At 35.0% G+C, this 288,358-nt stretch overlaps 3 protein-coding genes across 16 annotated transcripts; 2 read left to right on the top strand and 1 right to left on the bottom strand.

Moving 5' to 3' along the window:
- The first annotated feature begins 31,609 nt into the window (after window positions 1–31,609).
- On the top strand, window positions 31,610–35,905 carry LOC138322051 (mucin-3A-like). Its single transcript, XM_069266106.1, has 2 exons — window positions 31,610–31,716; window positions 32,431–35,905. Exons 1-2 carry the CDS (start codon window positions 31,610–31,612, stop codon window positions 35,903–35,905), a joined length of 3,582 nt encoding a protein of 1,193 aa, XP_069122207.1.
- A 67,126-nt stretch (window positions 35,906–103,031) lies between these two features.
- On the top strand, window positions 103,032–267,232 carry LOC138320406 (voltage-dependent calcium channel type A subunit alpha-1-like). 13 transcript variants are annotated; one of them, XM_069263357.1, is made up of 49 exons: window positions 103,032–103,914; window positions 123,963–124,218; window positions 170,023–170,217; window positions 177,947–178,052; window positions 178,392–178,531; window positions 183,248–183,345; window positions 184,017–184,187; window positions 184,753–184,976; window positions 198,627–198,730; window positions 204,649–204,764; window positions 208,172–208,231; window positions 213,160–213,273; window positions 213,809–213,896; window positions 214,080–214,207; window positions 214,533–214,645; window positions 214,841–214,953; window positions 215,339–215,470; window positions 215,833–215,905; window positions 216,200–216,320; window positions 216,746–216,846; window positions 217,268–217,315; window positions 219,109–219,233; window positions 221,228–221,376; window positions 221,798–221,833; window positions 224,245–224,368; window positions 224,474–224,663; window positions 225,331–225,437; window positions 231,422–231,518; window positions 231,619–231,779; window positions 232,050–232,193; window positions 232,514–232,715; window positions 232,908–233,069; window positions 234,832–234,987; window positions 240,251–240,334; window positions 242,497–242,544; window positions 247,108–247,230; window positions 247,400–247,465; window positions 247,707–247,798; window positions 248,102–248,252; window positions 248,523–248,650; window positions 250,906–251,108; window positions 251,670–251,774; window positions 252,086–252,195; window positions 253,139–253,156; window positions 255,769–255,869; window positions 258,556–258,652; window positions 258,848–258,991; window positions 259,705–260,032; window positions 260,205–267,232. In XM_069263357.1, the coding sequence occupies exons 1-49, from the start codon at window positions 103,485–103,487 to the stop codon at window positions 261,200–261,202; spliced, it is 7,380 nt and encodes a 2,459-aa protein (XP_069119458.1). In that variant the 5' UTR covers window positions 103,032–103,484; the 3' UTR covers window positions 261,203–267,232. The 13 variants fall into 13 exon arrangements, with proteins under 13 accessions (XP_069119458.1, XP_069119459.1, XP_069119457.1 ...); XM_069263356.1 differs by having other exon boundaries at window positions 103,033–103,914; window positions 221,240–221,376; window positions 255,748–255,869; XM_069263355.1 differs by having other exon boundaries at window positions 103,033–103,914; window positions 255,748–255,869.
- Window positions 267,233–273,775: 6,543 nt separating this feature from the next.
- Window positions 273,776–282,915, bottom strand: LOC138320405 (splicing factor C9orf78 homolog). 2 transcript variants are annotated; one of them, XR_011208179.1, is made up of 10 exons: window positions 282,775–282,915; window positions 281,673–281,787; window positions 279,470–279,528; window positions 278,945–279,025; window positions 278,354–278,419; window positions 276,963–277,094; window positions 276,487–276,623; window positions 275,591–275,689; window positions 274,587–274,773; window positions 273,776–274,431 (listed from the first exon to the last, which is right to left on the bottom strand). XR_011208179.1 is itself a non-coding variant. In XM_069263353.1 (9 exons), exons 1-9 carry the CDS (start codon window positions 282,867–282,869, stop codon window positions 274,688–274,690), a joined length of 870 nt encoding a protein of 289 aa, XP_069119454.1. In that variant the 5' UTR covers window positions 282,870–282,915; the 3' UTR covers window positions 274,545–274,687. The 2 variants fall into 2 exon arrangements, 1 of the variants encoding a protein (XP_069119454.1); XM_069263353.1 differs by lacking the exon at window positions 273,776–274,431 and having other exon boundaries at window positions 274,545–274,773.
- Window positions 282,916–288,358: the final 5,443 nt, after the last annotated feature.

The following is a 288,358-nucleotide window of genomic DNA, read 5'->3' as shown; positions in this document are numbered from 1 at the left end:
TTTTTATTCGTATTTATATGTGAGACGGCTATATATACTTACCTAAAACAGTATGACAGCGGTACCTGTTGTGTGAAGATGGTGATCAGTCGGGAGACCATTTGGCTGTGTATATTGAAATGCGATGATGATTTCTAGGTGGACTTTAAGATATTAATGTGATGCGTTGTGCGTGGTCGTCCTGAGGTACGGGGGCACCATAGGTAGAGATGGAGGGACGAGGTTACTATGGCAGCGAGGAGGAGGATAGTGCCTCGGATAGCTGGGGATCACCAGGTAAGACAATCAATTATCTCGTCCCCTTGGCGACATGACGGCGAATAGCACCACACATATAGAGTAGGTCGTAAACAGGTTTGTGTTTACGATGTGTAATCTTATAGAAATCTATATCGGTGCCATTGTGTTACGTAATACACTAAATTGGGACAACAGCTATAAACAATGGAATGAACATCAAAGAAAGCCAAACAAAAGAAAAGTTTATTATTCTTTCAAGAATTATTTAAGAAAATGATTTATTGCTTTTTATATAGAAATCGTTATAGAATTGGAGGTCAAAGTTGAGACCCAGGGTCCTTCACTTCGTATGACAGCTTAAAGAGTAATGTTTGTAGTATTATACTGACATAATGTCGTCTGGTGCATATGTTCGTTATACAGGTGAAATGTCGAGTGCTTTTTATTTCAGATGCAATTTGTGTTTTGTGATAGAATGATATTGAATGTCGCTGTTCATATGATTATGAACAAAGAACTGTAAACTTATAATTGAAATTAAGTTGTATGTTCAACTGAATCATAAATAAAATACATGTAGTAACGTAACGATCTGGTATCTTTGAAGAAAGGTGAACAGCGTATTTGCATTTTGCATTTGAGCGGAAGTGGGACAGGAAGTGGTAGATATTGTTGAATGGTTTCTAAGTTATCTATGGAAACCGAAATCATGTCCGGTTTCTTCTGAGTTTTTTTTTTTTTACTCTTTATATGTTTCTATCGCTTTCTGTAAGATGGCGTCATAGTGAATATGATATGCAGTCATTAATGACCAGTCACTTGCTGTCCTAATATAGACATCAAAGATGAATGATTGATGTTAAAATATACCAAAGACCTATTGTATTGATAATGTATCGATAAACACAAAAAGGAACTTCTTAACGTCTCACCACGTCACGTTGTCATGACAACATGTGACGTCAGAAACATCCAGCCATTCATTACACGGCGGTGGAAGTTCATGAGTGTGTCTATAGGGAAGTAAAGCTAGGACTAAGACAGGTACTCCTGTAAACTTGTAATTAACTGATGATAGGCTCTATGTCCTTTGATAATCTCTACACATGCAAAGATGAGGACACATTCGACTACGTCCTGAATTCTATTAGTCCTTAAAGGCCCATTACCTTTCCAAAACGGCTTTTAATTTTTAAAATGGGATTGTAAAACGAGATCGATAATTTTGTAGAGTCGCAAAAGTTATTAACTCATCTTTAATACTACACTCATCATCATCTCTCAGAAAATTTTAATTGAAATAAATAAAATGTTAATTTTCATAACGCGGGTCGTCTTATGTTTCACGCCGTCGTCCTAAATACCACGTAGCAGTTGACTCTCACTACGCACAGACGGCAAAACGGCGAACTGAATCTCCACAATTATCATTATTACCCAGGAAATCTTGCATATGTTTGGTGTTGTTAACTCATCTTAGGCCATGGATAGGCATTTTCTTTTGTTATTAATGTTTTTAAGAAACTTTTAAATTTTGCTTCGGAAAGGTAGTGGGCCTTTAACGTAATTACTCTATGGGGACCTAAATAACTGTTTAATTTACTACTGTGTTATTATATCTTCTTGATAAATCCTGTAGAAAAAATGGACTGCAACAAAGGGAACAAATGCCTTTTTCTTGACTATTTTATGTATTTGCTTAAACGAATATTTGGACTCCACGTACAGTTATTCCCTAACTAATGTATCTTAGGAAGGGATTAAATATAACAATTACAGTGAATTTGAAAAAATCCTATTGCAATGTATGTTCTCTGTAACTTTTGTTTGCTTGTTGTAATTTTACGTCCTATCGACAGCCAGGGTCATTTAAGGACGTGGCAGGTTTGATGGTGGAGGAAAGCCGGAGAACCCAGAGAAAAACCACCGACTAGCAGTCAGTACCTGGCGACTGCCCCACATTGGACTCGAACTCGCGACCCAGAGATGTAGGGTTTATGGTCTCAGTAACTGGAGACTGTGCTGGAATGGGTTCTAAAAGGCACAGCTTCAATAGTCAGTGATGTTGAATGTAGTGTCAGAATCACTCACGGGTTTCACCAATTAACTATGGTCGTAGATGAATTTGACACACGTTGTCAACAACTACATGGTGACCGGGGACTAGTGGCCAGAGCTCTGATGTTTAGCTTGCACATTTTGTCATTATATAATTAATGAATTGATGATACGAATCTTCACAGAATTTAATTAGTAAATTATGTTATGGGTATCATTCATCGTACAGTGTGTATTAATGGCTCTGATTAGGGAAGAGTATTTTACTGTTTCAGCTGTAAATACCTAATGGAAAGGTTCACTCAATTGTAGCGACACTAAGATTCCGTAAACATAGGAGATTGTTTACTAGAACTTTGTACTTTTTTTATTTCAAAAGTAATTGTAGTCTTCTGTCAAAGTTTCATTTTGAATGAAAAGGGAACTAAATTTTCAATTTACCAATGTGGTAATATTAGAATATCATATCATTCGCGAATTAATTTCATTGTCGTTTTTAACTCACTATGACCTATTTTCACTTCAGTATCTGCCGTGCCACTTCTGACGTTGTATACTACACATTATCGATATATATAATTTTACGTAAATAAAGATATCGACCATAGCGACACCTGTTGACGGACTCTGATGACTCACAGCTCGTAAAAAGTCTCTTCCCATATGTATCTTAGCATCAAGTTATAACACTTTCAAATAACAAAAACGTCAGCAGTATATAACCAGTAGATATTGATCAGTGATGTCAGGTTATATAACCGATAGGTATTGATCAGTGATGTCAGGTTATATAACCGATAGGTATTGATCAGTGATGTCAGGTTATATAACAGATAGGTATTGATCAGTGATGTCAGGTTATATAACAGATAGGTATTGATCAGTGATGTCAGGTTATATAACCGATAGGTATTGATCAGTGATGTCAGGTTATATAACCGATAGGTATTGATCAGTGATGTCAGGTTATATAACAGATAGGTATTGATCAGTGATGTCAGGTTATATAACCGATAGGTATTGATCAGTGATGTCAGGTTATATAACAGATAGGTATTGATCAGTGATGTCAGGTTATATAACAGATAGGTATTGATGAGTGATGTCAGGTTATATAACAGATAGGTATTGATGAGTGATGTCAGGTTATATAACCGATAGGTATTGATCAGTGATGTCAGGTTATATAACAGATAGGTATTGATCAGTGATGTCAGGTTATATAACAGATAGGTATTGATCAGTGATGTCAGGTTATATAACAGATAGGTATTGATCAGTGATGTCAGGTTATATAACAGATAGGTATTGATCAGTGATGTCAGGTTATATAACAGATAGGTATTGATCAGTGATGTCAGGTTATATAACAGATAGGTATTGATCAGTGATGTCAGGTTATATAACAGATAGGTATTGATCAGTGATGTCAGGTTATATAACAGATAGGTATTGATCAGTGATGTCAGGTTATATAACAGATAGGTATTGATCAGTGATGTCAGGTTATATAACAGATAGGTATTGTATTGATCAGTGATGTCAGGTTATATAACAGATAGGTATTGATCAGTGATGTCAGGTTATATAACAGATAGGTATTGATCAGTGATGTCAGTTATATAACAGATAGGTATTGATCAGTGATGTCAGGTTATATAACCGATAGGTATTGATTAGTGATGTCAGGTTATATAACCGATAGGTATTGATCAGTGATGTCAGGTTATATAACAGATAGGTATTGATTAGTGATGTCAGGTTATATAACAGATAGGTATTGATCAGTGATGTCAGGTTATATAACAGATAGGTATTGATCAGTGATGTCAGGTTATATAACAGATAGGTATTGATCAGTGATGTCAGGTTATATAACAGATAGGTATTGATTAGTGATGTCAGATTATATAACAGATAGGTATTGATCAGTGATGTCAGGTTATATAACAGATAGGTATTGATCAGTGATGTCAGGTTATATAACAGATAGGTATTGATCAGTGATGTCAGGTTATATAACAGATAGGTATTGATCAGTGATGTCAGGTTATATAACCGATAGGTATTGATCAGTGATGTCAGGTTATATAACCGATAGGTATTGATCAGTGATGTCAGGTTATATAACAGATAGGTATTGATCAGTGATGTCAGGTTATATAACCGATAGGTATTGATCAGTGATGTCAGGTTATATAACAGATAGGTATTGATGAGTGATGTCAGGTTATATAACCGATAGGTATTGATCAGTGATGTCAGGTTATATAACCGATAGGTATTGATCAGTGATGTCAGGTTATATAACAGATAGGTATTGATCAGTGATGTCAGGTTATATAACAGATAGGTATTGATCAGTGATGTCAGGTTATATAACAGATAGGTATTGATCAGTGATGTCAGGTTATATAACAGATAGGTATTGATCAGTGATGTCAGGTTATATAACAGATAGGTATTGATCAGTGATGTCAGGTTATATAACAGATAGGTATTGATCAGTGATGTCAGGTTATATAACCGATAGGTATTGATCAGTGATGTCAGGTTATATAACAGATAGGTATTGATCAGTGATGTCAGGTTATATAACAGATAGGTATTGATCAGTGATGTCAGGTTATATAACAGATAGGTATTGATCAGTGATGTCAGGTTATATAACAGATAGGTATTGATCAGTGATGTCAGGTTATATAACAGATAGGTATTGATCAGTGATGTCAGGTTATATAACAGATAGGTATTGATCAGTGATGTCAGGTTATATAACAGATAGGTATTGATCAGTGATGTCAGGTTATATAACAGATAGGTATTGATCAGTGATGTCAGATGAGTTATATAACCGATAGGTATTGATCAGTGATGTCAGGTTATATAACCGATAGGTATTGATCAGTGATGTCAGGTTATATAACAGATAGGTATTGATCAGTGATGTCAGGTTATATAACAGATAGGTATTGATCAGTGATGTCAGGTTATATAACCGATAGGTATTGATCAGTGATGTCAGGTTATATAACAGATAGGTATTGATCAGTGATGTCAGGTTATATAACAGATAGGTATTGATCAGTGATGTCAGGTTATATAACAGATAGGTATTGATCAGTGATGTCAGGTTATATAACAGATAGGTATTGATTAGTGATGTCAGGTTATATAACAGATAGGTATTGATCAGTGATGTCAGGTTATATAACAGATAGGTATTGATCAGTGATGTCAGGTTATATAACAGATAGGTATTGATCAGTGATGTCAGGTTATATAACAGATAGGTATTGATCAGTGATGTCAGGTTATATAACCGATAGGTATTGATCAGTGATGTCAGGTTATATAACAGATAGGTATTGATCAGTGATGTCAGGTTATATAACCGATAGGTATTGATCAGTGATGTCAGGTTATATAACAGATAGGTATTGATCAGTGATGTCAATATTAACGATGAGTGATGTCAGGTTATATAACCGATAGGTATTGATCAGTGATGTCAGGTTATATAACCGATAGGTATTGATCAGTGATGTCAGGTTATATAACAGATAGGTATTGATCAGTGATGTCAGTTTATATAACAGATAGGTATTGATCAGTGATGTCAGGTTATATAACCGATAGGTATTGATCAGTGATGTCAGGTTATATAACAGATAGGTATTGATCAGTGATGTCAGTATTGATACAGTGATTCAGTTATATAACCGATAGGTATTGATCAGTGAGGTCAGGTTATATAACCGATAGGTATTGATCAGTGATGTCAGGTTATAAAACATATAGGTATTGATCAGTGACAGGTTATATAACAGATTTGTTGGGAACATCCTGCTTCGATCCTCCAGAAGGCCTACAATTTCTAACGACACAATTTTATCAACAGTTTACCTTTAGCAGTGTTCGTCCTGCTATCCCTCCAGAAGGCCTCTACCTACTAACGACACCGTACACAACAGCAGTGTTCGTCCTGCTATCCCTCCAGAAGGCCTACCTGCTAACGACACCACACAACAGCAGTATTCGTCCTGCTATCCCTCCAGCAGGCCTACCTACTAACGACACCACACAACAGCAGTGTTCGTCCTGCTGTCCCTCCAGCAGGCCTACCTACTAACGACACCACACAACAGCAGTGTTCGTCCTGCTGTCCCTCCAGCAGGCCTACCTACTAACGACACCACACAACAGCAGTGTTCGTCCTGCTGTCCCTCCAGGAGGCCTACCTACTAACGACACCACACAACAGCAGTGTTCGTCCTGCTAGGCCTACCTACTAACGACACCACACACAGCAGTGTTCGTCCTGCATATCCTCAACCTACTACGACACACACAACAGCAGTGTTCGTCCTGCTATCCCTCCAGCAGGCTTACCTACTAACAACACCACACATCAGCAGTGTTCGTCCTGCTGTCCCTATAGCGGGCCTACCTACTAACGACACCACACAACAACAGTGTTCGTCCTGCTATCCCTCTAGCAGGCCTACCTACTAACGACACCACACAACAACAGTGTTCGTCCTGCTATCCCTCCAGCAGGCCTACCTACTAACGACACCACACAACAGCAGTGTTCGTCCTGCTGTCCCTCCAGCAGGCCTACCTACTAACGACACCACACAACAACAGTGTTCGTCCTGCTGTCCCTCCAGCAGGCCTACCTACTAACGACACCACACAACAGCAGTGTTCGTCCTGCTGTCCCTATAGCAGGCCTACCTACTAACGACACCACACAACAGCAGTGTTCGTCCTGCTATCCCTCTAGCAGGCCTACCTACTAACGACACCACACAACAGCAGTATTCGTCCTGCTATCCCTCCAGCAGGCCTACCTACTAACGACACCACACAACAGCAGTGTTCGTCCTGCTATCCCTCCAGCAGGCCTACCTACTAACGACACCACACACAACAGCAGTATTCGTCCTGCTATCCCTCCAGCAGGCCTACCTACTAACGACACCACACAACAGCAGTGTTCGTCCTGCTATCCCTCCAGCAGGCCTACCTACTAACGACACAACACAACAACAGTGTTCGTCCTGCTGTCCCTCCAGCAGGCCTACCTACTAACGACACCACACAACAGCAGTGTTCGTCCTGCTATCCCTCCAGCAGGCCTACCTACTAACGACACCACACAACAACAGTGTTCGTCCTGCTATCCCTCTAGCAGGCCTACCTACTACTAACGACACCACACAACAGCAGTGTTCGTCCTGCTGTCCCTATAGCAGGCCTACCTACTAACGACACCACACAACAGCAGTGTTCGTCCTGCTATCCCTCCAGCAGGCCTACCTACTAACGACACCACACAACAGCAGTGTTCGTCCTGCTATCCCTCCAGCAGGCCTACCTACTAACGACACCACACAACAACAGTGTTCGTCCTGCTATCCCTCCAGAAGGCCTACCTACTAACGACACCACACAACAGCAGTATTCGTCCTGCTATCCCTCCAGCAGGCCTACCTACTAACGACACCACACAACAACAGTGTTCGTCCTGCTATCCCTCCAGCAGGCCTACCTAACGACACCACACAACACATAACGCACACCAACACAACCACACAACAGCATATTCGTCCTGCTATATCCCTCCAGCAGGCCCTACTAACGACACACACACACATACTGCTATCCCTCCGAAGCCTACCTACAACCACACAACAGCAGTGTTCGTCCTGCTATCCCTCCAGCAGGCCTACCTACTAACGACACCACACAACAACAGTGTTCGTCCTGCTATCCCTCCAGCAGGCCTACCTACTAACGACACCACACAACAGCAGTGTTCGTCCTGCTATCCCTCCAGCAGGCCTACCTACTAACGACACCACACAACAGCAGTGTTCGTCCTGCTGTCCCTCCAGCAGGCCTACCTACTAACGACACCACACAACAGCAGTGTTCGTCCTGCTATCCCTCCAGCAGGCCTACCTACTAACGACACCACACAACAGCAGTGTTCGTCCTGCTATCCCTCCAGCAGGCCTACCTACTAACGACACCACACAACAGCAGTATTCGTCCTGCTATCCCTCTAGCAGGCCTACCTACTAACGACACCACACAACAGCAGTGTTCGTCCTGCTATCCCTCCAGCAGGCCTACCTACTAACGACACCACACAACAGCAGTGTTCGTCCTGCTATCCCTCCAGAAGATCTACCTACTAACGACACCACACAACAGCAGTATTCGTCCTGCTATCCCTCCAGCAGGCCTACCTACTAACGACACCACACAACAACAGTGTTCGTCCTGCTATCCCTCCAGCAGGCCTACCTACTAACGACACCACACAACAGCAGTATTCGTCCTGCTATCCCTCCAGCAGGCCTACCTACTAACGACACAACACAACAACAGTATTCGCCCTGCTGTATCCCTCCAACAAGCCTACCTATTAACGACACAACACAACAACAGTGTATGTCCTGCTGTCCCTCCAGCAGGTTTGTCTACAAACGACACAATACAACAACATTAGTATATGACCAAACTCCCGTGTTGACGGCGTGTCCCGCCCTCTAACAGTGACATACAGACAGACAGGGACGTACGGACTAATTGCCCTTCCCGTTCCTGATATTACCATGTACCATTTATTAACCAGAATACAAGAGAGTGGCATCCATTTATCTGAATGTCGCGTAACAGTTGTACGGAACACTTAGGGAGACATAATGAAAAGTAATGTACATGAAAACCTTAAACTAGAATCTAGGTCAATCGAATTAGTACTTGTATTAATTCGATTTCCATTAAATAAACTAAGAATCGGTTGTGGAAATCTGAAGGAATGAAGAAAACATTCTCTCAACAGTGCAACGAAAATCTGCCTTTAAAACACACAAATTTAAACTAAGGCTGATATTGAACATGTATCAAGTGAAAAGAAAATGTATTAGAGGGTAATTGAATAGACATTGTCTTTTATAAATACATCTACGTTATGAAGAAGCTTTCAGAATGAAAAGCCTGGAAAAAATGCGTTTTTTAAAAATTTCGGTGGCATTTCTTTGATTTAATTGTTATTGATAGTGCCAGGTTGCCATTGATTTGCGACAGATCAGTCTGGTGAGGTGGGGTGACCGTAGATAGGTAGTGCTGCAGTACTTCATCTCCTTGACAGCGGAATTGCTTTATTGATGGTGCCACATTGCTAATGACATAGAATATTATTCTCCATTTCTCATGAACAGATAACGTTCTTTGACACATTGGTATTACTAGAAGAAACGGATTTACCCACAAGATATTTGAAGAGAGGAAACAAAGTCGTAAATCATAAGATAACTGATGAGAACGGATAATAAATGAAGTGTTTTTCTAATGGCTTCGAACATCAAATAATATATTATGTTGATAGTTCGTATTTATCGTTCGTTTTTACACATCTAAATGCTCTAAACACCAATTAATGCATGGCACGTCCATAGGTTAGATAACCACTTTGAAACACAAATTTCCATTCTTCTGCCTACATTTTTTACATTGTTTTAGACTTTTGCCTAGACCAATATGTAATTATTAAAAAATAAAAATGTACATTAAAAGAGTAAAAATAACAATAGACTTTAATTACTGATGAAGATAAAAAAGAAATACAACATTAATGGTGACTTTGTTGTGCGGTGTTTCGATTGTGCTACGACTTTCTGATCAACATCCATATAATAAGTACTGACTCTATGGAATTTTATTCCAAATATCTCTGGAGAATTAACACATACGTTAATTTCTAATCTAAAATCCACTTGTTTATCATAAAGTACATTATGGACGTAAATAACTGCATGCCTCGTTCAACATTATTGATAAAATGGCTGTTTAATTCCTTCGGAAATTCGGAGCTGTAGAGAAGAAAGTGAGAGAGTGATGCCCGCCATTGAATGTCAATTTTAACGATGTTACTTTGAAATGCTAATTTAATTAAAGCCGATGGTATAGTGTTGGGCTGGTGTTTGAGTGCCGCGGTGGGACTATCAGGGAGTGTATACACCCTAGAACAATTGGGGCTCCAGTCTGGAATCGAAGCTAATATTTCTCTCCGGTTCTTACATTTATGTTGTTATGCATTTTAGTTTGATTTAAACACATTTTATATGAAATTATCACTCTGTCTATTCGTTAGTAGAGCATTGAACCTCGGAGGAATGACATGTTCACTCGTTAGTAGAACATTGAACCTCGGAGGAATGACATGTTCACTCGTTAGTAGAACATTGAACCTCGGAGGAATGACATGTTCACTCGTTAGTATAACATCGAACCTCGGAGGAATGACATGTTCACTCGTTACAATGTAGTAGAACATTGAACCTCGGAGTAATGACATGTTCACTCGTTAGTAGAACATTGAACCTCGGAGGAATGACATGTTCACTCGTTAGTAGAACATTGAACCTCGGAGGAATGACATGTTCACTCGTTACAATGTAGTAGAACATTGAACCTCGGAGGAATGACATGTTCACTCGTTAGTATAACATCGAACCTCGGAGGAATGACATGTTCACTCGTTAGTAGAACATTGAACCTCGGAGGAATGACATGTTCACTCGTTAGTAGAACATTGAACCACGGAGGAATGACATGTTCACTCGTTAGTAGAACATTGAACCTCGGAAGAATGACATGTTCACTCGTTAGTAGAACATTGAACCACGGAGAAATGACATGTTCACTCATTAGTAGAACATTTAACCTCTGAGGAATGACATGTTCACTCGTTAGTATAACATCGAACCTCGGAGGAATGACATGTTCACTCGTTAGTAGAACATTGAACCTCGGAGGAATGACATGTTCACTCGTTAGTAGAACATTGAACCACGGAGGAATGACATGTTCACTCGTTAGTAGAACATTGAACATCGGAGGAATGACATGTCCACTCGTTAGTAGAACATTGAACCTCGGAGGAATGACATGTTCACTCGTTACAATGTAGTAGAACATCGAACCTCGGGGGAATGACATGTCCACTCGTTAGTATAACATCGAACCTCGGAGGAATGAAATGTTCACTCGTTAGTAGAACATTGAACCTCGGAGGAATGACATGTTCACTCGTTAGTAGAACATTGAACCTCGGAGGAATGACATGTTCACTCGTTAGTATAACATCGAACCTCGGAGGAATGACATGTTCACTCGTTACAATGTAGTAGAACATTGAACCTCGGAGTAATGACATGTCCACTCGTTAGTAGAACATTGAACCTCTGAGGAATGACATGTTCACTCGTTAGTAGAGCATTGAACTTCGGAGGAATGACATGTGCCTCATTAGTAGAACATTGAACCTCGGAGGAATGACATGTTCTCTCGTTAGTAGAACATTGAACCTCGGAGGAATGACATGTTCTCTCGTTAGTAGAACATTGAACCTCGGAGGAATGACATGTCCACTCGGTAGTAGAACATTGAACCTCGGAGGAATGACATGTTCACTCGTTACAATGTAGTAGAACATTGAACCTCGGAGGAATGACATGTTCACTCGTTAGTAGAACATTGAACCTCGGAGGAATGACATGCTCACTCATTAGAAGAACATTGAACCTTGGAGGAATAACATGTTCACTCGTTAGTAGAACATTGAACCTCGGAGGAATGACATGTTCACTCATTAGTAGAACATTTAACCTCTGAGGAATGACATGTTCACTCGTTAGTAGAACATTGAATCTCGGAGGAATGACATGTTCACTCATTAGTAGAACATTGAACCTCGGAGGAATGACATGTTCACTCGTTAGTAGAACATTGAACCTCGGAGGAATGACATGTCCACTCGTTAGTAGAACATTGAACCTCGGAGGAATGACATGTGCCTCATTAGTAGAACATTGAACCTCGGAGGAATGACATGTTCACTCGTTAGTAGAACATTGAACCTCTGAGGAATGACATGTTCACTCGTTAGTAGAGCATTGAACCTCGGAGGAATGACATGTTCACTCATTAGTAGAACATTGAACCTCGGAGGAATGACATGTTCACTCGTTAGTAGAACATTGAACCTCTGAGGAATGACATGTTCACTCGTTAGTAGAACATTGAACCTCGGAGGAATGACATGTTCACTCGTTAGTAGAACATTGAACCTCGGAGGAATGACATGTTCACTCGTTAGTATAACATCGAACCTCGGAGGAATGACATGTTCACTCGTTACAATGTAGTAGAACATTGAACCTCGGAGTAATGACATGTTCACTCGTTAGTAGAACATTGAACCTCGGAGGAATGACATGTTCACTCGTTAGTAGAACATTGAACCTCGGAGGAATGACATGTTCACTCGTTACAATGTAGTAGAACATTGAACCTCGGAGGAATGACATGTTCACTCGTTAGTATAACATCGAACCTCGGAGGAATGACATGTTCACTCGTTAGTAGAACATTGAACCTCGGAGGAATGACATGTTCACTCGTTAGTAGAACATTGAACCACGGAGGAATGACATGTTCACTCGTTAGTAGAACATTGAACCTCGGAGGAATGACATGTTCACTCGTTAGTAGAACATTGAACCACGGAGAAATGACATGTTCACTCATTAGTAGAACATTTAACCTCTGAGGAATGACATGTTCACTCGTTAGTATAACATCGAACCTCGGAGGAATGACATGTTCACTCGTTAGTAGAACATTGAACCTCGGAGGAATGACATGTTCACTCGTTAGTAGAACATTGAACCACGGAGGAATGACATGTTCACTCGTTAGTAGAACATTGAACATCGGAGGAATGACATGTCCACTCGTTAGTAGAACATTGAACCTCGGAGGAATGACATGTTCACTCGTTACAATGTAGTAGAACATCGAACCTCGGGGGAATGACATGTCCACTCGTTAGTATAACATCGAACCTCGGAGGAATGAAATGTTCACTCGTTAGTAGAACATTGAACCTCGGAGGAATGACATGTTCACTCGTTAGTAGAACATTGAACCTCGGAGGAATGACATGTTCACTCGTTAGTATAACATCGAACCTCGGAGGAATGACATGTTCACTCGTTACAATGTAGTAGAACATTGAACCTCGGAGTAATGACATGTCCACTCGTTAGTAGAACATTGAACCTCTGAGGAATGACATGTTCACTCGTTAGTAGAGCATTGAACTTCGGAGGAATGACATGTTCACTCGTTACAATGTAGTAGAACATTGAACCTCGGAGGAATGACATGTTCACTCGTTAGTATAACATCGAACCTCGGAGGAATGACATGTTCACTCGTTAGTAGAACATTGAACCTCGGAGGAATGACATGTTCACTCGTTAGTAGAACATTGAACCACGGAGGAATGACATGTTCACTCGGTAGTAGAACATTGAACCTCGGAGGAATGACATGTTCACTCGTTACAATGTAGTAGAACATTGAACCTCGGAGGAATGACATGTTCACTCGTTAGTAGAACATTGAACCTCGGAGGAATGACATGTTCACTCGTTAGTAGAACATTGAACCTCGGAGGAATGACATGTTCACTCGTTAGTAGAACATTGAACCTCGGAGGAATGACATGTTCACTCATTAGTAGAACATTTAACCTCTGAGGAATGACATGTTCACTCGTTAGTAGAACATTGAATCTCGGAGGAATGACATGTTCACTCGTTAGTAGAACATTGAACCTCGGAGGAATGACATGTTCACTCGTTAGTAGAACATTGAACCTCGGAGGAATGACATGTTCACTCATTAGTAGAACATTGAACCTCGGAGGAATGACATGTTCACTCGTTAGTAGAACATTGAACCTCGGAGGAATGACATGTTCACTCATTAGTAGAACATTGAACCTCGGAGGAATGACATGTTCACTCGTTAGTAGAACATTGAACCTCTGAGGAATGACATGTTCACTCGTTAGTAGAGCATTGAACCTCGGAGGAATGACATGTTCACTCATTAGTAGAACATTGAACCTCGGAGGAATGACATGTTCACTCGTTAGTAGAACATTGAACCTCTGAGGAATGACATGTTCACTCGTTAGTAGAACATTGAACCTCGGAGGAATGACATGTTCACTCGTTAGTAGAACATTGAACCTCGGAGGAATGACATGTTCACTCGTTAGTATAACATCGAACCTCGGAGGAATGACATGTTCACTCGTTACAATGTAGTAGAAACATTGAACCTCGGAGTAATGACATGTTCACTCGTTAGTAGAACATTGAACCTCGGAGGAATGACATGTTCACTCGTTAGTAGAACATTGAACCTCGGAGGAATGACATGTTCACTCGTTACAATGTAATAGAACATTGAACCTCGGAGGAATGACATGTTCACTCGTTAGTATAACATCGAACCTCGGAGGAATGACATGTTCACTCGTTAGTAGAACATTGAACCTCGGAGGAATGACATGTTCACTCGTTAGTAGAACATTGAACCACGGAGGAATGACATGTTCACTCGTTAGTAGAACATTGAACCTCGGAGGAATGACATGTTCACTCGTTAGTAGAACATTGAACCACGGAGAAATGACATGTTCACTCATTAGTAGAACATTTAACCTCTGAGGAATGACATGTTCACTCGTTAGTATAACATCGAACCTCGGAGGAATGACATGTTCACTCGTTAGTAGAACATTGAACCTCGGAGGAATGACATGTTCACTCGTTAGTAGAACATTGAACCACGGAGGAATGACATGTTCACTCGTTAGTAGAACATTGAACATCGGAGGAATGACATGTCCACTCGTTAGTAGAACATTGAACCTCGGAGGAATGACATGTTCACTCGTTACAATGTAGTAGAACATCGAACCTCGGGGGAATGACATGTCCACTCGTTAGTATAACATCGAACCTCGGAGGAATGAAATGTTCACTCGTTAGTAGAACATTGAACCTCGGAGGAATGACATGTTCACTCGTTAGTAGAACATTGAACCTCGGAGGAATGACATGTTCACTCGTTAGTATAACATCGAACCTCGGAGGAATGACATGTTCACTCGTTACAATGTAGTAGAACATTGAACCTCGGAGTAATGACATGTCCACTCGTTAGTAGAACATTGAACCTCTGAGGAATGACATGTTCACTCGTTAGTAGAGCATTGAACTTCGGAGGAATGACATGTGCCTCATTAGTAGAACATTGAACCTCGGAGGAATGACATGTTCTCTCGTTAGTAGAACATTGAACCTCGGAGGAATGACATGTTCTCTCGTTAGTAGAACATTGAACCTCGGAGGAATGACATGTCCACTCGGTAGTAGAACATTGAACCTCGGAGGAATGACATGTTCACTCGTTACAATGTAGTAGAACATTGAACCTCGGAGGAATGACATGTTCACTCGTTAGTAGAACATTGAACCTCGGAGGAATGACATGCTCACTCATTAGAAGAACATTGAACCTTGGAGGAATAACATGTTCACTCGTTAGTAGAACATTGAACCTCGGAGGAATGACATGTTCACTCATTAGTAGAACATTTAACCTCTGAGGAATGACATGTTCACTCGTTAGTAGAACATTGAATCTCGGAGGAATGACATGTTCACTCATTAGTAGAACATTGAACCTCGGAGGAATGACATGTTCACTCGTTAGTAGAACATTGAACCTCGGAGGAATGACATGTTCACTCATTAGTAGAACATTGAACCTCTGAGGAATGACATGTTCACTCGTTAGTAGAACATTGAACCTCGGAGGAATGACATGTTCACTCATTAGTAGAACATTGAATCTCGAAGGAATGACATGTTCACTCGTTAGTATAACATTGAACCTCGGAGGAATGACATGTTCACTCATTAGTAGAACATTGAACCTCGGAGGAATGACATGTTCACTCATTAGTAGAACATTGAACCTCGGAGGAATGACATGTTCACTCGTTAGTAGAACATTGAACCTCGGAGGAATGACATGTTCACTCGTTAGTAGAACATTGAACCTCGGAGGAATGACATGTTCACTCATTAGTAGAACATTGAACCTCGGAGGAATGACATGTTCACTCGTTAGTAGAACATTGAACCTCTGAGGAATGACATGTTCACTCGTTAGTAGAGCATTGAACCTCGGAGGAATGACATGTGCCTCATTAGTAGAACATTGAACCTCGGAGGAATGACATGTTCACTCGTTAGTAGAACATTAAACCTCGGAGGAATGACATGTTCACTCGTTAGTAGAACATTGAACCTCGGAGGAATGACATGTTCACTCGTTAGTAGAGCATTGAACCTTGGTGGAATGACATGCTCACTCGTTAGTAGAACATTGAACCTCGGAGGAATGACATGTTCACTCGTTAGTAGAACATTAAACCTCGGAGGAATGACATGTTCACTCGTTAGTAGAACATTGAACCTCGGAGGAATGACATGTTCACTCGTTAGTAGAACATTGAACCTCGGAGGAATGACATGTTCACTCGTTAGTAGAACATTGAACCTCGGAGGAATGACATGTTCACTCGTTAGTAGAACATTGAACCTCGGAGGAATGACATGTTCACTCGTTAGTAGAACATTGAACCTCGGAGGAATGACATGTCCACTCGTTAGTAGAACATTGAACCTCGGAGGAATGACATGTTCACTCGTTACAATGTAGTAGAACATTGAACCTCGGAGGAATGACACGTTCACTCGTTAGTAGAACATTGAACCTCGGAGGAATGACACGTTCACTCGTTAGTAGAACATTGAACCTCGGAGGAATGACGTATCCACTCGTTTTAAGATTTTAGTTATCTTTCTGCCGAGTCTCATAGCAAGCATGATTGTTATAAGGTTAGTTAATTAAGTAAAACTACGAGGTTCAATACCATAATTTGTATGAGGTGTAATTCTTAATATGATCGTTATATTGATAACCATCAGCATCAAGGAATACTGATACTGGATCCGTAAGAGGTTAATCATCAGTAAAGTGGATCATAGTATAGATTGTGTTAAAAAGAGAGAAAAAAAAAAAAACTAATTTGAACAAACCAAATCTTGCTTTCCTTTCAGGGTACCAGAGTACGAGTATCAAAACGTCATTATTCAACGGACCGAGTTTTAGGGATCGAACTCATGTCCCTTGAAACCATTCTCGCAAAAATAGACATTTACACGGATATAAAATACCCTAACAGCCTTATGTCATTAGAGTAGAAATATTGACATTCTATCTGGGTGTCTGCTTCTTAATTTTCCTGTTGTATTGACTAGTTGGAGTGTTAGCATTACTTAAAGGCGAACAGGGTATAGATTTACTGTATATACATTGTGATTATCTATATATATGTTGTTGATTGGATGGTGATGAAGGAATGATATCATGTTCAGCCTATTGATTATCGATTATATAAAATTAATAATTTTGATATAAGGAAATCCACTTCATAAAGAATAGATTTCCGTCATGATAATGACTTCATGCTTTAGATCACATCTTTACTGATGTGTGAGTCTAGGGAATGACGTCCCGAGACGCTCGGCCACATTCAAATCACGCTACAGAATGGCGTGTTCAGGCTAATTCTGCAGCATTCAGTGTTTACGACACTTCTTAATTCCTTTAGATGGATAAAATGTATGCATTAGATAACATAAGCGTGAAGTTACACGCACATTGTCATAAAAAGGGGAAAATTATACACATAACAAAAACAGGGATAAAAAATGTTCCCATAAATTTATTTTCAATAGTTAAACAAAATAGCAACTTTTCCTGAACAGCGGAAGACAGATTGGCGTAGCTGATCTCTTGTATAGCTTGAAAGCCATAAAATAACAATAGTATCTACATCAATACTTCCTATTTAACAGATTGTCTGATGAGATGTAAATGGCTACTGCTTGTTATTGATAAATTTCATAAAACCAGAACAAGTAAAAAATGATTTAGCATGCGCGAATAACTAGTAGGCATGTATAGAGACAAGTCTGTAAGGTTTCTTTTGCCAGTCTTTAATCAGCCTTTAACCTTTACTAGCCTTTAACTTTTGCCAGCCTTTAGCTTTTGCCAGCCATTAACATTTGCCAGCCTTCAACATTGCCAACCTGTAAATTTGCCAGCCTTTAACTTTTGCCAACCTTTAATATTTGCCAGACTTAAATTTTGCCAGCCTTCAACCTTTGACAGCCTTCAACATTTGCCAGCCTGTAACTTTTGCCAGTCTTTAACTTTGGCAGCCTTTAGCTTTTGCCAGCCTTTAATCTTTACCAGACTTGAACTTTTGCCAGCCTTTAACTTTTGCCAGCCTTCAACATTTGTCGCCTTTAACTTTTGCCAGCCTTCAACATTTGTCAGCCTGTAACTTTTGCCAGCCTTTAATCTTTGCCAAACTTTAACTTTTGTCAGCCTTTAACTTTTGCCAGCCTTTAGCTTTTGCCAGCCATTTTCTTTTGCCAGCCTTTAATCTTTGCCAGACTTTAACTTATGCGAGCCTTTAATCTTTGCCAGACTCTAACTTTTGCCAGCCTTTAATATTTGCCAGTCTTTAACTTTTACCAGCCTTCAACCTTTGCCAACCTTCAACATTTGCCAGCCTGTAACTTTTTCCAGCCATTAGGTTTTGTCAGTCTTTAACTTTAGTCAGCCTTTAATCTTTGCCAGACTATAACCTTTGCCAGCCTGTAACTTTTGCCAGCCTTTAACTTTTGCCAGCCTTCAACATTTGTCAGCCTGTAACTTTTGCCAGCACTTAACTTTTGCCAGCCTTTAGCTTTTGCCAGCCTTTAACTTTTGCCAGTCTTAAGCTTTTGTCAGCCTGTAACTTTTGCCGGCCTGTAATCTTTGCCAGACTTTAACTTTTGTCAAACTTTAACCTTTGCCAGCCTTCGACTTTTGCCAGCCTCCAACATTTGTCAGCCTTTAACTTTTGCCAGCTTTTAACTTTTGCCAGCCTTTAGCTTTTGCCAGCCTTTTACTTTAGCCAGCCTTTAATCTTCGCAAGACTTTAACTTTTGACAGCCTTTAATCTTTGCCAGCCTTTTACTTTTGCCAGCCTTTAATCCTTGTCAGACTTTAACTTTTGCCAGCCTGTAACTTTTGCCAGCCTTCAATATTTGTCAGCCTGTAACTTTTGCCAGCCTTTAGCTTTTGCCAGCCTTTTACTTTTGCCAGCCTTTAACTTTTACCAGACTTCAACCTTTGTCAACCTTCAACATTTGCCAGCCTGTAACTTTTGCAAGCCTTTAACTTTTGCCAGCCTTCAACATTTGTCAGCCTGTAACTTTTGCCAGCCTTTAACTTTTGCCAGCCTTTAGCTTTTGCCAGCCTTAAACATTTGCCAGCCTTAAGCTTTTCTCAGCCTTTAACTTTTGCCGGCCTTTAATCTTTGTCAGATTTTAACTTTTGTAAAACCCTAACCTTTGCCAGCCTGTAACTTTTGCCAGCCTTTAACTTTTGCCAGCCTTTAATCTTTGCCAGACTTTAACTTTTGTCAAACTTTAACCTTTGCCAGCCTGTAACTTTTGCCAGCCTTCAATATTTGTCAGCCTGTAATTTTTGCTAGCCTGTAACTTTTGCCAGCCTTCAATATTTGTCAGCCTGTAACTTTTGCCAGCCTTTAGCTTTTGCCAGCCTTTAGCTTTTGCCAGCCATTTACTTTTGCCAGCCTTTAATTATTGCCAGTCTTAAACTTTTGCGAGCCTTTAATCTTTGCCAGCCTTTAATCTTTGCCAGACTTTAAGTTTTGCCAACCTTTAATCTTTGCCAGACTTAAACTTTTGCCAGCCTTTTACTTTTGCCAGCCTTTAACTTTTACCAGACTTCAACCTTTGCCAACCTTCAACATTTTCCAGCCTGTAACTTTTGCCAGCCTTTAACTTTTGCCAGCCTGTAACTTTTGCCAGACTTTAACTTTTGCCAGCCTGTAACTTTTGCAAGCCTTTAACTTTTGCCAGCTTTCAACATTTGTCAGCCTGTAACTTTTGCCAGCACTTAACTTTTGCAAACCTTTAGCTTTTGCCAGCCTTTAGCTTTTGCCAGCATTTAACTTTTGCCGGCCTTTAACTTTTGCCAGCCTTCAACATTTGTCAGCCTGTAACTTTTGCCGGCCTTTAACTTTTGCCAGCCTTCAACATTTGTCAGCCTGTAACTTTTGCCAGCCTTCAACGTATGCCAGCCTTGAGCTTTTGCCAGCCTTTTACTTTAGCCAGCCTTCAACATTTGCCAGACTTTAACTTTTGCCAGCCTGTAACTTTTGCCAGCCTTTAGCTTTTGCCAGCCTGTAACTTGTGCCAGACTTTAACCTTTGTCAGCCTGTAATTTTTGCAAGCCTTTAACTTTTGCCAGCTTTCAACATTTGTCAGCCTGTAACTTTTGCCAGCACTTAACTTTTGCCAGCCATTAGCTTTTGCCAGCCTGTAACTTTTGCCGGCCTTTAACTTTTGCCGGCCTTTAACTTTTGCCAGCCTTCAACATTTGTCAGCCTGTAACTTTTGCCAGCCTTCAACGTTTGCCAGCCTTTAGCTTTTGCCCGCCTTTTACTTTAGCCAGCCTTCAACATTTGCCAGACTTTAACTTTTGCCAGCCTGTAACTTTTGCCAGCCTTTAGCTTTTGCCAGCCTTTACTTTTGCCAGACTTTAACTTTTGCCAGCATTTAAACCTTTGCCAGACTTTACCTATCGCCAGCCTGTAACGTTTGCCAGGTTTTAACTTTTGCCAGACTTTAACCTTTGCCAGGCTTTAATATTTGCCAGACTTTAACTTTTGCCAGACTTTAATCTTTGCAAGCCTGTAACTTTTTCCAGACTTTAATCTTTACTATACTTTATCTTTTGCCAACCTTTAACCTTTGTCAGCCTGTAACTTTTGCCAGCCTTTAACTTTTGTCAGCCTTTAATTTTTCAAACATGTTATGTTCCACAATACAAGTTGATTCAGCGATAAAGACCTGCTCCTTTGCGCCCGTGTAAATAATCATCTGTCAGTGTGATTTCATAAATGGTAGATCTTGGTATAAACTAAACACAAATGGCTTTATTTGACGTTGACGGCAAAGGCTTCAAATGACATGCTCAAAAGACCGATATCGGTAAAACGTCTCAGTGATAACTATTAAGGGTGTAGATCTATGTCAAACTGACGCTTAAATTGGTCTTGTGCGAGACACAGACGCAGCTTAAATGCTTCAACAGAATCTTACGTTAAAAAATTGTTCTTCTTGTCTGATATGAAATACTTCATGGCACACGCAAAACGTGTCTGTTTTCAGTTAGGTAGTGAAAATGATTCTAGCACTGTAGGTATCCTATTATTATTTTATAATATGTTTAGAATGTGTTTGTATAACTTTAGATAAGATTATTCGTAGTCATTGGGAATGTATCATACAGCTCATGTCACATATGATCAGGATTGAGGGCACTATACAGAGAACTAGAGCCCAATAACTGGTGTACGTCATCTGATTTGGCGGGTTTCTGTTAGTCTCAATCCTGTCTGTGTTCAGATATTGGAGACAGTCCTATTGGGCCGTGTGGTCCGAACGCAAACATGATAGTATCTGTGGTTGGTGGTTATTGTCCAATTAACACACTATCTCCAATTAACCATACAATAGCACATGTACATCTGTCTACCTGATACTTATCTATTAGATTGTCTCAAAAATTGTTTATCTAGGTCACATGGTTCGGTCATACTAGGGACGTGTCGTAGGATCCGGAGTTGCCGTGAGCAACGCACTTGCTCTCATAGTCAATCTGTAAATCACGTCGGGGCGCATCTAATATATAATGCATGCGCCTGATGTTCCGAAGGGACGTTTCGTGTGTCGCTATACACGAGAACGATTGACTTGTATGAAAGGTCAAATCTCGCGAGCCTCATTTTGACAGTGAGATTTGATGGATAGTGAGAGAATGTAGTATGTGACAGTCAAACGCTGTACCCTGGAGGTTGGCACTCTCTCTATTAATTGGCTACCCGACCCTATCACGTGACATGAAATACTGACACAGATGAGTCTTCTGTGATTAACTGACCGTTAACGCCGCATACAATGCTCAAGAAAATAATAATTAAATCAATATATCAGTTATCGGTTACACTCCTTTGCTATGCAGAACGGCAAGGAACGATACGCACCTTTGCCTAACAGTAGGACAAGTAACGATACACACCTTTGCCTTACAGTAGGACAAGTAACGATACACACCTTTGCCTTACAGTAGGACAAGTAACGATACACACCTTTGCCTTATAGTAGGACAAGTAACGATACACACCTTTGCCTTATAGTAGGACAAGTAACGATACACACCTTTGCCTTACAGTAGGACAAGTAACGATACACACCTTTGCCTTACAGTAGGACAAGTAACGATACACACCTTTGCCTTACAGTAGGACAAGTAACGATACACACCTTTGCCTTACAGTAGGACAAGTAACGATACACACCTTTGCCTTACAGTAGGACAAGTAACGATACACACCTTTGCCTTACAGTAGGACAAGTAACGATACACACCTTTGCCTTACAGTAGGACAAGTAACGATACACACCTTTGCCTTACAGTAGGACAAGTAACGATACACACCTTTGCCTTACAGTAGGACAAGTAACGATACACACCTTTGCCTTACAGTAGGACAAGTAACGATACACACCTTTGCCTTACAGTAGGACAAGTAACGATACACACCTTTGCCTTATAGTAGGACAAGTAACGATACACACCTTTGCCTTACAGTAGGACAAGTAACGATACACACCTTTGCCTTACAGTAGGACAAGTAACGATACACACCTTTGCCTTACAGTAGGACAAGTAACGATACGCACCTTTGCCTTACAGTAGGACAAGTAACGATACACACCTTTGCCTTACAGTAGGACAAGTAACGATACACACCTTTGCCTTACAGTAGGACAAGCTAACGATACGCACACCTTTGCCTTACAGTAGGACAAGTAACGATACGCACCTTTGCCTTACAGTAGGACAAGTAACGATACACACCTTTGCCTTACAGTAGGACAAGTAACGATACACACCTTTGCCTATAGTAGGACAAGTAACGATACACACCTTTGCCTTACAGTAGGACAAGTAACGATACACACCTTTGCCTTACAGTAGGACAAGTAACGATACACACCTTTGCCTTACAGTAGGACAAGTAACGATACACACCTTTGCCTTACAGTAGGACAAGTAACGATACACACCTTTGCCTTACAGTAGGACAAGTAACGATACACACCTTTGCCTTACAGTAGGACAAGTAACGATACACACCTTTGCCTTACAGTAGGACAAGTAACGATACACACCTTTGCCTTACAGTAGGACAAGTAACGATACACACCTTTGCCTTACAGTAGGACAAGTAACGATACGCACCTTTGCCTTACAGTAGGACAAGTAACGATACACACCTTTGCCTTACAGTAGGACAAGTAACGATACACACCTTTGCCTTACAGTAGGACAAGTAACGATACACACCTTTGCCTTATAGTAGGACAAGTAACGATACACACCTTTGCCTTACAGTAGGACAAGTAACGATACACACCTTTGCCTTACAGTAGGACAAGTAACGATACACACCTTTGCCTTACAGTAGGACAAGTAACGATACACACCTTTGCCTTACAGTAGGACAAGTAACGATACACACCTTTGCCTTACAGTAGGACAAGTAACGATACACACCTTTGCCTTACAGTAGGACAAGTAACGATACACACCTTTGCCTTACAGTAGGACAAGTAACGATACACACCTTTGCCTTACAGTAGGACAAGTAACGATACACACCTTTGCCTTATAGTAGGACAAGTAACGATACACACCTTTGCCTTACAGTAGGACAAGTAACGATACACACCTTTGCCTTACAGTAGGACAAGTAACGATACACACCTTTGCCTTACAGTAGGACAAGTAACGATACACACCTTTGCCTTACAGTAGGACAAGTAACGATACACACCTTTGCCTATCAACATTTCTAGGACAAGTAACGATACACACCTTTGCCTTACAGTAGGACAAGTAACGATACACACCTTTGCCTTACAGTAGGACAAGTAACGATACACACCTTTGCCTTACAGTAGGACAAGTAACGATACACACCTTTGCCTTACAGTAGGACAAGTAACGATACACACCTTTGCCTTATAGTAGGACAAGTAACGATACACACCTTTGCCTTACAGTAGGACAAGTAACGATACACACCTTTGCCTTACAGTAGGACAAGTAACGATACACACCTTTGCCTTATAGTAGGACAAGTAACGATAACGATACACACCTTTGCCTTACAGTAGGACAAGTAACGATACACACCTTTGCCTTACAGTAGGACAAGTAACGATACACACCTTTGCCTTATAGTAGGACAAGTAACGATACACACCTTTGCCTTACAGTAGGACAAGTAACGATACACACCTTTGCCTTACAGTAGGACAAGTAACGATACACACCTTTGCCTTACAGTAGGACAAGTAACGATACACACCTTTGCCTTACAGTAGGACAAGTAACGATACACACCTTTGCCTTACAGTAGGACAAGTAACGATACACACCTTTGCCTTATAGTAGGACAAGTAACGATACACACCTTTGCCTTACAGTAGGACAAGTAACGATACACACCTTTGCCTTAAGTACGACAAGAAGTAACGATACACACCTTTGCCTTACAGTAGGACAAGTAACGATACACACCTTTGCCTTACAGTAGGACAAGTAACGATACACACCTTTGCCTTACAGTAGGACAAGTAACGATACACACCTTTGCCTTATAGTAGGACAAGTAACGATACACACCTTTGCCTTACAGTAGGACAAGTAACGATACACACCTTTGCCTTACAGTAGGACAAGTAACGATACACACCTTTGCCTTACAGTAGGACAAGTAACGATACACACCTTTGCCTTATAGTAGGACAAGTAACGATACACACCTTTGCCTTATAGTAGGACAAGTAACGATACACCTTGCCTACAGTACGATACCACCTTTGCCTTATAGTAGGACAAGTAACGATACACACCTTTGCCTTACAGTAGGACAAGTAACGATACACACCTTTGCCTTACAGTAGGACAAGTAACGATACACACCTTTGCCTTATAGTAGGACAAGTAACGATACACACCTTTGCCTTACAGTAGGACAAGTAACGATACACACCTTTGCCTTACAGTAGGACAAGTAACGATACACACCTTTGCCTTATAGTAGGACAAGTAACGATACACACCTTTGCCTTACAGTAGGACAAGTAACGATACACACCTTTGCCTTATAGTAGGACAAGTAACGATACACACCTTTGCCTTACAGTAGGACAAGTAACGATACACACCTTTGCCTTAAGTAGGACAAGTAACGATACACACCTTTGCCTTACAGTAGGACAAGTAACGATACACACCTTTGCCTTACAGTAGGACAAGTAACGATACACACCTTTGCCTTACAGTAGGACAAGTAACGATACACACCTTTGCCTTATGTAGGACAGTAACGATACACACCTTTGCCTTATGGACAGTAACGATACACTTGCCTTACAGTAACGATACACACCTTTGCCTTACAGTAGGACAGTAACGATACGCACCTTTGCCTTACAGTAGGACAAGTAACGATACACACCTTTGCCTTATAGTAGGACAAGTAACGATACACACCTTTGCCTTACAGTAGGACAAGTAACAATACGCACCTTTACAAATCAACATTTCTGGTTAAGTTTCCGATAATATTACTTTTTTCTGTACAGCCTGCAACTTCGGAATACTCGTGTTAACACTGACTTGATTTCAAAATATAGATACAAAATGAAGATGTGAAAGAGTAAAAAAAAAACCCAGAGTAATCATTTGTTTGAAATAAATCGAGCGAACGCCCTCCCGAGAAGACAGCATTGAGCATTGCTCTTTGTTGGTTTATTGATGGACATGTTTGTTTAAAATGATTCCATCCCCGATCTGTTTTGTGAATTTGTATTTTACCACGTTCAGTAATTAGCCCTCCATATGATGGATACCATTCTTTATAACCACTCTCACTGTAGCACTGCGCCAGGCATATTTATATGGAATGAGATATTACTGTTTCCTCGCCTGGCGAGATAATGTGTTTGCGCACGGAACGGCACCGGTTAATGAACGTAGTAAAACGTATCAGTGGTGTGATGGTATGTACCTCAACGTTTTCATGTATGGGATCGGATGAGAGGAATTGCTGGGGATTAATGACGGAATTTAAATTCCGAGGGTTGGCTGGGATTGGGATCGAAACTTGAAAGGTTGAACTCTGTTCGGGATGGAAATTGGACTGTCGGCTGGGGTCTTTGGGCCAGTTTTGATTACCAACTGAGATTACATTGACAGTTTAAAGGTTGACAACCAGATTCATTGTGAATGCCAATAAACCAAATCTTAGAAAGATAAAGAGAAAAAACTTAAGTTTCGGAGTACTAAAGTTTGGGACGAACGGGATCACACGTATAACGGGAATGATTAAAGTGTAGACTCGAGACATAACTCCGGTAGAAAAAGGGTTAGATCCATACAAAATATATAAACTCAACTTTGACCACAGATCACCACTGGGGATTTAGAGTAAATGTTTGGTGTTAGAAGGTGGTGTCCATTCAAGGCATCTACAAAGAGAACAACCCTCAGGTGGTATAAAATGTTTTGTTTACAAAGAGAACAACGCTCAGGTGATACAAAATGTTTTCTTTACAAAGAGAACAACCCTCAGGTGATATAAAATGTTTTGTTTACAAAGAGAACAACGCTCAGGTGATACAAAATGTTTTCTTTACAAAGAGAACAACCCTCAGGTGATATAAAATGTTTTCTTTACAAAGAGAACAACCCTCAGGTGATATAAAATGTTTTGTTTACAAAGAGAACAACGCTCAGGTGATATAAAATGTTTTGTTTACAAAGAGAACAACGCTCAGGTGATATAAAATGTTTTGTTTACAAAGAGAACAACGCTCAGGTGATATAAAATGTTTTGTTTACAAAGAGAACAACCCTCAGGTGATATAACCTTTTGTTTACAAAGAGAACAATGCTCAGGTGATATAAAATGTTACAAAGAGAGAATATGAATGGCCAGGTGACTTTCTAAATATCGTTTATTACAGCATTGGTATCGGTTTTATAGGGGCCTGTTCACTGTACCCTAGCAAGGTTCTGTCAGCTTGCAAGTCGTTCATCACTTAGGGCGGTGAATTTAGTGATGCATCAAGGACTATCGTGTGGGACATCAGTATCTCACACTGACGTCGTGTCCAAAGTACATGGGCGTTGTTCTGTGACACGTTCGTAGGCGAGAGTGTACTAATTAAGTGGGCTAAATGATTCCGATACAAAGTATATAATGCATATTTAATTAATTCTGCTAATGCTTATACAGTATTTTATAACTATTCACATAAATAAATACACCACCACGGGGTAATTATCAGACCAGAAATCAATCATCCTCCTTTGTCACACTGCAGAGTGACATGGTTTTCATTAGGATCACTTTGTGCTAAGCGATCCTTGGTTTGGAAAAGTTGGTTCAGTGACTAGATGCAGAATGTATGTCATCACGTTTTGTATCGATACTTTCACAATTACAACAACCTGGTCAATTCATAGTTGACTTACAGGATTCAACCCTGTAAGTTCTTTTAGTACGTATAGTTAAAATTTGATCAATAAGTTGTCGAACCGTAACTGAGTTGACATGCGTTGCGCTGGGTCATAAAACATGCATTTCAGTCTTTTAATTGCTGAAAGGTTATTCTAACAAAATGTTGAATTTTTCGTGACTTTAATGGCCAGTCGACCAACAAATGACAATAATGTGGGTAAGCATAACGCTATCCAAGTTGGTCGGTGCTAGGACTATTTTCAACATAATTATGACAAAGAAGTTGAATTGGTTCGACAAGCGTACTTTAACAATATACTAACAATATGCAAAAAGGTAATGACTGTAATACACAAATTATACGGCATTACGTAAGCAAAGACAGAAACACAAATGCATATAACATAGAAACAATAAATAATACATATTATCTTGTTAGGTACATGTAGTTCATCCCTTTTTTGAAGTTTATATACAGGTAGAAAGTGCACTATGATAAACTGTATTGGTCCACTTTCGATTCGAATTGTCTGTTTTCGTGATGATATATTCTTTATTCATAAGAAATATATCAAATAAATAAAAGATGTAATTTACTCTTTCATCCAATATTAATTTGATCTTCAAAGTAGTGTTTCACTAATTGTTTTATTTCGATCTCCCTTTTGAGGTGTTGGGTGGGAAGGGGCCTGAAATGTGCATGGCGCAGGGCAAATGATAAATATATCAATAAAATGAAAGTATAAATAACTGACAAATTGGTGGAATCGAATTAACATTACAGGAACATGCCTTTATATTGTCAAGAAGACAGTGTTATTTACTGGTCGACGGACATTTCGATTTCTGGTTTGTGTTTAAATGGCTGCTGACGAATACTCCTTCGATCGTTAATGTGTTTTACATCTTTAGTGTAAACACATTTCAGTTCTATCTTTATTTAAGTTTAAGTAAGAATAAGATTAAAAGAGTCACAAGCCGTCCACAAAGCGAAAGTCAATTTCAGATCTATATTTGTATGTAATCACTGAACTTTCGCCAGACATGTAGACTATTGAAGAACAAATGGGTAGGTTCTTCTATCGCCTTCACGTCTTACAAAGCTTCGATAGCATGTCCATGCTGTTTATATATCTGCTAAACTATACCACTGTTATTAGTAATGCCTAGTGACTCAGTCTTAAAATGTCACCAATAAGACACTGACAAAACGAGACAGAGTCAACACATTGAAAATCTTGCTGGTGACGTGCATGTTTTTACAGGTCCGAGTGTAGTCATGGTAACAGGGATTTGTCGCTCCCATGTTCGCTGCGAGACAGCCTCGCTCCCTGTCGCTGGACACACTAATCCTAACACCTGGGACGAGAAAATCGAAATCAATTCCTAAAGAAATTGTCTTATGCCACGTGACAACATCGGGTCACTTAGTTCATGCCACTTGCTTCGTTAGTTCGCTTCGATTTTTTATGATTTTGGTCGATATTTTATATGCCCCTCCGTCTCAAATCACTTCCGGTTCAGAGCAATTGGCTCGACTGCCATGCCTTTGATGTCGCGGAAGTGTAAATTTAATTTATCAGGGAATTATGAATGTCAAATTAAGGTTAATTAAATTTATGTTTCAGATATTCCGACAGGGAATGTCGCGTTCTATTTAATACTGTGTAAAGCATGGATTTTATTTGAAAGAGATACTAAGGGTTTGGATTTTCCCACAGAAGATGTTCGTTGATTTGTTGTTCCTAAGTTGGAGATTTTCCCCTTGTAATAAACGGTAGATACAAGAAAATTATCAAAGGCTGCACGGCATCAATGATGCATGTAGACGATCTAGTGGTTTTTAGTGTACACTACAGACAGAGCCATATACGGAACCTTCGTACGTAAACTACCTTGACACTACCTACACTCTACCTATATTGGGAACTACCTACAGGGATTCACACATGAAAACAAATATCATGGCAAAATATAAAATTGGTTTTGATATTTATGCTTCAGTTGAACCTGTCTTTTATAATGTACAAACTTTTCCTTGTATTGATTAGCATGTTCTGTTGTCGAGCCAGATTTGGCAATGTGATTTAAAAGACCTACCGAATTACAATCGCAATTTTATTATAAAGGCAAAGAATTCAAAATATATCGCAAAACATGCACAATTGTACATTAACTATAAGGGTAGCAGGACTAACATCGTGAATGATTTACTTGTTTACATTGCAATATCACTAAAGCCGTTACTTCACATAAACTGTACGCTTGTGTGTGCCATTATCTTTGATTTAAGTTGCACTTTTCGATATTTTCCTAAACGGTTTTTAAGACAATGCTATTGTGCGCGGTATGATAAAGCTTATTAAAACAGTAGAAATTGACATCCACAAATAGATACTATTATTGGATTTCAAAATAGTTTATATTCCTGTCAGGGCAAGGCGCATGGAACGTGACATGTTTACGTTAAAGGCAGCAGTTCGATTATCATTTCTGATGTAGGATCCAATTATTAAGATTTATTCCATATCTGATACAAGTTTACAGACAGCATCAGTATTACAAAAAGGGGGACGTCTTTACAAGTACAAATGATGCATATTTCAGGTTTTGTCTTCGCACACACTTTTCTTATCAATCCATTTACATTTTGTATATGTGTTACATATTTATAAGCGATATTTATAAGCGATATTTTGTAAAATCCCTGGAAATGATCTCTTTGTGTCATATCCTTATATTTCTACTAATACGTTTATGTTACAATTAACGACTCATCGCATATCAGCACCGTAGAAATACCTATTTAAACTTCATGGAATATTGACTGCATTTGCTAACCAGAAAACAAGAACTTAAGGAGTGACTTTTTGAAAAACAGTGATAGAGGTTATATATTTTTTTCTTTTGAATATTTTTATTGCATCAATCACATATAAAAATTACAATTTTCTAAATGCTCTCCATGAAAAACATGTATCACAGATACAATCTATGTTAATAAAGCTATAATAATATTTCATTCTAAAATAAGCTTAATACTTTCCCATTTCTGTCGGTTCTTGTTTGTTGCGTTTGGAGTAAGCATATAGGTCGAATACTGATCAATGGCTCTGTAATTTCTAATAAATGTCTTACATATTTCCCAATTTGGAATATTATCATATTGTCGCATTAAAGATATATATATTTTTTAACCAATAAATACATACATTTAGACCTGTCAATTGAATGTTTAATACCAGATCAAATAGGAAAAAAACAGGATTTCTTTCTAATACAACATTATATTTAAGATTAACAGAATTTATTAGACCTGTCCAGAGTGCTTGGCTATGTGGACAATTCCAGAAAAGATACAATATTGTTTAAGATGCCCCACTACAAAAACTACATTCCTGATGTTTTAAAATATTTCGTTTTAAAAGCATAGAGGTTATATTGCCTCTTACGAAAACCATTCCTCATACAGTGATCTCGGACACCCATCATAGATGTTCTTGTAAAAAGTTCCGATATCATGAAAATGTACAACCGATTAGGGTTGTCATGGTGACAGGACATAACACAGCAGGGCCATCTCAAAAACGTACAAGGCTTCGAAGTAGAATTATGGCACCTATAGCTTCTCTGACACCTTATAAAAAGACAACAACTAGTAAACATGTCAGACACGACATGGGCAAAACATCAGTGGTAGCAATTGTGTGCTCCATAATGTTGGTAGGAAACCCTAAAGAAACACCGCATACAGGTTCCTTTGACGCAGCGAGTTCGGCATGTGTTGTTTTCAGCACGTTTTGAGTGTCGGTATAAATAAGACATCAGTGTCATTGTATGGTTGAAATAGGACATTAAATATTTATTTAAATTTCATAACCGCTAGTGTTGTTTCCATAGAAATCGCACTGCATTGTTCATTTAGTCTCTATTATTGTTATTGTCAATCATGGGATTAAGTATGCTATAGTGTAGTCTAATGTCTACGAGCTAGTTCTATGCATCATGTATGGTGTTGCAGAATAAATAGGAATGTTACGTTCTGTTTGCAGTTGTTTATGTACCTACGATTGTGCTCATTAGAACTCTACTGCAACAGTTTTAGGCCTAATGTTCGTCATTCCCATGAGCATTATCGAAAATTGAATTCAACATTTCCATTTAAAATAATTAACAAGGAACAAAAATCTCGAAATACGTTAGGAGGGCTCATTGTACACATCACTAATTACATGAAAAAGAAAAGGAATTGAACGATCAGCTTCATACGTGTGATATTTCAATTCCAGTGAAAGGTGTATTACTGGCAGGTTTTCAAAGTCGTGAAGTCTTCTCTAGCATTTCACATTATAAATCAATGCAATTAAACACAACAAACAAGATCACACGTCTTCCACTCGATAATCTGTCCTGCACAGTTGTTACTAACATAGAACGGTAACAAATATTACCTCTCGTCACACTCACTACACATCTCCCTACTCGTCCCACTCGTCATATATACTCACTACAAATCTCCCTACTCGTCACATTCGTCATACTCACTACACATCTCCCTACTCGTCACACTCGTCATACTCACTTCACATCTCCCTACTCGTCACATTCGTCATACTCACTACACATCTCCCTACTCGTCACACTCGTCATACTCACTTCACATCTCCCTACTCGTCACACTCGTCATACTCACTTCACATCTCCCTACTCGTCACACTCGTCATACTCACTTCACATCTCCCTACTCGTCACACTCGTCATACTCACTTCACATCTCCCTACTCGTCACACTCGTCATACTCACTACACATCTCCCTACTCGTCACACTCGTCATACTCACTTCACATCTCCCTACTCGTCACACTCGTCATACTCACTTCACATCTCCCTACTCGTCACACTCACTTCACATCTCCCTACTCGTCACACTCGTCTTACTCACTACACATCTCCCTACTCGTCATACTCGTCATACTCACTTCACATCTCCCTACTCGTCACACTCGTCATACTCACTTCACATCTCCCTACTCGTCACACTCGTCACACTCACTACACATCTCCCTACTCGTCACACTCGTCTTACTCACTACACATCTCCCTACTCGTCACACTCGTCATACTCACTTCACATCTCCCTACTCGTCACACTCGTCATACTCACTTCACATCTCCCTACTCGTCACACTCGTCTTACTCACTACACCTCTCCCTACTCGTCACACTCGTCATACTCACTACATATCTCCCTACTCGTCACACTCACTTCACATCTCCCTACTCGTCACACTCGTCTTACTCACTACATATCTCCCTACTCGTCACACTCGTCATACTCACTTCACATCTCCCTACTCGTCACACTCGTCATACTCACTTCACATCTCCCTACTCGTCACACTCGTCATACTCACTTCACATCTCCCTACTCGTCACACTCGTCATACTCACTACACATCTCCCTACTCGTCACACTCGTCATACTCACTTCACATCTTCCCTACTCGTCACACTCGTCATACTCACTTCACATCTCCCTACTCGTCACACTCGTCATACTCACTACACATCTCCCTACTCGTCACACTCGTCATACTCACTTCACATCTCCCTACTCGTCACACTCGTCATACTCACTTCACATCTCCCTACTCGTCACACTCGTCATACTCACTTCACATCTCCCTACTCGTCCCACTCGTCATACTCACTTCACATCTCCCTACTCGTCCACTCGTCATACTCACTTCACATCTCCCTACTCGTCACACTCGTCATACTCACTACACATCTCCCTACTCGTCACACTCGTCATACTCACTTCACATCTCCCTACTCGTCACACTCGTCATACTCACTTCACATCTCCCTACTCGTCACACTCGTCATACTCACTTCACATCTCCCTACTCGTCACACTCGTCACACTCGTCATACTCACTACACATCTCCCTACTCGTCCCACTCGTCATACTCACTTCACATCTCCCTACTCGTCACACTCGTCATACTCACTTCACATCTTCCTACTCGTCCCACTCCTCATACTCACTTCACATCTCCCTACTCGTCACACTCGTCATACTCACTTCACATCTCCCTACTCGTCCCACTCGTCATACCCACTTCACATCTCCCTACTCGTCACACTCGTCATACTCACTTCACATCTCCCTACTCGTCACACTCGTCATACTCACTTCACATCTCCCTACTCGTCACACTCGTCACACTCACTACACATCTCCCTACTCGTCACACTCGTCATACTCACTTCACATCTCCCTACTCGTCACACTCGTCATACTCACTTCACATCTCCCTACTCGTCACACTCGTCATACTCACTTCACATCTCCCTACTCGTCACACTCGTCATACTCACTTCACATCTCCCTACTCGTCACACTCGTCATACTCACTTCACATCTCCCTACTCGTCACACTCGTCATACTCACTTCACATCTCCCTACTCGTCACACTCGTCATACTCACTTCACATCTCCCTACTCGTCACACTCGTCACACTCACTTCACATCTCCTACTCGTCACACTCGTCACACTCACTTCACATCTCCCTACTCGTCACACTCGTCTTACTCACTACACATCTCCCTACTCGTCATACTCGTCATACTCACTTCACATCTCCCTACTCGTCACACTCGTCATACTCACTTCACATCTCCCTACTCGTCACACTCGTCATACTCACTACATATCTCCCTACTCGTCACACTCGTCATACTCACTACATATCTCCCTACTCGTCACACTCGTCTTACTCACTACATATCTCCCTACTCGTCACACTCGTCACACTCGTCTTACTCACTACATATCTCCCTACTCGTCCCACTCGTCATACTCACTTCACATCTCCCTACTCGTCACACTCGTCATACTCACTTCACATCTCTCTACTCGACACACTCGTCATACTCACTTCACATCTCCCTACTCGTCACACTCGTCATACTCACTACATATCTCCCTGCTCGTCACACTCGTCAAACTCACTTCACATCTCCCTACTCGTCACACTCGTCATACTCACTACATATCTCCCTACTCGTCACACTCGTCTTACTCACTACATATCTCCCTACTCGTCACACTCGTCACACTCGTCTTACTCACTACATATCTCCCTACTCGTCCCACTCGTCATACTCACTTCACATCTTCCTACTCGTCACACTCGTCATACTCACTTCACATCTCTCTACTCGACACACTCGTCATACTCACTTCACATCTCCCTACTCGTCACACTCGTCACACTCACTTCACATCTCCCTACTCGTCACACTCGTCTTACTCACTACATATCTCCCTACTCGTCACACTCGTCATACTCACTTCACATCTCCCTACTCGTCATACTCGTCATACTCACTACATATCTCCCTACTCGTCACACTCGTCACACTCACTACACATCTCCCTACTCGTCACACTCGTCTTACTCACTACATATCTCCCTACTCGTCACACTCACTACACATCTCCCTACTCGTCACACTCGTCACACTCACTACACATCTCCCTACTCGTCACACTCGTCTTACTCACTACACATCTCCCTACTCGTCACACTCGTCACACTCGTCTTACTCACTACATACTCCCTACTCGTCACACTCGTTATACTCACTACAAATCTCCCTACTCGTCACACTCGTCTTACTCACTACATATCTCCCTCCTCGTCACACTCGTTATACTCACTACAAATCTCCCTACTCGTCACACTCGTCTTACTCACTACATATCTCCCTACTCGTCACACTCGTTATACTCACTACAAATCTCCCTATTCGTCCCACCCGCTATAGTCATCCTCAGTATTCACACTTTATAAAACTTGATGTAGAAGCTAAATTTGATAATACCTCCATATAATTATGCAGGTGTCCCTAAAACATTTTCGATTGTCACAGACTGGCTTTTCAAATCACTGCAATTATCTTTACCGTTTTAGAGCTTTACCTTTTTTTACATTCAACTTCTTACCTTTACCTCGACCGTGGACCTGATTGACCTAGAAACAATTAAGGTAATTTTACACACCATCATACTCCTTTGCAGTTCAAGTTGTTCATTCTAACGCTCTTGTCATTTGATTTTTTCTAGCAGAAGCTCAATAATATCACTCTAAATTCCAAACGTTTAAGTGACTTGGCGGAGACACAGTAATTTGATTTTTTATATAAATTCCTTTTGATAATACATTGATTGTTGTCGTTTCAATCGTCAGCAATAATTTTGGCAATATTTTTCAACCTTTTGGTAGATATAAATACAGTCTTGAATGGTGTTCAGATAATCAATTCTCTCCCTACCAGCTTCAAGTATGATACTTATAAATGCCCAAAACCGGCATGTCTCTTACGCAAATACAATTTCTTTCTGCGCAAATAAGAGTTGGGGCGAAAGATAGACTGTGAATACATGAATAAAAAAGAAACAAAATATGAGCTCTGTTAATTCCCTAAAATCCATTTTTTCATACTGCATGTATAATGGTTACTAAAATATCTTCTTACGCCATGCCATTATGGCCCTGCCTTCATTCATATTTTTTTTACAATTTATACTAGTATGAGTGCGTACAGAGTTTGATGCTAAAATGCAGTTGACAACGCCGAACCTGTGATACTTCTTATTACGACAGGGTGGTTCATCCATTCGTCCTAATTACATTTATAGACCTGCTCTTGGAAAGTAAGTTTTTTTGTGATCACGATTGATTTAAGCGTTCGCGTGAGAGAGACTTATCTTTGTCTGCATTGATTTTCAAGCTTGTGCGTGAGGTATATTTCTATTTATAGGATACTGTCCCAAACATGTCAAGCTTTCACTGGAGACCCCAGTAGTGTCAGTACAGCTAAATTGCTCTATTATGTTTTTCGGAGTATAATGCATTCTGATAATAGAATTTGGACAAGATTCGATTGTACAAATAATACACTGACCTGTAGATAATATAATTCGAAACGCGCTGATTTGAGAAAAAATATTTACAGCTAAGGCACCTAAGCTGCTTTGTGCCTTTATATGAATATTTTTTACATCAATACACTTGTTATCTCAAAATGGTTTTTAGTAAGATTAATGATTCTTCATCCTGTCGAGGCTCTTGAGTTCTGTCCCCTGGGCGAGACAATCCAAAGTCTATAAAAGTGGTAGTTTCTGCTCCTGCTTAGCGCTCAGTATACAGGGAATGGGACGACTGGTTCGCCCGTTGTCAGTATAATGTGAATATACTGCAGTCTCCCAAAACACGCACCTCGCACAGCATACACGCAACACACCGCATACATGGGAGGCCGTCCTTACATGACCATAGCTGTTAATAGGACGTTACTTATAATCAATCTCAACAAGCAGATTATAAGACTCTTTCATATGTGGATATGAAGGATAGTGATATTCTACACGAGGGTCACAAAATTTAGTAAAACCCGAGGTTTAATGCAATTTTTACAACTATAATATCACGCCATTTTGAAATAAATTCGAAGAAATCCACTGCTGAAAGTCAATTTTTCATAGATGTGATATTTTCAACAAAAATTTCGTTGTTTGCATCTTTTATAGTAAAACCAGTCAAGTTTGTGAAAAAGATGTTTAAATTTTACCGTGGAGATAGAAAAATTTTGTTGACGCCGTGACGTTACGAGGGTTTATTGCATGGGGAGCCATGCAATACAGCCTCAGACGACATGAGTGTATTGCCCTAGACCAGACAGTATTACACCCGTAGGTATGAAAGAAAACTATTTCTTTCATACCTACACGTGTAATACTGGCTGGTCCAGGGCAATACACTCATGTCGCCTGAGGCTGTATTGCATGGCTACCCATGCAATAAAACCTCGTTACGTCACAGCGTCAAAAAAATCTCTATTTCTTCGGCAAAATTTTAACATTTTTTTCACAAATATGACTGATTTTACTATAAAAGATGCAAACAACGGAATTTGTGTTGAAAGTATCACGTTATTTTTCTTGTATGGAAAATTGACTTCAGTCGTGGATTTCTTCGAATTTATTTCAAAATGGCGGGATATTATAGTTGTAAAATTGCAATAAAACATCGAGATATGAAAGAAAAATACTCGTTCATAAGTGGATATGAAGGATAGGGATATTCTATCCTCGGGATCACAAAATGTTGCAAAACCCTCGGCAAGCCTCGGGTTTTACTACATTTTGTGACCCTCGGGTAGAATATCCCTATCCTTCACATCCACTTATGAAAGAGTCTTATAATATTGTACTTGTGTACGACAACTGCTTTTCAAACATCATATTGTTGATATGAAAATGATAGATTAAGGCACGAATTGAAGTAAAACAAATATTTTTTAGTTCTTCGTTGTAAGAATTATTTTGGGAAAGTCATGCATATAGTGTATGTTTTGTGGATTTCATTTAATATTTTCACAAAGAGATGTACAGGTAGATGGTTTATGAAATGATAAGTTACATCCTGTATATAAATGGTATAATCCTACTATAACAGCGGGAAGACATATATGCATTGATGTTGATCCCAGAAAAAAGATAATAGTTGGTCACGTGGTTTGTATTGCGACCACGCAGCTGTTACCTAAATGACGTCACAATGTGATTGTAATCGCCAACAGTTAGTGGTGGCACACCTTTTTATAGTACGGTCGTGTAATTGGATATGCAAGTGTTTATACAAATCATAAGCATAACGGGAGTAAATTTATACGAAATCATCATCTTCATCGTTATCATCACACTGCTATCGACGGCCAAAGTTATTCTATGGTACATTGTATATGGATTGTATCAAATAGTACCTGCTGTTCCTTTTGCACGCGTAAAGGCGACTAAATTTAGGATCTTCTTTTAACAAACTTTCATCTTCCTAACGCCTCTCTTGACATTGCCCTACTTTTGGCCTTTGTTGATTAGTACATGCCTGGTCGATAATACTTTATCGCCATATATATGTTACATCTTTAGAATAAACAAGTGACTGTTCACATTGGTGACAACATTCACTAGCATAGGCAGCTTTTGATTCGAACCAAAAAACGTCCTGGATTAATCCGATCTTTCCCAGACCTGTAAATGACTACAGAACCAGCAGTGTACATAAATCAATGCTAGGCATTTACTTAAAGGATCAGCACCGAATTCTCAAATCTACAACATGTTAGCTACGCCTTCCGGAAGTAATAAGATCAATAACCCGTATGTAAAATATCGACTTCTGTCGCTCACGTGATATTGGTAACAATTTAATTGAAATACATTTGTTTTCGTTTTTTTGTACACAAACAATACTATACGGGATAAATTTAAATAGGTAAATTAGAGTTGTCTACCTTATTATCGTAATCCGTCCTGGCGGAAAAAAAATCTTGCTTTTTTGAGTGGATTATTTGTTTAACGTACAAAACAACGGTCGGCGTATAGATCTGGTTATCGTGGGCACGTCATCACCTCACGAATCACCGATAGGAATGAGGACTCCTTAATTAGTATAGACAATATATTTTGTTATTATCCACATATCATTGTGTATTGGTATAGAGATCTTATTACTACGTCAAGTTTAACAGCCATTGAATGCTCGAAGAAGAAAAAAATGATATTACCAGACTTTGTATATTTTTTTATGAAATATCGCACCAATAACAATTTTCGTCGATGTTGCATATTATACATAGTACAATATTGAGGAATGTCAAAGGCAAACAAGCAAAACAGTTCTAAATCTGTCTGGTGTCATACATGCTGAACACTCTGTGGTAATCGCAGTGACACAAACTATAATATATAATTTTTTGTGTGTTTCAAACGTTAACAGAACGACATTGAAATAATTTCACTCTGTTGTCGACCAGCCATGTGCCCGGAAGCTAGGAACGATCACTCTTGACCCCAACTGAGAAAATGACGTGTCGCTGGCTCGCGTGTAAATGACTTTGGATGGAGCTCCTGCCGGGATACAACGTAACTTCAAAGGCTGTCATATTTATAGTTCCCTTGTGATATCAGTCAGTCATCAGTAGGGGAAACCACGTGTGTCATCAACCAGACCAATCCCTGGCTAGAAATGTCACGCGCTTTGAACAGGTTCTTCAATTTTTGTCGGTATTACTGTTTTTGTTTTTGTCATCGTAAATAAATAATTAAACATTTATAGCTAGCTTCATCAAATGTCAGTCTGTTTATTCAACAGAGCACAGAAATCCCTTGGTCTTATACATTTCCACACGGAACGTTGTGTAATGCTAAACAGGATATATTTTTATTGTCTAAGCTAAAAACTTCACTGCATGAAATAAAAGACATTTTAAAACTATAATTTGATATTCCATAGATACAAGCAAAGAGCAATGTGAATAATGATTTCATTAATATCAGTATTTCATAGCCTTATGTGTTACATCACGAATATACAACAGTCTCCCAAAACATGCACGTACATCACACGTATACTACACTCTATACACAGGGACCATCTAAAGGACCCTGATTGTTAGCTACATTGTAATATTATCAAATAATCTTGTTCTGGTGGTTTGTCTGTTTTTCATGATGATCGATAGAAACATAGCATGGTCAACTAAAAACACTACAGAACAGAGAATTGGTCTGATTGAACCGGAAGTCAATTGTCGTCTGCTTTATTAATAACATCCATGATAGATGACATGGCAACTACGAGTTCTCGAATATGGGGGAAAAAAAAAATCTATTCCCTGCTTTCGTTAATCAAAGGCCCATAACTCCGCTAAATAGGATCCAATGAAAGTGCCATTCGAACTTGGCCAAAGCCATGAGACATTTAACCCTGTTACCAAGTTACGAGAAAATACGGTAATATTTACAAGAGACATTGAACGGAAAAAGACGAAAATGGTGTTTTTAGTTAATTAAAGGGACATAACTTAGCCAAATAGGGTCAAGTCAAAGTCCTGATCAAACTTGGTCAAGGCTCTAAGACATTTAACCATGTTACCAAGTTTCGAAAAAATCCGGAAATATTTGCATGAGTTGTTAAACGGAACCAACCAAAAATGCCGTTTTTCATTAATCAAAGTGCCATAACTCCACCAAATAAAGTTGTATGAAAGTGCAGGCAAAACTCATAGGAGCATTTGGCACATTCAACCATGAGACCAAGTTATAAAAATATCGCTGAAGATTTGTGGTAGTTATTGCAAGGAAACCAAGACAGACAGGCGGACGGACGGACGAACCGACCTAAATTGATATCCCCTGTTTCGGTGAAAGTGGTAAATAAAAAAAATGAAATAACAGAGCAAAATACATTTAGTATATATTTAGCGATGAAGTCAACTTGTTATTAGGTTGTAAGTAATCAGGGTCTGTCGTCTTTAGTAGATAGCGATGAAGTCTACTTGTTATTAGGTAGGAAGGCATCAGGGTCTGCCGTCTTTAGTAGATAGCGATGAAGTCTACTTGTTATTAGGTAGAAAGGCATCAGGGTCTGTCGTCTTTAGTAGATAGCGATGAAGTCTACTTGTTATTAGGTTGTAAGTAATCAGGGTCTGCCGTCTTTAGTAGATAGCGATGAAGTCTACTTGTAATTAGGTAGAAAGGCATCAGGGTCTTCCGTCTTTAGTAGATAGCGATGAAGTCTACTTGTTATTAGGTTGTAAGTAATCAGGGTCTGCCGTCTTTAGTAGATAGCGATGAAGTCTACTTGTAATTAGGTAGAAAGGCATCAGGGTCTGCCGTCTTTAGTAGATAGCGATGAAGTCAACTTGTTATTAGGTTGTAAGTAATCAAGGTCTGTCGTCTTTCGTAGATAGCGATGAAGTAGATAGCGATGAAGTCAACTTGTTATTAGGTTGTAAGTAATCAGGGTCTGCCGTCTTTAGTAGATAGCAATGAAGTCTACTTGTTATTAGGTAGAAAGGCATCAGGGTCTTCCGTCTTTAGTAGATAGCGATGAAGTCTACTTGTTATTAGGTAGGAAGGCACCAGGGTCTGCCGTCTTTAGTAGATAGCGATGAAGTCTACTTGTTATTAGGTAGGAAGGCATCAGGGTCTGCCGTCTTTAGTAGATATTGATGAAGTCTACTTGTTATTAGGTTGTAAGTAATCAGGGTCTGCCGTCTTTAGTAGATAGCGATGAAGTCTACTTGTTATTAGGTAGGAAGGCATCAGGGTCTGCCGTCTTTAGTAGATAGCGATGAAGTCTACTTGTTATTAGGTAGGAAGGCACCAGGGTCTGCCGTCTTTAGTAGATAGCGATGAAGTCTACTTGTTATTAGGTAGGAAGGCACCAGGGTCTGCCGTCTTTAGTAGATAGCGATGAAGTCTACTTGTTATTAGGTAGGAAGGCATCAGGGTCTGTCGTCTTTAGTAGATAGCGATGAAGTCTACTTGTTATTAGGTAGGAAGGCACCAGGGTCTGCCGTCTTTAGTAGATAGCGATGAAGTCTACTTGTTATTAGGTAGTAAGCCCGCCGCCTTTTTTCCGTAAATGGCTTAAGCCGTTGATAACCAACTTCTGAAGTCAAAATCAAAACTGCTCTTGAACTATTTGACAGATATATTCTTATATACAAAAGAAAAAAAATATATGATCTGATATAATTGCTGGCTTATTCCTATATTTTTGTTACTTGACATGTACATTGATTTTATGTATACCTAAATCGAGACATATGCTATTAGAAGGTCCCTAGAAAACTATGCAAAATAAATTTAATCACTCACAACACTCCTTGCTGACACATAAATTCAATTTCGTTACGAGACGTCTGCTTTGCTATTTTAGATCCTTTCTTAGCTTTGGAAGTACTGATGAGATTTAGGAGATATGATATACGTCAGTCATCGTATAATTCTGCTATCCGTTTTTAATATCAGACAATACCCCTGTCCGTGTACGCCAGGGAATCCCAACATCACGTGGAGACGCATGCCCACTTTCGTTTAATCCTCAGATACACATGCAGTGCGATAACGCTCATCCCTTATTGCTGACGCTTGTAATTTTGCTTCATGCTAATAATATAAATGCCAAACGTGGCATTATCTCGAGATGTCATTGGAACAGTGAATATTTTCTATAGGAAAAGTACAATACTATCATCCATACTGTGTTGGTTGCCGTACATCTAATATTCAGTTTTCATAAGAATCACGAACTCAATTGGAAAACGTGACATTATCGGGTTTTTGGCTGCATGAACCAGTAGTAATACAACGAAGCACACATCAAAGTGCATACCTTTTGTTTGGTTGGATATTTAGAAGCCTACATTATTACGCTGTATTTGAATAAGAAATGTATGTATTCCTATTTATTCTAATGTCAACGCCTAGTTTCAGCCTTCTTTCACCATCAGTCATAACAGTCATTAAGGAGTCGGTATGGTATGGCGCTGTAATGTCACAAAATCACGCACTTTAAAATATATGAAATGATAAGATTACAATATGATTCGAAACGGAAACTAAAATAAAAAGATGGCAGTCGATTAGATATAGTCAAACGTTTAAATTCAAAATTAAATGTGCGGCGATTCCTGAAAAAGGATGGTTTTATTACGTCCCATGGAGAAAAAATATTCCTTACTCCACAAAACGTAGGTAAATGTGTTAAGGCGCAACTTAATCACATGTGTGTTATGAAAAGCAAATGGCGTGATGTCAAACTATTATATCATTCCAATAAGATCAACAAATCAGATAAGGATTTTCCAAAAGTATGAAATTGTCATATATATTTGAAATATTTTACGAAGCACGTAGAAAATCGAAAATAAAATATTCAAAGAAAAAGGTAAAATGTAGAAAGATAAGAAATATATACAGTTTAAATAGAAAGGTCATGAACGGCACACAAGAAGCAGTTATGTACTATCAAATAATTTTTAACCAGAGATTTTATGTCGTAAAATACACAAGGAATCAAATCATTTCTGTATTTGCTCGACAGTTAAATGTTTGCGACCGAATGTAAAGTAGCTTTATGTACAAGAACCACCTCATTCCAATATACTTGCATGAGATCATGCACTTTATAGAGTGAGTGACGGAATATGTCACGCTTGGCGTCAGGTATGTACTTATATGTGTTGATGGCATGGAAACAAACGTGTCTTTCTATGGGCATCATAACGATTTTGTAGGTCAGACGTATTCTGCCTCAGTCTGTTCTGTTTAGAAAACAATGAAAGAGATCAAATATGTATTTGGATTAAATATTCTCAAACGCACTTCAAACGTGTCATTGCTTTGTATGTGACAATAAATGTACAATAAAAATCGCCCCGACATCCGTAGAATTGCTCAATTCAAAGAAGGTAGTTATAAAGCCATTACACAGTTGCATTAATACCGATATCTGTACAATTGTAGGGAGAGATGACTGCTTCGCCTGATCATTTAAACTATCACTTGTGTTCCCCCAAACAATTCGCCTCATCTTGCGTATTCTCTAAAAACTTGTTCTGTCTGTTTGAACTTGTGTATTTTGGTAACGAATGATAGAGCGGACTACTAAATATCCCTTCGATAAGAATGTACGTTCTCGGAAGAAGACCAGACGTAAAGATTAAGTATTGGGTAACATTTGTGTGTATTTTCTTATTTAGTACTAAGCATATGCATGCATTGCATTGGTTGACCCTGGATACAAGTTTTACACAAACGTTCGAAATTAAAAAAAAATATGTAGTGATGATTTCATCTCACATGTCAGTGGTTTCTACTATAAATGTGTGACAGAATCATTATAGGAGCATATGTTGTAGACGCCAGTTAGATACAATACAGATACAATGTAGTAGTCATTGAAGGCGATATAAGGACATGATATTCAAATCATACCAGGCGCAATATGAACATCAGAACAACTGAGGAAAACATCCCTTAATCGTGATATGAAGGGGCGTTTTGGTAATCAAAGTTAAAAATGCAAAGATAATGCCAGTCAGAAGCAATAGGTTAGAATGATGCGATAATTTCAACACGTAGAAACCATTAATTTGGAGTGAATTAATCCGATGACAACACTGAGTGTTGGATAACACTGTATCGGCACACAGCAATTCCATTATACTGTTTTACGGCCTTGTACAATCACTAGTCCCCAAATCACAAATATCGCCAATCTTAATCTAGCTAATGTTACGTCATTTCATAACTAATCGCTCTCGATCCCTTGGTAACACATTCGGTGTCACTGCTTTTAAAACAGGCATTTCTTATTATTAATTGTGTCATTTCTTGCGTTAACACCTGACTTAAGTAATATTTGCGAACTATGACCTATTCGATTACACATACAAAATGTACTCTAGATGAATAGAAATAATTTAAAAGTTCCTCTGAGCGATTTTGTTCAGGAAATATCCACGAACAGTTTGTTTTTAATTTTGTTGTGATATTCTCCGTTAAAGGTACTTTCTACTTGTTAGCTTTTGTCAAACTTTACTATACATAACACTGCAATTAGTGTTTCTAAACATATTACTGATACCGGTTTTTAGCTGTTTGATCCAGTTATGATATAATGTTTTCACCCATTTATTCAATTGCGTAAATAATTACATGGAACAGTAAATGAAGAGAGTCAGGTTGTACCCCAGTTTTACTTTTTATTTCTCTGATCATTTCTACTTGTTACTGATTAAGGTCGTGATTTATAAGTGTGGAATTCCTTCAAACATACATAATGTAGTCCATATAGCACCGATAGGCAATTTTCTGGAAATGATAGGACTATACAGTGATAATGCTGGATTAATCAGAACTGTATAAATATTCACCTTAAGCCCACTGAAGGCTTTCTGATAATGCTCATTGACATTGTCAGCTAATGATAGATACATAAAATAATTGGGTAAATTTAATAAGTGGGTAGTGTCCTTCCTTTATGCAATGAGTATGTCGATTTAATGGTATTTTTGCACAACGTTATTTATGAATCCCTAATCAAGTTTCAAGTAATCATCTTGTAATAAGTTAATGAGTTATAGTGTTCATAACACGAGGCGGTCACAGTATATGGATAAAGATATACGTAAGGCTTCAGGACTAGATATTGTGTCGTTATAGAAATGTCATATACAAACCAGTATATGGATAAAGATATACGTAAGGCTTTGGGACTAGATATAGTGTCGTTATAGAAATGTCATATACAAACCAGTATATGGATAAAGATATACTTAAGGCTTTAGGACTAGATATAATGTCATTATAGAAATGTTATATACAAACCAGTATATAGATAAAGATATACGTAAGGCTTTAGGACTAGATATAGTGTCGTTATAGAAATGTCATATACAAACCAGTATATGGATAAAGATATACTTCAGGCTTTAGGACTAGATATAGTGTCGTTATAGAAATGTCATATACAAACCAGTATATGGATAAAGATATACGTAAGGCTTTAGGACTGGATATGGTGTCGTTACAGAAATGTCATATACAAACCAGTATATGGATAAAGATATACGTAAGGCTTTAGTACTAGATATAGTGTCGTTATAGAAATGTCATATACAAACCAGTATATGGATAAAGATATACGTAAGGCTTTAGTACTAGATATAGTGTCGTTATAGAAATGTCATATACAAACCAGTATATGGATAAAGATATACGTAAGGCTTTAGGACTGGATATAGTGTCGTTATAGAAATGTCATATACAAACCAGTATATGGATAAAGATATACGTAAGGCTTTAGGACTGGATATAGTGTCGTTATAGAAATGTCATATACAAACCAGTATATGGATAAAGATATACGTAAGGTTTTAGTACTAGATATAGTGTCGGTATAGAAATGTCATATACAAACCAGTATATGGATTATAAGACTCTTTATATGTGGATATGAAGGATAGGGATATTCTACCCGAGGGTCACAAAATGTTGTAAAACCCGAGGCTTGCCGAGGGTTTTGCAACATTTTGTGATCCTGAGGGTAGAATAACCCTATCCTTCATATCCACTTATGAAAGAAAAATTTTCTTTCATACCTCAACATTTTATTGCAATTTTACAACTATAATATCCAGCCATTTTGAAACAAATTCGAAGAAATCCACGAGTCAATTTTCCATACATGAAAAATTACCTGATATTTTCAACAAAAATTCCGTTGTTTGCATCTTTTATAGTGAGACCAATCAAGTTTGTTTATAAAAATGTTAAAATTTTATCGAGGAAATAGAAATTTTGTTGACCCTGTGATGTCACGAGGCTTTATTGCATGGGTAGCCATGCAATAAAGCCTCAGGCAACATGAGTGTATTGGCCTAGACCAGCCAGTATTACACCCTTAGGTATGAAAGAAAAAGATATACGTAAGGCTTGAGGACTGGATATAGTGTCGTTATAGAATGTCATCACCTACAATTTAAGTTGTTATTTCTGTGCTTTAAAGGTTACTTTTTCACCGTGATTATAAAGCCATGATTTGTTATCTAGTCCAAACCAACCTACAAAGTACGGACGTTTTAATCTCTACAGGGGATCACCTATATCTTCTAATGAAGATAATGGACACGGAGCCAAGAAGGAGGCCAACAGGAAGACAGCCTTTGTATTTACAAAATGGCATATTTTAACGGAAAGTTTATGGATTTCCGCGTGTTTCAATGTTTTATCGGAAAATGTATTGTCTGTTATTCAGTAAAAGCAATGTGAGCCTAACGAATATATGTACAGAACAAAAGGTGACATGGTGTATTACACAGACATTTATACGTGAACAACATATGAGCAACATAACGTTACAGTGTCATTTCATAGAAGGAGTGTATTGAACGTTTTGAAATAAATTGCTCTGCTAAGCTTATATTGATGTTTAAAATCCATGGGAAGTAGTTTATTAAAAAACATTGGAACTATAATGGATGTTCACCTGTTTTCGTAATGAATTGCAACATTTAAATCTTTAATGGGAAAAATCGACACAGTTAGAATGGAGAAAATAATATACAATTTTAATTGTCTTTATTCGATATATAGATATCAGTTGAAAATATACCAATAAGAATGTGTTATATAGTAGACTTCTATCATTTTACACCTTGAGACTCAGTAAAGTGTTTATTTTAGATATTCTTTAGAATTGTTCATGCAATATGTAGGAGACAATAGACAATGACAACCTGCATACCCGAACAATAAAACGACAATTCATTAATGAGTATTGTCTATCGATTATTGACAGATAGCAATAAAACAAATGACAATCTGACATAAAAAGTCCTAATTAAAAATTCAGTCATTGGAACTAGGGTCTACAAACAAATTTGCTGTATCACATGGCAAACATACAATCAAAGAGCATACCATTCTTATAGAGTTGTTTTAGTGGTTACCTGTCTTAAACGTATTAATTCACCTACAGAGGACTGTTTTAACTTTAAAATTATTCAGAATCTCGAATTCCGATGAAATATCTTATATAGACTTCTTTTTTGCTGTCTTTTACCTCATATTCTATTCTATACGTTACTTAACGAACATTCCTAACAGCCGACGTAGTCAGCATCTCCAGTCTATATATAGGTTATAACTCACAGCCGACGTAGTCAGCATCTCCCGTCTATGTAAAGGTTATAACTTACAGCCGACGTAGTCAGCATCTCCAGTCTATATATAGGTTATAACTCACAGCCGACGTAGTCAGCATCTCCAGTCTATGTAAAGGTTATAAATCACAGCCGACGTAGTCAGCATCTCCAGTCTATATATAGATTATAACTCACAGCCGACGTAGTCAGCATCTCCCGTCTATGTAAAGGTTATAACTCACAGCCGACGTAGTTAGCATCTCCAGTCTATATAAAGGTTATAACTCATAGCTGACGTAGTCAGCATCTCCAGTCTATATATAGGTTATAACTCGTAGCTGACGTAGTCAGCATCTCCAGTCTATATAAAGGTTATAAATCACAGCCGACGTAGTAAGCATCTCCCGTCTATGTAAAGTTATAACTCACAGCCGACGTAGTCAGCATCTCCAGTCTATGTAAAGGTTATAACTCACAGCCGACGTAGTCAGCATCTCCAGTCTATATATAGGTTATAACTCACAGCCGACGTAGTCAGCATCTCCAGTCTATGTAAAGGTTATAACTCACAGCCGACGTAGTCAGCATCTCCAGTCTATATATAGGTTATAACTCATAGCTGACGTAGTCAGCATCTCCCGTCTATGTAAAGGTTATAACTTACAGCCGACGTAGTCAGCATCTCCAGTCTATAATATAGATTATAACTCACAGCCGACGTAGTCAGCATCTCCAGTCTATATATAGGTTATAACTCACAGCCGACGTAGTCAGCATCTCCAGTCTATGTAAAGGTTATAACTCACAGCCGACGTAGTTAGCATCTCCCGTCTATGTATAGGTTATAACTCGCAGCCGACGTAGTCAGCATCTCAAATCTATATATAGGTTATAACTTACATGGCATGATCCCCATGGGTGTCCTGTATTCTCCGTTCAATGTTTAGTCTAAACTGTTGCTGTCTTGAAATAATGTTGTTGTCATGGTATTACAGACAACAAGTATTGTTTTCCGTGACTTGTTTTGTGTACCTTTTAAGATGATTTTATCTTATCGCGATGAAACAGTCTACGAACAAACAGATCTACATTCTGTGATACTCACCATAAACAGGAGACAAACAGACAATGCATTTACACCGTGGCGTATCAATGTGTTATTGTTATGAAAGATGTCTGTCTTTGTGAAAGACTCAGAACCTAATAAATGTATCGTTCCCCTTGTCGTAAGCTAAATGATGACTTCAGTCTAGTATATTGTTGTTGTACGGCATCTTCGTTGTTATTTTATTTTTTCATAATTAAAATTTGGTTATTATATAATTACCAAATCAACGACAGGAAGTTGCTGATTGTATTGAATCTGTGTGTCACCATACTGGCTATTTGGCCTATTGGCGAGGACAGTCACATGAATAACAAGTGCAAGGTTTAAATAACTAATACCTCCGAATCTTAGTAAAATACATTCACAAATTCTAACAACGAAAAAAACTTTTAAATATTGACCACCTCGCTTTATTTTCCTTCAGGGTTACAACAGCATAATAGGAACCATCAGAAGCAAAGAACGCTCGACTGTTGAAGTACGAGAAAGTCGTCAATATGACAAATAGCTATAGGGTTTTCATGCAAATCATACGCAATTATTCTTATCAATTCACCATAAAACTGTAGTGGGACAAATCAAATCTCGTACTCGTCTGTGACTGCCTGGAATTTCAACCAACATGTTATCTCATTGTCACGGGCGAGAGTTCCAACACGTCACAAGGTGATCATCTAATGTCAGGTATTGATCCAGACCGGCGTGTCCGGTGCACAAGGTATCGTAAATAGTGAAAACTGTAGGATGTAGCGGAATAAAGTAGGTGTGAGTCCGATTTTCTTATTAGTTTTTTTTGTTGTTTTTTGAAAATCACGTTGATATACCGTATAACGTTATGTGACAGGATGACAATAATGATGTTTCTGCACCTGTCTATTGTCTACCTGTGGTACAATGTATTTGATCCATTGATTCATGATCAAAGTAATATTTTAATGAGTAAGGCAATGTTTCGCATAAAACAATCAAAATTGGAATTATTATGAAAATACGATTCTTGTTTTCACATTTTATATAGTGTTTATTTGTGTTATTTTTGAAAATATCTTGCAACATGAAAAAAAGAAAATGTCAATGTATCATATTTTATACTAAGATATGCATAAGATATAAGTTTAATGAATGGACGATACTCATCTACAAAATAGTTGACATCTTTACTGTCAAATGTTGTTCAGAAAGCTAAAAAGAAGGAATATCGGAACACCATACAATTTCCAAGCAATAAAAACATACATGTGATTAATTTTTCTTCATTTTTTCCAAATATAGAAGACAAACTGATGCAAACAAAAATAACATAAAATAAAACAACACGATAAATCTGCCTCCTTTATTGCCAATATAATTTATTTTAACAATTCACAGCAAGTCTGTTTTCTTAGAGTTGTAGTAAACTATTTGTCTGACAGATCCAAATAAGATTGTATTGATATAACCAAAACTATAGAGTTTGATGAATAATGTCATTAAAGAAATTAACTTTTCAACTGTGATTGAAATGAATTACAACTGTGATTGAAATGAATTAACAAAAAGCAGTGGTAATTCTATTGCTTTATCTATAACTCCGTTATAATTCGATCAGATGAGATGAGTGTCTTCATCAGCTGATATATTGACAGGTGTATTGATCTATACAGAGGTTAATGGCTCAAACGTCATTACTCTGGTGTACGAACCATGCGCCAGGCAGTTTCAATTCCTAGAAAGAAAATGAGGGTGAGAGTTATAGAAAATGTGGAATTAATTAAATCGTCCATCGCATGTTCAATAGTAAGGCAGAATTAGTATTATTTAAGCCAAAATAGGTCAGCCTGTACTCTTGTTGTTATGGAAGGTAACATGGACACAATTACAATGGATGATGGTTTAGACAAAATCTAATAGCGGGAGTTTTGATCGTAAAAGTAAAGACATGCCATTGAGTCAATATCGAATATTACATATCATACAATCATTGTAATTGAATAAATGTAGCACATGTCTACTGTCTACTGGAACTGTACAGGATATAGAACATCTACTAATTCAACGACTTCGGTTGCTGATTCATCCTCAATATAACGTAATTAATGACAAAATGTATCAGAAGATACTAATGATAGTAATACATCCACGTGGATTTTTGTTTAAGTGAAACAAACATCACAACAAAACAATTTTTCTACACGATGTGTATATATATGCCTTTGTTAAACGATACAACGCCCAGCAAAATTATGTTGTATTGCGGGTTTTTTTTCGAACTTCATTTGACACGATATTTCATAACAGGGTTTAATTTACATCGACTCTTTTTAACAATGGCCATTTGACCATTATTTTTGCAATCACATGGACTTTCTACAGAATAAACAGAGATATCCTATTCTATACTAGAAAAATCCTTATATATCCTTATAACCTAATCCAAAACTACGTCACATTGGTTAAGTAGTATCCTTATAACATAATCCAAAACTACGTCACATTGTTTAAGTAGTATCCTTATAACATAATCCAAAACTACGTCACATTGTTTAAGTAGTATCCTTATAACATAATCCAAAACTACGTCACATTGTTTTAGTAGTATCCTTATGTATCCTTATAACATAAACATAATCCAAAACTACGTCACATTGTTTTAGTAGTATCCTTATGTATCCTTATAACATAATCCAAAACTACGTCACATTGTTTTAGTAGTATCCTTATGTATCCTTATAACATAATCCAAAACTACGTCACATTGTTTAAGTAGTATCCTTATAACATAATCCAAAACTACGTCACATTGTTTTAGTAGTATCCTTATGTATTCTTATAACATAATCCAAAACTACGTCACATTGTTTTAGTAGTATCCTTATAACATAATCCAAAACTACGTCACATTGTTTTAGTAGTATCCTTATGTATCCTTATAACATAATCCAAAACTACGTCACATTGTTTAAGTATAGTATCCGTTTTATTATAACATTAATCCAAAAATCTACGTCACATTGTTTAAGTAGTATCCTTATGTATCCTTATAACATAATCCAAAACTACGTCACATTGTTTAAGTAGTATCCTTATGTATCCTTATAACATAATCCAAAACTACGTCACATTGTTTTAGTAGTATCCTTATGTATCCTGTTTCTATAACATAATCCAAAACTACGTCACATTGTTTAAGTAGTATCCTTATAACATAATCCAAAACTACGTCACATTGTTTTAGTAGTATCCTACTAAAAACCAAAACTACGTCACATTGTTTTAGTAGTATCCTTATAACATAATCCAAAACTACGTCACATTGTTTTAGTAGTATCCTTATGTATCCTTATAACATAATCCAAAACTACGTCACATTGTTTTAGTAATATCCTTATAACATAATCCAAAACTACGTCACATTGTTTTAGTAGTATCCTTATAACATAATCCAAAACTACGTCACATTGTTTTAGTAGTATCCTTATAACATAATCCAAAACTACGTCACATTGTTTTAGTAGTATCCTTATAACATAATCCAAAAACTACGTCACATTGTTTAAAAGTAATATCCTTATAACATAATCCAAAACTACGTCACATTGTTTTAGTAGTATCCTTATAACATAATCCAAAACTACGTCACATTGTTTTAGTAGTATCCTTATAACATAATCCAAAACTACGTCACATTGTTTTAGTAGTATCCTTATGTATCCTTATAACATAATCCAAAACTACGTCACATTGTTTTAGTAATATCCTTATAACATAATCCAAAACTACGTCACATTGTTTTAGTAGTATCCTTATGTATCCTTATAACATAATCCAAAACTACGTCACATTGTTTTAGTAGTATCCTTATAACATAATCCAAAACTACGTCACATTGTTTAGTAAGTAGTATCCTTATAAACATAATCCAATAACTACGTCACCATACATTGTTTAAGTAGTAATCCTTATAACATAATCCAAAAAACATAATCCAAAACTACGTCACATTGTTTTAGTAAATCCTCATAATCCAAAACTACGTCACATTGTTTTAGTAATATCGTTATAACATCTACGTCACATTGTTTTAGTAATATCCTTATAACATAATCCAAAACTACGTCACATTGTTTTAGTAGTATCCTTATCCTTATAACATAATCCAAAACTACGTCACATTGTTTAAGTAGTATCCTTATAACATAATCCAAAACTACGTCACATTGTTTTAGTAGTATCCTTATAACATAATCCAAAACTACGTCACATTGTTTTAGTAGTATCCTTATAACATAATCCAAAACTACGTCACATTGTTTAAGTAGTATCCTTATAACATAATCCAAAACTACTTTATAACATTTCTTCCCCCTGGTTTAAAGTCTACAAATCATTTCTACACAGAATGACAGATTACGACACAAGTGTCATTAGTATGTGCTGCACCAGGTATACGCCTGTCTAAATCATAAACAAAACAGGTATATGTCTCGAATCTACAATACTATGTTTGAATGGATGTGTTTATTACTACAGTAAGAACCATATTGTTCTCAGTATACGTTTTGGTTGTTAAGTTACGTTTTGGTTGTTTAGTTACGTTTTTGGTTGTTTAGTTACGTTTTGGGTTGTTTTATTAGTTACGTTTTGGTTGTTTAGTTACGTTTTGGTTGTTTAGTTACGTTTTGATTGTTTAGTTACGTTTTGATTGTTTAGTTACGTTTTGATTGTTTAGTTACGTTTTGATTTGTTTAGTTACGTTTTGGTTGTTTAGTTACGTTTTGGTTGTTTAGTTACGTTTTGGTTGTTTAGTTACGTTTTGGTTGTTTAGTTACGTTTTGGTTGTTTAGTTACGTTTTGGTTGTTTAGTTACGTTTTGATTGTTTAGTTACGTTTTGGTTGTTTAGTTACGTTTCTGTTGTTTAGTTACGTTTTGGTTGTTTAGTTACGTTTTGGTTGTTTAGTTACGTTTTGGTTGTTTAGTTACGTTTTGGTTGTTTAGTTACGTTTTGGTTGTTTAGTTACGTTTTGGTTGTTTAGTTACGTTTTGGTTGTTTAGTTACGTTTTGGTTGTTTAGTTACGTTTTGGTTGTTTAGTTACGTTTTGGTTGTTTAGTTACGTTTTTTGTTTGTTAGTTACGTTTTGGTTGTTTAGTTACGTTTTTTGGTTGTTTAGTTACGTTTTGGTTGTTTAGTTACGTTTTGGTTGTTTTAGTTACGTTTTGGTTGTTTAGTTACGTTTTGTTTGTTGTTTTTTTGTTACGTTTTGGTTGTTTAGTTACGTGGTTGTTTAGTTACGTGGTTGTTTAGTTACGTTTGTTTAGGTTGTTTAGTTACGTTTTGGTGTTGTACGTTTTGGTTGTTTAGTTACGTTTTGGTTGTTTAGTTACGTTTTGGTTGTTTAGTTACGTGGTTGTTTAGTTACGCTTTGGTTGTTTAGTTACGTTTGGTTGTTTAGTTACGCTTGTTAGTTACGTTGGTTGTTTAGTTACGTTTTGATTGTCAAATTAAATTATGGGAATCCATTATAATAATTGCTTGTTTTGTTGGGTGTTATAACTTCATATGGGCTATCTATATTGCGATCAGAATTGAACAAACATTGGGCTTTTATAACGTTAATGGACTAATATTAGAAAGTTTAACTCAATGTACCGACCTGCATATGTGAGTGATTATATATCAACTATGAAATAGTAATTCGATTAACCGATTTTTCCAGTGAATACCAGGTTAAGCAATATTCTTATAACAAAACTTAAACTAGATATAATGAAGTCAAAATATATGTGATATTTGAATATCATGAAAACGTTGCATAGATATCATAAATCCATACTACAATATATTCCTACCACCTTCAAAGCAGGAGCACGAAGAACAAAAATGGTGCCAACATAAATAATGGTTAGCCTTTCGCTTCAATTTAACTTACTTGTCTGTGGCGGTGAAGTGTCATTATAAGATTAGAAATTCTGATGTAAATTATGAATTCTTATATTTTTAAGTACTAACCGGTCGTAAAATGCTGTGAAATTGTTTATTGACGAATATCCAATGACTTTTTTATGCATATTGACGTACTACCTTAACGTACACGTCCGTCACTTGTCTAGAAATCGCGAGAAACTTTGGCTGCGCAAAAGTGCCACTTATGTATTAGCTGAGACATAGATAATTCATATATTGACGATCTTACAAACATTAAATAAGTGAAATATATTTTATTAAATCATGAAATATTATTTAAAACAATTAACGTCCAATACTAAAAGATGTGGATTTGTCAGCAAAGTGGTGGTTCCGATTCGGTTTCATTTTCAATTTTAAGAAGATCTTCTATAAATTGATGTATTGTTAATGCTTACCTCCTCCGGCCATCGCCTGTTTTTTCTTATGTTATGTTCATGTTGTTTGGAGGCGAGAAATCTTGAGATCATGTTCTTCTACTTCTACCCTTGGGAAAGGAAAGGTTGTCGCAACAAAGACAATCCTCTGATTATCTAGACCTTTGATGTATTCCAACAAGCGATTGTATAGGAAATTTTCTAATAGTGGAAGCTTGAACTGTGATTGGTTCAGATATAGATCATACCTATGAGGTGTTTAACTACAACCAATACTGTACTGTGAACAATTTGAGGATATATGAAGAATAACAATGTAATTATTTTGTCAAACTAAACCTGGCTTTCTGACTGGCAGATTCTTTTTTCCATACCACTTCATGTATGGAAAAAAAATCCGAGAATGACGTGACGTTTTCGTGACGTCACAATAGAAACATTGACATTTGGAATAATATACCTTGGAAAATCAATGGAATCGGAATGGAATTAGAATTGATGTCACTGTTTTCAAATTTCATCGGGTTATGAAATAAATTCTGTTTGCAAAGTTTTGTGGGAATCCGCGCAGTTTGCAAACAAATTTTGTCATACCACGATGTAATTTAAAAAATAGTGATACCAATGCTTAAATGAAACATATATCAATTTTGTTTCTTATAATATTATAATACAAACGCATGTTATGTGCTTAATATCAGCTTTTCACACTTTTTTCGGTATATTCAATAATCACCTTGTATTTATTTGGTGTGATTGGCGGTCACCTGGATATTCGTTTTATAAATGCAATCAGTATACAAGGTTTGTTAATATATACTCCTCTTATAGAATGAATAAATACTTCTAAGACAATAATTCCCGTAGGTCATTAATGACAACATTAAACGCGTTTGCTTTTTACAAAACTCTATGATATGGCGTGCAACAAGCATCGGTTCGACCAAAAGTCCGCAGGCTTCTATCGTGTAAAGGCGATATATGATCTCACTGTAAAAGCACATGGTTTAATTACATATCAAGTCCAAAATATATGGGGATCCGAAGGGAATTGACACTAAGCCTGGTAACTGACCTTCGGCAACCCTACATTATAGCTAATTGACATTACAGATACAGAGATATCAGGGCCAAGGTCAAACACGTTTGTGTCACGCATGCCTTATACGGACTTAGCTTTAAAGGTGATTTAGCCGCTTCAAATGTACAGTGGGATCACTGCTGTCACTACAATAAATGTACAGTGGGATCACTGCTGTCACTACAATAAATGTACAGTGGGATCACTGCTGTCACTACAATAACTGTACAGTGAGATCACTGCTGTCACTACAATAAATGTACAGTGAGATCACTGCTATCACTGCTGTCACTACAATAAATGTACAGTGTGATCAATGCTGTCACTAACTGTACAGTGGGATCACTGCTGTCACTAACTGTACAGTGAGATCACTGCTGTCACTAACTGTACAGTGGGATCACTGCTGTCACTACAATAAATGTACAGTGAGATCACTGCTGTCACTACAATAACTGTACAGTGAGATCACTGCTGTCACTACAATAAATGTACAGTGAGATCACTGCTGTCACTACAATAACTACAATAATGATGTACAGTGGGATCACTGCTGTCACTACAATAAATGTACAGTGGGATCACTGCTGTCACTACAATAACTGTACAGTGAGATCACTGCTGTCACTACAATAAATGTACAGTGAGATCACTGCTGTCACTACAATAACTGTACAGTGGATCACTGCTGTCACTACAATAAATGTACAGTGGGATCACTGCTGTCACTACAATAAATACTGTACAGTGAGATCACTGCTGTCACTACAATAACTGTACAGTGAGACCACTGCTGTCACTACAATAAATGTACAGTGAGATCACTGCTGTCACTACAATAAATGTACAGTGAGATCACTGCTGTCACTACAATAAATGTACAGTGGGATCACTGCTGTCACTACAATAACTGTACAGTGAGATCACTGCTGTCACTACAATAAATGTACAGTGAGATCCTGCTGTCACTACAATAACTGTACAGTGTCACTGTCACTACAATAACTGTACAGTGAGATCACTGCTGTCACTACAATAAATGTACAGTGGGATCACTGCTGTCACTACAATAAATGTACAGTGGGATCAGCACTACAATATATGTACAGTGAGATCGGTGCAGTCAATACAATAAATGTACAGTGGGATCACTGCTGTCACTACAATAACTGTACAGTGAGATCACTGCTGTCACTACAATAAATGTACAGTGAGATCACTGCTGTCACTACAATAACTGTACAGTGAGATCACTGCTGTCACTACAATAAATGTACAGTGGGATCACTGCTGTCACTACAATAAATGTACAGTGAGATCACTGCTGTCACTACAATAACTGTACAGTGAGATCACTGCTGTCACTACAATAAATGTACAGTGAGATCACTGCTGTCACTACAATAACTGTACAGTGAGATCACTGCTGTCACTACAATAAAATGTACAGTGGATCACTGCTGTCACTACAATATACTGTACAGTGAGATCGGTGCAGTCAATACAATAACTGTACAGTGGGATCACTGCTGTCACTACAATAACTGTACAGTGAGATCACTGCTGTCACTACAATAAATGTACAGTGAGATCACTGCTGTCACTACAATAACTGTACAGTGAGATCACTGCTGTCACTACAATAAATGTACAGTGAGATCACTGCTGTCACTACAATAAATGTACAGTGAGATCACAGCTGTCACTACAATAAATGTACAGTGAGATCACAGCTGTCACTACAATAACTGTACAGTGTGATCACTGCTGTCACTACAATAAATGTACAGTGGAATCACTGCTGTCACTACAATAAATGTACAGTGAGATCACTGCTGTCACTACAAAACTGTACAGTGAGACCACTGCTGTCACTACATAATAAATATACAGTGAGATCACTGCTGTCACTACAATATGTAACAGTACAGTGAGATTACAATGCAGTGTCACTGCTGTCACTACAATAACTGTACAGTGAGATCACTGCTGTCACTACAATAAATGTACAGTGAGATCATGTGCGTCACTACAATAAATGTACGTGGATCACTGCTGTCACTACAATAACTGTACAGTGAGATCACTGCTGTCACTACAATAAATGTACAGTGGGATCACTGCTGTCACTACAATAACTGTACAGTGAGATCACTGCTGTCACTACAATAAATGTACAGTGGAATCACTGCTGTCACTACAATAACTGTACAGTGAGATCACTGCTGTCACTACAATAAATGTACAGTGAGATCACTGCTGTCACTACAATAAATGTACAGTGAGATCACTGCTGTCACACATAAATGTACAGTGAGATCACTGCTGTCACTACAATAACTGTACAGTGAGATCACTGCTGTCACTACAATAAATGTACAGTGAGATCACTGCTGTCACTACAATAAATGTACAGTGAGATCACTGCTGTCACTACAATAAATGTACAGTGAGATCACTGCTGTCACTACAATAAATGTACAGTGAGATCACTGCTGTCACTACAATAAATGTACAGTGAGATCACTGCTGTCACTACAATAATGTACAGTGAGATCACAGTGAGATCACTGCTGTCACTACAATAAACTGTACAGTGAGATCACTGCGTCACTACAATAAATGTACAATGAGATCACTGCCGTCACTACAATAACTGTACAGTGAGATCACTGCTGTCACTATAAATGTACTGGATCACTGCTGTCACTAAATGTACAGTGAGATCACTGCTGTCACTACAATAAATGTACAGTGAGATCACTGCTGTCACTACAATAAATGTACAGTGAGATCACTGCTGTCACTACAATAAATGTACAGTGAGATCACTGCTGTCACTACAATAACTGTACAGTGGATCACTGCTGTCACTACAATAACTGTACAGTGAGATCACTGCTGTCACTACAATAACTGTACAGTGTGATCACACTGCTGTACAATAAATGTACAGTGAGATCACTGCTGTCACTACAATAACTGTACAGTGAGATCACAGCTATCACTAGTACAGAGTACTGCTGTCACTACAATAAATGTACAGTGAAATCACTGCTGTCACTACAATAAATGTACAATGAGATCACTGCTGTCACTACAATAAATGTACAGTGAGATCACTGCTGTCACTACAATAAATGTACAGTGAGATCACTGCTGTCACTACAATAAATGTACAGGTGAGATCACTGCTGTCACTACAATAAATGTACAGTGGGATCACTGCTGTCACTACAATAAATGTACAGTGAGATCACTGCTGTCACTACAATAACTGTACAGTGAGATCACTGCTGTCACTACAATAACTGTACAGTGGGATCACTGCTGTCACTACAATAAATGTACAGTGAGATCACTGCTGTCACTACAATAACTGTACAGTGAGATCACTGCTGTCACTACAATAAATGTATCAATTTTAAAGACCACTGCTGAAACGTTCTTTAATTGATTTCACAGTAAGCATTAACATATTTGGCCTATCATTTAAAATATACAATATGTTAAGATAATGAAAAGCTTTTTTTTTAAAGTTTACTAAGGATATAGAATTCAAATAAGTAACGTGATATCAGGATTGGACAACAAGTTAACGATAAAGCCGTGAAGTCAACGTCAGATTATTCTATCTTATACTTTAAAATAAAGAAAAAATGTACTACCAGTGCCGTTAGGAAGTGGATGGAATTTTTGTTATATCACCTTTAACCCTGCGTATATTACTGCGTAAATAACACATGGATTTGAAAACAGAATCCATTAAATCTGTCTGTTATATTCTCCTACTATAATCGTGTAACTCAAACCTGTAAATCAAAGTATTACCATTCACATCATTCCGCAGTATTATACTGTATCAAAATACTGTCTAGTGATAGTCTTGTAATAATAGCAAAACATTTTGAAGTTTAAAAACAATTATGTTTTTCAAAACAATTTTTTTCCATACTTTCTTCTCCAAACTAATATCAGAAAGCGTTATGCAATCAGATTGAGGTATATAATGAAAAATACTATAGGATTTACATCAAATTTAAAAGACACCAAATGAAACACGCCTTGCAGACCGGGTATCATCTTATAATGGGGACCTTAGGATATAATGATACTTCTTTATGGAAATATGAACACAGGAGTCATTAGGTAAATATATTGTCTTTGATGCTGTAGTCATCTAGTTATACTATATATAGCTATTCTCCGCGTCTACTAAATCGTATCATTAGAGATCACAGCGAATCACTAGCAGACCTATGTCGGTATACGATACAACTTAATAAACATCACTACCGCCTCCTAAACACCAATCATAGACTGATGCCAAAAGTTCAATAAAACTGCGATCATATTGGATTTATATACTACTAAATCCACGTACAAACCAGTACTATGTTTCACGACGGATGAATCAAGGCGTGGAAAGGTCATCGTCTGGGATTCTCACTTGATTTATGTATAATATCGCCATTCCAGCACCACTCTGGTTTTATGATATAATAAGAGTATACAGAGGTTGTTAGTCATATGTCTGTTTATTCACCTCAGTCATATTGAGAAAGGAAAATCAATCTCAATCTTACCAATGGAGTCGTATAGGACAAAATAGAACTAATTCTACTTCAGACAGAATGTTCAAATTTAGCATCATGCAAATTGATCTTTGTGGAATTTTAATAGAAACAAAAAACACCTGGTGCAAATAATTTTATTAAAATTACTATATCTTGTTGATACTTTACAACCTACCTTTTATGCCATTTGAATGGTATCTTCATACCAAATATATACCTACAATCTATTGTTTTCTTGTGCATTATTCTTTTGTATCTTTAACAACATATTAAATCACGATATCAACCCTGTGGAAACGGTTATTTCCATACATATCATCAATGCTTGATAAGGAACAAAATAGTAATTTAAATGTCTTGCTATATAACTAACAGAGACATGACCCTCCAGGTGTAGGTATGGCCGTCAGATGAAGAACGGCAATCATGTTGATCGATGGAGTCGCGAGGTGTGCGAGGTACAGACATATGCTGCTCACGAAAGGAGCTAAGCTGTCTATGTCCTTTTCATTAGCGCGCTTGTAAGAACTCAAATACACAGATGTTGTTAGATCTGATGCTGAGGCGAAACAAAGGGGTAAAGTGATGCCGCAAAAACGGATCGTTGTAGTGATGTAGTGGCATGGAAAATATTTGAACTATCAAATCATATAATACTAGTAAAAATACTCTATCTGAAAATATCAATCAGGTAATGGCCAATCCTACAATTAACCTAACAGACAGGCAAATGAAGCCCTCTCTCAATATCTAATTCTATCCTACTAAGATACACATTGGTGTGTTCCCTTTACTGGTTCCTATACATGGCGTTATGACCTGTCAGATTTAAAATGGACCAGACTGTACTACTGAGTGGAAAGGTTTACCTTTCTTGAAATCATTGTACCCGTTAGTTAAGCACCGCCTTGACGACTTTTATATTCACTCCAGAAATGGCATGTCCTGTCACGTCATGGTCACGTGGACAAAAGCCTCAAAGTTGATAATAATAAAGAATGACAAGGCATCTTTTTGTATAACCTAAAATAACTGATTTTAGCTCCGCAATATCGAAGTTGATAGTTTTTTTAACAAAAAGATTTGTCAACGCATTTAATTATCAGTGTTCAAGTCAATATTATTTATCTTATGTTAATGTCTTCATTTATTTTATATTCATTAATACGAGGTTTTGATTAGTGTGTCCGTTTCGAGATAACATTTTTATTTTTGCAAATGTTTCGGTTATGTTTGAGATAAAGTTATTTGAGATATTTCATGAATAAAATAGGAAGTCATTTCCCAGTCCTAATCATTTTGTTCAAACGACCTTCTAATTTATATCATTTTAGGTAATAGCGCAAAACAATGCATAAACAATACCGATTTATCCTAATCGATATTAGTGGATGGAAATATTATATATATTTACATGGCTGAAATTGGTTAAGGTTGTCATTCTAAAACATATTTTAAAGCGAAACATTCCAACGTTTTTTTCATGGTAAAGCACCCTGACTCAGATTATTTATTCTGAGAATGACATTATTACATGGTTTCCCATCTGGAAGGATCTTGTTAAGATCCGTGGAAATTGGTCTCTTTACATGCTACCGATCATTTGTTCTTTCCGAATGCTAATCAATGGTGTATTGATATCGAATCAGCGGAAGTAGGTAACGGGGCTGTAGAGCCTTTCATCGCCTTATCAATCCGAGATGAAAAAGAATCCGAGAGGGCTGGTAACATTAAGGGTTTATTAAGTTTCCAACACAATGGTTAATCTAACCTTTCTCCAGGAATATATCCGGATCTTTCTTTGTATTACAGTCTCGATCTTAACATAAAATCCGTTATCTTGTTTCATAATTGGTGAAGTCTAGGACACGTCTCTATTACTATGCATTAAAGAGATAATTTAGTTTACTTTCACATTAAGTTCCTCGTGGAAATAAAATACCGGTAAACCAAATACAGTTTGAATTAAACAGTCATTGTCTTGAAACAGGCGTAAGTTATCTGGTATAAATCTAGCAATACAATCCTTGATATTCGTTCAGCCGTATCATATGTTCCTAAATATTTAATTCTCCGCCCACATATGCTGGCGATGCTCGATTGAGATGTTTAAAACAAAACATTCAACGTGTCATAAATAGGATTTTACGATACTGCAGACTGTTACAATTTCCATTCCGAAATCATTATTTTCACGTGGAGCTGTCCTTGACGCCTGATGTGTAGCTATAACGTTACACATCATCAACTAGACCTGGCGATTAAAATGAATCAACCACATAGAATGCATATAATTTCCTTGATATCACATTCAAATTTAGCTATTATCTTGTTTGTGCTAAGTTAGATTTTGAATATAGTGAAACAAATATTGTAACATGTCCTGTAAACTGCAATTGTACAGTATGTGTAAGTGTTTTAAAGCTTACCAGTCACGTCATTCCGATTTCGTCCATTGTAGTTATATGTGATATATGTTTCACATCAAATTGTGTTTTGTTTTCATGCCTTGAAGAGTAATTTGACTAAGTATTTTATTCATTGTTACATCAGCCGAACAGACAGATCTTGAAGCCGAGTCGTCTCTTCTGAATGCTTTAATCTTCATACTGATAGAATAAACATAGACTTAGTCTTGTGCTCACTCGTGATTCCACTTTATTTATTCTAGTGAATTATCAACTGATACCTAATTATATACTGAAAAGGGTGGTATTTGATTAATATATGGTGCAACGTATCAGAAATACAATTAACATTTTCCAAAAGTACACAACGTTGGACATCCCATATACCAATTTTCAATGTTCTTTAAAGAAGATTGCTACGAGAATATCGCGATGGACTAGGTTACATGTGCGTGACATTTACATATAGTTCATCGATTGTCAAAGCAACCCTGGTTGGGACCTAGGTGACATAGTAATGAATGACAAGGCATAGGTGAAAAAAAAACCTGCAAATTTCAATAAGTTCATGCATACCACATATAGTTTGGACATACATTACCTCCCCTATTTGTTAAAATTTCGGCTGAATTGTAACATGTCGGCCACATATCTCCAAGTATGCGCCTACTTTTATTGCTGTAGGTGTATTATTCTGTGTTTTATAAGTCATGCTCTGTAGGTGTATAATTCTGTGTTTTATAAGTCATGCTCTGTAGGTGTATTATTCTGTGTTTTATAAGTCTTCATAGTGTGTTTACATGCTAATTATACGTTGCCGAGGTAGTCTAGTGCTTCCTAGTCTCATGTGGTAAACTTACATTGTACCCCATCAATGCCACCTAGAATATACGTAGTGCTTGCAAATTCTTCATTTTTTTTTATTCATTTTGTTTGGTTTATAAGTATCGCCAACTTGATGGAAACGTTTGTCCTACTAGCCTGTATGCTGTACCTGACTTTGTAGGTGCACTTTGTTGTTTATCGTCAGGCGCTGATATTGGTAGTAGTTGTGATGTCCCATATGCATAGATAGATATGCTTATTCCAAAGTAGTAGAATACCTAGGAATGAACAGAATGTACAGTCACAAAATGTACCAGGACTAGCAGTGAAAACACGATAACAATTATATATGTTGTTCAAGGGAAATATTTGTCACTTTGCACATGCCCTGAAAAGTCAGCATCGCTTATATGGTCAAGACTCACTTGAACTGAAAGACTTGGATAACATTGAGGTTTTTAAAGAACATGATATAAACGTCGATATTCACACAATTCTGCAAATAGTTTTAATGCTCCAAATGTCCACTCGAGTATTGATTTCAAGGGGATATTAAAAACACTTTGTTAAAACGGTCAAAACTTTGGATATAATAATACCTATGGTTAATGCTATGCTACGATGTTTTGTGATGGTTTAAAACAATAAAAGAGTGGGTGGTCAATACATAACAACTGTATATATTACTATCCACTGACCTCACACCTATAATCTATTCTGTACAGTAATTTAATCTGTACGCTAATCTAACCTGTACGCTAATCTAATCTGTACGCTAATCTCTTCTGTACAGTAATCTATTCTGTACGCTAATCTCTTCTGTACTATAATCTATTCTGTACTCTAATCTATTCTGTACACCAATCTATTCTGTACTATAATCTATTCTGTACACCAATCTATTCTGTACACTAATCTATTCTGTACACAATCTATTCTGTACACTAATCTATTCTGTACATAATCTATCTGTACACTAATCTATTCTGTACACTAATCTATTCTGTACCTAATCTATTCTGTACTAATCTATTCTGTACACTAATCTATTCTGTACACTAATCTATTCTGTACACTAATCTATTCTGTACACTAATCTATTCTGTACACTAATCTATTCTGTACACTAATCTATTCTGTACACTAATCTATTCTGTACAATCTAATCTATTCTGTACACTAATCTATTCTGTACTCTAATCTATTCTGTACACCAATCTATTCTGTACACTAATCTATTCTGTACACTAATCTATTCTGTACTAAATCTATTCTGTACAAATCTATTCTGTACACTAATCTATTCTGTACACTAATCTATTCTGTACACTAATCTATTCTGTACACTAATCTATTCTGTACTCTAATCTATTCTGTACACTAATCTATTCTGTACACTAATCTATTCTGTACACTAATCTATTCTGTACACTAATCTATTCTGTACACTAATCTATTCTGTACTCTAATCTATTCTGTACTCTAATCTATTCTGTACACTAATCTATTCTGTACACTAATCTATTCTGTACACTAATCTATTCTGTACTCTAATCTATTCTGTACTCTAATCTATTCTGTACACTAATCTATTCTGTACACTAATCTATTCTGTACACTAATCTATTCTGTACACTAATCTATTCTGTACACTAATCTATTCTGTACACTAATCTATTCTGTACACTAATCTATTCTGTACACTAATCTATTCTGTACTCTATTCTGTACTCTATTCTGTACACTAATCTATTCTGTACACTAATCTATTCTGTACACTAATCTATTCTGTACACTAATCTATTCTGTACACTAATCTATTCTGTACACTAATCTATTCTGTACACTAATCTATTCTGTACACTAATCTATTCTGTACCTAATCTATTCTGTACACTAATCTATTCTGTACACTAATCTATTCTGTACACTAATCTATTCTGTACACCAATCTATTCTGTACACTAATCTATTCTGTACACTAATCTATTCTGTACACTAATCTATTCTGTACACAATCTATTCTGTACATCTATTCTGTACACTAATCTATTCTGTACACTAATCTATTCTGTACACTAATCTATTCTGTACACTAATCTATTCTGTACACTAATCTATTCTGTACACTAATCTATTCTGTACACCAATCTATTCTGTACACTAATCTATTCTGTACACTAATCTATTCTGTACACTAATCTATTCTGTACACTAATCTATTCTGTACACTAATCTATTCTGTACACTAATCTATTCTGTACTCTAATCTATTCTGTACACTAATCTATTCTGTACACAATCTATTCTGTACACTAATCTATTCTGTACACTAATCTATTCTGTACACTAATCTATTCTGTACACTAATCTATTCTGTACACTAATCTATTCTGTACACTAATCTATTCTGTACACCAATCTATTCTGTACTCTAATCTATTCTGTACACTAATCTATTCTGTACACCAATCTATTCTGTACACTAATCTATTCTGTACACTAATCTATTCTGTACACTAATCTATTCTGTACACTAATCTATTCTGTACTCTAATCTATTCTGTACACTAATCTATTCTGTACTCTAATCTATTCTGTACTCTAATCTATTCTGTACTCTAATCTATTCTGTACTCTAATCTATTCTGTACACTAATCTATTCTGTACACTAATCTATTCTGTACTCTAATCTATTCTGTACACTAATCTATTCTGTACACTAATCTATTCTGTACTCTAATCTATTCTGTACACTAATCTATTCTGTACTCTAATCTATTCTGTACACTAATCTATTCTGTACTCTAATCTATTCTGTACTCTAATCTATTCTGTACTCTAATCTATTCTGTACACCAATCTATTCTGTACTCTAATCTATTCTGTACACTAATCTATTCTGTACACTAATCTATTCTGTACACTAATCTATTCTGTACACCAATCTATTCTGTACTCTAATCTATTCTGTACACTAATCTATTCTGTACACCAATCTATTCTGTACACTAATCTATTCTGTACACTAATCTATTCTGTACACTAATCTATTCTGTACACTAATCTATTCTGTAACTATCTGTACACTAATCTATTCTGTACACTAATCTATTCTGTACACCAATCTATTCTGTACACTAATCTATTCTGTACACCAATCTATTCTGTACTACTGTACCAATCTATTCTGTACACTAATCTATTCTGTACTCTAATCTATTCTGTACTCTAATCTATTCTGTACACTAATCTATTCTGTACACTAATCTATTCTGTACACCAATCTATTCTGTACACTAATCTATTCTGTACACTAATCTATTCTGTACACTAATCTATTCTGTACACCAATCTATTCTGTACACTAATCTATTCTGTACACTAATCTATTCTGTACACTAATCTATTCTGTACACTAATCTATTCTGTACACTAATCTATTCTGTACACTAATCTATTCTGTACACTAATCTATTCTGTACACTAATCTATTCTGTACACTAATCTATTCTGTACTCTAATCTATTCTGTACACTAATCTATTCTGTACACTAATCTATTCTGTACTCTAATCTATTCTGTACACTAATCTATTCTGTACACTAATCTATTCTGTACACTAATCTATTCTGTACACTAATCTATTCTGTACTCTAATCTATTCTGTACACTAATCTATTCTGTACACTAATCTATTCTGTACTCTAATCTATTCTGTACACTAATCTATTCTGTACACTAATCTATTCTGTACACTAATCTATTCTGTCCAACTATCTGTAATCTATTCTGTACACAATCTATTCTGTACACTAATCTATTCTGTACACTAATCTATTCTGTACACTAATCTATTCTGTACACTAATCTATTCTGTACCAATCTATTCTGTACACTAATCTATTCTGTACACAAATCTATTCTGTACACTAATCTATTCTGTACACTAATCTATTCTGTACACTAATCTATTCTGTACACTAATCTATTCTGTACACAATCTATTCTGTACACTAATCTATTCTGTACACTAATCTATTCTGTACTTCTCTATTCTGTACCTAATCTATTCTGTACACTAATCTATTCTGTACCTAATCTATTCTGTACACTAATCTATTCTGTACCTAATCTATTCTGTACACCTAATCTATTCTGTACTCTAATCTATTCTGTACACTAATCTATTCTGTACACTAATCTATTCTGTACCTAATCTATTCTGTACACTAATCTATTCTGTACACTAATCTATTCTGTACACCAATCTATTCTGTACACTAATCTATTCTGTACTCTAATCTATTCTGTACACTAATCTATTCTGTACACTAATCTATTCTGTACACTAATCTATTCTGTACACTAATCTATTCTGTACACTAATCTATTCTGTACACCAATCTATTCTGTACTCTAATCTATTCTGTACTCTAATCTATTCTGTACACTAATCTATTCTGTACTCTAATCTATTCTGTACTCTAATCTATTCTGTACACTAATCTATTCTGTACACTAATCTATTCTGTACACTAATCTATTCTGTACAAATCTATTCTACTCTAATCTATTCTGTACCTAATCTATTCTGTACACTAATCTATTCTGTACTCTAATCTATTCTGTACTCTAATCTATTCTGTACTCTAATCTATTCTGTACACTAATCTATTCTGTACACTAATCTATTCTGTACTTATCTATCTATTCTGTACACCTAATCTATTCTGTACACTAATCTATTCTGTACACTAATCTATTCTGTACACTAATCTATTCTGTACACTAATCTATTCTGTACACTAATCTATTCTGTACACTAATCTATTCTGTACACTAATCTATTCTGTACTCTAATCTATTCTGTACTCTAATCTATTCTGTACACCAATCTATTCTGTACACTAATCTATTCTGTACACTCTAATCTATTCTGTACACTAATCTAATCTATTCTGTACACTAATCTATTCTGTACACTAATCTATTCTGTACACTAATCTATTCTGTACACTAATCTATTCTGTACACTAATCTATTCTGTACACTAATCTATTCTGTACACTAATCTATTCTGTACACTAATCTATTCTGTACACTAATCTATTCTGTACACTAATCTATTCTGTACACTAATCTATTCTGTACACTAATCTATTCTGTACACTAATCTATTCTGTACACTAATCTATTCTGTACCTTCTATTCTGTACACCAATCTATTCTGTACACTAATCTATTCTGTACACTAATCTATTCTGTACACTAATCTACTTTCTGTACACTAATCTATTCTGTACTCTAATCTATTCTGTACACCAATCTATTCTGTACACTAATCTATTCTGTACACTAATCTATTCTGTACACTAATCTATTCTGTACACTAATCTATTCTGTACACCAATCTATTCTGTACACCAATCTATTCTGTACTCTAATCTATTCTGTACTCTAATCTATTCTGTACACTAATCTATTCTGTACACTAATCTATTCTGTACACCAATCTATTCTGTACTCTAATCTATTCTGTACACTAATCTATTCTGTACACTAATCTATTCTGTAACCTAATCTATTCTGTACTCTAATCTATTCTGTACTCTAATCTATTCTGTACACTAATCTATTCTGTACACTAATCTATTCTGTACTCTAATCTATTCTGTACACTAATCTATTCTGTACACTAATCTATTCTGTACACTAATCTATTCTGTACTCTAATCTATTCTGTACACTAATCTATTCTGTACACTAATCTATTCTGTACACTAATCTATTCTGTACACTAATCTATTCTGTACACTAATCTATTCTGTACACTAATCTATTCTGTACACTAATCTATTCTGTACACATCTATTCTGTACACTAATCTATTCTGTACACAATCTACACAATCTATTCTGTACACTAATCTATTCTGTACACTAATCTATTCTGTACACTAATCTATTCTGTACTCTAATCTATTCTGTACACTAATCTATTCTGTACACTAATCTATTCTGTACCCAATCTATTCTGTACACTAATCTATTCTGTACACTAATCTATTCTGTACACTAATCTATTCTGTACTCTAATCTATTCTGTACACTAATCTATTCTGTACACAATCTATTCTGTACACAATCTATTCTGTACACTAATCTATTCTGTACACCAATCTATTCTGTACACTAATCTATTCTGTACTCTAATCTATTCTGTACACTAATCTATTCTGTACTCTAATCTATTCTGTACTACTAATCTATTCTGTACACTAATCTATTCTGTACACTAATCTATTCTGTACACTAATCTATTCTGTACTCTAATCTATTCTGTACACTAATCTATTCTGTACACTAATCTATTCTGTACACTAATCTATTCTGTACACTAATCTATTCTGTACACTAATCTATTCTGTACACTAATCTATTCTGTACCTAATCTATTCTGTACTCTAATCTATTCTGTACACTAATCTATTCTACAATCTATCTATTCTGTACACTAATCTATTCTGTACTCTAATCTATTCTGTACACTAATCTATTCTGTACTCTAATCTATTCTGTACACTAATCTATTCTGTACTCTAATCTATTCTGTACACTAATCTATTCTGTACTCTAATCTATTCTGTACTCTAATCTATTCTGTACACTAATCTATTCTGTACACTAATCTATTCTGTACACTAATCTATTCTGTACACTAATCTATTCTGTACACAATCTATTCTGTACACTAATCTATTCTGTACACTAATCTATTCTGTACTCTAATCTATTCTGTACACTAATCTATTCTGTACACTAATCTATTCTGTACACAATCTATTCTGTACTCTAATCTATTCTGTACTCTAATCTATTCTGTACACTAATCTATTCTGTACACTAATCTATTCTGTACTAATCTATTCTGTACACTAATCTATTCTGTACACTAATCTATTCTGTACACTAATCTATTCTGTACACTAATCTATTCTGTACACTAATCTATTCTGTACTCTAATCTATTCTGTACACCAATCTATTCTGTACACTAATCTATTCTGTACACTAATCTATTCTGTACACTAATCTATTCTGTACACTAATCTATTCTGTACACTAATCTATTCTGTACACTAATCTATTCTGTACACCAATCTATTCTGTACACTAATCTATTCTGTACACTAATCTATTCTGTACTCTACCAATCTATTCTGTACACTAATCTATTCTGTACACTAATCTATTCTGTACACTAATCTATTCTGTACTCTAATCTATTCTGTACACCAATCTATTCTGTACACTAATCTATTCTGTACACTAATCTATTCTGTACTCTAATCTATTCTGTACACTAATCTATTCTGTACACTAATCTATTCTGTACTCTAATCTATTCTGTACACTAATCTATTCTGTACACTAATCTATTCTGTACACTAATCTATTCTGTACACTAATCTATTCTGTACACTAATCTATTCTGTACACTAATCTATTCTGTACACTAATCTATTCTGTACACTAATCTATTCTGTACACTAATCTATTCTGTACACTAATCTATTCTGTACACTAATCTATTCTGTACACTAATCTATTCTGTACACCAATCTATTCTGTACACTAATCTATTCTGTACACTAATCTATTCTGTACACTAATCTATTCTGTACACTAATCTATTCTGTACACTAATCTATTCTGTACACCAATCTATTCTGTACACTAATCTATTCTGTACACTAATCTATTCTGTACACTAATCTATTCTGTACACTAATCTATTCTGTACACCAATCTATTCTGTACACTAATCTATTCTGTACACTAATCTATTCTGTACTCTAATCTATTCTGTACACTAATCTATTCTGTACACTAATCTATTCTGTACACTAATCTATTGTACTGTACCTGTAATCTATTCTGTACACTAATCTATTCTGTACACTAATCTATTCTGTACACTAATCTATTCTGTACACTAATCTATTCTGTACACTAATCTATTCTGTACACTAATCTATTCTGTACTCTAATCTATTCTGTACTCTAATCTATTCTGTACACTAATCTATTCTGTACACTAATCTATTCTGTACACTAATCTATTCTGTACACTAATCTATTCTGTACACTAATCTATTCTGTACACTAATCTATTCTGTACACTAATCTATTCTGTACACTAATCTATTCTGTACACTAATCTATTCTGTACACTAATCTATTCTGTACACTAATCTATTCTGTACACTAATCTATTCTGTACACTAATCTATTCTGTACACTAATCTATTCTGTACACTAATCTATTCTGTACACTAATCTATTCTGTACACTAATCTATTCTGTACACATCTATTCTTACCTAATCTATTCTGTACACTAATCTATTCTGTACTCTAATCTATTCTGTACACTAATCTATTCTGTACACTAATCTATTCTGTACACCAATCTATTCTGTACACTAATCTATTCTGTACACTAATCTATTCTGTACACTAATCTATTCTGTACACCAATCTATTCTGTACACTAATCTATTCTGTACACTAATCTATTCTGTACACTAATCTATTCTGTACACTAATCTATTCTGTACACTAATCTATTCTGTACACTAATCTATTCTGTACACCAATCTATTCTGTACACTAATCTATTCTGTACACTAATCTATTCTGTACACTAATCTATTCTGTACACTAATCTATTCTGTACACTAATCTATTCTGTACACTAATCTATTCTGTACTCTAATCTATTCTGTACACTAATCTATTCTGTACTCTAATCTATTCTGTACACTAATCTATTCTGTACTCTAATCTATTCTGTACACCAATCTATTCTGTACACTAATCTATTCTGTACACTAATCTATTCTGTACACTAATCTATTCTGTACACTAATCTATTCTGTACACTAATCTATTCTGTACACTAATCTATTCTGTACACTAATCTATTCTGTACACTAATCTATTCTGTACACTAATCTATTCTGTACACTAATCTATTCTGTACACCAATCTATTCTGTACTCTAATCTATTCTGTACACTAATCATCTATTCTGTACACTAATCTATTCTGTACACCAATCTATTCTGTACACTAATCTATTCTGTACACTAATCTATTCTGTACACTAATCTATTCTGTACACTAATCTATTCTGTACTCTAATCTATTCTGTACACTAATCTATTCTGTACACTAATCTATTCTGTACTCTAATCTATTCTGTACACTAATCTATTCTGTACTCTAATCTATTCTGTACTCTAATCTATTCTGTACACTAATCTATTCTGTACACTAATCTATTCTGTACTCTAATCTATTCTGTACACCAATCTATTCTGTACACTAATCTATTCTGTACACTAATCTATTCTGTACACTAATCTATTCTGTACACTAATCTATTCTGTACTCTAATCTATTCTGTACACCAATCTATTCTGTACACTAATCTATTCTGTACACCAATCTATTCTGTACACTAATCTATTCTGTACACTAATCTATTCTGTACACTAATCTATTCTGTACTCTAATCTATTCTGTACACCAATCTATTCTGTACACTAATCTATTCTGTACACTAATCTATTCTGTACACTAATCTATTCTGTACACTAATCTATTCTGTACACTAATCTATTCTGTACACTAATCTATTCTGTACTCTAATCTATTCTGTACACTAATCTATTCTGTACTCTAATCTATTCTGTACACTAATCTATTCTGTACCTAATCTATTCTGTACACTAATCTATTCTGTACACTAATCTATTCTGTACAAATCTATTCTGTACACTAATCTATTCTGTACACAATCTATTCTGTACACTAATCTATTCTGTACACTAATCTATTCTGTACACTGTACATCTATTCTGTACACCAATCTATTCTGTACACTAATCTATTCTGTACACTAATCTATTCTGTACACTAATCTATTCTGTACACTAATCTATTCTGTACACTAATCTATTCTGTACTCTAATCTATTCTGTACACTAATCTATTCTGTACACTAATCTATTCTGTACACCAATCTATTCTGTACACCAATCTATTCTGTACACTAATCTATTCTGTACTCTAATCTATTCTGTACACTCTAATCTATTCTGTACACTAATCTATTCTGTACACTAATCTATTCTGTACCTAATCTATTCTGTACACTAATCTATTCTGTACACTAATCTCTATTCTGTCCTGTACAAATCTATTCTGTACTCTAATCTATTCTGTACTCTAATCTATTCTGTACACTAATCTATTCTGTACACTAATCTATTCTGTACACTAATCTATTCTGTACACTAATCTATTCTGTACACTAATCTATTCTGTACACTAATCTATTCTGTACACTAATCTATTCTGTACACTAATCTATTCTGTACACCAATCTATTCTGTACACTAATCTATTCTGTACACTAATCTATTCTGTACACTAATCTATTCTGTACACTAATCTATTCTGTACACTAATCTATTCTGTACACTAATCTATTCTGTACACTAATCTATTCTGTACACTAATCTATTCTGTACACTAATCTATTCTGTACACTAATCTATTCTGTACACTAATCTATTCTGTACACTAATCTATTCTGTACACTAATCTATTCTGTACACTAATCTATTCTGTACACTAATCTATTCTGTACACTAATCTATTCTGTACACTAATCTATTCTGTACACTAATCTATTCTGTACTCTAATCTATTCTGTACACCAATCTATTCTGTACACTAATCTATTCTGTACACTAATCTATTCTGTACTCTAATCTATTCTGTACACCAATCTATTCTGTACTCTAATCTATTCTGTACACTAATCTATTCTGTACACTAATCTATTCTGTACACTAATCTATTCTGTACACTAATCTATTCTGTACACTAATCTATTCTGTACACTAATCTATTCTGTACACTAATCTATTCTGTACACTAATCTATTCTGTACACTAATCTATTCTGTACTCTAATCTATTCTGTACTCTAATCTATTCTGTACACTAATCTATTCTGTACACTAATCTATTCTGTACACTAATCTATTCTGTACACTAATCTATTCTGTACACTAATCTATTCTGTACACTAATCTATTCTGTACACTAATCTATTCTGTACACTAATCTATTCTGTACACTAATCTATTCTGTACACTAATCTATTCTGTACACTAATCTATTCTGTACACTAATCTATTCTGTACACTAATCTATTCTGTACACTAATCTATTCTGTACACTAATCTATTCTGTACACTAATCTATTCTGTACACAATCTGTATTCTTACACTAATCTATTCTGTACACTAATCTATTCTGTACACCAATCTATTCTGTGTACACTAATCTATTCTAATCTATTCTGTACACTAATCTATTCTGTACTCTAATCTATTCTGTACACTAATCTATTCTGTACCTAATCTATTCTGTACTCTAATCTATTCTGTACACTAATCTATTCTGTACACTAATCTATTCTGTACCTAATCTATTCTGTACACTAATCTATTCTGTACACTAATCTATTCTGTACACTAATCTATTCTGTACACTAATCTATTCTGTACACTAATCTATTCTGTACACTAATCTATTCTGTACCTAATCTATTCTGTACACTACATAATCTATTCTGTACACTAATCTATTCTGTACACTAATCTATTCTGTACACTAATCTATATTCTGTACACTAATCTATTCTGTACACTAATCTATTCTGTACACTAATCTATTCTGTACACTAATCTATTCTGTACACTATCTATTCTGTACACTAATCTATTCTGTACACTAATCTATTCTGTACACTAATCTATTCTGTACACTAATCTATTCTGTACACTAATCTATTCTGTACACTAATCTATTCTGTACTCTAATCTATTCTGTACACTAATCTATTCTGTACACTAATCTATTCTGTACTCTAATCTATTCTGTACTCTAATCTATTCTGTACACTAATCTATTCTGTACACTAATCTATTCTGTACACACTAATCTATTCTGTACACTAATCTATTCTGTACACTAATCTATTCTGTACACTAATCTATTCTGTACACTAATCTATTCTGTACACTAATCTATTCTGTACTCTAATCTATTCTGTACTCTAATCTATTCTGTACACTAATCTATTCTGTACACTAATCTATTCTGTACACTAATCTATTCTGTACACTAATCTATTCTGTACACTAATCTATTCTGTACACTAATCTATTCTGTACACTAATCTATTCTGTACACTAATCTATTCTGTACTCTAATCTATTCTGTACACTAATCTATTCTGTACACTAATCTATTCTGTACACTAATCTATTCTGTACACTAACTATCTATCTACTGTACACTAATCTATTCTGTACACAATCTATTCTGTACACTAATCTATTCTGTACACTAATCTATTCTGTACACTAATCTATTCTGTACACTAATCTATTCTGTACACTAATCTATTCTGTACACTAATCTATTCTGTACACTAATCTATTCTGTACACTAATCTATTCTGTACACTAATCTATTCTGTACTCTAATCTATTCTGTACACTAATCTATTCTGTACACTAATCTATTCTGTACTCTAATCTATTCTGTACTCTAATCTATTCTGTACACTAATCTATTCTGTACACTAATCTATTCTGTACACTAATCTATTCTGTACACTAATCTATTCTGTACACTAATCTATTCTGTACACTAATCTATTCTGTACTCTAATCTATTCTGTACACTAATCTATTCTGTACACTAATCTATTCTGTACACTAATCTATTCTGTACACTAATCTATTCTGTACACTAATCTATTCTGTACACTAATCTATTCTGTACTCTAATCTATTCTGTACACTAATCTATTCTGTACACTAATCTATTCTGTACACTAATCTATTCTGTACACCAATCTATTCTGTACACTAATCTATTCTGTACACTAATCTATTCTGTACACTAATCTATTCTGTACACTAATCTATTCTGTACACTAATCTATTCTGTACACTAATCTATTCTGTACACTAATCTATTCTGTACACTAATCTATTCTGTACACTAATCTATTCTGTACACTAATCTATTCTGTACTTAATCTATTCTGTACACTAATCTATTCTGTACACTAATCTATTCTGTACACTAATCTATTCTGTACACTAATCTATTCTGTACACTAATCTATTCTGTACACTAATCTATTCTGTACACTAATCTATTCTGTACACTAATCTATTCTGTACACTAATCTATTCTGTACACTAATCTATTCTGTACACTAATCTATTCTGTACACTAATCTATTCTGTACACTAATCTATTCTGTACACCAATCTATTCTGTACACTAATCTATTCTGTACACCAATCTATTCTGTACACTAATCTATTCTGTACACTAATCTATTCTGTACACCAATCTATTCTGTACACTAATCTATTCTGTACTCTAATCTATTCTGTACACTAATCTATTCTGTACACTAATCTATTCTGTACACTAATCTATTCTGTACACCAATCTATTCTGTACACTAATCTATTCTGTACTCTAATCTATTCTGTACACTAATCTATTCTGTACTCTAATCTATTCTGTACACTAATCTATTCTGTACACTAATCTATTCTGTACACTAATCTATTCTGTACACTAATCTATTCTGTACACTAATCTATTCTGTACACCAATCTATTCTGTACACTAATCTATTCTGTACACTAATCTATTCTGTACACTAATCTATTCTGTACACCAATCTATTCTGTACACTAATCTATTCTGTACACTAATCTATTCTGTACACCAATCTATTCTGTACTCTAATCTATTCTGTACACCAATCTATTCTGTACACTAATCTATTCTGTACACCAATCTATTCTGTACTCTAATCTATTCTGTACACTAATCTATTCTGTACACTAATCTATTCTGTACACTAATCTATTCTGTACTCTAATCTATTCTGTACACTAATCTATTCTGTACACTAATCTATTCTGTACACTAATCTATTCTGTACTCTAATCTATTCTGTACACTAATCTATTCTGTACACTAATCTATTCTGTACACCAATCTATTCTGTACTCTAATCTATTCTGTACACTAATCTATTCTGTACACTAATCTATTCTGTACACTAATCTATTCTGTACTCTAATCTATTCTGTACACTAATCTATTCTGTACACTAATCTATTCTGTACACTAATCTATTCTGTACACTAATCTATTCTGTACACCAATCTATTCTGTACACTAATCTATTCTGTACTCTAATCTATTCTGTACACAATCTATTCTGTACACTAATCTATTCTGTAACTAATCTATTGATTCTGTACAACCAATCTATTCTGTACTCTAATCTATTCTGTAACTAATCATTGTACAAATTTTACACAAAGTAACTTATGAATATTTTACTGCGGAATGCTAAGACAGTTACCGAGTGAACTGCAGGGGTTAAATAGTACAGACCATTCAGGTATTTCTCGCATCTTAAAACTCTAAACGAACCAGGTTCTCCCTAAGTGCAATTGATCACCATTATTATTTCTATTTGAGGGTTTGCTTTCAATTTTAACAATAAGTACCACTTCACCTTCATACCAAGAGACAGTATCAGGATTGCATTTGGTCAATGGATAGATCTGCCTGTCACATCCCCATTAGGTGTTAGACTTAGGTGGCCAGCAGTTATTCGAGATTCCACACCTCCTTTGGTAATAAACTCGAGTGAGGATTGATAACCGTTAGTATTGACTTTCTGTGGTATATAAATCTACCATTAACACATCGACTCCCGTATCGGTCGGTATATTCTGCCTCCCACCACGACTTTTTATTTATTATACATTTTTCTCAGATCGATGGGATATGCACATATTTGTACACACAACGATACATAGATACCATAACGACAGACTGACCATGGCCTTTACAGTACCGGTATTAACATCTTACTTTTGACCTTTTAAACATTTCCCGAGGATTTCCATGATTAATAAATTCAAGTCTGATGTTTTTTTTTACTTTGTTAATGCAAGTCTACTTGGGTTCTAGGTTCGCCATTTGTCTCATGATAAGGTCAGCAAAACTTTTGTCCTTTTATAATTTTGTTTTCACTTTTAGAAATATTCAAATTAAATTTTTTGGAACACATCAAACTTTTACAGTCGGCCTATTGTATCTGATTTGTGTTGAAATTCGTTCTTGTTAACATAAATTTGAGCTTTTGAGTTTTCCACTGGAAGTACAAAGCTGTTCTGGGAAACGCGTTGTCGATTTAAACGGCTATATTCGTGTTGTTAAATCATGGTTACATTTTAGACCGTAGGGTCCAGTATCTGTTCCAAGCGAATTTTGAAGGGAAGTAAAATCATTTAGATACCATTGGCAACATCTCCCGATAAAATGTCCAGGTACGCCTTTTAATGCAAAACTCACTAAAACATGAAAGACAATTGACGGAATACACTGTCTCTTTTTAGGTTAAAGCACTTATTGTTATTTGATTTGAAAAGCTATAAATTACATTTCCTGTGAATATCTGACGGCGTTACCATGCTGATTTCCTGCACCGCAGACATGTTGACTTGCGTACATCCGGGCATTAGATCTGATAATACTTTGTAGCGACACAATTTGACAAATAAAATGGAACAAAAATGGAAGCTGCTTGGAATACCGAGACAATACACGTATAGTGTATAAAAAGTTTTAAATGGAAATGATAAGTTTGAGCTTTCATTACCTTTATTTACCTTTATGAAGGCGACATTTGAGTAAAAACTCCGCTGAGGGAAGAGGGAAAATCTTTTGTTACGTTGAAAGCTTATCATCAATTTTGTATTTCATCCTGCATACTCATTCCATAAAGCATGGGTGAATCCATATATCTATCACTTAATCTGAGCATTATATGTGCACATGAATATAACACGATATTATTATATCACAATATCATAGCGGATTCTTTCTACTCATACAATGAATGACTCCAACAAAACGGGAAACACGTGCCTAACGAGAAAAACAGACGAAAAAAAATGTATTACCAGTAACACGTCAATGATGAACATGTACAATGTAGGCGGTTTTTCAATCGTTTGATCTGCCGATAACATTTTTAATATATTAGTTTAATATCAGTCACAACAGTATTTGTGGTTATATATCATATTACGTCAGGATAAAAAAAAAACAATACAGCAAATTAACTTTAGGTGTTGATATCAATAATATACTAGTCTGTCTCATATAGCTATAAAATGCTTCGGGTTGCAGCAGATCATATAATGGTATACCTAAAAATTGGTAGATATAGCGATGCTTCATTTCGTCAGTTCAGACAGTTACTGGTCTACCTATTTCTTTTAAATTTAATGTTACGTTAAAATAAAACTTTTTTCAACGTTAAACGATTGATGTAACAGCCGGTGAATTGATGGAATCCCGGAACAGCTGGCTCCAATTTTGTCGGAAATGTTGTCAAGTTCAGAAAGTACACAAAATATAGTACCGCAATAACATTATCTTTTTCATTCCATTGATACAATATTTCTCGAACATTTTTTTTCTGACAAATACTTAAAGGTTTTCAATGCTTTCAAAATATTTGTATTTAAGATGTAAAAAATAACGAAATAATAAGTCAAATTTGATGCGCATTTACACTATTTCCGGAAATCAATGTTCCGGTGTATGTGTTCTTGCGCAACAACCGACTGCGTTTACACAGGTGTAAACGATATCCCAGTTGGTAAGGTTATAAAGCAAAGAAAAAACGGAAATGTAAATATTTCATCTCTAAAATGATATTTCAATGATATAACACTATACATACATGTATATTAGATTCCTGTGATGACCTACCTCCTATATGGTAAATATAATGACACACTGTATATTATAACTATTTTCTTAGGTTATAAGTCCATGTCGTATACACGTATTTTGTATTTGCAACTGACTCTCTGTGAGTAGTGTTTATTGTTACATTGTTGGTGAGCGAAATTTTACAAATTTTGTTTTAGAGAAAACAATGCCAATTTAGGTTTTTTCGCTCACAAACTTATAGCGTAGTCCCAGTCGGTAACTACCCACAAGGGTTCATAACTCGGTGATAAGGGAAGACGACGGACTATTTCAAATAGAAGAACGATAAGTTAGCAAGAGTTACGTTTTGATGAAACATTTCATCGAGGCATCATATATAAATGTATACTTTTACATAGAAACACAAATCACTAATAACAGCCATACACAGCGTTTTCAATGGTGCTGATGATATATGAAACATATACCACCAATTTGTGACAATCGCCAAGACAACACAGCCTGTAGTGGTTCCTTGGACCAATATTCATGTTTAGGTAAAGTTAAATGTCATTTAATAGTTATATAACAGAGCCAGAACAGCATTGGCCTGCATGTTTCCACTATAAACAGTACTCACTTTTCGCCATTTTTGTCGTAGCATTACATCGCTCAAGGTCACAAAAGTTTCTTCGTAGACTACATAAAGATCTGCCTTACAAGACAGCCATGTTAAAGGTATTCATACCATTGAATGTAAAAAAAAAGTTTAATTACAATCTGAATGGATATAGTATCAACCGAAATACATAAACAATGCTATATAATACGCAAGAACGAAAGTTCACTTCATTAAAACACTTACGGTCTTAAACTGAAAAAAAACTATTAGCTGTAAATGTTTCAGGAAGGCTGAAGGTGATATATCAAAAATAGAATGTATAAATTAACATTTGATAAATTCTGCAAATACAGTTATCTATATCGACTTTATTCAAATGTATTGTTGTAAAGTTTGCTCAAATATAACCTTTTGGATTGATTTAAGAACATGATATGTTACATGTCCCGCTTCTTATCTCATCCCCTCAGCACACTGGTCTAACGCCTGGTTTCCACACCTTCATTTAGAACTGGCAGTCTGTCCCCAACCCACCGCCTAATACACGAGTTCATGAGCAGCCGCCAGCATGCGCGCAGGTGTACTCCGCACACCACAATGGGTTTTACTGGTCTGGGAAAGTGCATTAATCATCAAGCTGGAATTATTTTTCAGAGACGAGATTTCAGGAGTAGTTATCCGATATAGATAATTTTATATTTATATTCTCCTTTGCAATACTCTAGCAGTCTTCTGGTGTTTTATTCACGACCAATGACATCCCAGGTTTAAGACGGGTTTATAGATATCGGCTGAGCATTTTAAATTGTTAATACAAAGAAAAACAAACGCATCGGAAAATCACTGTGAAATTATATTTAGATCGAGAAAACAGCATTAATACCGTTGTTTCTACAGGACAATATTTTCGTATGTAATTAGCCTCTGTGGTGTGGTTTTAGTACCACTATGGATACTGAGTATCAACTATATTAACATATTTTTGTTATGAATAAATAGTTTGTGAATGTCAAGAAAAAGTGAAATTGTGCATAATTTTCTAAACATTGGATTTTTCTAAATATTGGAATTTTGCCTTATATTTATAGTTTTCACCTTTACATATATTTTGCAATGTCACAGTCACAAAAAATCTATATAGATATTTAATGTGAAATATAAACTGTTATAAAATCAAGGAATATTGCTAATGCTAGAATTGAAATGATGTGTATGTGGAGATATTACCTATTTACCTGTCCGTATATATAAAATCAATGGCTGGTGTCGACCTGTGTGGGACTGTCACCACAGACCTCAGACGTCCGTCTCCACACCACATGGACACACTTAATCAATGAATTACAGCCAATATGGGATAAACCTGTGTGTTATTGGAATGCCATAGTAAGTAGTTTGTGTGGAGATTTATGGTTTGAATGTGATTCGCATATGACAGAAGCAGAGGAATACCGAATGAAATCGTCGACTTCTTCGGAACAAACGGTAAGTGGCACTTGTAGGTATAGTTATCGGCATTCCGAGTTAGAGCGATACTAGAGTTTGAATAATTTAATATCTTTCATTATAAAACATAGACATATTCATCACGAGGAAATTAGTTATATAGTAATATTGGTGGAATTTCCATATTAAACCTTATAATAAAAGCAAAACCACGTGAGTACTCAAGTACACAAAGAACCGCTCCGAAAGCTGATCATTTTGTGTTTGAATATTTTAGTGGAACATGTTTTCGCTAACACAAATGATGCTTGTAAATAATTGAACTATAAGACATCAGTAAAGATGTCGAAGGTACATCTTTGATATATGCCTACTAAATAGAAATAACATATTTACTTGGAAAGTACTGCATACATTTCATAACTTAAAATACATATGGAATATGATTTTATGAAGGTTATCGATCTAATACATGAAATTTCAAACTTACGTCACGCTTGATATGTGACATAAGTGATGAACCTCGACATAGTATAATGATTAGAAAATTAATAATTAACAGTCTGTCTTGGTTGACTGGCGATGATTAAAACTCACATCCTATGTAGGTAATAACGAACGGGTTGACATCCCATAGGTGTAATAACTTATATGTAACCCATTAATAAGTCATGTCTGGTGCGCATGTTCGCGCTAACCATCTGATATATGTCTAGATGACTTGTAATCGACATATTTTACCATTAGTATATTAGTAAATTGTAGTTCGGCGATATCGTATTCACATCATGATAAGATCGACATAATAATTTGTCAATCTATCCCAAGATTTGTAATTACTATTTTGTTGAATTGTTTTAATAAGATAGTTTAGATGAAATAGAAATCGAGATTTTATTTATTGCTATAAAACTTGAACTGATGCCACAACATCAACCAATTATGGTTTACATTAAAGGTAAATGTAGTTTAAATAATCAAAGCGCAACATAAAACATCTGTGTAAACCAAGGGGTTACGTTAAAAGGCATTCATGTTTGTTTTAAAATAGTTTGGACCAGATGCAATCTGCATGATCCATGTGTCGGCTTACTACGACACGTGCACTGGCCATAAAACAGATGTAAATTACTATTAAAAGTGAACATTAAGTACCTCAGGGGGAGGGGGTGTTGGATGATGAAGAACTGGTGAAAAACGAAAGTTTTGCATTTGTGCAAAAATGACGGCACTTTTCAAGGCTATCGGTAACGTTGTTGTGGAAACCCTTGTAGAATTTGGCTTCCTTCTTGTAAAATCACAGGAACGAGATATAATTAACAAAAAACTGTTAAATTCTTTACAAACCTTAATTATCTCTTTAATGTCATTATACGTTATATGACACACTTTAGTGTTAATCAAAATGATTTTTATTTCCTGTGAAGTCACTTAACTAAAGCTAATTTATTAACTGGCATTCCCTTGATCAAATTTCTTGATGACGGATATTGCTTCCAATTCCACGTTTTCGCCGGTCGTGACTTCGTATGACATGAAAACTAGTAATATTCGAAATGGTAACATTTTATATCACGGGTTTATTAGCATTTATTGTGGGACAGTTTACGTTGATGATTTATTAAAAATCACATGACCCACATAATAAATATCTACAACAACCATGACTATATTTTACACTTTTTCTGTATGGAACCCAATAACATCCAGTGACTTGTATCGACAGTTAGATTATGCGAGTGAGCATTGTCTTTAGTTTACGAGACACCACGACATTTTATGAAACCGTCGATATTTCCACAGACCTAAGGGCTGGTCGTTAACCTATTCTGTGTCCTTGTTTCAGTTTGTGATGATTCCGCCGTCGAACACTTAACTGTACTTAGTACAGGTCAGACTGGTATCCGGTACACACGCTGGACCAGTTTATGTAGTTCATATGGAAACGAAAAGGCTCGTCGGGATACTTATTGATTTAAGCATAAATCAAACAAAAATTGAATTAATTAAAAGGGCAGGTGCGAAGTACAGATGTGACATACAGGTGTGACACGCTTTACATATATAATAGATTAAATATCCAGCTTTATTTGCCCATAGGATCAATTTGGGTGGTAGTTATTGATGTAATCATGGTGATTACTTAATTATCGTCGGCAATTACGGTATTTAGCGGAAGTGGCAGGAATCTCTCAGCGTTAAGTTACTGGTAATTACAACACCTGTATTCAGGTGTGCGATGTACCTTTAGATTTGTATAATAAGGTTGATACAAGCAGAAACTAACAGCAATTCTCACCTGGCTTCTTTGAATAATTGACATTAATGTATCCAGCTCCATATCTATTATATTCCGTTACAATGATATGTTTTTTTTTTGTTTTTTTTTTGCTTAAAATATTAACATGAAGATAATGCAGAAAATGGCTCATAAAACATAATGAATTGTCATTGTCTGTAGCTATTCACTGCAGAGAAGCAGAGTCTTTTACATTGGAGCATAATCATATGACAACTGAGAGCTCGTTACCTGTCTGACACCTGGGGATGACTCTGTATCTATGTAATGTCACATCTACTTCCAACCTATATGTTAACGTTTTATTATCTATAGGAATCATTGTTGTAGGTCCAACATAACGCTTACACTTATTAACGAAACCAAATCATTGCAAATCACTGTTCATAAGTTCATGGTGTTTGTAGGTTGTAGTTTGTATTTTGTGCATCATTAAATACATTACATTTACAGATGTGTTTGAATCTAGCGTACTCCCAACGTTTGTTTTCTGTTCAATTGCTTTACGTGGACATCCTTTTCCAAGTGGTACGTCTCTTTAACTGAACTTGTTTTCATCGCTCAAGACAGTGTATATGAATGATTATGTATGTATGGTCAAATTCTGCTTCGTTTGTTTGCTCTTCATAAATTGTAATGAGAAAACAATCTCAATAGAAATACCATTGACGTATAACTTTCTGGTTATTTAAAAACTCTCGTTATGCGTATTTTTGTTCTCAAAAAAATTAGAAAAGATATTTGTGCCTGTGTTTTCTATTTCGTCAATCGCAGTGAGGAAACCACAATCAAGTAATCTGAATAGTAGTATAGAAGATGATTGACTAATTATCAGTCGTTACGACAAGCCGTTTGTTCGGTAAAATGGTTTTTATTACATGTATTACGTCCATCAGTCAAATCCGTTATCATGTTGATAAATGTAAAATTAATTAAACTGTGATGTGAATCACGTAGCATTAAATTGACTAATTTTGGCTCTCTCCAGATACTAGTGTTACGTCACATGTCCACTCTATAGCGACTATATAAACCAATTTATCAACTAGTTCTGACGTTATCTGATAAAACATAACAGCTATTTAGATTTTAATTGATGAAACTTAATTTCGTAATTATAACTGTTTTGAGATGATATGAGAAATACCCTTTTGGTGCCTCGATATGAAAAAAACAACAACAATGAATCGTGCGTGATTACAAGTGACAGCCAATTGGAAGCTATTTTTGCGTGGCAATGTCAATTCAGACTCGCTCCTAATCTCTGTCTACATTTGCATAATTAAAACTGATACCCTATCAATACTTCCTAGAATGTAGTCATTCTGACGCAAATCAAAATGGCTGATTTGATAAAAACATTTTTATTATTTGATGATGAAATCTTTGTTTGCAAAGTTCAATATGATCAGATGTGAAAAAAATATTGGAAAAGTACACAGAAAATGAACACCGCAAAAATTTTATGACTTTGCAAATATCCAACTGATATAACTTCCCTAAAATGACTCCACAGTGTCTTTTATTTTATAAGACAGAAAATGCTCATGCATTTAATCCATTGATATGGTGATGTTTGTGTAATTATCACTAATCTTTATCAATGTCACCATTTTTCTTTGAACATTTCTTGTCTGTCATTGCGTTACATTTTTTACCTGACAATCCAAATAGGATTGTGACACGTCATTGTGCTGGATTTTAATTTGTATCATCATTTAGCAGCTCGATAGAAGTTTTTATCGGCTAGTTTCATTTTTATTGTGCACGGATTATGTTCTGGAACATGTCTAACGACATCGCACGGCACATCCCTAACGGTAGTGTCAATGTACTTCTGGAATCTTTAATTTGCAAAAAGTATTTCAGAAAAAAATTAAGCATTCGATAGAATTATATTTGAGTGATAATGAAACATCTTAATTTATGCTATCGTCGTGCGTAGGCCATGATATTAGCATGTAAGAGTGCAATTTATGGAAGACAGCAATGACAATCTCTCAAAAAAGACGGCAATCCTCTCGTAGTATATTTCAGAGTTAGTAGTTTTCGTTGGTTATAGACAAAATTTATAGCATAACCAGATGAATTTATGAAATAGTGACATCAATATAACTTCTTATAACTATTTTAAAGACTACTTGATAAATTGAAAGGATTGCTTTTCCTAGCGATTACTTTTTTTCCAAATCAATACGCAACGTCGATGTCTCTATTGTGACGTCACGATAACGTCGGTTTTTTCGCCATTATTGGATTTCCCTTTACAGAAGTAATAAAAAAAATCTACCAATCACAAAGTCGGATTTAACATGAAAACAAAGAAAAAATTGTTATATGGACTTACAGTCGACAACAAATGATAATTTACGATCAATGCGTGCATCTTATCACACAAGGTGAAAACACGTACATGTACATTAATTCCTCTACCCACTGGTCAGGAATAATGCAACAGTCAATATGAATAAGAATATCCAATACAAAACTAAAAGGCAGATTGAATTAAAAATGCATTGTAAAACTAAAAACATTTCTTTTGGGTTTTATTACATCACAAAACAGCGTTGATGCCTTGCTTGTAGTTTAATTCTTGTAGAATGTGCGAGGAGGAGCGCCTTGATCCGGGCAGAGGAACAAATTACTAAAAACATTAGACCGTTATCACTAAGGAAATTATAGTATTAAATGCTAGCAGGAAAATTAGATAAAATCTTTTATATTGTTTTTTATTTGGAGAAAATAATATCCGACAAGGCAGATGTAAGGGTCTAGACACTTCAAAATTGATTATTGGTGCTTGTCGATTACGATGAACTTTTAGATAATTGTAGAATAAAATTATCGATATCTACGACCACTTTTCACCTGACAAAATAACACGCCTTTCATCAGATCAGTGTTCCGTACCAGATTATACACAGCAATTGCATTTAAAGTCAGACACATATTTTTAATACAAATCAATTAGTCGGTGGAGGCGATGGAACATAGTAACACGTCGACAAAGGCGGTTTTGGTTTACGAGCAGATCGCGTGGGCCACCGTGTCTTGTACGTGAGAACAACTCTATAGCTACTTCTTCATAACCACTACTAAGCTGGTTTATCATCAGCCACACTAATTCGGTTAATATCAGCACTAATCCGGTTGATGTCAACTGGCTTCTCAAAACCAGTTGTTGTCCTCGCTGCTTGCTGCAATATTCTCACACTTTCAACTGAAGCTACCATTTTATGCTCAGTTCATCCAACGCGATATCAGTATTATCTTCTGTTGCAGTTGATCGAATATGAGGTAAATACCACTGGTAAATCTTTAGTATAAACTGATCAAGTTAACTTGTCCAGCTGCTCTGTAGTATCCCTCATCATTGACATCATTTATTTAGTTATAATTATCGACCGTTTCATTAGAATCTCTAATCATTGACCTCATTTATCTAGTTATAATTATCTGCAGTATCCCTCATCATTGACATCATTTATTTAGTTATAATTATCTGTAGTATCCCTCATAATTGACATCATTTATTTAGTTATAATTATCTGTAGTATCCCTCATCATTGACATCATTTATTTAGTTATAATTATCTACCGTATCAGTAGTATCCCTCATCATTGACATCATTTATTTAGTTATAATTATCTGTAGTATCCCTCATCATTGACATCATTTATTTAGTTATAATTATCTACCGTATCAGTAGTATCCCTCATCATTGACATCATTTATCTAGTTATAATTGTCTGCAGTATCCCTCATAATTGACATCATTTATTTAGTTATAATTATCTGTAGTATCCCTCATCATTGACATCATTTATTTAGTTATAATTATCTACCGTATCAGTAGTATCCCTCATCATTGACATCATTTATCTAGTTATAATTTTCTGTAGTATCCCTCATCATTGACATCATTTATTTAGTTATAATTATCTGTAGTATCCCTCATCATTGACATCATTTATTTAGTTATAATTATCTGTAGTATCCCTCATCATTGACATCATTTATTTAGTTATAATTATCTGTAGTATCCCTCATCATTGACATCATTTATTTAGTTATAATTATCTACCGTATCAGTAGTATCCCTCATCATTGACATCATTTATCTAGTTATAATTATCTGTAGTATCCCTCATCATTGACATCATTTATTTAGTTATAATTATCTGTAGTATCCCTCATCATTGACATTATTTATTTAGTTATAATTATCTGTAGTATCCCTCATCATTGACATCATTTATTTAGTTATAATTATCTGTAGTATCCCTCATCATTGACATCATTTATTTAGTTATAATTATCTACCGTATCAGTAGTATCCCCCATCATTGACATCATTTATTTAGTTATAATTATCTGTAGTATCCCTCATCATTGACATCATTTATCTAGTTATAATTATCTGCAGTATCCCTCATCATTGACATCATTTATCTAGTTATTGTTATCTGTAGTATATCCCTCATCATTGACACCATTTATTTAGTTATAATTATCTGTAGTATCCCTCATCATTGACATCATTTATCTAGTTATAATTTTCTGCAGTATCCCTCATCATTGACATCATTTATTTAGTTATAATTATCTGCAGTATCCCTCATCATTGACACCATTTATTTAGTTATAATTATCTGTAGTATCCCTCATCATTGACATCATTTATTTAGTTATAATTATCTGTAGTATCCCTCATCATTGACATCATTTATCTAGTTATAATTGTCTGCAGTATCCCTCATAATTGACATTGACATCATTTATTTAGTTATAATTATCTGTAGTATCCCTCATAATTGATATTGACACCATTTATTTAGTTATTATTATCTGTAGTATCCCTCATCATTGACATCATTTATCTAGTTATTATTATCTGTAGTATCCCTCATCATTGACACCATTTATTTAGTTATTATTATCTGTAGTATCCCTCATCATTGACATCATTTATCTAGTTATTATTATCTGTAGTATCCCTCATCATTGACATTATTTATTTAGTTATAATTATCTGTAGTATCCCTCATCATTGACATCATTTATTTAGTTATAATTATCTGTAGTATCCCTCATCATTGACATCATTTATTTAGTTATAATTATCGACCGTTTCATTAGAATCCCTAATCATTGACCTCATTTATCTAGTTATAATTATCTGTAGTATCCCTCATCATTGACATCATTTATTTAGTTATAATTATCTGTAGTATCCCTCATCATTGACATCATTTATTTAGTTATAATTATCTGTAGTATCCCTCATCATTGACATCATTTATCTAGTTATAATTATCTGTAGTATCCCTCATCATTGACATCATTTATTTAGTTATAATTATCTGTAGTATCCCTCATCATTGACATTATTTATTTAGTTATAATTATCTGTAGTATCCCTCATAATTGACATCATTTATTTAGTTATAATTATCTACCGTATCAGTAGTATCCCTCATCATTGACATCATTTATTTAGTTTTAATTATCTGTAGTATCCCTCATCATTGACATCATTTATCTAGTTATAATTGTCTACCGTAATACGATAACAGGATACCATCGACAGTACTCCGCAGAGCTTGCGAGTCTTAAGATACCGGACATTACTCCGCATATTTCGCGAGTAATAAGATACCATGGACGTCGCAAAAATGTTCTGAACAATGTAAAAATAGAAACATATTACTCTAAATCACGTCGTGGAAGTCATTAGAAATTGAAACGCGGCCGACATTAAGTCGCCGTGAAAACCGTTATACATTGAAACGCGTCCGACATTAAGTCGCCGTGAAAGTCGTTAGACATCGAAACGCGACCAACATTATGTCGCCGTGAAAATCGTTAGACATTGAAATGCGGCCGACATTATGTCGCCGTGAAAATCGTTAGACATTGAAATGCGGCCGACATTATGTCGCCATGAAAGTCGTTAGACATTGAAAAGCGGCCGACTTTATGTCGCCGTGTAAATCGTTAGACATTGAAAAGTGGCCGACATAATGTCGCCGTGAAAGTCGTTAGACATTGAAAAGCGGCCGACATTATGTCACCGTGAAAGTCGTTAGACATTGAAAAGTGGCCGACATTAAGACGACGTAAAAGTCGTTAGACATTGAAACGCGACCAACATTAACTCACCGTGACAATACGTAGGTTTGTAGTAACTTAACAACTACATTTCCTAAATATACCTCTTTATCAGCAGACGATAGTCCCTTCAGTTCCTAATCATATTGCCTACCTATTAAACAACCAATAACCAGTTATCCCGATGTTATACTACCCTATCACCAGGAAAATGTTAGTTTGTCTGTCTACTATCGAGTAACCGGTATACCCCACAGTACTTAAATGGGTTTGGATAACTTGAATTAGAAATCGAGAATATAATATTATCCTAAAACAGACGAAAATAGTTTTAATGCTGTTTAACGTACAGTATATTCTTAGCCTAGCCTAGTAAACGGTATATTTTAGTAATAAGTTGATTTTTTTTGAAATAATGAACGTTTGGAATCAAACGATATTGTGGCTTGAACATGCATCGCAAATATGTCTGGCGCACTGGTGTGTTTCATTGGTGTATTTGTAGATGTTATGGTTAAAATCACACAAATAAATCATCAAGTCTAAGGAAGTAACACAATTTAACCGAAAGATACGGGTTTAATCTGTTTAAATGTTATATCTTTATATTAAACTTTAATTCGAATAAAATGAAATCAGTAAATTGAATTACATCACATCTTATGGTTGGTGGTTGTCTGAACCTACATGTAGGTACTGTTGAAGTTCGCTAGTACTCTAGGTATATAGACACTGACTGATTTCAGTATATATCTCCGGATTCTGTACCGACTGTAGCAGGCGACAAAAATTCAAAATAGGTCTTATCAAATATGTGATTACGAACAAGAGTCAAGGATAGCCTTCCTCTGTAAGGTCTACCCTACGAAAATCCAAGAATGCCAAACATAGTGATATGATCACCATCAAAGTTCCAACCAGTGGATGCTTCCTAGTAAATCATAAGAATTGTTCAACAAACATAATTCCATGTGAACGTTCCTTATTGAAGTCCTTATATCCCCGCTTAACAACGTGACAACGCAAATTGAAAACATCATCACGGAGGTTGAGGGTATTCAATCAAGTTCTGTCGAGTGTTTGCATTGCATTAACATGTACTTGACCAATGTCCTCGAGAGTAATCAGATTCCATATGACGCTTGTTGTGAGGGAGCAGGTCAAAAGAGTCGGCCATGCTGTCAGTTAATATGTACAGCGATCGATTTCAGCGCATTCTGTAGTGCGCCTCTTTGGCGATTTTATTAAGCAACTTTAACACACAAGCTCAGTCATTGGTCTGATAATTAGGTCGCCTGTCAGTAGTCCTTTTCAATCGCAAATAAGCAGTCATGACGCAAATGAATCAAAACTCCTTTGTGCCATTATCATAGAATATTAAAGGTAAAAATGACATTTATTATGATTTGGTGTCTGAAAAGAACAGGTAAAATCTTAAATTAATTATTGATTTCATATAAAAATCACAAGATCTCGTCACAACTTTCCCTTTCATAATCCAGATGATTTTATGAAGGTTATTCCATCATTCGTGTTACTGTAAAAAGGATGTTCATCACGCATTGTGTCCAGGTTGATAATGCTATAGGGGAAGGTTTTAGGAATGTATGCAAATTATGTTTTATGTTGATGGAAACCGGCCATATACACATATCCATTTTGACAGTGTTTATCATATGTAAATAATATGACATCTGAAAACAACTAATTGTGTTAGTATATAATTATATGCCTGCCATTGCCCTTTCGTTGTTACATTATTATACCAATATGTCATCAGCTTGGTGGACGGCCCAGACCAGAGTTTTATTACCTCCCATCGTCCCGTTATATATGTAATTCCCAGCTGTGGTCCTACAAAACACATAGAGAGATGTTCAGTATTACGTACACATCTTGTGGAGACATCTAATTGAATAACAAATTCTTCAAGGACACGAACCGCGAGCGAGCTAATTTCACGTTCATGCCATTTTAGGATTGAAGTAACACTCTTTCATAGTATTTCAAAGCTTTATTCGTGTTCTTATATTATATTATTTTTTGTCATTGAGTGAAATATGTGCTAATACAGGATTTCATATTCTATCATCGACTGGCCAAACTATGCACTAGATTTAAAGTGGATTATGAAGCCAATATAGTTCTCCTAATGCTATAGAATATATGTGTTTTTTCTTAACCATCATAGCACTGTTATATAATTACCTGCATTGTGGTCCCAATTCGTTCTGTGGAAGTATACCAACTGCCTTATCTGTTGTAGTAAAACACCTCAGTAAATAGCTCATTTAGACAGCACATCCGCCCTCCTAACACTGGTCTGATTCGGTACCGGACGAAAAATAAAACAAATGAGCAAATGCAATTTCAGTTTGAAAAACAATCGAACAAAATATAACTGAACTATGGACGAATAATGTCAGTTTTGTTTTAATTCTGGATATATTGTCGTTTACGGTCGGCTTTGTGAGTTATTGTACACCCCAAAAGAATATATCAGAACAATAGATAAAGCCTGCCTTGCGTTGCCATTGAGGAAAGTCTATATATGTATTATCATGATAAAAACATTACATAATCACGTTTTAATATTTAGTTTACTACAGGATTATATTTGGATACATAAATTAAATTATTATCTTTAGATACCAGTAATAAAATAATCTATAGTAGGTTTATTTACCTGGTATATTCTAATTAACAGTTGTGTCCAGATAAGTATTATGTATGTAAATTATGCCGTCTTTGATACGATATTCCGTGGTATTGACGTATAGTCAGACTATCAGTCTAATGAGCTAGTACATCCGTATTAAGTATAACCGGTGTGTACTTAGGGTACACATCAGACCGACTTAGACATACGGGGATTTCTCTTGTTCACTGTTTTCTGTTGTTTTATAATGTATGGTCTTATTAACAGTTGAGAGGCCAACCAGGAAAACAATAATTAAACGATCACGACGAGTCGGTAGGAAGGTTTAACACTCGTCAGTTTATACTCCTAGGGGAACAGTTGATGTTCTCTGAGGTTGTACCAGGTTTGTTATCACAGGAGGAGTAAAAAGGCAGTGACTGCTGAACGATGTGATTGTACTTAAGGCTGAAAGACAAGGATTTATCTCCAGAGAATGATCTGGCCTAAGTTACGTGATACATTGACATTTAAGAGCCAAATAAATGATTCAGTAAAACTCTTAAAAAACAACGTATTATAATAAAAAAGCGGCAATACAGAAGCAGAAAAAATAATAAAGCTTCAAAATACCTCAAAGTAGTAGACTGTCTTTGATGGAACTGTAGCATAAAGGGATATAGAAACACTTGCAAATCAATCCGAATTCCCCCGTCCATGATAAGTTTTGGACTGTGTAGCTGTTTAATTGTGCTTTATTAACTTGATGTGTTTCATTAAGCGCTAGGATCATTTTAGAATGTGTCCAGGTGTGGCGAAACCCAGACGTCCAGGTAACAAAAATCTGCCTCGAACTCGTTACCGAAAGGTTGAGTTTAGCAGTAAACATGTTTACCTAAAGGTTGAGTTTAGCAGTAAACATGTGATATAGATATCCCAAGCATTCGACCAATGGTGACCTGTTGATACAACTTGGGAAAAGGCCAAACAAATGAATAGCAAAACTAATTTAAAGAACATATATGAAATAGAAATGTTGTCATATAACAAAAATAAGTCTACAAAGACCCTGCTACATGAATAAACATTGCCTAAAAAGGTAAATGCAACACCTCCATTTGGTGCTTGCTACTGTGTAATTGACCTCAGTATAAAGAACATTTCTGCTATATCCCATAAGTGGCCTTTATAGACAGGTGTCCATGACCTACAATATTGGTAGTTATTTGACCCTAACAGGTTGGCATCACTTCCACACAATTGGATAAAATTGGACTATATGCCTTCTACCTATTCACAACCTCTTATCATTGTGGACAAAAGTTTCGAACCAAGCGTATTGGTCTCAAGGACGTTGAAAGTTTATTGTGATTAAATCAAACACGTTCCGACTTCTTCAGACGGAGATTGGGATTTAGATAAAGCGAAATTGGATTATTTTTTGGTGAAAGTTATTCGTCCTGTGATAGAATTTAACCCTGTAAAAGCATTCACATAGGATAATTGTGATGAAATCATCCATGGAGATCTCCGAACTATGGTCGGATCAAGCTCATCTTAGATTAATACGGTGGTGACCCTTCTGTCTATAGGGATCAAACACCTTGTCACTGTGACGCTGTGACTTTGATGTTTCATCCAAATGTTATTTATATAAGCGTGCTAGTATAGTTGATATCTTTTGTATCCAGTATTTTTTAACTAAGTCAATTGAACCTAGATCTAAAAAAATATAAAGTAAATTCCGGATGCAAGGACACAGCCTTAATATAGAAGCTGGGCGTTAGAGTAACATTCCCAGGAGTCAGAGATTATGTACAGTTTGTGATAAGAATGATGTTGAGGATGAGGTCCATTTTATTTTACTTTGTCTTGTATATTCTGATTTAAAATGGACTTATATCAAGCAGTATTATTGCCGACATCCAAGTGTTTACAAGCTAATAAAATTGTTTCCATGTAAAATTGTTAAAATATTAAATAAATTGAGTAAATATTTGTTTCATGCTTCGGAATTGAGGAAAAATCTCCACTCTGTTCAATATTGTAACGAAAGTGGACTTAACTGTTCATTTAGCTATTTAATCATTAATCAATGATTATTTATTTATTTTTGAAGCGTTCTTAATGACGCTCTATTTCGCTCGATACGCCTTAGTTCAATAGTGTATGAAATTTAAATCTTATTATCTCATGACATCACATATGTGGTGACGTCACCGATATATTCATTTTTTGTATTGTTCTTTCTTGATTAAAATGTCTGTAACGAGCCTACACGGTAATGGATTCTTTATGTGATTATTAGACTGGCTACCAGTCTCTAGAATATTAAACAAATCACTAAAAATTGGCTTTATTATTTTTGTCTCTACTACATGCCTGATTCTAGAACTAGGGGGAGATAAGCTAGTAAAGAGAAAGTCTTATCAACAACTTAGGGTCTGGTGGCCAGTCTATGTAATTATGTGTATGGGATTGTCCTCTGCCATCCTGTATATTATATGTGAACTTTTTATTATATTTAATTATGTATATTGCTGCCTATATGCTGTACTACATTTGGGTATCATTAAAATATTGACAAATCTTGAAAATCTTGTGACTCGATCAATGATCAAACAGCTACGAACACTTCAGTCAAGTCTGTCTTAAATAAGACACAAAATGATGTTTATTTCTTTTTGGTGTTTTATCTATAGACTATGAATGGGTTAGAAATAAAACAAACACAATCTCTGAAATGTGATTTGTAATAGAAGGCGATATCCGCCTTGCTGCAGTGTTAGTGTCAGATGAAATATTTGTGAATCTATCAACAATACTAATGATAATGCGCGAAACAATGTGAAAATAATCACACACGTAGATATCTACTTTTACTGTATCCAGACATGGGAAATAGGCACTTGCATTTTTATACTTGCGGTTGCACGTCCACACCTAGGTTAAACAAACAGACTATTGTGAATAATTAAACATATTCCGGTGTTTACCACTTCAAGGACTCCAAGAAAACATAGATGACAGATATCGATATATTTCTTATAAATGTCTTTGACAACTGTTTAAGAACATTAGGCGGTTTATACCTACAGTGGGTCCTCACTGATTCTGTCTCCATTAATCTTGTTCCCTCACTATCTAGCCGTCTAAACCAACGCCTTAGAGCTACTCCAATGCCCAGTCAGTTTTGCTAGAAAGGGAAGGATTATTAAAACTGAGGTTAAAGTGGATACATGCAATAGAGCTTTGAGATAAAAAATAGAATCGGGTTGACGCTATTCTCGTGGTTACGTTCATCCGTCGTCCGTTCGTCCGTCCGTCCTTCTGTCTGTTTTTTTTTTATCGCTATTCAACATTTACTATAAATCGTTAAAAGTCACCAACAACAGAGTGAAATTTTACCAAATTTGACATGAAGTATCATCGGTGTAAGGGCAACGATGTTTATATGAACAATGGCCATGGACCCCTAGGGGCCAAAGGGGCGTGGCTCAATAGAGCAATTTTGCATTTTTTTAATTCTTCTTCTAACAAACGAATGAAAGGGTTTGATTTACATGTTGTCTGCAACATCTTTGACTGAAAAATAATCACTTTTGTATAAATTAAGGATATGGGCTCCCAGGGCTGAAGAGCGGGGCATATTTACGGGAAAGAGAATATATTCTTTAAAATACTCCTCTGTAGGAATGAAGGGGTCTGTATCCGGTCTACATCATTCTTGTAATTGAGGTGAGAGGGAATCAGTGTTGTATAAATCAAGGGTATGGACCAATGGGATTGGAGGGGTGAAAAAAAGAACAATATTATTGAGTTTTAAAACTTACTTTCACTTCGTATGGGCCTCTTGTTTATTGTCACGCCTTGCCCTAATTCGATAACGGTCTGTCCAAATCAGAAAAGGGCTGATATTATACCTATAATTGAAACAAGCCATTGACCGCGCCCAACCGATACCACTTACATGTAGATGGATATACGCCATCTAGTCTAACAGCAGGCGACGAACATACATTGTATGACAACAGACGTCCGAAATTCTGGCTACGGTTACTATGGAAACGAGTTCGCTGTCAGTGTCACCGGAAGAGGGTGTTTCACCGCAAAAGTCATCATCTTTAATTGACAACTTCTTTTTGTTTACGACGTCATTCCATCGATCTATACCAATTATTAAATTATTGATCAAGATTTAGAAGCAGATTTTCTTTAGACAATTCAGTTTTTGTTAGTAACACAATGTCAGAAAGCCCAGTTAATGCAGAAAACCCAGTGTTACCATACAATATGACAAGCGTTAGCCACAATATCAAACACTTTACGGGTGATATAGCATAAAACGTACTCCAACATCCAAGGTTTGGCAATACACAACCATGAAGAACTTGAAGTGCATGATCGAAAAGTTTGTAATCATTGGCCAAAACTCGAAATGACAGTGTTAATATAGGCTATTCTATCAGTTAATACAATTTTCTTAATTTCAAAATCGGAAATCACAGGTAAAGCCTTTCACAGCGTTCGATATAGAAGAGCGATTTCACATGTCAATAGATGTAAACTAATTACTAGAACGACTGCTTTCGTTTTAACTACGGTGTGCCTGGCGAATATGATTGTCACGCTCAAAGAATTTAAAACAACATTACTGGGAATTGGAAAGTGGATAATGACCTGATGCAATATGTGGCTAGACCACAATAAATTGTGCACCAATAGCAGATCGCCAGACTAAACGGAAAATCCTGTCGCTGTTCCAATACACAAACACTCCGCTTACCACGTTATAGCTGATGGCAAAAATTGCAAAAGTGAAATTTGATCAAAGATTTAAATGAAATAGCACTATAGCACGCTAGGATCCCGGATGTGTTGGTAAAGAGGACAGCAAATCTTGTCAGTCCTTATCTCAGCCAGGCCGGGCTGCCTCGTCTGGCTCTAACATTAATGACGCGCTTCGTTTTATTGGGCGATTCCGTAATTTTCATTACACGGTCGCGATTTGCAAATTGAAAGCGAGGCGAGATGAAGTTTGTTTCGGCCATGATGGGGAAGTAAATTAAATTGACCAAATAGATATCACCGATTCTACCGGCCTCTGTTATAACTAGACATCTAACATAACGGTGACTGCAAAATCAGTATAGATAGTGATAATACACACTGTCCAATACAACTATGCAGCGAAAAACATTAAAAAGCTTTAGCTCACAATATTGTAATAACCAGTCTGTTTTCTATTTTATTTTGTGATTACTGAACGACATTTTTATGTTTCGATATCATTTTTTAATGTTGTTTTTAAATTGAGTTAAAATCTTTCACAAGATATGCAAAATGGCAAACAATTCCACGATGGCCAACCTATGCAATAGACTCGATCTCTGTTTGAAAGTTTTAATTCTATTAAAAAATAAGCATATCATTATATTGCTTACATGTAGGTTGACGATCGTTGAACCGTTGTTTGCCACACGCACAGGTCGTGTGAAAGATTTTAACTCGATTTCATCACCCAACACGACAAATGATTGAGGGAGAGGGGTGTGTTACAATTCACATGTGTTGAAGAGGGCTTCCTGTAAGTTAAGTAACGTGTGCCCATCTTGAATACAGTGTTTAAATCAACGGTCTCGGTAGATCTAAGGTAATTGTATTATTTCAGTGATTGTACCAGGACAATACATCTGACAAATGACGCCGATAAAACGCTACACAATACCAATACCACACTTTGACCAAACTTTGCCTCGGTTATACTTGATTTACTTTTACATTTATTAGAGTGTATGGAACCGTTGTTATATATGGTGTGCCCTTGTCTGGTGTCTTCGATTAGGTAGAACAACTCATGAACATGTTTTGTCGATTACCACTGAACATTATGGACACATAAGTAACGATTGCTGAAATTTGATACTTCTTACACTTGTAGCTATTGCAATAAACGAATACGGTCCCATTCAATTATACGCCTAAGGGATGGACTGGGGTGGGTGGATTTTAGTGTAACATGACAGTGGACACGTTCTTAACTTTCCACATTAACCCTATAATGTGGAGAATGTCTATACTTTTACATTTTGTATTTATATTTTTGTTGCTGTTTCATCAGATATAGCAAATACATGCATTGGCATTTTTCAGATCTGTCTATATGCTAACCGAGTGTTTACGTTCATGCTTCAACTAACGATTTAACACGAGTATGTTATTTTCATGGATGTGTCCTTTTGTACCACAGTACTTTTATTTCTAATTAATTTTCCATTTATTTTTAAACTGATTGACCTATATAACATGTACACGTGCTTTCACGGGGAAATTACGACACCTGTGTATTGTTTACTACACGTCTCGAGGTGTTGCTGGTTTCATCTGTCATGGAAATAGATAATAGGTGATATATACACAGTATCACCTATTAAGTGGCCACATGAAGGAAAATCCCTTTAGAAATCTATATCATACGTGCGCATATCGAAGACATACAGGTCACGTGTCCTATATACATATATAAATGCATTCAGCAGAATTTCTAATTTCAATTCCGAATTTATTACAAATTATTGCAAGAATTATTGCAAAAATATCTTTACAATATACAAAACCCCCATGTGTGCAATGTAACTTATTTACTCTACAAAATCATCGATCGTTGGTCGATACGTTATGGAGGCTTAATTCCTCTAGTATTGATTCGTGCCATTTCCGTCACACGTGCTGCCTACCAGGCATTAATACAGAATTTACAAATACTCGGATTTAACGTCAAGCCAGCTCATTATAATGACATCTTCTACACAGAAAACACTACAATCTGAAAGGCAGCAGGTTAATAATCTGTTAAACATAATGATGTATGTTAACAACATATTTAGGATAATTAACGTTTAGGATTCAAATATAAATGTATTTATCATTCGTTGAATTGATATTACCTATACATTAGGTTTGTGCTTATAAAATATGAGACAGTTGAAAGTGTCTACACAATAAAATTCAGTGGAAGGGAACAAACTCTTGCACGTGCTTTAGTTCGCTGTTGAACATTCCAGGGGAAGCAACCCATACAGCCTTCTTTAGAAACCTTTTCTCTATTAGGAGAATAGGGAAACAGACATAAATCAATGATGAACCATTTTTCATAACGAAAGAGATGTTTCGAGATGTACTCGGTTATCATGTGTCAAAGATAGTTTCAAGTTTAATAATATATAACATGGTTACATTAGATAGAGCACTGACATTCTGTATCTAATATAAGCTGTAACATATCATTGGCCTTCTACCTGACACTACTAAGCAGGTATCCCTCAATAGACCTATGCTAAGGTGTATGCTTTCGAGAAGATTAATCGAAAGTAAATACACCAACAATGACAGCTAACCTTCCGTATATGTATGAAAAGACTACCAATTCACGGCGAGATTAAGACGGTTAATCAATATTATCACTACCAAATAACCATTGATATTTGAATAAAGATAAACGCAAATAAGCGATAGGTATTTAAGTGAACCATGTGGACTTAATGGGCTGTGAAATTTGGTGGTGTCCCCGGGGCCTAACAGTGATGGCTACATTATAGAGACCCACCATCCTGTATCCGAATCTTATTTATTTAACACGGTGGAAAACTCCGAAATAATGTTACTTTAAATTATATACAATTCAACAAAAGGACATCAAGTTTGATTCATTTAGGGAACTTCAAAACGAAAAAAAATCCTTGCTATTTATTCCATTTGATGTCGTATGTCTGGTGTTCCTACCCTTACCAGCGAAGTGACTCGTAACACCAGTATACGGACGTGAAGATGGCTGTTAAGCTGGAACAGTTAGAATGTGTTGTGTGTTTATTCTATGGATAGGTTAGTGTATTCTAGCTGGCTAAATCGACACTCGTACACACCTATTGAAGCGTGGGGTCTTTAAACAACTTCTTCGAGGGTTCAATAGAAATATTGGATTTGACTCTTTATTCAAAACTTTCTTTTGTAATCTTCAAAATATTGCGATTTTGGTTCCACCTGGGTGCGTTCGAATTGGCGTAAAACAAAACGGCAACACCTCATTTCTGACCCCGGACTTCATTAGGCCTACGTCGCACACGAACGAGGATTGTGTTAAACCACCTAAATTTAAAAAAAACGGCGCAGTGATATTGTTTAACAAATGTGATGTGTTGTGTAAAACGTAAAGGAATGTAATCTTTAAAAAGGATAACGGATATCAGCGATACAATGGCATAGACGGCTCTATTGTTGGAGAGTTTCGGTTCGCTACGTGGCTAGAATTAGTTTAGGCACTGCATTAGATATGTTGGTCACCAAAATATATACGATGTCATATCTGGTGGTCATGGAGAATATCCACATCAACACGTAATCTGTGCGTGACGTTGTGTAAATGATGTGAATTTTGGTAGTTTTGTTTGACAGATATGTAAACTATCTTATGATCAACAAATTTTGTACCGTGTGAATTTATGTTGTGTGTAATGTTCTCACCAACGTCAGTTCGGCTGTGACGTCATCATGCAACAAGGAGCTCGTGGCGTTTTTCTCGCCACAACTGCAAACATACGCCAACGTCGCGAGAATGAACGGAAAAACTTACGGAGGAGAGTTACGGAACCATCCGATACTCCATCGGACAACGAAACTGACCGGGATCGACGAGCCCTTCGAACAGACCCAAATCTGGCCAAAATACTGGATAGGAAAAATAGGGCGAGGGCACAAGCAGCCAGAAATGCAACCTGGGCAGACATATTTAAACGTGTTACCGCCAAACGTATAGGACATCGTTTTAAAAAAGTGTTGGACGACAGTACCGAGTCGTCCTTCTCTCGCCCAAAACTAGATCATCATGAACTTGAGAAGGAGCAAGAGAAACTTAACAAAAAACCACGAAAACTCAAAAATATGGCAAAGGATGATCGCCTGGCACACTTCAAATTTTACGGTAAACTTTATAACAACATTTTGATGAATAAATCCTGTCTATAATTCATGGTACAAAACGTAGCTCACCTAGCCTGTACCTCTTTTAATTGATTTTGCATGTTCATATTAGGATATCTGCATATATTTCCATTTTACCTATAATAGAAGAAAAAACCTAGAAAATGCTCAAATGCAGTGTACTTGTGTATCGTTTTTTTTTCATAAGCTCAAATAACATAGATATATCATACAATAAAGTATTATAAAATATTGTAGAATGAAAATATGAACTTGATATCAATCTCAGGGATCCAGACTATTTCGTTTCTTGAACTATTACTCTTAATGCACTGTATATTACCCATGCAGCAGTAAAATCACTTTCCCCTTCACCTTCTTGTAAGCCACACTGTTAAACAAGGATCCAATTTAAAGTATATATCAGTTTTGCGGTGTTTTGAGCGTTCGGTTGAATTGCGGTTTTCTTTTGATGTATAATATTGCAGAATAGAAAAACAATACGAGTATATAGCATGTTGAAGAACGACGCTAAAAACACAGGAATTTGGCATGTATCTCTCCAAAGTTTTTCAAAACAAAGAATACATTTGGACCTTTTCACGATCCGTGTGGAATTCACTCTAATTTCAATTACATAGAAGGTATTTATACGGTAAATAGTTATATATATATATAGTAATTCAGTGTTAGAATGTTCAAACACAGACTAAATCTAAAATTCCGCCAAGCCCCTGTGCAAACTCGAGTTCAAAGGCAGATACTAATGTGGGCGAATGAGTGCTGTAATTATATATATGCGTTGAAGCTCTGTGCTCGGCTGTAACTATTTATCCAGACAGAGGAAAATCGTGGAGTTCAGCTTTAAACATGTATGTCTTACAGTCTGCTGATCTGGAAATATTTGTAATTCGTATTACATCGGTTGAAAGGACAGTTAATAAATGTTCCGTATTTCGCATTGGAAATATCTTGTGGAGATGTCACAATCGAACCTCTATTACATATTGACACATCATAAAAGATTGGGGATAATGAATAATATTCAATATTATAAAATGAATTTAGGAATTTACGGTAAGGTATCTTACATGTATGTCGAACGTCCCAGATGTTATTTCGAACGCCCCAGATAATATGTCGAGCGGTCGAGAGATGTAATGTCGAACGTCCCAGATGGTGTGTCCAATGCCCCAGATGTAATGACGAACGTCCCAGATGGTGTGTCGAATGCCTCAGATGTTATGTCGAACACCTTAGATGTTATGTCGAACGCCTCAGATGTTATTTCGAATGCCCCAGATGATATGTCGAGCGGTCGAGCGCTCCAGATGGTATGTCGAGCTGTCGAGAGATGTTATGTTGAACGCCCCAGATTACCGGTATGTCGAGCGGTCGGGATATGTAATGTCGAACACCTAAGATGTTATGTCGAACGCCCCAGATGTTATTTCGAACGCCCCGGATGGTATTTTGAACGCCCCAGATGCTATGTCGTACGCCCCAGATGGTGTGTCGAATGCCCCAGATGGTGTGTCGAGCGGTCGAGAGATGTTATGTCGAGCACTCGGATGTTACGATGAACGCTCGCGATGTTTTTTCGAACGCTCCAGTTGTTATTTCGAATTCTCCGGATGTTTTGTAAAGCGCTCGAGATAATTTAAATGAAATTAATACTGCGCATGTCTGAAATGTACCGCCGAAGGAACAGTACATGTACAACATAAAACAAATTGAGTATTTTGTAGAAAATGCATAGCGCGCGTTCTGTCCCCGCCCCAGGAGCTGTACATGTTAGTTACATATCTAATATGTTTAAGCTAGACAATATATGCAAACAACCAATCAATCATGGCCATATAATTGAAATGAATTATCCCTGCGCTGTTAATGTTGTTATCCTGCCAGCAGCCCAAGGGAGGTAATTCAGTGCAAAACACAGTGTAACTGCATAGTCATGGCAGTAAATTATCGCAGTGTTTGCTTTACTAGAGCAGATGACTTATGTCGATGTGGTAATATATTTTACAATTCATGGAAAGTCAATATCGGAACGTGTTATAAGGGTTAGCTCAATCTGGTAGAAATTTGCTCTTAAATGAATACATAACATTGAAAGTCCGAGTTCTGTGGGAGATGATGTATATTTTATAGGACATTAGATTGAATGTTTCAGTGATTACCAGGGGTGACATTCCAGTTTGAACACACATAAGATGAATGATGATACAAAATGTCAAATAATTACATAGATGTAAGCTGATTTCACATTATTAGTAATAAAAAAGACAGATTAATGAAAGTTCTTATATCGAGTAGAGTTTGGACGATTTAGGGTCTAGATCGGTAAAACATATACCTTTCAAAACGTCTAACATATAGAGGTATGGGTTTAAACATCGATAGCTTGTTTTCCTTTGCGTTTGAAGGTATGGGTACAGCGATTTTAGAAACGGGAAATTATATCACTCAACCAATATTTTCTTTGGTGCCAATATCGCCTTAAAGTACGTCGTCCGACATTTATCTTTATTTCAGGATTTCAGTTTTGCAATCATGTGTGAAAGCGGTGTATTGCTTGGCCTTCTCTAAATATATCCAGTTTTATTCTGGACTCCAACTGGTTATGAGATAAACTACATACAATTGTAAATAACACGCCGTACTTCTAGCAGTTCTCAGGCTACACGTGTGTTTTATACTTTGAACAGTACTCGAGTACTACTTCACAAATTGGGGTTTCAATTGAACGTGGTACTGTATGTTTTGAAATTGAAACGATATTGTTATTAGAGTTTCGTTTAGAAACCCTTTTTTAAGTTTCCAATCGCTTCATTAGTTGTATGGTATCTAACGAAGCTCTGGCAGGGGCATTGTTCGTTGTTAAAGGTGATGTAATTACGCCGGGCCTACCGGAATGTCATATCTCTACAATGTACACAGTAACTGAATAGAGAAGCTCTCTCTATGGTTTGATTCTTCATTCAAAAGGTTTAAAAAAAAAAAAAAAAAAAAAAACGATAGGTAAAGGATCAGTATGTGAAGAAACGTTTGAACATACAATTTGAAAGCCTATTATTATGATGCCGTTTAAAATACCTTTCGGGTACGATCAAAAAGGAAATTGTGATTTACAGAAAAAAGTTAGATATCTATCTTGGTATCAGTGTGATAGACTCCAGTTCTCTTTGCAGTAAAATATAACTGTCACAAAATGATACCATCGTTTAAAATAGGGAAATTTTGATATCTGTTGTATTCAGCTTTATATGTTCTGTTGTATTCAGCTTTATATGTTCTGTTGTATTCAGCTTTATATGTTCTGTTGTATTCAGCTTTATATGTTCTGTATTCAGCTTTATATTTTGATATCTGTTGTATTCAGCTTTATATGTTCTGTTGTATTCAGCTTTATATGTTCTGTTGTATTCAGCTTTATATGTTCTGTTGTATTCAGCTTTATATGTTCTGTTGTATTCAGCTTTATATGTTCTGTTGTATTCAGCTTTATATGTTCTGTTGTATTCAGCTTTATATGTTCTGTTGTATTCAGCTTTATATGTTCTGTTGTATTCAGCTTTATATGTTCTGCTTTTGATATGTTCTGTTGTATTCAGCTTTATATGTTCTGTTGTATTCAGCTTTATATGTTCTGTTGTATTCAGCTTTATATGTTCTGTTGTATTCAGCTTTATATGTTCTGTTGTATTCAGCTTTATATGTTCTGTTGTATTCAGCTTTATATGTTGTATTCAGCTTTATATGTTCTGTTGTATTCAGCTTTATATGTTCTGTTGTATTCAGCTTTATATGTTCTGTTGTATTCAGCTTTATATGTTCTGTTGTATTCAGCTTTATATGTTCTGTTGTATTCAGCTTTATATGTTCTGTTGTATTCAGCTTTATATGTTCTGTTGTATTCAGCTTTATATGTTCTAACTGTGAATCTTACGGTAACCCATCCTAATCTCAACAGATCAGTACTTTACATGAACACTATAAAAATCAAAGAGAGACAACTCGACTATTCTTCAAGCTAAGTGTCGAGTATCATTACATAGAAGAAGTTAGCTCCCCTATACAGTTATTTCCGCTGAAGCAGTACGTTCCCTGGGAGTGGTGCCGATTTCAGCATGACATCGATTTCCTCACGCGAGACAGTACAAAGAATGAATTGCCACATACGTGTAAAATCGATTGTGTATGCGCGTGAATTGTTTACATAAACCAGACTCGTTATATTTGAATATAAAATATTCAGCGTTGCTTTTCATTCTTCAAACAATGTCGTACGCATAACTGATTGATATCGATTGTTGTGCATACACGTTTATTGAACCCCATATATCGTATGATTAGGTGATATAACTCTCTGATTGACGGTTTCACACAAATTCAAATTTATCTATAATGTTGATTCAGTGCAATTTTCAGCTTTAGTCATGAGACGAAATCTAATATTTTTGAAATGGTGATCACTGCTTCAAATTGCCTGTGTCAAATTTGAGAAGACATTTAGACTTGACAATGACTATGTATATACAACCAACAGTACAGTCTCCGATATAAATATTGACTTTTCACTCACGAGTATTTGTAAGAGTTGTTACTTATAAAAATCTGATAGCAGCCATTTCCGATTGTAATAAATACCTCAATATTTGGATACTATTGATACATTTTATTGTAGATTATATTGATTTTGACTATTTTTGCTTCGGAGTAAGAACTAATTATTTACAATATGTAGTATTTTTTACTCATACCGTATATACCATAACAGTGTACCCTTTATGCTATTCCAGTACATATTGTGACGCCATATTGTCTTTTACAAGTGTCACGTGATCATTTCATCGCTGGTGATAGGATGTTCTTTTTCTGCCACTTGAATCGAAACAACAAAATATATGTACATGTAGCTCCCACAAAATATCAATATATTTTTATTTAACACTGCTCACGGTACACTTTAGCAAGCACGAGTCTACCGATGGTGTTAGTACATATGTAAAGTATTGATCAAAACTCCGTTAGCATTCATAAAGGAACCGGAAAGTCAGCTGATTCTGCTGCACTCTGTTAACATGCACACACGACTGATGAGGCTGTGGGTTATATGTGCGTTTGAATCCAATGTGATATCGCTCGTTGTCTACCGGAGAGTCAGAATGGTTACCACGGCGAATTATCTTGTATCTTAATGTTTGTAGATAGTTACGCTAGTTCAGCTTTATTGGTACATGCATATCCAAATTGTACATGACTAGAACTCTAACTCTCCCGGACTGTGTACCTGTGGAAATCAACAACAGTACCACCAGGGAAAATTAATCGAAATAAGATTGATTTAAAATAACATATCAATTTGTTTGTTTACGTAATATAACCGATGGCTATGAGATTATAAAATAAAATTGGGTAACAAATCCTACACTTTAGTTAGCCGATCTATTACATGTATACATATCATTGGTTATTTGGTTTTGAAGATATTGACAATGAGGCTTGTACCGTTCATTGCTTTCTATGTTTAATAGTGTCGGTCTCGTCGTGCAATATTGGCAATTTCTAAATGTACGTTGTCTTTAAAATGCCGTGGATCCATATATTTTATAGCCTAAATATTGTTTAGATGAACATAGTATTGAATGAAAACAGTAACATTTAAAGATGGATGTGAAACCTGTATTGATGTTTTGTCTAGTTTAATGCTGCTGAAAGGAAACTTTATTTTCCTCCAAGCACACTAGTTTTCACGGAATTGAATTGTACTTGGCGGTCGTTATAAGTAACTTTAGACTAAAGTTCAAAATATTTGCCATGTTATCACAAGCTCAGTGTTGACTTATGTTTCCGTATTATGATGCCTGTATGTATTTAAAGCGGTATCTTCCTCCCTAAATTTAATAAGACCAAAACGACCTACGAAATTGTAACGTAATTTTCGGCTATAAGACGGTATTAAACTAAATCTACTTTCCTTTTCAAAATATCCACCCATCCATTCACTAAGTAGCCAACCAATGTGTAACTTAAAACATTAGCTCCTCTTCCCTCCACTTTTCTGACCAATCCTGTTTATGAAGTGAACCGTGGCCTTTGTGAAAACATTACAAAATGTAATATTTCTTTATGCCATATTCCTTAGACATGTTGATGATACAAAGTATGAAATTTCACATCAAATATAATCTATCCAATCACCAATGATCACGCTTTCACTTTGTTCATGTGTGGATTTTTAATGTGGATTGTATAATAAGGAAAGTAGTCAAGAAAAATTATATGTGTTCTTTATATATGACATTGCGTTGTCCATAAACTAGTGCAACAACTTGTGGTAACGTTTACTAAACAACACCCAGTTAATTACACACCTGTGTAACAGATTCCGTATCTAACAAACTATTACGAAGTGGCTTTGATCGAAATATGTTAACTCGATAGCGTCATATGGTGTAATTTGACATATAGTGATAGCTTCCAAATGTAACGAGACATTACATATCAGTTGAAGTCAGGGGAAAGGTTGTATATACTCAGGGGAATGGTGGTATATACTCAGGGAATGGTAGTATATACACAGGGGAATGGTAGTATATATTCAGGGAAATGGTATTATATACTCAGGGGAATGATATTATATACTCAGGGGAATGGTAGTATATACTCAGGGAATGGTAGTATATACTCAGGGGAATGGTAGTATATACTCAGGGAATGGTAGTATATACTCAGGGGAATGGTAGTATATACTCAGGGGAATGGTAGTATATACTCAGGGGAATGGTAGTATATACTCAGGGAATGGTAGTATGTAATCAGGAATGGTAGTATATACTCAGGGGAATGGTAGTATATAATCAGGGAAATGGTAGTATATACTCAGGGGAATGGTAGTATATACACAGGGGAATGGTAGTATATACTCAGGGAAATGGTATTATATATTGAAGGGAATGGTGGTATATACTCAGGGAATGGTAGTATATACTCATGGGAATGGTAGTATATACTCAGGGGAATGGTAGTACATGTATATACTCAGGGGAATGGTAGTACATGTATATACTAAGGGGAATGGTAGTACATGTATATACTCAGGGGAATGGTAGTATATACTCAGGGAATGGTAGTATATACTCATGGGAATGGTATATACTCATGGGAATGGTAGTATATACTCAGGGGAATGGTAGTACATGTATATACTCAGGGGAATGGTAGTACATGTATATACTAAGGGGAATGGTAGTATATACTCAGGGGAATGGTAGTATATACTCATGGAAATGGTAGTATATACTCAGGGGAATGGTAGTACATGTATATACTCAGGGGAATGGTAGTATATATTGAAGGGAATGGTGGTATATACTCAGGGAATGGTAGCTATACTCAGGGGAATGGTAGTATATACTCGGGGAATGGTAGTATATACTCAAGGAATGGTGGTATATACTCAGGAGAATGGTAGTATATACTCAGGGAATGGTAGTATATACTCAGGGGAATGGTAGTACATGTATATACTCAGGGAATGTTAAAAATTGAGCTTACCGTGTCCTTTTTTGGTTTAAAACTGAAGTTTTCAACAAAGTTTTTAACTACAGGGATCATGCGGAAAACATTGTAAACTGTACGAGAAAAAAAATCGGGATTTCGTTTTGGTTGTTAGCCGAGCACGCGTTGAACATGCGCAATGAGTGATTTTACGGACTTAGATTTTATCTGTAAACACAAGTACACGTGTGGTTTACGATGGTGACGATTCGAATTAATAATATACTACCATTCCCCTATATTTTTTTTCTTTTCTCGGGGGTTTCACCCCCGAACCCCCGTCGGCTCTTCGAAGCGGTGATTCAAAATGGCGACATGTTTACATGACCCCTAGCAACCTCTGACATGCGCACTGATTATTATGTTTCTAAACTTCCGGGGTCCGCTATACTAGAAATTTCCCTGGTAGTATATACTCAGGGGAATGATAGTAGTATACTCAGGGGAATGATAGTATATACTCAGGGGAAATGGTAGTAGACTCAGGGGAATGGTGGTATATACTCATGGGAATGGTGGTATATACTCAGGAGAATGGTGGTATATACTCAGGGGAATGGTGGTATATACTCATGGGAATGGTGGTATATACTCAGGGAAATGGTGGTATATACTCATGGGAATGGTGGTATATACTCAGGGGAATGGTGGTATATACTCAAGGGAATGGTGGTATATACTCAGGGAAATGGTGGTATATACTCATGGGAATGGTGGTATATACTCATGGGAATGGTGGTATATACTCAGGGGAATGGTGGTATATATTCAGGGGAATGGTGGTATATACTCAAGGGAATGGTGGTATATACTCAAGGGAATGGTGGTATATACTCAGGGGAATGGTGGTATATACTCATGGGAATGGTGGTATATACTCATGGGAATGGTGGTATATACTCATGGGAATGGTGGTATATACTCAGGGGAATGGTGGTATATACTCATGGGAATGGTGGTATATACTCATGGGAATGGTGGTATATACTCATGGGAATGGTGGTATATACTCATGGGAATGGTGGTATATACTCAAGGGAATGGTGGTATATACTCATGGGAATGGTGGTATATACTCATGGGAATGGTATTATATACTCAGGGGAATGGTAGTATATACTCAGGGGAATGGTGGTATATACTCAGGGGAATGGTAGTATATACTCAGGGGAATGGTAGTATATACTCAGGGGAATGGTAGTATATACTCAGGGGAATGGTAGTATATACTCATGGAAATGGTATTATATACTCAGGGGAATGGTGGTATATACTCAAGGGAATGGTGGTATATACTCAAGGGAATGGTGGTATATACTCATGGGGAATGGTGGTATATACTCATGGGAATGGTGGTATGTACTCATGGGAATGGTGGTATATACTCATGGGAATGGTGGTATATACTCATGGGAATGGTGGTATATACTCATGGGAATGGTGGTATATACTCATGGGAATGGTGGTATATACTCATGGGAATGGTATTATATACTCAGGGGAATGGTAGTATATACTCAGGGGAATGGTATTATATACTTAGGGGAATGGTAGTATGTACTCAGGGGAATGGTATTATATACTCATGGGAATGGTAGTATATACTCAGGGGAAATGGTAGTATATACTCAGGGGAATGGTAGTTATACTCAGGGGAATGATAGTATATACTCAGGGGAATGGTAGTATATACTCAGGGGAATGTTAGTATATACTCAGGGGAAATGGTAGTATATATTGAAGGGAATGCTGGTATATACTCAGGGGAATGGTAGTATACTCAGGGGAATGGTAGTATATACTCAGGGGAAATGGTAGTAGACTCATGGGAATGGTGGTATATACTCAGGGGAATGGTGGTATATACTCAAGGGAATGGTGGTATATACTCAAGGGAATGGTGGTATATACTCAGGGAAATGGTGGTATATACTCATGGGAATGGTGGTATATACTCATGGGAATGGTGGTATATACTCATGGGAATGGTGGTATATACTCATGGGAATGGTGGTATATACTCATGGGAATGGTGGTATATACTAAAGGGAATGGTGGTATATACTCATGGGAATGGTGGTATATACTCATGGGAATGGTATTATATACTCAGGGGAATGGTAGTATATACTCAGGGGAATGGTGGTATATACTCAGGGGAATGGTAGTATATACTCAGGGGAATGGTAGTATATACTCAGGGGAATGGTAGTATATACTCAGGGGAATGGTAGTATATACTCATGGGAATGGTATTATATACTCAGGGGAATGGTGGTATATACTCAAGGGAATGGTGGTATATACTCATGGGAATGGTGGTATATACTCATGGGAATGGTGGTATATACTCATGGGAATGGTGGTATATACTCATGGGAATGGTGGTATATACTCATGGGAATGGTAGTATATACTCAGGGGAATGGTAGTATATACTCAGGGGAATGGTATTATATACTTAGGGGAATGGTAGTATGTACTCAGGGGAATGGTATTATATACTCATGGGAATGGTAGTATATACTCAGGGGAAATGGTAGTATATACTTAGGGGAATGGTAGTTATACTCAGGGGAATGATAGTACATACTCAGGGGAATGGTAGTATATACTCAGGGGAATGTTAGTATATACTCAGGGGAAATGGTAGTATATATTGAAGGGAATGCTGGTATATACTCAGGGGAATGGTGGTATACTCAGGGGAATGGTAGTATATACTCAAGGGAATTATAGTATATACTCAAGGGAATGATAGTATAAACTCCGGGGAATGGTAGTATATATTTAGGGGAATGGTAGTATATACTCAGAGGAATGGTGGAATACTCAGGGGAATGGTAGTATATATGGTGATATACTCATTGGAATGGGAGTATACTCAGAGAAATGGTGGTATACTCAGGGGAATGGTGGTATACTCAGGGGAATGGTAGTTATACTCAGGGAATGGTTGTATACTCAGGGGAATGGTGGCATACTCATTGAAATGGTAGTTATACTCAGGAGAATGGTAGTAATATTAGGGGAATGGTAGTATACCCAGGGGAATGGTAGTATATACTCAGAGGAATGGTAGTATATACTCAGAGGAATGGTGCTATACTCAGGGGAATGGTAGCTATACTCAGGGGAATGGTATTATATACTCAGGGGAATGGTAGTATATACTCAGAGGAATGGTAGTATATAATCAGGGAATGGTAGTATACTCAGGGGAATGGTAGTATATACTCAGAGGAATGGTAGTATATACTAAGGTGAATGGTGGTGTATACATGTACTCAGGGGAATGGTAGTATATTATCAGGGGAATGGTAGTATATAATCAGGGAATGGTAGTATACTCAGGGGAATGGTAGTATATACTCATGGGAATGGTAGTATATACTCCGGGGAATGGTGTTATACTTACGGGAATGGTGGTATATAATCAGGAAAATGGTGGTATACTCAGGGGAATGGTAGTACATGTATATACTCATGGGAATGGTAGTATATACTCAGAGAAATGGTGGTATTATCAGGGGAATATTTGTATACTCAGGGGAATGGTAGTTATACTCAGGGGAATAGTAGTATACACAGGGGAATGGTGTTATACTCAGGAGAATGATAGTTATACTCAGAGGAATGGTACATGTAGTATATACTTTGGGGAATGGTAGTATATACTCAGAGGAATGGTAGTATACTCAGGGGAATGGTAGCTATACTCAGGGGAATGGTGGTATATACTTAGGGGAATGGTAGTTATACTCAGGGGAATGGTGGTATACTTAGATGACTATGTCTTTTTAAAATTTGACGTTATATTCATAAACACACGATGTCACTACCAGTACCTGCTTACAATTTCGGATGCAAATATTTAAAATAGAATTGAATACAAAACTTATTTTTGGAAATATTAAGGTATTCATTGAACAGATAACTGCTCCTTATCAGCCCCTTGCGGGTAATACTTTTGTTAAGATATGGTGGTACTGTAGTGTTAGATACTCAGGCATGATCTATAGACATCCACATAGTAATTTCCGTGCCGGTATCTATAGTGGTATGGTAGTGTAATTGATTATTCCCACAGCAGTCAGAGACCAATACCGTCAAACCCACCCAAACGTGGCCGACGTCCCAACACGCACAAAGCAAGTGAAATTACATTGGAAAACTTTGAATTGATCCAAGTGCATGTTACAATGTACATAGAAATAACACCAAATTTTAATGTGCTCAAAAAATGTTGCATCATGGTTTCATATTTTCATATTTTTGATTTATGTAAGTTTACCCCGAAGCAACGAAATAATTTATCATTTAGAATGATAAATGATAGTGTTAGAATGACAAGTATAAGTAACGATTGACACACGTATAAGATAATTTGAAAAAAGAAATCAGAGCAATGAACCTTAAGAAATTACAAATTTCATTTTACCGAAAAAAGTGAATGTACACATATAATATTATTTACAATGGTCTGCTTTGTATCTCGAAGCGTTCTAGACACTTGCTTTGTCCGAGCTACTATTCCTGTCGAGAATTCCACTTGGAATTATAGCACTTGGAGACCCTACGTCCCACGGGACTCCGTAATATCCACGACCATTTACAGTGGACATTAGTTATTGATACAGAAGACTCAATTCATGACTCCTATTCTGACCTCGTCTGTTCCGACTTAATACAATGACAGTAAATATATATCAAATCACCGAGTAGCACCGGAAGTCACGGTAACTATGTTGAAAAATAACATACAATGTTGGACTTAGCAGCAGCATATAGGTACAGTACTGTTCAGGCGATAGAATAATTTCAAAAATATCAGCTAAATTAACTAACTAAAGTAGAGAATGTGTACAGATTGTTAGCATGATAATGGGCAATCCTGGGCCAAGGATTCTATTTAGAATTTAAGCTTTATAATACAGCTGTCAAAACACAAAGGCCAAAGAAATACGGTTCATTTATGTTTATTTAGTTGATTTAGAAAGTGAATGTTAATACAAGTGATAACAGGAGTCTTGCGACAATGTAATATTTGTTATACGTTGTATAACACCAAGCTTACGTAATTAAGGAACCGCCGCTATCTATGATAATAATACACAATGTTTCCATCGACACTGGGTCTTCCTTTATTTTCAAGTTGTTCGACGTGTTCTCGCGATCGTGGGGAAAAATGAACTAATCAGCTGATTAAGTATAGTTGGTCATAGAACTGCGCTTTCCTTCCACTGGAATGTGACAAACCACGCCGAGATATTTTTATGGTGTTATATTTGTGTTTACACGTGACAATTATCTGTGTCTCATGAAAACGTCGAAGTAAAAATGTTAACTGTCACAGCAATACGCTAAAACTATCATGTGTTGATCTCTGCATCTCCTACTCCTCCAATAGCGTGCTGTAGCATGCATATGGTGTCCCAGAGAGTGGGTATATTGATTCTGGTTTTGATGCAGAGAGAACAGAGCGGGTCAAACTACCATCTACACAGAAAACATAAAGCTATTCGCCAATCGTCTACATTTGGGAGCCCACACCACAGCCGTTATGGGCTCGCTGATGCCAATAACGTGGCGGACGGATGTAGAGAGTTATGGAGAGGGGAGGGAGAGGGCACACCATCACGGACATGCAACACAGACATGTATGGAGAGTCAGTGGATTCACTAGGCCTTCCCATGTCCCTTCGAAGTACCTAATTAGCCAGATCCACATTGTTCTTATATATAGTAGACTCTGCATTCTTCAAGATATACGGCGTTAATGCCATTCCGGCGTCTTTTCTTACTCCCTTTCTTATCCTGCCTGTATACAGTCGTAGACTCTTCCAATACACATTCCAATTTTCTTTAAAAAGTTTGAGTTGAATAGATACTGATTATCCATGTATTACGCCATCATGATATTACTCGAAAACAATTAATTAGTATTCTTATGGAATTTCTCATTAGTGATCTAACAATGATCATCTCAATTAAAGAGAAGCAATATCTATATGTACAAATGAAATTCAAATTATATAACCATTTCTCCCATGCTTTCGTGCCACGTCGACATTATTTTACAATCCAACCTTGCCTTATGTTGGCTTGATTCCCAACGTGTTGAGATAGTAGAATAGAACTGGACAATATTTCATTCGAGAATATTGGCCGAGTAACAAAATGGGAGTAACTGTAGTTAGGCTGTTAAAGTCACTCAAACGATGGTATTATGTACGAGGGACGTTCTTCTTCCTGCCTATTCTCAAAACTAAGTGGGGAAAAAAGAGAGATAACATCTTGAATCGAATACTCAAATACTTCGAAGTTTGATCATTTTTCGTCGGGTTAATAAAGTTTGATTGTATCCATCTACAATGTGCCAAATAAACTCAACAAATCTATTTTGTGTTGCATGTATATGTATGTTATACGAAAGCACTCAATCTCTCGCATATCAAACGATTGTATCTAAACGGTTCACTTTTATTAAGATATTAAGCATTGCATTGTTGTTGAAAATATAATTACTTACAACTATATATGTTATGGAGCAGATGATGTTTAGATGGAATGATATATTCTAAGTACCACTGTCAACATCAACATAAATCCAGTGGACAGATACTACCAGAGTAAAGTTTAACTACATTTATAATGATGTGAATGATATATTCTAAGTAACACTGCCAACATCAACATAAATCCAGTGGACAGATACTACCGAGTACTGTTTAACTACATTTATAATGATGTGAATGATATATTCTAAGTAACACTGTCAACATCAACATAAATCCAGTGGACAGATACTACCGAGTACTGTTTAACTACATTTATAATGATGTAAATGATATATTCTAAGTAACACTGTCAACATCAACATAAATCTAGTGGACAGATACTACCGAGTACTGTTTAACTACATTTATAATGATGTGAATGATATATTCTAAGTAACACTGTCAACATCAACATAAATCTAGTGGACAGATACTACCGAGTACTGTTTAACTACATTTATAATGATGTGAATGATATATTCTAAGTAACACTGTCAACATCAACATAAATCCAGTGGACAGATACTACCGAGTACTGTTTAAACTACATTTATAATGATGTGAATGATATATTCTAAGTAACACTGTCAACATCAACATAAATCCAGTGGACAGATACTACCGAGTACTGTTTAACTACATTTATAATGATGTGAATGATATATTCTAAGTAACACTGTCAACATCAACATAAAATCCAGTGGACAGATACTACCGAGTACTGTTTAACTACATTTATAATGATGTGAATGATATATTCTAAGTAACACTGTCAACATCAACATAAATCCAGTGGACAGATACTACCGAGTACTGTTTAACTACATTTATAATGATGTGAATGATATATTCTAAGTACCACTGTCAACATCAACATAAATCCAGTGGACAGATACTACCGAGTACTGTTTAAACTACATTTATAATGATGTGAATGATATATTCTAAGTAACACTGTCAACATCAACATAAATCCAGTGGACAGATACTACCGAGTACTGTTTAACTACATTTATAATGATGTGAATGATATATTCTAAGTACCACTGTCAACATCAACATAAATCCAGTGGACAGATACTACCGAGTACTGTTTAACTACATTTATAATGATGTGAATGATATATTCTAAGTAACACTGTCAACATCAACATAAATCAGTGGACAATACCGAGTGATGTGAATGATATATTCTAAGTACCACTGTCAACATCTACTGTTTAACCGATACATTTAACTACATATATGATGTGAATGATATATTAAGTATTCACTAAGTACAGAACTGGTCTAACTACATTACTCACTGTCAACATCAACATAAACAGTGGACAGATACTACCGAGTACTGTTTAACTACATTTATAATGATGTGAATGATATATTCTAAGTAACACTGTCAACATCAACATAAATCCAGTGGACAGATACTACCGAGTACTGTTTAACTACATTTATAATGATGTGAATGATATATTCTAAGTACTACTGTCTACATTGGACAGATACTACCGAGTACTAATACATGATGAAATGATATATTCTAAGTACCACTGTCAACATCAACATAAATCCAGTGGACAGATACTACCGAGTACTGTTTAACTACATTTATAATGATGTGAATATGAATGATATAATTATAAGTACCACTGTCAACATCACATAAATCCAGTGGACAGATACTACCGAGTACTGTTTAACTACATTTATAATGATGTGAATGATATATTCTAAGTAACACTGTCAACATCAACATAAATCCAGTGGACAGATACTACCGAGTACTGTTTAACTACATTTATAATGATGTGAATGATATATTCTAAGTACCACTGTCAACATCAACATAAATCCAGTGGACAGATACTACCGAGTACTGTTTAACTACATTTATAATGATGTGAATGATATATTCTAAGTACCACTGTCAACATCAACATAAATCCAGTGGACAGATACTACCGAGTACTGTTTAACTACATTTATAATGATGTGAATGATATATTCTAAGTAACACTGTCAACATCTACATAAATCCAGTGGACAGATACTACCGAGTACTGTTTAACTACATTTATAATGATGTGAATGATATATTCTAAGTACCACTGTCAACATCAACATAAATCTAGTGGACAGATACTACCGAGTACTGTTTAACTACATTTATAATGATGTGAATGATATATTCTAAGTACCACTGTCAACATCAACATAAATCCAGTGGACAGATACTACCGAGTACTGTTTAACTACATTTATAATGATGTGAATGATATATTCTAAGTAACACTGTCAACATCAACATAAATCTAGTGGACAGATACTACCGAGTACTGTTTAACTACATTTATAATGATGTGAATGATATATTCTAAGTAACACTGTCAACATCAACATAAATCCAGTGGACAGATACTACCGAGTACTGTTTAACTACATTTATAATGATTGTGAATGATATATTCTAAGTACCACTGTCAACATCAACATAAATCCAGTGGACAGATACTACCGAGTACTGTTTAACTACATTTATAATGATGTGAATGATATATTCTAAGTACCACTAACATCAACATAAATCCAGTGGACAGATACTACCGAGAGTACTGTTTAACTACATTTATAATGATGTGAAATGATTATATTCTAAGTACCACTGTCAACATCAACATAAATCCAGTGGACAGATACTACCGAGTACTGTTTAACTACATTTATAATGATGTGAATGATATATTCTAAGTACCACTGTCAACATCTACATAAATCAGCAACATCACATAAATCAGTGGACAGATACTACCGAGTACTGTTTAACTACATTTATAATGATGTGAATGATATATTCTAAGTACCACTGTCAACATCAACATAAATCCAGTGGACAGATACTACCGAGTACTGTTTAACTACATTTATAATGATGTGAATGATATATTCTAAGTACCACTGTCAACATCAACATAAATCCAGTGGACAGATACTACCGAGTACTGTTTAACTACATTTATAATGATGTGAATGATATATTCTAAGTAACACTGTCAACATCAACATAAATCTAGTGGACAGATACTACCGAGTACTGTTTAACTACATTTATAATGATGTGAATGATATATTCTAAGTAACACTGTCAACATCAACATAAATCCAGTGGACAGATACTACCGAGTACTGTTTAACTACATTTATAATGATGTGAATGATATATTCTAAGTACACTGTCAACATCAACATAAATCCAGTGGACAGATACTACCGAGTACTGTTTAACTACATTTATAATGATGTGAATGATATATTCTAAGTAACACTGTCAACATCAACATAAATCCAGTGGACAGATACTACCGAGTACTGTTTAACTACATTTATAATGATGTGAATGATATATTCTAAGTACCACTGTCAACATCAACATAAATCCAGTGGACAGATACTACCGAGTACTGTTTAACTACATTTATAATGATGTGAATGATATATTCTAAGTAACACTGTCAACATCAACATAAATCCAGTGGACAGATACTACCGAGTACTGTTTAAACTACATTTATAATGATGTGAATGATATATTCTAAGTAACACTGTCAACATCAACATAAATCCAGTGGACAGATACTACCGAGTACTGTTTAACTACATTTATAATGATGTGAATGATATATTCTAAGTAACACTGTCAACATCAACATAAATCCAGTGGACAGATACTACCGAGTACTGTTTAACTACATTTATAATGATGTGAATGATATATTCTAAGTACCACTGTCAACATCTACATAAATCCAGTGGACAGATACTACCGAGTACTGTTTAACTACATTTATAATGATGTGAATGATATATTCTAAGTACCACTGTCAACATCAACATAAATCCAGTGGACAGATACTACCGAGTACTGTTTAACTACATTTATAATGATGTGAATGATATATTCTAAGTAACACTGTCAACATCAACATAAATCCAGTGGACAGATACTACCGAGTACTGTTTAACTACATTTATAATGATGTGAATGATATATTCTAAGTAACACTGTCAACATCAACATAAATCCAGTGGACAGATACTACCGAGTACTGTTTAACTACATTTATAATGATGTGAATGATATATTCTAAGTACCACTGTCAACATCAACATAAATCCAGTGGACAGATACTACCGAGTACTGTTTAACTACATTTATAATGATGTGAATGATATATTCTAAGTAACACTGTCAACATCAACATAAATCCAGTGGACAGATACTACCGAGTACTGTTTAACTACATTTATAATGATGTGAATGATATATTCTAAGTAACACTGTCAACATCAACATAAATCAGTGGACAGATACTACCGAGTACTGTTTAACTACATTTATAATGATGTGAATGATATATTCTAAGTAACACTGTCAACATCAACATAAATCCAGTGGACAGATACTACCGAGTACTGTTTAACTACATTTATAATGATGTGAATGATATATTCTAAGTAACACTGTCAACATCAACATAAATCCAGTGGACAGATACTACCGAGTACTGTTTAACTACATTTATAATGATGTGAATGATATATTCTAAGTAACACTGTCAACATCAACATAAATCCAGTGGACAGATACTACCGAGTACTGTTTAACTACATTTATAATGATGTGAATGATATATTCTAAGTAACACTGTCAACATCAACATAAATCTAGTGGACAGATACTACCGAGTACTGTTTAACTACATTTATAATGATGTGAATGATATATTCTAAGTAACACTGTCAACATCAACATAAATCCAGTGGACAGATACTACCGAGTACTGTTTAACTACATTTATAATGATGTGAATGATATATTCTAAGTAACACTGTCAACATCAACATAAATCTAGTGGACAGATACTACCGAGTACTGTTTAACTACATTTATAATGATGTGAATGATATATTCTAAGTAACACTGTCAACATCAACATAAATCCAGTGGACAGATACTACCGAGTACTGTTTAACTACATTTATAATGATGTGAATGATATATTCTAAGTAACACTGTCAACATCAACATAAATCTAGTGGACAGATACTACCGAGTACTGTTTAACTACATTTATAATGATGTGAATGATATATTCTAAGTACCACTGTCAACATCAACATAAATCCAGTGGACAGATACTACCGAGTACTGTTTAACTACATTTATAATGATGTGAATGATATATTCTAAGTAACACTGTCAACATCAACATAAATACAGTGGACAGATACTACCGAGTACTGTTTAACTACATTTATAATGATGTGAATGATATATTCTAAGTACCACTGTCAACATCAACATAAATCTAGTGGACAGATACTACCGAGTACTGTTTAACTAATTTACAATGGTGTACCCAACAGACAATGCTTCTTACCACTGAACATGTTCTCCGACCAAAAGTTCATCAGTGTTGGTACGACATACCAAATTATACCAAATGGTGGGATATTTAATGGAGAATTTACATGCGTATATCTCAATAAAGTAATTTTGAGGATGTCTACCTGCTACCATTCCAACAACTACGCGTACCTAATACGATATGGTATACTGCGATGATGAACATTTACCTAATGAATAAGATAAATCGACAAACTCCTATTATGACAAGAGTGAAATAGTTGTCACAAGGGAACATCAATTGGCAAAAATTCGTGAGTTTTAGAGTAAAAGTATTTTACTGATGGTTTCTCAGGTTAAATGCAAACATGTAGATACAAGAAAATCTTATGTAAACATGAAGTATTATCGGTGACCTTGCTTTCAAATGTCGTTTGTTGCAGTGTTAACGTAAATTTCGTAATCTTATATAATTTTCAGAAAATTTCTATCATGTCTTGTTTTTCATCGTTCCAGCTAACTCCCGGCTACGATACAAATCCCGCACCATGATTGGGGCTACCGGAAGTCGACACATGTCGCAGCGTCGTCGTGCGTCGCTTGCCGCCTCCAATACCTCGCCGTCCATGTTTTCACCTTTAGAACAACTGTCGGAAAGGGACGAGAATTCACCAGCTCGGCCACCAATGAGACGCCGGGCTGTAGACACATCCGACTACCGGACATGCGCAATACTCCAGACACGACTTAAGGAAGTGAAACATTATCCTGAGTAAGTATCGATTTCGATTTTTTTTTTATTTTTCAAACTCTGGTGTTAAATTTCATTGCACATTAAAAACGGCAAACAGAACAACACAGTAAATAAAACACATGTAATGAAAATAGAGAACTCAATACCGGGTTAAAGAAACTTTTGGGGAACCCAAGTTTTGAGCAAGCGTGACTGACGAGGAATATAGGATTAAGTTTGATGACAGTGATTATTCCATGGATTTACTTAAATAGCAAGGATGCTGGTGCACGGAGGTTTATATTTCGACAAAAGCTGGATGGATTTACATAAACTCGAAACTTGGGCATCTCAAAATCATGTGCCCGTGTTATAATGTATAGCACTTATAAAGTAAATCATATTCATTTCGGCATTTTAAGGAAACGTTGATGTTAATTTTGAAGACATTAAAGATTTTAATGGTGCAATGGAATAGCGCCAGGAGAGTACTCAACACAACAACCACTGTTAGTCGTAAGAAACTATTTTACCATGTTTCCTTTGCAGCATTTCTTCCTACACTTGTCATGATGATGCCGGCCTGTGATATCTTTTCAAACTTTATCTGTCAATTTCTTTTTACCTAAACGCGTGAAACACAAATAGGAAACATTGCACGGTACTTTTTTCATCATACATGTATTGTTCTGTTCGAGTTGTCATCTCCTGAGATTCATCAGTGTTCCAGTAAGACAATACTATATTGTAGATACATCAGTAATTAGACAATAACAGATACAGCAGAGTTCAGACAATGATAAATACAGCAGGATTAAGAAAATAAAAGACACATTAGAATTTAGACAATAATAGATACAGCAGAATTTAGACAATAATAGATACAGTAGAATTTAGACAATAATAGATACAGTAGAATTTAGACAATAATAGATACAGTAGAATTTAGACAATAATAGATACAGTAGCAATTAGACAATGAAAATAAGCAGATTTAGACAATATAATAGAGAATTTAGACAATAGATAGATACAGCAGAATTTAGACAATATAGATACAGTAGAATTTAGACAATAAAAGATAGAGCAGAATTTAGACAATGATAGATACAGTAGAATTTAGACAATAAAAGATACAGTAGAATTTAGACAATAATAGATACAGTAGAATTTAGACAATAATAGATACAGTAGAATTTAGACAATAATAGATACAGTAGAATTTAGACAATAATAGATACAGTAGAATTTAGACAATAATAGATACAGTAGAATTTAGACAATAATAGATACAGTAGAATTTAGACAATAAAGATAAGAGATTTAGACAAATGATAGACAATAATAAGAGAAATTTAGACATAAAGATAGAGCAATATAGATACAGTAGAATTTAGACATAAAGATACAGTAGAATTTAGACAATGATAGATACAGTAGAATTAAGACAATGATAGATACAGTAGAATTTAGACAATAATAGAGAGAATAGACAATGATAGATACAGTTTTTAGACAATAATAGATAGACAATAGTAGAATTTAGACAATAATAGATACAGTAGAATTTAGACAATAATAGATACAGTAGAATTTAGAAATTAGACAGTAGAATAATTAGACAATAATAGATAGCATAGATATTTAGACAATGATAGATAAGAAATTAGAGACAATATAGATATAAAAAGATAGAGAGAATTTAGACAATATGATAGATTACAGTAGAATTTAGACAATAAAAGATAGAGCAGAATTTAGACAATATAGATACAGTAGAATTTAGACAATAATAGATACAGTAGAATTTAGACAATAAAATAAGAGATAGACAGATAGAAATTTAGACAATAATAGATACAGTAGAATTTAGACAATTTAGATAGATACAGTAGAATTTAGACAATAATAGATACAGTAGAATTTAGACAATAGATAGATACAGTAGAATTTAGACAATAAAGATACAGTAGAATTTAGACAATAAAGATAAGAGATTAGACAATAGTCAGTAAATTAGACAATAATAGATACAGTAGAATTTAGACAATAATAGATACAGTAGAATTTAGACAATAATAGATACAGTAGAATTTAGACAATAATAGATACAGTAGAATTTAGACAATAATAGATACAGTAGAATTTAGACAATAATAGATACAGTAGAATTTAGACAATAATAGATACAGTAGAATTTAGACAATAAAAGATACAGTAGAATTAAGACAATAATAGATACAGTAGAATTTAGACAATAACATATACAACATGATTTAGACACGACATTGTTTAGTTTAAATAATGTGTTTATTCAAATAAGCAATGAAGATATACATACACATACAAATACATACAGCTAGGAAAGGAAAACAACGGTATTGTTTGTTCTGTTTTGGCTACATTTGTTACATTGCGAGTGTGCGTCGAATTCTGTCTGTAACCAGACATTAACTTTCCCCAGTGCACCAATCATATCCCATAACGCATTCGCCATATAATCACGTGACATGTGGCCATTGACCCCGTGAAGTGCTATTTAAGAAACCTGCTAATGGATTTTTAAATACATAAAATGCCGTCAAATGTGACATTATTGTCAATTTTTCCAATCTCGAATCAAATCATACTTGTTTTATTATTTGATACTATCATCATATGATCCTAAAATTTCAAAGTAATCTTCATGTACGTACATTTGTATCTAAATAAAGAATTACCTACACATATATATATATCTATTAGCATGCTACGAAATATCTCGTCATCCTTTAACGTATGACCATATGTAATAGATCGACTGTTATGTCAACCAATCGTCGAGTAGCAACACGTGTGCTGATATCATTATTATATAAAAGATAGGTCACGTGTCGGCATTACCATCAAACAAGGTATGTACATATATCAGCACTCGGGTACTGTCAGAACAACCTGTATAGAACGAATCGACAGACCTAATTTATCACGCAATATCACCTAGAATTAAAACTTAAAAAGCCGTGACTACTTTAAACAGTGTAATAACTTAGACACATGATATGATAAAACATATAAGATCTCCAAAGAGTATTCATTATAAATAAAGTCTTATCGTCCCATATGAAATGAATACAAATTTAAGAAACTGTTAATCACATATCTTCAAAAACCTAAATTTTGGGGAATTTCAACGTCAAAATATAATTGTAAAACTCCAGCGGAGGCCACCATTTTGTGACAACGTGCTCGAATCCTGGTATCACGTCATTGTGCACTGACGTTAAGTTATAACTTCATAATGTAATTTTAACCAATGGCAAAGCTCTATGTCAAATATAAATATTTCATCGGATATCAGACGGATTATGTGATAAAAGCATTTATTAAAATTCATTCATTCATCTATTCTGTACAACAGACTATTGTTTACTATCCAATGGTATTAGATAATCAAATATCAAACGGTTGGCCAGGTAGTGAAGTACCTAGTGATAAATATACATATTTTTTTATCAATTGGAACAATAAACGACCATGGAATTTAATGTTTTATTTTACTGTGGTAAACATATCAGTAAAATATGCAATATATATATTGTGACAGAAAAATGACTATTGCAAATGTTGATGCACAAACTTGTATGATAATGAGGGAGTTATTTCTATTTACATTCAAATTTCAATATAAATATAATACTTCATCTTAACTTAAATAATAAATCGGTGTCCCTTTTGTGAACAGTTTTACATGTGTCCTAACCACACTCTTCTTTACATTGAACACAACGTGTAAATCTGAAATGTTTGATGGAGTACCAATGATTTCACTACAAATTCATCCTCATTTTCCGTTTTGAATAATCAGTAAGTGAATAACTCAGATTCCTTTCAACAATATACTGAGTAATGTAGTGTATGGAACCTAATCACTCAATAAGTGGATCGTCTAGGTGTAGTGTATGGAACCTAATCACTCAATAAGTGGATCGTCTAGGTGTAGTGTATGGAACCTAATCACTCAATAAGTGGATCGTCTAGGTGTAGTGTATGGAACCTAATCACTCAATAAGTGGATCGTCTAGGTGTAGTGTATGGAACCTAATCACTCAATAAGTGGATCGTCTAGGTGTAGTGTATGGAACCTAATCACTCAATAAGTGGATCGTCTAGGTGTAGTGTATGGAACCTAATCACTCAATAAGTGGATCGTCTAGGTGTAGTGTATGGAACCTAATCACTCAATAAGTGGATCGTCTAGGTGTAGTGTATGGAACCTAATCACTCAATAAGTGGATCGTCTAGGTGTAGTGTATGGAACCTAATCACTCAATAAGTGGATCGTCTAGGTGTAGTGTATGGAACCTAATCACTCAATAAGTGGATCGTCTAGGTGTAGTGTATGGAACCTAATCACTCAATAAGTGGATCGTCTAGGTGTAGTGTATGGAACCTAATCACTCAATAAGTGGATCGTCTAGGTGTAGTGTATGGAACCTAATCACTCAATAAGTGGATCGTCTAGGTGTAGTGTATGGAACCTAATCACTCAATAAGTGGATCGTCTAGGTGTAGTGTATGGAACCTAATCACTCAATAAGTGGATCGTCTAGGTGTAGTGTATGGAACCTAATCACTCAATAAGTGGATCGTCTAGGTGTAGTGTATGGAACCTAATCACTCAATAAGTGGATCGTCTAGGTGTAGTGTATGGAACCTAATCACTCAATAAGTGGATCGTCTAGGTGTAGTGTATGGAACCTAATCACTCAATAAGTGGATCGTCTAGGTGTAGTGTATGGAACCTAATCACTCAATAAGTGGATCGTCTAGGTGTAGTGTATGGAACCTAATCACTCAATAAGTGGATCGTCTAGGTGTAGTGTATGGAACCTAATCACTCAATAAGTGGATCGTCTAGGTGTAGTGTATGGAACCTAATCACTCAATAAGTGGATCGTCTAGGTGTAGTGTATGGAACCTAATCACTCAATAAGTGGATCGTCTAGGTGTAGTGTATGGAACCTAATCACTCAATAAGTGGATCGTCTAGGTGTAGTGTATGGAACCTAATCACTCAATAAGTGGATCGTCTAGGTGTAGTGTATGGAACCTAATCACTCAATAAGTGGATCGTCTAGGTGTAGTGTATGGAACCTAATCACTCAATAAGTGGATCGTCTAGGTGTAGTGTATGGAACCTAATCACTCAATAAGTGGATCGTCTAGGTGTAGTGTATGGAACCTAATCACTCAATAAGTGGATCGTCTAGGTGTAGTGTATGGAACCTAATCACTCAATAAGTGGATCGTCTAGGTGTAGTGTATGGAACCTAATCACTCAATAAGTGGATCGTCTAGGTGTAGTGTATGGAACCTAATCACTCAATAAGTGGATCGTCTAGGTGTAGTGTATGGAACCTAATCACTCAATAAGTGGATCGTCTAGGTGTAGTGTATGGAACCTAATCACTCAATAAGTGGATCGTCTAGGTGTAGTGTATGGAACCTAATCACTCAATAAGTGGATCGTCTAGGTGTAGTGTATGGAACCTAATCACTCAATAAGTGGATCGTCTAGGTGTAGTGTATGGAACCTAATCACTCAATAAGTGGATCGTCTAGGTGTAGTGTATGGAACCTAATCACTCAATAAGTGGATCGTCTAGGTGTAGTGTATGGAACCTAATCACTCAATAAGTGGATCGTCTAGGTGTAGTGTATGGAACCTAATCACTCAATAAGTGGATCGTCTAGGTGTAGTGTATGGAACCTAATCACTCAATAAGTGGATCGTCTAGGTGTAGTGTATGGAACCTAATCACTCAATAAGTGGATCGTCTAGGTGTAGTGTATGGAACCTAATCACTCAATAAGTGGATCGTCTAGGTGTAGTGTATGGAACCTAATCACTCAATAAGTGGATCGTCTAGGTGTAGTGTATGGAACCTAATCACTCAATAAGTGGATCGTCTAGGTGTAGTGTATGGAACCTAATCACTCAATAAGTGGATCGTCTAGGTGTAGTGTATGGAACCTAATCACTCAATAAGTGGATCGTCTAGGTGTAGTGTATGGAACCTAATCACTCAATAAGTGGATCGTCTAGGTGTAGTGTATGGAACCTAATCACTCAATAAGTGGATCGTCTAGGTGTAGTGTATGGAACCTAATCACTCAATAAGTGGATCGTCTAGGTGTAGTGTATGGAACCTAATCACTCAATAAGTGGATCGTCTAGGTGTATTGTATGGAACCTAATCACTCAATAAGTGGATCGTCTAGGTGTAGTGTATGGAACCTAATCACTCAATAAGTGGATCGTCTAGGTGTAGTGTATGGAACTCTAATCACTCCAATAAGTGGATCGTCTAGGTGTAGTGTATGGAACCTAATCACTCAATAAGTGGATCGTCTAGGTGTAGTGTATGGAACCTAATCACTCAATAAGTGGATCGTCTAGGTGTAGTGTATGGAACCTAATCACTCAATAAGTGGATCGTCTAGGTGTAGTGTATGGAACCTAATCACTCAATAAGTGGATCGTCTAGGTGTAGTGTATGGAACCTAATCACTCAATAAGTGGATCGTCTAGGTGTGTAGTGTATGGAACCTAATCACTCAATAAGTGGATCGTCTAGGTGTAGTGTATGGAACCTAATCACTCAATAGGATGTTAGGTGTAGTGTATGGAACCTAATCACTCAATAGTGGTCGTCTAGGTGTAGTGTATGGAACCTAATCACTCAATAAGTGGATCGTCTAGGTGTAGTGTATGGAACCTAATCACTCAATAAGTGGATCGTCTAGGTGTAGTGTGTATGGAACCTAATCACTCAATAAGTGGATCGTCTAGGTGTAGTGTATGGAACCTAATCACTCAATAAGTGGATCGTCTAGGTGTAGTGTATGGAACCTAATCACTCAATAAGTGGATCGTCTAGGTAGTGTATGTGTGTAGTGTATGGAACCTAATCACTCAATAAGTGGATCGTCTAGGTGTAGTGTATGGAACCTAATCACTCAATAAGTGGATCGTCTAGGTGTAGTGTATGGAACCTAATCACTCAATAAGTGGATCGTCTAGGTGTAGTGTATGGAACCTAATCACTCAATATGTGTAGGTGGAACTATCATCAGTGGATGTAGGTGTAGTGTATGGAACCTAATCACTCAATAAGTGGATCGTCTAGGTGTAGTGTATGGAACCTAATCACTCAATAAGTGGATCGTCTAGGTGTAGTGTATGGAACCTAATCACTCAATAAGTGGATCGTCTAGGTGTAGTGTATGGAACCTAATCACTCAATAAGTGGATCGTCTAGGTGTAGTGTATGGAACCTAATCACTCAATAAGTGGATCGTCTAGGTGTAGTGTATGGAACCTAATCACTCAATAAGTGGATCGTCTAGGTGTAGTGTATGGAACCTAATCACTCAATAAGTGGATCGTCTAGGTGTAGTGTATGGAACCTAATCACTCAATAAGTGGATCGTCTAGGTGTAGTGTATGGAACCTAATCACTCAATAAGTGGATCGTCTAGGTGTAGTGTATGGAACCTAATCACTCAATAAGTGGATCGTCTAGGTGTAGTGTATGGAACCTAATCACTCAATAAGTGGATCGTCTAGGTGTAGTGTATGGAACCTAATCACTCAATAAGTGGATCGTCTAGGTGTAGTGTATGGAACCTAATCACTCAATAAGTGGATCGTCTAGGTGTAGTGTATGGAACCTAATCACTCAATAAGTGGATCGTCTAGGTGTGTAGTGTATGGAACCTAATCACTCAATAAGTGGATCGTCTAGGTGTAGTGTATGGAACCTAATCACTCAATAAGTGGATCGTCTAGGTGTAGTGTATGGAACCTAATCACTCAATAAGTGGATCGTCTAGGTGTAGTGTATGGAACCTAATCACTCAATAAGTGGATCGTCTAGGTGTAGTGTATGGAACCTAATCACTCAATAAGTGGATCGTCTAGGTGTAGTGTATGGAACCTAATCACTCAATAAGTGGATCGTCTAGGTGTAGTGTATGGAACCTAATCACTCAATAAGTGGATCGTCTAGGTGTAGTGTATGGAACCTAATCACTCAATAAGTGGATCGTCTAAGGTGTAGGATATGGAATAACACTCAATAAGTGATCGTCTATAGTATGGAACCTATCACTCATAAGTGGATCGTTAGGTGTAGTGTATGGAACCTAATCACTCAATAAGTGGATCGTCTAGGTGTAGTGTATGGAACCTAATCACTCAATAAGTGGATCGTCTAGGTGTAGTGTATGGAACCTAATCACTCAATAAGTGGATCGTCTAGGTGTAGTGTATGGAACCTAATCACTCAATAAGTGGATCGTCTAGGTGTAGTGTATGGAACCTAATCACTCAATAAGTGGATCGTCTAGGTGTAGTGTATGGAACCTAATCACTCAATAAGTGGATCGTCTAGGTGTAGTGTATGGAACCTAATCACTCAATAAGTGGATCGTCTAGGTGTAGTGTATGGAACCTAATCACTCAATAAGTGGATCGTCTAGGTGTAGTGTATGGAACCTAATCACTCAATAAGTGGATCGTCTAGGTAGTATGAGTGTCGATGTAAACCTAATCACTCAATAAGTGGATCGTCTAGGTGTAGTGTATGGAACCTAATCACTCAATAAGTGGATCGTCTAGGTGTAGTGTATGGAACCTAATCACTCAATAAGTGGATCGTCTAGGTGTAGTGTATGGAACCTAATCACTCAATAAGTGGATCGTCTAGGTGTAGTGTATGGAACCTAATCACTCAATAAGTGGATCGTCTAGGTGTAGTGTGTAGCCCATTTTAGAATTAATGTTGATTTTGCATCCTGATTTTTCTTTTGCAGATATTTTCAAAATTTGTTCCATTCCTAGTCATGAATTGGATTACAAAAACAATTTTGCTAGTAAAATTCCTTCATGGAAAATATCATTGCAAATAGGGTATTTTAACAGTCAATTTTTATTAATTGTCACAAGATTACAATTCCCTGCAATAATCATTTGTATCTTAATTTCTGAGTTTGGTGTTAGTAACTATCACTATAACTGCGTGTTAAATCCATTTTGTTTCGATGGTCATGTAACTATGATTAGACAAATGAAATGTATTATGAAATACGCGTGTATTTATGTATAAATATGTCCATTAGACCAAACAGTATTGTACCTGTGTCGCCAACAGATAGGTACTGTTAGTTGTTTTGTTGAAATGCTTGACGGGTTTAAGGAGACGGATATTTTTTAACCGTTTCAGAAATACATCTTATCGATATGTGTGTTTTCTTCGGCTTATTCCACACCAATGTGTGGTTTAACCTATGAATTGAGTCGATGGGTATTCCAGAATGTCATAATACCACATATCTCGTGAAAGTGAACTATTTATTTGTCGCGATGAATGTAAAATGTCACTTGTGTTGATTGTGGTGATATTACTAAGAGAGCTAGTTTCTAAGAAACAACGCCTTTTTGCAAGACGTTGTCTATTCTATATGTCTATATGGAAATTTTCAGAGAATGTGGTTATTCTATAATCAGTGTTATTATATAAGATAATTGCTGGTAAATGAATACAGTTGTGACTTTCGTTGTATGAAGTCATTCGAAATACCATGCAAATTTTGGTTGTATGAAGTCATTTGAAATACCATTCATATTTTGGTTGCATGAGGACATTCGTATATCCATGCACATTTTGTTTGCATGAAGTCCTTCGAAATACCATGCACATTTCGGTTGTATGAAGTATTCGTAATACCATGCACATTTTGGTTGTATGAAGTCATTCGAAATACCATTCACATTTTGGTTGCATGAGGACATTCGTAAATCTATGCACATTTTGTTTTCATGAAGTCCTTCGAAATACCATGCACATTTTGGTTGTATGAAGTATTCGTAATACCATTCACATTTTGGTTGTATGAAGTATTCGTAATACCATGTGCATTTTGGTTGTATGAAGTCATTCGTAATACCATGTACATTTTCGTTGTATGAAGTCCTTCGTAATACCATTCACATTTTGGTTATATAAAGTCATTCGTAATACCATTCACATTTTGTTTGTATGAAGTCCTTCGTAATACCATGTACATTTTGGTTGTATGAGTCATTCGTAATACCATATAATTTTGGTTGTATGAAGTCATTCGTAATACCATTGACATATTGGTTGCATGAAGTCCTTCGAAATACCATGCACATTTTTGTTGTATGAAGTCATTCGCAATATCATTCACATTCTGGTTGCATGAAGTCATTCGTAATACCAGGCATGCTTTGGTTGTATGAAGTCATTCGTAATACCTATACATTTTATACTGGTAGCCGTATAAAATACGCAAAATGGCAAGCAAATGTGTTACGTAGAAATTCTGCGGAATTATTGCTCAATAAGACATTTACCCTGAAAACAAAATAGATCAGCCCTCTGTGGAAATTCTTTAGGAACTGTAAATATATTTTTCCCAATTGTGTGTTTGAGAATTTTTGTAAGCTAGAATTGATGATTGCAGTTGTGGTGGTTGGAAGAATTTAACATTACCATTGAATGCATTTGCGGATGTGACGTGTGTGAAGGTATCTCGTGTGGCATACATAATCAAACAATTGCACTTTGCAAGGTCTTTATGTTTATTCGTATAATAATTTCGAAATAAAATCCCACACGTATTATACACAATTTTGCACATGTAGTGGTAGCGTACTTTATCTGATTTGAAGCCCCGTTTAGTGTTTTATGAATTGTTTGTCATAGCACATACACGTGGAGGCACACGTAAATGTGATGCTGTGTCTCGACACTACAACATACCATTGCTGTCATTGTATTACAATGATACAGCAGCGGTATGATCAGCTCAGTCTCAATTATTTTAATAATACTTGAATACCAAATAAAGAACATTTTATTTATAGTAACCCTAGCTTACTCGCCCACCGCGTGTATCGATCTGTCGTGAAGAATAGGAAAGAGTATACTAATGTTTACTTTCAGAGTTTAAATAATGATGTAATGGCGGCTGTGATTGTGGGGTCGTCTTCGGATAGACTTGCGTGAGAAATTGTTAATGTTTGCCGAGACAGATATTCAGAGCGAGTCGCGGGAAACCCTTGTTTATAATGTCGACCAATCCCACGTGACAAATGGCGGCAGTTTCCTCAGTACAGGGTATAAGCCTATTACAAATGGCTGACCCGATAGTACAAGTGACTACGTGACAAATGACGGCAGTTTCATCAGTTCTCGGAAGAGCAGTAACCAATGAGCGAGCCCTAGATCAGAAGGGGTAACACGTAAATGACCAGAGATTGCTTCGTGTTAGTATATGGACATCACGTAAATGACCAGAGATTGCTTCGTGTTAGTATATGGACATCACGTAAATGACCAGAGATTGCTTCGTGTTAGTATATGGACATCACGTAAATGACCAGAGATTGCTTCGTGTTAGTATATGGACATCACGTAAATACCTGGTTCTACGTGACAACATTCCTATAGAATGCGACACTATTGGCTTCTTAGGTATACTATATGTTCTGGTCAATATGCAACATGTTTTATTCCATCACACGATTTTTCAAATATATCATTTTTTTCACTAACATTTTTTTTATGTTGAACATATTATCCTTCAATACAGAAACAAACTACCTAGTCCGCCGACTGCCGTCTATAAACAAAATAAATAATCCGAATCAATCAAAACAAGCCGACTATAACTATTATACCGCTTTGATTACAACAGGTTTCTTGTTATTTCAAGTATTCAGCCATCTCTTTAACGTTGCACGACAAGAGAACATATCAACTCTGAAAAAGTAACCATATGCTACATATATGTTGAGATTAGTTCCTCTCGGGTACCCTTGGCTGTGTCGCACGCGTATGCTTCGGCATTCCAGATATGTCTGGAGAGTGGTATTAGCAGTCTAAGTGTTGGATTAGTTTTCATTCTCTGACATTTCACACGCCAGACAATTGCTAGTAATACCGATAGAAGGTCATGCGTTTTAGTTATACCTTCTTTAGCGCGATACCACCACTTAACGACGACTTGTGCATCCTTAGAAGGTCAGACACAACTACAATCCACCGCAGGAGACCGCTAGGTCAGAGGGTCAGACAAGACTACAATCCACCGCAGGAGACCGCTAGGTCACAAGGTCAGACACAACTACAATCCACCGCAGGAGACCGCTAGGCCACAAGGTCAGACACAACTACAATCCACCGCAGGAGACCGCTAGGCCACAAGGTCAGACACAACTACAATCCACCGCAGGAGACCGCTAGGCCACAAGGTCAGACACAACTACAATCCACCGCAGGAGACCGCTAGGCCACAAGGTCAGACACAACTACAATCCACAACTGGCGACCGCTAGGCCACAAGGTCAGACACAACTACAATCCACCGCAGGAGACCGCTAGGCCACAAGGTCAGACACAACTACAATCCACCGCAGGAGACCGCTATGCCACAAGGTCAGACACAACTACAATCCACCGCAGGAGACCGCTAGGCCACAAGGTCAGACACAACTACAATCCACCGCAGGAGACCGCTAGGCCACAAGGTCAGACACAACTACAATCCACAACTGGCGACCGCTAGGCCACAAGGTCAGACACAACTACAATCCACCGTAGGAGACCGCTAGGCCACAAGGTCAGACACAACTACAATCCACCGCAGGAGACCGCTAGGCCACAAGATCAGACACAACTACAATCCACAACTGGCGACCGCTAGGTCAGAGGTTCAGACAAGACTACAATCCACCGGTAGAAGCCGTCGGGCCAGAAGGTCCAACACGACGACAATCCACCGCAGGAGACCGCTAGGCCACAAGGTCAGACACGACTACAATCCACAACTGGCGACCGCTAGGTCAGAGGGTCAGACAAGACTACAATCCATCGGTGGAAGCCGTCGGGCCAGAAGGTCAGACACGACGACAATCCACAACTGGAGACCGCGGGCCAGAAGGTCAGACACGACGAAAATCCGCAACTAGAGACCACGGGCCAGAAGGTCAGACAAGACTACAATCCACCGGTAGAAGCCGTCGGGCCAGAAGGTCCAACACGACGACAATCCACCGCAGGAGACCGCTAGGCCACAAGGTCAGACACGACTACAATCCACAACTGGCGACCGCTAGGTCAGAGGGTCAGACAAGACTACAAAATCCGCAACTAGAGACCACGGGCCAGAAGGTCAGACACGACGAAAATCCACAACTGGAGACCGCGGGCCAGAAGGTCAGACACGACGACAATCCATTAAATGATGCTGCCGGGTCACAAGGTCACACACGACTACAATCCACAACTGGAGACTGCCGGGCCACATGATCAGACACGACTACAATCTACCACTGGAAACCGCCATGCCAGAAGGTCACACACGACTACAATCCACCACTGGAGACTGCCGGGCCACAAGGTCAGACACGACGACAATACAGCAAATGATGCCACCGGGCCACAAGGGCAGACACGACTACAATCCACTACTGGAGGCCGCCAGGCCAGAAGGTCAGACACGACTACAATTCACCACTGGAGGCCGCCTGGCCACAAGGTCAGACACGACGACAATCCATTAAACGATGCCGCCGGGCGAGAAGGTCAGACAGGACTACAATCCACCACTGGAGACCGCCAGGCCAGAAGATCAGACACGACTACAAACAAATACTGGAGGCAGCCGGGCCAGAAGGTAAGACACGACGACAATCCATTAAATGATGCCGCCGGGCCAGAAGGTCAGACACGACGACAATTCATTAAATGATGCCGCTGGGCTAGAAGGTCAGACACGACTACAATCCAATACTATAGACCGCCAGGCCAGACGGTCATACACGACTACAAACAAACACTGGAGGCAGCAGGGCCACAAGGTCAGACACGACGACAATCCATTAAATGATGCCGCCGGGCCAGAAGGTCAGACACGACTACAATCCACCACTGGAGACCTCCGGGCCAGACGGTCAGACCGACAATCCATCACTGGAGACCGCCAGGCCAGAAGGTCAGACACGACTACAATCCACCACTGGAGACCACCAGGCCAGAAGTTCAGACATGACGACAATCCATCACTAGAGGCCGCCAGACCAGAAGGTCAGACACGAAGACAATCCACCATTGGAGGCCGCCAGGCCAGAAGGTAAGACGCGACGACAATCTACCACAGAAGGTCACCGTGCCAGAAGGTAAGACACGACGATAATCCATCAAATGATGCCGCTGGACCAGACGGTCACACACGACTACAACCCACCACTGGAGACCGCCAGGCCAGAAGGTCAGACACGACTACAATCTATCACTGGAGGCCGCTGGATCCTTTCTGTGTTAAATTATATTACCGACATTTCTACAATTTTACGGAACACGACTTTACAATAGGTAGAGGGTTTCCTGTGTTCTTTTGTCTAGATTACTAAGGACCGCTTCTCATGTATGTGGTTTATTTAAAGTAGTGGGTGCTGATGTAGTTTAGGAAACTGCAATATGTGTTTTGTTTTTCCCGGTACATCAGTAGTTGGATACCATAGGATTAATAGTGCAATATTACTGAAATAGTCAGCAATGGTGGAACCACTGAGAAGGGGTGGAACGACTGGGGAGGGGGTGGAACGACTGGGGAAGGGATGGATCGACTGGGGAGGGGTTAAAAATTGCACAATATGGAAAACGTGTGATATTATCTCAACCGCAACCAAATACTTGAAGCGTGACATTTTTTTGTTTGTTTGGTTTTAGATTAATAACATATACCTTGATATATATTAACAGAAACTACTAGCTAATTACATGTTATTCAAAGTGTACCTGATTTATCGGACGTTTTCCCGCATGTATTTTCATATTCAAACGTGAAATGTTTTAGCCTTTTATATATAAAGTTGTGAGTAGCTGAACCCTTCCTAACCTTATACCCTTATCATCCCCCATGTGTTTCAGTGTGGTGTGCTGCACCCACTTAATTATTCATAGCCTTCACACATTCCAACGCACGTATCCAATCTATAGTTGAAGTGAAAAATGAGAATGCTTTTGGGAAATTATCCGTTTTTTAATATGGTATTTGTCAGAAAGGCGCTCGTGGACATATCTGTCAATACACGGGAGAGCCCTGTTTATATCATTAGCGTCTAGCCGCTGGCACGGTAGACCATATCTGACAGGGCACGGGTACCTGGATTACAAGGTCACGCGAATTACAGTGTTGTTAATCAACCGTACATGACCATGTTCAGGAAGAGGTATTATCTTTGCATCATTTCATTTAAGTTTTTGTTTTAATTATTGATGAATTAACCATGTGTCGATGATTTGCAGTGACTGTTAAGGAAATGGCCGTTGGGAGTTCAATAATTTTAAGTTAAATTCCAAGATAAATGGAATGGAAACCAATATCCAATGCAGATCAACAATAAGCCATTATTCTGTTTCGGTTTCAATAAGAAAAGCAATATGAATGCAAAGACAGAGGGTAAAGCTGATGATACTGTTTCGGATAGGCTACCTGCAATGTGTTTTTTCTGGAATCCTGTGCATGACCTGTTTACCTATTGTTCGCTTAGACGCCCCCCCCCCTCCCCGAATTATTTCCCGATAATCAGATGTTCTGTATATTTAGGCGAGATGATTGACCGTACGCACATACTGACGTAACTATGAAATAAATTCCTGAACATTCCTGAGGAAAGCCCCCTGTTGTAGCCCCGACCAGCGATTCATTTTGTTGATTATTACCATTACAATGCTTGAACTATCTTTTGTTTTGTTGTCAAATACATATTTAATTGGATCTAATAAAAACTCTTTATCGTTGATTTGAAATCCGTCAACTTATGGCGCAAAATCTTATCCAGGGTGAACTAGAAATAGTCCGAACCTGCACTGCGTTTGTATTCATACGTCATTGCGATTACGCTAATTTGAACGCAACTCCCTCCCGTTGACTATATAGGGGCATATGTAAATATATTCTTATGAAAGTATTTGAAATGGATTTAAATATTTTACTTATCGTTGTATATCCTGTTTTATCGATGGGACTATTTCATTCATCTGCTGTTATTGTTTAGTCGGTTGTCAGTGGCAACACATTAGAAGTTACAAGAACTCATCTCTTTCCCGCTAAACTATTGGCTGTTCAATCAAACGAGGATATTATCTAAAGAATATATTTTGATTCTGTAAAGGTTATGAGGGTATAATGATAATGGAGCACGTGTTACATAAAATTTACATGGGCTTCATTATTGTTATACTCTCATAACCTCAACAAAATCAAAAGATATTCCTTATTTTTACAGGTTTTCACGCAAATTGATATTATTTATTCTTGCATATTTTTTTTATTAAAGTTGTATGGTCTATCACTTTCGCTCTATGTTTCATAGTGAAAAATATAAAAGTGTTATACATAATTTTCTCCGTTTGTCTGAGTTTAGAACTTTCTAATTTTACCACTTTTTATAAAGTTGCAGCACTGAAAGTATTTTTAATTATAAAAGTTAAAAATCTTTTTTAACGTGTACACGTGCAAAATATGCTCGAAAGTGGCCGAATCATTCCGAACTCTTCCGAACATCGTCGCGACAATCTCGAAGTAACACGAGAGTTGTGAATCCAAGAGAAATGTCAACTATTTTTCGAAAACAAAACATGTGGTCGACCTCAGCAGACTGGATCTACAAAGGAAATAATGCTCGCACATTACAATATTTGATACACACAATATTGAATTACGGCAATTTGTGAATTAGATGTTTCAAATACTCGCTCTGTGTACACCAGCACGATTTACTCATATTAGTCATAAGGAAAACGTAAACAAACACATGTGCGCTTACGCTAATTACCTGGATCACCACGTGCAAGACGTGTGGACGTCAGTCACGTGATACGATTCGGAATTCTGACAAAACCAGAAGGTACTTAACATGGCGGTGATTGAAGGCGTTTTATTCAAAACCACGAATATATGATCCCTAGATTTCGGCTCTCTTATAGGCTGACATATGGTTTTGGGGAGCTAAATCATCAAGAAACATGTCCATGTTCAAATATCAAATGTTAAAACGACATATCGTTTCAGTGAAAATTGTAAGAAATACAACTTTGAAATACCCTATTTTTCTCTCCCGTCATCGTCATCTTATTCGATTGAACAGCTAATCACAATAGAGTCATTCATATGTTCCAGCCAAAAGTCGGGTCATGACCCCATGTTGCTACGCCATCGACTATTCACGTAACAATAGAATCGCCGCGCGTGTTTTGCTAACATTATACACTGATAATGATAATACTAGAAAGCATGGTTATTGAGTCAATGTCAATGCAAACTGTAAATTTTCATTATACAAAAATATGACAACCAATGCTTAATTAGTTCTAGTGTTAGGATGTCACAACTCATTTTAATTATGTTTCAAAAGATGAAGCTTTATGGTTAATAATGTGCAAAGGAAATAGGCAAGAAACTGGGTCACGAATCTACCATAAATGGGTAAGCTACATTTGTATCGTTGGAATCAATCGTTTAGATGTATTATAGTGTTGTAAGTCCTACGTTGCCTTTTCAAATATATACTGCTTAGACGATTGAAGGATATATTGAGAAAAGTAAATGATATTGTGGAATACTAATCTCAAAGTTTTCCGGTCAGGATTTGGGATTGCCGGTGTAGTTAGATGACAATAGTCGTGTTATATGTATGTTTCGGATATCTAATTAAAACCTAGCGAGTTATTGATTAATTAAGATGTACTGGACTTTCAATGATACGACCTTCCCGTGTATTACGTGCGAGGCGTGCTGGTACGCTTTCCTGTTAAATCACACCAACAATCGCGTGACCTCTCTACATTGTGTAACTCATTTCATCAGAACAAAAAAGTGGTACAGCAAATTTTAATCAATTAAGTGATTTATTGCAATAATCATGACTTATCCTTTAATGTTTCTTATGTTCTTATGTTACATGATATATGCACATTATGATATCGTTATATGTGTATATAAGAACATTTTTGTCAAATCATGCGTTTATATAAAAACCAACAAAAAACAACAAAATACCCCTCCCTAAAATACCGCTTTATTGTAAATGTAGTTTATTCTAATATCTATGATATATAAAGGTTTTGTATATAAAATGTTTAAAGTTGTTTATTTTTGTGAAAAGATACGTTCTTTAAAGTGTAAATAGAGAATATGTTTGTTGAAAACTAGCAGTTATATTTCAACGAGTGGGTGGAAAAGCACCTTTTGTGGTTTAGTTCTGCTATAGCACAGCAGGTAATGGTGGTTGTAAATAGCAGGTCAGATATGGGGTGAGGACACACTTCCGAAGGCAGGCTTTTGTACTAACATTTATAAACGAATCCTTATCCTGGGTAACGTGATCCTATATTAAATGAACCCATATTTGAAGGCTCTACATTGAGCTACTCTGCAGCTATATATAGTAATGTAGGAGTCACACAATTAAATGTTTCACTTATTCATGTATTCTTGTTAATTCATAGTTATGTTTTGTTGTGTTACGTTTACGAGTATTCGAGATAAATTTTGAGAGGAAGGACTTTATATACATATCTGTATGTATAATCTTATGAAACCCTGTGTTGCATTTTTTTATTCTCTGTTCATACAGTACTACTAGTAATACCCAAGACTCAGTTATCCGTCTTTTTCTCTTGTTTAATTGTCATTCTATTCCTTTAGGAAGCTTCTATAGTCCTATTTCGTGCGCTAATGATGCATGCTTTTTTTCTGAAATGATAGGAACTCAAAACCTACCTACCATGTATGTTTACTCTTCATCTCAAAAGCATAATTGAAAATATTAACACCAATTGCAACAGAGAAATTTTAACTACATGTATTTAACCTACCAACTTTGTCACCAGCCTCCCATCATACAAATCAAAAACAATAATGATTACTGAAATGCATGCAGTAAAACGAATGTGAAGTGTAGTCCAAATGTAAGCAATGCATCTTGCCTTGTACTTGGAAATAAAAAAAAATGAATGAAAGTATAAAAAAAAGTCTTTGGTGGGTACAGATAAAGAATATCTTCCTAAATTGGATTGAAAATGTAGACCTTCCTAAATGGCACTGCCATTGTAAGCAGTAGTTACTTGATGGTGCTATCGTAGTCATGGAGGTTTGTTTTCCTTTGATTATGCTGTTTAAGATGTGCAAGACCATTGTGCAGTCATGTCCCAACATTTTGTGTATAGTATATTCAAACAATGAGGATACTAGTTTAAGTGTTCAATCTGCTATTTTATGTTATATATTAGTAGTATCGCTACTCTTGTTGTCTACAAATGCAAGGCATATTTATATCGAATATTTCTAACATTTATAAGGAAATATTGGGAAGAAAACGTCAAAATTTCAATGGTTTATTGTATTAAGAACATGGCAGTTACCAGTTCAAACATCTTTTAAAATTAATTTCCATGTCCTGATTAAAGATAAAATAAATATATTTATATTATTCTTTTGATTTTGCCAATTTGTTTAAATCTTGATTGACAGTGTGAGACAGAAATATCAGTTCAGATGACATTTTGATAAATCAGCATAGCTTGATAAAACTAACTCCGTTTGAAGTAAATATACAGATAAAGTAATACAATATTAATCTATCTTATCTACTCGTCTATTTACCTTTAGTATTCAAAGTTTTGATAAACTAATTATATGATGTTTAGAACGGTAAGTAGATATTAATCAACACTGAACATGACAAATACATTGTAGAATAAATCCGTAATTGTGTGCTTTTGCAGATCGAAAGTAAATATCATGAAACCCTGATCAATACTAGCCGCAATATACCGCTTGACTAGAGCGAAATTCTCTTTAGCTCGATCGGTTGAGCATCAGACTAGTAATCCAGAGGTCCAGGGTTCGATCCCTAGCAGAGGCAGTGATTAAAATTATTATAAACCCTACACCTCGTTACATTAGTGCCCCTGTAGGGATGCCGGAATGATACTTCACGATACCTGGAAAGGAATCGTTGTAACCGCTGGAAACTCGAGGACGAGTTGTTTCCTGGAGAGGGAGTATGTAACCCTGGTCAATAAGAGATTAAAAAAGTAAGAATTATTTATGTCTCTGTCGATACTAGCCGCAATATACCGCTTGGCTAGAGAGAACGTCTCTTTTACTCGATCAGTTGAACATCAGACTAGGAATCCAGAGGTCCCGAGTTCGATTCCTGGCAGAGGCAGTGATTAAATTCATTATAAACCCTGCACCTTGTTACAGTTATTTGTTACATGAGTAATACAATAATTACCTGACATCGTGTTCAGTGTAGATAACATCAGATTATGATATTAATTTACGATTTCATCCACTTAAATCTAGTTAATCATATCACTTTAATGCGAGGCGTAAATTCTCAGTTACTGTCTCGTGCTTAACGCGTGGTATTGATATGACTTGGATTCTACATTATAAAGATATGTGTAATTATTGTACAAAACAATGGAGAATAATTATGGTCTTCTCTTATTTGATGCAGGCAATATGATTTCCCATGATTCCTTAGCAAATCCCGTGTGATCTCGCGGTATTGCCTGAGATGTGTCGGTATACATTGTCCGTAGTGCACCCCTGTGTAATGTACTATTACATGGGTATGTTGGTCTGTAGGAGGGAGATGCTTCGGTAAATCTTGACCGCTTGAAATTCGATATGATAAATGAAATGAAGAATATTTAATTGTTATGCTGGTCATATAGTGTTATATATACACGGTTTTAATTTAATGTATTTGTCATTTTGAAGAGTGTATGCCAATTAATATATTTTAGTATGTTTATTTCATTTATGTTCAAAATGACATCTATTGAAATGTGTCAATTGCGAGCATGAGATGCAAGGTATATAAGTTATTCATTAGCCACCATTTACAAATACATGTAAGACCGATTTACGGATATATTCAATATAATATTTTTCGTTTGAATCTTATAGTCGTTTTACGCTATCTATTATTACGAAGGCTATATAAAAAGAAAAATTTTCCCGAACATTGATTTCAAAACAAGTTAAAGTTCTTTAGCACTTAAGCTATTTGGCTTCACAATTTGAACATATAAGCAACCATATAATACAGGTGTGAAACCAAAGCGAATACAAACTCTTCGATATCCACTCATCACCTAACATATCGTGTAGGGGAATAACAATTCATTATTCTAAGCAAGTTACGCCATGTAGCAACTGCCTGTGTGGTCTATGACGAAAACTCCCCCGTGTAGACCCTCCTTACCTGTTATCATTCATCCCTTATCTTCCCACCGCGATATGGCGTCTCTTTAACTGAAATAACAAACGGAAACGAATGTATCCATATTTGGAGTGTTATTTATATTGCTCTAAATCATGCATATGCATGATATGAAAACTTCGATATTATCGCCTTAATTGCTTCGGTTTCCGTATATACTGCGGGTAAAGCACACGTGCATAAAATTTATTGAATGAACTCAGGGATGCCACAAAACAAGCCACTCCTTGTCTGGTCACAAAGTAGAAAACAAATGTTGCAATACACATAGCAGATGGACATTGGTATCATCATTGTTTACTGTATCAAAGTTTGTTTCGATAAGATAATTGAATTATCCCGCTAAGATGTATTGGTATATAAACTGACCTGATGTATGTAGCAATGGAGATCGATGATGACAGGACAGTCAGCTGTTATGTTTGTTTTTGTCACCGAAAATCGATATATATATATATGAATCATGGAGATGAATATAAATAATTAAAAAGGAAGGGAATTAATCGCTACATTACTATTATCGGCAGATATTGATAATATACCTAAGTGATTTATCAGTGAAACTTTCAAGATACAAAATATTCGATTGGATCACAATCAGCGCGAAAAAATGTCGAAATGACATCTACTTATGACTTTTACTTTGTATTGTTTTATTGATAATGTATGATATTTATTGATTGCATGCAGTTTTACAATTTCATGCCAGAAATAACAAGTTGTGGCGCACCCTTATTTACTTAGAGCTGACATCAAAATATTTCTTTTTCCTAAAGGCGGTCTTGAAATAGCTCAAAATTTCGATCGCTGGTGTATTCTAATTATTGAACTTTGTAGAAAAGTAAAACAAATACTGGTAATTAATGCAAGATTGTCTGCAGATAAGTGAGTATAAACCAGAACACATTTATTTGTAATAATCGTTTTTTACATGATTGTGTGAATGGGTAATACATAATAGAACAAATTTACGGTCATTTGTTTCTTATTCAAGGTAAATAGAACGCATTTATCTAGTATACGCGACCGATTTACCGACATTCCTTTCTCCCGTGAACAGTGGCTAACTTATGTGTTCTATTTCAACATCCGTTACAATCCAATATCTCGGTATCGATTCGCACCGATCGATAGATGCCGTAAGCAAAAGAAATAAGTACGGAGTCCATTACCACGGCTAGGATATGTATGACCTCACGACCTAACCCGGAAATGTGACAGGCTATAGTAAACAATAAACTGACACATGTCGCGTGGTCAATACTTTCCGGATCATTGTGACGTCGAGTAGTGATTACACGGGATGAATAATGCAGACAAGATAACAGTTGGTTGTCGGGTCCTTGTGGCACTACTAACCAATTATCGGGTTACAGCATCACCTCGGGCGCGTTAACAATACCACTGGAAGGTTACTCCTATTTTATCTATAATTTACAGTTCTTTTTAAGTGCACTATGTTTATAGTCTCTTTACTAGAAACTTTGTATATAGGCATATTCTATCAAATTGATTCCTGTACAATTAAAGTCTTGTCACCGGCGATTTGCAGCCTCGTTTCTAGTAGTCTTTTTTCACAATAATATGCCTTTGTTTGTGGTTGGTAATGGAAGATTCCACCCTGCTGACTATCGAGTGATCGGCTCCTTACAATATCTTACATAGAGAGGTTTCATGTTGTCTCTGATGTTACCTTACATAGAGAGGTTTCATGTTGTCTCTGATGTTACCTTACGTAGAGAGGTTACATGTTGTCTCTGATGTTGCCTTACGTAGAGAGGTCACCTGTTGTCTCTGATGTTACCTTACGTAGAGAGGTCACCTGTTGTCTCTGATGTTACCTTACGTAGAGAGGTTACATGTTGTCTCTGATGTTACCTTACGTAGAGAGGTTACATGTTGTCTCTGATATTACCTTACATAGAGAGGTTTCATGTTGTCTCTGATATTACCTTACATAGAGAGGTTTCATGTTGTCTCTGATGTTACCTTACGTAGAGAGGTTTCATGTTGTCTCTGATGTCACCTTACATAGAGAGGTTTCATGTTGTCTCTGATGTTACCTTACGTAGAGAGGTTACATGTTGTCTCTGATGTTACCTTACGTAGAGAGGTTACATGTTGTCTCTGATATTACCTTACGTAGAGAGGTCACCTGTTGTCTCTGATGTTACCTTACGTAGAGAGGTTACATGTTGTCTCTGATGTTACCTTACGTAGAGAGGTCACCTGTTGTCTCTGATGTTACCTTACATAGAGAGGTTACCTGTAGTCTCTGATGTCACCTTACGTAGAGAGGCTACCTGTTGTCTCTGATGTTACCTTAAGTAGAGAGGTTACCTGTTGTCTCTGATATTACCTTACGTAGAGAGGTTACCTGTTGTCTCTGATGTCACCTTACGTAGAGAGGTTACATGTTGTCTCTGATGTTATCTTATATAGAGTGGTTACCTGTTGTCTCTGATGTTACCTTCCATAGAGTGGTTACGTGTCGTCTCTGATGTTACCTTACGTAGAGAGGTTACCTGTTGTCTCAGATGTCACCTTACGTAGAGAGGTTACATGTTGTCACTGATGTTACCTTACGTAGAGATTAAAAAAGAACTCTTTTTAAAGGAACACACCTTAACCGAAACGGACTGTCATTTTTAAAAATCAAAAAGATTAACTCAAAATCAAAAGTTATGACCTTACCATTAAAAGACACGTACCATCACTTCTAAATCAATGCTAATTAGAGATCCGTGAATAGATCAATTAAATCTTAATTCTCATAATGCGGGTCGTCTTATGTAACCTGTTTGCATCCTGATTATCGCGCAGTAGTTGACTTTTGCTACGCCACGCGCCACAACAACGAGCTATAACATGCAACTAATTGTGATGAGCAACGACAAAGAGACAAATGCTGGGTTGGCGTTTTCCTCTGTTTGAACATGTTTGTCAATAATGTTTTGTTATCGCTAGAAATGGTTCATGGCAGGCAGATCCTGCAACAATGTAAGAACAATATCAGAAAAGATTTAATACGGAGTAATATATTTCACATTTCGATAGGTGCCAGCTCGTGAATGAAATGTATTCGGGCCACTTTCATTTAGATTTCCACACACATACAATTCTCACATCTTATCATAGACAATGTTATCTTATATCATCTTCGCTTTAAGTTGAACTAGACTTTTTAAAGTTTCTATTGTATGTAAGATTTATGTTTACAATTTACCGTGATGCGTCGTTGCAATTATTGATGAGGATTTCGTCAAACATGATGATTGGATTTAAGGGCATCTCACCAGTATCTCACCAGTCCAACATCAATACAAAGTCTTTCAGCTTGGTTAAATGTACATGTATAGTAATATTTACATTGATGGTTAAAAGACTACAATGTTTGAAAAGAAACAATAAATGTGAACGTTTGCTCACTCTAAACAGATACAGTGTAAATATCATAATTCAGGATGGTTTGTCAATAGTTACCATGGTATTGTGGGCTTGTTTTCATTATATCGAACATATTATTTTGAAAGTACAAATATTATCGTTAGAATTTTGAATTTGAAAATGAACTTTGCCAAATAACGTCACAATATTTTGACTTCTCTTCTTCATTGAATTAAGGAGACAGTTGATGTACTATACCCCTTAACTTACACTGAGAGATGCTTTGTATTCATAGAACGTGTGTTACTGCTGCAGTCATTTCTGCGCTGATGGTATTTACATCTTTAAGTGGACGCATTGAACGGAGGGGGCGATGGTGATATTAATTTCCAATGCAAGACATATATACTAATACTAAGACAATTTGATTTTAAGTACATAGTTTGTCAGTTACCGAATTCATCGTTGGCTTTAAGTTTAAGAAGCGTTTTTTAACACATAACATTTGTAGGCCGTCAATGGCATTATCGGGGAGATTATGTTATGTTTTATAAGAACTTAGGGAGGAGCAGTTTATCCCAAAGTTTGTGGTTTAGTTATATGATCTTATCATCACAATTCGGCTCATCAACCTTACACATGTTTTGCTGCTTAATTTATCGAGATAGGCTTACTTTGAGTAAATCAGTTTTCATCATTTTTAGATTGAAATAAAATTGTAAAAGAAATCGTAATACACTGTGAATGAAATTCATTTGAAGCAATCATACACCACTCTCTTTCAGATTAGTGAAGGGATTTTTCTCCGTAATCGAAAATGGTTGTATTGGGTTGACGTAGCAGATTCTCTTTCGATCTAATATATTAAACATATCTCGAACGTAACAATCAAATTGATCATATGGCAGTGTCATTGAATAAGCACGCTCCTCCATTACAACAATGATACCACGGAATCCCTGGTCGGTTTACGAAGAATTGCATAACCAATTAAACCTGTTCTGACATTAAATGCTTACGATGTGCTTTATAGGGACAGTGCAGCAGTATCATGGCCATGATTGGTATTAACCCCTCCCCAATTTCGATTGGTCATCTCTCCCTACAGAAAGGCACATTGGATGTATGTAGTACTAAGTTCCACATGGTGTAGTTGTATTCATCAATAATCTATAGAGTGACTGTATGCTCCTGGCCCTACCACTGACTCCGACAGAGCTCCCAAAAATCAATATCACTGTTAGAGGCTGCTGGCTTGAATTTCATCATGGCTGCCGCTCTGCTCCATGCGTTGATTCGACACGGCGTTCCAAATGTGATACAATCTCACGACGTCGTTTGATATTGGTGTAAAATTGTACGGAGGTTTACCACAACCAACCTGTGTATGTGTGAGCATTCTGGACAGCCTAGTGGCTCTGCCCTGTAGTGGTGTGGCGTTTTCTACATAGACTGCCATCCCCACTCTTTTTGGAGTACGATGTCGTTTGGTTGGCGCCAGATCCATGTCGACGCGATATTGGTCTCCTCTTAGTAAACTGTGTTGTGCGGGGTTTCCGTTGCGGGCCGTCATTGAAAAAATATCGGCGTCAAGCATCATGCTATTTAGCCATTGATACTGATTTCGTTTCTTTACCCACTAGAACAGGTATGTAGACGTTCGTATGTGTTGCTTCTTTAATTAATATTTTTACTGTTTCGATAGCAGTATTTCTGTATTAGGAAATGAAGTTATGTCTTTTACAATAATGTATTGTTTCCGAACAGATAATGTATCATCAGTTGTGAAGATCTTATAAGTATGAATTAAAGCCAACAAAATCCTCAAAACACCATTCATAACATTCCCTGATTCGGAATCAAATTCCTCATTCAACATTCTACTAAATTGAAGCGTCTTGTTTTTGATTGGATGTTTAAAATTCCTATATGTTTTTCATATTATTAACTGGTAGAATTGCCTATTGTGGTGTCATTTGTATCTAGATCTAATGACTTTACACCACAAAACGCATGCATTCCTGTGATGTTGCCGGTGGCGGACGCTCCATCGATTACACGGATGTAGGTGTAGAATTTAAATTAACTTTTGTTACGACATGTTTTTGCCCGTCTCGAACTAAAAGTTGGCTAATGCAGACGTTTCTTTACATCTTTACTGTATTATTTGGTATTGTGCACAGTCCGAATTAGAGAGGACAATGGAATGTTTTCATTAATGTTTTCATTTGGACTTTGCAAATTCTTGCTTAAATGGCAGAATTTGTGTTACCGACATAACAGATTAGGTCTGATATTACTGCAACATCCTTCAGTTTGTGTCTGACGATAAAGAATTTTCTTAGGAGAAAACATAAATCTGTAATTAAAATATTGGTCAGTTTGAATTTATTAATTTATGGAAGTCATATGCATAATACACTGAGGACAGTATCGTCGCTCTCTTGTCAATGTCTCATAGTAAAATGTCATTATTTGACGTCTTACTGTGAGAGCATTACTCTCCTAACGATGCCTCGTTCGCTAAATATCATCATCTAATACACATCAATTGGTAGTACTCGGCTGAATATGTATGCAAACAGGTTAGATGACAGAAAAACGCCGTTATAATCGATAATTAATATCATTTATTTAGCTTGTCAGCATGCCATAGATCGCTGGAAATGATGGACAGTATTTAATGTATCCTAGTAAATACCATTTCGTCAGCACGTACTGATGAACATGTCCCCGAATAAGTATTTAGTATTTTAATGATTGTAGATACAAGATGTAAACATGGAGAGATCTAAGGCTCCAGCTGTTACCAATATATTCAAACGTTTATTGGGAAATGATCCATGATATTCTGTTTTTTTTCTATGGCGTTCATACCGAAGCGTGTCAATCCAGGTTAAATACGTTGTATGTGGCTATAGAGGATTCTGCAAATCAATAATTATTACTCTACGGCTATTACCGTTGATACATGGTATGCCCCAGTATGTCTATATCAGTCTATTGGTGTTGTTTGGGTTGTAATTGGCTGCTATTATTCTCGAAATAAATTTAGGACTACAATTAACCCAATGTGGCTAAAGAAACACATCATTAGACAAGTATAAAAACATAGGCGTTGAGTCCCAATCGTGTCAAGTGTGGTATTGGTCTGATATGTCAGTTTGACGTGACAGTTTTAATGAACAATACAGTCTCCAATATTAGAGCTAACCTCCAACCATACATACGCATTACCAAAACATCTGAATGCGAGTCTATAGCTATATACCGAATGATTATCCCAAATCACGTGGTAGGTTTTGTTATAATCTCGTTCTAGTAAAACCCAGGCTCGTGCTAAAATAACGTGACATCCTCTTTATTTCAAAATAATTCCCGGGTTGGAATTTGTAATGCAACGCTTAGAGGCTGATTTATTCAAGGTTCTCTGTAACGGATGAAGCCGACTAGGGCTCTATTCCTTCATCATCTGGGTTAATAGTAGCAGAGATTACATAAAATCTCGCGAGGAGTTACGCTCGCACGTCAGGCGCTATTTGCATATCATCAGATTCATCTAACGCTTGAGCATTTTTCCGTAGCTCAAACGAATATAACTATAAAGCAAGAGACCTACAGGTGTCCAAATATATATCACATACTGTACATAATGTAGATAAAAAGTCGTTTTTATTGGTTTATGTACATTACAGGTGAGATCAGGTTCAAAAGGACGTTTGGTACTAATGAACTTCCTCGGAAAACATTTGCATCGAATGAAATTTGTGGATTCCTCGCAAAGTCAGCCACTTTGACCTATAAGAAATGCGTAGGAAAGACATTTTAGATCGTGTGCCTTGATAGAATCTGGTATACTCATACTACTCTTACCTACAGTGTGCTGTTATTTCTAGCGCGGTCAGTAGAACAGAAAAGACTTATCTGATGACATGCAATCTGATGACAACGAACTGTTACTGTGGATCCTAACGCTCTAACGGTACAACTGTTCATATGGAACTAGAATCCTTAAACAATAAATAAGTGAAAATAATTATATTCATTAACTGTATTAGTAGAGGCGTTATTGCATGAGGTACCGGTTAAAATAGTCTTCTCGAAAACAATGGTATTTGTAATAAGATCACTTAAAATATAGTGCATTAAAATGTTTTTTGAAATTATCTATTTAGCTTAAGATTACTTATTTTCAAACTACCATAAAAAACAACATAAAATCCAATTCCATGAGATATTTAGATGGTGAAATATAACGTGACAAATAAATCTAACTTAAACCGTTTCAATGCTACATCGGACTTGCTCAAACTCGTACAATAAATTAGAGAAATGACGAATAAATCTATCCAATTAAGTAGAGGGATGTCGAACAACTAATTTCCTCTCGTACCTGTAAACGAAACACGTTTCTAATCAAAGCGTCAATTCCGAGGAAGCAAAGTAATAAAATAAAATTCACAGTGTCATTGTTATTAAATATTGATAAATAATTAACGGAGGAGTTGGTGGGTGGCTGGAGGTGTGTGATGGTTTACCAATGTTTTCTGCCGACGGACCTTTTTAAGAGCAGCCCATTCTCCATGTAGCGATCGAAATATTTTTATAGTGCCATTGAATGCAAACTATAATGTGCTGACAACCACCGACAATGGACATTTTTTTTTATAATTTCTATTTAAATGTATCTTTCAATATCTAATGTGTGCCAACATTCCATGTTACTGTACATCTCACAATAATACAAGGAATGCATGCATGGTATAATAGATGCGAGTGGGATGAGGATTAATTAGCTAAAAACCTAACTCATCAAACGTTTCCTGTTTATATATGTTGGGTAGTGTATGTTACATAGAGTTGTGAGAATGTCATGATATGACTATTGAAACATTTCACATACACTATGTTAGTAAATAGACTACATGTATAACACAGGTATAGTGATAAAATGTCATGGTAGGGATCGGTCGTTATTTAAAGTCGTAAACACGGTTGCTCATTGCCATCGCCGCGCCTCAAAGTAAACCTTGTAAAGATTGGATTTGGAACCGTAAACAAACCGCTCCTGTCTGTTCATTAACTCAACATTCTACCACAGAGAGTTTATTTCCCAGAAACCAACTTATCCCTGTAACTACCAATACCGTCGCACCTACCCATGAAGATAACCACAGAAACAAAATAGTATCTATAGTCAAATGGTTCTAACACACTAGTAAAATGTTTAGGTCTACTATAGGTCAAGGCAGACGTCAAATTGTATTTAAATTTAACGTTCTTGTCAATAAATTGTTTGTAAATCGACATTAAACTTTCGTTGACATGTTGGTACATATTTGATACGGACTTTTACTCAGAGGTGGAGATTGAGACTGCTGTTATTGTAGTTAGCAAAGAATGACATCTGATTCTGCGAAAGACAGTATCTCTTTGAGGCCTGGCCTGTGTCCTTGATTTACATTGCCTGGAAGATATTCGTCTGGTATAGCATTCTTACATCGAACAGATCATGATTATAAATAGGTAATGTCACTATTGCTTACACTTGGCACCCCAACCTATCATGTTGAATATTCTACATCGAGTCATCACAAAGATATAGTCACATATAGTTTGAAATAAGTACGGTTGTACTAAATATAAGATTGCTACACACTGAAACATGACATGATCCCCTGTCTACCATGGTACACAAAGTCCTATAATAAGCCATCTTGGAAACATTTTAGAAACCCGTGAACCCCCGATATACTCGCATATTTAAAAGAAAATTTGATATCCGCCATTCATAAACTGTGATTGATAACTTAGTATTCACATTTTGAACGACATAGGCAGCTTTAAATGCATTTTAAAAATATGCTGGATCTATTTGAACCTTTTGACTGATGAGAGATGAGATCTTATTTATAACAGTGAAGGTGCAAGTCCTGTACCATACGTATCTATAACCTAGCCCGTGAGTCAGACATGACTAAACCACGACTAACCTACATCTGACACCAAATAAGCATCGCCCTCACGCTTTAACCATAATATATTCATAATTTATTATATTCGATTCTCGATGGATCTGAATTCATTGTCCTGCTAAATGGACGGCTGATATAAAAGTTCGCAAACGTATTGTTCAGTGCAATCTGATGTAATTGACAATACACGTGATCGTCATATCACCGAGTTCATGTTGCCAAGGAAATTCCACTTTGAATCGTGCACGTGAACGTGAGTTCAACAGACATATGTTGACATCATTCTATGTGTCGTCTGTGTTGAGTCTATATATATATTTCAGATCGTAAAAAATATATAAAAATAGTGGATCGATAATGAGCACATTGTCAGTTCTACACATGGTCAACACATCTTGCTATCGAACTAGACTTGGTAATTTCTGCATGGCAAAATCATGGAACGGACGACACAAAACTGGTATAATTACTCGCCAATGGGAAGGAAAATTCTGCTAACATGGCATAACGTTTTCTCTGTGGAATCGCCCGGAGACTGCCACAAAAGATCAATTCATTCTCGATTCAGCCTCACATAACTGTAGCGACTGCTGACGGTTTGCTGCTAGACCGAATCCTATGAAATATAGGCTTATGTTGCAATTTCTTCTACGCACATTTTACAATATGTAGGGATGTGATATGAGAAAAACAAAGTTAAGTTTTTCGCATGTAGAGTATGCAGTGATCATTTAAATGTTTTTTTCCTGTTCATTTGCAGTTGGTAATAATAGTAGGTCAAGCTCTCGTTAGTAGTAGACATTGGTCAGTTGTGCATACAATATTGTATGTGGTGCTGCGAATCTGTTGGGAAATAACACTAGGGTCGATGTGGTTCTCGTCATAACATGAAGTCGTAAGTTTCCCATCTTTATGCTAACAAGTCAATCCCGGCCATGAAGGTCTGCAACGAAAGATTGTAAAGGTGTCGTTATTACAACGTGAACTTCATGCATACTAAGTCAAATGGTGACGGTCTTTGGGGACACCAAGAAAACAATCGTACTTATTAGCAGATATTCGTTCTATAGTCGCTCAGGCAGGGTTTACTGTATTTTGATTTATTCTATTACTTTTGAACTCCTTCCTTATTTGGTTACTTTCTATGACTTTTAGTGAGGGAATATATCACTTTTGCCGAATTAATGGTCTAAAACAGTTCAAAAGTAATAGAATAATATAATAATAACGTTATTTAAATTCATTTTGTTCCAGGACGATTTTAAAACGAAATGTTTACCCCTTCTTTTTCTTTCGTTGCTAAATAAATGTCGATTACTTCTGTTAATAGGTAACTATGGTTTCATCATTCCCATGGTGCCATGTGGAATTAACATGATTTGTTACCGATGTAAATATGGTTACTTCCCGTATTGTGAAGATTTTCGTAACCCCTCTAGATTTGTCACTCTGCTCCAGATATCGATTGTTGCTTGATCTAATATTATGGAACTGTTGTATAGGAAATTAAGTTATGATCGCACATTAGCGCACACACGAGAACATATTGGATGAACATCTGGAATTAAATGTCTAGTTTACGCAATACATACAAAAAAGTAAGCTCTATTTGGATATATCTAACAAACAGATATATAATATTTCATACCAATTTACTCACGCTTACACTATGCAATGCTAATGCTTTCATATATGTTACGATTGGAGGAAAACACACGTACGTTTCTGTATAATGCTGTAAGTCCTCTTACTAACCACCAAATATATACTTAATAAGGACGTATATATAATTAATTGCAAATTATACACATATGTCCGCTAGTGATCATCCATGTGTACCAATAACACGTGACTGCTGAAGTGGAAATGCTTTATGCAAATAGTAATTTGCCCTGCGTTAACTCTACCGATTACCTGGAATTGTTTACGTCTGTAGTTTTGCATTTTAGAACTTCTAAGTAAAAACAACGACTTACGTATCTTAAATAGTGTGTAGTAGTCTGACAATTGCGTACATGTGTACTAAGACACCTAAATAGCCTTTTAGCTGTTTCTTTTGACATGCGCAGTGTTGCCTTCGTCTGTCTGAAGTTGTGCCACACGGAAAGCTTATAATCTGACGTTGGCGGTACCCCTCTAACAAGTCGCTACATTAACCCTTACCTAGGCTGTCTGATCTTGTAACATCAGGATTGTAGACAAGCGTCCTTAGGGACCAAACTTCAGATTGTGTGTCAAAACATATAAGCTATTTATCTCTGTAAGCTTCCAGGAATAAGCCATCTTATTTCCCGTCTGATCTGGTCATTAGCGCATGCGTTGCCCTCAGCGTTATTACTTCTTTCCTCGTCTAAACCCAGATTATTTAGATCAGAGGTAAAATATCTAGTGTGTATACAGTAACTATAGGCGTTTTGCCGAGTAACATATAAAACAATAACATCATTAACATTTCTATGTCATATCAGAAACGACACTGAATCGATTAATTACATATTCATTTTATGAATAAAATACAAGCCTTTTGGTTTTCATCTTAAAATAACATTTGTCATACAGATTTCATAGATATTTGGTTGTAGGATCAAATGCCGTTTTATATTAATAAGCTATGTATATTCTAAATTACAAGATGAATTACTTTTGACATACGGAAATCACCTCTCTAACCATTCCTTAGAGATTATTATACTTGATCTCCACCTAACATCTCGTTTTTTTTAAAAGTCCTTCACTTGTGTAATTATTTGAGGAAATGGAGGACTCGATGTTGGATCCGCTAATGACTCGGCAATAAACAACGTGAAGAGACATTGTAATTCGTGATGTGAAAACCTTATCATGGCCAGGTACAAATGTATCAGGGAGAACTCCTCTACATTGTAATGCTTTCATTCATCCATATTGTAATATTGCCTGTGAATTGTCTTAAAATATGGTGTTGATAGTGATATAACGTAGTTTGTGAACAGCCTCATGACGACCTACCCATGCCGTGAGACCTATCCAGAAGTCTATAAAGCATCTGTTGAACGTTATACTCGTCTGTTAATGTCTCCATATCCTTATTTTATCATAAAGCATCATTTCAAATTGATAACATAGTGCTAAAGCTCCAATCAAAATTTAGCCATGTCAGCAATATTGCTGTCGGCTGTTTTCTTTGTGTCCATTAAAAGTAACGGAACGTGCAGATTGGTGTGCTTTATGTTCAATTATCCTATGCGTTGGGCAAATAATGACAAGTGGCTACCATATGGAGCTCAACAGAATCCCCTAGCACACATCACTTCAAGTGTGATGTAACAGTGATCACTTAACAGATACACATTGAGTGACAACAAATGAATGATAAATACAAATAAGAGATAATACAGCTAGACACTTATGTTATTTATATTGCTAGGTCTACTGTCTCTTGTTTCGTATTGCAGAAGAAGGTTTTTATAAGTTGCAATAACCGATCCTTTTGTATTGACAATAAAATATGTTTAAACTAAAATAAATAGGTTCTCACAACTTAACTTGCTTGGTTAATTAATGGAAATTATTTTTTAGTACAAACGTTTCTAGCTACCCCCTCTGTATTAATAAGATCACATGGATATATTTGACAAGTTAACATGCATATAATGACCACTTAATTACAAGACTATTTTTATCCACTAAATCAAGACCAATAATATTAAATTTTAAACTGACTATATTAGTATTTCTGCCATATCTAATGATAATTACTAATTACTAATGATAAAGATAGTAATTTATACCTATAAAGTGTTTACTAAATTAGGTATAATATGAGGATTAATCTCCTTATTGTTAAACTTTAGAAACAAAAGCGCTAAGATTAGGGTGACATTAACCCCATCCCTTTGTCTGAAGCAGCAGGAAGTGGTTAGATACATCCGTTTAATTGTTGTTCAGACGTATAATACTATGTAGGTTTTTCCTGATACGCCGAACTCAAGTTTCACCCCGGATTCTCATAAGCTTGTTGGTAAGAGGATATCAGCTCCTAGGCGCTGTCTGAGAACCCAATCAATACTCTTTAAACATAGCAGGAAAACTCGGGATATTCAAACATGGAACATACAACCCTGTTAAATCAGGCACGGCCAAAAAGCAGTCATCACAGTCTGTATGTACAAATTGTAGTTCAAGTCTGCCGGGGGGGGGGGGGGGGGGGGCCGCGTGGTTTAAAAATACAATGGGGGGGGGGGCCCGCAGGCGTGGTTTACTAATACAATGACAAACCAATCATGTTGGAGATTGAAGACAAATGAAAGGTATTTTTGTATCGAACAATAAACGGATTTTTTTCCTGTGATTGGCCAGCATTTAGTGTTCAAGTTTACGTCTTGTATAGGCCAATTGGGCCTTTTTCTAATGCTGTTATTATTTGGTGAAGTCTGTAACAGGGGTTGTTGTAAGACCTTTGGCAGTCTATCATTAGATAAAATTCGATAAAAGGATTAAACAATATCTAATCAAATCTCGAATCTTTTATAAAAATATGTACTAGATACTATTATAGGCTAAAAGACGCAATTGATGAACAAGGTATACTAGTATGACTGTGGAGTATGGAATCGAACGAGCCCCTTGTCACTTCCGACAAGAGATGTCACGGCGTGGTACCGCCAGTGAAGCGACATGATATGCGTTGAGGAGGCCGCGATTGTTCCACTGTAATAGGGATCGTCTCCGCTAACTGGAGATGATCAGCCACTATTACACAATCTCCACGCTTAACAGCGCCAATCGATGGAAGTCTAGTAATCGTGGTACTAGGTGCAGAAAGAAGCAAATAAATGTGATTTATCACCGCAATCCAATGCATAGTTCCACGACAACGCAAAGCTTCACTCCCGTACGCTGCACTGTTTCGAAACAAGACTTTGCTTCCTCTTCTGAGATGATAGCTGCATGATAATTTGATTTTCTGGTACGGGTGTTCTCCAGTCATTTTTTCTAGGTTCGCATAATATATTACGAATGGGAGAAACACTTCGTGATGATCGACCTATCAAAAAGGAATGCATTAAAATCATCCAGATATTATAGTTTCTTAATGACCTCTCAATTGTTCATGCATCTAATAGGCCAGTTTTACTTTCGTTTCATTAGAAATCATAACTACGATTCCTGACATTTTAAACATAAACTTATTTAAATGACGTTCGTTAATGTTGTATGTGTCTGTGTCTTTGAGTGGTGTTAGAGACAATGCAAATGAAGACAGAATTGTGTTTTTGGTGTCCTACAAGTGCTGTGTTGGTTTGTTGATCTATGGATTCATAATTTTGTCCAAACATAAATAAGTCGAGATGATCTCGGTAAAATTCCATCGGCATCATACAGGGTATTATTATATGGCCTAATAACGCTACTGTGTTCCACACATGTCGTATATAACATAGGAAACCTCTTAAGTCACATACGAAACAATTCTAAATTATACAACCTTCACAATGGGCTTGTATAAACTACCAATCGATACGCATACAACCATCCCGACGCTTTGGAGTAATGCTCCTTTGCCGTTGGAACTCGATCGTTCCAAGGTCTGCCTTGTGTTATTTTGGTCTGGTCAGTTTCGGACACCCGTAATGGCCGCTAGGGTATCACAGAAATGGCGAATGAAGATACCCAATAGACCGTTTGAGAATGGAATATCGATGTACGAACCATGCGGTAACCATATTTATGATTCACAGAGGAAATGACTCAATATAAGCTATTGATCCCATACATTTGTCAGTGTAGTCTACATATACTCGCCTTCACATAGGTTATATTTTATGACTGCTATACTTGAAATTACGCTTTTAGGCGAGCATTTCATTAAATAATAACATTTATTTTAATTTATTTTTATTAATTTTGTAAGACATACACAAATAACACATACAGTGTATTAAGAGAAAAAGTAATAATAAAGAACAATAAGAAACCATATGGTGTCTGTTAAAAGTACTTATTATGGATAATTATAATGGAGTCAGTTTTATAAAGAAGGAATGTTAAACATCCTGATGTAAAAAAACGATTTGATAGGAGTAATGCCAATCATTTATCTAAGTCCATACGCCTATGCGAAACAGACACGACTCCAAAGAACAAAAGCACATTCTAGAAAAAAAAAACAAATAGGAAGAAAGCAGAAACAAGGCACTTGCACATGTAGATCAAACAATAGAAAATGCTGGTCAGTTATGTCAGTTAGCTATACAAAAATAAAAATGACTGTTTTAGGGCTCTAACAGAATGAGGACGACTATGAGAATTACTTGTGGTAGTAGTACTTTTACTGATATTTAGATATAATACTAAATGAAGGTAGTTGAAAAAAGAAGAAGAAAGACTTAACAAAGTAATTAACAGTAATTTAAAGTCCGAAGTCAGTGGTCGAATGAGACTTTTAAGTGTTCTTAGTTAAAATTAATATATTTGTTTAAACTAAATGAAACATGATTGTTTTGCATGAGTGCTATGGTTGAAATGAAGTTTTTAATTATCGTATAACAAACATTTAACTAGAAAGGGAAAAACTAAAATCGTCCATGTCAATCGACAAAGGATATAAATAACTGAAATCGTCTATGTCAATCAACAAAGGATATAATAACTAAAATCGTCCATGTCAATCAACAAAGGATATAAATAACTGAAATCGTCCATGTCAATCAACAAAGGATATAAATAACTGAAATCGTCCATGTCAATCAACAAAGGATATAAATAACTGAAATCGTCCATGTCAATCAACAAAGGATATAATAACTGAAATCGTCCATGTCAATCAACAAAGGATATAAATAACTGAAATCGTCTATGTCAATCAACAAAGGATATAATAACTGAAATCGTCCATGTCAATCAACAAAGGATATAAATAACTGAAATCGTCTATGTCAATCAACAAAGGATATAATAACTAAAATCGTCCATGTCAATCAACAAAGGATATAATAACTGAAATCGTCCATGTCAATCAACAAAGGATATAATAACTGAAATCATCCATGTCAATCAACAAAGGATATAATAACTGAAATCGTCTATGTCAATCAACAAAGGATATAATAACTAAAATCGTCCATGTCAATCAACAAATGATATAAATAACTGAAATCGTCCATGTCAATCAACAAAGGATATAATAACTGAAATCGTCCATGTCAATCAACAAAGGATATAATAACTGAAATCGTCTATGTCAATCAACAAAGGATATAATAACTGAAATCGTCCATGTCAATCAACAAAGGATATAATAACTGAAATCGTCCATGTCAATCAACAAAGGATATAATAACTGAAATCGTCCATGTCAATCAACAAAGGATATAAATAACTGAAATCGTCCATGTCAATCAACAAATGATATAATAACTGAAATCGTCTATGTCAATCAACAAAGGATATAAATAACTGAAATCGTCTATGTCAATCAACAAAGGATATAATAACTGAAATCGTCTATGTCAATCAACAAAGGATATAAATAACTGAAATCGTCCATGTCAATCAACAAAGGATATAATAACTGAAATCGTCCATGTCAATCAACAAAGGATATAAATAACTGAAATCGTCTATGTCAATCAACAAAGGATATAATAACTAAAATCGTCCATGTCAATCAACAAAGGATATAAATAACTGAAATCGTCTATGTCAATCAACAAAGGATATAAATAACTGAAATCGTCTATGTCAATCAACAAAGGATATAATAACTAAAATCGTCCATGTCAATCAACAAAGGATATAATAACTGAAATCGTCCATGTCAATCAACAAAGGATATAAATAACTGAAATCGTCTATGTCAATCAACAAAGGATATAATAACTAAAATCGTCCATGTCAATCAACAAAGGATATAAATAACTGAAATCATCCATGTCAATCAACAAAAGATATGAAAAACTGGAATCATCCATGTCAATCAACAAATGATATAAATAACTGAAATCATCCATGTCAATCAACAAAGGATATAAATAACTTGAATCATCCATGTCAATCAACAAAGGATATAAATAACTGAAATCGTCCATGTCAATCAACAAAGGATATAAATAACTGAAATCGTCCATGTCAATCAACAAAGGATTTAACAACAAATCGTTAAGGAGTATAAAACATTGTTGATTATGACCCGTCTTTCTTTTAGTCCTGCTTTCAAAATATTTATAGATATTGGCTTCAATTGGCTTAAATCAAAACCAGATAAATTAAAATCAAATTCAAATATTGTCTTTGAATTCTTTATATTATTGAATGACAGTTAGTCGTCTCCAATCGATTTCATCAACATGTGATTCAGTCTGTGTATGGAACACATGCCAATTATCTATAGTACTGTATTGTGGTGTCGGTGTTAGCTCACATCCAGGCATCACCTAGGTCCTCAATAATAGATGAACAATTGTTCTAGTAGGCACATGTATATTTTATAGGGAACATGCATCAACATGTCACTGTGAACGGCATACTCTGTAGTAGAGTACCAAGCTACTCCTTAATTAAGATTCAGTGAATTTCCATTTTCGCAATAAGAACTGCATTGCACGATCTATAAGATTAAACATTGATGAATACAGTACGTATCTAAAAAAAGAAACATTTTAAGATACCACTACCATCGTTCTTGGATCTTCTGCTGGTGATATAGAGCTTGGTGTAGTGAAGGGTATTATTCATCACGAACTGTTTAGCTCTTGAAATCGGCACCCACACACCTGACAACATATGAAACCTTAATTTGATCAATGTTGTGAGGCATTAGATTTCGTGAATTTAGATTGATTCGTGAATTTAGCGAAATTATAACCCCCGAAAATAGTAGCAACAACACAGTTCGGAGACTAACTGGTTACCCACCTCAATCTCGTTAATACCACAAACCCACCCATGTATGAAAAGGGCAAATAGCAGCATCAATATTTATCTGAGTTCTGAAAAATTGTGTAAATGAAATACTTGTACATGATCTCTATCATTAAATATGTTATCTTCAAATATTGCCTTGCACATATCCAAATAAGCTTAATTGCTGGTTACATGAGTATACACTCCATAAAACATTTGTAAAAAGGGGGTAAGTTATTTTCCTTTTCTTTTCCAATATTACATATACAAATACAAGATTGTGTAACACTTGAATGGAAGCAAGAGTAAACTGGAAAGATTACTAGTAAATATCTTATCTAACTTGTACTGGTGTCATCGACAATGGAACCTCATACGAATGTCATTGTAAATGCAAATATATGCAGACTCTTCAGCATGGAGCCTATTTGTCAGTCACGCTTTTTACTGCGTATGGCCTTGTACAATGTGGTGTTTCCGGGATTCCTGTATGGGTGAATATATACACAATAGAAGGAAACATATAATCACAAACAATAGTCTCGGCTCAGGTGTGATTTAAATATTGATAAAATGAAGCGCATGTCTGATTATCGTTTGTACAGACATATTATCTCACTGTGTATGAAGTGTACAAATGATACCACAGATCAATAGAAGGATTGGCCATTTTCTAGGTTTTTGAGGTTTGTTGTATCACAATAAATACAATAACATTAACTGTTTATACATACAATATGCATTACGTGTGGGTGGGGTATGGAATATGCATTATGTGAGGAAGGGGTATGGAATATGCATTATGTGGGGGCGGGTATGGAACATGCATTATGTGTGGGAGGGGTATGGAATATGCATTATGTTTCGGCGGGTATGGAATATGCATTATGTGAGGTTGGGGTATGGAATGAACATTATGTGTGGGTGGAGTATGGAATCAGCATTATGTGAGGTTTGGTATGGGATATGCATTATGTGAGGTTTGGTATGGAATATGCATTATGTGTGGGAGGGGTATGGAATATGCATTATGTGGGGTTGGGGTATGGAATATGCATAATGTGTGGGCGGGTATGGAATATGCATTATGTGTGGGCGGGTATGGAATATGCATTATGTGAGGTTGGGGTATGGAATGAACATTATGTGTGGGTGGAGTATGGAATCAGCATTATGTGAGGTTGGGGTATGGAATCAGCATTATGTGAGGTTTGGTATGGAATATGCATTATGTGTGGGCGGGTATGGAATATGCATTATGTGTGGGCGGGTATGGAATATGCATTATGTGAGGTTGGGGTATGGAATGAACATTATGTGTGGGTGGAGTATGGAATCAGCATTATGTGAGGTTGGGGTATGGAATATGCATTATGTGTGGGCGGGTATGGAATATGCATTATGTGTGGGAGGGGTATGGAATATACATTATGTGGGGTTGGGGTATGGAATATGCATAATGTGTGGGCGGGTATGGAATATGCATTATGTGTGGGCGGGTATGGAATATGCATTATGTGTGGGCGGGTATGGAATATGCATTATGTGTGGGTGGGGTGTGGATTGATGTATTAATCATATCGTGAAGTAGGTAATGTAGATTTGCAACCTTCTTTAGAGGTAAATTCTCCTAAGCGGGACTTGTTACTACAGAGGTATACTTGGCCTTCCCTTACAGAGGTAACATGTTACTACAGAGGTATACTTGGCCTTCCCTTACAGAGGTAACATGTTACTACAGAGGTTTACTTGGCCTTCCCTTACAGAGGTAACTTGTTACTACAGAGGTATACTTGGTCTTCCCTTACAGAGGTAACATGTTACTACAGAGGTATACTTGGCCTTCCCTTACAGAGGTAACATGTTACTACAGAGGTATACTTGGCCTTCCCTTACAGAGGTAACATGTTACTACAGAGGTATACTTGGCCTTCCCTTACAGAGGTAACATGTTACTACAGAGGTTTACTTGGCCTTCCCTTACAGAGGTAACTTGTTACTACAGAGGTATACTTGGTCTTCCCTTACAGAGGTAACATGTTACTACAGAGGTATACTTGGCCTTCCCTTACAGAGGTAACATGTTACTACAGAGGTATACTTGGCCTTCCCTTACAGAGGTAACTTGTTACTACAGAGGTATACTTGGCCTTCCCTTACAGAGGTAACATGTTACTACAGAGGTATACTTGGCCTTCCCTTACAGAGGTAACATGTTACTACAGAGGTATACTTGGCCTTCCCTTACAGAGGTAACTTGTTACTACAGAGGTATACTTGGCCTTCCCTTACAGAGGTAACATGTTACTACAGAGGTATACTTGGCCTTCCCTTACAGAGGTAACATGTTACTACAGAGGTATACTTGGCCTTCCCTTATAGAAGTAACATGTTACTACAGAGGTATACTTGGCCTTCCCTTACAGAATTAACATGTTCCATATGACAAATAGTTCATCTCTGATATACTCAATCTTACTTTTGATAAAGGAAAATTCAATGAGGCTAACTCTGTTACATAATCACGAGGCAATGGCCAGGGTTCGGCATAAAAGACGTCCGACCATAATGTATAACGGCGGACAGCAAACGAGTTTGAATATTTCACATACATTTCATTACAGTGGGCTTTTCTGAAATATCACAGTAAACCCAACTTATGTACTCTTAGAACTTGTACGAAATTGAAAGTAATAATTTAGCAATCTGATGATGATATTTTTTTATTATGTAGACCTACTTAGATTCAACAAATGCAAAGAATATCGGTGATCAATTTCATCATCTCTGTAACCCAATGAACCTCCTTACAATTCTCTTGTGTAATGCTTTTCTACTGATAGTTAAAAGTCTTAAGCTAAGGAACAGTGACTTACTTGGGTAGGTGGTGTAATTTCTCATGATAAGGAATGGAGGTCATAATGAAACAAATGTGGAACATGATGTTCCTATATATTGTTTTTAGAAATACAATATTATACATTGTATGTCGCATTGTTATGGGCTGTGACTTACACCTGACCTAAAAGAGTTGTAAACATATATTTTAGTCCTATCTAGTTACCCTGTACAAGTTAACCCCATTATACACATTTCAATAGTTCATTTCGTGTAAATCAATTAGGTTGTATTCCTCGGTTGATCGCCGTTTCCTGACGCTCTGCAGTGTCAGAGAAGCCGTGGGTATGGGCGCGAGGTTGATTACCAGGGAGGTATCGATCACTTAACCAATCAAAGAGTGCGGTAGAACTTTTCAAATAACCAGTCAGTATTTACATATTCAATTATCACCGACGATAAAGATAAACACCAGGATTACGCACGGAAATCAATAAATATATTTTTTTAAAACCCAGCAGATCTTTATGTGTAAATTTATTAAGAAGATATTTTTTCAGTCTGATATTAAGAATTATCGACACATTAACTTTGGATGCTCTACAGCAAATACTATCATCAGTTTAAATGCCGAAACCACGCGATTGTAAACAAATCGTTATCTCTATCATATCCATGGAGACTAAATTAACAGCCTTTTGCCTCTCTAACGGATACCGTAATCACTATCCCTGTGTGTCCTTTGTATATGACAACAGAGCAACTCTCATTAGGGCGTCACACGGCTAAAGTTCATTAGATAGTCATCCCCATATAGGTTCCAGCTTGGATAATCACTTTCGTTGGAGAGAATAATCAATGATTCACGCTATCATATGGAAAGCTAGGTGACGAATATAGATTCCCATCAATAAACAAAACTTATCTCTGTTGTCTGGAAATGCTTCGTTGTACGTTATACTACGCTATTCTGTAGGTAGTAGGTCGTGTACTGGAAGTGTTTTTTCATTTATTACGAAGATAAAAACCTACGTTTAAAATCAACTTGTTTTATGAAACTTTGAGACTGATTTATTAAACAATTTGTAATTTGAACTCCCTTTAGACTGTATGAAGCATTAAACATAACATTTAATATTTTTAATACTTTAAGCTACAGAAAAAAAATTGATAAGTTGGTATTCATAAATAAAAATGTGTACAAAAACCGTCAATGATGTAAAATGCATCCACTCAGGTACAATCGAATTTGAAAAGAAGGAAATAAATAAATAAAATAATAAAATACGCACAATCATGTGTGTTAAATATTATTTCAAAGTGCGTTGAGTTCACAACATATTTACCGCTATTTGAATTTTACGTTTTAATTTTGAATAGTGCGTTAATTTTTCGAAGCGAGTTGTTACACACTATATTGTATAGGTTTCAATGATTTTCAAACGATTTACATTGGAGTACATGGGAAAACGACTGGTTCTCCTTTAGCATCACTGACGATTCGTACGATGAAAAAACTGTGTTTGTGTATTGAAATACCATTTGTTTGAACAGCATTTGTAATGATCTTTTTCTCATTATAGAGTTTATCATAATATATATATATCCGTCTTATCTGCGATAAAGCAAGCATCCACTTTAATTCATTCCATGTCCATGCAATGGTTCAGTTATAGTCTGTAATGTATTTGACAGATGACATATGATACATGTACGTATTGTATTGTCATATACATGTGCCACAGCAGATCAAAATCGATCTTAAGTACATACTGCAAATCAAATCGAAATTTTTCCTGCAAGAAGCTTTCGATTGAGGTACATTGGTGTTATTAACTGAATGTATATTATGTGGCAGGAAAATTCTTGTTTCTGACAGAATTTATCTTGTAACATTTTATAGTTGTATTTCATCTATTATCATATTATAAAGAACTTTGCTCTTTACCACTACATGTATAAGCGCCATCACCAACAGCAACAATTGCACACTTAGATATGCTCGGAACGCTGGCTGATATATCTGTATTTCATGTTGGACATATGTATTTATATCTATTGTGGTATTATAAAATCATCTTTAATCAACACACAAATCTATCTAGGATATTCCATCGTGATCTCTCTCATTAAAAGCCGGTATGTGCAGAAGCACACGGCGTGTCACCAAACTAATGAGTTTGCAAACTACGAACACGGCACCATATTTATGCACTTCTTGAAGAGTGTGATGTACGATCCTAAACGAAATATATTTTCAGTAATGTAAAATATGGCTGTACGTCTACCGACAATGTGTTATTTATTATACACGTTCTCGTTGCCCACGAGATCTCGCACACAGATTTCTTGTCGCCATATTTTAACATGTCAGATATAACCAACATCTCCAAGGATTTTCAAAAAGGTCAAAAGGCAGTATCGATTCCTTCAGTAGATGATATTGCCAATGCGTTGTCGAGTAGTAGACACGTTTGTTGTATCCTTTGTCGCCATTTTCTACATTATCCAGAGAATTTAATTAACAAATTACACAGGAGAATTGAAACGGTTGTACATTGGGTCTGTTCGTTGAGTTGTACTACTGGCAGAATATCTCTTTGAGATATCTAGAAAGGTCAATGACGTTAGTCTATAGAAGGTTGTGAGTAATGTCCGGTTTAAGATTATCCTGATTACACAGGGTGATTTGTTTGTCTATAGTTAGCGGTATAGTTCTGTCCTAAAGTACATTACTGACGTTTCGTGATGTTATAGTCTACTTATTGGGATCAAAGGTAGTAACACGGCATATAGTACTTGGGATTCCTGTAGTAATCGTCCGTATACGTATGGAACTGTTTTAAGCTGTTTCCTTGACAATGCCCTCCATGTGACTCTACATGATTGTCTATCCCAATGGCCACCTAACCCTGTCTGCTCGTAATTTGTTGACCTGACACTCTCTTTTTGTTGGTGGCTTCTCCAAGGTTAATACTGTCTATCTGACGACCTCCGTCTCCATATACATATACATTGTACATATTGGAGTTGGAGTCTCTTGAATAATCTTCGTTAATTAATAAAAATGATTTGTCTTGGTGGCTCGTTGACACCACTTTCATGCAAACCAACCCGTGTACGAAAAGGGATTCAACAACTCTGTCCTTTATAATTATACAGGTGTGCGTTATGAAGAGGCTAATTATATATGTATAAAGTAGAATGCACCAAATGAGGTGGCTGAGACTTTATAGATAATTGATCCTTATAATACATGTATTACTTTGATAGTTTTGACGATGATAAGCCATTTTTTTATTTAAAGGAATACGTTGGTTACCAAGACTAATGATGTACTTTATAGGTATGTTGAAACAATGTTCCTCTTTGATTTTACAGAATGGCGAACTTCCAAGTGAACGGAAATCAGGACGACGACTACAATGGGCCTTATGACGGGTCATTACGTCATTGTGCCAAAAAGGCAGCGAATCTTAGTCTTCCGGGAGCAAGTGGCACCACCACACGGTCACTTTTCATCTTTAGTGAGGAAAATTTCATCCGCAAGTATGCAAAGATCATCATCGAATGGGGATATCCTTTTCAAAATAGATATTTCGCTGTTGTAGGTGTTAGCAAACTTGTTCGATCATTTCCAATTGTCAATTTACCGAGCTGTAGTTGCGCTCTTCCTAGAAAACCTTATTAGTTTATCTACTCTCTGATGCTAAGTGCCTTCCCAGATTATTCTGAAACTTAATTAAGTTTGCACCAATATTTAGTTGGAATGCTATATCCGTTCGTTCTGTTTCTCCTGTTAAATTTTAACAGTATATTGAAAATATCCTAAAGTAGTAAATCATGATAATTAGATGAATGAATCGGGAATGATGGTTAGACGTCGGAACGTGTGCTATGTTTTATACATTCTGGGAAAGTGGAATTACAAACGCCTCGAGAAAACGTGGTATTTTTGTGATATACAATGTTCTTCTTTATCGATCTATGATTTTGATTTCCAACACTAACGAGTCTTTGACGGAAACATATTAAATTTATAAAGTGATTTTGTGTGACATTACCATTCTGATGTTCATCCATTTAGCTGTAAAGTAAACGATCTGTTCGCAACATCTCGCCAGATAAGATTGTCTCAAAACTTACAAAGCTGTTTTATTGCAAACGTCATTTTACGATCATTAGCGATTTTAATGACAATATCCCTACGTAATCATGGACACCTATTTCAAACCCAGGTCTACATATGACACGGTGCAAAGGCCATATGACAACTTTAGGAAATCAGCAAAATTGAAGAAATGCTATTGGTGAATCGAGGCCCACGTGATTTAACGTTCGGTGGCGTGTGTTTAGAACGATCTGGTTTATCTGATGAATAGAATGCATGAATCGATAGCACATCTTGCCTCTCGTGTTAGGACTGATAGCGATGGCATGTGAAGTTTTGCTCCTTAGAGAGAAATCTCGCGGTTAAGTTTGAACCTACCCTGTAAAACCTGAATGGAATATTAATGCTTGCGTTTTTCGAGAACATTCGAAATATCTACACATTTCTTCTTGCTCAATATCACCGAGACCTTGATTTCATATGCAAAAATATGTTATACGAAATTAAAAAGTGTACATTATGTATTTGCTTTATATCCCTTAGAAGGTGTTTCAATTGTGTAAAAGGACACTTGGATTACACAAAATGTGTTTCCTTTTGAACTCTGGCCACATGAAATATAATTACTGGAAAATTCAAATTATAGTCAGGAAAAGAACAGAATTCAATAAACCTTTTGGTGGTATCCTTTTGTGTCACTCAAGCTACATGCACTGGAATATTTGTTAATTTTCATTTGAATCACACATGGAATGTTCTGGTTCGTTCTCACGGTACACTAATCCCTTGCTTATAAAATAGTTTTTATATGTTCATGACCTGTATATTTTCAACTAAAACGAACAATCCATTTGCATACCAGCAAATTCTTTTCTATGTATTTTATACATCTTCCATTTAGACATTATGATCGATCGCAACAATTATAAAGTGTTGGCATTGTTCCACATTGGTCCCTGTTGTCGATCATTTTTCAATATTAGTATGTCGGTTTTGGGTTTTCTGAGCAATGAGTTTCTGATGCATACCTCTCAACACAAAATATTGCGCCATTCAAGTGAAATAATTATGTTTCTAAATTTGAGTTCCGTGGCAGCGCGGCCTATTTGCACTAGCATATCCATCAAGAACATATATAAGGCCACACATTGCTGTACATGTTTGTGCCACCCATCAAACCCACTAAAACTGTGGTACTAAATCTATTTACTATCTGAAGCCATAGTAATCCTACCACAACAAATCCAATTGTTCTGCTGATTTCCATTCGGATTCTCTCCGAATGGTCATTACTTTTTCTATTTATCCTGGTAACCACACTACAAATGTGTTTCACCATTTAACTATAAACTTTAGCTGAAAACATAGCTCTCCATATATAACGGTATTTGAAATATTATTATCGAGTAATGCTTGTTTTTTTGTTTGTTTTTTTATTTACACATTTAGTTATAAATGAATATTTACTCTGTACATTTTATTGTTTAAAAAATGGGAAACTCTCTCCACACAACAACAAACTATAAAACGGAACCTTTACCAGTTCTCATTAACATCATGCATCAACAGTTTTATGGAGTGTAAAGTAGACTTGAACTGTTCGCTATACCATTGTCTCCGCCCAGCAGATATTCGTACTTGCATATTTTCAAACTAGATATTGAATATTGGATTGCACGCGAGCCCGAAGTTTATAATCATATAATTCTATATATAAATACTACTTAATCAGAGATGACGTGGGTAGGTTTTAAGTTTTGCATATTTCATCAACCAAAATCTATTTCTGAGTTTCATTCTATTTAATGGAGAGTTAGATGTTCGTGTCTATATCTATTTAGATATTTTAACATTTTTTTTTATTATTTCGTGAAGGGTGTTACATGTTTTATGTATTACAAAACATATCACCTCATTTTTCACCATCGATACAATTATCACCAACACAACCACAAATTACGACATCTCCCAACTTCCTTCGTCAACATTAGACACACATGTTCACTCCGTCAATCGTCACCAAGACCAGCATCAAATATAACATTTGCCGCCAACGTCAACATCTTCAGCAAAACACACCCCACGCCGTCATCGCCGCCGCCACCTCATCATACCACACCACATAAGAAATTATCATATACAAACATAACAATTAAATCACAGATCTGTGTCAACAAACTCGACTAACTTCAAAACATATAACACAACTAGCATACCAACGTCTCACCATCACTACCACCGCGGTCACCATCACCGCCGCCAAAACTTCATCACCACCGCCACCACCGCGGTCACCACCAGCGCCGCCAAAACGTCATCACCACCGCCACCACCGCGGTCACCACCAGCGCCGCCAAAACTTCATCATCACCGCCACCACCGCGGTCACCACCAGCGCCGCCAAAACTTCATCACCACCGAGGTCACCACCACCGCTCTAACAACAACAACAACAAACCAGCTATACAATATATCAGCAATAGCGTTCAACTCCACACACCATATTCATCATATATCAATCAGCCCGCCACCTCCACCCAACCATGTAGTTAATATTACTAGCATCACGCACTCGCCGTCATACACATACCAACATATACTCCATATCACTCACTAAAGACATAGAACCGGGGTAGTCACTGCGGTAAGCTGAAATGGTGGTCCGTATGCAGCTTCTATTCCAATCGATAGAGTAGGTCCTAGGAGTGATAAGTCGGGGACCAACATATAAAAATGACAGGCGCAACTCAGAGAGCACACCAAGAAGCAGATGGAACCGGCAACTTATTTCATATCAAGTTAAATGTGTGCTACTCTTGATCCATTAAGACATGGGAAAAAACATCGGTTACAGTGTATAAAGCTATATACATGATACAAACGAATTTGCCCCCAAATGCTAGAGATAAATCCTGAAATGCTGAGATTTGTTATTGTAGGAAGTTTCAAGTTACCCATGACGTGGCATATTACAATAGCGAATTTCTGATGTTCGCAATATGCAAGAAATATTTCGTCATGTAATTCAAAATGGACAATATTTGGTAAAAGAGTTTGTATTTCGACAATGTGTTTACTATTCACACTTTAAGCACCTAAATGCATTAGACCTTTCCTTACAACTTTCCGGTAGTGTCTAGTTATTACCTCATGTTTTGTTGACCCTAGCTATAGACCATAAACTGGGCAAACTTTTTTCACAATTTTATGAAACTATTGAGATACCGTAATATATTCTGAAAAGACTACAGAGTAAAAATCCCCTCAACGGTCATCATAGGACAAAACACCAGACATACGGGGACTATACCTGGATATAATCCACACAACTTGGTACAGTTTGCATGTAACCACAATATCGTCAGAGATGCATGCGTCCTCTGATTAGCAGACATGCTTTGAAATGTCAAGCCGTTCTGGTGTTATCCATACACGGTTGGTATAATTCCCCCGTATTTATTCTTGATGTCCCCAGCCGTTAGCTCAGTATGCTAAATAACTAATCGCTGCAGGCAATATGCGGTGATGTTATCAAGCCAGTTGTCCATCTCGACAACTGTCCACCGGGGAATTTATCATCCTCTATTATACAATACTTAAACGATTTGTTTCAATAGAATTGCGTTAGAAATCGATGATGATGATATGCATGTGAAGATCAGAATAGCTAGATGACGCTATGTGGAAAACACATTAGGCTCGCGCTGAATTGCTAACAACTTGGTCTGGGATATTGGTATGCTTCAGTTACACACCCAATGTAAGTTGTACTTACGGAACGATGGACTTTCAAAATATACCCAACCATCCTAGATTTAATACGATTTGGTCAATGTATCAAATGAGTTATTAGTGTTACCAGTCCATGGACGAGATACAGATGTAATTATCTCACAATGCTTGAAAAGTCATTAACGAATAAACAGGAGCCCAAGATCTTTGTATGTCAGTAACTAAAATGTGATAACCGCTTTTATCAGCTGTTTTACTAAACTCAATGCTTTACGTTGTACAATGTAAATACATTACAAATGTATAGTGACTACGTAATACTTCGTCAGACAATGTATTTTCTCTCTTGACATATTCCGATATCTGTGAATATTTTACCATAATATTGGAAGACGAAAAATATTTAGTTTAAAGCTACGCTTTTTACACCTTTAAATGGAACTTTATTTCGAGATACCAGAGCCGAAAGTGAATTCTTGTTTTTCATTGCAATGAACATTAATTTTCGACTTTAAAGTGATATGTGCCGTAATTTTCATACTTAAGAATCAAGAAGAGCTTTTGATATTTTATTCACCACTAAAAATTATCATTTTGAAATTTGCGATACTTACAATGCATTTAAAAAATAATGTATATTGCTATTTGTGACTTTCGTGTGTAAATGAAGATTCGTTCAACTAGAAAGGGGATTAATCCCTTTTTCTAATATTTTTGCTATTTCGTTCGTAACCATTTGTATCTGTACACGCAACCGATATTGTTTTAAGAAGAATATGTAAATTATTGGGAAATCTTTCTAAGTTGGCGACATTTAGCCTTAAAAACGATTAAAACACGATTGGTTTTGTCGAATCAATGATGTGAGAAAAATAACGTTGTACTTGTTTGTCTTTTGTAAGCATTGAATGACGAGGAACGAAGAAAATAATCTGTTCAATAAGTTCGAAAAGTGCTATATTGCAAGACCGCCATTGTTGTTTCTATATTGGTCGCCTGTCGATCGATACCATGGTTGGTGAAGGTCGACAATCTATCTTGTTAAAACATCCACATGAGCAGTATAATTCAATTGGAGTACAACATGCCACCAAACCATTCGTTAAATTGTCATTCTGTCGTGTGGAAAGCGTTCCTTCATTTCTTCACAGCAGGTTTAATTTTCACAGTGGTATAATGTTGGCTGGTATCGGCGAAGACAATCACACGTAGCCTTGTCTTACAAAAAACATGAAATGCTCTAAGCTCTCTCTAACTCAGACAAAATATGGAACCCGTGTGTCATTTACTGAGCTATTTTCATGAAAGTTATTTACCGTTTATGTTATAAAATAGACATCTTGGTTGGTACAAATAAACAATGATAATCAGTCGATTTTTTGAGACTCCTCATATGATAAAATAACCTTCCATGGCTATTCCATTTTAACATACTTGATGAACATTCAGAGTTGATGGACAATTTGTCATGTTTGACGATTCCAAATCTAATTCTAGAATCAGAAACACTTAGGCCATATTATGCTACTGGTATTCTCATTCGTCAAACGTGAATGATATTCGAAAATAAGATGTAAGAAGGGGTCAAAATCGTGAGACTTGTTTTTTGTATATTCAATATGAATATACTGATGTAGACGGTGAACCGACAGATTGATGTTTTAGATAACAGAAAATGATATACTACTCCACGGAAACATTTAACAAAGCTGTCTAGGTTCATTCTGGTATTGATTTTTCTTTCTAAAATTGTTTCAATGGACCGGCCATTTAGATCTTCCGATACAGCTTTCTCCACCATGAGCAGACGGTCTCTGCAAATTGTGCCGGTCTTTCTGGGTTTCAAAAAATATAGTCCAATGTATGATAAATTGTGAAAGAAAAAGTTTTACTTTAGCAATGATCTGGTTTGTAAATGTTTGCTTAATATCATTTTAATAAATCATTAGATTGTAGTCGACACATGCACCGAGATATGGAAAAACTGGATTGAATATATGAGTATTGAAAAACATATTTACGCTATCTCTACAGATATTGATTTATATATTCATACTGCATAAACTGAAATACATTACCCATTACCTTTTTAACGTGTACTGTTAAATATGCGCATATATTGACCGTCTAGGGGCGGTGGGACCAGACATATCCGATCAGGCGCCCTCGGGTTATTGGAAGATGCAAACGGTTTCTTTTTCGTACATTCGAGACAACACGTAATGAAATTGTTAAGCACTACAATGTACATTACAAATCTATTAGTCCAACATTAACGGGCGGTAACGCCAAATATCGCCATCGAGTCCCGGCCATGCTTTGACGTCATAAGCGCGGTGATCAGCTTGCTAATTTGCATTTGCGTGGTGCATTGGTTATAATGAGATTAAGTTTTTTCCCCCTTCCAGGGATGTTAAAGCAACTACATTAAATACAACACCATTCTGGAGTTTTTAATAGTGTGGTTAATACCGACATTTGATACAAGTACATTCTAATATCAGATAATCTAAGAAAATTAACGGAATCACTCCGCGTCTTTTTTTTCTTGTTCATCAAATCCCACATTGTTTTGAAATAAAATCATTCGATGAATATATTTTTTTTAATGAAACAAGTTCGAGCATTGCAACTTAACATATTGCAACTCAGTACTTTGCATAAAACACTCCTAATGTCCTGGTTTTCTTGAATTGGATAGTTGTATGCCGTTTGGATTGATGCATAGATTTTCTAGCGAACGCTTTAAATGTATTTTCTTTCTAAAATACTCACTTCACGACATGTATGGAGGAATAGTAGTAAGTAGTACCCAACCCAGTAGAAGAGCCTTCAGACAACTTCATTATTGTTTATTCATTAGAAAGATTCTTAACGATTGTTTATTTTTTACGTACCTCTCAGTGAAACATTGAATTCTCCGCGAAGTACTTACGACTTCTGTGCATTTCTGAAGCTCATTAAAAGTAAGTTAATCGATATTACAATGGGTACAATAACGTCGGTATACTGGTATAAACATCGGTAGTGTGATGTTCTAGATGGTTAGCGTGAAAATATCGTATGTCCTCAATGCATAAAATTAAATTCAGAATATCGATAAGCAGCTGTACACGGGGTGGTAATTATAACTTCAGATGCATTCAAGTTAGAGGTTATTTATATGACATAATTGTATCTACATCACAAATGGTCGCGGTTTTAAAATTGAATACATACATAGATACAATTTATATACATACGAAGTATTGACAAAAAAGTGTTTTGTATACATGTAATATAAATATCACCCATCATAAGAGATAGAAAATCAATTAAATATGTTACATGTATGTTTTACACAGGTTAATGTATTAGTTAAGTTGAAATGGCTCTTCCTTTTAATGTCAGTGATACTGTTTTAGTGAGCTTCACTAGAAGTTGTCTTCATTTTGCCAATACCATTCCTTAACTCACCGTCACGCCATTCGAGTACATGGTTCTCCTGACTATCATCGCCAACTGTATCGTACTCGCCTTGGAAGAACACCTCCCTGACGACGACAGGACGCCTCTAGCTCTACAGCTGGTACGTACAATGTAGTAGTGAAACTGGCCGACAGGACACGCGCACCACATGTGGTGATTAAAAAACTATATTTATATTGCTGATATACAAATACATATAAGCAGTGGATTTGGCAATATCAAAACATTAAAAAACAATCAAAATAATAAACAGAAATAAAATAGTAAATGAATAGAAAAAAATAGTGATAATAAAAAGAACGGAAAATGAATTCGAGGAAAAAACAACACTTTAAAATTTTTTATAAAATTCGGATGAAAAATATACATTTTTACATGTGTGTTGCATTAATTTTGTTTTAATTTTATTTTGATTTTGCTGGATTTTTTCCTTTTTCAGGAGGCGACCGAGATGTACTTCCTAGGGATATTTTGTGTAGAAGCGCTGTTAAAAATAGTTGCTTTGGGATTTTGTTTACATCGTGGGTCGTATCTACGTAACGTGTGGAACATCATGGATTTCGTAGTCGTAGTCACAGGGTAAGTACGGTAAATCTCTTGATTTTTTTTATGAACAAATTAACATATGGTATTTATATAAACGAAAAGGAACAAAAAGATAAGTGCTTACAAAAAAATAAAAATAAAAAAAATAGAATCACAAATAGCATCTGTGAAGAGTCTGATTTGGGGCGTTTTATATGTTTAATACGGTATTTAGCGAGAACTAAGGGAGAACACTCGTGATAGAACTCTTTTACAGTGGAGGGAGATAATTCAAATAAATGGCGCCGACAGTAAATAGTAACGACACCTTGATGATGAGGGAGAAAACTCATTTTAAGTTAAATATGAAGATATGGATCGATTTTATACTATGCTTTCTGATTAATCATGATCCGAGTTAGAGGTACGAAATAAGACTTAGAGATGACATGTACTAGTTTTCATTCATGCATAGATATTGTTACCGCACATACGTACATGCATGCATATATCAGGTTGGGCACAACCCTGCATATGGGTAACAGCTACCCATTTGAGTAACAGTCACCTGTTTGCAGTAATCAATAAGTTACCCAATTGAGTAAATATGTGAAAAGTAAACGCATAATGTTGTTTTAAAAATTATTAGCAAAAAATTTAGGTGCTCTCCATTGACTTCAGTGTATAGCTATCAGAAAAATTCAGTGCAAATGTTATGGTTGAATGACTTTTACCTGTGTTATATTTTAAGCACCATAGTAAGCAATGGAAGTGGTTATTTTGTGACTTTTACCAAAATTTAGACAATAAAGTTTGTCCCATTTTGATTAATAATGTACTATGTTATGTTATTAATGGTGCCATGTCAAAATTATTACGCTGTTTTTTGATAAAAAAGTTTAAAACAATTTCATGAATTTTCTTACACAATATTCCTCATTTGGGTAACTTATTGATTACTCAAACAGGTAACTGTTACTCAAATGGGTAACTGTTACTCATATGCAGGGTTGTGCCCAACCTGTATATAACGGGCCTGATCTGCTAATCGCGTAATGTTGCAGCGAACACAGCGCATGCACTTCCACTAGGTCTATATAATGTACTTCGCTAACTGTTAAATATCTAAATTCTTGATTTCTTAAACCATATTTCTTTCTTGGTTTAATTAATAAAGATTAAACTTTAAATAAATTCGCCTAATTTAAGTTCAAATGTTTAATAACATGATTTCATAAACCATAATATTTCTTCTTTTGGTTTGATTAATAAAGGTACTAGAAATTGCAGAATAAAATGAACTATATGTACATGCTACAGTATAAAATGAATTATATGTACATGCTACAGTATAAAATGAATTGTATGTACATGCTACAGTATAAAATGAACTGTATGTACATGCTACAGTATATGAAATGAACTCTATGTACATGCTACAGTATATGAAATGAACTGTATGTACATGCTACAGTATAAAATGAATTGTATGTACATGATACAGTATAAAATGAATTGTATGTACATGCTACAGTATAAAATGAACTGTATGTACATGATACAGTATATAAAATGAAATGTATGTACATGCTAGTATAAAATGAACTGTATGTACATTCTACAGTATAAAATGAATTGTATGTACATGCCACAGTATAAAATGAATTGTATGTACATGCTACAGTATATAAAATGAATTGTATGTACATGCTACAGTATAAAATGAATTGTATGTACAAGCTACAGTATAAAATGAATTGTATGTACAAGCTACAGTATAAAATGAATTGTATGTACAAGCTACAGTATAAAATGAATTGTATGTACATGCTACAGTATAAAATGAATTGTATGTACAAGCTACAGTATAAAATGAATTGTATGTACAAGCTACAGTATAAAATGAATTGTATGTACATGCTACAGTATAAAATGAATTGTATGTACATGCTACAGTATAAAATGAACTGTATGTACAAGCTACAGTATAAAATGAATTGTATGTACATGCTACAGTATAAAATGAACTGTATGTACAAGCTACAGTATAAAATGAATTGTATGTACATGCTACAGTATAAAATGAATTGTATGTACATGCTACAGTATAAAATGAACTGTATGTACATGCTACAGTATAAAATGAACTGTATGTACATGCTACAGTATAAAATGAATTGTATGTACATGGTACAGTATAAAATGAACTGTATGTACATCCTACATTATAAAATGAATTGTATGTACATGCTACAGTATAAAATGAATTGTATGTACAAGCTACAGTATAAAATGAATTGTATGTACATGCTACAGTATAAAATGAATTGTATATACATGCTACAGTATAAAATGAACTGTATGTACATGCTACAGTATAACATGAACTGTATGTACATGCTACAGTATAAAATGAACTGTATGTACATGCTACAGTATAAAATGAACTGTATGTACATGGTACAGTATAAAATGAACTGTATGTACATGCTACAGTATAAAATGAACTGTATGTACATGCTACAGTATAACATGAACTGTATGTACATGCTACAGTATAAAATGAACTGTATGTACAAGCTACAGTATAAAATGAACTGTATGTACATGCTACAGTATAAAATGAATTGTATGTACATGCTACTATAAAATGAACTGTATGTACATGCTAAATCTTTGATGATATTTGATTATACCAGGTTGTTAGACTACACCCATATAACCCCTTCATCACAAGGGGCTGGCAGTATCCTTAGGGTGTTACGCCCCCTTAAACTTGTAACAGGCATTGAGAGTAAGTTATTTTATATCTGGATAAAAAAGTTAAGTGGTAACTGGGAAGCAGCTATGGGTACTTGTGAATTACTCCTTGAATGGTGTCTCTGTAGACCTTGGGTCCCTATCCAAAACCTGTAGATCCCTTTGCTCTTTCAGATATGGAATGCTTGTAGACATAGATAGCTAGAAATGAAGCTGTTAGAATAGCTGGACTGGTACAGTGTGTTGTTTAATTAGTACATGTAGTTTCCCAATGACAACGCATTGCAAGAGAAAGATTTTAAAGGTTTCAATATTTAAATTCAGCTAAAGTCATTTTCTTGTTTAAATGAATTCCGTTTATAAATGTCAAAATGTCTAGGTAATTAAAATTCATTTATAATTCATCAGTAAAAATAAAATATATACATGCATAGGAAAATGAAGAAAATTTTGAAGTGTAAAATACTTATTTGTCAAAGAGTATAAACATGTAAGTTTTGTAAACCATAATTTTCTATCCTGATTTTATCTTTGTATCCATATAATTGAATTCAGTTTGATATGGAGTACAGTGCGAACAACCACATGATATTGATCCGAGTTTATGTACATTAGAAATACACAGAAGCTTTGTTTAATTGCATATGCTTCGTTTGACAGCTGTTGATGATTTTTTTTGTATTTGAACAAATAAATTTGTTCACTGCCAAGTAACAATGCATTGTATTTAGATATGCTATTTGTATGACATGAGTGAGTCATGGAGCAGAAATTTTATCAGACAATAGATTTTAAAATGAGATCAGAAGTTTATCAAGAATGACATGAAAGGCGACATCCAACAGCTATACATATTTAACATTTAGAAATGGGGGTTCTTAAAAGATGCTCCATAGCCGACAGAGCATAAATGATATTCATCATTTGAACAATAATTAGTGTTTAATTGTGTATATATATGTCTAATTAACACAAAAAATAATATAAAATAATTTATTTTGCCTTTGGTGTATGCGTAATCAGTACTTCAATCAATATAGGATACAGTGTCACAGGATGCAATTAATTATTTTTCATATCTTTAACTTGAAGTAAAATTAGAAGCTTAAACTTTTCAATGGTGGTAATGGTGTAAAGTAAGTAACTTTTGTTACTGAAGAAAAATACTTAATCGTCTTCTCCTGTTTTTGATAGTGAAAAAATCCCATTTTTCAGCGATGGAGCATCTTTAAGCCCTATCAATAATCATGAATAATATTGCCAAATGAATTTTTTCATCATTATAAAACACATTTTTTGTATATGTACCGTAAAGCAGTACTTACATTTTAAAACAAAAATGAGTACTACATGTACATTACTGTTAGCTGTAATGAGTAGCTTTACCAAATGTCCTGTGACAAATCCATCTTTTGGAGAATTGGACTTGTGAGCAAAGAAAATAAAAGGATGTTTTAAAGGAAAGCATGAATTTTCTAAGGCACATGTCTTGTATAAAGATTCAAAGAAAAAATATATGAAATAAAACGGTATCCTTTTTTCCAATCATAATTATATTTAAATTTTAGGGGAATTTATAAGTCATACTTTAAGCATTTTCATCTTTGATTTTGAAATGTATAGAACCATATATGGTTCACTTGTGTAAATAGCTGTGGATTCTGATACATGTATCTAAAGCTGTACAAATCACAATTTTGATTTTAATTAGGAAAAACTAAACAAAATAAAAATTTGATCAGAAAATCAGAAATAATATCAATCATTGTTCATAGTTTCAACATAACTCTTTATTGACCATCAGGATAGATTATATCAATAAGTCAAGACCTTTAAAATATAATCAGAATCTAGCCAAACACAACGAAAAATGAAATGTTATTTTCTGTTAAACTTTTGTATGTGTAGTCATATATGTCCAAATTGTGGTAGATGGTTTTAGAGCTCTTCTGCTGCTGCTGCTTCGAACCTTGTGCTTCAATGGTGTGGATTTCTCTTTGTTTTTTGCAGGTTTATCACAATTTATGCCTCAAGTTCTCAGTTTGACTTGAGAACTTTGAGAGCAGTAAGGGTTTTACGACCTCTCAAGTTAGTTTCCGGAATACCAAGTACGTATGATCAATGTTACAAAATGGTTGACTAGCATGCTTTAGGTCATTACCGTTCTATTTCAAAATACATTTAAATTGAGGAAAAATTAATGTTTGTTATCCAAAACACATTATAAATATGTCTTTATAAACAACGTAAATTGAACTTTTGAGAGTTTATGCAACAATTGTCTGTTTTCAAGCAAACTTCAGTGATTACTTTTCCTTTTTCCAACATTGCATTGTCATTGCAAGAAACTCATTAAATGAATTTCTGCTTTTCGGTATCCTAGAATGCATTATTATCATATGGGGTACGGTAAATTGGGACATTTAAGCATTGGGAAAATTTGGTGTTTTTGAATCAAAATATCCCAATTCACAGTATCGGCATCTTCTTCTGTTGAGAGAATTAAAATGTGGCGTGCATATTCATATACATTATGGTTCTTTGCTATAGAAATCTAAATAAAATTTATTATCATGCTGTCACAAATTGATAAATTGTTTCTGATAAACTATAAAGGCTTAAGATAGTAAACATTCCTGACTGCAATGTTCCAGTATTTGTGTTTGAGAGATATTTTGGCATTATTTTTTACCAGCCGACAGCCCTGTTTATAATTGTATCGGGTATAGCTGTTTGTTATTGTTGTATCGGGTATATATATTTGAACTTGTCTTTACAGGTCTTCAGGTCGTGTTAAAATCCATCATTCGGGCGATGGCCCCTCTCCTACAGGTCTGTCTCTTGGTGCTGTTTGCCATCACCATCTTTGCCATTGTAGGCTTAGAGTTTTACGTTGGTATTTTCCATCGTGCCTGCTTCCGTGTAAATTCTTCCGGCAGTAATAGTGAAGGTGAGTATATCTCATCCCATCCTTGAGTTCTTGTCGTCAGATCTTTAGCTAAATAAATTTAATTAAAAAGATCTATTTCCATATTTATGGCCAGAAATATTTAAGTCATAAATTGACTGGAATAATTCAAAAATAAATCCTATTTGGGAAGTTAAGCTATCTTCTCCAACAGATGAGCTAGTTTTCCCTTGGTGTTGAATCATGCCTGCCTCCTTCAGTTCTCATGGCCTTATTAATCTAAGTACAACTACAATGTGAGAATGGCTACCAGATATATTTTCCAATGGTTGTAATTGTAGTAATGTAAGTGTCCGATGTGTTCCATTCATTGACTGTCTTCATGAAATGTTTACTCTATACGTGTGTTTACCGAATGGTTAAAACAAATTCAACAAAATGAATATCACACACTGTATCCATAGTTACCAAATGATGTATCCAATGATTACCACAAAAAAATACAATTATGGTTACTGTATATGATGTTATGATGTGACCAGCGATTTTCTCAATATATCCACTAATACAGTAGAAATGTTTATGTTTCAATGTCTTTTTTTTCCAGATGACATTGTGATAGGAGATGAAGCAGATATTCGACCTTGTTCCGACAAATCAGAAGCCACCATGAACATTGGGGGATTTAGGTGTCAAGAATCTGTATCTGTGTGTAGAAGTTTCTGGAAGGGACCTAACTATGGAATAACTAGTTTTGATAACATCGGCTATGCCATGTTAACAGTGTTTCAGTGTGTTACTATGGAAGGCTGGTCCACAGTGTTATATTATGTAAGTATCTCCTCCTGTTTCACGGAGCCTGAGGTTCTGTAATGGAAAGATAGGGGGATTATATGGGATTTACGGTTGTGTGATGGGACATCAAGGTCTATGTTGGGATTTATGGTTCTAGGGACTAGAATCTCAGCACTTGGATTTATTTGATCAGAGTTGAATTCAGGGAGTTTGGAGGATGCATGGTAAGTTTTCTGTGTTATATATTCCTTGTAGGGATGTCAGCTGTTGATCACAAAATGCACTCTATTTTCAGATGTATGGTAACAACATAGTTTATAAAAAGAAGTTTGGACAATTCAGCATACTGAACTGGCTAAATAAAAAAAAATCACCAACAAAATATTTAGCTTTACAGCTAATTATATAAACTACAATGTACTAAAAATGTAGGAAAAGGGCCAATGTAAATGAAGCTTTGAACTCCTTTACAGAAATAGGAAATTCTTTTAAAAAGCCATAGTGTGTAATAAATCTGAACAACTGAACTGTCAGATCTTTTCAAGCCATTGTCAATAGATGTTACACGCTCCTGTCTTATCCTAGATTTCCAATATGCTAGACATTAGATAGTATATATAACTGTTTTTAAGTGTCAAAGTTGGCAAACTAGAGATCTCCAGTTTCCTGACCCTATCTCAAACTGTAACAGAGTTTTACCAAATCAACTCAAACCATATAACAAATTGCAATTGGTAAAAATATCAATTACTTAATACAATTAATTAATTAAAAATATCTGCAGTGTTTTACTTATGGCAATTAATAATGAACTCTAAAATCATTTGTTTTTAAAAATCTTGCAGTCATTATGTCAAAAATTAAGAGGTCCAGAGACCTGATATTGGATTTGCAGCATGTTGGGATGAAGGGTTACTGTGTTTGTTCAAATCGATGACCTTGGTTTTCATTTAAAGTCATAAGGGTCAAATAAACCTTAATATTTAAATTACTTCTTGTCAATGATTTAGAGGCCTAAAAGATCTGATGTTTTGCCTGTAGCATGCTAAGATGATAGGTTATTTGAGATGTGTTCATATTATAGATATTCTCTTTCAATCAAGGTCACAGGGCAAAAAGGCTTAAATTTTTTAATTGCTTCTTATAAATATCTAAGATGTCATGAGAAATGAAATTGGGCCTGTAGCATGCTGGCACGAAGGACTGCCCAGTTTGATCAAACACGTTACATTGACCATCATTCAATGTTATACTTGTCAAATAAACTAAACACTTTGAGCAATCTAAAAAGCCTACCTGATATTGGGCCTGTTGTATGTTGAGATAAAAGGCTACCAAGTTAGTTGAAATGAATAACCTTGACCTTCATTCAAGGGTTACAGGGGTCAAATATGTCATAAAGAAAGACCTACTGAAGTGTTCTTGGTATACAAAATCTTGACTGTGTAATAGTTGAAGTTAAGGTGAGCATTTTCAGAACATTTTGTTTTCTTTACATTTTACAGAGTAGTGTATAATTCTAATGTATCTGTATTGTACTGATAGTGGGATGACCTTTAATGGTCATTAAAGGTCATTAGCTTATTTTTAATGATCTTACACAAACACATAACACTGAACAATCTTCACTTTTATCATATGACTTAGATATATTTGTTGTGTCCATTCTACAACACTTTATAAATATTTATTGATAGAGCGATTCTATTCTGTGATTTCAACATTGAGATGCAATATGTCTGCAATTTTGGTAGCTTCTGTTCAATCTATCCTCATCTCATAAATTTTTCATATTACATATAAACAGACTCATTTATCGCCTGGCCATAGATTACAACTAGATTGAAAAACCGTGTACCACTGTGCCAATTCTGATACTCCATTTACCCGCCCAAGGACCCATTCACATTTGAGATCATGAATATTCATATTACAAAGATGTAGATGGTGAGACATCAAAGGTAGACAGTGTTCAGCATCAACCATTCACATTTGAGCTAATGAATATTCATAGGGTTTCCTGTATGCCAAAGCAGAGGAGAACCACACACTATGAATATTTAATGGGATTGGCCTGCCATTTCCTTCTGTTCGCAGTAATTCTGTCACTGCTGCGACTGTACAGCACATATTAGTTCATTGGTGTGCTGTATATCAACTCATGTATACACTACAGTAATGAAAATATTCCGCAACGTTTGGCAATATCCTATATTCACCCACAGGCTTTGTTTAAACACTGATTAATGCAATAATTTAATCAATTTGTAATTGTGTATTGACTAGTGTAAAATTGAAAACTTTCCTTTATTCACACAGTAACTTAATGCATTCTCTATGAATTTGTATTTCAACTACAAAAGGTCAAAATAGGGGTCTTGTCTTCTCTATGATTATAACTAACATATATGTAGTCTTGATATTCAGTAGAAGAGGAAAAATAGAATTACTAGATCATAAATCTCAAGCTTAGCCCTGATACGTCTGAACTACAACTGCACTTCTAGGTACATAATGAACATATTATCTTTTCATTGTGCTAAAAGCCATATCTGACAAAAATGCAAACTATATTTAAGGTATTCAAACCTTGAAAGGTGTCTTAACCCGAGCCACACTAAATACTTTGTATATTTTAGTGACCTTGTACATACAGTTCCACCATTTGATAGTTAGATAACACACTTTGTTGATCAGTGTCTGATGCCTGTTGACACGACTGTTGTACTATGATAAGGTGTTGGTGATTTTTGTTTGGTATCATATGTTTGATTGATAGTTAAGACCCTTGTAAGGTAACTCATCAAAGTAGATATGTACCTTATATATAATTAGGAAATGTAAATATAGTCATTTAAATGTAAAAAATACCTATACAAAAGCATATACATTAATCTGCACAACCTTTGCAATTTCAATGTGATATTTAGACAAAAAAATGTCCAATTTCTCTGCTTTTTCATTGTTCTGAAACCAAGGCCCTAAAGATTTCTATCCCAATGACAAAATATTTATAGGTCAATATAGGTCAAGGCCAGGCCATGCAAAATAAATGTATTGTTGAGGCCAAGCCATATTGTCAAGACCAGGCCATACAAAATAAATGTATTATCGAAGCCAGGCCTTACAAAATATATGTATTGTCAAGGCCAGGCCGTACAAAATAAATGTATTGTCAAGGCCAGGCCATACAAATCAATGTATTATCGAAGCCAGGCCATACAAAATATATGTATTGTCAATGCCTGGCTGTACAAAATAAAGGTATTATCGAAGCTGGGCCATGCAAAATAAATGTATTGTCGAGGCCCGGCTATACAAAATAAATGTATTGTTGAGGCCCGGCCATACGAAATAAATGTATTGTTGAGGCCTGGCAATACAAAATAAATGTATTGTCGAGACTAGGACATACAAAATAAAGGTATTGTCAAGGCCAGGCCGTACAAAATAAATGTATTGTCAAGGCCAGGCCATACAAAATAAATGTATTATCGAAGCCAGGCCATACAAAATAAATGTATTGTCAAGGCCAGGCCATACAAAATAAATGTATTGTCAAGGCCAGGCTGTACAAAATGAATGTATTGTCAAGGCCTGGCCATACAAAATATATGTATTGTCAAGGCCAGGCTGTACAAAATGAATGTATTGTCAAGGCCAGGCCATACAAAATAAATGTATTGTTAAGGCCAGGCTGTACAAAATGAATGTATTGTCAAGGCCAGGCCATACAAAATAAATGTATTGTTGAGGCCCGGCCATACGAAATAAATGTATTGTTGAGGCCTGGCCATACAAAATAAATGTATTGTCGAGACTAGGACATACAAAATAAAGGTATTGTCAAGGCCAGGCCGTACAAAATAAATGTATTGTCAAGGCCAGGCCATACAAAATAAATGTATTATCGAAGCCAGGCCATACAAAATAAATGTATTGTCAAGGCCAGGCCATACAAAATAAATGTATTGTCAAGGCCAGGCTGTACAAAATGAATGTATTGTCAAGGCCTGGCCATACAAAATATATGTATTGTCAAGGCCAGGCTGTACAAAATGAATGTATTGTCAAGGCCAGGCCATACAAAATAAATGTATTGTCAAGGCCAGGCTGTACAAAATGAATGTATTGTCAAGGCCAGGCCATACAAAATAAATGTATTGTTGAGGCCCGGCCATACGAAATAAATGTATTGTTGAGGCCTGGCCATACAAAATAAATGTATTGTCGAGACTAGGACATACAAAATAAAGGTATTGTCAAGGCCAGGCCGTACAAAATAAATGTATTGTCAAGGCCAGGCCATACAAAATAAATGTATTATCGAAGCCAGGCCATACAAAATAAATGTATTGTCAAGGCCAGGCCATACAAAATAAATGTATTGTCAAGGCCAGGCCGTACAAAATGAATGTGTTGTCAAGGCCGGGCCATACAAAATAAATGTATTGTCAAGGCCTGGCTGTACAAAATAAATCTATTGTCAAGGCCTTGCTGTACAAAACAAATCTATTGTCAAGGCCTGGCTGTACAAAATGAATGTATTGTCAAGGCCTGGCTGTACAAATGAATGTATTGTCAAGGCCAGGCTGTACAAAACAAATCTATTGTCAAGGCCTGGCTGTACAAAATGAATGTATTGTCAAGGCCTGGCTGTACAAAATGAATGTATTGTCAAGGCCTGGCTGTACAAAATAAATCTATTGTCAAGGCCTGGCTGTACAAAACAAACCTATTGTCAAGGCCTGGCTGTACAAAATGAATGTATTGTCAAGGCCTGGCTGTACAAAATGAATGTATTGTCAAGGCCTGGCTGTACAAAATGAATGTATTGTCAAGGCCTGGCTGTACAAAATGAATGTATTGTCAAGGCCAGGCCATACAAAATGAATGTATTGTCAAGGCCTGGCTGTACAAAACAAATCTATTGTCAAGGCCTGGCTGTACAAAATGAATGTATTGTCAAGACTAGGCTGTACAAAACAAATCTATTGTCAAGGCCAGGCCATACAAAATGAATGTATTGCCAAGGCCTGGCTGTACAAAACAAATCTATTGTCAAGGCCTGGCTGTACAAAATAAATGTGTTGTCATGGCCAGGCCTTAGATGTACTATAAAATGCTCTTATGTAGCAGTTCAGGGACAACATTTCTATTACTAGATATCAGCTATTTTTAATATTGAATCTATAAAGTATCTCATCTCTCGATCCATATATTGACTGATTAGATTGATTTCTATACTGATGACCTGATTCTACTAGTGTCTCACCCACAATATTTAATTTTCTTAAATTCTCCTTAGACAATACACTCTAGTGATTGTGGATTAATTGACCTGTGTGGATTGATGGATTTCTACATATGGTTCTTACTTTATGATACCACTACTCCATCAACAATACCCAGCATCACATACAGTGGGTGATGATTGTAGACCTTAAATATGAATGATCACTTTTACTGTAAACCTCATTAAATAATCAGATTTTTAGCAAAGCATTTTTGTTCACTGACTGGTCATATAGACTGATGCCATCCCTATTGATGTCAGTCTACACAGGTTTGTTGACTTCCTGGTCCTACAGACTGATCCCATCCTTATTGATGTCAGTCTACACAGGTTTGTTGACTGTCTGGTCCTACAGACTGATCCCATCCCTGTTGATGTCAGTCTACACAGGTTTGTTGACTTCCTGGTCCTACAGACTGATCCCATCCTTATTGATGTCAGTCTACACAGGTTTGTTAACTGTCTGGTTCTACAGACTGATCCCATCCCTATTATGTCAGTCTACACAGGTTTGTTGACCTCCTGGTTCTACAGACTGATCCCGTCCCTACATATGTCAGTCTACACTGGTTTGTTGACTGCCTGGTCATACAGACTAATCCCATCCCTATTGATGTCAGTCTACACAGGTTTGTTGACCCCATGGTCCTACAGACTGATCCCATCCCTATTGATGTCAGTCTTCACAGGTTTGTTGACTGTCTCGTCCTACAGACTGATACCATCCCTATTGATGTCATTCTACACAGGTTTGTTGACTTCCTGGTCATACAGACTGATACCATCCCTATAGATGTCAGTCTACACAGGTTTGTTGACTGTCTCATCCTACAGACTGATCCCATCCCTATAGATGTCAGTCTACACAGGTTTGTTGACCCCATGGTCCTATAGACTGATCCCATCCCTATAGATGTCAGTCTACACAGGTTTGTTGACTGTCTCATCCTACAGACTGATACCATCCCTATAGATGTCAGTCTTCACAGGTTTGTTGACCCCATGGTCCTACAGACTGATCCCATCCCTATTGATGTCAGTCTACACAGGTTTGTTGACTGCATGGTCCTACAGACTGATCCCATCCCTATAGATGTCAGTCTTCACAGGTTTGTTGACCCCATGGTCCTACAGACTGATCCCATCCCTATAGATGTCAGTCTACACAGGTTTGTTGACCCCATGGTCCTACAGACTGATCCCATTCCTATAGATGTCAGTCTTCACAGGTTTGTTGACCCCATGGTCCTACAGACTGATCCCATCCCTACAGATGTCAGTCTTCACAGGTTTGTTGACCCCATGGTCCTACAGACTGATACCATCCCTATTGATGTCAATCTACACAGGTTTGTTGCCTTCCTGGTCCTACAGACTGATCCCATCCCTACAGATGTCAGTCTTCACAGGTTTGTTGACCCCATGGTCCTACAGACTGATCCCATCCCTATTGATGTCAGTCTACACAGGTTTGTTGACCCCATGGTCCTACAGACTGATCCCATCCCTATTGATGTCAGTCTACACAGGTTTGTTGACCCCATGGTCCTACAGACTGATCCCATCCCTATAGATGTCAGTCTACACTGGTTTGTTGACTGCCTGGTCCTACAGACTGATCCCATCCCTATAGATGTCAGTCTACACAGGTTTGTTGACTGTCTCGTCCTACAGACTGATGCCATCCCTATAGATGTCAGTCTACACAGGTTTGTTGACTGTCTCGTCCTACAGACTGATCCCATCCCTATAGATGTCAGTCTACACAGGTTTGTTGACCCCATGGTCCTATAGACTGATCCCATCCCTATAGATGTCAGTCTACACAGGTTTGTTGACTGTCTCATCCTACAGACTGATACCATCCCTATAGATGTCAGTCTACACAGGTTTGTTGACCCCATGGTCCTATAGACTGATCCCATCCCTATTGATGTCAGTCTACACAGGTTTGTTGACTGCATGGTCCTACAGACTGATCCCATCCCTATAGATGTCAGTCTACACAGGTTTGTTGACCCCATGGTCCTACAGACTGATCCCATCCCTATTGATGTCAGTCTACACTGGTTTGTTGACCCGATAGTCCTACAGACTGATCCCATCCCTATAGATGTCAGTCTACACAGGTTTGTTGACCCCATGGTCCTACAGACTGATCCCATCCCTATTGATGTCAGTCTACACTGGTTTGTTGACCCGATAGTCCTACAGACTGATCCCATCCCTATAGATGTCAGTCTTCACAGGTTTGTTGACCCCATGGTCCTACAGACTGATCCCATCCCTACAGATGTCAGTCTTCACAGGTTTGTTGACCCCATGGTCCTACAGACTGATCCCATCCCTATTGATGTCAGTCTACACAGGTTTGTTGACTGCATGGTCCTACAGACTGATCCCATCCCTACAGATGTCAGTCTTCACAGGTTTGTTGACCCCATGGTCCTACAGACCGATCCCATCCCTATTGATGTCAGTCTACACAGGTTTGTTGACCCCATGGTCCTACAGACTGATCCCATCCCTATTGATGTCAGTCTACACAGGTTTGTTGACCCCATGGTCCTACAGACTGATCCCATCCCTATAGATGTCAGTGTACACTGGTTTGTTGACTGCCTGGTCCTACAGACTGATCCCATCCCTATAGATGTCAGTCTACACAGGTTTGTTGACTGTCTCGTCCTACAGACTGATACTATCCCTATAGATGTCAGTCTACACAGGTTTGTTGACTGTCTCGTCCTACAGACTGATCCCATCCCTAAAGATGTCAGTCTACACAGGTTTGTTGACTTCCTGGTCCTACAGACTGATCCCATCCCTATAGATGTCAGTCTACACAGGTTTGTTGACTGCCTGATCCTACAGACTGATCCCATCCCTATAGATGTCAGTCTACACAGGTTTGTTGACTGCCTGGTCCTACAGACTGATCCCATCCCTATAGATGTCAGTCTTCACAGGTTTGTTGACTTCCTGGTCCTACATACTGATCCCATCCCTATAGATGTCAGTCTACACAGGTTTGTTGACTGCCTGATCCTACAGGCTGATCCCATCCCTATAGATGTCAGTCTACACAGGTTTGTTGACTTCCTGGTCCTACAGACTGATCCCATCCCTATAGATGTCAGTCTACACAGGTTTGTTGACTGCCTGGTCCAACAGACTGATACCATCCCTATAGATGTCAGTCTACACAGGTTTGTTGACTTCCTGGTCCTACAGACTGATCCCATCCCTATTGATGTCAGTCTACACAGGTTTGTTGACCCCATGGTCCTACAGACTGATACCATCCCTATAGATGTCAGTCTACACAGGTTTGTTGACCCCATGGTCCTACAGACTGATCCCATCCCTATAGATGTCAGTCTACACAGGTGTGTTGACCCCATGGTCCTACAGACTGATACCATCCCTATAGATGTCAGTCTACACAGGTTTGTTGACTTCCTGGTCCTACAGACTGATCCCATCCCTACTGATGTCAGTCTACACAGGTTTGTTGACCCCATGGTCCTACAGACTGATCCCATCCCTATAGATGTCAGTCTTCACATGTTTGTTGACTGCATGGTCCTACAGACTGATACCATCCCTATAGATGTCAGTCTACACAGGTTTGTTGACTGCATGGTCCTACAGACTGATACCATCCCTATAGATGTCAGTCTTCACAGGTTTGTTGACCCCATGGTCCTACAGACTGATCCCATCCCTATTATGTCAGTCTACACAGGTTTGTTGACCCCATGGTCATACAGACTGATCCCATCCCTATTATGTCAGTCTACACAGGTTTGTTGACCCCATGGTCCTACAGACTGATACCATCCCTAATATTGTTTGTTGACTGCCTGATTCAGCATCTGACGATGTCAATTCATTGATCCTGACAAGTTAAGCCTCTAAAGGTGTTTGAAGATTTTATGTCTGCATAACTTGCAAATTTTTCACACATTTCACACATGTGTATTCTATTGAAAGTGAATCACATGGAGGGGCATTGTGATTCTATGGAAAGAAGAATCCTATTGAGGGGCATTGTGATTCTATTGAAAGTAGAATCACATGGAGGGGTGTTGTGTTTCTATGGAAAGTAGAATCCTATTCAGGGGCGTTGTGATTCTATTGAAAGTAGAATCACATGAAGGGGCGTTGTGATTCTATGGAAAGTAGAATCCTATTGAGGGGCGTTGTGATTCTATTGAAAGTAGAATCACAGGAGGGGCGTTGTGATTCTATAGAAAGTAGAATCATATGGAGGGGCATTGTGTTTCTATGGAAAGTAGAATCCTATTCAGGGGCGTTGTGATTCTATTGAAAGTAGAATCCTAATGAGGGGTGTTGTGATTCTATTGAAAGTAGAATCACATGAAGGGGTGTTGTGATTCTATTGAAAGTAGAATCACATGAAGGGGCGTTGTAATTCTATGGAAGTTAGAATCACATGGAGGGGCATTCTGATTCTATGGAAAGTAGAATCACATGGAGGGGCGTTGTGTTTCTATGGAAATTAGAATTACATTGAGGGGCATTCTGATTCTATGGAAATTAGAATCACATGGAGGGGCATTCTGATTCTATGGAAATTAGAATCACACGGAGGGGCATTCTGATTCTATGGAAAGTAGAATCACATGGAGGGGCATTCTGATTCTATGGAAATTAGAATCACATGGAGGGGCATTCTGATTCTATGGAAATTAGAATCACATAGAGGGGCATTCTGATTCTATGGAAATTAGAATCACATGGAGGGGCATTCTGATTCTATGGAAAGTAGAATCACATGGAGGGGCGTTGTGATTCTATTGAAAGTAGAATCACATGGAGGGACGTTGTGATTCTATGGAAAGTAGTATCACATGGAGGGGCGTTGTGATTCTTTTGAAAGTAGAATCACATGGAGGGGTGTTATGATTCTATGGAAAGTAGAATCACATTGAGGGGCGTTGTGTTTCTATAGAAAGTAGAATCACATGGAGGGGCGTTATGATTCTATGGAAAGTAGAATCACAGGAGGGGCGTTGTGCTTCTATGTAAAGTAGAATCAGAGGAGGGGCGTTGTGATTCTATGGAAAGTAGAATCACATGGAGGGGCGTTATGATTCTATGGAAAGTAGAATCACAGGAGGGGTGTTGTGCTTCTATGGAAAGTAGAATCACAGGAGGGGCGTTGTGATTCTATTGAAAGTAGAATCACATGGAGGGGCATTATGATTCTATGGAAAGTAGAATCACAGGAGGGGCGTTGTGCTTCTATGGAAAGTAGAATCACAGGAGGGGCGTTGTGATTCTATTGAAAGTAGAATCACATAGAGGGGCATTATGATTCTATGGAAAGTAGAATCACAGAAGGGGCATTGTGCTTCTATGGAAAGTAGAATCACAGGAGGGGCGTTATGATTCTATGGAAAGTAGAATCACAGGAGGGGCATTGTGCTTCTATGGAAAATAGAATCACAGGAGGGGCGTTGTGATTCTATTGAAAGTAGAATCACATGGAGGGGCATTATGATTCTATGGAAAGTAGAATCACAGGAGGGGCGTTGTGCTTCTATGGAAAGTAGAATCTCAGGAGGGACGTTATGATTCTATATTTACACTTGCTAGGCTTGGTCACTATACGCTAATACTAGCCGATTTTGTTTACCATAACTGCATGGTAACATTGAACTTTGAACTTGCGTAAGGAAATGTTCTGTGCAACGTAAAAGGACTACTTTTTAAAAAAAGAAACACATGGCTTTGTTTACATTTTGACGCAACATTACGTGTATATTGTTGTTTTTCATAGAATTTTGGAAAAATGTAAACAATATATACATGTTTTATATTTATATATGATTCAAACAATTTTTAAATTAACATTTGTATAAAGAAACGGAAAAATATCCCGACCGGGGCGACGTGCTTTCATTTTTGTTAAAAATGATGGGTGTTAAATGTATAACATTACCTCTGTGCCTATGTTCGTCCTACGATCGAGCCTTTGGGGTGGACGGGTGTGAGACCCTCTGATAGAGGTCAGTTATAAACATATCCTCTTGTCTTTGTTCTTTGAGTATTTAATCATGTGTATTATAAAACATGCACCGCTAATAATCCATGTGTTGACAGTTCCGCGTCACCACAAATACATTGTATCCATCGAACACAAGTGAATTTGTTTCATCTATCGATGGCGATATGGATCTAAGCGTAGATTATATAATCACATGGCTCCCAAGGATGTAATACCGTCAAGTCAGACGACATCTCAAACACATTGAGCTACTTGAAAATCGGTGTTTTGCCAACTTCGGCAAACTAAAGTGTGTAAGCGTGCGTCAGCTTCGCCTCGCTGCACAATAACAGTCACCGAGTTCACACATGTGGCCGTGTACAAATTCTTTATGTTATTACGCTATATATTAACTTTTAGCAAAATTGAATATATATTTAAAGTTCTGATCTGATTAAATAAAATTATCTCTGAAATTTACTTTTTTTGTCATGTTTATTTTACAACTAAAATATTGAACTTTTTTGTCGTCGCGGAAGAATAATTCTACCTTACGTGAAGCGTCACCATTCGCTGTTCAAATGAGTAAGCTCCTCCCACTTTTGACCGACTTTTATTGAATAATTACGTCACTTTCAAACGACGATTTTATTGCATAAAATATAAATAAAAAGTCGTGTGAGTGTAAATATAAGGATTGGATTTCGTTTTTATGTTAACCATGCTTGTATGGAGCAATTCCTCTAAGAATATATTAAATATGGGGCGCTAACGCGCCCCATAGAATATATTCTTAGAGGAATTGCTCCATACAAGCATGGTTAACATAAAAACGAAATCCAATCCCTATATGGAAAGTAGAATCACAGGAGGGGCGTTGTGCTACTATGGAAAGTAGAATCACAGGAGGGGCGTTGTGATTCTATTGAAAGTAGAATCACATGGAGGGGCATTGTGATTCTCTGGAAAGTAGAATCACATGGAGGGGCGTTGTGATTCTATGGAAAGTAGAATCACATTGAGGGGTGTTGTGATTCTATTGAAAGTAGAATCACATGGAGGGGCGTTGTGTTTCTATGGAAAGTAGAATCACATGGAGGGGTGTTGTGATTCTATTAAAAGTAGAATCACATGGAGGGGCATTGTGATTCTATGGAAAGTAGAATCACATTGAGGGGCGTTGTGTTTCTATGGAAAGTAGAATCACAGGATGGGCGTTGTGATTCTATTGAAAGTAGAATTACCTGGAGGGCGTTGTGATTCTATTGTTTGTACTCTATCAGCAAGTGTATGGTTGGAATTGGAGAATAACATCTATTTAATTGGATTTATCTTTCTCTCAAGTGATCACATATTTCCATATTAAGTCATTTTAGCTTTGATTTGCATAAATGATCTTTTTTCTCTGATGACTGAAAAAGACTGGCTATCCGGTTAACTTTCATAGTAGTACAATGAAGTTACATTAACAAAGCTAATCAATTAGCAAGCACATTTGTAATTTATGAGTAGGTACTGATGGTATATCTATTGTTTCTGTTAGATAACATTTCTCTGTTGTATTGATGTGTTTCACTGTTAATACAAATAGGTATAATATGAGCACAGCCTTGTGGCCAGGCCAAAGGTGATGGTGATGATATTCATCAGGCATACAGTTATACTTTTTCGTAATGTCAGTTTTCGAAATACAATAATTTATAAAAATCTGTCTGTTCTTGAGGCAAAGAGTGTATAGTTTTATTTCATAATTAGTGAATATTGGAGACTTGTTCATTAACATTACAATTAACATTATCTGGCTGTTCCTCTGTGATTTTTAATACCCTATACAGGGATGAAAATGTTCAGCCGATTGGCTGATTTCAGCCTCTTTGACTATCAGAAAATAGGTACCTGGTATATGTAATTCCATATAATTATCCCCCAAAACATAAATTTCAGCCTTTTTCAGAATTTTTCCATTTTCATCTCTGCCTATATGACACAGTTATTTAATTTCATGATTTAGATATTTGGCTCTGTCATGTATAAAACACTTTCATGTCAATGTTTTCTTGTAAATTTTGTTCCTATGAAATACACAAAATCTCAAATGAAAATAACTTTTTAATAAGTCGATCTACTGTAACAGTTAATCTTGTTTACAACACATCAAATTAAACTGATTCACAATTTGGTAATGAATCATATCATTTTATGATATTGTTGTATATATTACTTGGATACTGTTTTGCTATCTAACATTACTGTATGTATGTGTTATAATGTTGGGTAAATACAGTCTAATTCTATGGTAAAATGGTAATTGGAATTTAATGATACATTTCTTTCATTACAGAGTATCATCTAACCATGCTATTTTATTTTACAGACAAATGATGCCTTTGGGCCTTTATTCAATTGGATCTACTTTTACCCACTCATCATCCTAGGATCATTTTTCATGCTCAATTTAGTATTAGGAGTCCTCAGTGGGTAAGTACATCTGTCTGTCTATATGTCCTATCAATCTATTACATCTGTCTGTCTATATGTCCTATCAATCTACATCTGTCTGTCTGTATGTCTTATCAATCTATAACATCTGTCTGTCTGTATGTCCTATCAATCTATTACATCTGTCTGTCTATATGTCCTATCAATCTATAACATCTGTCTGTCTGTATGTCCTATCAATCTATTACATCTGTCTGTCTGTATGTCCTATCAATCTATTACATCTGTCTGTCTATATGTCCTATCAATCTATTACATCTGTCTGTCTATATGTCCTATCAATCTATTACATCTGTCTGTCTATATGTCCTATCAATCTATTACATCTGTCTGTCTATATGTCCTATCAATCTATTACATCTGTCTGTCTATATGTCCTATCAATCTACATCTGTCTGTCTGTATGTCTTATCAATCTATAACATCTGTCTGTCTGTATGTCCTATCAATCTATTACATCTGTCTGTCTATATGTCCTATCAATCTATAACATCTGTCTGTCTGTATGTCCTATCAATCTATTACATCTGTCTGTCTGTATGTCCTATCAATCTATTACATCTGTCTGTCTATATGTCCTATCAATCTATTACATCTGTCTGTCTATATGTCCTATCAATCTATTACATCTGTCTGTCTATATGTCCTATCAATCTATTACATCTGTCTGTCTATATGTCCTATCAATCTATTACATCTGTCTGTCTGTATGTCCTATCAATCTATTACATCTGTCTGTCTATATGTCCTATCAATCTATTACATCTGTCTGTCTATATGTCCTATCAATCTATTACATCTGTCTGTCTGTATGTCTTATCAATCTATAACATCTGTCTGTCTATATGTCCTATCAATCTATAACATCTGTCTGTCTGAATGTCCTATCAATCTATTACATCTGTCTGTCTATATGTCCTATCAATCTATTACATCTGTCTGTCTATATGTCCTATCAATCTATTACATCTGTCTGTCTATATGTCCTATCAATCTATTACATCTGTCTGTCTATATGTCCTATCAATCTACATCTGTCTGTCTGTATGTCTTATCAATCTATAACATCTGTCTGTCTGTATGTCCTATCAATCTATTACATCTGTCTGTCTATATGTCCTATCAATCTATAACATCTGTCTGTCTATATGTCCTATCAATCTATTACATCTGTCTGTCTGTATGTCTTATCAATCTATATACATCTGTCTGTCTGTATGTCCTATCAATCTATTACATCTGTCTGTCTATATGTCCTATCAATCTATAACATCTGTCTGTCTGTATGTCCTATCAATCTATTACATCTGTCTGTCTGTATGTCCTATCAATCTATTACATCTGTCTGTCTATATGTCCTATCAATCTATTACATCTGTCTGTCTATATGTCCTATCAATCTATTACATCTGTCTGTCTATATGTCCTATCAATCTATTACATCTGTCTGTCTATATGTCCTATCAATCTATTACATCTGTCTGTCTGTATGTCCTATCAATCTATTACATCTGTCTGTCTATATGTCCTATCAATCTATTACATCTGTCTGTCTATATGTCCTATCAATCTATTACATCTGTCTGTCTGTATGTCTTATCAATCTATAACATCTGTCTGTCTATATGTCCTATCAATCTATAACATCTGTCTGTCTGTATGTCCTATCAATCTATTACATCTGTCTGTCTATATGTCCTATCAATCTATTACATCTGTCTGTCTATATGTCCTATCAATCTATTACATCTGTCTGTCTATATGTCCTATCAATCTATTACATCTGTTCCTGTCTATATGTCCCTATCAATCTACATCTGTCTGTCTGTATGTCTTATCAATCTATAACATCTGTCTGTCTGTATGTCCTATCAATCTATTACATCTGTCTGTCTATATGTCCTATCAATCTATTACATCTGTCTGTCTATATGTCCTATCAATCTATTACATCTGTCTGTCTATATGTCCTATCAATCTATTACATCTGTCTGTCTATATGTCCTATCAATCTATTACATCTGTCTGTCTATATGTCCTATCAATCTACATCTGTCTGTCTGTATGTCTTATCAATCTATAACATCTGTCTGTCTGTATGTCCTATCAATCTATTACATCTGTCTGTCTATATGTCCTATCAATCTATAACATCTGTCTGTCTGTATGTCCTATCAATCTATTACATCTGTCTGTCTGTATGTCCTATCAATCTATTACATCTGTCTGTCTATATGTCCTATCAATCTATTACATCTGTCTGTCTATATGTCCTATCAATCTATTACATCTGTCTGTCTATATGTCCTATCAATCTATTACATCTGTCTGTCTATATGTCCTATCAATCTATTACATCTGTCTGTCTGTATGTCCTATCAATCTATTACATCTGTCTGTCTATATGTCCTATCAATCTATTACATCTGTCTGTCTATATGTCCTATCAATCTATTACATCTGTCTGTCTGTATGTCTTATCAATCTATAACATCTGTCTGTCTATATGTCCTATCAATCTATAACATCTGTCTGTCTGAATGTCCTATCAATCTATTACATCTGTCTGTCTATATGTCCTATCAATCTATTACATCTGTCTGTCTATATGTCCTATCAATCTATTACATCTGTCTGTCTATATGTCCTATCAATCTATTACATCTGTCTGTCTATATGTCCTATCAATCTACATCTGTCTGTCTGTATGTCTTATCAATCTATAACATCTGTCTGTCTGTATGTCCTATCAATCTATTACATCTGTCTGTCTATATGTCCTATCAATCTATAACATCTGTCTGTCTATATGTCCTATCAATCTATTACATCTGTCTGTCTGTATGTCTTATCAATCTATAACATCTGTCTGTCTGTATGTCCTATCAATCTATTACATCTGTCTGTCTATATGTCCTATCAATCTATAACATCTGTCTGTCTGTATGTCCTATCAATCTATTACATCTGTCTGTCTGTATGTCCTATCAATCTATTACATCTGTCTGTCTATATGTCCTATCAATCTATTACATCTGTCTGTCTATATGTCCTATCAATCTATTACATCTGTCTGTCTATATGTCCTATCAATCTATTACATCTGTCTGTCTATATGTCCTATCAATCTATTACATCTGTCTGTCTGTATGTCCTATCAATCTATTACATCTGTCTGTCTATATGTCCTATCAATCTATTACATCTGTCTGTCTATATGTCCTATCAATCTATTACATCTGTCTGTCTGTATGTCTTATCAATCTATAACATCTGTCTGTCTATATGTCCTATCAATCTATAACATCTGTCTGTCTGAATGTCCTATCAATCTATTACATCTGTCTGTCTATATGTCCTATCAATCTATTACATCTGTCTGTCTATATGTCCTATCAATCTATTACATCTGTCTGTCTATATGTCCTATCAATCTATTACATCTGTCTGTCTATATGTCCTATCAATCTACATCTGTCTGTCTGTATGTCTTATCAATCTATAACATCTGTCTGTCTGTATGTCCTATCAATCTATTACATCTGTCTGTCTATATGGCCTATCAATCTATAACATCTGTCTGTCTGTATGTCCTATCAATCTATTACATCTGTCTGTCTGTATGTCCTATCAATCTATTACATCTCTCTGTCTATATGTCCTATCAATCTATTACATCTGTCTGTCTATATGTCCTATCAATCTATTACATCTGTCTGTCTATATGTCCTATCAATCTATTACATCTGTCTGTCTGTATGTCCTATCAATCTACATCTGTCTGTCTGTATGTCCTATCAATCTATTACATCTGTCTGTCTGTATGTCCTATCAATCTACATTTGTCATGTTTGTATGTCCCATCAATCTATTACATCTGTCTGTCTGTATGTCCTATCAATCTACATTTGTCTGTCTGTATGTCCTATCAATCTATTACATCCGTCTGTCTATATGTCCATTCAATCTACATCTGTCTGTCTGTATGTCTTATCAATCTATTACATCTGTCCTATCAATCTATTACTTCTGTCTGTCTATATGTTCGTCAGTCTATTACATCTGTCTGTCTGTATGTCCTATCAATCTATTACTTCTGTCTGTCTCTATGTCCTATCAATCTATTACATCTGTCTGTCTATATGTCCGTCAATCTATTACATCTCTCTGTCTGTATGTTCTATCAATCTATTACATCTGTCTGTCTATATGTCCTATCAATCTATTACATCTGTCTGTCTGTATATCCATTCAGTCTATTACATCGGTTTGTCTGTATGTTCTATCAGTCCATTAATTATATTGATGGAAAAGTTTGATTTTGTTAAGTATTAAATGACCCAAAGTAAAATGATTAGTTGAGTCTTAGCTCAATTCCAAAACAAAATATTTTTTACATTATTCAATTAATCTTCTAATTTTTCTATTTCCAAATTCATTGGCATCAGATAGTGTATGTCAATAGGATTGGACTTGAAGCATATTAAATGATAGTCAAAAGGGAGGTAACTCTCTGATGATTTACTTCATCCTTATATACAAGTATACCGCATCTTTTATCAACAGATATGTAATTTGAATACTTAGAATTACACTTATCGGTAACTGAGTTTGACCATGATCATACTGACTTCAACTAGTTACTTTATTTGTTCCCTGAAAAAGTCAGGATCTTGGATATCCATAAACAATACATTAAGAAATATTCTCTCTTAATCTGCTTTTTTGTGATGAAAAAATATAATATTATTAAGTAATCACAGGCAAAAGAGTTCAGATAAAACTGATCACTTAATAGCATTGAGGAGTGTACCCATATCTTTAATGGCCATTTTGTTTTTTGTTATTTTCTAAAACACCAGGAACCATATATTACGATTTCTGATATGACAGGATTTGTCAAGTTTATTTTACCTGCTAATTAACAATTGATATATAACATTACAAGCATGCTATATTCTGTTATAGTTTTGAATCCTTAATGACCTAAAGTAGTAAACTGAAGAATTTCTGTCTATACATATAGAGACGAGTTCATCAGCCTCTTGCGACATCAACACTATGAAACCTAGCTTTGAAATGTAAATCAATATTTTAGAAAAAAAAACAAGCTTTTGTTTTATCGCAGGCATCAATATGGACTAGAACACTGTCCTAGATTACGATTAGGTTTCCTCAACCTGCTAAACCTGTACATGCTTATTGATCTGCTGGCAGTGGTTACATGGCAGAGCGTACACTGCCAACACACACTCATGGCCAGGAACCCCTGCCAGGCCATTGGTTTCACCAAGCACCATTCAAGCTGCCTTTTTGTTTCTTTTTTCTCCTCAGTTCTTGATGTTGTAATTATTTGCCATGCCTGAACGTGTTACACAAGTTTTTGATGAATACTTGAACCAAACATAACTAAGTCAGTCATAACATGGCCTGAATTCTCTTAATATAGTAAAATGCATCGGTGGAGGGCGTAAATATACAAAAAAATTAAAAATTTCCTCGATAATTATGACCTTGGACAGTACAAACTATTATCAAATTTTTACCAAAACATCAAAATAATTTCTAATCTCCATCCATGCAGACATGAGATTCTATAAAGGGCCTCTCAGACATATAATGTTATCTATGTTCATCAATGTAAAAACATTTGTATTAGGTCTCCATCAGTAAAAGTAGACATGAAGCAGATAGTATGTATAAAGGTCAAGGTCAAAGTATTGCAAGGTGTCTCAAGGTCATGAGGAAGTAGGTCAATCTGAAAGTCATATTGTGGTGGCAAGTAAAAAATCATAAGTGTCAGTCTTTTAAAATTGTGATCATCGATCCTAACTCACAAATCTGAAAAAGAAATCTTAGAATACTTGTACTCATTTTAAAATTTGTCTACTTTGTAGTGAATTTGCCAAAGAAAGAGAGAGAGTTGAAAACCGCCGTGCTTTCTTCAAATTACGCAGACATCAACAAATACAAAGGGAGCTAGAAGGATATTTAAATTGGATACTGAAAGCAGGTAATGCCATATATAAAGTGTGGTAGTCAGTGTATTAATACAATGTATATGCTGAAACAAAAGTGTCAACCTGGCACCCCGCTTGTCTCCCCTGTTGCCTGGTAACATTGCCATGGTTTACTGGTCTAACAATTATGTATGATTTAGATTTAATACTTATTGTGAAACATAAAAAATAGCAATAGCATTGTGAGTAACAAATTACCAAAAATGTTAATGAAAAGTCATAAATACAAAATTGATTTTTTTCAGTTAATACATTTTAAGGACATTTTTATTATATGACAATTTCTTAATTTGTTAAAAAAATGAAAATTAATTAAGGAAATATGATAAAAGCATACAGCTTCATTTCAATGACACATGTTATACATTAGGAAAAATATAAGTTTCTTGATGATGAGAGCAATATATTAGTAGACGTCTTTGCTGATATGTACTTGTATCTCGATCTACATCAAGAAAATAAATATTAATAGAAAAGTTCTGTGAGACTAGCTCTGAACTTCATCCAATTGATCTGACTGGGATGTGGTACAACTTCTTATTTAATCATAGCTTAACAACAGTTTTCTTTGCCTAAAATTAAGTATCCATTTGCATGGTACAGAATGCAAAATCCAATTAAGTCTCAATAGCTTGTTAAATTGATTAATCACACTTGTGAATGAATCAACTACAATCTGCAATTTCCTTTCTAATTTAATACTTCTTTTAAGAATTGCAGGCTATTTTTATATACAGTTTAATATAAATTCCAACAAATTGTTTCAGATGACTTTCAGTGATCACTTTAAACTAATCTTGTTCTTGTATTTGCTAATTGAATTCTCTTGAAAATTCATGGTAAAATGAACTTAAGTCTCTTTTAGAATATTTTGGTTTCATATGTTTAATATTTAATTGTTCTTCACAGCAAGTTATATGTGTGTGATCTGTGGCAATTTTAACATACAACATATAGCTGCAGTAAAAAATAAAGAGAAAAAAACCTAGTACATAAAAGTTGTCCAATATACCAAAATATTTAATGTTGCTTTTTTACTGGTGTGCCACTAACAAATATGAAATTTTAATTCTTGTGCTTACAATTGCTAACACAGAGGAGGGTATGTTATAAATCATATGTTTGCAAGTCATTTCTTTTTGAGAATGAGTGATCTTAACACACATTCTTAGTAAAAATGTCTGTTCAGAAGTTTTGTTAAACTAAATGGTGGCATACATGTACTTCACAAATATTTATTTGTTTTATTTATTTTAATGCTTATTTACCTAATTTGGTTAAAGCAATAATTTATTCTATGTTGACCCTGCATTCTCTGACATTTTACCTACCAGGTATATAGACCAATAATTGCTTCCTCTGGTGTAATAGTCTTTTGAACAGACATTTTTACTAAAAAATAGATGCAAAGAAATTTTCTTGTTGTCAATTTTTGTGTACTACTTTTTCAAAACACTGAGAGCACACCTCTTGTGGCTGGAAGGTGCTACTGTAACAGTTTATGTTCTTGTCTATATTCTACACTCTATACATCTCTATATAAACCAATGAATTAAAATTTATGATGGGAGCTAATCTGATATTATTTTACCTTTAAATTAAATCTAATCTCTAGATATAGAATTCGAATAGGGAAGATATCACATTGATCAGGAAAAAGTATTAGGAGAAATCCTATTCCAGTAAAGTTTTATCAGTAACCATAGTAACATACTGTAACCATGGTAGTGTTATAGTAGCGCAGTGTTGCTTGTAATCTTCATCACCAAAATGAGAGTTTACTTCTCCTCTAAAACATCCTCTTCCATGCTTTTATAATTAAAAGCTTTTGTTGTTTTATATCCAAATGAAGCATCAATGAATATGCTTTCTGTTAAGGCTTTACAATATTTTAGCTTTTTGGTTTTTGCATGTGTACAAATGGCTGTGTAAGCTGAATATGTTACATTATGCAGTAGATCAAGTTAAGTCTGGAGAAATAACTCAGACTTGTTTACATAAATAATCCAATTCAAACCAAGAAACAGAACATTTTCTAAACCTTCTCCTGGATCACAACTTCTAAAGTGTATTTCCTTTTACCTTGACATTTTCTTGAATCATTTTTTTTGTGACATGAACCTCAAGGTCAAGGTCTATTAAGTGATTTTTCCGTTCTTGTTGCTGGTTTTTTTTAATTGCCTTTAAAATAGAAATGGCAAAAACAATAGATTTTGTGGTAAAGCTAGCACTTGACTCACCTATCACAGTGTGCAATGTAATCACATGTACATTTAATTCAGTTATTAAACTTTCAAACTTCAGATGTGTTCCAGGGTGATGTCATAATTTAATCCACTTTTTTTAAACAATGAAAGTGGAAATTTTTCATTCAAACAGAATATGAATATTTGTCTTGCTCTGTTAAATGTGTACACTCTAATTGGTTGCATGTGTTGCACACACTCACACACATCTTTATAGTGTTTTTAGTAATCACACCTACTTTTATACTTCTTTCTACAGCCTCATTTGAATAATAAATTATGAAATAGGGTTTGCTTTCTCATTGTTTTTTCCAGAAAACTGAATTCATTTGGAGATTATAGATAATCCTTTAGAGTTAGAGTTTAATTAAAAATTGTTTGATACAGTTTCAAGTTATTATTGAATATACAGTATTATGCTCCAGGGCTTTTTTCTTGGTAAGAAAGTGTAACGAAATGGGTTTTAGGGTACAAAACTATAGATTATAGCCATTATATATACATATGTAGTAAACACTATTGCTAATGTTAACAATAAACAGAATACAATTGATGCCATTGTTTTTTACTATCAGATGCACATCTTTTAATAGTTTTAGTATTTACATATACATACGTGTATGTACTTTAGATGCATGTGACATTTTCTGATCATTTGTAACAACTTTGAAATGTAAAACGTGTGTATTCAATGTATCTGTCTTTATGTTACCTATATATAACTACTGCAGGTGACTCACATGTTCAATGTGCATGTGTATAAAGTTATACTGCATGCTGTTGTACATGTATTCCTGGTACTTGGATCTTTTGGAAGGATGTGATATGGATTACTTAATACAGATTCCTCTGAATCTATCTTTTAATTATTTACATACCCTTTTCATCTAATTTATAGGCAATATATTGTCTTATTTTTACTTTGTTTTTAAAAATTTCTTTATTCAACAAAAATTCCTAAAACAGAGCTTTCAAAATTTGTCAGGATTCCAATTCCAATCTTTCTATCTACCATTTGATGCATATTATATTAGTCATATAGAAAATATACAAACACATTTCTGGTGCATGTATGTTTAATTCTCTAACTCTATTATTATATTATTCTACAGATTATAAAGTTTACACTTGGTGTTGACTGTTTTATCTTACAGAGGAAGTTATACTTAACGAAGAAAGAACGACAGATGAAGATAAAATTAGAATAATAGAAGGTATGTTCAGTTACAGATAATAAATGATAGAAGATATATTCAGTTACAGTATATAAATAATAGAAGGTATGTTCAGTTACAGTATATAAATAATAGAAGGTATGTTCAGTTACAGCATATAAATAATAGAAGGTATGTCAGTTACAGTATATAAATAATAGAAGGTATGTTCAGTTACAGTATATAAATAATAGAAGGTATGTCAGTTACAGTATATAAATAATAGAAGGTATGTTCAGTTACAGTATATAAATAATAGAAGGTATGTTCAGTTACAGTATATAAATAATAGAAGATATGTTCAGTTACAGTATATAAATAATAGAAGGTATGTCAGTTACAGTATATAAATAATAGAAGATATGTTCAGTTACAGTATATAAATAATAGAAGGTATGTTCAGTTACAGTATATAAATAATAGAAGATATGTTCAGTTACAGTATATAAATAATAGAAGGTATGTCAGTTACAGTATATAAATAATAGAAGATATGTTCAGTTACAGTATATAAATAATAGAAGATATGTTCAGTTACAGTATATAAATAATAGAAGATATGTTTAGTTACAGTATATAAATAATAGAAGGTATGTCAGTTACAGTATATATAAATAATAGAAGATATGTTCAGTTACAGTATATAAATAATAGAAGATATATTCAGTTACAGTATATAAATAATAGAAGATTTGTTCAGTTACAGTATATAAATAATAGAAGGTATGTCAGTTACAGTATATAAATAATAGAAGATATATTCAGTTACAGTATATAAATAATAGAAGGTATGTCAGTTACAGTATATAAATAATAGAAGATATGTTCAGTTACAGTATATAAATAATAGAAGATATATTCAGTTACAGTATATAAATAATATAAGATATATTCAGTTACAGTATATAAATAATAGAAGGTATGTTCAGTTACAGTATATAAATAATAGAAAGTATGTTCAGTTACAGTATATAAATAATAGAAGATATATTCAGTTACAGTATATAAATAGTAGAAGATATGTTCAGTTACAGTATATAAATAGTAGAAGATATATTCAGTTACAGTATATAAATAATAGAAGATATATTCAGTTACAGTATATAAATAGTAGAAGATATATTCAGTTACAGTATATAAATAATAGAAGGTATGTTCAGTTACAGTATATAAATAATAGAAGATATGTTCAGTTAAAGTATATAAATAATAGAAGGTATGTTCAGTTACAGTATATAAATAATAGAAGATATGTTCAGTTACAGTATATAAATAATAGAAGATATATTTCAGTTACAGTATATAAATAATAGAAGGTATGTTCAGTTACAGTATATAAATAATAGAAAGTATGTTCAGTTACAGTATATAAATAATAGAAAGTATGTTCAGTTACAGTATATAAATAATAGAAGATATATTCAGTTACAGTATACAAATAGTAGAAGATATGTTCAGTTACAGTATATAAATAATAGAAGGTATGTTCAGTTACAGTATATAAATAATAGAAGGTATGTTCAGTTACTGTATATAAATAATAGAAGATATGTTCAGTTACTGTATATAAATAATAGACGGTATGTCAGTTACAGTATATAAATAATAGAAGATATATTCAGTTACAGTATATAAATAATAGAAGGTATGTCAGTTACAGTATATAAATAATAGAAGGTATGTCAGTTACAGTATATAAATAATAGAAGGTATGTTCAGTTACTGTATATAAATAATAGAAGGTATGTTCAGTTACTGTATATAAATAATAGAAGGTATGTTCAGTTACAGTATATAAATAATAGAAGATATGTTCAGTTACAGTATATAAATAATAGAAGATATGTTCAGTTACAGTATATAAATAATAGAATATATATTCAGTTACAGTATATAAATAATAGAAGATATGTTCAGTTACTGTATATAAATAATAGAAGGTATGTTCAGTTACAGTATATAAATAATAGAATATATATTCAGTTACAGTATATAAATAATAGAAGATATGTTCAGTTACTGTATATAAATAATAGAAGGTATGTCAGTTACAGATAATAAATAATAGAATATATATTCAGTTACAGTATATAAATAATAGAAGATATGTTCAGTTACTGTATATAAATAATAGAAGGTATGTCAGTTACAGATAATAAATAATAGAAGGTATGTTCAGTTACAGTATATAAATAATAGAAGATATGTTCAGTTACTGTATATAAATAATAGAAAGTATGTTCAGTTACAGTATATAAATAGTAGAAGATATATTCAGTTGCAGTATATAAATAATAGAAGATATGTTCAGTTACAGTATATAAATAATAGAAGATATATTCAGTTACAGTATATAAATAATAGAAGGTATGTTCAGTTACAGTATATAAATAATAGAAAGTATGTTCAGTTACAGTATATAAATAATAGAAGATATATTCAGTTACAGTATATAAATAATAGAAGATATGTTAAGTTACAGTATATAAATAATAGAAGGTATGTTCAGTTACAGTATGTAAATAATAGAAGATATGTTCAGTTACTGTATATAAATAATAGAAGGTATGTCAGTTACAGTATATAAATAATAGAAGATATGTTCAGTTACAGTATATAAATAATAGAAGGTATGTTCAGTTACAGTATATAAATAATAGAAGATATATTCAGTTACAGTATATAAATAATAGAAGGTATGTTCAGTTACAGTATATAAATAGTAGAAGGTATGTTCAGTTACAGTATATAAATAATAGAAGATATATTCAGTTACAGTATATAAATAGTAGAAGATATGTTCAGTTACAGTATATAAATAATAGAAGGTATGTTCAGTTACAGTATATAAATAATAGAAGATGTATTCAGTTACAGTATATAAATAATAGAAGGTATGTTCAGTTACAGTATATAAATAATAGAAGATGTATTCAGTTACAGTATATTAAGTATATAAATAATAGAAGATATGTTCAGTTACAGTATATAAATAATAGAAGATGTATTCAGTTACAGTATATAAATAATAGAAGATATGTTCAGTTACAGTATATAAATAATAGAAGGTATGTTCAGTTACAGTATATAAATAATAGAAGATATATTCAGTTACAGTATATAAATAATAGAAGATATATTCAGTTACTGTATATAAATAATAGAAGGTATGTCAGTTACAGTATATAAATAATAGAAGATATGTTCAGTTACAGTATATAAATAGTAGAAGATATGTTCAGTTACAGTATATAAATAGTAGAAGATATGTTCAGTTACTGTATATAAATAATAGAATATATATTCAGTTACTGTATATAAATAATAGAAGGTATGTCAAGTACAGTATATAAATAATAGAAGATATATTCAGTTACAGTATATAAATAGTAGAAGATATGTTCAGTTACAGTATATAAATAATAGAAGGTATGTCAGTTACAGTATATAAATAATAGAAGATATGTTCAGTTACTGTATATAAATAATAGAAGGTATGTTCAGTTACAGTATATAAATAATAGAAGATATGTTCAGTTACTGTATATAAATAATAGAAGGTATGTCAGTTACAGTATATAAATAATAGAAGATATGTTCAGTTACTGTATATAAATAATAGAAGGTATGTCAGTTACAGTATATAAATAATAGAAGATATGTTCAGTTACAGTATATAAATAATAGAAGATATGTTCAGTTACAGTATATAAATAATAGAAGGTATGTCAGTTACAGCATATAAATAATAGAAGATATATTCAGTTACAGTATATAAATAATAGAAGGTATGTTCAGTTACAGTATATAAATAATAGAAAGTATGTTCAGTTACAGTATATAAATAATAGAAGATATGTTCAGTTACTGTATATAAATAATAGAAGGTATGTCAGTTACAGTATATAAATAATAGAAGATATGTTCAGTTACAGTATATAAATAATAGAAGATATATTCAGTTACAGTATATAAATAATAGAAGATATGTTCAGTTACTGTATATAAATAATAGAAGGTATGTTCAGTTACTGTATATAAATAATAGAAGATATATTCAGTTACAGTATATAAATAATAGAAGATATGTTCAGTTACTGTATATAAATAATAGAAGGTATGTTCAGTTACAGTATATAAATAATAGAAGATATGTTCAGTTACAGTATATAAATAATAGAAGATATGTTCAGTTACTGTATATAAATAATAGAAGGTATGTTCAGTTACAGTATATAAATAATAGAAGATATGTTCAGTTACTGTATATAAATAATAGAAGGTATGTCAGTTACAGTATATAAATAATAGAAGATATATTCAGTTACAGTATATAAATAATAGAAGGTATGTTCAGTTACAGTATATAAATAATAGAAGATATGTTCAGTTACTGTATATAAATAATAGAAGGTATGTTCAGTTTCAGTATATAAATAATAGAAGATATGTTCAGTTACTGTATATAAATAATAGAAGGTATGTCAGTTACAGTATATAAATAATAGAAGATATATTCAGTTACAGTATATAAATAATAGAAGGTATGTTCAGTTACAGTATACAAATAATAGAAGATATATTCAGTTACAGTATATAAATAATAGAAGGTATGTTCAGTTACAGTATATAAATAGTAGAAGATATATTCAGTTACAGTATATAATTACATTGTTGAATTTACAGTTAACTAGAACTCATATTATTAAAATATCTTACTTATTGTACAGTATTTTGTTTTCACAACCTATTTTTCTATATTATATTCAAGTATATGTTATGTATTTATATAAATTTACTGTCAACTTTGTTTTTTTAAACTCTTGCTAAAACACAGCTTCACTATTTAGATATTTTAACTATTTTATATCCTTGGAACTGTAACACAGGTTTGTTATAATGATGAATGATGAAAACTTGCCTTATAGCCAGAAGACAGGCCGCAGTGAGAAAAGTGAAACAGATCAAAGAAGGGAGAGACACTAGTGATGAAAATAACGAAGACAATGACGATGATTTATTATCAGAAATTAATATACATTGTAAGTATATTCACATTTACATATAATATGGTATTCATTCAAAGTACATAAGCTTTCATCATATACTGGCTTGATAACATATTACAGTTTTAATTGAGACTCAGTACAAGTATTATATGAATTATATACATTTACATGTATACATTTTCTGGAACGATAAATAAACATTAATATGGAAAAACAATTATATTGATGAGGAAGTTTGATTAGTTTCACAGCTACACCACAGTGTCTGCAATGCAAGCAGCTTCTAATATTCAAGGCTGTTAAATAAATATTGAGGAAAGTGAGGCTCAGGCTTAATTGGACTAAATTTAAGCCTCTCAAAAAGAAATTTGTAAAAAAATTAAATTGAGAAACTATATGACATTTATGTTTTCATTGAATAAAGAATTAGATACAAGGGACTGTTTTATTTCAAGTTGTATCTTTGAAAATTAGGAGGGTGCTTATATGTACACTTGTTTTGTCTGTTACAATACAACAGTATACAGACCTTACCTTAGTGGTCTAATGTTGATGACTTTCTGTTCAGCAAACTCTTTAGGGGGTAGAACATTAGCAAGTAGAAGAGCCTCTGGAGGCCGTTTTTCATCATTTTGGCGTGCAGAAAAAAGATTCAGGTAGGTGGCTGCTTTAGTTCAAACATGGATTTATTTCTCCCTTCATAAAATGTTAGGTTATGTAGTGTTAAAAATGTCCATCTAGATCTGTCCCTGGCTTTGTGTCTCATCCTGTTCGTATTTCTTTTGAAATCTTTCAGTGTTTGGTACGTTACCATCAGTATAAATTTATTTCTTTTTCAGAATATCTACGCGCCACCTAGTAAAAAGTCAGCCATTCTATTGGTCAGTAATCGTGCTAGTTTTCCTCAACACTGTGTGTACAGCCTCCGAGCATTACGGCCAAGCCGAGTGGCACACTCATTTTTTATGTAAGTTTACTGATTACTGAGAAGCTGTTTTTATTTTACTCATATTCTGAGTTCTTACTTGATAGTCAAATTTGATGTTTTTAAAATACCTTTGAGTTTACCATACTTTAATTTTCCTAATCAGAAAGTGCTAGTTTGTAAAACTGTTAATGTAAATAAATCATACATTTAGCATTGAAGATACCTGTATGATTGATTTTATTGAATCATTCTAAGTAGAAAATTGTATCATTACTTTTTATAACCATCAGTTAGAAAATGTATTAATAAAAGTTTGTAGACTTTTTAAATATTATAAATAACAGTGAATGATCCACCTTTTCAGATGTGACAGAATTTGTATTCCTAGCTTTCTTCCTTATGGAGATGATCCTGAAAATGTATGGTCTCGGAATCAGAATATATCTTCAGTCCTCATTCAATATATTTGACTGTGTTGTGAGTATATCTGAAGAACTTGTAAATTCTTAGTGTTTTGTTTCATGAGCTATAGTATACAACATATATGCTGCATCATGTATAAAAAAATTACATTTATTGACTATGATTTATTTGTATTGTTTATGTGTGAGAAATATGAGAAGAAAACAATTGATGCATTGTTTTAAATATGACTGTTTTGTTTATTTACAGGTCATAGTAGGAAGTATTTTTGAAGTGATCTGGTCGGAGTATAAAGATGGTGCCTCATTTGGTATCAGTACCCTCAGAGCTTTGAGACTTCTTAGAATATTTAAAGTCACCAGGTTTGTCACTTATCAGATATTTTTTTAATTTAAATCAAAATATTACAGATGTAGAGCTCATGGTTAAGACATGAATGCAAAATGCTTTGGAATTATATATATATATATATATATATATATATATATATAATAAAAGGAAAAAATTGGTTGTAATTTTCGACAAAAGTATTGGTTATCATTTAAGGTCATTTCAAGTTTTGAATAAAAAGAATTTAAATAAAGTTGAATATTTTGAGATACTGTTAATATAACGTTCCTTTGATTAAAAGGTTAACTATTAAAAAAACAATGGTTGCAAGAGTATTATTTTCCAAACCTAACTCGGCTTGACGTAGGATACTGTATGGTAGTGTTTATACCTATACTTTGTTGTTTGGTTGTACAGGTACTGGGCCTCCCTACGTAATCTGGTCGTATCCCTGTTAAGCAGTATGCGTTCTATCGTCAGTCTTTTGTTCCTTCTCTTCCTTTTCATCCTCATCTTCGCCCTCCTTGGTATGCAACTGTTTGGAGGAGAGTAAGTATATTTTTTGGCCTTATATCCAGTGACTTCACTGGTGTATTATCATTGCATGTTATGTAAAGGTTAGCTAAATCTAGATCACTTTTCATATAAAAGTATGTGTACAGATAAAACGTTTTCAAATCATATGAGATTTCATGAAACTCTTATTGAAGTGTTTTGCTTGCCTGGCTAGCTTGCATACGTTGTCATGTAATATTCTAGATCTGATTGAAGCACTATCTTGAAAGTTAACCATGGTCTTCTATTCATAAAACGTGTTTTTGAAGTTATTGAATAATTTGCTACTTTATCTATAAAACAAGTATAGAATTATGATGATTAAACTGTGCTATAATTTTCCCCTTGTATTGTAGAATGAATTTTGAAGACGGTCGCCCAGCGAGTCACTTTGATACCTTCCCTAGAGCGTTACTAACAGTATTCCAGGTAAAAATACTATCACTAAAACAATGATTTAACAGCATATAAACCATTGAAACCATGTTCAGCAGCAGAAGTTCTATTTTCTGGGCAAATCTGCAATCAAAATAAAAGAGAAAAAATGTACGTTTATTTCAAATCATGACTATAGATATGACAAAATATTTTTAGAATCTTTTCTTGAAATAATCATCACTGTCAAATGTAAGTTTTTATAACTTGTTTTGATTTTCATATTTTGCTTATTGTTTTGTGTATAGTTTGCAAAGCCTGTAACCCTTAGCGTTGCATTTTCTTCAGATCCTTACTGGTGAGGACTGGAATGAAGTGATGTACAGTGGTATTAGGGCAGGCGGTGGGATCGAGGGCCATGGCATGATATACTCTCTATACTTCATCATTCTGGTCGTGTTTGGTAACTGTATCCTTTATACAATACATTAGAATGACACCGTCCGGTTTGAAAGGAGAACATCGCTTGACAAAAATGGAAACATCAAGTCTGTATGCTTTATATCGACCTTCATATGACCATGTTTTAGCAAATGAGTATATTGGAAAAAAATATCTAGTATAGAGTTATATTTAGTGCTATATCGGTCTGTGATAAAGATAAGTTCCATCTTTGCTTCTTACAGAATAGTCTGCCCTTGGGATTCACAGCATCTATTTATGAGCCTTAGTCTTCAGAGAAAACAAAGTAATTTTCACTTACAAACCTGTGGACCACAATCAATAGCTATACCTGCTATGGGCAGACACCTGTAACTCTGTAAAATGCAAAGACAAAGTTACATATGATGAAGATATATTCATAAAAAAATGAAAGTCCTTAACTTAAACCAGACACACTGCTAAATGTCTTCTTGGCTATCGCTGTTGACAACTTGGCCAACGCACAGGAGTTAACGGCTGCTGAGGAAGAAGAAGATGGACAGAAGATTGCAGTAAGTTATCCAAAACGAAACTTTACTTCTGAATCATTTAAAAAAAATTAAGTCATCATACTCTGATAAAAAGTTATAAGGAGAAAAGCCATTTCTAATTGATAATTTGAATATTGCAATTAAGTGATGTTCAATTGCTCATTTTGACAATACCATTTGTTTTCTATTACCATTAGTTTTACAACATCTAGCTAGTTATCATTTGCTCTTCCTGACAGCGGCATATGCATTCCAGACATTTTATTATCTATCCTTAGTTTTGGTGGATCAAATTTTAGAAATTATTTTTGTAGATTTCAATAACCTTTTTGTAATATTTGTCAAATCATGCTTTTCACTTGCTGCAATTTCATTTTGCTTTGAACCCTTTTGCTTAATTGTTTTGTTTCCCATTGTGTTTGCACCTCGTCTTGAATTACAGCGACAAAGTGAAGTGAAAAAGGAAATGGAAGAAAAGTTTACAAATCAGGTTATTTCCCTATGGCTTATAGTATTTTTCTTCTGTCTTTTTAAAAATCACACTTTCATGATGTCATCTTTACCTGCACTTGGTGGAAGGCCATTTATCTTATACTTGTTACATTGTATGGATGATTCAAAATCAGGTGCCAAATTAACTATTTCTTAAAAAATGTTGAACTTGTAAAATCAAAAAGTTGAATGACTTAATCATATAGTTTGAAACAACTATAGTGATACCTTTGACATTGATGTGTCCTTTTAAATTGAGGTGTTTTATTTACCACTGATAGATCTTAATTGAAGTTTGTGCAGAGGAAATAATGGACATGGCTACCTGGTATTGACTATAGTTGGTGAAATATTTAGGGGCATTCTTTAACTTTTACTGCGGAAATAGTCATTTTATCACGAAGATTTTGTTCCAGCTGAGCATGACAAAATCATTTAATATTACTCACATTCTAATCTGACATTAAAATGAAAGTAAGTTATTAGTTTAATTGACATGATTACAAGTATTCTATGAAAGCATTCCATTTTGCTTACAATTGTTGGTTCCCACCAAATTTTCTTTAGTGTTTTAGAGTATGATTTAAAGCATGATTGATATTAATTTATGTTGAAAATATGACCATATTTGGTCTTCTCCAGATAATTGTTCATCTGCATTTAATTAATAAATGCTAATATGTATAATGATATTGGGACTATAACTGGAATTAATTACTTATATTTCCTCTCTTTTTTTGTCATTCTCTTGTAGTTGGTAAAAGGGATGTCTGCAGATACAATATATAATGATTTATGTACACTATTATAACCTTTTTGTGAAGAAAAAAAGAATTAAAAAAAATCATAGATGAGCATCATACATGTTCATATTCGGAAAATGATAATGTCATAATTGCTGTGGTATTTGTGGTACAGTGGATCTGCGATAATTTGGACACTGATGGTCCTGAAAACTCATAATCTGAACAGAAACATCCGGGAACAGACTTGATTAATTTATAGTAATTTAGTAAACATAAACTAGCAGTCTGGATAACTTGAAATCTGGAGGGTTTGGAGTAGGGACAAAAGTGTTTGGGTAATCCAAGGTACACTGTAGAGATAAATAGTTTATAATCTTACAATGTATGAGATATATGCTGTAGTATGACCATCACACTTGGTATTGGTACACCATTATGTTAGTTGAAGATGTGTGTTTCTATGATATCAGGTATTTAATATCTCAATTTAGTCCACAGCACTTAAGCAAGCACTCAGTTAATGTTTAAACCAATTAATGTTTTGAACATAGATGTTTGATTCTATGATATCAGGTATTTAATATTTCGATTTAATTAGTACATACACAGCACTTCAATTAAAGCACACAGTTAATGCTAAAACCAATTAATGTTTGAAGCAGTTTCTTTTGTCATTAATGAGAATTGAATCTGTTGCTTACAAAGGGATTATTAAACCTGAGTCATTAATTTATTTTAAATTGAGAAATAGCAGAAAATTATTATTACATGATTTTTAATTTATCTAAACATCTTTGAATAATGAGACTCACATCTTAATTATTTAGTTATTTTACTTTCTTAATTTATTATTTTTAAAGGCTAAAGATTTTGTTGAAAGTTAAAATGTTAAAGATATGGAAGAAATTTAAAAAAAAATTGGTTGATATGTATAATGCAAAGCCCTGTACTTGTATGTATATCAATCTCATCTCCTCAGGAGCAGATACCTGTCCAGCTAAACAAGAAGACTTGGTTATTATTTATGTATATATATATATTACAGCGTATGTTAGAGGAACAGAACCGTGAAGTCCTGGCCCTAACAGACTCTGGACTTCCACCACAAGTCAACATCTGTCCACCGTCACCAGCCAACAATGAAGATCCAAAAACAGGAAACTTTCCATAGTAAGTTCTCATTTTCTTCTCCATACATTATACATTGTATTTCCATACTAAATGAGCTTAACTTATAAGATATGTGACCGTGATATTTTTTAAGTTTAATATTTTATTAAGCAAACATATAAAGAAGGGTTCAAAAGGATTTATTTTAATGTCATACTATCAAGGTGTATATAAAAAGAATGTGTTAGGCGTTAGCCAGTTTTCATTCTTACCATTTGAATTTATTTGAAACTATTCCTACTATCTGTAAATGATATGGATAACTTTAACATTTTCCGTACAGATTTGATAATGTTATAAATTCACAACGCATGTTTATTTTCCACCTTGTGTACCTGTTCTAACATATTCACCCAAGGCAGAGCCTCTTGGTCATTTCATCCTTTTTCCTGACCAATTAAAATGTTTTAAAATATCTTTTCTGCACCTTACTGTCACACTATCGTCTGAGGACTCTTATCCTCCAGCTATATCCATGTATATAGATAATTAAATTTAGAAAGATTTATTGTTTATTTAAAAAAAAATATCAATTCACTTGTATCCTAGTAATTAACACATTGTTGTCATTCATATTTATTATTTTTGGTTGCGAAAAATCATAAACATGAATTTTTAAAGCTTTGTGTTGGTTAGGTAGCATTGAATAGACTTTGAAGAAAATTTTACTTTTTATTTTTTATTCTTTTTTATTATTTTGTTGAAAATAGGGTACGAATGTTGAAAGAAAAGAATAGAAGTTGTTTGAATGATAAATGACTGATTAGAACCAGTCACACTTATTTTGAACATTTACATTTAGTTTATTGGTATCTTAGATTAACAATGTGTTCCATACGCTTAATTCCTATGAAGCTTATTATTATAACTAAAATAATTAATATTCTATATAGCTTTATTACTATATAACAAAGAGTTAACATAATTCTTTGCACATGGTCACATGATTATGTTAATTTATTGTTTTCGAATGTGTGCCCTTGGTTCAATTAAATGTACATATTTGTGGTCTAGATCTCTTTCAATGTTCTACTGACCTTGACCTTTGTGTTATGCAAATGATGTGACCCCAGTCCTTTTGTTCCCACTAGTATGACCTTGAACTTTGCCTCAGTAATAACCCTGACCTTGTATGCAACTTTGATGTTGGTTTCCTTAATCTACATTCATCTTGATTCACAAATCTTTTGCTGGAAATTTTATAATTATCAGTAGAACTAAAGCATCCAAATCATTCTTCTAATCTGTTTATGTTACCATATAAATACTGTAAAATTTCCAGCTATTTCAGACTCAGAAAAGTTTGCTCTTGAAAATTAAAAAATGAGGTTAAGAACATTTTTGTTTTGTTTTATTAATCATCTGACCTTAAGTAAAACAAATATATCGATAATAATATTCTTAAGATTTCAAATATCTTTTATGTAAAACTATCAAGCTTTTCTGAATGCAATCATGATCTACTTCATTTTTATGCTACAGTGAAACAAAAATCTCATACTGTTCAAAAGCAATCAATCATACACAAAAGAAAGACATGTACTTCTTTGTATATTTTATCTATTCGGCATTTCAAAACAGAACAATAGAGACAAATACACAGTTTGAGATGTTTTCAATAGAAAGTTTGTATGAATTATAATGCTTCATACATGTATTTTATATAATGAAATTATTCAACAATTTAATAAAGAAAACTTTTAGACATTTTAGACAACCATATCCAAATTATCAAAATTGATCATTTCATACATTACATATAAAATACCTGCAAAGAAAAGATATTTACAGAATGGAAAAAAGCCACTATCTTATTATAATTATTTCTATCTTGAGCATCTTATATTTTGTACTTAAAAATTGATATTTTAAAATTATGATATTTTAAAGCTGAGATATTGTTTCCCTGTAATATATTGGTTGTTAAATGTTGTTCCCCTGTGTGTTTCACCATTGTTTCATTTTACCATTCTAGATAAACATTGCACTTACAGTATATGTTTCAGTAATTCGGGCAGTCAGATGGACCGAAACCTCAGCCAAAATAATCTCAAGAATAATCGGGACAAAAATTTAGCTCTGGAAATGGACAACAAAGCAAATATCAATGCTGATCTGGACAACATAACATTGTCTGATTCAGGTAACTGTCACAGGGTCGAAAACATTCAAATTTAAACTGGAAATAAATACAATGTATTACAAATACTAAGATTGGAGAAAGAGAGATAGAGGCAGGAGATCACTTAGAACACAAGAGATGGAACAGAACTGACATGAAGTGTATAAACTTTGTAAACACAATCTTTATTTCTTAGCTAATTAATCGCATTAATATCTCGGGTTAATTAAGTATCTTTATTGGTAGACATTAATTTTATCATTTACTTAAAAATCTACTTAAATATTACATGAGTACTGAAGAATATTAAAATGTCTTTCACTTATCATAAAGCTTCTGTGATGCATTCGATAACCAAGTTAGAAAACAAACACATGGTATGCTTTATATCAGATACTAGTATGCTTGTTCAAAAAGTTTTTTTTCTAAAAACGTTTTCCAGCTCGGAAAAAGAAAGAAATGGACATGAAAAAAGGAGGTACATAACTGTCCCCCTTTGAGAATGATTTGGGGATTTTTTTCTTTTCTATCTTCTATGCTGATTGGATTGGGATGCACACTTGAAGTAGCTGTGCTTTTCTGTATTATTTTAACTTCAAACACTTGCTCTTTGATAACATATTGTTTGAAAACATCTCTTCACTTCATTCTGTGTATGCACTATTATCATAACTATTTTTCATTATGTTTCACAACTACATGTAGATCACTATTTAATATGTTATATGGCCACTCTAGGTAAACACTCTCCTTAGCTATAAGGTTACTTCTTAGCTATAAGGATAGCATATGTATTTTTCCCTGAGCCTGAACTCTAATAAAACTGCACTAACATTTTTCAAAGGAGATAATTTAACATTGCATTAATCATCTTATGGAATTCAAGATAATTTGAAAATATTGAATAAACTACCATATGAAAACGATCCTTTTTTCATTATTTGATTAAATATAGAAAGATGAATTGCCCACTAGGGTACATGTAACAGTCATCATCAGTAAGGGTTGTATTGGTTTACTCACTTTAAGAGTCAATGTTCAAAACAAGAGAAAAAAATAAATTCATCGATTTCAAATTTATCCTACGACTTGTTCAGTGCATTTATTTATTATATATAATTATACGGTAAAAATGTATTATATCAATCAAAATGTCTTTACTATCAAACTCAATAGATTTGATTGACTAAATTGCCGTGAATTGAAGGAACTTAGTATAATCTTTCTTTTACAGCTGTGATATGCAAGTGTGCTTATTTTTGTAACATTGCAGTTTATTTATGAAAAGGATATATATGAAGTTCTGCTTGTGTGGTAAATAAGATTTCATGTAAGCAAAATGACAGTTTTTGAAATTTCAAACAAATAAATTGAAGAAAAAAAAGCAAAATTTGAAAAATAAGCTGTGAGATTATATTTTTGTTTAAGATTAAAAATATTTGATTTAGGAAATAAACATATTGACATTTATTGTAGAATCGGGCTGGGCTAAATGCGGAAATAATTTAAAAAAAAATATCGTTCAAAATATTGATTGACATAATTAGGATAAATGTTTTTTTCCTACGTTTTTAAACATAATTATAGATTAGAATAACAACATTTGGTTCACATCAAAACTATTCTCAGCAATATCATTATTTGTGTCAGGTTTGGAAATTAACACTTGCCAACAGGCCAAATGCGAGTTGATTTTTGAAATGGCGATTTGAAAAATATTGTATTTTAAATTTTTGGCGAGCAGATACATCATTTGTTATTATTAGTATACGTTTGTGTAAAGTCAGTCAGAGAACAAGACATCCAAACACTGTACCATAAGGACCTTGAGACAGTGGCTTATTTCTATATATTGGCTGTTCATTATGTGAGCTTTGATAAAAGCAAGTGATACTTTAATAATATGTGACTGGCTTCCATTTCGACAAAGTGCCACATTCTGAAAATAAATTGTTGTTACACTACACTACAGTGACACTAAAAATGTTCAAACATTTATTGTAAAATATAATAAATTAATATGATAAATGTCAATGAATTTGCTTTGCTTTTAATTTTAATTTAAAAGTGGCAAGCAAGTTTCTGATTTGGCAAGTTGAAATTTTACCAACTTGCCAAAAATGGATAGTGGCATAAAAATTAAATTCTACCCCTGTTCTGTGCTAAAATTCTTTCTTCCAGGTTCGTCATAACTGCTGAAACTTATATAAAATAAAATTAATATTTGAGATATCATTTCTAGTTGACTCAACTATTTTTTTGATACCTTGTGACTGCTGAGGAATTAGAATCAATGATGTGTTATTTACAAATCTGGTGCCATTCGGTGTAACGCTCATTACATTTTTGCACAATGTCATGAAAAAAATATTTAGTAGATAGATAAAGTTTAGTTGTTATGTATCTTATCTTTTGTATCTTTTTTAGAATATGATTTGAATTTAGATTAGATGTCTAACAGATAAAACGCACTTAAAATTATTTTGATTAAAAATAAGTCAAACACTTATTTTTGTTATAATTATGAGTTGTTAAATGCGTTTTGTGATTGCCTGTTAACTTAGAAATTTGATGCTTTTTTGATAATGTTTTATATATATCAATTGAAACTTTTCAAATATTTTCCACCTCGTTTATTGATACACATTGTAAGAAATATTTATATTGATAGAAGCATCAATTTTTCATCAAGAATTGTAGTTTTGATAATTTACAATATTTTTCAAGAGGTACAATGTAATTCATACACTATTTCGACGTATTATAAATAATGTTAACAGGAATGCATATCAAGAGACTTCTTGTTGTGTTATTCTAATGGTGAAATGGCTTAATTTCCAAACATTGATTGTCATCAAGAGTATAATGAGAGTTGAATGTGTTGTACAGGGAGTAACGACAGCAGTGTGGATGTACCAGAACCGGCCACTGGACAACAGGAAGAGAATTCCTTCAGTGGACCAAAGCCAATGCTTCCGTACAGCTCCATGTTTATCTTTGGTCCAACAAATCCGTGAGTAGGAAACAAACAGATTAGTGTCGTACAATTTATTGGTTGCTTATATTAAAGGATTGTGGTTAACTGGAAAATAATTCTCTATATATTTTGTTTTTGCAGAATTCGTCGATTTTGCCATTTTGTTGTGAACCTTCGTTACTTTGATTTGTTCATCATGATTGTGATAAGTGCCAGTAGTATCGCCCTGGCAACCGAAGATCCTGTCAGAGAAAAGTCGACACATAACAGCATCCTGGAATACTTTGATTATGTGTTCACAGCAGTATTTACCATAGAGATGATATTAAAGGTATTTACTATAGAGATGATATTGAATGTATTAACCATAGAGATGATATTAAAGGTATTTACCATAGAGATGATATTAAAGGTATTTACCATATAGAGATGATATTAAAGGTATTTACCATAGAGATGATATTAAAGGTATTATCCATAGAGATGATATTAAAGATATTTACTATAGAGATGATATTAAAGGTGTTTACCATAGAGATAATATTAAAGGTATTTACCATAGAGATGATATTAAAGGTATTATCCATAGAGATGATATTAAAGGTGTTTACCATAGAGATGATATTAAAGGTATTTACCATAGAGATGATATTAAAGGTGTTTACCATAGAGATGATATTAAAGGTATTATCCATAGAGATGATATTAAAGGTATTTACCATAGATATGATATTAAAGCTATTTACCATAGAGATGATATTAAAGGTACATGTATTTACCATAGAGATGATATTAAAGATATTTACCTTAGAGATGATATTGAATGTATTTACCATAGAGGTGATATTAAAAGTATTTACCTTTGAAGCAGACTTTATTAAATTTTCAAGTGTTGTTTTGAAAGGTTAAGATAGTCTTTATGCTTTGTTTAATTAGAACTGTAATATTGCAATGTTGAACATAGTTTCTAATTAACTCTTGTATATCTTCTCACCAAGGTGATCGATCTAGGAGTTATTTTACATCCGGGCTCTTACTGTCGAGATCTCTGGAACATCCTTGATGCTGCTGTGGTCATATGTGCCCTTGTTGCCTTCAGGTTCTCGTACGTATCTAAAATACGAAATTATTGTATGATTATTTTGGTTTGTATGTATACAAGTTATATATAATTACTGGAAGAGGTTAGAGGTTAGATATTGGATTCCAAAGACAAATGGCATGTTTGAATATAGCTGATCAGTACATAATTGTGTTCCATTTCGCAATCAAAATTAGATATATTTTCGGCACAAAAGATGTTAAATAGACTAGAATCATTGACAGAACAACAACAATCTGTTAAACAGGTTTTGGTTATAAATATATACACCATCAAGATTAGTTCCTAGATTTGATGATGTGCCTTAATTTGATGTCTGGAAGACAACCATTATCACTTATTCAGTGTGTGCATAGTTTAATTTAAATCCGTTACTGGGCTCTATTGAGTTTTCTTCTTCCAAGTTTTATGTGCTTTTCATGATTAATTATGGATAAATAGTTAGATTCAATGCACCTTACCGAACACTTTCAAACTAGTATCTAACTATGGAAATGGCATATTTTTTGTAAGAAACGATCACAGTTTTACGGTAATTTCATTATGACTATTTTACCTTTTTACTTTGGATTGTTTTTAAAACCTCTTCCTTATAAGTGAACTGGTGAAGGCGTTTTAACGGGGATTCTTTTGTGGTGGTCTATTAGATGGTTTATTATGAATATGAAATAATAATAAAAAAACGAACAATAGTTGACATCGAGAAAGCATTATACATGTAATTATGGTTTTAATCATTTCATTTTTGAATATGGTGGCTTCAATTCGAACTTTAGTGTCGTTGAAGTTCTGGCCCATGCGCTAGCACCACCCTTCTCCCTTTATTCTGTAGTATAAATATGTAATAGTTATGATGAGACATAAATAATTATGAAGATTTTTTTATATAACACTTGCTATTCATAAAAAAATACTTACAGTTTAACAAGTTTGTAAAGAGATATAAATATAAAAATATGTTTGTTAAAAGGAGATTGGATATTAAAATGTATCAAATAAGAAATGATTGTATTTTCCTGATTCAGCTTGCACTTTACTTGGCTTCTCTCTTCTTCTCCTGACTAAACCATCCGTTATTTTTCATTATATATGTGTATCTAACCTATCGTGAATATTTCTGATCTGTGAAATGTGTTTTCGTTCTATTGATTCCCTGTATTATTTAGCTATAAATAATGTGACCTACCTATTATTTGATGAGTTTGTTGCTGATATAGATGGTATGTTTGTTTTACCTATTGTTTTGGCCTGATTTCATCAGCAAATGTCAGCCTCGCCGTAGTTATAATAACAACTTGAGATGAACACCATACAGATGGCAGCCTGTACAGTAGAGCTAGATTCATTTAGTGATTTTAGTTAGCCTACATAATGTATATTATATTTGGTTTTGTAGAATCAGCCTTAAAGAGCTTATCTCTATGGTAGCACTATACGGAGTAATTCCCTATCAATATCTTGTTATGAGATATTAACAGTAACTTATTTAAACTTTTGTTAATATCTCGTCTCCATAGTAACAACAACTTTAATTAACGTATTATGTTTACATCTCGTCTCCGTAGTAACGCCAGTAGGTAAGTCTGTAGAGAAGCTGCCAGCTCCCAAGTTCATTGTCAATATGGCCACCAACCTTTCCTTAATTTTTGACACGAGATCATCTGACTGGCTCACATTAGCCTGTTCTTCACTTCTTTTTATGTTGTTTATTGCATTTTAAACAAAATGATAATGTACTTTTGCAATATTAATTGAAAAATTCTATTAGTTTAAATGTATTAGTTTAACTGAAAAAAATGCTTTCTCAAATTTAAAATTTAAACTAAAACGCATTATTGCATCCTTTGTTTCTTTTATATATTTTTCATGAGTAAATTTAATTGAATTCTTTAAAAACCTTTGCAGAATATAAATTGTTTTAGTAAAATTTCTAAAAAAGAAAATATTTGCATGTATCATGTCAATGTTATGCACTTGAATGCTTCCAATTTCTTTAAATATTCACATTGTTTTGTATAATAGAGTAAATGGTAGTATGTAGGGCACACTATTTTTAATGTATAATCACCGAAGGATGTATGTATTCTATTGTTTTTTAATTCAATATCTGGACAATTACTGAAACTCGTAGCGTATATAAGACTGAACCATTCTTATAAATACAAACTCTATAAACTAATTCTGTTTTTTGATACATACAAAAATATATTAAACTACGTCTTACTTATAATCACAATGATAACTTAAGTTGGTGATTTTCCTGAAATAGAATAAGTAATAAGGAAAAGACATTTTTGATGAACACTAACCTTTTTTTAAACTCTTGATTCTCAACTTTCCAGCATGATGTGAAACCAAATTTACTCAGTCTAGATTTTCTGTTATTTCCTTAACTTGTATTCTGATTCCATGCTTTATTGATATTCTAATGTTCCCATGTGTCCACAAAACTTTCCCATGGTGATCATGCAACACATTTTCCTTCTGTTTCTATTTCTCTCTATCATTGTTTTCATACGTACTACTGAACACTTCAATTGTTGTAGCGAACATATTAGTAACTTTTCAGTTTCATAATTTAATCTGTCAAAATGTCAGTACATCAATATTAACAATATTTAGATGATTATCATCACACCACTTGAAAACATTCAGATATACATTTTGGCTTTTAAGCAGAGAAACATTCACATTTATTTCCTAAAACGGGTTTTTGAATGATTTATCTATAGTTGTTTAAATTGATCCATTTTTTTTATTTCTAAACAAAATGTCTTACTAGGTAAACTTTTCCTTATCAGATTCTTCACAAATTCTATTAACAAAACCCTCGATTGTAAGAAGTATTTCCACTCCTTTGCCGCATCGAAAGTAAAATCTTCATTGTCTCACAGTGACCTCACTCTAGAGGTCAATGTTGGGTCTTTATTGCAATGCTGAACATTTGATACATTTACTGTTAAGGTTTTACAGACATGCAAATGGGATCGAATATACTTACAAAATGGCTACATTAATTAATAATATTACCATCTATCCGTACTAAATCAGAGTGCGCTGACAGGCAAAGCGTAATAAGTACAGTAAGCCTAGATCACAATTTAAGGGGACAACTACAGAAGGGTTTATAGTTAAAATCAAAATGTAATCGACATGGATTTGTTTTTGATAAACTCAGTATTGACAAACCATATAATGGTTAGCATTTTTCATATTAATGAATTATTCTTTTCCTATCTTTTTACTTATCCTTATGATTGAAGCATGTTCTTTTTTAAGACAAATTCGAGTTATACGTTTTATATTTAATGAAAGCATAATGTAATGTAAGTGAATTTAGAAGTATTCAATAATGTGTTTAAACAAACCGTTGATTTTCATTAATGGTAATATTTGTCTATTTGACTAAATATCTAAACAACTTCTGAATCAAATAGTATCAGAATGTAATGTCAATGTTTCAAAAGTTCATTTATGTAAACCTTTTCATACATATAACATTATGTTTCATCGTACACAAATGAGCTGTAATTAATAATTGAACGTTATACAAATAATACTATGTTTCTAGTTGTATTCATAAATGTCATTTCTCTTTTCGTTTCTAAGCCAACTACCGACTGAGTAACCCATTATATACTTTCTCAGCATGACAGTTTTCTGTAAAAAAATAGATTTTTACACTTTTCATCACGTACATCAGAATAGTCCATTACATATCTAACATAAAATGATGCTGAAAGATCACATGCACTGTAGTTTAGATGTCATGAATATGTGTATGTTCCATATTTCCTAATCATTAAGTATATTGACTAAAGACTGATATAAAGCAAATATTTATCTTGTTTTTTATTTCATCATTCACAACTGTACTGATTCACGTATGTCTTAATTAAATACCATTATAAAAAATGTAACGAATTCGGGAATTTAAATACTCCGAAAAACTGTAGATCAGAGCAGGTAACAACATGAAAAGTTATCATACTGAATATAGAATGTTTGTAAGGTTATCTAAACATTACAATCTGGGCAGTGTGGCCGAGGAACATAATATTTCTAACCATGTCTAATTCTATGCGACTTATCGAGACCTTGCAACGTTTTGATATGTCACAGAGATGTCCCACTGAAGTTATGGTGATGTTTCAGGAATGTAACGTATTTTCATAGTAATATATCGACGAATTTACCAATCTTTTCCGCACAATTTTGGAGGGAAATTGTGCTGTCTTGACATATGTAATCAAGTTTTTTTGAAGATTATGATCTTTTAAAATCTTAATAATATCGGGTGTAAAACCAGTTTGTACAGCTGAATTATCATGATAAGGGTGTTTAAGTTTTTGACTGCAAGGCAATAAGCGTATGGAGAAAAAAGAGTTTCTTTTTGTCTATCTCCGCACCATTTCGTGGAATTCCGAGCATTGGCTCTGCAATGTTTGAACGAGTACGTTTTTGAAAACACTGATTTTATTTTACATTTTCATGTTGGAATATATTGAGTCTTTGACTATCTTTCTGAATTGGGTTGTTCCAAAATTGCGATCCGTATAGCACACTGGGTAAAATTACTTTCCTCTATAGACCTGCAATGACCGTTGGGTTTGTAGTTTTACAGTCTTGACCGAACCCTGTCATGAGATTGAATGATTTCCGTCCTTTTTGACATCCATTTGTTATTGTGGTAATGACCTTAATATCACTTGTTCTCAACATTTCAACATGTTTGTACGATCGATTTTTGTATTGTTATGCTGACTGTATCCAAGGTCCAATTGAAGTTTGGGTTGGTATTTGGTTTTCCGAAAATTTGAATTTCGCTCTGACTTGCATTGTATTCGATCTTATATATTTTCGAGTAGTGATCACATACGTTTAAAGTACTTGTAATGACGCAAGGTTTGTAGCCAATAGGGCGAGGTCGTCTGCCAACAATGGATTGCCACAATTGATCTCAGAGATTTTTGCCCGAACCTTTGTTACTTCTAACTTCGTTTTCCGTTTTACTATTGTCTCGTGAATAACTTCTTTTATTTTAAACAACGCAATTGATATCGCATATATAGTGCTTCAAAAAGGGACAATTTGCCTTTGTTCTGGTGAAAAAGGCTTTCTTTTGAAAGTGGTAATATAGTATAGATAGGTGCTGATATCGTAGATTTTAAACATGAAAGGATATATCTGACAACAATCGTTCTGAGACTCAATGCCACAGTGAGCATCAGATTCATTTTAGCAACAATTAGACTAAAACGATCTGTGGTAACAGTCCGTCACAACAGTATTTTCCTCTAGATTGATGTAAGTAATAGAATAAAGTTTTCCTCTCAATGACATTTTAATGGAAATCTTAATTTTGCATCTATATTAAGTATATTGAAATATGTAACAAACATTTAATGTTATGAACGTTTTACACTGCTGTCAGGTATCATGTAATGAAACTTTATATGTGATATTTCTGTTTTCTTCCCACTGCATACATGTATCTTACATCTCGTGTGGACATGATTATCCGCATATTTTCCTCTATTCTTTGCATCCCTATTTTCTCTATTCCATTATATGCTACCTTACACAATATGGCCATCCTGATTTTCTCTATTCCATTATATGCTACCTTACACAATATGGCTATACTTCTTGGATTGATCCTTGTATTTGTAGAAAAAAAACTAAAAATAATTCAAAGAATTAACAAATTGATATTGGAAATAAATGATGAAGGGACTTATTTTTAATATACACTGATAATGAAGACATTGTTTTTGCATGTTAGAGTAAGGTAGAGTAAGGTAGCGTACACTTGTCTTATGTATCTTTAAGCACTCTTCTCCCTCTACCCTGATATTTCATATTATCGCAGCCTTTCCTGTTTTACTTTATGCTCTGCTTCAAATTTCACTTTTCTGCACATATTTTTACACCCTTTAATTCCTTCCTAGCAGTTTCAGTGAGATTTGCTTTCTGTCTTTTCACAGTGATGGCGCAAGTAAAAACCTCAACACAATAAAGTCATTGAGGGTGCTTCGAGTACTTCGTCCTCTTAAAACTATAAACAGGGTACCAAAACTAAAGGTGCGTACAAATGCATTTTATTACTCATTTATTGCCGTTTGATGCACATATGTGTTTTAAAAGAAACTTTAATGTTAAACTCTACAACCTCTTTCCTCAGGCGGTGTTCGACTGTGTGGTGAACTCCCTGAAGAACGTATCCAACATTCTCATTGTGTACATGCTATTCCAATTCATCTTTGCTGTCATAGCAGTCCAATTGTTTAAAGGGAAATTCTTCTACTGTACTGATGAGTCCAAAGAGACAAAAAAAGAATGTCAGTAAGTATAATTATATCATAAGTAACAAACAGATACAAAATACAGTGTATATAGTTAAGATGTTAGAAATCAAAAGTATTCAATATTGCTAGGTTTCAATATCGGTTAATGTAACATTGTGAGATGTGCAAGGAGATAAAAAAATCTTCGGATGGCAATTGAAAATAAATAACGAAAGTAGTAATCTTATATAATTAAAGAAATATCCATGTATGAATTAGAAATTATATATTGGTACATTGTATATTGATATGTATTTTCACTTTGCAGAGGCCAATACTTCTCCTATGAAGAAGGGGCAGACTCCCCAGAGGTAAAAGATCGGGAGTGGCGACGGCAGGATTTCCATTACGATAACATTGTGTTTGCCATGTTGACTTTATTTACTGTCACTACAGGAGAAGGTTGGCCAGAGTAAGTACGCTGTGATAATGTTAACCAGGTATCATTGATATAGTGTATGATTACTGTGATAAACATGCTATCAAAAATGATGTCACAAACGTGAGTTTAATAAACCGTTTTAGATAAAAATCATTTAGAAAAATCAATTATTTATTTTTAATGCATATATTTTTTTCTATTTTTTTTCTTTCATACATCTTGAGTTTTCAGTTAAAGGATATTGATTTAAATGTGTTATCTACCAATAACAGACTATACAATATATATAATTTATGTAATTAAAACTGCATGCGAATCCATAATTTTAAAACTTGTTTTCTATATCCTAGTGTGCTCAAGAATTCCATGGATTCCACAGTTGAAGACAGGGGACCAAAACCGGGCTATCGTATGGAGATGGCCATCTTCTACGTATTTTTCTTTGTTGTCTTTCCATTCTTCTTTGTAAACATATTCGTGGCCTTAATCATTATAACATTCCAAGAACAGGGAGAAAGTGACCTCGGCGACCAGGACCTGGACAAAAATCAGGTATGTCTTCATCTACGTGGACACTGCATTGATCTATTCTTAAAAAATAATCATTCATTTGAAATACATATAAAAAGTCAATTTCTCAAGTAACACGGATCTTCATATTTGTCTTAGAAAAATTTAATGAAGAAAATTGAAAAAAAAATTGGTTTTTCTTTGAGTAATTCTTATATTTTATTTCTATTTCAGAAACAATGCATAGATTACGCAATAAATGCGCGCCCTACCAGTCGCTATATGCCACAGAAGGGGACGGCCAAATACAGAGTCTGGCGGTTGGTCGTCTCCCAAAAATTTGAATATTTTGTCATGACACTAATCACACTAAATACTATAGTGCTGATGATGAAGGTAAGCATGTCGATACACTTATTGATGTAAATTGGAGAGTCGTAATTACTAAAATGTAACTGATAAACTAATTACCATGATGTTAAGTATGGCTGGATGGTTATCCCATTTCCTTTTGTTTATCACATTTTCAATTATGGAAATTATTTATTTAACATTACAGTTCCGATGTTTATTTAAATGAAACAAACTATTTACTTCATTTAAATCTTATTTTATAATGACCTATTTTTGAAAAAAATGGTATAGTATTTGCTTTGTTTAAGTTTGTGATTTTGCTTTGTAAAATTACAAGGGATGAGATATAAGAAATTTGTTTAAAACAGTATGTCATAAATTGTTTGGAAAATGAAAATGTAGCGGTCAATGAAACTTCTGTAGACTAAAGGATTTCAGGGGTCAGCTGTACCGTAATATGATGTAACAATGCTACAGGGCATGTTTAAAAATCAGTCAGCGTAAGTGATTTATTCGATGATATTTGTTGGTGTGAAAAGTAAAAGCTAATAGTTCAATATACACATGTTTAGGGATATTTTGTTACCAGTAATACATTCACCACCTTCATTATTGCACCTATAACAGAGGATACATTTTATATTTTGTTGCTATGACAAAGTTTTATTTTGTTGTTACCTTGACGACATGTTCTCTCCTTGCCATCCAGTATAATCGCCAGCCAGAAGACTACAAGACGATCTTGAAATACCTAAATAGTGGTTTTACCGTAATGTTCACCATAGAGTGTACTCTCAAGCTTATTGGGTTTGGCAGGGTAAGGCTATAGGTCATAGGTCATGGGGTATTCATTAATTTTGTGTATTTTTCATATCCATCACCAACTTGTAACAAGGGTTTGTTTGAAAATTCATTTTCGATGTTTATCTATATTTTCAATTATCAAACTGAAATTACGAACTTCTATTTTTTGGTTCGTTTATTTTTTGGATTCTTTAGTTGTTGTTTTTTTATTTAAATCAATGTATTTTCGCTCTGTACCAGTATGTTGTTTTTGACGAAAACACAGTTAATGAAATACACTTATTTGTGTACAAGCAGAATGAATTTTCATTGCCCTGGTATGAATAGTACTGTAGAATTTCACTGACTCCTTGGATCTGGGTATTTCTAGTGTATGAACCTCTTTCACCAAGTAACTAGTCACAAATGTCATGGTCACATTTGCCAAGCTGAAAATTAAAAGCTTAATTATACTTACATAAAAAATTGAAAACACATGAAAAATGTATCTATATCATAATTTTTTATGCAAGTATATTGATAACGTATGACAATCTATGTGCATCTTTTTACATTTAAAACAATGTCCTGTTACCATGACGTAGGTTGCTAGGTGATGTGGAGATATGGGCCTGTCTTGTTGCACGACATTAGATCTTACAAAAACGTAGCACAACTTATTGCATTGTCCAAATACGTATCTAAAACTGAATGATGACTTATAAAGGGAGACAACTTTAATTTGTCTGTTATATCTGACAAGGTTACATGTTTGTGTGTAGTATTTTTATTAAAGTTGTCTCCCTTTCATGTTCTGTTTGAAATCGGCACGTAATGTGAAAAATATTAATAAAAAAGACTTTGAACATTTGAAACAATCAGCAAAGCAAACTATTCATTTTAAAATCACAAAAGACCCAGCGGAATTTAAATGCTGAATGCTGCTGATTTCAGATGGAAACCTGTGTGATATGGAGAAGGTTTTAATCTCGGCTTGTTTTCTAACCTGCTTAATTTTCAGTTCACTAACCAAAGCCAATTTGATGGTACACAAGGCAATGATGATTTAGCAGCGGCTTCCTCTCAATACGAAAGGGTTCTTATATCAATTAATATCGTATTCACGGTTCTGTTCACCATCGAGTGTGTCCTCAAGATACTAGCGTTTGGAATAAAGGTTTGCGGAAACAGACAGACTCGTCAAACTCCTTTGTTTTTCAGTCGTTAATTTTTGTGAATTAAACTTAATTGACATGTCACCGACATACACCCCTATCCACCAAAACCTGGGTAGCCTGTTTTTATGACAAATTAAAATTTGCATTTCGGCAAAAAAAAATTAAAAAAATTCGCGTAACAAAATATCAAATACAAGTTTTGCCTGTCTCAGTTCATTCCCATCACAAAAACAGACTATCCAGGGCTATTATCCACCTATGGGTGTTGTCCCAGTGCGATTTTGTGCAGTGCCGCTGAGTGAATATGCCTCCATCTTTAATTTACACTCCAGCCGTAGGTGTCATACAGTGTCACTGGCTCACTACCACACATGTAGTTTTGTTTACATATGAATCTCGCTTTGATTGGTCAAAGTTCGGCTTTGATTTGTCACGTGATGATTGCTCTGTAATCACAGTTTTCTGTTGATATAACGAAAATAGTATGAAAAATAAATATATATTCACCGATGCTATTTATTTGCATGCTCTTTTGTTTTTGAACATGTGTTTTGTTTGTACCGATGTAGCTCGAGTTGCATCGGATATAGTGATATTCGCTCTAGAGGTACTGTTTGAAAGTGCTTATTCCAAAACATGGTATCCATATCGGTCAATTATCTATGCCAGTTTTTGTTAGTATATAAAATTTACTAGGAAAATGATCATTTATAAACATGACGATTTAGAAATCACTCATTCATAATTAATGGTCAGTACATAATTATTAATACGTTTAACATGCTTTTGTTAAAATGGTTCTTGTAGTTTTAGGTAATTTTCATTACGTGAATTATTAACAAGATTTCTTCACAATACTGTAGCGTAAAAATACTTTTTTAATGGCAGTATCGTCATATAATTACATTTTCCAGTCGTTTTCTAAAATATTGTTTGTAGGCAAATATCCAATTCTTCTACAAAATATTGCGAAAAACTGCAATTTGTGAAGCATCATCAGTATATTATATTGCTTAATCATATCATCATATCACTTTATCATATGACAGCCAAGTTTTTCCATTCAATAAAAAAGCCATTTTATGAAATTGATTACATATCTGCATTGTGATTAGTTGATTTCTATGAATGGTAAACAAACTTTTTACTACGAAATGAACGATGACACCAAACTAATCTAGATTCATAACGTAAAATCAGTGTATCAATTCTCAATTTCTCGTGTCGGTATTTTTAAATAATTTATATGTTCAAAATTGATTATTAAGAGCATGATGAAACTTGATTAATATTGTAAATAAGCTGGCTATTTTTCGCACTATTTACTACGGCGCATTGTTTCTTGTTATTGATATGGTTCGAATCGCAACTGATCAATTGATCCAAACGGGAAGAAAAAAGGCAAATATTAGTGGAGCACATTATTATTATTTTATTCTGGATACTGCTCATGTTGATATGACACTTTTATTTAAGGGCGGGTTACTTGGATTTCCATCTTTACGATAGTTTGTCCGTAAAGAAGTGTGATAATGTTTTTGAGATCTGCTGTAAGTAGGAAGTTATAAAGGTATACCACTCATTTTTGTAAACGATGATTCTCAAAGACCCCTTGTTGTGGCGCCTTATAAGTTTTATAATAGAACTCTTGGCTAGTGTTAGATAAACACTATAAATATCTACTCAATAATTCATAACAATATACATCACATTGTGTGAACTGTTTACAAAGAAGAAGGTAAAAAGGAAAACAGAACAGCAAAGAAACAATACTAGCTGACCGGTGTATATCAATCAATGGTAATCGCCTAGTAAACCTATATAACAGGTCTTCCCTGACACAGTTGACACGTTCATAAAGGAATTGTTCTTGTTTTGTATTTTTAGTTTCGTTAACTTAATTGTTCTATCACATGTATATTGTGATCTAGTTTTACAAGCAACGTCTGGGGTTCATGGCAGTTTACTTTAAAATGCTTTATCTCTTTTCATCGTTTTAGGTTACTTAATACTACATTACTTTTCTCAACTTAATATCAATCTAAACGATGGATTGAATGAAATGAGTAATTTTTCATTAAAATGCATTTCAAATCAGGTTATAGTTGAATTTATCAGACAGAAAAAGATTACTCTATTAAATCATAGAATATGCAAATCATTATTTATTAATTCCAAATAGATGGTGATATAGATTCAATAAAAATATTTGTTAGTAAGCATTGCATTTATTAGTCACTGTGGTCATGTGTATTAACATAACAAGTGTATGTTGTAGACCTCTTTATTTAACATTACTAGTGTATGCTAGATTACTTTATTTCCATATTGTATGTTAAGGAAATATATGCAAGCTGTGTTTTAAGACATTCTGAATTATGAAATCAATTCAAATTGAACCTGGAAACAATAATATTACAATCGTTAGTGTATTGTTTCTTAATATGTATAGAAGTATTGCTCCATCAATGTGAATGATGTTAGATATTTTCAAATGTTTTCCAGATATATCTCAGTATGGAATTTAAATAACTTTAGTAACTTGTTTATTCATGATTTATTATCATTCTTATATTCTAATTGCATTGAAATGCATTGAACTAATCAATCATCAATCAATCAATTCTTTTATTCCTCTAAGTTGAGATTTACAAAATAAAAGGATTTCTCAAAACTTTACAGTTTTACATATCAAATGAGTAGTCAGATTCTATTAAAGTCTACATACAGGATATTTTAACAAGGCTTCTTTAGAACAGGTTTTTATACTGGTGAAAATGTCTTGACGAAATTTCCAGAAATTGTACGCCGTCTTTAAGAAACATCATATATTCTGCCCTTGAGGTAAACATATTTTTGAATTCTTGGCAGTCCATTCCGAACAGTATTCTCAAAAAGTGTTCGTGGGATATATCATCAATATAAGTGCACACTTCCGGTCCATATGTCGCGAGAATCTTCTCCATGAATTGATTCAATAAAAATATTTGTTAGTAAGCATTGCATTTATTAGTCACTGTGGTCATGTGTATTAACATAACAAGTGTATGTTGTAGACCTTATAAACTTGTTTATTCATGATTTATTATCATTCTTATATTCTAATTGCATTGAAATGCATTGAACTAAAACGTAGAAAATATTTTGTATCACAAACTTGCATACGTTTCCTATTTTGATTTTGTTCTGCTACATATTTATGTTGAATGGTTACAGCAAGTTAATATGTCAATACATAAATACGTACTACGACTGTTCTTTTTATGTTTCAAATCACTGTTTTCTGATATAAAGTATCAATATTATATCTGCACCAAGTGTGATAAGGATGAAGGCATATTCACTCCAAATACCCCCTTATTTTCGCTTTAGTGTGGCTGGTTATATTTAGTGACGTCATTTATTTACCAAACGTTACATTTTATTATTATATCATGCGCTACCTCCCTCTCAAGATTTTCTTAGTTACCTCCCTTATTTTAGCCAACCATCTTATTTTGTACGTTACGAGAGATTTTGGTTTATATGAACTCCATATTCAGCCATCCTGATATTATCCTTATGATTGTACACATATGTGACTATTGTTGACGGTTTTAGCATGCTACTTTGTTTTATAATACCATTGTGTACCCCATCAGGTTGGCTGCTACAGTAGACTTTTTCTTTGCTTTAATTGACATCAGAGGTGGTTTTTAAAAAACGGGATGCGTTTCTTTTACGGTGGTCCATAAATTTCACTATAAAGAATATTTGTATATAAACTATCTTTGAACTTATCAGCTGTTGCTTCATCAAATATTGGAACTTTGTTTCGAGTTACATAATGCAATTAACAATATTAAGAATGGACACTACTCAAATTGATTAATTAGATCAATGATATGAAATAGTATATATACCATTTGTTGAATTTTGGAGAACAAATATTGATATTTCCGATAATTGAGTATTTGGATTATAATATTTTAAAGAATGTGTTGCTGTTGAAGCAATATATACTGTAATGGGAGTAAGTATAGACACCTTATGACTAAAGTCATCCGCTACTTTCACAGCTTTCCCTCTGATTGTTTTTCACATATGACTTACGTTAACTTCCAGCATTTGTTTTCAGGTCATCATCACAAAAGATAAATACAAAATTAATTCAAAATGGACAATGGAATAAGATGGGGTGTTGTCTTTTACATCCTAATACTTTTCAATTTTCCGTTTTTAGTTATTCACTGATGTGTAGAAATTAAGTTAACCATATTGAAATCGATTACGAAAGTCTTGGTAGAAAATATATTGCATGCCATATGCATGATTGGAAACAACACTATATATATATATATATATATATATTAGTCAATGCTACTTATAGCATATACATATACATTTACGTGTGGTAATCTCTGAATGCTCGGCACTATCAATACGTTTAATGTAAGTCTATTGGGCGAAAAGTGTACTATTACTCTTTTAATTCTGTCAAGATATTAAATACTGGAGTAGTGTACTACAAATACCTATGTTCATAGCATATGTAGAAACTTATATATTTATGTCTTGTTAAGAAATTAATTCAGAAGTAGAATCATTGTTACAAATGCAATTTAATGAGTTGTTTCTTAATATGAACGTGAATATTGAAACAGACTATGATTAGGCAGTGACTATATGTATAATATACAAATAAACTTATTAAAACTGTAGCTGGTTTGTTGTAACCATTATAGGTGTTACTGTATTCTGTGATTATTAGAGCTACAAATATATACACTATGTGCACCTAGGCTAATTATTTCAACAGGCATGCAACAAAATTGTTGTTTACCACTGGTGCGTCTCTCAATCTTTTGTGATGTTGACTTGACCAATAATTGCTATTCCTTTCCAGCTATTTATGTGACAATACAATAATAAACGTATGCCATTTGTGTATAATTTGCTACGATTAGTGCTTTAGAGATATTTTAATCAACAATGGGCATATTTACAGTAATGTATGTGTCTCTGATAGTTCAAACTGTTAATTCTATTTTGATGGTATTGATCCTGATAATTGATGTTTAATATAACGACAATTCTGTATAATTGAATTTCTATTTAATATGCATTCGGATTATCATAAAGTCCATAATATATCATTAAATGTTGATAACAAATATTGATAGCATTGATTTTAATGTAGCAAATATTGTTCTTTATTAACAAGTATTACAATTAGCATTGTTCTTGAGGTATCATTGATTGTTATACACTTCATTCCTACAGAACTATTTCCGTGATCCCTGGAACGTCTTCGACTTTGTAACAGTCATAGGCAGTATCATCGACGTCCTTGTCAGTGAATTTGGGGTGAGTATCTTGTCAATCGTCAATAGAATTGAATGAGATTATGTAATTTGTCTTATGAAGTGTTTAAGTGACGTTCTCAATTATGTATTAAACTGACAAAATAATTTTATTAAATATATATAGAACGTGAGATGTAAGTTTGAATTGTAGTTCACGGAATTCCACGATTTTTTCCAAGACTACACAACAAAAACGATATGTTACACAAAAATAAAGTTACAGTGCCGCTGACTTACCTTTGCTCTTTGGTATGGTATTTTGATAAAATGTCGAGGGAGTAGCAAGCTTAAAATCATTAAGGCACTTTTTTTTTCATTTTCATAGAATACAGCTGTATAAATCTATATCTATATAAAACCCAGAACATTTAGTTGAATTATATACGCCTTTTTAACAGGTGTGTATAATGTCACGTAGTTTTCATCTGCGCTGTTACATTTTAAAAATCGTCTTGGTGACCATTTTTTATTTCCAAATTTTTTTCGGGGAAAACTGAGAATATACCAAACACAATAGCACACTTATGCTTTGTCAATCTTTAGAAAACATAGGTTAGTTTTCGAAAATGTCTTCATGTGGGATGATGTAGACTTTTTGCACTTTATTCAAATTTAGGAAAGCATCATAATCATTGAATCGAAAAATAAACAAGAAATGACGCTGTTATTATCATTGGCAATGTAAAATTACAGGCATCGTTAGCGGCATGGTAACTTTAAAGTGTGATTATGTTAAGGTTTAATTAACATTAACATGAACATATATTTAATTATTTATTTTTTACTTTTGCAAATGTCTGTACGTAAATATCTTGTACAGAATGAGCGTACAAGCTACTTTCAGTTGCCATATATTAAATATGACTGATGTAAACCTTTGTATTTATTGGTGCTGGTGGTGACTTGATTTTCACTGTTAAGGTGAAGGTATAGTTTATTGCTGGGTATAAATGATTGATATTATTTGTCGCCATTCATTTATTCAACTATTTCTGGTTGATATATATATATAAAAGCGGTTTTGGTGTAAAGGGATCTATTTGGTGCATTGACTGTTGGTATTTGCTGCTGAAAACCACTCTCTTTAGATATTAACATTCTATGTATAGAAAACCTATTTCTTGGTGCTTCTAGAGGAACCGTAGCAATTAGCAGTTTAGAAACCTTTTTTTAGTTTAAAACAATGAATGTGTCAATACTGCTGCTGTAAAAGATAACTGGTATTTAAATACAAAAACGAACAGAGATTGAGAAAGCATATAAAGGAATTTACTACAATTAAAAATAAAAGTATCGTGTATGTAAAGAAGTAGACGAAGAGAATTGAAGCCATATTGAGTGTTGATTTCGTGACCCAGGGTAATCAGGTGCTATTCTCCGAGTTGGAGGCGATAAATACAGAGGTTAGTAAAGCACCTACCTACCCATTAGTAGATACGTGTCTACATGTATAGTACGTACCTCAATAGCACTTCCTTTCAAAGTACACTTGTCGAACAATCGATTTTCAAGTATATTGTTAAAACAAAGTAAAGCTTTTTTCTTTAAATGTTCGAAAATTTCGATTTGTTCCCCATTGTTCAAGTACCATTTTAATCTAGTATTGTAGTGATTAAATGACACAGTAGATTAATCAGATTTTAATTATCGAAAATTGAACATGATTTGATAAGCTTCGTGCAATATTTTTTTTCATTTAAGAATATTGAATGTATGCTAATCAGCAGTGGTCTAAATAGTATTTTGTTGTTCTATATTTGAGGCGGTAGAGTCCAAGGTTTGTAAGCACTGACCCTAGTCAAATTTGATCATTAAGATCAAACGCACATGTCTATTTCATCATGTCGTAATTACAGTAGTAAAATAACAAATCACTCGTTACCAACATACCCAGCTATCATAGTCACCCTTCGTTGTGTCTACTGGGAAATAAAATAAACGCACTTAGACTCAACAGATAGTGAGGTAGTCAGCCATGAGAAGCACATGTTACAAAAAATTAGTCGCATCTTACAACAAAGCACCTGTGTGTCATCAGCGTTTAGAAGTAGTAAACTCTACAATGCACCTATTAGGCAAGTTACGGTAACTACAATGTGTGATTTGATTACCGTAAGGGGTAGACACCTATTTTAATGGCTTTCCTGTTGTTCTGACTTGGAGACGATAATGGCACAGTTTAACGCCCCACCTCCCGGCTCTGACGATGAGGTTTGTTTCCAAGTACTACCATATTAATTCTATGTAGACCTGGCACCTTGTTACTACCGCTAACCACGTGGCAGCTTTCATCCAGTACTCACTCTTAATGTATTTATTTATATTTTTAGATTATTACAATCATTGATGAGTTCTGCAAAGCTTGTGCTTTTATGCATTTTCTATGTAACTGTTTTTCAGAATCCAATTGATATTTTAAATTCTTTTTAAGCCTACAAAATTTAATTCAATTCGAATGTTTTAAAATTTACAATATTTTTTGTTTTCATTCACAAATTACACTCATACTAAGACAGTTTGATTCTAAATTGTTTTCAGTCATATTTAACGCTTTTCCGCAAATGATAATTATACAATGTTGTTTTTTTATAAAAGGATACGTAAGCCAATGCAGTGGATGGAAGCTACTCACTATTCTAGATCCGTAGATGACTCTGGAATGACTATTTTTGTTATGTACAGATCCTGTATAAAGCCCAGATGCCAACAAATCTTACCCTGACCGAAACTCGATCAATACAAGTTGTGATGTATTATGTTTTAAGATTGACATTGATATCTATTTCAGTTTAATATATTTGATAGAAAAAAATCAAGTATTTTCTTGGACCTATCTGCTTATAAAATTCAATAGACATTCGATTAATGTTATTTGATTTTGAAATATGCAAAAGCAATCGGAAAAAAATAGAAGAGAATATATTTTTCAAAAAAACACCTCAAAAGCATAATGACATTGCAAATAATGCAAATCAATGTATTGAGACATATGGAAAAATCTAAAGATCTGAAAGCATTTGAGATGTGTTACTGATTACAAAAGCAGATAACGAAGTAATGCTTGGAAAAATTGTATCTACATTTTGAAATATACACATATGAAATTTATTACATGCGATTTAAATAACATCTGTCAATAAATATGACATTTCTACATCGTAACACTGACACGGATATTGTCTATTTTAACATAAATTAAATGCCTATGTGAATTCGAACTATTTCGATCAGGATGATTTGTTGGTAAGCCCTGCAGTTACGTCCGCTCATAGTCACCGGTAAACAGATGAAGTGAATTAAAATCAGATAAAAATAAGTATATTTTACTGAAAATTAGATATGTATTTTAAACGCAAGTCATTGGGCTTACCAATCATTTAGGGCTTTTTGCAGGATTCTTTATCAATGCCAAAATTGACTCAACATGCATTACGTTTTGCCTTTCAATCTGAATGTATAAAACACATTTTCCTTCAAACACCATCACTTTGATTTCTGCTCTCTAGTGCAATATGCATGAGAATGACATGTTATATAGGAACAGAGAACGTAGTGTATGATTTGGTTTTATTTATTTGATCTAATCTATACATAGACTTCCGATTCGACTATTAGATTACACTTTTGTGTGTATGAGTGCAATGCTAATGTTATTTATTTTATACGATCAGATTCCTATAAAGGGTAAAGGTAAATGGTTTGCGTCAGTTTTGGCAAAGCAGAAGAAAAGAGAGAAGAAAAGAAGATAAAGACATTCTGTTTACATTACTGATATGGATTAACAAAATATGACACATTAGGAGAAATAATCTCGGTGTTTTGGAGATTTTAACAGGAAGTAATCCGTGATATTAAAGCTTGATTGTGAAAGAAAATATTTATTTTCATTTAGAAATAATCTATGTACAGTTAGGAGACTAGCACTGATTTGCATAATGCCACTTCCATCGCTTTCGCTCTTCTAGTTTCACCCATTTTCACATATATTTACTTTTGCATTATACACAGTTAGCTGAATGATAAACACCCTACTTGCATTGTCCGGGATCACAATCATTTCTGCTTTTGATAATGTATGAGTGCATGATCTAGATAGCTTTACCTGCAATCTATTTAGCTTTTAGAATCTGCAATACATATCTGTGGTTTTGGGAATTGATAAATATGCATTGGTCGTCTTGTACAACATCTACGTTTACACGTGTTTAAGAAGACGTCATCAGTCGAAGAGCGTTTTGGTACAGTACGGAAAAAGATACTGCTAATAATGGTTACCTTTTTGGACAATTGGGTCACAGTGTTGATGACCTCTACACACGATATACACTATTCGTTTATGTATTAATGTTTGACTAAGATCGCCTAACGTTGCACACGTTCGTTTTGAGATTTTGAGGTTTCCTTGGTTCAGTTATATCAAATAACTCTCTCCTGACTAGAAACGCTAAAACTGATCATGACATAAAATCTTTAACTGCAATCGTTTTTTCCCGAAATCGCACACCACCATTTCTTATTTCACTTATGTGTAAATTAACCAAATAACTGTTTTCTTAGCATGAATAATTCGGTATTGAATTGAAGAAGTCTTTTCCCACAACACAGCTAGTTAACCGTTTTTGTCCCCATTTACTCTCCTAGACCTTTTTATTTTGATCATTGTTCTTATATAATACGTTTGCATTTTTATTTCTTTTTTTAATATGTATTGTCTTTAAAGTTTTTTAATGAAAATTTCAAATGAATTTGTCAACAAAACCTTCGTAAATGCACTCAACTTATTGATATTGCCGATGTGTTATTGCATTGGTTCACTTTGGATTCTAAGGATACATCCTTATATTTTCAATAGATTTGTATTATAGCGATTTCATTACTTTATAACCAATAATGGATCAGTTTAAGAATAAATCTTAAAAATGACAAATCCATCCATTTATTGATTTATGTGTAGATAGTTGTTTAGTATTCACAAATTAAATACTATTTACAGTGATTTTTTATGTAGGGAAACAATCACAAAAATCAAAACCTTGACGAAATATGGACAATCGTTTTGCAGTGTATACTACCATGATTCGGAAGAGTACTATCAAGCTGCCTTAATCATTTGATGTCTTAACATGATTTGAATATGTGATACTTTCATGTCATGCATCTATCAGCCCCCGTTCGTTCTCATTGTCATGTAATGGGGAAAAACAGGATTCCAATTTCAGTTTTCTTATTTCGCAACATATAACTTTGATAATATAAAGATAGAAATGAAATAATGTAAAGAAAAAAAATACATATATATGATGGTGAATGTTTATATAAGGAAAATAGATGTCCTGTTTTACCCCTAATACATTCATGTGTAAATGTTACGTGAAACTGTATCCCTTGCTCCGCCGTGCAGATGATGTATGTAATGTAATATGTAATTATAATTACCAATAATGTGATATCATAATCTATTCAAAACTTTTGATATTGAAACAATGATTGTTTTTTATTAGTTCTCGTGACCATCGTTTTACTTAAAACAAATTGCATTACATGAAAATATATACCTTTCATATACATCATCGAATACGCGGTATGATAACCCTGACATGCGCAGTCTGATTGTACTAACGTCTGTTTCAGTTTGTAATCTAATCATGTTAACCTCAGACTAAATGTGAACCAGATTTACTACTTGATATTCATTCCACCTCCTTTTTATACAAATACCTCTTTCTTTTCATTTCTGTCCTGCTTTTGCTTTACTTTCTCTGTTTTCTTACCTACATCTTACATATTTTATAACCTGTATCTGTTCTTAACCCAATATAATAACAGCAATCCGTGAACAAGGCGATCATTTGCATAGATCATTCTAGCACTAACACCTAGCCTCTTGAAATGATCTCATTATAAAGAACCCTATTTAACGTTTGAAGTCAGGAATACTCTCGAAGGCTATTCATGACGTGGAATTGTTTATTAAAACGTAAAATGAATCTTTGGCATGAGTGATAAGGCCTGCTTTCTAGTTCAATAATATATTATAATCGATACCATTGGAACATTTACATCAAGGTTCACGTCCTCAATAGCTCTCCCTTATCTCACTTTTCCTCCCGCTTATCGCCATTCTATCCAGCTGCCGGCAAACCCGCTATAGGTACTGGTCTCTCACAACTGTTCATTTCGATACGTCTAGAGAAGGAAATATAAATCAGTCATGGGATTATACCATAATATTATAACTTACCATCAACATGTACTTGCATTTATTTGTATCAGTAGAACATATATTTGAAAAGTCCCATTTCAGAATTTCAATGGAACGGATACTGAATATAGTAAACACTAGACCGATAGTCGGTGCAAATTTGTTACTGTAGCAGATATGTGAATTAGATGTTGATGGTTCCTAATCAGGTGATTATCTGGTTTATTACCAGTGTCATATTTACAAATTAATGTCACATGTGATTATTTCTGTTGAAGGTAACGGCGTCGACGTCAGACATCACGTGACCTTTGTGATGTGTTGGGACTGTTTGTACTTTGAGGCTAATACTTTGTATTGGAATATGTTTTATATCCATATGATACTGACATGGTGGTACATCAGTCACTGTTTTATTCGAAACTGAATGCAAAACTCATTTTGTATCAAAAATAAATTATCTTAACATTCAATGACAGTTTTGAATATCGTTGGTGATTGGTGACTTGAGATCCATGGAACGACTTTAAATGTCAAGTGTTCCTTGTTAATTGGTCTGATTGATATTGCAGGAATCATACGTGGGATTCAATGTCGGGGTGTTCAGATTGTTTCGAGCAGCCCGGTTGATCAAGCTACTAAGACAAGGATATACCATTCGTCTGCTTCTGTGGACCTTCCTTCAGTCTTTCAAGGTATCATTTGATTCGGAGTTTTCATTTGGTTGTATCCTATTCAGCTTACCATCATGCCTTTACGGAATCCAATAAAAGCAAGATTGATATAGCAATTGAACATTAAATTGACACCGCTTTTCATTACCAAACAAGTCAAACAATTATAGAAGCCTTATTTTCTTTGCAGGCGTTGCCTTATGTGTGTCTTCTCATTCTGATGTTGTTCTTCATCTATGCCATTATAGGCATGCAGGTAAGAGCTATTGAAATGTCTTGCTATATTTTTTATCATTTCACAATATTGAGATCGCAATACAAGTTGTGTAAAGCGTTCCTGTCTCATTAATACTAGTCGATGCTAAAATTTCTGCTACATCATTCATGACAGGTTATGAAAGTATTATCTAAAGTATTAGTATTAGTGTTATTGAAACTTGATAGATTAACTCTCGTTATGCAAATTTTACATGTGTGTACATCCGTTTCATTTTCAGGTGTTTGGTAATATCAAGTTAGACTCCCAAACGTCTATAACCAGGCACAATAATTTCCGTAATTTTGCTCAAGGCCTCATGCTGTTGTTCAGGTATGTTGGCTCAGGAAATATTGGTTGTATTACTAACAAATTGTAATCTGTAAGCATGTAACATAAATGCTTTTGATTATTATCAATCTTTATTATGAAATTTAAAAAGATACAGTAACTACTTTGTACACAAAATAATCCATTAGCGCGATCATATGTAAACAATATTTTGGTGCACCATATTATTTACAGTCTCTCTGATATAAACAAGTTAAAATTTAAAATAAACAATTTCTGTTATCGATAGTACAATCTATGAGGTTTATTATGTTTTATCAAGTTTATTGATTTTGAACCTTTCAGATGCGCTACAGGAGAAAGTTGGCAGCAGATAATGTTGTCGTGTTTGAGTGGCCAAGCGTGTGATCCAGAGTCTGGCAATACAAAGAAGACGTGCGGCCTTGACTTTGCCTACATCTACTTCGTATCATTTATTTTCTTTTGTTCTTTTCTTGTAAGTTTGATACAGTTTTGTATACTTTTTCTTCGTATAATCTATTTTCTTTATTCGTTTCTTGTATTTTAATATTCAGTCTTATGGTACATTGTTGTCAGTTTTCAATCTATTTTCGATATTGAATAACTATTAGTAAGTAATGGAATCTTGAGTTTAGTTACGTCCTCATCACTTTTACAATATAATAATGCATCTACTCTGAGAAAGTATATGTTCGGGCTTTCTTTAACTTCTTTTTCGAACTGTTTGTACGAACTTCGATTTCAGATGTTGAATTTGTTTGTGGCTGTTATTATGGACAACTTTGACTATTTAACAAGAGATAGCTCCATCTTGGGGCCTCATCATTTGGACGAATATTCCCGAGTTTGGGCGGATTATGATCCCTCAGCTACGTACGTATTCTTTTCACACCCTACTATTCACTTTATTACTTGTACTCCGAACAATTTAAAGTTATCTTCATCTTTTTTATGTTTGAGTCACGCACAAATGACGGTAGATTTAAAATGGAGTTAGCGTTGGAATACTGTAAACCAATGGATTTTTGCGTCGACTTAATTTCGCCATTTTCTCGCAAACGACTTTTGACAATGATTTTATTTCGTGATTTAGACAATTTCGCTGCTATTTATTCTTTTGTGGTTCCGTAACGCCCGCTAAATACGTGAGGGTTAATCGCAGGCGAAAGTCGTTGGTTTTACAGTATAAAGAGCAACATACGATTGGTTTTACAGTATAAAGAGCAACATACGATTGGTTTACAGTATAAAGAGCAACATACGATTGGTTTACAGTATAAAGAGCAACATACGATTGGTTTACAGTATAAAGAGCAACATACGATTGGTTTTACAGTATAAAGAGCAACATACGATTGGTTTACAGTGTAAAGAGCAACATACGATTGGTTTACAGTATAAAGAGCAACATACGATTGGTTTTACAGTATATACAGCAACATACGATTGGTTTTACAGTATATACAGCAACATACGATTGGTTTTACAGTATATACAGCAACATACGATTGGTTTTACAGTATATACAGCAACATACGATTGGTTTTACAGTATATACAGCAACATACGATTGGTTTACAGTATATACAGCAACATACGATTGGTTTACAGCATAAAGAGCAACATACGATTGGTTTTACAGTATAAAGAGCCACATACGATTGGTTTTACAGTATATACAGCAACATACGATTGGTTTTACAGTATAAAGAGCAACATACGATTGGTTTTACAGTATAAAGAGCAACATACGATTGGTTTTACAGTATAAAGAGCAACATACGATTGGTTTTACAGTATATACAGCAACATACGATTGGTTTTACAGTATAAAGAGCAACATACGATTGGTTTACAGTATAAAGAGCAACATACGATTGGTTTTACAGTATATACAGCAACATACGATTGGTTTTACAGTATAAAGAGCAACATACGATTGGTTTTACAGTATATACAGCAACATACGATTGGTTTTACAGTATAAAGAGCAACATACGATTGGTTTTACAGTATATACAGCAACATACGATTGGTTTTACAGTATAAAGAGAGCAACATACGATTGGTTTTACAGTATAAAGAGCAACATACGATTGGTTTTACAGTATATACAGCAACATACGATTGGTTTTACAGTATATACAGCAACATACGATTGGTTTTACAGTATAAAGAGCAACATACGATTGGTTTTACAGTATAAAGAGCAACATACGATTGGTTTTACAGTATATACAGCAACATACGATTGGTTTTACAGTATATACAGCAACATACGATTGGTTTTACAGTATATACAGCAACATACGATTGGTTTACAGTATAAAGAGCAACATACGATTGGTTTTACAGTATATACAGCAACATACGATTGGTTTTACAGTATATACAGCAACATACGATTGGTTTTACAGTATATACAGCAACATACGATTGGTTTTACAGTATATACAGCAACATACGGATAAAACAAAAACTTCTATGAGCATGCCAACATCAGATGAAGCTTTTAATTTCCTACTTCATGTTATTGTTCGATAAATTTTTAATCAAAAATATGTTCCAATGTAATTGATCTGGACATTTTATAACGTGGTCGAAATAATTTTCGACAAAATCCAATAACAACCGTTACTAGATTGTCAGTTTTAAAGTCTCAACATTATTGATTGTTTTCATCAATTTATTTCGCTCCAATCGGGGGTTTAAAATTTATAATACATTTCAAAAATGGTTAATGTGTATCAATAAGGTCTGTTATATGGAAAGGTCATGATGAAAATGAAGATATATAAAACTGTATAGAGAAGCATGTTTAAGAAATAAAACACACTAAAAAACATCGGCAATGTTGTTATTGCCGATGTTTGAATCATAAGTAATTATCGACTCGTCTGAGAACCAATGCCTGAGTGATTTGACCTGCCAAACGGATGGTCTCTGTGAAACCCTAACTAGGAGACGTGGGCATCCCGTACATAACGATTATGCCACAAATGACATATGGGAACTGATATGACAACGTATCAGATTCTCAAACATGATATAAAGACAATCATATGAGAATCCTTTCATATGTGGCATAATTGGTAGTGCATCTATCTATGTTTGCTTTGTTTTAACAGTGGTAGAATACACTATACAGACATGTATGAGATGTTGAAGAACATGGAACCGCCCGTCGGGTTCGGTAAAAAATGTCCTAACAAGTTTGCGTATCGGAAGCTCATACGTATGAATATGCCAGTAGCTCAGGATGGAAAGGTCAACTTTACGACGACCCTATTCGCTCTTATAAGGGAATCGCTTGGGATTAAAATGGCCCCAGGTAAAACGAAAGAGAATTCTGTCTTTACAAGCAAGTAAAAACATAAAACTTATATTTGAAAGGAAAGGACACTTCAAATATTTACGTTAAAGAGATAAAGCAAAGAATGAAGCCCACATCCATCAATTGCATCTATATCTCAAATTTGCCATTCGTTATTTAATTCTGCTGACACCGTAACTTGATCGAATTCATACCAATCAATTCAATTCATTCATATGACTTAGTAACTTAAATGAAATATTATCTAGAGGCTCTTTTGAAATCCATGTTTGATACATTGGTAAAATCAAGAAGTTTTTACATTTGATAGAATGGAAAGGCCGATAAGATCATTAATGCGTTCAATATATTTGTACTTTTAACTTTTGTCACCAACTCATGCCAATTTTATAAATGCTACACAGCATTATCGTTATGAAGTTAAAATGACTTTGATTCACATTTCTTTTCTTTCAATAATATTTTCTTTGTGAATTTATGCATGTGTACTGGGTTAAAAACACTGTGAACAAATATTCTAGCACTTTATCGTTTTGAGTATGCGCTGTGATATTTCAGTGGAGGAAATGGACAAGAAGGACGAAGAGATGCGAGACATTATACGCAGGTTATGGCCGGTCCAGGCCCGTAAAATGGTCAACCGTCTCGTTCCAAGCAACAATGGTATGCTCTTACGCATCGTATAAAACTATTTGTATAACTTCTGTGTATGTTTTGTACATCACAGTAGATGTAGTTTCAAATTATTGCAATTATATACTATTAGGTTTTCTTATCTAATTTCCACCTTATTAATTTCAAGACAACCAGAAGAGTCGCGTAATACATGAAGAACATTTAGGAGATACTTATTTAGCTGGATTTCTTCAAAAGTTGTATTTATAAGACCGTTGATAATATGTTTCATCGCCGCTCTTAACATATTGCTAATGATTAGTTGTATCATTTGATGCGTATTGTCATCTGTGTTCTAGAATTAACCTACGGAAAGCTTACAGTGGGGAAGATATATGTAGGTCTTCTGATATTAGACAACTGGAGAGCTTATAAAGCAAGCCAGACGAAGTTTAACAGTATGAAAATGGTAAGTGGTGTTATTTAAAAGTTAGCATTTGCATTTTACTACATGACTGGTCAATGCATCTAAGTTAAGTAAGAGAGATTGCATTAAATGAATTTTGCTTCTGATAAAGGCGTTAAATTGTAAATGTTTTGATCACCATGGGTTGAATCATTTCATAATATTTAATGAATGTTTCCGTATGATGACTTGTATTGGGGTCGACGAAGTTAATATTGCGAGCAAAATGTTATTTCATCAGCTAGTTTTTGTTTTAGAAAGCGCAGAGCGCATCTTTGAACAAACTTCATATTTCTCGTTAAGATGTATTGAAAGTGCATACATATTCTCAGTAAATATTGAGTTTGTTTAAGGATGCACTCGATAGTTCCATAGACAAAAACTTTGCAAAAATTTTCAAAAAAAAAGATGTCAAAATTTTCACGGTTTATAATCTAAGAATATTTTGAATGATTATCATGGCAACTATAGCTGCAAAATAGAAAACATAGTTGAATCAGAAATGTACTAAATATTTAAAATATTACAAAATTATTCAATAAATATTAGTGAAAATTTCATGGATTTGGGGGCCAAAAAGGGCTCAAACCATACATAGTCATTTGTTTAATTATTGCAGCTATTCTCATGACATGAACACCCTTATTTAGGAGGAATGGGGCGTATTCAAAATCAACACGTGTTATTATCAATGACTGATATGAAATGCAGATAAATGTACTGATATATTTTTGATTGTTTACGTTTTACATGGCTTTAACCACTTATTTTTCGAACAAATTTTATCTTTAAATCAACAGTTAAAAACGTGATACATTTTAATGGTAACATTCAAAGAAGATGTATCTACTGCTTTGAAACGTTACTGCTGGGTTCCAGTGCAGTTTTAATTATCATGATCTGAATCATTCAGTCGCCATTTAGGAGATTTTTGGTCTGTTTACAGGAGGATAGTAAGGAAGAGGTTAGTAGCAGTCGTCTCCGTCGAAGTCTTCGCTGTGGCAACCACACAGCCAAACTTGACCCAAAAACTGCAGAAACTACTTGCTAACAACTGCACTCTTACTATCGCATGGCCTCACTGCACATTTTGAATGACCCCCTATAACTAACAAATGGAGTAAACATATGTATATCAATAACTTAAATATGAATGAAGGGAAAATACAAACATAATATTCCGCATCGGTTACCATTAAGGCTGTAAAGTCAAAATATCTTGATTATTTTACATCATATTACATGATTTATTTTGACAAAGAATATTTGTTTATATTTTAAAATGTAATTACATTACCTATGAAGTTTTAGTTTGTAAATCAATATGTTAATAATGAGAGAAGGTTTATTGATATACATACTAGCAGCATTCGTATCCTATATATCAGTACGATGGGCTGGTCGATGGTGTTGCTTTTATGTGATGTATTGCTACATTCCATACTGTGATCGGTCCAGGTTTGAGCAAATACAACCGATACTAACACTAACCCCTTTGAAAAGCGGAGGCTGGGGATGAGTCCATCCGAGATGTCTCGCTTATTCATTTTAATTACCTCTTCGAGATATCAGATCTCCTCCGTTACATTGACGTATCATTTGAGATATTTCTTGATTAATCTATATAGGAAAATTGAACATTAGTAGTACTTCGTTTGCAAAATAAATATTAGCTACAATATTCAAAATAAAACATTAACAAAACAAGAACATTAAATTTTAAACTATGCTGATAAGGTATATTTATCATATATAAACAGATACATTTTAATATTTTATTATAATGCTAAGGTCGCAATGGGCTCAATCTGAAATATTCTACGAAAATGGGACCATTTCGTCGCGTCTCCTATCGCTATCATTCCCTCAATTTAAGATGTGATGTTTTGTTATGTGTTCGTGTCACACAAGGTTTCTGTTTGCATGATATGACCATAAATTCATTTACCATCATTTTGTACATTAGCATGTATGTCTAACCATTGTTATTTTCGTCATTGTGTGCGTTCTTGTTGTTCTTTCCATTCGTTTGAATAGCTACATTAAGGATTTATTCAGATATGTAGACTCGATTTAGACAGCAAATATTTTCTTAAAGAAAACAATTGTATGTATAGGTCACTTTTAATTGCAATTGATCGATAGGATGATCTTGGAACTTTTAAAGGATGACAGTCATAACAAATTTAAAAACAAACTTCAAATATAATACTTTAAAACACGTGATTATCAATTGAACTATGTGACTGTTCACTTATTTAGATTTTTATGAAGATATAGTTTAAAGAGATCTTATGATCATATCAAATTTGGCGTAAATATGTAATTTTCTGTGTTGTACGTTTTGTCTCCTCTTCTCAGACCCTCCTCTACTCTCCTTCAGCTAGTCAAAATCTGCTCCTAGTAGTGCTATCCAGTTTCTTTCTCTTCACTCATTTTTAAACGTCTTTATAATTTCTCATTGAACATCAGCTCACTAACTACATTACTGTATTTATATTTGAAATTTACATGATATGAACATTTGGGTTTTGAAACTTGGATGCATTTGGTATTTACCGGTGTAGGTTATGTTCATTCATATACACACTAACGTTTAACAACTGACCAATGTAATGCATTAACATGGGTTTGACATGGGTTAACTTTCGTTCACTAATAAAAACTAATATTGGGTCAACGTCAATGGCAATATTTCGCACCTCCGAAACATTACTACCGGACAACCGAAAACCACAACAAGGTATTTATGTTTGATATGCATCATGTTGTTGTTTTTTGTTTGTTTTTTTTTTTTTTTTTTTTTTTTAAATTCTAATCATTATTTTGATTTTCTTTTTTTTTTTCATTGTGTCATTCGGGGTTTGATAAAATTATATTGTTACTTCATTGCAAGATTAAACGTGCACGGGGAAGTTTTTTTTAAATTCAATATGATATTTTTAAACGAGTTGACTGAATTAACTGAGTTTGTTCGTATTTAGACATTCTGAATTTATTATGATTGTATGGTTATCTCACTAAATGTTTTCTCGAAAACTCCGTCATTTGTCTTTTTTAGTTATGCGTTTCTTTTTTTCGATGTCATTGATTGACAATATGCTGCATAGGTAACAATTACAGATCTCACGGATCATTTATTATTCATCATCAGAGTACTTTTTAAAACGGTACTGATGCTCTTCCGGAATCTTGCGAAAGCCTACTAGCTATTTTCAACACACAACACATACGATTCATGTAACTATTAAGGTTTAGATAGAAATCCAAACTCAACATTCTCAAATGAAAAGTAATTTTGTAAGCATCACTACTACGATATAACGCCATGCAGGAAAGTAGACGAAGATCGAGGTCTATCTCTTCTCCTTCCTCCTTTCTCCTTCCTGTGGCTGCGTCTTGTGCTTCTTGGTGGAGTAATGTACCCAGACGTTGTGTACCGGAGCTAGTCGCTATACGACGACACACGGTATCTGTATTCGCTTCATTAATTATAAGTAGCTAGACCACGCCCGTATCCCACACCCTCGTTAATGTATGTCCCTCGTTTTCCAGCGTCACCCGTGCTTTTTCCAGAGACTGATGGGGGTGCTGAGAACACCGTCGGCTCGCTCAAGCCAGAGTCTGGACCAGGATACAGATCATTCCGGGGATGACGACATGGACGGGGGTCACAGGTAAATACAAGATTCAGAGGTCAAGGTTCATAGAGGGTGGCTGACTCAGCAGGTGTGTGTGGCTTGTCTGCAGCAAAACGAGTTGCCAATTCTACTGCTACTACTCCTACTTCTACTTCTACTACAGCTAATCTCATCTCAGGTGACATAATTACTGTGCTTCCATTTCTTCGGTTTGGTGTTCAGCGAACTAACCATTTGATCATTGATTAAATTTATATAATTGTCACAGACAAAATTATGATAAAATAATTCAACTTTTAAAAGTTGCATCGCAAGTAATATTAAAAACGCAGTTCTTGGATGTTGTAAAGATTTAACTAAACAATGAAATGAAAGCACATTTATTTTAGTCCTAGCATGTTCTAGTTTTAGTAGACCACGATTTTTTTTAACATTCCTTTTTTTCTAATGATTCAAAAAATCGAAAACTAAATTAGATTACACTGCATGATGGATCCACATACATTAACTTTAGAGGCAGCTAGCACTCGTTACGTCTGACACTTATACTAGCATAGAGAAATGTAAGTAACACACTTAATCACTCACCATACAGTCCCTTACAATGGCTAACCCATAACCACCTATCCTTGCCTGGGTACCAACCTTCCCTGGCATGACCTATGACCAATGTTGACCTTCATCCACACATCTTTTAAGGTCTTTAGGGTTACGATCAATATAAACAAAATTGTGACGTTTTATTTTCGTTCGAAGATACGTTAACAAATTACAATGTTATATACTCATTTTATGTTACATTTTTGTTCATCAGTTTATTGTCTATCAAAAGTATAGTATAATGTGTGTATATATAAAATCTGGCATAAAGAAATAATAGGAATCTTCGTTGTGTTATACAACTTACAATCATAATCAATTTGATGGTTAGAGTCATTACGTAATACAGTTGACATTAGCGTAAACAAATTTAGTTTTTCTATCCTTTTAACAATATTCTCTACATCCTCTACTCTCTACCTTATTTTCTTGCATGGTCATTTTTTTCCATTCTTTATTTCTTTCACTTTGACTTTTAATCTCTCAAATTTCGAAGTAGTCTACTATTTTACTACATTTCATACAGTAAAATATAGCTAACGCCATAGAGAATGAACATCGAAATTTATTTTTTTACAGATAGATGTTACTTTCAAAGCAAAAATATCAACAAACATAAGTTGTTACAATGTCAATTTAATTTATAATCAAACTTGTCAAATATTGTTTTATGTTGTCCTATCCTGATGTTATTATACTAAGATACACAATGCTATATGCACCATCAAATCTCTATCTTATGCTTCTGAAACAAGCCACAACATGAACTGTTTATTGTTAGATTCTCAATCTTGTTCTTATTTTTGGAAAAGGTAAGTATGACATGTGAGAGTTTGTACCACACGATTTACGTGGCCTCATTTCATTAGAAATATAAAGCTGAGAAGGTACTGTCAAGTAGACGGATATCTCAACCCGAGATGAAGACATTGACCGGTCAACACAAGGCTTACCAAGTGTTGTCACCAAAAATCTGATTGATGATTTGTCCCATACTTAAAAATAATATCAGTTGTTAATAATCATTTGAAATGCGCCTTATCACATCAAATTTCTGATGTATCAAAATGGATGACGTTATTATCGTCAACGGGAGAAGACATAAATAACCAATGCGTAATATTTAAAATTATCTTTAAGTTATCTTAAGTTATCCGAAGAACGACCCTAATAAGTATTGGAGAAGCATATATTTAACATTCTTCACGTCCCACGTCTGAAAAGTCTTATCTGAAATTCACGTACTAGCTAAGTAAAGCCAATTTGCGATCTCGGAATCAAAACTAAGTCTAGTTATAGTAGGACTTTAAAAATGGTAATGAAAAACATAAGTAATGATTGTAAGTTCATTTGAGTCATCCTCTACTGTAGGGGTATAATAAGCCGTTAGTGTTTCAATGGATTTCAATCTGATTAAAATCCTCATTCTCACTCCGATTAATAAAGCATCTGTCAGCTTTCCATATCGTGTGATAATGTATAAAGATGCTCGGAACAAGAAGCCGAATTGGACATGTTGTCAGGACCTGTATTTTAATCAGATTGATTGGAGGTTGATATATCATCTAAGAAATATGCCTGGCATATCCTATCGAGTAAGGTATACGAAAATAATACATAAATTCGTATATTTATGATTGATATAGTGTGGTTAGCATTTATGATAAATGTGCTGGTGATAATTCGAGCTAAGTATTCAGTATTTCGGTTTGTTTTTGGCGATGAGTAATCGGATGTTTAAAACGGAATTGTGTCCTTGACGGGTATTTCGAAGAAGACTTATATGTTGCCTGTAAGAACAGGTGTTTATAATTACTACTAATAACTGTTATTGGCAAGCAGGAACATCGTGAATATGAAGTTAGAACTATCTAAACACGACATAAAGTTGCAGATACAATAGCTCTATAAAGTTTGATAATGACTCGGTTGCTTTGTAGTTTTTAAGATATACACTATTTATTGTCGCTGATCTAGATGTATTTGGTTTATGTATCAAAAGTGTATAAAGTCTTAATGTTAAACGATTAATGTATCATTGTACTAAATGATAAATTTAAACATTGTGAATGTATATGATTTCCTTTCATATCCGGCTCATTGTTTGTGTTTTATCTTGTAGCATCGACAAACACCCATGGCAGCGTTCTTTGAGTTTTTTACGGCGTGGTAGTAAACGCAAAAAAGACCACCAACAAGGCGATGCCTGCAGTTTAAGGGTGAGTTATCAACAACAGCCATTTAATAGCTGCTGGTTCAATATCATTTCATAGACGTCTTAAAATCCAATACGTTGTTACAAATATTAAAAAAAGATAATATTACAATTCGTCATGACCGTCTATTTAAATAATTTTTGTTGATGGACTGTGATCCGTTTAGTTGATTTGTATTAACACCTACTATACCGACAGGTTCATGGCTACCGTTCGGAGTACGGTGGGTACGTAAACTCCTCGTTCTCTTGTGAGGAGGATGACGAAAAAATTTCCTCTGTCTCATCGCCTGCTTATGTTAGGGTAGCCATTCCACACAAGAGAGTTTTATATCTCAGACAGGTACATCAAACCGTGTTCAAAGCTTTTGGTGAAGGGTTTCCGTGCAGTGGTTTTATAAAGAAACCATATGATGGGCGTGCGATACTGGTTATCCCACTGTCAAAAAACACGCTTAAGCTTTCTGGATTGTATTTGCATAATCAGGCAATTCTGACATGGGTGATTGGAGTCTTTAAACACGTCTTTTTAAGATCGTTGGTTATCGGTTATATTGGTACCTAAGAGTTGTTGATTTAATGATTTTTTTCTTTCAAAACGTCTACAATCTGCTTCAAATTTCCTTCTTTGTAACCGCGGTTTCGCTGCAATACTTTTGGCTGTGAATTATCCCTATACTGTGTTTTGGCTCTGTTCTTTATTCATCATATTGCTACCTATTCTGTGTACGCGCGAGAAGAGATTTCTTGAAAAAAAATCCCTGCTTGCGAAAATACATAGTAAAATGGTGTCGGTCGTTGTGGTAAGCACATCATAAAAACATTACCAATATTTCATCTAATACATAAGCAAGAATGTCTTTTCATTTTTGATTAAAAACTGATTCTGTTAATGCGAAAATTTGGTGCGGAAAATAATGTATGGGACACATGTGTCTGTCTATTCATATTACAGTTTTATCAATATCAATGTAAGGAATTTCTCTTTCAAAAAATCGCAAAAGGATTGAGCATATATTGTATGCCAACACTCTAACATGTTCTATTTTTCATCAGTCAATGGAGCGGCAAGACTTTTCACGAGGTTTGAAGCCTGAGCACGCCGGTCACGTATCCATGTCCAGAACTAATTCTGACCAGTCTATCAGGGGCGGAAGTAAGTCTCCCTCCCTACCAGGTACCCCTGTATCACCCAGATCTCCACTAATGCCACACCGCAGTCCTTTCGGATCTCCAGTCGGTAGCCCATATATGGGCCGACGATCACCGTCTCCTAGGAGAGGCGATTTAGGATTCGCTTCAGCAGTAACTAATATTTGTGAACAAGCTCATACCATAGCAGAACAGGATCGCAGGAAACACTACAGAAGTCGAGACTATGACGGTACGTAATCTAAAACTTATCGAGCTCTAAGATTTTGTAATGATTACACAACTATAAATATAATTGTGAGAAATCTGTCACATTTTCTGCATATTGTTAGAATTATGCATGTATTGAATTTACTGTATGGAATGTGCGTCAACACTTCATCATAACTCCATTTTCATTACAGGTATTCTTTTAGACGAGACTCTTAGTTTACCAAACTCGCCACAACTTAGAGGACGAAGTAAAACCCGTCCACCACTCACGATGCAGTCAAACGTGATTGGCTCACCGGCACCAAGTCCACAGCCTCTTCGGAAAAGAGATACGACTTTTTATAGGTCCACTTCGCTTGAGACCAGGTCTAGAAGTCCTTCACCAACTACCACCCCATCCCAGACTCCACAACAAGAGTACTATGGAACTGCAAATTTAACGGATCGTTCCCGTAGCCCAAGCCCTGCTGCCACTTCACCACCAAAGAAACCAGGCCGGAAGCTTCCATCGATTCCACCTAAGCCTTCTTCTTTAAATCTTGCTCAACCAAAGTTAAAGTTAAAAGACAATATGCCACGAGTAATGCCATCACCAACTATTCCCCAGCCCCCAAAATCTCCCGGAAGTATAAACTTTCCGAAATTGAATAAGTCCCCCACACATGTGCCGAAACAAAATATCCCAGTGGCGTCGCGCCATATTCCTCCACCTGGACGAATGGGAAGGCCGGAGCCATACAGTCCCACAGAGAGGAATAATTTGAATAAAGTCAGTAGTGGTCACTCAAGGACATTACCGTCACACGGTGGTAGGACTAGTAGTCATGACCACCACATGGGGCACGACCGGTCACATGACAGATCACACGAACGGTTACACGACCGATCATATGACCGGTCACATGATCATCGTTACCGTACCAGTAGTCACTCCCCAGAAGTTAACCGGAATAGTAGTAATGAACAAACCAAATTTTTAGCAAGCCATTTTGACGAGCAGGCCTCACAAAATATAGGTCGTGGTCAAAGTGGCCGACAAGGTGGGCGAGGGGGCTCACGAAACGCGTCGACGCTACCCAATGGATTCAAGCCCAAAGGACATAAAAAGAAACCCGAGAAACTAGAAATGAGGAGCGATAGTAATATACCGCTTCACAATGATTCCGATGATGAATCTGACTGGTGTTAGCATTCTATTTAGATTATTGTAATATATCCACTGCCATGCTCTGAAATGTTCCATTGCCTGTTATGTGATATTGTGTTCAAATGCTACTGTTGCTGTTGTCTTTAATTCATCTTTATTGTTAAATGCGTTATTATATCTATTCTCAGGAATTATTTTATTTTTATTTTCTCAATACCAATATAGACTTTCCTAATACCTGAAGCGCATCAAACCTTAAATTCTTTATTTTGCTTTTATCTTTTTACAACAAAAGTAATTCTGTCATCAACATCTTCACCTATGACAATCGTATTCATTTTGTTGGGATTTTAATCCCAACATTATTAATCTATATTATATGTTAAAAGAAGTGTGTAGAAGTTTTAAATAAGTGTTTAAAAATACGTATTGTGTTGAAAGCTTAGCTTATTGACAGATCGCCAGCTGTCAATCAAACCGCACGTGACTTTGCATTTTGTAATGTGTGTGCTACGAGGTTTGCTCCGACATTGAAAAGAAACACGTGCGTTTGTGAGCGCGAGGCGTGGCTATATTACACCTGGCGATCGGTCAATTATGGCATATTTCAGAGGATTACGGTGAAATATATTTTTGTCTTTTCTTGCCTTATTACGTAGCTTGGTTTTCGTCCAGGACCCAGATAATCTCGTTATTCAAGCTTTATGGTTGATGTTCCAATGAAGCATGTGCTGGAGTATGTAATGACCCTGGTCCCAGTACTTCTTCACAACTATCAAATGAGGTTTGTTAGTTGATGAATATAAGGTGCAATACATTACATAACACAACCAAATCGGTGGTTCTTACTCAATTCTTTAACACTTTCATGAATTGGAGCATCCTCACTATATATATGATAGGTAATCTTGTACTTACAACATAAGCGCAATCATCATATAATGCAAATACGTTAGTGATGGAATAGGTAGACCCATGAATCCATATATGATTAATCAATATAGTTTTAAAATGGACCAGTGATCTCCATGTTTTTGCCCGATGATATTGTCTATAAATAAATAAATGTATCATATTTCCATTTTACTGTTCGAATGGTAGCGATGTATTTTGATTACTATGTGTGAACTCTGTGTTACAAATATTTGTTTCCTTACATATAAAACGTGCTCCTTCCACTACAAAGGAGAGTTCAGTGGGAGTTCTCACAGGGTAATAGCCTATGGTTTTGCTCATTAGTTATTGATCATAGAAAGAATAGAGATTATCCCTAAAATTCAAAAGTTTGAGTGATATAGATTGCTTTTCACCGAGGGGACCCTGGATATGTACATACATAATTTACATTAACAAATACATGTTTGGTATGATTTCATTCAATATAGTTCATACATTACGCTTTATGAATTTCCAATGATATCATAAGGAATGTGAACGTTCGGTGTGTAATGGATTTTATTTTGAACTATGTTCAAATTATTAATTTAATTAATATGATATGCATTTTACCTCTTATTGAACTGTGTGAACGAGGCGTGATAGCGTTAACGTTTTACTGCTGGTCAGAAGGAAGTATGGCTGACCGGAAGCTACTCGTGAACATGCGTATGATTGTCTATAAACATTAGTAAATATGTCATCCATTTTAACGTTCACAGAGAGTGAATACTGAAGACGAAATACTGAATCTCTAGGTTCAGAATGCCATTAGCATATAAGATGTATGATTGTGTTCACATAGTTGATAAAAACTGATGGTTCTGTTCACTAATTAATTTTTGTCCTGTCGTTAACCCATCGTTATTTCGAAATTATTAATTGTTTTTTTACTGAGTGAATAGTAACTTAAATGTTATTATCTATAACAGATAAGTATATTCCCTGGTCTTAAGTACTTACAAGTCGACATAGTTTAGTATGTTACAATTAGTAGATAATAGATTAAATATAGTATTTCAAATATTGAATCATTATCTGATCTGACCTACTATTTCATAGTATATAATTGTTAAAGATGTTGATATTATTTGTTATATGGAATTAAACCCCGAGTTTAACCTAATGACACTCAAGTTCTCTTAATCACACTGTTTGAAATGATTTATTATATTACAAAATAGTAATTATTAGCTGTTATTATTATTTAAATGTTATATTATAATCGTTACTATAATTTTAAAATCTCTTTAACGGGTCTACCCACGCATCGATGCGGCTTCCTATTATCACACATAAGTGTAAGTACATTGTTTATCTATATGGTTACCTGTTACGTTACACGATAGATATAAATCCATGTTAAATAACACACGTTTATTATCAAGTCCCGATATGGTAGAAGTGAAGTTAGTCGCCCCTCGCTGCTGTCGATAATGAACTATTGTACAGATCTAAGAATCATCCTGAGGAACTGTTGCATATGTAGCCCCTTACTTTCGCTACGTTTTATTATATCTGCTAGACGTTCAACCCGCTTGATTGAAGTAGTATGTATTTTCCTTCGATGTAAACATGCATATATTTAATATCAACATAGTTGTTCTGTCTTTCGTGCAATTTCGTACAAGATACACATGATAGTTAGATACACCTGATAGTTAGTAGGACTGGAGTTGTAACACTTTTAGCATTTATACTTTAAGAGGCTTTCCCGTCAGGTGACCTTGCCTTGTACTACCATTGATGAGGAGAACAACCAAGGCCTAGCAAGGCCTATGTGCACTAAGTTAGGGTGTCACCCATATTACCAGTAAGCATTTATGCTGTACCATGTATATATAACCGTGTTAAAGTGCCTGGGATCAACAAAACTCCATCAATGGTCATTTTATTTATGATAGTAACAATGGTTGATAGTGGATCAAGCGTATGAATTAGGTTATAGAAAGCTGCGATTGTGAGTAGTCTTCATCCCATTCCTTCATCTGCATATGTAATGGGGACCAAACGGGAGACATTGCCTAATTCTTATTGACAAAATTACCCTTTTTCATATTTTTCTACCAGTCGCATTTTTCAAAACCTTAAAGTGTTCGATATTTAACATTGTGACTCCAATACGGATATTGATATATGTTCATTTCACATCCATTTTGCCTGGCTGGCACTCCATATTCACTTTATGTCATAAACGCTAGAAGAGTTGATATTTAAGTTGTGCACAGTCAATGCGATACTGTTGTTGTGTCATTATCTGATGACATACATTGTAGTTTATGTTATTTGATTTCCCCACAAACTTTGTAACAAATCTTAGTTCTTTTCAATTTTGGTAGATAAAAGCTTGTATTTTTTTTCTTTTTGTGACTTATTTTAAGATAGTTTTTTCATATACTTCTAAACAAAACCACATTTTCATATCTAGTAATATTTTGATTTCTTATGTGAATATTTCGTTATTTCTACTCAAGTACGATCTTTCCAAAATCAATCAACATCTATACAGGAAATAGCTCTTGCACTTTCACTATTTTATTTGTATCTCATGCTTATATTTCTTTCAGAATTTCTATGCAAACATCAGTTTTAGTAGATATCGTTTGCCTTTAGTAACAACAATATTGAGAGTGGCTGATGTCATGTTTTCAAGATGGAATTGTATATTAAGAATGAGATTGACAGTTATGACAAGTGTGAATAATGTTTAAGTTAATATTGTAAGATGGATTTTCGGATGCTCTCTGTATTCATTCATTGTTATATATATCATGAACAGTAGTAGTGGCGTGTGGAGTGTTTTGTCTTCAATGCTATCCTCACTGTTGTATTCAGTGTTTTTGCAATATTTTATGTTTTTTAACCAGGATTGGCTCATTATCTATACAAAGCATAGTCAAAATTATACCATGGACATCAAAAAGTATTTTAAGACTAATTTTAAGACTAAAAGATAAATAAAGAATAATCATTGATAAAGAAAATTTTAAATATAAAAGATAAACCCAACTGTTATTTAGTCGCAAATACAGTGAAGTTAGTATTTGGTAGATTATGCTAATGTTAATATTTAATATTTATCCGTTATATGTCTATTTCCTCTCCATGGTTCGGAGTCATTTCATCATGGAACATTTGTTCACTGTTTTCATTCGTATTTTTTTAATTTTTTTAATTGATTTATTAGTAGATATTTTTCTTTTCATTTTGGCCTTTAATTGTATTTGTATATACTTACTTAAGTCAGAAACAGTAAACAAAAAGTGTATTTCAAAATTGTTATAATACTAAACGATCTCTAACTCTCTATCAGGACTGGTTTAGTCATTCTTATTCACCCTCCCTCGGTCAGTCTTCCTGTGGGTGTTATTTGATGAATGTTACTAATCAAGTCTAGCCAAATAGATTTACTGAAAAATATATAAGTATATGTTATATATAGGACATTTAATGAATACATCTTTCATAGGACGCCGAATCCTCATTTGTGTTTTTCATGGTAGCTGGTATTAATCTTGAACGACGTAGCCAATGATTTTATACGTTCTTTATCTAAAATGAAAGTGTCTCTGACTTTTTCAATTACTTATTTTGAAATGAGTTTTTCCTTTCATCCTTATACTAAGATATTTTTATATTAAAAGATTTGTTAACTCTTTAATTACTGTAATTTTCCGCCAATATGAAAACACATAACGCACTTAATTATCCAATAATCATTATACATTTTCCAGTTTGTTTTGGAAGCATTTATTTATCCTATCACGGCCTCTCTTGTTTGATTTAAGGATGTAGTTAGTTTTTATCACGTTGTTTAAATGCCGTCTAGGCAATTAGTATGCATTTTCTATTGTTAGGACTAACTACATGTCGAGGCTGTAATAATTAATGCCAAAGATTACACGTAATGCTCAATAGGCTTTCTCTGATATGTATTGCGGAAGATAATATCGGCGATAATCAAATTATGATATAAGCATATATAATAAATAATTATATTCTACGTTACTGAAACATTCAGTCATGTTAAATCACCTTGTGAGTTGTGTGTATATATGTCATGCGTACTGAAATAATACACTCTTCGATCCATTAAAAAATAACTCAATCTCTCTTCCTTTTGAAGTTAGAAAAAAACGATGTCATATAATTCACACTAAATGGATAGCAGAAACTTTAATTAAAGTCAAACGAAACATACAAACCAATCACCCTAATACCCGTAACTAAAAATAAACATCAAATCATACCCCTCTTTTTAAGGTCATCCTCATGTCGCGCTGATCTGTGTTGTTAGCACATAACATAACAGTACTGCTGTGTGTGTATTTATGTCGCAGTACGGCTGTACAATGATTCCTTTGCTTCATTCTTCCAAAAATGGCTGTGATTTGTTAAGAGTAGTTATGAAACAAGTGATATCCTTGAACATTGATGATAGCAACAATTCTTGAATTTTTAGTGAAATATAGATTTTTTTTCATTTTTTAACAGTCGGACAATATTAATTGTCAAATTTCAAATTGGTGATTCCTTTTGCTTCTAAAAAGAGAAAGTAACAAATGTATTTGTCTGTTCGTGTATTTTATTTTGTTATTGTTATTATTGTTAGTTGAAAATCGCCCTTATCAACATTCAAGAGATACGTTTCTGATAGCAGTGGTAAGGATTCGTTACCAGCTGGGTAATGTTATATATAATCATTGGCTGAAGATGTCGTTACGGCAGTTTATATTTACCTTGTATAACATTATTGATGCTAGTAACTACATCATATTATGTTTAATATTACCTTTGTGATATACATCCATCGTGGTATATATGCCCAAATGGTGATATCGTTTATTTAAAGAATTCCTTATATGGTAAATGTTTATTCCAGTACGACGACCTACTGTCGTATCGGTAAGTTATTGTAGTTTTAGCAGTGTTTGCACCATGGTATTCAATCAAATGATCATTTCTATTTATTAGTATTCAACATGTTCAGTTGGTACGTTACTTGTAAATAAACATAACTTTTAAAAAGAATTCATGTACAAAATTTTTAAATAACTTGTTTTTATTTTTTATTTGATTGCTTCAAACATTCAATTAAAACTTAAAGAAAAATGAAAATAAAAATATACAACATTATTTATGAAATCTTGCGTTGTATCTAGCGTATGTTACTGCCGTTCTATCATAAGATTGCACGATTGTGTTACAGTACTAGTGTATCGACTCACTGTAGTAGATTACATCGCTACATGGTACAGGTGAAGTGTCTATGTAACACGCATTGTGATTGGCTGAAGTGTGTATATAAATAAACGTTACACAATGCAACCTATTTGTGCAATCGGGACGTTGTAAGTACGTCGAAACAATTACAAATGTTCATAGATAAACATCTGAAAAATTAATATTTGTAAAATAGAAGTTTTACGCTATAAAAATAAATAACGCTGATATATAGAATTCGCGCTGTAATATACATGACTGCTGGGTGGTTTTTTCCGTAGTACACCTAACGATAGCACATGTGACGAACTTGACCGACAGATTTTCCTGAAATAGCTGTTGTAAATATATAAATAAGATGATTGAAAAAAAATCAAACATGGAAAGAGATAACACACAATCAGGTTATACTAGCTGTAGAAGAATACATAATATTGATTTAAACATGATAATACTGGTACCGTTAATGAATAAATATGAAGGTCAAGAAGAAAGTATCTGCTAAAACAACTGTTCAGTTTCATAATTATGGTAAGGTATATTTAAAATGTCAATTTAACTCTGAATTTGAACTTTATACTGAATAAAAAAGTGTGGAAGTACTAAAAATCGTCGATCGCCAAGCTGCCAACGCGTGCATATTATAAGTTACCGGTAAGATACATGTGTGTTTGCACATGTGTAACGTTACGTTACTATTTTAATCTCTCGCTAAAATTGCGCCAAAATTAGAAGCGGTTCAACCGATCACAGCCAAAATTAGAAGCAGTCCTCAACCGATCATATGTCGACATGTCAAAGCCACGAACCGATCTAAAAGTACGCGAAAGGGTAGTGAAAATGTACAATGATGGCATGGGGTGTCCTATGGAAATATATCTAAAGCGGCCGACGTTTGTAAATCCACCTGTCGGAAACATCGCAAAGTTGTGCGAGGAACAACATGGTTCTCTGCTTCCACGTGTTCGGTCTATCATGACACCAACAAAGGTCAGTGAAGAAGTTGTTAAATTATATCGGAAGAAAATGAGACCAAGCATGGCAGGCTGAATGAATGAAGAGTTTTACGTACCGTGACGCTAAATAGATGGCAGGCTAAAAAACCCAGCTTTATGTACTGTGCACACACGTTTTTCTCTTCTATTTTTAGATCAACTCAGCCAATCACAATGCGTGTTACATAGGCACTTCACCTGTAACATGTAGCGATGTAATCTACTACAGTGAGTCGATACACTAGTACTGTAACACAATCGTGCAATCTTATGATAGAACGCGTACGGCAGTAATATGAAAAGGTCCAATACATATAGACGATATCGAATGTTCTTTTTACTTTAATATTTATTAATTTCCAACGTACCATTCTCATTGACGCAAAGCTAACAAATGAAAATATCTCTTCGTTTTTGTTTCATCTAGTTTCGCGGCACAATAGCTTTCGACTTTGTTAAATTAGTTAGTTCTATTTTATGCCAGGATATTGAGGAAAGCCCTGTAAGCTTTAGCAAGTTGCTAGTAAGAGTCTGTGATCTGATGTCAATCCTATATTTAGTGTTATTTCTCAAACCACACTGAAGGAATCATTATGAATTGTACATGTGGGGCCTCCATATCAGTCCTATGAGGGCGAATCAATAAATAACCAACTTAACTTATTCTCGAGTGAGATCCTTCTTCGATGTAATTGTCCTTCAGTGTCCCAATAACGTCTAAATGCCATTAGTCGAGACTGAAAAAAGAGTCCTTTCTTTCCTTTGACCATCTTCTCAACAGATATCCTTTTTTAAGTTTTGGAAGAGGAAGACGTTAACAGCCGTTTTACACGGATGGTACTTCTCAGATGTATTGGTCAAACACGCTTTCATAGTATGAAATTACAAAAGTTGTTAATGTCAAAAACGACATAATTTAACGCTTTTAACACATTTTTGACGTATTAAAAGTGCGTTAAAGTTATGATTTAAAGAATTAATTGTAACGTTACATTTAACATGTTAAGAGTGTGTATAACATAAAAGTATGTCGCTTTTGACATGAACAGTCCTGTGTAGCATAGTACTATCCAGTGGTGTCCTTTTTGTGAGTAAAACGTCCAATATAAATGGTTTTTGTATCCAGATGACTGCATCGTCAGCTCCTCAGGGACCCATGCCGGCTCTACCTTCTAATTTATCTGAGATTTATTATCTGTATCATATTTGACAAACACAAGTCTCATCTACATTTATAAGGCACAAAAGGAAATAGTCGTTTGATTTAAAACCCTGTATGATAAGAATTGCTTCAAATCGTAAATATTGGGCAAGGAAGTAATCCTAACCGTGTGACAGTCAGACTATCCTTTAATCAAGACACGTATAAATCAAACACGGTTAATATTGTTACTGATCGGAAGACAATGTGCAGTAGTGACGTTCTCTTTGACAATAGAAGCTTGTGAAACAGTTGTTTTGAAATATTTTCAGTTCCGTTTTTAAGTTTTATTGAAAGTCATCCCGGAGCGATTTTGTACATTTATCAGTCAAATGAAAAAGACCTTCTGACTTGTTTTCCCATCTCTTTTCACGGAAGCATGTGCTAACATATAACACAAAGAAAAAACTGCTATTTTGCTATTTCATCAGCCTCAAAATTAACAACAATGGTTCAGTACTATGTCATATTACACGACACCTGCTGCCAGAAAACAAAACACCATTAGAGACGTGGGGAAGTCTACATTTGGAATTTCAGGAAGAAAAGTTCCTTTTTCAACAAAATTTATTGCAAATAATATGCAAATGGATTTGACAATAGGCAAAGCCTATATTAGTCATCCCCAAACAAATCCGGTATAGTACAATTATTGACAAAATATTTTAACATTTAACATTACATTATGAATGAATACTATTATTAGTGTATCTCCCCAACCAATCACCGTAGAAAAAATCTAAAAAAAATCTTTTAGTTTCAGATATATATTCTGATATACATTGCAATATATATGTATTTTTCTTCTTCATCACAATTGTTACAGCCATGTAGTAGAGTGTTTGTGTTAAAATGCGAATGGGGAATATTAGAGTTATGTATTTTGGTTTTGAGTGATGATCTTCGTTCATTAAATAATAGACATATCAAGAGATATTGGTCTGCTGTTTCATCACCAAGGCCATACGAACAAATTGGAGGATCTCTCAAATGATCGCGAAATAGGTCAAAATTTAGATTGATAGAGGAATTTCTGAGCTGGCACAGAGTAATATTCGTAATTCGAGAACCTTTATTTATGAAGATATTTGTTACATCAGGCTCCATTTTATTAATATCAAAAAGGAGTGTTTTAAATTGTGCAACAGTATTAACATTCGATAAGTCAAAGTTTAAAGCGAAAGAACTGAATTCCCTAAAGGTACTTGGAAAAAACTCGTACAGTAACTTGCAGTTCTGCACATAGGGATATTAAAATATCTTTAGTATAAATATCTCATTTTAAGGCTGATATAAAATTGGTTGTACAATTTCAATCAAATGCTGTGGAGCAAAGCCACGAAGTATCTTAAACATAAGAATAAGTTTGTGCTTTTGACGCCGATCAGAGACCCAAGCTAGATATTTACAATCACGTAGATAATTATAGAGATACTTAAAAATTCCCTTTTCTATTATTTTACTGAAGCAAAAGGTGACATAGATGGGTCGATAGTTGGAAATTTCAGTTACATTACCTTTCCCTTTGTATATGGCATTGATGTTAGCAGCTTTCCATGGCAAGGGAAGAAAAGTTCAGCACATTCCTAAATATAGCGATGACAAACTTCAAATGTCAAAATCAAAATAGCTGTCCGTCACACATATTGATTATGGTTGGTCTCCTAAGATGTAAAATGTACAACTATGGACAAATTGAACTTACAGAAGAAATTTCAGAAATAATCCCTAAATACTCCACGATAAATAGCAATAACAAACTTCAGATTTTGATATTTACCGATGGTCAACTGTCGTTTACATTGCTGATCGGTTCCAAAATGCAATAGGGCATAACTTTAAGAGCTAGCGACGAAAGACCACCTACATTCAAAATTCAAAAATTAATCTAGTACTTGATAAGAAATAGCAATAACAAACTTCTTAACTTTTTAATAGCTAATCAGAATCTTAAGTTGGCCACGCCTTTTGGGTGGTGTTGGATCAGTCGGAAATGCAGTAATCACAAGGGAACTAGAAATACAATCTGAGGATAGAGAAAATAGGGAATCTAGAAATACAATCTGGGGATGGAACCACGGGGAATCTAGAAACGGAATATGTTAATGGAACGAAAGGGGAATCTAAAAATACAATCTGGGGATGGAACTACGGGGAATCTAGAAATAAAATGTAGGGATGGAATCAATTGGAATTCTAGATATACAATCTGGGGTAGAACCAAAGGGAATATAGAAATACAATCTGGGATGGAACCAAAGGGAATCTAGAAAAACAATCTGGGATGGAACCAAAGGGAATCTAGAAATACAATCTGGGTATGGAACCACGGGGAATCTAGAAATTGAATCTAGTGGTGGAACCACGGGAAATCTTGAAATAAAATCTGGGGATTGAACCAATGGGGAATCTAGAAATACATTCTAGGGTGAAACCAAAGGTTATCAAAAGAAATACAATCTGGGGGATGGAATCAATGGGGAATCTGGAAATACAATTTGGAAATGGAACCAATAGGGAATCTAGAAATACAATTTGGGGGTGGAATCAATGGGGAATCTAAAAATACAATTTTGGGATGGAACCAATGGGGAATCTAGAAATACAGCCTGGGGGTGAAACCAAAGGTAATCTAGAAATGGAATATGAGGATAATACCAAAGGGAAATCTAGAAATGGAATCCGATGTATGGAACCATGGGGAATCTAGAAATAGAATCTAGGGAAAGAACCAATTGGGAAATCAGAAATGCAACCTGGGGTTGAACAATTGGGTATCCAAGAACAGGATGCTACTGTACTGAAAGAGTAACTTGACTGAAGCACTGGTGGATAGGAACATTGCTTATCGGAGCATATAATAATGATTATGGTTCGGTCCCTTAGATGGAAAATGTACAACTAGGGCAAATTGAACATGCAAACTGAAATTCACGATTTCACACATTCCTGATATTAACTTCACACCAATTACGCTCGATTGTTCCTTCATTTGTTCGATCAACAGTTCTGAATCATTTCATTACTTACAGATTGCAATTATCATTAACAAACCTAATGAATCTGTTTTATTAATTTTTACAATTTTAAGTATTTGTTATCATCGAAAGTAACCTCAAACACTAAAACTTCATTTTTTTTTAATCTTGCTTTGGCTATCGCTTTTTCCAGAACTCATAAGATTACCGTTCTTACAACCTCTAAGATGAGGATTCTAAAGATTTAATTTGGTAATGAGACAAATGGGAACATAAAACGTAAAGGAATTGGAAATACCCCTATACTTCTATCTTAGAACTAGTGATAACAAGGATTGTATACAAATGCGAACATAAAACGTAAAGGAATTGGAGATACCCCTATACTTCTATCTTAGAAATAGTGATAACAATGGGAACATAAAACGTAAAGGAGTTGGATATACCCCTATTATCTTTATCTGAGAAATAGTGATAACAAGGATTTTATACAAATGGATACATAAAACGTAAAGGAATTGGATATAATCCTATATTTTTAGCCGAGAAATAGTGATAACAAAGGGGACATAAAACGTAAAGGAATTGGAGATACCCCTATACTTCTATCTTAGAACTAGTGGTAACAAGGTTTGTATACAAATGGGAAACGTAAAGGAATTGGAGATACCCTTACACTTCTATCTGAGAAATAACAAGGATTGTAAACAAACGGGAACATAAAACGTAAAGGCATTGGAGATACCCTTATACTTCTATCAAACACTAAAACTTCATTTTTAAAATCTTGCTTTGGCTATCGCTTTTTCCAGAACTCATAAGATTACCGTTCTTACAACCTCTAAGATGAGGATTCTAAAGATTTAATTTGGTAATGAGACAAATGGGAACATAAAACGTAAAGGAATTGGAGATACCCTTATACTTCTATCTGAGAAATTAACAAGGATTGTATACAAATGAGAACATAAAACGTAAAGGAATTGGAGATACCCCTATACTTCTATCTTAGAAATAGTGATAACAATGTGAACATAAAACGTAAAGGAATTGGAGATACCCCATACTTCTTTCTTAGAAATAGTGATAACAAGGATTGTATACAAACGGATAGACAACCAACAGACTAATACACACGTGTTTAAATTAACCCACAACAGGTATAAATAACGGCCAAAATAGTGACTTCAATGACATTAGATGTTCTAGAAAAATAAATATCTTGTGTTTCACCTTATTCTAAATTGGCCAATCCTGTACCATGTTAGAACAGACAAAAAAACTTCTTCAGCGATTTAATCATAATCTCTTTATAAATCATATAAAGAATTTTAATACGGCAGTACTTACATATAATACATTTACTGTTCTGTACACATTCACCTTGGAAACTCATTTTAAAAACTCAAACATTCAGTCACTCTTTTTCATTTCCTTTGAGGGTTCCTTCATTCCTTTCTATACTTGTTCATTCATTCATTCATTCATTCATTCATTCATTCATTCAGTCAGTCAGTCAGTCAATCATTCATTCATTCATTCGTTATGCTTCAAAATATACAATCCGACCTCCATATATATATAATCTACTAAATTGTATGGAAAAGCTCTTGGGTTGATGTACTAACTTGAATCATTACTGGCCATATATTCATGGTTTGCTCAATGTTTGATGTAGGACTGTTTAGAACCTAGCAGCAAATTCTAATTTACAGAGGTGTGTGGTGGTAGTTCCACCGGATTCCTTGGTAGTAGTATACATTTGTCCAGATGAACCGTCCAACGATGGACAAGATTAGAGGTAAATCAAATGTAGTTTGATTACCTCCATGTATTGTTTGGTCAACATTTATACCAAAAAACACACAAATACTATCTAACGAAGGAGACACATGGGCTAATCTCCATGAGCTCCATGGTATATATATATATATATAACTATAAAACAGTTTTTTCTCCCTAGCGCTTTCTCTGCTTTCATGAGCCGAGAAAGCGCTAGGGAGAAAAAACTGTTTTATAGTTGTGTTTTTTTATGTATATGGAAACCATCACATGGACATTGTTCTTTTTTATTTATATATATATATATATACAGAAATCCCTGGTAGAAGATCAGCTTGGCTTATTTTACTTCAGGCTTGTAGACCTGTATGATATCTAGAAACAGGTGTCTGTGATATTTGGTGTAAATTATTCAATATCTTCTCATCTGTTTTTTAAATTTTTCAAAGTAAAAATCATCAGTGGCTTTCTCATCTGTTTTTGATTTTCCATCTGCACCTGAAATTGATGAAATTCAATGAAAATCTAGATATTCCTATCTAAAAACAAGAGGCCCAGAGAGCCTGTAACGCTCACCTGGTTTGTAATGCCAAGTAATGATCTGAATAGAGGTTCAAAATTTCTTTTCTGAAGGAATTTAAATCTTAATTTAAATTGCCCTTCCCCAAAGTATGCTTCTGGCCAAATTTGGTTACAATCCATGTAGAACTCTATGACAAGAAGGGATTTAAAGGCTTAACCTTAATTTCACCTATCGGTCCCTGCAGCTCCTGCCCCTGTGGAGTCAGAGCCAAAATTTATACAAACTCTATTCCCCTTCCCCCAAGGATGGTCTGCCCATTTAATTACAAACCATGTAGAATTGTATGACTAGTAGCGATTTAAAGGAAATGTTAATGGACAGAGGGACAGACAGACAACAGACGCGCAGCAATGACATAAGCTTTGGGCCAGGTGAGCTAAAAATATCTCATTTTATACATTTATTTGATCAATTTTTATTTTCTATCGCCTCCTTTATTTTCTGTTGAGATTTCATACCCTCAAGAGAACCTCATATTCTTTACTCATCTGATTGTGACGTCATGGGTTTATGAGCATAACGTCACATTTTATTTTTAAAAGTCAATTTAGCACACAAAATAATGACTTCACAATTGAAACCTTCCAACAAGGGAGATAACTCTGTAATATGCAAAGATGGAATATATCAGAGAGCTTGTAAAGGGAAAAAGAAAAAGGACAAAATAAAAATGCAATAAATTTTCTTTACATAGAATGATGTAATAGGAGGAATAATGATAATGAAACAAACCTGCTGGTGTCTGTAGCCTCTCCACATCACCAACCCTGACAGGTTCTGGACGTGGCGCCTCTTCTTTCTTTAGCAGTGGTTTGGTGTCTTCAATCTTGACTGTACAAAGATACCACAATAACACAATAGAATTCAATAATAATTGTAACAACAACTTCAAACTATTTCTGAACTGATCATGAACTGAGAAACTGTTAACATATTGTACATGCGCTGTTAATGAACTCAGCACCAAAGATTGCTCAAAACTAGTCTAAGACTAGAAATTTCTGTCAGACATAAATACCCCTACATACTACATATGTCAGAAAAAGGCAAGATGGAGTGGGATAGACATAGACTGTAACACTATACACCATCAAGAAAGAAGGTAGAAGGCAAAAATTTACAGATTTTAATTCTGTTGATTTAACTCAGTTTTCTTGCAATTTACCAGTGTTATAAAATAAAGCTATGCCTTACATAACTTAACTTTTCAGCCCTTTGGCCTCTTGAAATTCTCAAAATTCAGCATTCCTCTCTTTAAAGGATTGTCCATACCCATCACAACGATAATAAATCATTGTAGAAATCAACGCCAGCTATGACAGATAAAGTATTACAATACTTACACCAAAACCTTAACCTATGGTTTCCAACACCGACACTGACGCCAAAGTGATTTCATACGCCCCCCTCTCTTTGAGAGGTGAGCTAAAAATAGAATCATAATGCTGTCGCTTCCGTATCAAATTTAAACAGGGTGGAATAGAAAATAAGAGGACAGGACAAGATGGGATGGACTTATGGGATGGACTTATAATACCTAATTCTCGAGGCTCTCAATCTCACATCATAATATAATCATACAAAAAGGATTAAACATTTTATGACAATAATACACAAACAACACATACATCTGTTATGTTGCACAAAGTTGGCAGCCATGTTTGTAGGGACAAAGTCGGATATCTCCTTCTCTCTCTTCCTCATACGTTCTGTCAGCAGCTTCTGTTTAGCTTCTTCTGTCGCTTCAATGTTAATGATCTTGGCTCTGTAAATATATCAAATCTATACATTCTTTTCTTCAAGTGGCACAAAATCAAATATTTGCTGTAATATGCTATTATGTCCCTATTTCAAATAATATAAAGATTTTGGATCAATCACTAACTGAACACAAAATGATAGAAAATTCAAATCTGTATTTATCGATCTCTATTATAACTTACTTTGGAATAATTCTTAACAATATATTATTTTGCTAAAATGTAGGAATTAATGATGTTTGATGAAAATGGTATAATTAATAAAGATAAAATGAATATAAAATGATTAATAGACCTCTTAATTAACTATAAAGTACTGAGTTTGTCAGTTTTCTAACACTTACTCTATACCAAGGTCGACTTCTGGTATACCAGATAACATCTGATTGGACAACATATCCTCCGTCTTCTTCCGACTAGATTCAACTTTCAGATTTTCAGGCAGAGCAAAAAGTTTATTTTCTATCTTTTTGGACCTGAAAGTAACCAAAAACTTCAACTCTTTGATGCATTTTCAATGTCTTATTGTCACAAAATTTGAAGAAAATGTCAGTGAATTCAAATTTCTTTTCCAATATTCTTAAAGAGACAATTCACTCAGGCTAATTCTTTTACATAACCAAGAAGCCAAATATAGCATAAATGTATTGTTCTACATTTCTTATGAAACATGTAATGTAAAACATTGACAAATTCCTCGACATTGTTAAGTATTTTAATTAATATCGTTGAAATATCAACTCGTTGATCAATACGATTAAGCAGGTACAATATGGACGCTGTACCCATACCCGAGCCAAAGTAACGCACGTTAAACAAATGAACTACATAACCACTGAGAAGGTGAGAAAATGATTTTTAGGCAAGACAATTCACCTAATAAGGTAAACACACAATTGTCAGAGCGATTTGAGCGGTTTTAGACAAAAGTTGCATTACTCTACGAGCAAGGGACAGGGTTCGGCATACAAGAAGTTTGACCACAGTGTGTAATGGCGGACAGTGAGCGAGTTTGAACATTTCACACATATATCACCACTATGGGCTTTTCATGCATATCACAGTAAAACCGACTGATCTAACTTCCATTAGAACTTGGTTTTTTTCGATATATGTACAAATTTTAATGTTCTCTTAGAATGAATTGTCCCTTTAAAGAAATCAAATTATCTGGCCAAAATTCTAAAAACTACATGGTATGGATATTTTAAGAACTTGCACAACAGTTGACAACACTAAAGATATTTTTCATTCACACTTTTATATATATACATGTACATATGTATATTATATAATTAAAACTTATTTAGCAAGGGCAAATAATTTTCATGCCACACAATATTGTAAACTGTAAAGTCAAACAAGGCTTGAAACAAGCAGTTTATGTAGGACATAAAGGCGTGTCCAGAACACTCAGTTTCAAATTTTGTTGATAGAAAGAGTACAGAGATACAGTGGAATGTCAAAATGTTGGTTTGTCCCTCATAAAAGGTATGAGTCCAGGTGTGGTAAAGATGAATTGCCTAAAACACTGCCACAAATCCTGTGGACTTGAAATTTAATATGTGGTTCATATTTCCATATAGCTTTAATATCAAAGCTGGCAGCTTGCACTTCAGACAGTGGCCAAGTGTATAATTTTTATCATATTTCAGAAACAAAGATCAATGCTCTATTGTTTGCATTCATAGATAAAGCAGGCTTAATTAAAATGTATGTGAGTTAACAAACTTACTTGTCAGTACTTTCTTCTTTGTGGTGACCTTTCTTTTTAGCCAATTCTTCTTCTACATACTTCAGCCTGGTCAAAAAACAACACTCCAATCAATATCAACAGAAGAATGCTAAAATTGAAACCGACTTGTCATCCAAAAAAAACTGTTGTCCATACACAACCCTACTACAATGTTTTATGTGTCTAATTATATTAACATTATAAGTAAACATAATACATTTCAATTATACTAGATTAGTAATTTGCATGTTAAATCTTTATGGCATCCAGGAGAACCATTATGAACTATTTTAAAACATGCAATCACATGTTGTAAATTATTTTAACAATATATTACCATACATCCTAAAAAGCCAATGTGGCTTTCTATTGATGTTGGACTGGTGAGATACTGATGAGATACTGGCAAGATACTGGTGAGATACTGTGAGATAGTAGACCCCTGTGAGTACATGAATGTTTTTGACTATCAAGCTGAAATTCAAGGGTCAACTGGATGCCCTGATTATATTGATGATCCCTCACAGAATCATAAATGTTAATACAAATTTAAGCTTTAATAAAGAATGATTTTAATAAAACAGAACATACATCTCTGTGTCTTCATCTCTTCGATTTGTTTCTGCAGCGAAAGCTGTACCTATAGATTCACCATCCTCCACACTTACTGGTCTGCAAACACATGTACAGTCAACAGTGATTAAAAAATGGAATATTATATTCAATAGAATCGGTTCATACAGAAAATTGACGACAAAATTTAATGCCTTTTCTAATAAAATCAATGCTTTAAAATTATCATCAATCTAAACTACCAACAATGAATGGAGTAGGCCCAAATAGGGGAAATATTAGAAATATCTATTTGAATTATTTAAATATTATAAATTTATTCACAAACAACTTTGACAAATGTTAATTACTCAATACTTCATCTCAAAACTATATATGTATATGATTTACTGATCTTACAGTAGTATAAAAGTTTGAATAGGATGATACTATTACATAAATAGCACTTTAAAAGTATCATAATTCATTAGGACAAAGGGGAGATAACTCTGTATTATAAAATCAAATTAACCAATAATCAAAGTATGATCTATTCAAACTTACTTGTTTTTTAAAGCCTTCATATCAACAAATCCACCAGTTTTCATTTTGTATGGGTCATTCTAAAATAAGGACAAAAAAGCATGTTAGGAATTAAAAGTCCTAATTGATTCTTATCGCTGACAAATGCCATATGTAAAGTAGCATTATCTTATAACACCTAACATTGTTGGGAGATCCCTTTAATAGCTGAGCAAGGTGTCCATCATTTTATCACTAGTCCTATGTGTATAGTGAAATTACACCAGTTTGCTGTGGTAGTTTGTATCTTCTGATACAGTGTATGTACATGTACATTGTGTGCTTATATATATTTATATGTCAGATAGTCTCTGATGAGTTACACAGTATATTTCATATGTTGCTTTTACTGTAGTTTTATCCAACCCTCTATATGTACATGTATATATGTCAGATAGTCTCTGATGAGTTACACAGTACACTTCCTCGATATTTCATAGGTTACTTTTACTGTGGTTTTATCCAACCCTCTATATATATGTATATGTATATATGTCAGATAGTCTCTGATGAGTTACATAGTACACTTCCTCGATATTTCATAGGTTACTTTTACTGTGGTTTTATCCAACCCTCTATATGTACATGTATACCATGGCAAAACACAAAGCATTAAAAAAAAAAAAAGAAGACCTACCATAGTCCTACATGTACAGAGATTTCCTTTGAAGATTAACAGAGAGTGACAACTTTGAATTCAATATAGATACAGTGTATATATAATTTCATTCTTCTGATGTACATAAAAAAACATACTATATATAGCTACACCTGTCTTATGAGTTATGACATCTGTTGCTTCACACAAAGCATTCAGTTTTAATCTAGTCCAGGAGTGGATATGTATATATAATAACAATGATAGTAACCCCTGGGGTATTGAGGTGCACATAACTAGGCCTATAGAATACTAACAAGAGGCCCAGAGGGCCTGTATCGCTCACCTGGTTTGTAATGCCAAGTAATATTCTGGATACAGGTTCATTGTTTATTTTCTGAAGAAATTTGAATATTTACCTCTAATTCCCCTATTGGGCCCCACCATTCCTGCCCCCTGGGGGTCAGAGCCAAAATTTATACAAGCTCTGTTCCCCTTCCCCCAAGGATGTTTGTGGCCAAATTTGGTTACAATCCATGCAGAACTCTATGACTAGTAGCGATTTATAGGATTTACTTTTATTTCCCCTATTGGGCCCCGCCCCTCCTGCCCCCGGGGGGTCAGAGCCAAAATTTATACAAGTTCTGTTCCCCTTCCCCAAGGATGCTTGTGGCCAAATTTGGTTACAATCCATGCAGAACTCTATGACTAGTAGCGATTTAAAGGATTTACCTTTATTTCCCCTATTGGGCCCCGCCCCTCCTGCCCCCTGGGGGTCAGAGCCAAATTTTATACAAGTTCTGTTCCCCTTCCCCAAAGGATGTTTGTGGCCAAATTTGGTTACAATCCATGAAGAACTCTATGACTAGTAGCGATTTATAGGATTTACCTCTATTTCCTATATTGGGCCCCGCCCCTCCTGCCCCCAGGGGGTCAGAGCCAAAATTTATACAAGTTCTGTTCCCCTTCTCCTAAGGATGTTTGTGGCCAAATTTGGTCACAATCCATGCAGAACTCTAGGACAAGTAGCGATTTATAGGATTTACCTTTATTTCCCCTATTGGGCCCCGCCCCTCCTGCCCCCGGGGGCTCAGAGCCAAAATTTATACAAGTTCTGTTCCCCTTCCCCCAAGGATGCTTGTGGCCAAATTTGGTTACAATCCATGCAGAACTCTATGACAAGTAGCGATTTATAGGATTTACCTTTATTTCCCCTATTGGGCCCCGCCCCTCCTGCCCCCAGGGGCTCAGAGCCAAAATTTATACAAGTTCTGTTCCCCTTCCCCCAAGGATCTTTGTGGCCAAATTTGGTCACAATCCATGCAGAACTCTATGACTAGTAGCGATTTAAAGGAAATGTTGACGGACAGACAGACGGACGGACGGACGGACGGACGACGGACGACGGACGCCGCGCCATGGCATAAGCTCACCGGCCCTTCGGGCCAGGTGAGCTAAAAATAGTGAAAAGGTGCATTATATATAGGATTTTTTTTTACATACAATGAAGGTCTAGGATATGTGTTATTTCTAAAGAAATGAAAAATATTTCATTATCATTATATTAAATACATTTAGATAGCATACATCATCATTGGTCTGTTTGGGGGCGACTTCCTTTCCAGCCAATAATACCTCAGCACTCACACCATTTGGTCTTGTCCTCAATTTCTGTAACTCCTTTATATCTTGTAATTTCAACCTGAAATATACAAATAACTTAAAAAATTCAAATTGAATCAATAACTAATTCATAATTCAAATTTGACAATTTTTCAGAAAATACTGAAGTACTAGATTTGAAGTAGCTCTCCCTCCAAACAATAAATGCACCTCGGGTGGGAGACACTTCCATATATGCAGGATAGTCCATGCATTTGAGTAACAGTCCTGTATATGAGGCTAAGGATACTTTTGTTATGCAAATGCAGGATTCTGTGAAATGAAAACGGATTTATTAAGTTCTTTTAAACATTTTTATAAAAAAAAAGGTGTCATCATTTTAATTGGCACCATCATTTATACAACTTTACACATTATACTCATATGGAAACAAATTTCATTATCAAAATGTTTGTAAAAGTCACAAACAAAATCACCTCTATTGCTTACTATGGAGCTAAAAATAGACCACAGGTAAAATTCAATAAAGCGTGACATTTGCACTAAATTTCCCTGGTGGCTAACGTTATACACCGTAGTCTATGTAGCACCTAAATTGTCACTTAATGACAAAGTGAGATAACAGAATGTAATAGTTCATACACAAAAACAGAGTCTTCAACCAGTTATATGGCTATCTAAAAATTACGAAGCCCCTTTTTTGAAGAAATTTTTTAAAACAACTTGATCCTTTTTCATTTCACAAAATCTTGCATTTGCGTAACAAAATTATCCCTCAAATGCAGGACTGTTTATCCTGCATAAACGAGTGTCCCCATTCTGTTCCATGGCCCAAAGTGTCAAAGTTGTCGATGGGCCGTAAAGCTCAAACAAACAAACCCTCAAACGGCCACCTAATAGTCGAATAGAAGAAAAGAAAAAAGCATTTGCAGTACACTGGTATCTGATAGGTTGGAGTAACAGACAGAGGTTTTAGTGTTCCCACCAAAATCAGTGATCACACATTAAGCATACAATTTGCATGAAACTCTCTTACTCTGCTTTGTTTTTCTACCAAAACACTTGCCCAATATCATCTTCCTTGTCAGAATCAGATTCACTACTTGATGAATGTCGACGTTTTCTGATCGTTTTAGCTCGGACTTTCTTAAATTCCGCCATACTTGTTTTTGTTTAATAATCTGGGTCAGGATTATTCTTCAGTTGAACCAATTGTTGATTTAAAAAGTTAAGCGTCTACGATACGTCGATAACATTGACAGGGGCAGATAACCGCGTCATCCTTGTATAAATATTGTATTTTTATTAGTACATGTAAATATTAAAACAATGCTTTACTGACATATATGTGCAAATGTTATTCATTGAATATTTATTATTTATTGATATGTGTATTTTTCAGTCGTAAAATTTGCTTTTATTGATGTGTTTGATTTTCATTTTTGTTTATAGATCCAGAGATTTATATAGCAATTATATTTAAATCTCTGATCCATTTCTTTATCTTTTCCATACTTACATTCTTCTACATGTATATGTGTATCTTTTTTACACGTTGTTTCATATTTTTAGTGTAAATGACAATGAATAATGATCATTAGACTCGCTGTACACAGATATACACAATCATCTCAACATTCTTTTTACAAATGCAGATACTTTGACCCAACATAAATTACAGGAGTTAAGAAAATTGATAATTCGAGAAAACCCAGATATAATAGCTATTTCTGAAGTTAAACCAAAGAATTGTAAAAGAGAAATTGAACTTTCTGAATATGATATAGAGGGATATGGAATGATATCACTAAATGTGACAAATAAATCGCTCGGAAGAGGAATGGTCATATATATAAAAAATAGTCTTAGATATTCCCAGATCACCAGCATTGAATTTGATGAACATATTTTGTGTGAAGTGGATATCAACGCCAAGGATAAAGTACTTGTTGGTTCCTTGTACAGAAGTCCAAATGCGACGGAAGAAAATTTCAAAAACATGTGTGCATTACTGTTAAAAACAACAGAAATGAAGTACAGCTGCAAAATACTATTTGGAGACTTGAACTTACCAGGCATTGATTGGTCAGTCTGTAATACTAAGTGTGGTGAAGCTTCAAAACAATTCAAATTCGTTGAAACCGTACGCGACTGTTACATGTATCAGCATATACGGCAGCCCACCCGTGGACGTGGAACGGATAACCCTAGCGTTATAGATTTGATTCTAACCGATAAGGAAGATTGTATAGAACAGATTCAACTCGATCCTCCTTTAGGGAAAAGTGATCACTCAGTCATCGGAATACGTTGTAATTTCAGTGTGGAAATGGAAAATAATATGAAAACGCGATATGTATATGAAAAGGCAAATTTTCAAGAACTGTCCCGAAAACTTAACATAGACTGGCAAAATAGTTTTTTGGATTGTAAAGATGATGTGGAACAGCTGTGGTCAAAATTTAAAGAGATACTTGAAAACTCAATCAGGGACACAGTTCCAGTACAACAAATAAAACCATCGCGCAAATTAAGTAACCACAAAAGTTGTCTAGATAAAAAGACATTGTCTAAAATCAAAAATAAGGCCAGATTATGGAACAGATATATGTCCACTCGGGATCAAGAAGTCTACGCAGAATATTGTAAAGTAAGGAATCAAGTAAGGTCACTCACAAGGAAGGCGGTAAAATTACGCGAGAAACAAATAGCACAACAAGTAAAAGACAATCCTAAAAAGTTCTGGAGATACGCGAAATCTAAGACAACAACTAAATCCAATATTTCAAATCTGTGCAAAAATAATAACAAAGAGGATATCACTACAACAGATGATGAAAAAGCAAATGTACTAGCTAATTTTTTCCAGACAGTGTTTACCCAAGATAAAGATAAATCACTACCTGATATTGAAAAGATTGATGTGGAACCGATCACTCAATTAAATATTTCACCAGAAGTCGTGCAGAAGAAGCTAATGAAGTTGAAAATTTCAAAATCACCTGGACCGGATATGATCCATCCTAGAGTTCTTAAAGAGACACGCGATATTATATGCCATCCTCTAACATTAATATTTCAAACATCAATCGACACTGGGAAATTACCTGCAGACTGGAAATGCGCTAATATAACGGCAATATTTAAGAAAGGAGATCGGAAGGAGGCTTCAAACTACAGACCAGTAAGCCTGACCAGTGTTGTTTGTAAATTATTAGAATCAATAATAAGGGATAAAATAATGAGTCACATGAAAAGAAATAAGCTATTTAGTAACGCTCAGTTTGGTTTTATAGACAGTAGATCCACGGTTCTTCAACTTATCAATGTCATGGATAAATGGACAGATATTTTGGATAAAGGAGCATGCGTGGATATTATATACTGTGACTTTATGAAGGCTTTCGACAAAGTACCTCATGGCCGACTAGTACATAAACTCGCAAAATATGGCATCGGTGGTCAGTTTTCAATCTGGATCCAAGCCTTTCTGTTTGGAAGAAAACAAAGAGTTGTAGTGAATGGCAAAACGTCGGAGTGGAATCCAGTTTTAAGCGGGATACCACAAGGATCTGTGTTGGGACCACTTCTCTTTGTTCTCTATATAAATGATATGCCCGATGTAACAAGTACCGGGACAGACACCTATCTGTATGCGGATGATACGAAAGCTTTTAGATCAATAAAAAATGAAGAGGATTGCAAAATATTACAACATGATATATATTCATTAAGCCAATGGTCAGATATTTGGAAACTCTGCTTCCACCCAGACAAATGTAAAATGATGCGATTGGGATATTCAAATACAACTAAATATGGATACAGACTGAAGGAAAATGCCCAATTTTTAAAATTTGTTGACTCGGAGAAGGATATTGGTGTCACCATAGATGATAAACTTACCTTTGACAAACATATATGTGAAAAGGTCAACAAAGCAATTTCAATCATGGGAGTGTTGCGGAGGACAATGGAATACATGGACCAGAACAGTTTTAAACTTTTATACACGGCATTAGTTAGGCCTCATATTGAATATGCTGTTCAAGCCTGGTGTCCGTATTTGGAAAAGCATGTAACAACAATAGAAAACGTTCAACGTCGAGCAACAAAGCAAGTGCCAGGTCTCTCAACTTTGCCATATACAGAACGTTTGCGTAAACTCCAACTTCTTACGTTAGCATACAGGCGGTCACGTGGGGATATGATTGAAATGTACAAAATACTTTCTGGAAAATACGATAAAGAAGTCGCAGATTTGTTTTCAATCAACCAGGGATCAAGTACCCGCGGACATGATTTGAAAGTGTACAAAGAGCATTCAAGGCTGTGCGTGAGAAAACACTCGTTTACCCAGAGAGTCGTGAATACTTGGAACAGTCTCCCATCAAATGTTGTTCAGTCTAGGACAGTTAAGCAATTTGAATATGAACTCGATTCACATTGGAAAAATCAGCCACTAAAGTATTTATACACTGAAAAAATAAATCCGTGAATTTCTAAGAGCTGACTATTATAGGATTATAAAAAATCCTGTACATGTTAACATGTATGTTGTCAGAATAAATCTATGTATCTATGAGAGTAAATGATATTACACATCCTGAATACAAATAAGTTATGAAATGTTATAGTAACAAGTGGTGAGTAATGAGTGTACACGTAAGTGATGAGGAATGATAGGTTAAATTGACAGTAATGATGCATTAAATGAATGTCTCTCTATGACTACTAGAATGTGAATCTGTTTGATAGAATGTTTTGGTAAATGGAAAGAAGATACCAGAATGTGAATCGGTTTGATAGGAGTGTTTTGGTAAAAGGAAAGAAGATTTTTATGCAGCCTTTACATTAACTGTTCTTCGACTGCTTGCATATATAATGTAGGCTAAGTACGGGTTTTTAGTGTCTCATAAGTCGGCTCAGCTAGGCTTTCTTTTTAATTATTATATATGCATGAACTGTTGCAACATGTGTTAAAATATGCGTAACAGTTAATTAGAATATTTAATTGATTGATTGACTATTTTCATTCTGTCAGTGGCGTATGAAGAAGAAACGTTAATGGTGGTTGGGAGGGTGGGGTGGGGGGCAAAGGTCCTCAATATTTCGTAACACCCCCCCCCCCCCCCCCCCCCCCTCGCCCGTCCCGCACCCTGTGACCCACCGGAGATATACATTTTTCATATATCGTTACATATAATCCTTGTATAATCTACAGACAGTGGCGTCGCTAACTGGAAATTAATGAATAGTGCGAGTTTGGGGGGTCTGGGGTATCCTCTGGACAAATGTATTTTTAATGTTTTTTCGAGCGCCGAAGGCGCGAGATTTTTAGTGTTTTGGGAATCCGGGGGTCTCCCCGGGAAAAAATTGTACGATTTAGAAGGACTGAGATGAGTTTAACGATGCATTTTGTTGAATTTGCGAGCGAGCGCCGAAGGCGCTAGATTTTGGTGTTTTGGGGAGTACGGGGGTCTCTCCATGAGAAAAAAATATTACAATTTTGTATTTTGATGATTTTAAAGGATTCTTAACACGGCAATTTTTCAATTTAAAGTTACCTGCATTTAGAAATGATAATTATGAGTGTCGTCATATCATTATGCAACCCAGCTCGATCTGAACATTACCGGATCCACACTATCGGCACATTGTTGTGTAACTCAAAAATAATAATGATTTGATTGTCTTGCCAAGAAAAATAAAGAAATTAATCTTTTATGAAGCATTTTTTTAAAATAGTTTAATCCCTTAATGGACATTTTAGTCTAGTTCGTGTGTATTGAATTTCCCATATTAAAGGTTTGAATATTACGTGCTTGAACATTTTAGAAAAAGCGAAAATTTTCTAAAATGAAGTACAAAAATGTGCAGGAGGACCCTTTTTTCTTTCAAATGTGCATTTTTAGAAAATTTTACTTGGCGAAAATGGGAGGGGGGGGGGGGGCAAAAAGACATGTTTGCCTCCCCGCTTCCTATGCCCCTGTTATTCTTGTTATTAAGTCGAATGTGTTTTCAGTGAAACTGTTGCTAAATTATTTTACATACACGTATGTTGCAATTAAACATACATCTTGTAAGTGATCAGTAGGGTATGACGGCGGGTACATACGCAGGAATGGCGGCTGAATTAATTAAGATGTACTTTGGCAGAGAAGCATCCCTTATAGAACTAAGCGCCATGGAACGTTTTCGGGTTGCAATGATTTATTTAAAATACTTTTATATCATATTTTATATCACTGAAGTAAAACAAGAAGCTAAACCTTTTCAATGAAGGTAATAACTTTTGTTACTGAAGGAAATCACTAATCTCCTTTCTCCTAATTGATAAACAGTACTATTCGTCGGCGATGTAGAGCCTTTACGTCTTGCTTCAGGCTTTTTAACGCCCTTTGTAGGTAGTAAGAAGCTTACTATTTTTATCAGTAATCAAGTTTTGAACTCCGCCAATATACTTCATATAATAAAATATAGCTTTTCCAAAGGAACGCCCTTTTCCTTGATTGTATATCGAAATCCATGATGAGTATATCAGATTCCATTCGAGACAAGACGAGTAAAGGGTGAAATAATACTTTTTGTATCTCGCTATTTTAGTGTGTGCGTGTGCTGCCGTGTTGTTTATATAAGGTGTTGTACAA

This window comes from Argopecten irradians, chromosome 4 (assembly GCF_041381155.1).
Source record: "Argopecten irradians isolate NY chromosome 4, Ai_NY, whole genome shotgun sequence".
NCBI lineage: Eukaryota > Metazoa > Mollusca > Bivalvia > Pectinida > Pectinidae > Argopecten > Argopecten irradians.
This window is presented reverse-complemented; position numbering and strand designations above follow the sequence as displayed.

Excerpts from the sequence above, each read along its gene's own strand:
- LOC138322051 (XM_069266106.1), top strand. The coding sequence starts at position 31,610 with ATGGCACCTATAGCTTCTCTGACACCTTATAAAAAGACAACAACTAGT. Across the intron at positions 31,717-32,430 it reads GCAATTGTGTGCTCCATAAT|AACGGTAACAAATATTACCT; the intron begins GTTGGTAGGAAA and ends TTACTAACATAG.
- LOC138320406 (XM_069263355.1), top strand. The coding sequence starts at position 103,485 with ATGCAACAAGGAGCTCGTGGCGTTTTTCTCGCCACAACTGCAAACATA. Across the intron at positions 184,188-184,752 it reads TTCCGGCAGTAATAGTGAAG|ATGACATTGTGATAGGAGAT; the intron begins GTGAGTATATCT and ends TTTTTTTTCCAG. Across the intron at positions 255,870-258,555 it reads GACATGGACGGGGGTCACAG|CATCGACAAACACCCATGGC; the intron begins GTAAATACAAGA and ends TTTATCTTGTAG.
- LOC138320405 (XM_069263353.1), bottom strand. The coding sequence starts at position 282,869 with ATGGCGGAATTTAAGAAAGTCCGAGCTAAAACGATCAGAAAACGTCGA. Across the intron at positions 275,690-276,486 it reads CTTTGTGCAACATAACAGAT|TCAAGATTGAAGACACCAAA; the intron begins GTATGTGTTGTT and ends ATCTTTGTACAG. Across the intron at positions 274,774-275,590 it reads GAGGCTACAGACACCAGCAG|GTGCAGATGGAAAATCAAAA; the intron begins GTTTGTTTCATT and ends CATCAATTTCAG.